The sequence below is a fragment of the Carcharhinus amblyrhynchos genome, chromosome 8, assembly GCF_965287045.1.
Source record: "Carcharhinus amblyrhynchos chromosome 8, sCarAmb.v2.hapA, whole genome shotgun sequence".
NCBI lineage: Eukaryota > Metazoa > Chordata > Chondrichthyes > Carcharhiniformes > Carcharhinidae > Carcharhinus > Carcharhinus amblyrhynchos.
The window spans coordinates 68,690,925-68,979,282 of NC_137331.1; the positions used below are offsets into that span (position 1 = coordinate 68,690,925).

The 288,358-nt window shown below is 41.8% G+C and overlaps 1 protein-coding gene and 1 non-coding gene across 2 annotated transcripts; one reads left to right on the forward strand and one right to left on the reverse strand.

Moving 5' to 3' along the window:
* The first annotated feature begins 79,884 nt into the window (after positions 1 to 79,884).
* Positions 79,885 to 218,494, forward strand: st18 (ST18 C2H2C-type zinc finger transcription factor). The gene is made up of 20 exons (XM_080193538.1): positions 79,885 to 79,954; positions 81,747 to 81,801; positions 103,878 to 103,908; positions 136,324 to 136,526; positions 138,510 to 139,325; positions 142,892 to 143,026; positions 162,351 to 162,441; positions 169,946 to 170,047; positions 171,478 to 171,686; positions 173,875 to 174,086; positions 183,326 to 183,441; positions 185,594 to 185,656; positions 193,144 to 193,212; positions 197,238 to 197,300; positions 197,401 to 197,484; positions 207,616 to 207,837; positions 209,174 to 209,265; positions 210,675 to 210,778; positions 211,183 to 211,326; positions 218,354 to 218,494. The coding sequence occupies exons 2-20, from the start codon at positions 81,747 to 81,749 to the stop codon at positions 218,492 to 218,494; spliced, it is 2,952 nt and encodes a 983-aa protein (XP_080049664.1). The 5' UTR covers positions 79,885 to 79,954.
* Positions 218,495 to 268,259: 49,765 nt separating this feature from the next.
* Positions 268,260 to 268,451, reverse strand: LOC145347159 (U2 spliceosomal RNA). The gene has a single exon (XR_013887806.1). It is a non-coding gene; the product is annotated as a U2 spliceosomal RNA (small nuclear RNA).
* Positions 268,452 to 288,358: the final 19,907 nt, after the last annotated feature.

Sequence of the window (288,358 nt, forward strand, 5' to 3'; positions counted from 1 at the left end):
AATGTTTCTCACAGAGATCTTAGAAGAACACTGTGTAGATTACAGGCAGTGGCCCACAGTGGGTTGCTGTAAGTATGAGTAGTATTGCTCGAAGCAACGCTAAGCTAAAAGATTTCTCCCCTAATGACTCTGAATTCCAAGATCGACTAAAAGAAGCAAACACAAATAAATCTCTTGGGATTGATTGTATTTATTCTGAATGCTGAAAGGTAATTAGGGACCAAGTTTGTGAAACCCTGGTAATCATTATGAGAGAACCAGGGAACATGGAGGAGGTATGAATTGGCTGCCAAAAGGCTAACGTTAGCACTTGTCTTTGACCTAACCCCAGACCATTTATTCCTGAACTTCCACTCAGACTTGGCTATTGCAATGTTTCTTAGCCAACCTTCCAATTTTCCACCTTCCAACCTTCCATAAACTTCAGCTGATTCAAAATTTGCATGTTTTTATCCTATTTCATGGCAAATCCCATTACACATCACCACTACTCTTGAATACCTGCATTGGCTCCTGACCACCCGCACACACCCCCCACGCCCCCCCCCCACACACACACACACACACAAACACACACACACACACACACATCTCCAATTTAACATTCTCATATTCTGTTCCTCATATTTAAATTCCTTCAGCAACTTGCTCCCTCCTATCTCTGTAACCACATCCAGCCACACAGCCTCTCCAAAACTTTCAGTGTAGTTCCCCCCAACCCCTCCATTCCAACCCTTGGCTCCATCTTCATTAGCTATAGTTTCACAATCTAGACATCTTGCTGTGGAATTTCCTCCCGAAATCCTTCTATTTCTTCATGTCCCTATGATCCATTAAGACCTTCTTTAAAAGCCGTCACTTTGAACTTTGTCTATCTTCCGAATATCACCTTCTTTAGCTTTGTCCATTTTCGCCTGAGCATCTCTCTGTGAAGCACTTTGGCATATTTTTCCATGTTAAGGGTATATTATAAATGCAATTTGCTGTCTTTACAATCATTGTTAATGTTGACAATGATGGTGGTGGTGATGAAAGGAAACATCTGGCAGATGGTCTTAGAGAAGTAAATAAAACTTATTTATTCATTCATGGAACATGGGCAACATTAGCTGGTCACCATTTATTGCCTATTCCTAGTTACCCTTGAGAAAGTGATGGTGAATCACCTTTTTGAAATGGTACAATTCATATCTGGGTTGACCCACAATGACGTTAGTGAGAGAATTCCAGGATTTTGACCCAATGACTGAAGGAACAGCGATATATTTCCAAGTCATGAAGGTGAGTGACTTGGAGGGAAATTTGCAGGTGATGGTATTCCCATATATTTGCTGTCTTTATCCTTCTAGATCAAAGTCATTGTGGGTTTGGAAGGTTCTAAGGATCTTTGATGAATTTCTGCAATGCATTTGTAGATAGTGCATACTGCTGCTACTGGGTGTGGTGGAGGCGGTAAAGAGAGTGGATGTCTGTGGCTGTGGTGCTAATCAAGTGGGCTGCTTGATCCTGAATGATGTCAAGCTTCTTCAGTGTCATTGTAGTTGCACCCATCCAGACAAGTGGGGAGTATTGCATCACACTCCTAACGTGACTTGTAGATGGTGAACAGGCTTTGGGGAGTCAGGAGGTGAGTTAGTCACTGCAGTATTCCTAGCCTCTGATCTGCTTTTCTAGCCATTATGTCTATATGGTGAGTCCAGTTGAGTTTCTGGCCAGTGGTACCCAAGGATTTGACAGTGGTGGTTTCAGTGATGGTAATGCCAGTGAGTCTCACGGGGCGGTTGTTAGAGTGTGTCTTATTGATGATGGTCATTGTCTTGCATTTTTGTGGCAAGAATTTTACTTGCCATTTGGCAGCCCAAGTCTGGATATTGTCCAGGTCTTGTTGCATTTGAATATAGATGGCTTCAGTATCTGAGGAGTTGAACAGTGCTGACCATTGAAGAGTCATAGGCAAACATTCCCACTTCTGACCCTTTTACGGAGGGAAGGTGATGGATGAAGCATTTGAAAATGTTTGGGCCTAGGACACTACCCTGAGGGACTGCTGCAGAGATGTCCTGGAGCTGAGATGACTGCGCACTTCCTCCACCCCTCCCCAACCACAACCATCTTCGTATGTGACAAGTATACTCCAACCAGCAGAGAGTTTGTCTCGTGATACTCATTGATTCCAGTTTTGTTAGGGCGCCTTGATGCCACACTTGGTCGAATGCAGCCTTGATGTCAAGGGCTGTCACTCTTATCTCACCTTTAGACTTAAGGTGCACAAAATGCTGACTCTGAGCTCATATGGGAACAAAGATACAAAGGCTCATGGACTGTCTCTCCCATGCTTGAAACTTGCTCGCTGTGATATCAACGTCAAGAAAACCATGCTTATGGACTAGTGAATTACATATCCACCATTGATCACGCTACATAACACCCCAATACATATAATTAGCACTTTAGGTCCATGGGGTGACAAACAATCTGCCTCTTGATGCAGAACTCACTGCATAGAAAGCAGCTGCCACGCTTGGCTGACCCATGAAAAGTGCTTGGAATAATATCAAGCTGACTCTTTTGGTTTATGAGACCAATGTTCTCAGCACCTTGATGTATGACTGTGAAACATGGGTGACTTAGGGCTTTCGGGAGAGGAAATTCAACAATTTTCATCCTCACGATTATTTGTAGCATACTCTGGGCGGCTCATGGGAGGACAAAGTCACAAATGCAACAGTCCTCACTCAAGTACGTTTGTACTCATTAAGGAACAGCAACTGTGTTGGCAAGGGTTTTCTGCATGGTGAGGTACCTGGAGCCAGAAGATGAGTGTGATGCTCAAAGCACCCCTTCAAGGAGGCTTGCAAACACGATGTGAACTCCCTGCACATCAGATTTTACACCTGACACTAGCCAATGACAGAGGGAAATGATGACATCAAATGTGAGGCAGCATGTGCCATCATGAAGATTAGTAGTGACAGTGGCTTGATTCTTTGTCATCCAAACTCAAAATGTTAGCTCTATTTTGTTTCTACAAATGCTGTCAGACCAGCTGAGATTTTTCCAGCATTTTCTGTTTTTTTTTCACTTTGTGCTTTGCCCACGATTAAATGAAAATAGCAGGGATTTTTTTAGAAGGTATCTCTGAATTTTCTTAAGTACCCCACCAGATTCAGTCTTTATGGTTTTTCTTATGCAGACATTCCATGTACGTTAAATAAAAGTAACAATATCTGTGGTGACCCTTTTAAGTCTGAAGTACTTTGTTTTGCTATTAGGTTTTATTGATATTGCACATACTATAAGAGCTGCAATGGTGCAGTGGTATTACCACTAAACTATTAATCCAGAAACTCGAATCCCATTGTCGCAGATGGTGTAAGTTTGAATTCATAAAAAATATATGGAATTAAAAATCTACTGATGTCCATGAAACATCAGTTGTAAAAACCTATCTGATTCACTAATGTCCTTTAAGGAAGGAAATATGCTGTCCTTACCTGGTCTAGCCTATATGTGATTCCAGAGCCACAGCAATATAGTTGACTCTCAACTGCCCTCGGGAAACTAGGGCAATAAATGCTGGCCAGCCAGCCACGTCCATGCCATGCTAATGAATTTTAAAAAAGTTATCTAAAATCCAGTATATACAATATGAACTGTACTACACTTAGCAACAGACTTTGTTCAAGTTAATAAGTTCCGAATGGAACCTGTGGAATCTGCACATTCAAGAAGGAAACGATATGTTCAGATTGGAAGTCAGTTTTACACCCTGCATAACGTTATGCTCTGTTGAAGTTAGTTGAACATATATTCAGGTAGGATGTCAAACAAGCAACAACTGAACCATCCTGGGCAGAATAGGTTACAGTTATCCACTGATTGGACTGAACAGTTTTGCATTTCTCTCAATAAGCATAACATTTGGGTGTGAAAAGAGTGTGTTTAAGGATGGCCAACAAATGCTGGCCTAGCCAGCGATGCCCACATCCTGTGAAAGAATACAATAAATGTCAAGGCCTGCTTCAGTCAATGCTGCAACACTATCACGTGTCTCCAATAGGGGAATCTGAGATTGGCTCAAAATTGGACTTCAGAACGCATTAATATTTTGAAAATGATAAATGTCAGGAGGCTTTCATTGCTAAAAGCAGCCCAAAGATATGTCTTGCGAGCAGGGCTGGAGTGGGCAACTGGAGGTGGTGGGGGAAAGGCAGTCACGATGATTATAGAATGTCAGGGCAAACTCCTGTTTCTTCTGGCTTAATTTATAACCTGTATGTATTGAAATTAATAAATAGAAAATCATTCAACTTGCAAATCAGATGTGCTAATCTTGACATCTGAGTTTCCAATCTACCCTGAAACTCTGCACTTGGAGCACTGGGCCACGTACTTTGGTTCTGAGTTATGGTAAAATTCTTTGTTGACTGAGAATACTTTTGTCAGTGTACTTCTCAATGGAAGCACCAATATTTCTTTTCGATCCACAAGATTAGCTAAAGTCGCTGATTAAAATGTAATTAACCATATATTTACTTCTACACAGAATACTTATTTAGCCGTCAGCAATAAGGCCTCAAAGCAAATGGAAAGTCTATTATCCACTGGTGAGAAGTAATAGAATCTTGGTGCGCACTGTTTATTCACATTGTTGAATAGTTTGTTCAAGTGATGTTTTGTTAATGAGCATTAGGGGATTCAATACAAAGCCTTGTATTTCATTGCACTCTGTTGGATTTAAAGCTAAAAAAATAGTATTTGGGCTGCTATATTCAAAATTGTTTTATAGTTAATCACCATAATCATGTAAAGTGTAAGAGCTCATAATGCTACCGTCCATTTACATTGCTTCAGTATAATTAGCAACCACAGGTACACTTAGAATTAATTGTCCTTGAAAATACTGCAAGATTTATCACCTGTAACCTTATAAAACCAAGCATCAGTGGAATACTAATTTTTGTTTTATGTGACATACAAAACTATTCTACTTATAAATATGTATTATTGCCTTAAAATTACTTGACATTTTTGGTGCATTGATTGTTGAGAAAGTTCTGGAGGCGCATCCTGATGTAAGATACATTTCCGCTGTGTTCCCAGTCTGTTATGGCAGTGCTGTATTTTCCATTGTGATCTGGGGTCCTCCAAGAGTGTGCTTATTGATGCAGCTGAGAGCTCATTAGCATTTATTAAAATGAAAAGGAACACCATTGGAGTTCCCAGATCCTGTGATTTGTGTTCCCATTGCACAAAGGCAATCAGGAACAAAATAAATGAGCTGTACCTGTTGCTCATGTAGCTCGTACTGGCAGTGGTCCTTTAGTTTGAAGCCTGGAGCCTGAAAATAATGTTCAGAGGAGTTTATTGGAATTGCAGAAGAGCTCTTAACACATTCTTCCCCCAGTGACATTGAGGTGTCCAAAGACATTGGTTTCTGGGACATTATATTGGCACTCAGGCTAATCTAATGAATAGATCAGTGATGTAACCAAATGCATTAACCACATAACCTCAGCGTCTACAATTCACCGGCAGTTTTGAGGGGGACACTCATTCGTGGATTCACAAAGCAAAAATATCCAGAAGTTCAAGAGACCCCTACTGAATGCCTTGCTGAGAGAAAATCAGTGGTGCAGTAAGGGGTGTTCTGGGATTACAGTTCAGTCATGTTAAAGTGGAAATGTGAAGTGAGATTTACTTACTGTATGGCCAGCGTTTTTCCTGAACTTTCTGCCTTTCTGCTTTTTCTGAAGAATGTAAGGGCTTCACAGGGTTTTGACTCATGAGAGTAAACCCAGCTGTCCCTACCGGCACAGCTAATAGAATGGTGACATTGTTAACCAAAAACAAAATAGCCTCAATTTCACACCTGACACATAATGAGACAGGGTATGCAATAGCAGCAGAGCAATTTGCTAATTCTATGCTGCATGCACCTTGCACTATTTTGAAAGGCATTGCTCAGGCTATGCACAAGGCCCTCACTACAGCCAGAGCAGAACCCAAGGCTATTTTAACTTGCAGTAGCTACTATGAATAAGAGGGTACATTGTGCTGCTATGTGGTGAATTTGGGAAATAATTAAACTCACCTGACATGATCATATTTCAACCTCATATTTCACAGCTGGCTGAGAGATTGCACCAAAAAATGAAACATATAAAATGACATCCAATAAAAAAATGCAATGCACACGCTGAGATAGGTTGTCCTAGTCTTCAAAAATGACAAGGTACCTCTCACATTGTGAGTGTATAGTAAAACATTGTGGGTCTACTATCAGAGCATATATGGAGAGAGGAAGGGAAATCCAAAGTAAAATCAATGTCAGAGAATTCAAAAGAAAATGATTACATTCAGATTGATATCACAGCCAAAACCCACTGATCACTGAAAATCTGCAAGAAACTGGGTGGATACTCCACAGTAACCCGGGTGCATTCTCCAGGTTTAAATTCAGCAAATTAACTCAGATTGGTCCAATCAATTTTGAATGTTTTGTTTATCGTTTGGCATTCATTTTGTTTTGAATCAGCCCATTTTAGATGTTCACTCATCTAAACATAAAGGTTCTATTTTTCCAATTTTACTTAAACAATTGTGATATTAATAAAAACATGTGAAATGGGATCTTTTCCTTAAGAAATTTGGCCAGAGATCTACAAACAATGATATCAAGTGACTTCAGAGGAAAAGTTCCTCTTGTTGGACTTAGTATATGTTGAATTTCTACCAAATTGGAGATGTATCTCTTCAAGTTCTTGATTTTGGGTGGAAATGCTTTGAATTAAAATGCAACTCTTAATTTTTATTCCATTGATATAAAGCCCAGCAATGTTGCATATGTCCTGACAGCCAGACATGCATGGTTGCACATGATATTAATGTGTGGAGAGCTGTCTGTGCAGTTCAGAGGTACATACTATTAATTCAGAATACATTGTCACAAAATGGGGTTTCTATTAGTATGTGGAGTTTTGTAGCCTGTAGGGTAATATTGACAGCATTCATTTATGGACACAATGAGTACTGTCCATGTTGACAGGTGCATGCATATTAACTAGTTCGAGGCAAAATACTGTGTGTACACCAGAGGATAAAATATTGCTATGGACATTAATGTAAAAAGATGTTCATTCATGTGGATTAAGCTTGCCACTTCCCCAGTGCACAATGAATCTGTTTTCCCTGGCAAATAACATAACTGTTTTGTACTTTGGTACCATTCACTAGTTCTTTCCAGTAATCTTTATAGTACCCTCATATTACTTCAATAAAAAGGAGACCATCTCTGATTTGCAAGGTAGGATATGAGAAATTTAACATTGGTTTCCAGCATTTCTATTGAACTTGCTGTGATTCGATTCATAAAATATTGGACCCACTCGATAATAAAATCTTATTTGGTATACAAATTCAGATACTGGCATCTTTTCTTTTTCACTTCTGTACCAATTTTCTGACATTTCAACAAATAACTACACTACAAACAAATTTTACTTAATTGGCCAGCAAGCACTTTGGAACATCCTGTTATGTAAATGGAAGTCTTGCTTTCTTATTTCTTTAACTCTTCTGTTATTTCTGAGTGTATTGCAATGGAAGTTCTTTCTATAATGGTTATTTTGTTCAAGATACTTGGGCGTAACTTTTGCTGCCAAGGCAGGATAGGTTTGGGTACAGGAGGGGTGGACATTAAATCAGCGGATCAGAAACACAGCATGATTTTGCCCAAGTTCAGCTTTTTATTCGAGTGTGTTCCGAGATGAGCGAGAAGCCATTATGAAACTGTCAGCCCAAATACTTAAATATTTAAACATTCAATTAATTGAGCCTTTAATCCAAAGTTCTGGTTTTCCTAACCAGCATTGCCCAAGTTGTGTGAAATTCGCCACGGTTAACAAAATAAAAGCACAACTATAACTCAATGGTCAGTGAAGCTGACGGGAAAGTCATTAAATAGTGAAGCTGCAGAGTTATATCTCTGCCTATGTGAAAGATTTAAGCTCAACTGATTTTTTTCTTGCAAGCTTTTGGAAGTTATTTCACCTACTTTGGGCTTGTCCATTTTGATGTGTACTTCCCTACAGTCAGTCTTTGCTGCAGCTTGAGAACAACTTGTGCAGCCTCACCATGACCTTTACTGAGGAACAACAGGAGCAACCACATCAATGGCAATAGCACCAGCAGCAGAACAAAAGCAGCAGTTGCCTTCTCCACAGAACAAACAGGATAGACAGAGGGCTGCAGCTTGAAGGATTAGATGCATTGACATGATGACAGGCCATTGCTGACATCTGCAGCCTCTTGGAGGAAGACCTCTTTTCCTGTGGGCCAAGTCAACAGACATTGTCATTGGCGATCAAGATTACCAGACCCCTGATTTTTTCACTCCTCATTCCTGCTAGGGATCTCCTGGTGATATCTGTGGAATTTCACAATTAACTTCCCACAAGAGTACCTCCCAAGTGATTGATACCATGTTTGCAAATGCTATCACTGATGTGCACTTTGACACAGCTGAGGTCAGTCAGAGAAAGAGGGTTCTCCCACTTGTTGCAGAATCTGGATTCGCACAGGTAGAGGCAATCTTTGGCTGCACACACGTGGCGATCCTGAAGAAGGAGCCTGAGACTCCCAAAGCTTGTGTTGCCAAAAAAATCTGTTGGACTTTAACCTGGTGTTGTGAGACTTCTTACAGTGCCAACAGGCAGCTCCAGGTAATGCTATGGGCAGTGCCCAGAAAGTGCCAGTCATGACCCTTTACCCTTGAGTGATACACTTGCCTGAGCTCTTCTGGTGGGTTCTGCTCCCTGAATGCATGCTGTGAGATATCTGTTGCGATTCACAGCATCCCTATGTGAATGGATAATGTAACAGGATGGGAGAGGGGGATTATCAGGTGTAGAGACCTGATAATCAGATGCTCATTCATTCAAATGGCAATCTCAATATTGAACATGTTGATCCCAATTCGTCACTGGCTGGGAGGCGGGGATAGCTGCATCACTCCCTTACGTTAGTGTGAAATATGATTTGGGTTTCTTGTGGGATATTCCACTCCTGTCGACGATCTTGTCCAGTGAAAAAATTGAGTTGGAGGAGGAGGTAGGGGCTGATCCGATGTGTTCGGTGTGCCAGCAGATGCTCACTTGCCTGCCAGAGAAGGCCGCGACAAGATAACATCAGTGAATGAAGTCACATGGGACAACAATACTAAACACTACTACCTCACCCCTAAAACAAATGATTCCCACATGTGATCCTACCATCAGATTCACACATTCTGTTCATCTGCCACTCTAGTCATCCTATTCTCCTGAAGGCGAATATTTATTTGAAATTGGGATGGAAAGAATAAAGGTGGCAGGACAATGGACATTTCAGATAAAATGCTTGATTCATTTAAATCTCCACAGACTTAACAACACTGCCATTGTTACAAATACCTAAATGTTCATCCTTATGCAATGAAGAAACCTTCCTCTTTTACTTTGACTTGAATTGGTAAATTCAAATTTGCCATACTGGGATTTGAACCCAGATCCCCAGTTTATTACATTGGATTGCCAATCCAGTTACACTATCACCTCCCCATGCCCCGCATTATTTGACAACCTACTTATCTCTACTGTCGGATCCACCATGGTATGAGAATCTGCATTACTAGAAGGTGTACATGAACCCCTCCTTGGAGGACTCTTTGGCTCCCTCAATGCTGCAGCCTTGTTCCTTTTGAAAGATTTATGGGAGATACATTGGAACTAACATGGGGAAAGGGTTCAAAGTCCATGGGCACAATTTTCCTGGCCCATTGTGCTACTTGAGTAGTGCAGTGGACCGTGAGATATCAGTGGATGCTCAGCCGGTCACAATTCTCCCAGGCCATTTTTTCAGACTATAATCAGCCTTTCACTGGAAATCAGCTATTTGACTGCTCTCAGGGATCAGTCACTGTCATCTGCCTAGACCATTAATACATGCAAGCCATGATTCTTACTAACAAAATCACCACAGACCTTTTCACAATGAAAACTGGGATCAAACAAGGCTGTGTCATTGCATTAACTCTCACCATTTTTTTCATGGGAAACCGTCCACCCTGCGTTACTTCTATCCAGAACAAAACCACATCAATTGCAGACATAGACCATGCACTTGTATGTGTGCTAATACAGAAACTGAGCTCCAGGTTATTGTTGACTCCTTTTCCAAAGCATATGAGAATCTGTGCCTTTCATTAAACATCTGCAAAACTAAGGTCCTCTTTCAACCAGCTTCACCAATAAAACACTTGCCCCTCATTGATTAAGATCAATGGGTGGACTGTTTTCCAAAACTTGGGAGCCCCCTCTTGAAGGCTGAAGTAAATGGCAAAATTCATTATTACCTTTTTCAGCAGCACAACCTTCCACTAACGGAGGAAATGAGGTTTTGAGGACTAGGAGCTTAGATCTAACACTGAGATCATGGTTTTCCCAGGCAATCCTGCATTCCAGTATGCTTCAGAGACTTTGACGTACTGCAGGCATCAAAAGCACTAAGGAAGTGCCACCACTGGGTGCTTACACAAGGTCTTCCAAATCACATCTATTCATTGTATTGCAGGTTAGTTCTGCCTGCAGTTTTAAACAATGGCTGCCTCCAGCCAGTGCTCATTGGCTGTGCTCAACAGCAACTGACACAGTTTTGTGAGTGCTAGTGCTACTTAAAAGCAGCCTGAACCTCTAAAAGCGCAGGTCTACCCTGGCTGCCTGAAGTGATGGGAATTCTTTGAAAAGTGCACCTGGAGCATGCAGGAGGGCAAGCATTAAGATTTTCTGACAATGCTCTGGCATGCTTGTTGCAAGGATCTGGAATCCACGACCTCAGCTCCTGCCTTTTCACCATCCAAATCTCCAAACACTCCTTCCAAGTGAAACAGTGATTTACCCACACTTCTTTCAATTTAATATATTGTATTCACTGTTCACAATGTAGTTTTCTCTACAGTAGGGACACCACATGTTAACTCTCTCTACAGCTGCTGCCTGACCTGCTGAGTATTTCCAGTATCTTTTTTTGTTCTGCTTCAGATTTCTAGAGTTCTCAACATTTTGCCTTTGTGTTAAGATAGGGCTTTAGTTACGGTGGTTAGTTAGGAAATGGCAGAACTGGCACTAAATCAGCATTGCACACTGATTCGCATCATGATCATGCTGCTCTGCATGTGCAGCCAGTCATCCTTATGTGTGTGTGTGCCCAAATCCTTTTACCAAAATGGAGCCCAGCAGATTTTTCAGCAGAAGTACACTTTTTTTATTCATTCATGGGAAGTAACATGGCTGGCTGGACCAGCTTTTATTGCCCATCCCTGAGGGCATGTAAGACTCAACCACATTGCTGGGGGTCTGGAGTCATATGTAGGCCAGACCGGGTATGGATGGCAGGTTTCCTTCCCTAAGGGAGATGAATGAACCAAATAGGATTTTGTGACAATTGACAATGGTTTCATGGTCATCACTAGACTTTTAATTCCACATTTTTTTTATTGAATTCAAATTTCCTCATCTGGCGTGATGGGATTTGAATGTGGATCCCCAGAGCATTACCCTGAGTCTTTGGATTACTAGTCCAGCGACAATACGACTATGCCACCACCTCAATTTGCATTTTGAATCCCATCTCTAAGCATTAGGTGGGTGTGTAGTATCTAAAAGCATGCACTACACTGCCACATTTAGCCTCCATTATCTTTCTGACATATCGGTGGAGTGAGAAGGACCAGTTTTTGTCCTGTTGTGTCACAAATGATAGCTAATTAGCGATCAGTGTTAGCTATGGCTCAGTTTTTATCACACTTGCCTCTGAATCTTTAGGTTCAAGACTCACTCCAGGGCTTGGGCATAAAAATAAGGAATAACACGCTGGTGCAGTACTGAAGGAGTGCTGCACCACCTTTTGAATGAGATGTTAAACCAAAGCCTCTTCCGTCTGTTTGGATGGATGTAAAAGATCCCCTGGCACTATTTTGGAGAGTAAGGAATTATCCCCAAAATCCTGGCAATATTTATCAACAACATCACAAGAAACAGATCTTCTGGTCATTATCATATTATGGTTTGCAGGAGTTTGCTGAGTACAAAGGAACTGCCACCATTCTGACATTACAAAAGTGACCATACTTCAAAAAATAGTTCTTTAACTGTAAAGCACTTTGGGGCATCCGCTCGCTGATTGTGAAAGACATTATATAAATGCAGATCTTTCTTTTGCTTATAATATTAATTAGGATTATGGAAAGGCATGTAAATAAAATAAAACTTGATTTATATACTATTTGATTATGTGTGAATCCATTACTGTGCTTCACACAATAAATTATTTTTGGGTGGATGTACGGGTGCTACATAAGCAAATGATGCAGCCGTTCTGTGATAGAAATGTTCCACAAACACCAGGGCAATGACTGAGAAGTTAATCTGTTTTTTATTAGTGGTGTGAGGAAGAACAGTTGGCTGCAGCACCAAGGGAACAACCACCTTTTCTTTGAATAGTGCTACGGGATCTTTAACAAGAACTCAAACCAAAGGAACTGTCAAAAAGAATCTTGCTTTTATGCATTGCATGAAGGTACATTTAGCAATCCAACACAGCCTCAGTATTGCAGTAGAGAACCGGCGTGGGTTGTGAGTATAAATCGTGACATGGCACTTGAACCCACATTGACCTCATGGCTGAACGCAACCAAGGAAGCTACACTGGCATCCACCAAAGCAGGCGAGACAATTCCAAACTGCTTGATGCATCAGGAGAAACTTAAGTTCATTTGCTTTGCTGAACTCACATGGTACAAAAATAGCAATTACACTATTTCACAATAGGAACAGTTTTCAAGGCTGAAAACAGCTTTCTCTTCAACATGTTCTTCCCTCATGTAGATAAATCAGTATGTTTGTTTTACCAGAACCTTCTTGCCTGAACAGCTATTGCACCAGCATGTAAATTTTTCAATCTCCTGCTGGAAGCCAGGAGGTTTAGTGTGACTAGCATACTGTGATTTTTAGCATTGTCCAAATTTTAAGCTTTCCTAACTTGCAGGTGGCAATTTGGAACATTAAATGTCTGGAATATGAAAAATTAACTGATTCAAGTATGAAAAGGAATTATAGTTATCACTTTGAAGAAATTCAAATCTCTAGACTCTCCAAGAATGAGAGATTGCGTACCTCCATCTTTCTTCCAAAGGAACATACTCACTACGTGACTGAATGGACTGGAATGTTTTTGGGAAAATTAACTAATAAAAGACAGCCCATCCTTAAAGAGGTTTGTGATTTGGTATTGGATTATCTGTGAAGTACCTCCTGTGATTTCTTCCTGCTCCCAAACTGATTATGGACAATGTGCAAGACCTCTGTAAACCAATAAAAAGTTATCCAAATTACCTTCGCCACTTCTACCACATTTTAATCAGTAACAAGGGTTATGGGAAGAAGGCAGAAAGTGGATGTGAGGATTATCATATCAGATCAGTCACGATCTCATTGAATGGTGGAGCAGACTCAATGGGCCAAATACCTCTGCTCCTTCGTCTTATGATTTTATCCAGGTCTTTGGAAGACCCCAAGGATAGAGAAGAAAACTGAGTGTTTCTAGTTAAACAAAGGGCTACCCAGTTTTCTAGCTGATCCTTTCTGAAGTAGAAATCAGAACAGGAAGGAAAACAGAATGAGAAATCTGAATTAGCAAGGTAGATACTCCAAAGCCAGATCGACCTGGTGAAGTTGGCCTTTGGCCTTTGGTCAACGCTCCTTTCTATCTTGTTCTGATTTTTAAATCTGTGGGGTAGATTTTGACTTTATGAGATAATGTAAAACAGATGATATTGAATCAAGAGCCACCTCTCCTAATATAAAGTTGTTTTGCTGTCATTCATTTTATAGTGTAGTAAAAAATTAAATCTGCTTCATCATGTTCATAGAGTCTCATTCATTTTTTAATTTTCTTTATGTTTCTGATCCCCTAATATATCTCAGTCTGATTTGTAGTTCACTTCCCAATCTTCTTCTAAGTTCTTTTTTTTGTATTGTGGTTTCTGATTAGCTTTCACTCCTGTATTGATTTCTAGCTACCTCTTCCCCTCATTAATGATTTGTTGTAGTTAATAATTTGTTTTCCTCTTGTTCTGATTTGGGTCTTTTCTTACTTCAATCATAATTCTAATTGCTGATTTCCTTTTCACTCTTGATTTTCTCTTGTCTCCTTTGTTCTGATTTGTCATCAAGTTTCCACCTCACCATGAATACCTCACCTTGTCCTGAGTTTTAATATTCTTCGCTTCTTCTCCTGATCTTCAGTTCACATTCCCCTCTTATTCGTGTATCTATTCTCTTCATTCTTTTAGTTTCTTACTACTCTCACTTTGAATTCTCTTCATCTTTCTCCCCTTGTCTGATTTCCAGTTCTCCTACCCTTCCGTTCTCATTCCTCTGCCCTTTTCCCTTTGTGTTCTGATTTGTTTTTTTTCTGTTTCTTTTTTCCCTCTCATTTTTGTTTTTTTGTTCCTTTTCTAGTTTCATTCTCTGATCTGCTTTTTCCTCTTGTTTCAATTTCTGCTTCCATTTCTCCTTACTTTCAATTTCCTTGTTCTTTTTCTCTCTGCTCTCATTTCTCCTACATTTTCTCATCTTATTCTGGATTCTGGTTTAAATGTTTCTTCCTGATTTATTTTCATTTCCCGATCTTTTCTGTGTTCCTCTGTTTAGTGGAGCATTTTCTTTCCATTTTCTCCCAACTTCCTTCTTTTGTTAAGCAGTAATATCGTAATATAGTAGATTCGAACTGTGCAATCAATTAGAGAATTATCCACTTTGAAATGGTTTATTTAATTTAATGACTGTTAATGATACAGTAAACTTCTGGAATTTGGCAACTATTTGAATTAAACTAGCTAATACATTCTTAATCAGATCGTCTTCAAACTATATCATATTATGAATTCTGCATCACACATTGCTCTTGTGCTTAAAGGCTCTTTCAGTTGCAAAAGAGACCATTTTTAGTCTGTATTTTTTGGGATGCTTATTACTAAATATGTTTCCAGTACAATGTCATTCAGTAAAAGTAATGAATTATTCTAGGACTTCAGTAATTTAACCGTACCAAAGTGAGTATATTACTTCCATGGGATCTTGAGCTCCTATAACCTATCTCTATTTATATGGAAGGACAGGCAGCATCGCCAACTCATATTCTCTCTAATGTTTCCATTGCATAGCCCCAAATTTTGTAATAATCATATTTTCCTACCTAAAGTGATAAAGTAAAGCACCCTACTTTTAAAACATTATTCTGAGTGCTGTGTGTTTTTATAGACAAGAAATACAGCAGAGAAATATTTGAGTTATATATTCAAATGGAGCTCTAGGGAAAAGAATGGAGCACAGTGGGCACATGAGATTGACCTGCCCTGCGAGAACCTTCTTTTTTTACTACATTACAACACTGCAAGCTACACTTCAAAAGTCCTTCAGTGGCTGTAAAGCATTTTGAGATCTCCAGTGGTTGGGAAAAATGCTATATAAATGCAAGTCTTTCTTTCTTTTAAAATGGCTATTACTGAGTGCTGTTTAACGAGGAAGCTTGCTGTATGATAGAAGACATGTTGGCTGAAAAAAGTACAATTTTGTAATCATAAGCTTTTCTTCCAAATGTTTCCGGTATTGCTAAAAACATCAATCAGTGGGAATAATAATGAAAAAATGATTTTTTTTATTTATTGAAATTCCAAAATTTCCCTAGAAATAAAATAAACGGTGCCAAGAGTTACTATACCAAGGAAATAAAATTGTTTTGTTCATCAGTTTGTACTACTTAATTTCAGGAATTTTAATTGAAACTGTGAGTCTTGACTTGCTATCCATTTTGTTTTGAAGATGGAAGTGCTGCAAACAATAAGCCATGACCAAAATTATTTGGATTGATTGATCAGTGGTGTTTATTTTGCTGCAAGAATAGAAGACAAGTTTTATTAGATCGTAAGAAATAGGAGCAGGAGTAGACCATGGGCCCATTGAGTCTGCTCTGCCATTCAGTAAGGTCATGGCTGTTCTGACTGTGGCCTTACCTTCATTTTCCTGCCTGCCCCTCATAACCCTTAACTCCCTTAAATATATTCAGTGACCCAACTTCACTGCTCTCCGGGAAAGAGAATTTCAAAGACTAACAACCCTCTGAGAGAAGAAATTCCTTTTCATCTCTTTCTTAAGTGGGAGAATGGTAGATCTCATATTTTCAAACTGGTCCCCTCAGTGCTAGATTCTCCCAAAAAAGGGAACTCCTTCCCATCATCTACCCTGTCAAATTCCCTCAGAATCATGTTCTGATAATATCACCCATTGCTTCTAAACTCCAATGCTTATAGGCACAACCTGCTCAATCTTCCTCATACAACAATTCCTTCACTCTAGGAATTCCTTCACCCTGAACTGCTTCCAATACAAATATATTCCTGTTTACGTAAGGAGACCATAATCATATACAGTTTTAATTAGGTAATGGATCAGTCTGCATCATTGAAAGGAGAGGCAATATAGTTAAGGTAAAGATCTTGTAACAACTGAACTGGCAGCCTAGTTGGTAAGCCCCAACTCCCTAGTTGACTGGAAAGTTAGGATTTCTAGCATTCAGCAAGGACAGCCATAATCAGTCAATGAATAATCCTACTCTAGTGTGATATTAGAAGGCTTTCATTTACTAAATGCTGTTAAGTTAAAATTTACAGACAATGTGAGTGGAGAGAGGGTTAAGCACAGGTTAAAGAGATGTGTATTGTATCCAGCCGGGACAGTTAGTGAGATTTTGCAAGCCCAGGCAAGTCATAGGGGTTACAGATGGTGTGACATGAACCCAAGATCCCGGTTGAGACTGTTCTCACGTGTGCGGAACTTGGCTATCATCTCTGCTCAGCGACTCTGTGTTACAGCATCTCCACATCAAGTTCAAACTTGGCAGAGTTCAGTCAGGCTTGTTTGGGATTACCCTCGCAATATGCTCCGTCAGGTCAGTATATTATTAAACAATACTTGTTGTAACAAGAACAAAGGAATCTGGAAAAATTCAGCAGGTCTGGCAGTATCTATTCGGAAGGAAACACAGTCCATAGACTCTTCATCAGAATTGAAAGGAGTGAGAATGTAGAAATTGTAACAAAAAGGAGCAACTTTAAGGACTAAAGGTAGACTGATTCAGGGATGATGCACCGACATTTGAGGAAAGATTGAGCTGGAGTCCAGGAGAATGAGGGGGAGCCTCATAGAAGGTTACTGAATTCTAACTGGATTAGACAGGGTAGATGAGAGAAGGATGTTCTCAATGGTGGGGTGTCCAGAACCATGGATCATCATCTAAGGATACAGGGTAAACCTTTTAGGATGAGGTCAGAGATATCTGTTCACCCAGAGCATGATAAACCTGTGGAATTCACTACCATAGAAAGCAGCTGAGGCCAAAACATTGAGGCTAGAATTCTCTGGCCATTCATGCTGGTGGGATTCTACAGTCCCACTTAGCAGTGCACCCCCACCTGCAGATTTCCTGTCGGTGTGGGATGACATCAGTGGGAATTCCGATTGACAGCAGCAGAACCAGAAGATCCTATCACTAACAAACAACATACCACCTCCCGCCAGCGGGAAACATTGACTGGGAGACTGGAAAATCTCACCCTATCTATTTTCAAGAAGGTGTTAGACATAGTTCTCAGGCTACAGGGGATCAAAGGATATGGAAAAAAGCCGGAGTTCAGGCTATCGAGTTAGATGACCAGCCATGATAATAATGAGTGGCAGAGCAGGCTCAAAGGACCGAATGGCTTATTCCTGCTTCAATTTTCTATTTTTCTAAATTTCTACAGTCTGGTGTGAGAGGAAGTGGGGGTGCATTGCATTAGGGCAATACTTCTAATGATTTTTTTTTTTAAAAGGGGATGGTTTAAGATAGAGGAGAAAGGGTTATCTCTAAATATAATTAAAGTTGCCAAACTCACCGTTGAGTCCTGAGGGCAGAACGTGCTCAACTTGAAGATGAGATGCTGCTCCTGGAGCTTCACTGGTGCATTGCCACAGGCCAAGGATGGACATGTGGGCATGAGGGTAAGGTGCTGAGTTAAAATGACAAGGAACAGGAGGGTTGGGGTCATGCTTGCAGACCAAATGAAGGTGTTCTGCAAAGCGGTCACTCAGTCTGTTGCTGCCAGACCTGCTGAACTTTCCCCAGTGTCCTCTCTTCTTGTTTCGGATTCCAGTATCTGCAGCATTGTTCTTATTTCAGTGCTTTTTGCATCTGAATACCGACTGAGACACTCTCTGCAGCCGAGCAAGTGATTGGCCAAAGTGTGGTTCAGTAGATAATTTAAAATTTAGAATTCTCACTAGAAATGTACAAAATATATTTTAAAGTGTTTCTTTTTCCTAATTCCCTTTCATTATTTTGCTGCTCATTCACGTAAAACTTCCTCTCATGTTCCCACTCACTGTTTTTCCCCTCCCTTCTTGTAGAGAAATACCTGGCCTGCACTCATAGCTGCTCTGACAGCTCAGTTGAGATCAGGAACTCGCCATGTGGGAAATCACAGGCGTGAAGCCACATCCCACCATTCAGCTGTGCAGGCAATAGTAAGCCAATGTGTTGTGGCACTGGTCCACCCTGAAACTGTATATATATATTTTATTTAAACACAATCAGTGCAACAAAGACTCCAACTGCAGTCCAAAGGTAAGTGGCCTTTTATGGCCCCGTGTGACTTATTTTGTTTGCTTCCATAAATAAGTTTGTATTTTTCCCACCCTCCCTCTCATTGTCACACAACATATCCTAGGGGTATGTAATATGCCTATTCCCAGACTGCCAGCAACATCGCTGCAAGGAAGTGCTTGAGAGTGGCCCATGGTGACAACTTCTCTAACTTTCAGCTTCTTCCTGGCTTCCACTAGGTATCACAGTCTCATGGTTGAGATTAGCAGCTCACCCCAAGGGGAGTCGATATCATAGTGCTCTCCAAGATGTTGACGCTTCAGTGAAGTGTTCCATTTAATATCCAATTCACTACACGCACAATCATTACAAAATTTGCATTCACTATTTGATAATCTTGTCTGAACTTTCATCGTTCTGGGCAATGACCAGGAGAGGACAATAATAACAAAGATACATTTCTGGTCAGAATGAGTTGGTTCAAAGCACATGCCCTCTGCTTATATTTGCTAATGCTGGTGCTTTCCTCAAGAAGTGTAGAAGTGTTTCTATTGTAGATTAATTACAGTGCTACTGAAGGTAACCCTGTAAGGGAAACAGTAAAATAAAATTTGCATGGATCCAAATAAGTCAGATTTAAATTGATGTGCCATTTGATCTGTTGTTTAGGTGAAGTTGAAGTAGTGACCAAATGATGGCTGAACAGTCTTGAATGTATTAAGGTTGCTTCATGATTCAAATGTTATTTTACTGTTTCAGATATTAATTGAAGGTTGTGAATTATATATTATGAAAAATACAATAAAAGTCAATAAAAGTTTACATTTTAAACTGAATGGACAGCATTCTCAGAAACTGAAGTGGTCCATGTCCAAATGTAGCAAGACCTTGGGTTGATAAGTTGCAAGTAACTTTTGCATCACACAAGTGCCAGGTAATGACAATCTCCAAAAGAGAGAAAGTAACTATCGTCCCCCTTGACACTCAATGACATTATCATTACTGAAAGCCCCACTATCAATGCCCTAGAGGTTACAATTGACCAGAGATTTAACTGAACCAGCCATATCATTTCCTAATCCACGGACCGCAATCACGAACAATAGGCAACAACATCTCCTCCACGATCTTCTTCAACACCAGTGCCCCACAAGCCTGTGTCCTCACCCCCTTACTATATTTCTTATACACCTATGACTGTGTGGCCAAATTCCCCTCCAACTTGATTTTCAAGTTTGCTGATAACACCTTCATAGTGGATCAGATCCCAAACAGTGATGAGACGGAGTACAGTAAAGGGATAGAGAATCTGGTGAAGTGGTGCAATGACAATAATCTCTCCCTCAATGTCAACAAAATGAAGAAGATTGTCATCAACTTCAGGAAGTGTAGTGGAGGACATACCCCTGCCTACGTCAATGGGAACAAAAAAGAAATGGTCGAAAGCTTCAAGGATTTAGGCGTCCAGATCACCAACAACCTGCCCTGGTCCCCCACCATGCCAACACTATAGTTAAGAAAGCCCACCAACACCTCAACTTTCTCAGAAGACTGAGGAAATTTGGTATGTCCATTACGATGCTCATTAATTTTACAGATGCACCATAGAAAGCATTCTTTTTGGTTGTATCGCAGCTTGGTATGGCTGCTGTTCTGTCCATGACTGCAAGAAACTACAAAGGGTGGGACAAAGCCCGGTCTATCACTCAAACTAGCCTCCCACCCATTGACACTATTTACACTTAGGAAAAGCAGCCAGCATAATTAACAACCTCATGCACCTTGGACTTTCTCTCTTCCACCTTCTTTCATCTAAAAAATTATACAAAATCAGAGGACATGTGCCAACCAACTCAAGAACTGCCATCAGACTTTTGAATGAACCTACCTTGCATTAAGTTGATCTTTCCCTACACCCTCGCTATGACTGTAATACAACATTCTGCACTCTCCTTTCCTTCTCTATGAATGGTGTGTTTAGTCTTAATAGTGCTTTTCATTGTATACGAGTACATGTGACAATAATAAACAAAATAAAATCAAAATATGAAAACAGTGGCTACAAGAGCAGGACAGAGGCTAGGAACCCTGCTGTGAATAACTCACCTACTGACTCCCCAAGTCTTGTCCTCCATCTATAAGGCGCAAGTCAGGAGTTTGTTGGTATATGCTGTACATGCCTGAATGTATGCAACTTCAGCAAGAAAGTTTAGAACAAAACACTCCAGTTGAGTGGTACCTTATCCACAAGCATGGATGCACAATAGTATCATTATGTACATCCATAAGATGCACTGCAGAGATTCACCAAGGCTCCTTAGACAGCACCTTCTAAACCCATGACTGCTAACATCTAGAAAACCAAGGGTAACTGATACTTGGGAACACCACCAACTGGATGTTCGCCTCCAAGCCACTCAGCATCCTGACTTGGAAATATGCCATTGTTCCTTCACTGTTACTGGGTCAAAATCTTCAAACTTCCCCCCTAACAGCACTGTGCATGTATCTACACCACAAGGACAACAACAATTCAAGAAGGCAGCTCAGCAGCATCTCTTTAAGGGCAATTAGGAATGGGCGATAAGTACTTTCCAAGCCAATGACACTTACATCCCAAGAATGAATTTTAAAAAGTGGTTTCTTCCTGAATATTCAGTGGAAGCTAATCGAAAAATTAGGGAAGGAAGTCATGAATTTGATCAAAAAGCATATTTTCCATATTGATTAAATCAGTTGAAAAATATTGCAGAGTTTTGGATCATTTGGATCGCTTCACTGAAGCACCAACATCTTGGAGAGCACTATGATACAGACTCCCCTTGGGGTGAGCTGCTAATCTCAACCATGAGACTGTGATACCTAGTGGAAGCCAGGAAGAAGCTGAAAGTTGGAGAAGTTGTCACCATGGTCCTCGAAGATTTTGAAAGCAAGGACAATGGAAATGGGTTGAGTTAATATGGGCACAGAGTTTTTAAAGTCAATGGGAGCAATTTTTCCAAAAAGAAACTAAGTGCCCAATAGGCAGGAAAACGGGAGATATTCCTGCTCACTCATTGGGCATTCTTCGTCAGTTGAATTTCTGGCACTTAGTGCTTCACAGTCGGCTGGGGGATCCACGCTGGTAAGGGGGGGTGCACGGGGCCTTTTCCCACTGAGAGGCTGACAGCATAGCATGGAGCGGGCCAGTGCACATGCACCGATCTGTCAGCAGGGAGATTGGCGCATGCGTACCGGTCGCACCACCGTCACTGGCCTCCCGATCGCTTGCCTCCTGATGTCTTCCACAACACCGCCCCAGCCCCGACCCCGATTGCCGCCTTCCCTGACATTCCCCCATCTCCCCAACTCTGATTGCCGGCCACCTGTACTGCCCCCCCCCCCCCCCCCCCCCCCCCGCCCCCATGGCCAGTTCCGACCCCCACACCCCCCTCGCAATCGCCGGCCTCCCTGATCTAGCCCCCTAAAAGCCAGCCCCAAATACCCCGTCCCTATGGTCAGCCCAATCGCCCCCTCCCTCTCTCCTCCACTGATCCTTAATGCAGATTTCGTAGTGGTTCCACCCCGCTGCCACTACCAATTGGTCCTATCCCAATAGGCCCCTCTCCCTTGGCACTGTGCAACGCCCAGTGGGCAGTACCAGGCTGGCAGTGCCAGCCGAAGGCACCCCCTGCCCCAACCTCCTTGAGGGGTGCCTCAAGGGTCTTTGCTCCCACCAGCAAAATCTTCACGCCTGGTGCCTGTTGATGGGACCAGCTTTAATCCCCGCTGATGGGATCCTCTCCCAACAGGGCAGCAGGAAACATTTGCAAATCTGGACAATATTGTTACAGGCTCGCTAATGATGTTGAAATTCAGATTTACATATGGTGATCAGCTGCATGCTGATTTCAATGCGAGGTTGATTACGTTTAAGAAAAATAGCCTGGAAAAGTTGCAGTTGGCTTAGCGCCAGTCACGAATCTCGCTATAGCCCCCACTCCCCTGCTGAGTAGACCACTGGATTACTTGAGCAGTGCAGGGAGCCGGGAAAATCACGTTCAACATGTGAGGGAGCAAGGCGTCAGTAGAGTTCAGTGATGATATAGCAATAAGGGTGGCGGAATCTGTGAAGGATTAGGTACAAGCTGCAGAAGTCTTGAGTATTTGGAGCATCTGTGATTTGGATAAGGGTTTCAGCAATGGTCTGATGACACTGGGGAGTCGGCGTGAGATGTGCCAGGTGTGGAAGCAAGCAATATTTGCGTTGGCTTAGGATGAAATTAGGATCTTAATTCATGGTCAGCATGCAATTCAGAAGTCTATTAACCATCAAGTCCTGCCTGTCGAATGTCATGAACTTTCTTCAGCTTAACAATGGCAATATTGAAATTATGCTCTGAAGTGGGAGTCAAAGAAAAGGCTTCACTGCCAGTTGTAAGCCTGAAAAGCTTCAGACAAATAACATTAGATAGGTAATGAGAAAACATTGTGACAGTTAAAGAATTGGCGATGACAATAGGCCTGAATAGCTAGATGAGATCAACTTATATGATATTATCAAATGTAATATTCAAAAAGGGAGATGAATGATATGAAGTTGGGTAGAGATGGAGCTTCAAAAGAAAGTAGAGGTTGAAGATGCGTGGTGGTTCAAGGAGGCAGAGGTGTCAAGACTGGCTTTTTAAGGTGGATTAAGAATATGTTTTAATAAAGAGAATGATGTTTGAGGAAAGGAAGATATTAACGTAGCATCTAGCATTTGGTCAAGTAGTGGTGGTTTACTGAGTAAGAGTTGGGTCGATGGTTGGGAATTGCAAGAGAGCAGATTGGGAATTTCATAAGGGAAATTACATGAAGTCGGTTTATTAATCCAATATATTGACACATTATTGATGCTAGCACTAATACAGAGTACTAACTAGTTGGAGGGCTGTGGAGATATTCCAGTCACATAATAGGACAGGAGTATAAATAAAATGAAGTTGAGAGCCTAAGGAACTTAGTGCACAACTTCTGGATTAACTCCTCAGGCTGAATTTGATAGGAACTTGAGAGCAAATTCCGGCTCAGAGTTCTGCGGCATTTTAGCGTCAGCAATGCAACACAATTTTTATCAGCAAAGGCCCTAATTGGGTCAGAGGTAAGTTCAGCGACCAGTTACAGGGCCCAGGCATCACCTTAAGGTGGGAAATAGCTCTGGAGAATGATTTTTAAAGACAGCTTTGACTAGGCTTGCTATTGCCTGGACAAATGGAGCATTCAGGAGAACAGCCTTCAAATGCCCAAACATCCTCTCTTCAGGTATTTAATTCTCCCTGTTCAAGCTGTGGAAACTTTGTGCCACGGCATTAGTTCTTCAACTCTCCTTTTTTTAATCACGATTTTGAATCAGCAACCACAATAAATATTGGCTCCCCATTGTGTTCCCAACAGCCGTGTAATAATGCGTAGCAGACATTCACTATTCCCGTTCTCACCTTTGAAAACTTGATTCTGTTCCTCTTGACAACCTCTTCAATGTGCTTAGCAGATGGTTAATTGGAGATGTGCAGGTATTCAGCTCTCCCACTTCTGCCCCCACCCCAGTGTCTTCCTTTGCATTATAAGAACATAAGAACTAGGAGCAGGAGTAGGCCATCTGGCCCCTCGAGCCTGTTCCACCATTCAGTAAGATCATGGCTGATCTTTTTGTGGACTCAGCTCTACTTACCCGCCTGCTCACTTTAATTCCTTCACTGTTCAAAAATTTATCTCTCCTTGCCTTAAAAACATTCAATGAGGTAGCCTCAACTGCACCACTGGGCAGGGAATTCCACAGATTCACAACCCTTTGTGTGAAGAAGTTCCTCCTCAACTCAGTCCTAAATCTGCTTCCCCTTATTTTGAGGCTATGCACCCTAGTTCTAGTTTCACCCACCAGTAGAAACAACATCCCTGCTTCAACCTTATCTATTCCCTTCATAACCTTACCGGTTTCCAAAAGATTTCCCCTCATTCTTCTGAATTCCAATGAGTATAGCCCCAATCTATTCAGCCTCTGCTCATAAGCCAACCCTCTCAACTCTGGAATCAACCAGTGAATCTCCTCTGCATGCCCCTCCACCTCCCCCCCCCCCACCACCCCGTGCCAGTCTATCCTTTCTCAAGTAAGGAGACCAAAATTGTACACAGTACTCCAGATGTGGCCTCACCAGCACCTTATACAACTGCGACAGAATCTTGCTGTTTTTAAACTTCATCCCTGTAGCAATAAAAATTCCATTTGCCTTCTTATTATCTGCTGCACTTGCAAACCAAATCCTTGAGATTTCTGCACAAGGACCCCAGGCCCCTCTGCACAACAGCATGTTGCAATTTTGCTGTTATTTCTACCAAAATGGATGACCTCATATTTACCAACATTGTACTCCATCTGCCAGACCCTTGCCCATTCACTTAGATTATCTATATCCTTTTGCATAGTTTCAGTGTCCTCTGCACACTTTGCTCTTCCACCCATTTTAATGCCATTTGCGAATTTTGACACACTACATTTGGTCCCCAACTCCAAATCATCTGTGTAAATCGTAAACGATTGTAGTCCCAACACTAATCCCTGAAGCACACCACTAGTCACGGACCAGAAAACCACCCACTTTCCTTCACTCTTTCTGTTAGTTAAATTGAAGCATGTTACCAAGATGGCCGAAAAGTGAGACGTCATCAAAGAGCACTATTTTTAAAGAGGTTCTCACCACTCAATCACTTCCCCAGGAACAACTGAAAATCCAGCCCCAAGTCTCTTTTGCACTTGTTGTCCACACTGGGGCACGCTGAGTGACTCAGGTCTCTGCAGCAAATTTTTCAAGGAGTCCCCACTAATTGAGGTTCACTGTACCGAGTAAGTATTGTTAGCTCATCCATAGTTACACACGGTTTCCTAGATTCAATTCCCCAGACTGCACTAAAATAGATGGGACATTCGCCACGATTTTACCAGTTCGTCCCATCCATTAATGAGCAGAGAGAGCTGGTAAAATTGCATGAGAGCCGAGAAATCAGGATCATGCGCCCATTTCTGGTGGGAGGCTGAATAGGTTATTCAAATGTATGGAAATGCAAATTTACATGGCATTAGCAAGCCCAGCATTCTAAGACCAGGAGAGACAATGGCTGGAATTTTACAAGAAAAATCTAAGTGTCCAGCTAGTATGAAACTGGGAGAGTTTCGGATCTGTTTTTTGGACAAGTCTTTATTACCAATCTTATGTAATGATAAGAGAGAAAGAGAGAGAGAGAGTTCTGTCAGGCCTCTGCTGTTACAGCTAGCCTCAACCCAGCAGTCCCCCCTCCCCTCAACAATTGTGGGGACCTGAGGCTGATCGTGAGCCCCACAGAGCCTGAAAATATTGACCACACCTCCCTCCAAGGTCCAGACTGATCATGGCTCCTGACCACCGATCACAGGCAAAGTGGGCAGCAGGCTCCCCCTCCACTAACTGCAGACAGAATGCACAGCAGGACCCCTTTCTCTCTGATTGGGCTGCCCCAGCCTGGCCTCACTGCTTCAGGCCCAGCCCCATAGACGTCCCCCGCTTCAGGTCCTGTACCCATAAGTCTCACCCTCTTTAGGTCTCACCTCCATAGGTCATGCACCTTTAGTCCATGCCCCTGAGACTGCCTGCTGGGCATTGCTTGTGTTCACTTGTCTTTGTGGCTTTGCCAGGAGAGGTTCTGTCCAATGGGGAAAACACCTGGTCCCCAGGAAAGTGTCTTGCCCTAGCTGATAGGCCATTGAGGCCCCCCCCCACCCCGTACATTGGTATTGCCAGCTTGGCACCTTGCAATGCCCAGCAGGCAGTCTTAGGGGCATGGACTAAAGGGCCACTTCTGGTCAAGTTATTGCCTGGAGCAGCATCACTAGGCCCCTTTTACATGCTGGACAGTCCTGACCACCACATGGATTTCCAGTATTTAGTTTGCATGACGGTGTATCACAACCCCATCCACCACCACCTCACACTGCAAAACCTAGTGACGACAGCTTTGGCCACACAACTGCATCCTGAACTCTCTTCTCATGTGCCAGCATTATCCTAATCTGCACTCCAAGGCTGTGGGGTGCTGTTGGACCATGAGGGAACAAGTGGCCCTTAGGAGACAAATGCTGATCTGCTTTCTTTGATGCTGCAATGAGGAGAGAATCAGGAAGATGAAGCCTGGTGATCTTGATGTCTGCATCATTGCTATGGGTAGGAGAGAAGAAGGAGAAGAATGTGATGGAGGCACCTGGCTCCATCAGATAGTCCCCAGAATGTTGTCATTCATAGGCCCTCGCTAAATCCATGGTCTATAAACAGTGCATGTGCTTTCTGCAGATGAGTGCCAGTGTCCATACCTGCCAAGGGACCTAGCTGCTCAGCTATGCCACCAGTAGGGACCTCTCCCTCTTGTTATGAGCCAGCTTATCCTGCAACAGGACAGTTGGAGAGAGTGTAAGCAAAATGTCTGGCAGGCCAGATGAGAAGGATGCCTGGCTTGTGACAGTGGTGAGTGGTGCCATGGATACAATGAGGGCACGGTCCACAGAGCAGATGAAAATCTTTGCGAAAGAATGAGTGGTGATATCCCTTGAGCTAGCGTGAGTGAGGTTTTTGTGAATGTGTGATGGGCTTGTGAGTTATGTGAATTGAGTCAAATGAGAAAAGTGACCTATCCCGGTGGAATGGAGATCATTCTCACTCCTGTGACACAGAGTGGCTGTTCTGTTTTGTAGAGTGTTGGTGCTCACCACCACCGCCACTGCCTTTCATGTTGGGTTGGTCACCTTGGTTCTTCGCCTAGAGCAGGGGTAGAGGATTTCACAACGGGCCTCCACTATGTGCACTAATTGCCAAGAGAGGTGTCACTGAATTTGTGGACATTTGAATTTGTCTTTCCACCAGCTTCACCCTGTGCAGGGCACCCTTTAAATATGGCACCCGGATTACAGAAGGCCTGTGGTCATGGTGGGTCAGGTGAATTGGAGGCTACCCCAGCAGCAGCTCGATGTTCTTGACTTTTACCAACAAGTTGTGCACGATATGGGGTGAAAAGCCACTATTGACATCAGTGGATCAAACATCGGTTTCCCCGCCTGCTTGCGGACTGTACAAATTTTGTGGAAAATCCTGCTCGCAGAGTGGAAAATTAGTCTGGCTGTCAGCTACCACTAACAGATGTGTGATGATGACATGACTGTGATGGCCTGCTAATGCACACAATAAATGGATACTTCAGCAAGGACGTGGAATGAAATTGTGGAACTACTTTCCAGCATGTAGTCAGCAGGATGAAAGAGAGAAAAGGGAAGATAAAGAGGGCGTAGAACTGTCATTGTTATTCAGCGGTCAGTGCACAGAGCTCTGCTCATGCATTTAAGGACTTGGCCCTCGCAGTTGCCTTTCCTTACACCACAAGAGAGGATTGTACAATGCTGCTGGCTTACACCATTTTCAAAGCTGGCATCGTTAACGAACAGTACCTGTGGGATAACTGCAGCAAAAGCAAACTAGCTTACTGCAGCACTTGTCCATTCTAAAGCTGTTTATTTCAGTGACAGGACAGTCACAACTTGTCAGTCAGAGAATTGAGAAACAAAGAACTGGTTCAAAAGCAAGTTTGGGTTAAAAATAAAGAAAATGAAACCAAAGTAGTTACAAGAATGAAGCAGATTTTTTCAGATAACACAGAGCTGTCAGTGTAGATTGGAAACAAATATCTCAGATTGTAGAAATCCTACAGTACCTAGGAAGTCTGAATCTTCAAATTTGTTTGAAACAAAAATCCTCCTGGGTGGTCTGTGAAGCAAGTAGTGCAGTTATCAAATATCCCGGCAGAGTTGTTAGCCTTTGGCAAATCGGTCTCTCCTAACAGGGTGCAGAGATAATCGAAGCTCTAAGACAGGCAGTCTTTACTGCCCAATGGTCAGAAACAGGTTCGTGAATTCATTTTGCTGCAGTGGATTTTTGCTCAGTTCTGAAACGGGTCTTACTTGTGTAAGCCAACCATTTAAATTATTGCTTTAAAATGTAAACAGACTTCTCCATTTGGAGTCAGAATCCGGGAAATGGAGTTTGTTTTAGTACATGAGAGGCCTGACACATTGAACTTTTTGAGGGGCCTGTGCACAGCCACTAAGGATGGGATATTTACAGATAAATTTGAATAATCTAATTTTGTTCTGTACTCCTGAAGGAAAATAGTCACACTGCACATAGATATAAATCAGGAAAATTGGACCCAATTCTGTTCCTGTTTCAGTGCTTACTGCCATGTGGTGAAAATTGAGCTCTAAATCATATCAGCTGCCTGAATCAAAAATGAATAAGGTCTCTGGTTTTGCGCTGAGGCTAATGGAGAGTTCTACTTAGTATTCTGCGTCTGCTTAGATTGCTCAATTAAAATGAATCGCACCAGCATTTAGAAAGGTCTGTACCTCACCTGCTTGTTGTTCATTTCGAGTGCTCGCTAAATAAAAATGAATTGGTCAGTTTTGAAATCTTTCAGTCAGACTTATATGCAGTCATTTTTGGATCAGGCAGGTGGGCATAAGCGAGTCCCTGCAGTGACCACCATTCAGACAAATGACCCTTGTGGCTTCTAATGCGCTGCCCTGCTGTTCATTATTCCCAAACATTCAGATTTAGTTTATGTTCGACTCCAGTGTTAAAATATATGCAGTTTTCTTTTGTATTTTACCCACCCAATATTCCTGTTCCTAAGAATAAAAGGAAGTCTTGCCAGGAATTAGACAGTAATGTTTACTGAGTTCAGTGTTGGATGTGATTCCATGTTGTAAAAATCATGCTGAGAAAATGACTTTTTTACCACATGGAGTTTATGGACTAAATTGCATCCAGTTTTACCAAGCAAGTAACATTTCTGACCATCTTCCAGCATTGTTCCTTTGCTCCAAATCATGACAAAAATATAAAGTGAGGGGAAAGACAATGTTAATCTCTTACTGATCTTTTTTGTTGTTGTTGCAGTTTACTGCATCCTTTATTTTGCTGCCTCATTGTCTGCAGCCTGTTTTGTCAGCTTCATAAACAGGGTTGTCCATATTACTGCTCAACATTGACTCACAGTAGGTCTGTTACCTGGTTTATTCATCACAGTCACTTTGCAGAGCATGTTTAATAAATATGTGTAGCACTGAAGAGGTTAAAAACTTGCCATGGACTTGGTGCACACATTAATCTCTAGGGAGGAAGCTTGTAACCTGGAGACAAGCTTGTACTGGTGTCCCACAGTGACAGCTGGTAATGGAAATACTTGCTGCTGCAGAAAGGCCATTAAGTGTGCCACTCATTCAGAGCCTTGTGCAGCAAAAGCTTCAGCTCCACCCATAAGTGTGGCAGGCTTTGTCATTCTAATTGACCTGTGTATGTGGAGTGCTGCCATTATTTACTTTTGGCTGGGGGCTTATGTTTACACAGCATGTTGGATTCCTGATGCCATGTCACAAGGGTGTAGTGTGTGCAAGTTCTGCAGCAATATCTTTAGGCACTTTTCTTTTCAGTGTCTAATCTAGGTCTGTCAAATACATGTGCTTCTCGACTCAAGAGCACAGAAGGGATATAAGGCCTACAGGGAGGAATTACTCCTAATTTCTCAAATAATTGCTAGGCTGTTGCCTTGTTAGTCACTGGAAATAATATCCTAGTCCCTGGCTTTTATAGATAGTCTTCTAGGGACATTAGCTGGCAACACCTTTTTAACTGAGCCCATTCACTCACAAAATCAGAATACCAGAGCCTACAAAATTAATCAACACCGCTTCCATTATATATATTTTAGATTGTTGTTGCCGTGGCAATAAAGTCAGGGACATTGAATCTCCCCTCTTCAGCCATTGTTATCTTCCCTGGCCATCTGCTGTAGAGGAGTAATATTCTATCTCATTTGCATGATGACTGATATATGGGAAGCTTGGAAGGACATATGCTGCAGCAATCATGTGATGAAAATTAAAGTGAAAGTTTTGGGCCCAGAGCCGAAATCTGTGTGTGAGGCTGTTGATGTGCAAATGTAGAATATTGAGGGCTATGAATAGGGATGTATGACGTAGAAACGCACACAAATGCAGGTGCTTATCTCTATGCAGTCAAAGGCACTGGATATCGCATCTTGGGGACTGCTACAGCTCCAGTACAAGCAGATGAAAAAGTAAGAGGTGTGAAGCATGTGCTGAGTTAGATTAAACTTTCTTCTTGTGTGTTTGTTTGCAGGAAAAAAATATTAGCATATATACTTTGAAGATTAATCTTTCACAGATTAACAGATTTTTAAATAAGATTTGGTAGCACATATGTGATTCAAAGTAGACGATTCAATTTGGTGAATTTAATTTTCTGTAATCAGTTCTAGCACCAGTAAGTAATAATTCACTGGATCCAAGTAGAATGAAAGCTTTTTGATATGAAACTCTGAATGTAATATTAATCCAATTACCTTAATCATGCGTTAGAAAGAGCTACTGTGTTCATCCTAAAATGATTGAAACTTTTTTTTGAAATAATTTCTTTTTATGTACTTAAGTACCAGCTTTTACAGTTTTTGGCTAGATATTTTCACAATTGGGTATAAGTATTTCCATTTTAAAGTCAGATTTTGCATATGTTGTTGGAGGAAGGGAAGTCCTATTACAGAATGTTTTTGACTAAGTACTGTATCAGTGCATGACCTATTTTGTACATTTCTGAATAGCCTTCTACAGTTTATCATAGTACAATAATAATGTGAATAATGTGACTTAGGTCAAAAAGTAAAAGAAAAAATGTATTTTGAGGAAGACCAGACTGGTTGTCAACAGTAATTCAGTTGGCTGATTGTTTTCTAGTGAGTGGAGCATCGATAATTATCATTATTATCCAGGAAGTTTGTTCAGTTAACGAACACTGCATTTCCATCTGTTCAGTTCTCTAATATGCTGTGATTTTCAATGAATTTCAAAATATTATTCCGATTTTTTAAGTGTATGATACTATTTCTGTTAGTGAAAGATGTTACAAATGTTGTCATTTCAAACCTAATACTCTGTTGTGCATTAGCTGTTTCAAAAATATTTCCCTGTTCCTAAAGCGTACATCAAAATAGAAACTAATTTGCACCATTTACATTTTAATGGTAAGGTAATTTTCAAATTCGGTGTTTCATTACTTGCACCAATATAACTTCCAATTGGCTAAGTCGAAGACAGCACAGTAAAAATCATCTCATACATGAAGCATCTATGTTTTTAGACTTCTCCCCCCAAAAAAAACAAATCCTCTTAAATATATTTATCAACTAAATTAACTCTTTTTTATATAGATGACATTTTGTAATCTACTGTAGCCAGGCAACTAGGATTTTTTTCTGTATTCCCTGTAAGCTGAATTCTAAACTATTACCTCTTGAAGTGTTTGTGTATGGGGCTTTTCGTGCAATCGTTGACACAATTGCTGATAATGCCGCATGTCCTATTTAAGGATACGACATGTTGGCAACCACTTTTTCTTTCAACATACATATGTACATAAGATAAATATATATAGCAACATTTTCTTGCAGTGGTTCAGGAGACTAAATTGGAGAGCCCCCAAAAATGGGCACCAGGATCGAAAAGCACCATTGACCCACACCTGTTGTTTCTGATGCAGGCAACTTCATGCTGCCTTTAATTTACATGCTAACTGCATGTAACCAGTGCAAAATGCACTGTTCAGCAGCTACATGCTTCAGCAGGTTACTCAAGTTCATGTAAAGCTAACACAAGTTAAAGCGAGTCGGTTCTGCTTAAAGCCAGACTGCAACTCTTAAAGTGGAGCTGCATTCTGACCGGAGCAACTGCTGGAACCGTTTGTGGAAGAGTCTGAATAAGAGAAAGAGTTATTCATAGTGTAATGGGTGAGGGAAGATGTTGTGATGTTCTATGATGCATTAAATGTCTTGGTGGTAGAGAGGGGGAGAAACCTAGGTTGGAATTCCCCAGTATCACATTCCCACCACTGCTGCCAGTGAGAATGAAGAATTTGGCACTCTGCCAAATCTCCATTCGCTGCAGCGGGACCGTAGAATCCCAGTGGCGGGTGAGGTCAGTGAATTCCAGCCACAGTCTATTCAGATGGGATCAGAAGCCCTCCAGACAAACTTTAGGAGACTGTGGAGTCAGGCAGCCATGGTAGTCAGTGTCAGAAATCTAGTCATAAGGTTGTGGATGCAATGCTGTAAAATAATAAAATATTCAGTGACCTCCCACCAGTGTTCAAAGTCAGTGAGTGTATCTTCAAATGCCATTTACTACCCATTGCCCAACTAGCCACATCCCCTTCACTCACTACCAACAATTTCGGTCACTCATGACTCGTACCTCACATTCACAACTTCATTCCACCCTCACACGCTTAACACTGTTGCAAGTGTCACAGCTACATCAAACAGCTTGCACACATTGCCTGCAATTCAATAATGACAGCTATATTAGCCAGATTGTGCAACACTCATTGAACTTCCTTGTCTCTTGCAGGACAAATCGGTGTTTAACTAGAATCAACAGGAGCTAACCAAAGGGGGACAGGCATGGTTGCATATCCTTTGCCTAATGAAGGTGATGGGGATCATCATTACTGAGGCTGTGATCAGCAGCAAAGTTGTGACCATCAAAGATGATGGTTTCTTCATACCTACTCCTCTTTCTCACATCCCACTTAGCCCTCATTCCTCAATTTCTACTGACTTACAGGATTCCAGATGGTGTAAGCATGCACCTTTTGCATTCCTGATCATTCCTTCACCACAGCCCTATTCTTGTGCCTCTTCCCTTTCAGATACTTAAGCGCTGCAATCCAGCTATGCAGTGACGGAACAGCAAGTGGTATAAGAACAGGAAGTGGTAGAAAACAGTGACAAAGAAGAAACACCATCACACTCAGCCACCAGCTCAAATACTGACGTTGTATGTGTCTTAGAGCTAGATTAAAGGCCAGATCCACACATGGTGTGACATTGCTTGAAGTTAGGGCAGAGTTAAAGATCGTGCAAATGCCATATCATAAAATCATAGAATCCCTACAGCGAGGAAAGAGGCCAATCGGTCCATCAAGTCTGCACCAAATCTCTCTGACAGACTCCTTATCCAGGCCCATTCCCCCACCCTGTTCCCGTAACACCACATATTTATCCTTCTACTCCCCCTAATCTACACATCCTGGGACACTGGGACAATTTAGCATGGTCAGTCCACCTAACTGAACATCTTTGGAGTGTGTGAGGAAACCGGAGCACCCGGAGGAAATCCACGCAGGCACTAGGAGAAAGTGCAAACTCCACACAGATAATCACCGAAAATTGGAATTGAAACTTGGTCCTGGGAGCTGTGAGGCATCAGTGTTAACTACTTTGCCACCAAAAGGCAAGGTTATATATGAGTTCTGTTGCAAAAGGCTCAGGTGAACACAATTGTGGGATCGCCTACAGAGTACATTTGACGGGTTTACCATGAGCAGGTCAGCCAGGAAGCCTTTGTACAATGTCATGAAATGTGGTGAAGTCAGGCACCAACTTGGCACAGGGTTTTGTGCAGAGCTTGGAACTCAATCTTTTCAGTATGGAAATTGTTCCTAATGCTATTAGTAGATATTTAGATTCAACCATGATGCAGCATTTGATGCTTTTGCACTGGAAGCTGTAATGCAAAGTCAGCTGGCTGCCATTCAGGCTCAAACCTCTGCATTGTAGTTGTGGATATCAGTATTCACAGGGGCTTGCAGGGTATCCCAACAGTCTTACAATCAATTTCCCAGCTGATTGCTAGGATTGCTGAAGTACCACCACAGGGGAGCTCTGTGGAATACAATCCTCTGTAAGATGACAGCATTGTTGTCCCATCCTTTTCACTCCCTTGGTACCCTTGCTTTCTCATCAGCCAGCCAGTCAACCCAGTCTGCTGCTGGTGCAGTACAAAGCTTGGCCTTCTGGGGTCAGAGCTACTTGAGATCACCCTCCAATCTCCCCTAGTGAAGTTAAACAACATTTTACCAGCCATGCTGCAACCACTGGTGTCACAATGTGTGGGAGGACTATGCCAGGTAAAGGGACATGTACTAAGGAAAAACATAGGGGTGATTAGTTTTTATGCAATATGGCAAGGGTTGATTTATAAATTTGGTTTTCAGTGTTTATTATGTGGTGATTTGTTCAGTGTTGTGACAAGCAAATTCTGTAATGGTTAGTAACAGAGGGAAGATTATGTTATTGAATGGGGGAATTTGAGGTTGTGTTAATCAATGTTGCAGTCCATAAAATGATCATGGACAACCTGGCCAGAAAGGGGCTGAATTGGCTGCCTTTCCCATTCATCTTCCTCCTCCACCTCTAGCTCCTCAGCTGGTTGCTGCATAGCCAGTGCCAAGGGTTGTCCCTGTATGATGACGAGACTGTGCAGCATGCAGTGCAGCAAATATTGATACCTGCTCTTCTGAGAACAGGACTCCTTCAGACTGATCCAGGTAGCAGAAGCATTGGGCAGGATTCCCCGGCCGTGCGTGCCCCAAGACTGAAAATTCCCACCTGAGTTCAATGGACCTTAAATGTCTGCCGGACATTGTCTGTCTTGCCCATTACAAATGTATGTCTCGCCCATTACAATTTCCACAGCAGGTGAGTTGGGAGAATTTCGGCCACTGTTTCAGTATACCAATGGCCTTTTTTAGTGTGACAGCATGGTTTTTACTATATATAAAGTTCCCACATGTGTCTGGGATGTGAACCAGAGTCATAGGCCATGTTGTCTAAAGATAGACCTTATTGTCCAGTAGCCACCTTCTGGTTGCTGAATTGCAGATGGTACAACAGGTTTCTAAGGAATGAAGCCATCATGACTGCTGTCAGGGTACAAGGCATTGACCTAAATGATGTGCTGAGCATGTCACACACCAGCTGCATGTTGAGGGAGTGGAATTCCTTTGCATTACAGTCCATCTCAAGGCTGTAATTCTCACAGAGCCACATGCTCACTCTAGCTGGCAAGAGAGAATGAAATATATTCCACTCTTAGAAAGCAGAACCTCAGTGACCTCTCTTATGGATCGGTGAAAGGTAAACTGGGAGATGTTGCAAATGTTACCTGCTCCAACCTGAAAGGAGTCCAATGTATGATAGGTCATCACTACAGTCACCTGCATGTCCAATGACATTGTTATCCTCACCTTGCTCTGAGTTTGCAGTTGTGGCTGCAGCAGATAGTGGTTTCATTGAAGAACTCCTCATTAAAGCACAGTTATCTCACAAATTGTTCCATGCTGAGGTTGGAGAATTGCCCTGGAATATCTTGTGTGAATCCATTTCCCCTCACCTTGCTCCCTCTTTCAGCAGTCTGTCCTGTTCTGCTTCTTCTCTGCTTATTCTCCCTGACACACTGTAGTCCAAATGGTAACTATACTACTGTACCAATGCTTGGGAATAGGTGGTTTATGCAAAATCCTTAAAGTCAGGACAAAATCCTTCATTAAGTGCCCTACCACTCCCTGTAGACTTTAACAACTTTAAAGAACTTGAGAACGTAACAGTTATTGTTTATTGTTACAGTAAGAACCTGTAGAAATTAATCAACAACTAACTTGAAAATAACTCATCATCCCTTTAAATAGCACTGCCACAATCCATCCTCTGCTGAACAAGCAATGAGATTGAGGAAGGACACCAGCTGCACAATGACACCATTAATGTGGAGTCATTAACATTACTTAACAGTAAAACTTCTAAAATTTACTGTTGCAAATGCATTGGCTTGCTAACTTGTACTGACTCATATTGTTTTGCAAAGTTATTGATATACCGATGAAAGTTAAGTCATGAAGGGGATTTTGCTAATCTTGATAATCTCAGAAAACAGAGTCAACAAACAGGCATTTGGAAATAGGTGCCTGTACCATCATCAAAATTGTACAATAAGGAACATCCCATGTAATATTCTGAGAAATTTTGTGCTGTTCATTGTGCTGAAAATAAATAATCATTGGGTGAAGTTTCCTCTGTACTCAATTACTTGATGTAATGCCCTATTTTACAATTTTGATTCTAAGTGCTGGGCAGTCTTGAAACTGGGAGTGTTTCAGATCCAACTTTTAGACCCATTCTGAGGCGCCCCCATATGCACTCTGCCTGAAAAAAAATTAGCGATTCCAATTTGTCCTGTATAGGCCTTTGGTGGGGCTTAACGCGCCCAAAATCCTGCAGCTCCAATTGGTGCCTCCAACTGAACATGCACAGAAAAATAATGATAAAATGAGGCTCCCCTGCCACATGGCTCCCAGGCCAGATAATGCCTCCCCCTGCCCCCACAGACATTGCCCCACCCCACAACATTACTGACCACTTATCTCTTCATCTACTGGACACCCAGACTGATTGTGGCCCTCTCTCCCCCCCCCACCGATCTCAGGCAGAGTGCAACAGACCCTCCCTTTTCCCTCACTGATCAAAGGTAGAGTGGCAGCGGGCACCCCCTCCTCTCCTTCATTGGTCTCAAGCAGAGTGGCAGCGGACCCCCGCTTCCCCTCACTGATCATAGGTGGAGTGGCAGCGGAACACCCCTCCCCCCACTACCAACCTCAAGCAGGGAACCATCAGACCCACCTTCCCCTCTTCCCCACCAACCTCAAGCAGAGAGTCAATGGACACTCGGCACTTAGCTGTTCACTAGCTGGAGTGCCGTAATCAGATTTTTGTAGAGCAAGTCTGTTTCGTCTCGAATCTGGATGGGCAAACGCAGTGGTAAAGGGGGAAGTGTCAGTAAGGTTGGGCATGCAGCCCATTAAGTCAATTTAAATGCATGCAATTTAAATGCATGCAAATACATTTAAACAGCCATTGAGCGTGTTTTGGGTGTGCTCACAGTCATGGCCATTTTTGGGCCTTGGTAAAGGGGAAACCAGCACAGAGGCAGATGCGGATCATGCGACTCACCTCACACCCAACTTTACCAAGTTTTGCGCCCAAAAACAGGTGCAATGCGATGGTAAAATCAGGCCCATAGTATACCAAGTTCCTCACTGCTAGAAATTTTTAGAAGAGTTTATTTCGGTCTTGCACTTCTTCCATTGTGAAAAATATCAGATGTCCAGAAGATAGTGGAAAGGCTGTTGCCAGAAATAGGAGTTTTGTTAAAAGAAACAGACAGATTACAAACTGGAATGGCAGCTATTTGTTGAACTAAGATGTCTTCATTCAAGTAAGTTTTCACAAAGCAAACAATTCTCGATTGGCTTCCACTTCTTTGATTTGCCTTTGCCCATTAACCATTTCACTACCTAGCCAGCGGTGGGGTGAAACTTCATTGCCACTGTTGACCTACTGTGAAGGCTGATTAGTTAACAACTTATAGCATGTTATGAGGAAGGGTACTGTTGGGCTGCCCTCAACTGAGTTTGAAAGTGTAACATTCAACCAGGCAGAACAATGTTATGATTTTAAACTCCAATTGGCACAGCAACACAAAGTAACATTGTGGAACTACTTTGGAGATATCAAAAATCTTATTATAAATTAGAACTGGAGTAACTTGTTTTGTGCAATTTATAACTTCTTTGCCGCCCTCCAACCATACTGTCACATAAGTCATGCTATATAGAATGTAATGTCCAACATGCTACCACAGTTGCAGCTCTTTAATCTGAGGAGAGGTGCAAACATTCAAAAGAGAGAGTTTTTTCTGAAGGAAAATCCAGGTGTTGAGGTAGTCATTTTGCTTGTATAGAACGTAAAAGCATTTATTTCAAGTGAAACTTTGAGGAGCTGTCCTTGGTACCTGTGTTCAATTTATTGACATTATTGTTTTTTAGCCGGCTCTTTCCGTCCTATCTGTGCAGTACTACAGTATTATTCATTATTAACATATTCATTACAAGAATGGTTTGTTCTGCCTGTTCCTTGTCCTGCTCCAGTAGTTAGTTGTAGTTTCTTTATTCCTCTGACATTGTTAGTAAGCTCAGTGAGTGCAATCAAAGATTGCCAACTGTCTAGCACATTAGAAGGTATCTTGTGACTGAAAATGGAGCCCTTCATGTGGCAGATGGTGATGTGATCTTTTAGAATGTATTTTGTAATATTTGCATTAATGTTTCCACTTAAATTAATTTAAATTCTGAAGGTAATGTGAGAGAAGGGTGCATTTGCGACATGATCTTGTCCTACTAAAAATTGCAAATCAGGTAATGCTAAGTATAACAAATGTGAGCTATTCTTATTATGGGCAGGGAAACTGAACAGTCTGCTAACCTTGATACCCAAGTGCTTTAATTTGTCTTTTACACGTAAAGTTGTGATCAGCAGCACTCTTTTACACAATGTCAGGTTTATTTTCTATACACATTTTATGTGTCTAAAATTGTCTTAGCGTTGTGTATTGAATCCAAAGGCCAAAGAAGAGAATTATTATAGTAGACGGTATCAAGTAAGGTAATATTATGCTGATAGGCTCAAGGCAGACAGTTATAATAAAATTTCCACATTGATGCATTATAAGTAAACTTTCTTATTGTAGAATCCTGCCTGGTAATCCATTCCCTATTTAGCTTTTTGAAAAATTTCAAATATCCATATTTCATACTTAAGGGAATTTGAAAAATAATTTAGTAGGAATCAAAGAATTACAAAGTGTCCCGGAGATTATTCCTCCTAAAAGATCAGAAGTGGAAATTTTGTAGTTGGATTTAAATGAACATAACGGACGGTTAACAAATATTTGCACTTACGTGCATGCTTGTTTGTGTGTGTGTTTGTGTGTGTTTATATTAATAGGGAAAGTACATTTGATAGTTTCAAAGCTGTTTGCAATGCTTGATCAGACAGGTCACATATTAATATGTTACAAAAACCCCATCCACAGTGTAACGTCATGTCAGTTTAAATCCAACGCTGTCCCTTAACAGTAAATGAAACTTTGGATGGATAATCCTACAAAATGAGTTTCATGGATTGAATTCAACAAGGCTTCAAAATGGATCCATCTGCTGCACAACAGCTGGTGTAGGAATAAATTTAATTCATTAAATCATTTTAAGGAAATAGCCTTTCAAAGAATTCATTGCTTAAAATTTTTAATTTTATCCAAATTTGATAAAATTGTAACAATGATATTACAAAACATAATTTAACAATACAATTATCAGCTTTTTGCTCCCTCATTTTATCCATTTAATAGTTGTCATGATAAATATTCATTCATCTGTGGAATTTCAACACATATTGAACGTAAAATATGAAAGTTGTTTGTTTCTGACTTGTTACTGGAACTTGTAAAACTTGCACTATTGAAATTATTTTCTCCATTTAAACCAATGATTTTTTTTTCATTTTCAGCTGTACCAAACTTGATAATGAAAGTAACTGCTTCTGGCTCATTTTATGGATATCAGAATACATTTTCCACTAGTATGTTTCTTTCTAATGAGTTGGCTTAAAAAAATAGGGTTTATGAATTAACCTGTTCTGTTTCATTGTTTGCGCAGCTTGGGCTTTTTATCCCTTTTTTTTGCCTTTGAGGTTGTGGCATGGTGTCAGCTGTTGGCTGATCGTAAAAGAAAGCCATAGTTGTGTGGAAGAAAGAGAAATGGTGGTTGGTAAACAGAGATAAGGCCTGAATGGAGTCCGGGCAAGAGGAGATAGTTCTGCAACAGCCCAGATTGTGCACAGTCTGTTAAAATGATTCAAGCAAAGCCTGCCCTTTCACACACCATCATTGACAGAGAAATCTCCAGTGACCCAACTGAAAAAAAAACCCCACCCAACAACAAGGGTCGATTAGAACAATAGAATATATATATAATACAGATATATATAATGTTAAGATGCGAACAGCATTTTATTTTACTGGAAGTTCTAGGGTTCTGACATTAGCTGTAGTGGGGTAGGGCTTTTCAGTATCACTTAGAGGATGGCATAATCTTGTTAAATTATATCTTTGCGTCAGATTCCATTTTCATACTTACGTTTGTAGAGAGTAATATGTCAAAAATGTAATCAAATTTGCTTATAGTTTAATGTATTATAAGAAGGAGGGAAATTTTAATCTTATCATGTGCTGGTAGAATTATTTAAACCTTTTCTTGGTAGTTTTCTCCCATTTTTCTTCAATTGCGCTGTACACAACATTAGTCTCCCTCAACAAGTGAACAAGAATTCTGTCCGGCACCCAAAGGAGTTCACATTGTTTGCATTTTCTGATTGACCGGCAGAAAATGTGGAGGAGACGGAAAGTATGTCTTTCTGTTTATTTCACAACAAGAATATACTGATAAAACTGTGACTGGGCCAATCCAATGTTAGGCAGTTGTGGGACTTAATCGAACTCCGTATTGCGTGAGCTGTCATGCAATCAAATGAGTTTAAAATTGTGTTGAATTTCCCTACCCTACAAGCAGCTGCCAGTGGAAAAAAAAAGAGATGTCATAAAAGCACATAATGCAAAATTAAATAAAAGTAGAAACTGCTGGAAGAACACAGTGGGTCTGGCAGCTTGTGTAAAGAGAGAAACAGATTCTCCCATCCCGCTGCACTGCTTTTTAAGCGCAGTGGGGCTGAGAGAATCTAACACCGGCTGATTTGCGCAGGGCATCCAGGCCTCCACTGGTTTCCCAGCACCGGATTTCTGGCTGCCTAATATATGCAGCAGCTAATTTTAATATAATTTTAATCCTATTAGCAGGCCCAGGACTGAAATCTCTGGGCATGCTAGCCTCTCCCCCCACCCTTGCCAGGAGTGGTTCACGCTAGTGGGGTCGACTGTAGTTCCCCACTTACAGTGAGCTGCCAGTCTGATCCCATTGGAGTGAAGGAGGGCAATTGAGGCCCCCCCCTAGAGGGGCAGGCACCAAGGGGGTGTCCCCTGTGGCTGTGCCAGCCTGGCCCTCACTGCTCAGGGGGCATCTTGGCACTGCCCACCAGGCATGGACAATGCCAAGTGGGCAGAGCGTGATGGGGCAGAGCCTGATGGGGCGCAGGGCCTCTGAGGGCGATTGGTGGGGGTGGGCTCTCGCTGCCACTCTGCAGACAGGACTGGTGGGGAGAGAAGGAGTCCAGGAATCAGGGTTGGCCATTCGGGTGGCTGGGGAGGGGGTATGTATGGGGGCAAATAGATATATCTATATCTTATATATGAGGGGGAATGTATATATCTATAACTGCATTTCGATTAAGTCCCACAACTGCCTAACATTGGATTGATCCAGTCACAGTTTTATCAGTATATTCTACATAAATCAGTCTGCTTGGGGGGCGGGGGGGGAGGCGCAGGGGGTGCGTGGGGGTGGGGGGGGTGCGGCGGGGGGAGGGTTGGAGGGGTCGCGCCGGTGGGAGGGGGGCGTGCAGGGGGGAGGGGGTGCGGGGGACGCGCAGGGGGGCATGGGGGATGGTGTCTGTACTACAGGGAGGGGAAGGGGATCGGGGCTGGAGATCGAGGTGGACCAAGAAGAGGGCTGGTTGGGGCTGGGCCCGGACCGGTTCGGGGGGGCCAATGATCGGGCTGTGGAGGGGTGGGGGTAGGAGCGGTAGGTCAGCGATGCGGGATAGCGGGGCTGGCTAGCTATTGGGAGGCCAGCAGACAGGGCCACTGAGCATGAGTTGATTTCAGCACTGACAGATTGGCGCATGCACAGTGGCTCGCTCAGTGCTATGCTGCTGGCCTCTCCATTGGGAATAGGCCCTACTGACTGGTTTCTGATGTGAACCATGCTCATGCACGCTGCAGCGCACAGACTTTGGGAGATTCATTTTGAAACTCCTGCTGAAAAAATCAGCATGATTTACTCCAGTGTTTACGTGAATTCGACACTTAGATTATTTTTGGGAGAATCCCATTCAACGTTTCAAATCAAATGACTTTCCTTCAAAAGAAAATTAAAAATTTTACCTGAAAATTAAACAATGATTTTAACTTTAATCATCTGATGGAAGTGGAAAAGGTGGGCAGTTAAAATCTTTGTCACATGCTGTGCACTCAATTAGTGATGCACTCCCACCTGCTGCCATTTTAACTACAGGATTTCCAGCAGTGTCAACAATGTCTGTCACAGAGTAACAGTGGGTTATTAAACATTTGATTTTTTAAGGGCCCAAAGCTGCACTTAGGACACTGATCAGCTTTTCTCTGCAGTGACATGTGCGGGCACCCTCTTTTAAGATATGTGGCAAGCAAATTGGAACTGGAAGAGGCCCACAAACAATGTATCTTTAATGGTTCTGTGGATTCCTTGTGGGTCGGGTGGAGCAGGATTACTCTTCTGGAACCGACAAGGAGACATTGGCCCCAGATTTCTACCCCCACCCCCTCCACTACTTATCTTATACTCAGGACTCTTCTCTCAGATCCCATCCAATCACTCAAAGTCTTGCTCCCAATTAGCTGGTCAGTTACCATGCAACATACCAAATTAAAATAAGGCACTGGAGTTAAAATCTCTCCCAGGCTTGGATGTTACTATTATGGTAGCTTAGTTTTTAATTTTTGCCCTAGACCCCAAATGTCGCACTTAAAATCAGAGCTAACAGTACTTGAATTCAGAAATTCATCCTCAGTTGACATTTGAGGTGAAACTTTCAATTGCAGGAGAGGGTGATCAGTGACACAGGAGCATTTTGAAAATTGCCTTCCTGGTGGAGATCACTGTATCCCATGCCTCTGGATGTGATAAATGAAGGGTGTAGGAATGGGAACGGGATGGGGAACTAGGAACCTGCTCAACTCCAATTAATCACCCATTTAGTTCCTTGAGTAATTTGTCAATGGGTTGGGAAGGACTAGAAGATTATTTTCAAATCAAAAAATTCCCAAATTCCATCAGTTCATACTTGTCAGATTATATGTGGCCGGGGCAGGGGGGTTTGGGGGGGGGGGAGCTGGTGTGGTGCGAAAAGATTTTTTTTTCCACACCTGGTAAAATTGTGCCCCCAGGGATTTTGCTGCAAGACTGACCACAGTACCATGTGGCCAATTGTCTTGGTGCTGAGGTTTCTGACCCTCCAAATTTCTGCCTATTCCTTTATGCAAGGCAGCAACAAGCTCCCAACATGACTGGCCTCTGCCTTTGACGTTCCTTTCCAGTAGCATCTCCCATCTCTTCACAGAACTCAAGATCACCAGTTGGACCCCAATCACACCAAGACTAATGCATTGGTATTGGTGGAGGCCACAAAGACACTGACACATTCAATGAGAGTACACAGCTGGAAAGGAAATTAGAATATGTATTCAGCAGGATTGTTTAATTTGGTTGGATCGGTTAACGAAACAAATAATTGGAAGTTACACTTAGATTGGTACAATAAAGAGGTTTCTAAAATTAAATCTGAATTATGTCCACGGCCCAATTTATTTTTAACTTCAGCAGTATGGGTAAAAATCATTATTGTTATATGGAAAAATAGGAACATGCCATTAAGAAAAATTACTTCTGCAGGTCATAAGATTCCATTATAAAAAATGCCACTGGAGAATGAAAAGAAACTGTTTTCCAAGTATTCTTCGAAGTAAGTTCATCATTTATCAGTGCAATTGAAAATCTCAAAACTGAATTTCTGACTTAGCTTTTGAAGTAGCAAAGATTACTGAATAATTGTTGAAAGCATTTCACTGCTTTATTGATTAAAGGGTTTTATGTACTGTCACTTTGATGTGTATATGGCATTGATATTATCAAATGCTGTGCACATTCATAGCCCAGAAAAGCCATGAAATTGAAGTCACCTATTCCAAATGTATTTATTTTTCACCTCTCTGGATCATCTTAAATAAGATTTTATTACTGAAATGTATTATTTCAGTAATAAACTTTAAAGCTTCTGTTATGCATCATTTTAGTTTATTAGACAATCCATTTCGTTAAATAAATTGATCCATGTGTTTTTTACTTATTTGTGTCAGTTAGAGTGGATATCTAAAAAAATTCCATAGTTTAGATGGTTTACAGTAAATATTCATCTCTAAGCGGACCAAGTGCGACCCAAAGGCCACTGGGTACTGTATTTACACAGAAAATGCATCAGCCCATTGTACTAGGCAGCTAATGAGATTGGTCGTTAAGTAAATGACACAAAGCCTACAAAAAGCTTAGCAGCTCATTGGAGTATCACAGAGAGTCCCCATACGTTGCACGCGACACATTGGAGTAACCTGGCCCACCCCTGTTTGTACTTCATCATTGGTTCCCTGGTGTCAGTTTTAGAAGCAGAACAAAGACTAAAAGGGAAATGGTAAGTCAGTCTAACAATTGTACCCTGGAGAACAGAAGAGCAAATCCGCTTTCCCTTTAACTGAAGCTGAGTAGAGACTAGAGGAAAAGTAATAATTTATCACATGAAGGAAAAGTTACTTTATTCTTCAAAACAACCTAGACTTCCAAAAGAAAGACAATTTCTAATTTTCTGTATTGTTTTATTTATTACTGAAGTAAATACTTTTTCAGGAATTTTATTTTACAATTGACTATCATATTCATTAATTTGTCTAAATTTTTTTTTCATTACTGGCTACTGTTGCATCTATTTTTCAGACTGTAAGTTGAAAATGTGAATAAATAATCAGTGCACATTAACAGGATTGTTTTCAAGACATTTTCATTTTACTGTTATCGAATAACACCCAAAGAAGTTTTTGCAAAGATGCTTTTTTTGTGTTTATTTGGACCTTGCCAGTTCTGAGTTCTATACTAAGTCAGTCAAACTGATTTATTTTACAGATACTTGCTTTAACAATCATTCCTGTTAAACTAACCTCATTTTATAGCCTCAGATCTGTATTAGCTGACTTTATATTTAATATAGGACATAACTAAATTGATGAAATGTGTGATCTGGTAATTATGGACAAGAAATAATATTTCTGGTCCTCCCTCTGTGCTTGTTGTTAAAATCATAACTTGTTAACATCAATAAAACACCTATGGTTCTATCATTGAATGAACAGAGTGATGTGTTGACAGGACGTTGCACAGATGGCCCTGTTTGCATTACTATGAGTATGTTCCTTTCTCTATGCTGTAGATCCATGCAGTGGGATTTTGTTTAAAGATTATTTAGCATGGTCTTAGTAGTGAAACAAAAATCTATTGTTTATTGCTTGTAGTAAATATTACCTAGCTGCAATGTATTGCTCAACAAAATGGGAAATGTATTTCAAAATAATGGCTTATGTTGGCTGAGAGTTTTATTTAATTTTAAACACGCTGACAGAGTAAAACAAATAGTTGTTTAATCGCTGGTTTTGAACTAAGGCTGCGATAGTTTGACACTTTTGTGTATTAGCTGGATGCAGTCAGCTAGCACTTCTGACAATAATTTGATTCACGTCTTTAATGAACTTGTTTTGTTAATTGCAAGGCAGAAGCACATTTGTTTTATTTATCACCTAGCAAAATGTACATAATGAAATCTCTGATATGCCACTGCAGCATACTTTCTTATTTACAGCACTGTTGTTGCAACAAATGTGATCAGCAAAGTAACTACCACAAGTCTGTTCTAACATTATAAGTATTATCTTCAGTAAGCTACGGTTTTATGTTGCCCCCTTTCCCGCTGAATCACTTGTTCTTATCGATTCAGTACAAATTCACATTTTGCACAGCTTATGCATTAGAGTGTTGTTTTTTTATGCACATAATTATAATCATGAGCCATCTGGTGATTTGGCAGGCTTTTCTAAATTGCAATGGAAAAAAAAATCCCAAACTAACCCTTACTGGCATAATATCGATTTTTCTTTCAACCACTGATATAGAAATTACTGTCTGCAGCTTGGTAATTTATTTTTCTGAGTTACATTGTCCAAAAAGAAATACTTGTTGCCCTTGGTTTGGAAGTCTACACTGTACTAATCCCCATTTCTTCATTTGCCACCTCTGCAACACAAGTGCAAACTATTGTACCTCTGAAACAATAACAAATAGTATAGGAAATACACAGTGGATCCATCAGCATAAAAAAGTGAAGAAAGGTTAGTTTTTCTGATGAAACCCCTGTTGTGTATCTGTTGTTTCTATAAACAGAAAATTGACATTTCTGCTTTTTGATGCGTGCAATGTTTGAAATTAAAATAGGCAGCCATCAAAAGTTTTGTTTATTGTTCTATTAATCTATTTACAAGGATTTTGTAGTGTTTAGTTTGAAAAAATATCATGCAGCCCTTTAAGAAAAGTATTTCATTAAGTTAGAAGAAATTTGAAACTCTTACTTAACTAATGATTTTGTTTTGTGCTTTTTGTCACAACAGTTCTGCCATGGTGACATGGAATTTGATTTTTAGACCCTGGCGATGCTAAAGCCAGTAGCAAAGTGGTAACATAAAATCTAATGAATCTTGCAGCTGAGATAGTGACATTATAGCACTGAGGCATGGAGTCCCCTCCCCCAAATCGTTTGGACTATAAAACCTAGCTGCAATTGAAAAACAACTTAGAGCCAAAGGGGGAAAAGAACAGATTAACCCTTTTTTTAAATAGTGCATCGAGAAATATTCATATAGAAGTTTACACTGCTGAATAATGAAAATGTTTACTTACGAATAATACTTTTACCTATATATATAAATATGGAGCATTACACTATTAAATATGTTTTTGGACTATAACAGTAGTTGTCTTTGTTCATGGCTAATATCAGTGAGCAGTAGCCAGAGCCACAGATGAACAAAGTGAAGTTGTGTAATGACTGGAACAGCTGACTCATTAGGAGAGAGCAGCAAAAGGTAATTAACCCTGGGAAAAGTACAGCTGCCATGCGAGCTCCCCGTTTTTGTGAGACCTGATTAGGAATTAGTGTTAAATCAGTGATTCTTCTCCAAAATGGCATTGATAATTCAGTATCACCATCAGGTGCAGGCAGAAAAAAAGCAGTGGGTTGATCACATTTACATACAGATCTCTACTACAGTACTAGTGGGAATTTAGCACTTAAAACAAACCTGTTTCGCGTTTCCTTCCATCCAAGTCTATTTGGGTTCCATTAGAGGACTGCAATATTCAACTCAAATATCTGAATCCTACTTCTGCAGTTTTCATCATATCAGGGCAGCATTACAATGTTAAGACATGGAATACATTGTGCTTTAGGTGAAAAAAACTTTGCTTTTGTTTTATAATGAAGTAGGGCCATTGGAAGCTACTTTCTGAATGGTTAATGTGGTGTTTGCCAGCATCCTTTTGTTGACTAGAAGATTCAAACAAATGTAACCACGTCTATGCAAAGTCACAAACTTCTCTTCTGAGTTGATGCTGCTGCAGTAACGGTGTACAACATGATGCATGGTATAAGATGCTAGAAATGACCCAAACAGTCTTGCATTAAATTTGAACCGTTAAGTTTACTAATCCCACCTCTACCTCAGAAGCAAAGATTTGGTCCTGCTCCAAGTTACCATTTTGAAAAAAAAAGTAGATGAAATCATGCAGGTTTTGATTTTTCCTCAATACTGCCAAACTGCCCAAGTTTTCATGAATATAGATATTGGGCCCATTCCGAGGAGATGCTATTGTTTTGCTGTGATTGGATAGTGACCAGATATTTAAAACTGAATCCTATTTGTCATTTGTGAGTTGGCAGGGGCAGTGAGTCACGGTTGCAGAGTATATCAAATAATCCTACTTCATATTCATTTTGTGTCGCCGATTCAGCGTTAACATTCGTATCATTTTGCAGGGAAATTTCCCATCAATACCTGAGAATGTTGGGAAGGAAATAGTTTGCACAATGTAACTATTGTGCCCACTTCCACCCTTTTACATTTATTTATTAGTGTCACAAATAGGCTCACATTAACACTGCAATGAAGTTACTATGAAAATCCCCTAGTTGCCACACTCTGTTTGGGTACACTGAGGGAAAATTTAGCACGGCCAGTGCATCTAACCAGCACGTCTTTCGGATTGTGAGAGGAAACCCATTCATACAGAGGGGCAATGTGCAAACTCCGCTCAGGCAGCAAACCAAGCTGGGAATCAAACCCGAGGCCCTGGCGCTGTGAGGCAGCAATGCTAACCACTGTGCCGCTGCGTCACCCCAAAGTCTATGGACTTTCCAGTGATTGAACCCGGGACCTCATACATGCGAAACCTACCACAGAACTACATCCCTTCCTTATGTGTGAATAGGATGTTTTGTGATATCAATATTTAAACTGTTAATGTATTAATATCAATTTGTTTTGTTCACCATTTCAAAAAATAAACAGAAATTTGTTAAATTAGCAGACAGAGGAATTTTATTTGAACACATTAATAAGTTTGTTGCTAATATCACACAGTACAGTGTTAATTAGTTTCTGTTAAATAAACTTGAGTTCACAGTACCTGTGCACTACATGAATCCCATTCTCTCTCTGCACCCACCATAGTAAAGTGCAAAATAAATATGCCATGTGAAGTAATAAACGGGGAGCACCATAAGGTAATTTATTAAATACATTGCGAAATGTCACTTGCTATTGTCATGGCTTACTGTTTTATTAAAGAAAGAAAGGTGGGTACAAAGTCGGAAAGAACACAAGAGATGAGGTGAATCAGGACTTCGGGATTAGTTGACCCATAAGAAGATTCAGGGATGTAAGAAAGTTCACAGTTTTGAAGCAATAGAAAGAATAAATTACAGTCGGAGACCATACTGTAAGATTTGCTTTCAACACAATGAAGAACGTTTTATTTCTAATTTTGAAGAATCAAGAGAGGAAAGTTTGAAGGAGGGCTGGCCATGTTAGTAAAAGAAACATAGACAAGAAACGTCTTGCCGGATGGAGGGAGGTTGAGGGCAGAAAGTGAAAGCTGACAGGGTATTCTTTGATATATTTTTTCTTGTCTGTGTCCGATAATACGCCATTCCGCCCAAGCAGTGCTGGATGGTGAGATGCCCGGTTTGAGGATGCAGGCCATGACCTGGAACAAGGTAACAGCCAGCAATTTAAAGGGTACCCAGCACAGAAAAGTGGCAGTGACCATTAGGTTATCAATTGTGTGTATCTACTATACATAGTCCTTGCTATAGAGGGAGTACAGCAGAGGTTTACCAGGCTGATTCCTGGGATGGCAGGTCTGTTATATAAGGAGAAACGAAGTTGGTTAGGATTATATTCATTGAAGTTTAGAAGTGTGAGAGGGGATCTCATAGAAACTTATAAAATTCTAACAGGATTAGACAGGGTAGATTCAGAAAGAATGTTCCTGATGGTGGGGGAGTCCCGAACTCGGGGTCATTAGATTAGATATAGCTCTTGGTGCTAAAGGGATCCAGGGATATGGAGGAAAGCGGGATCAGGATATTGATTTTGTTGATCAGCCATGACCAAAATGAATGGTGGAGTAAGCTCGAAGGGCCGAATGGCTGACTCCTCTATTTTCTATGTTTCTACAATGAAGATTTGTGCTTTTTCCAGTCTGGCTAGGTGGGTTAATTTAAATGTTAGCTAATATCTACCAACCATTGTCAATCTTCACAAGTGACATAAATTTTAAAAATCTGCAAGTCTCCCACCTTCTAGCATTGAGGGGTTGTATATTTATTATTATTACGTATTTCCACGTGTGGATGTCTGTGCCATCGGAGCGAGGGGAGAGGTGTTCTAGAAAAGGAAAACCTGCCCACAGATTCAGTGTGGCCACTATTGGTGCCCTCCTCTGTGGAGTATATGATCAACATGACCAGTTCCTAGAGCACTCGGAACAGGAGGGACAAGAGTTCACCGAATCCCTTTTCTAGCAGAGGCAAGACTAACTATTGAAACCTTTGCCATTTTCAGGCATTCCTTGTGTCACAGCCAGCTACTCGATCACTGCCAGGGCCATCAGCAGGAGCAATGATGTGGCCCCTCAACTCATCAGTGTTTGTGTCCTGAGATTTTGGCTGCTATCTGCCACGTCACCATCTCCAGTGCATCTCCTCTTTGGATACAGTGTTATGGAATGGGCAGAAATCTATGACCATCGAGGACACAGGTGAGGGGGAGTAATGTAATGCCCCTTCGTATCTGTCCAGGCATAGGAACCACAGCTGCCCCACTAGGGCCCTGGACCTGCATCAGGTCCAGGCTGACTTAACAGGTGTCAATAGCTACCTTTCAGTAGATAGCCCATATTACTTAGTAGCCATTCCTCTAAGAAATCTGGGCCAGTGCACAGGTCTGGACTTTGTGAGTCCCTAACGTTGTTAGGACTGCTGCCTGGGTACCTGGCACACATCTGCGTGACCTGCACACCAGCTGCACATTGACTAGTGGAAGTCCTTCCTGCTGATGAAGGTGTGTGGCCATCCAACTGAGCCCTTAATATCTAAATGCATGCAAGCAATGGCTCCCTGCAACCTGGGGAAACCTGCAATCACTGCAAATCACCAGGTCTATCCACCTGGCTTTGGACATCCTGCATGAAGGAGACGTAATTCCCAGATTCTTGTAACATTGCATTTGTCAACACCTTGTTGCAATAGCATGCTGCAGGCTGTGTTATCCATTGATGTCACAATGAGACTGCTGCAGAGAAGCGCCACTGTCACCTTTGATGTATCATGCATCATCAGGTGACCCTTAAGACAGTTGGATAAGATTTGCCCTGTGAGCATCTCACGTAGTGGTGTCACAGCCACTCTTGATAGCTAAGGATTAAATTTTTCTGTCCTACCCACCACAGGAATCGTAGTGGATGGGACAGAAAATTTGGTGGAACATGTAAAGGTCCATTGACTTCAGATAGGAATTTCACGCCTTGGGGCGAGTGTGGCCGGAAAATCCTGCCCGAGACTTTTACATTAAGTTTCACTGAGTTGCAGGGAGGTGAATTGCGGCCTTTGAAGTGACGTAAGTTAATCTGTGCCTCCGTTGAGGTTTTCTGGACTCCTGAAGACAATCATGGTGTGGCATTGCTCTATCTCCTTCTTGAGGAGCCACAGCTATCTGAGCCTTCCTGTGTTCCCTTCTTCTTCTCCCTCTTTGTCTCTTCCTCCTGATCCTTTTCTCCTTCTCACTAGAGATTGTGTCGCCATCTAACACCATAATTATCATCTGTCTCCAAAGGTTTTCACCCCTTATCCCTGGGTTATAGCCAGGAGCATGTTCAATGAACAATCAAAAGACTCCTCTGAATTCAAGGAGAATCAAACTCATGGAAAAAATATCCAAAGCATCACTCTGCCCACTCAAATCAGCAGTCCCTGCAGCCATAGAGTTTGAATTGCAAAGCTGAGACTCTGGTGTCAGCTGTATTTTTAAAACCTGCCCAAACATGTTTGCCTTTAAAAAAATTGATTCTCCATCTTTTGTATTCTCACCCTGAAAACGTATTATTGCCTTCTGTCTCTATTATTGAAGATAAATAGATAGTTAATTAGCTCAATTACCTTTCAAATATCTCTTTCAATAACATGGGCCAGTTCCCAACTTTTTGACTCACCCACATGCCATATTTGATTTGATTTGATTTATTGTTGTCGCATGTATATAGTGAAAAGTATTGTTTCCTGCGCTATACAGACAAAGCATACTGTTCATAGAGGAGGAAGTGAGAGAGTGCAGAATGTAGTGTTACAGTCATAGCTGGGGTGTAGAGAAAGATCAACTTAATGCAAGGTAGGTCTATTCAAGAGTTTGATGGCAGCAGGGAAGAAGCAGTTCTTGAGTCGGTATGTGACCTCAAATTTTTGTATTTTTTTCCCAATGGGAGAAGATGGAAGAGAGAACATTCAGGGCACGGTTGGTCCTTAATTATGCTGGCTGCCTTGCTGAGGCAGCAGGAAGTGTAGACAGAGTCAATGGATGGGAGGCTGGTTTGCATGATGGATTGGGCTACATTCATGACCTTTTGTCGTTTCTCGCGGTTTTGGGCAGAGTAGAAGCTATATCAAACTGTGATACAACCAGAATGAATGATGACATCCTAAATAGCACCCAGCGTCATCACACATCATAATACAAGGCAGGGAATGCTCCTGATCGTGGAGTGTATTATTCAGTCCACTATTGTTACTGTTGGTAGTGCTGCATTTGTTTTATGCCAATATCTGCATTTCCGCATCGATAAATAAACACCACAGCAAATTATGGCACAATTTCCCATTAGCAGGATTAGTGGTGAATCAGGTGTAAGTGCCATCCCAGAGATTCCAGATGTAAATTTAAAAATATTCCAACCATACTTAGGGCAATGCAGTGACACAGTGGTTTGCACTGCTGCCTCACAGAGCCAAGGAGCCAGGTTCAATTCAGGAGTTAGATGACTGTATGTGTGGAGTCTGCACATTCTCCCCAAGCTCTATGGCTGCAGGGACTGCTGATTTGAGTGGGCAGAGTGACACTTTGGATATTTTTTCCATGAGTTTGATTCTCCTTGCATGGGTATCCTCCAGGTGCTCCGGTTTCCTCCCACAGTCCAAAGAAGTGTGTGTTAGGTTGATTAGCCATGCTAAATTGCCCCTTAGCATCACGGGATTGGCAGGATAAAGGGGATAGGGATTGGGTAAAATTGTAGGGATTCTATGATACTGCTCAAAGTCACTTCAGTTGATTTTCCATTTGCTTCGGAAGAGAACATAGGCATCTTTAGAGTTTAGTCAAGTACAACCCTGCCCACAGAGCATTGGTAAACTCTCTTATCCTATCCATCAGGGCATTAACATACAATGGATGTCATTCTTTCAAGGGTTATTGTCCTATGACCTGGGATTTCATTATCAGTTTGATGAAGACAACTTGGCTTTGAAATGAGACTCTGAAGAGCCATTGGTGCCAGAGCAGCGGAAACCCCAGACTCAGAAAATGCCGATCAGAATACTTTCCACCTCTTATACACAGCCCATGTGGTGTGTCCTGACTGACAGGGAACTAGTGCAGGCGTGCATACACCAGCAGCATGCAGAGAGAGTTGATAATGATGCCAAACAGACTCCAACACTGATTTGGCACATATTCCCTCTCAAACACTCCCAGCTGAACACACATTCAGCTGCCTGAGAGACCACCCCTCCAACCCATGCCTACAAGCGTTTTTAAAATGATTAACCTCCCAACTTCTCCACTTACTTTTGCTTGGTACAAAATTGGTGGAAGCACTATGTACTGTGTGTCCAGAATGGGTTTTGCAATTTTTAAAATTATTTTCAAGTGCTGAGTTTTGACAGGGAGTTCGGAGGATTTATCTGACTGATCAACAGAAAGTCTGCTACTGTACTGGGGGCTATACTTGCAAACTGACGCGGGCTGCACCATGACTTGGAAATGGAGTCCCATGTACAAGGGGAGGAGGAAGAGAATGAAGAATAGGAGGAGTTAGAGGAAAAAGTAGCAGGAGTTAGGAGACCTCTTCACTCTGGATGAACTGAAGTGAGCAGACACACAGGGCCAGCTTTTCACTTCCAAGGCAGGTAGCTTGAGCTGGGGAACTTTCAGACTTGATGGTCCTGCTTTGGGAAAAAGTGTCCCAAATGGCATAACATTTGTTAGTGGGAAAATATTGTTTTGTTCAATATTGAGCCCACTTGCTCTCAAATCTCTCCTGCACACTCTCCATACCCCAGTTATGCCAAATCATGCTCGCCACCCCGTGTCCATGGACCTCATTCCTCTATGCCAACTCTTGCCTACCCCAACCACCCCTGTGGGCTCTCATACCCTCAATGCCAATTCATACCCCCCCCCCCCCATGAGTTCTCACATTCTCCATGCTAGCTCAAGCTCCCAAACCCACCCCATGGGCCCTCATAACCTCCATATAAAACCTAATACCAGCTCATGGTAACTCATGCCCCAACTCACCATACATTCCCCTCACATCATTCATACCAACTCACTTAGTATCCACTATGGGCAGATCTCTTGAGCCAGATTGAGATGAAATCTAATAAACATTTAAGTATCTATTGCAACCTTTGCTGTAATAAAAACAACCCTGCTGTTCATGAAAGTCCATTTAAAACTTTAAAAACCATCAAGTACTTAATCTTTATCAAAGTAACAAGGCTTGAATTCATGAGCCAACATCATAGACAGCTAATGTTTTAATAACCTTTTGCGTTGTCAATTGTAACTGCTATAACAGGTTTTTTTAACAGCTTTCAGTGATACGGGTAGGCATTTTTTGAAAATGTTCAAAGTGCTGGGAGTTTAGGTAACTTTGTAGCTTGAGCTTTATCAACTCTCATTAGCATAGGCAGACTGTTTCTTCAAATTAAAGGGATGGGATTTAAATAACTAGTGTTTGTCAATTCTACATGCCCTGCCCATCATGAATATTTACATGTTTTTCATAAATTTGTGACTCCCCCTTGGCGGGTTAAGGCTCTTGCTAAAGTGAAAATGAAGGCTGTTTGAATTCAACACTGAATTCGAATGATCCTGTTGAGATTTAGTTTCCCATGAGTAATGCCCTGCCCCTTACCTCTCCGGGATCCGTTGTAAGTGGGGTGGGACATGCACCATTTTTAAAGGTGCGCAGAGTTTCCATGACTCCAAAAAAATAGAGTCTTTAGTTTCTGGTTTCCCTGCAATACCATCACAGCTTTTCCACAATTCCTCACCTTTCGATCTATTAAAGGATTTTCGTCAAAATCCTGAACTAATGGCCACCAAAGAAAAATTCCATTATAATTTTATTGAACAACAATTCCAATAAAACTTAACTGTTCAGGCTAGTGAATTTTATTATTGTCTATCTGCCAAGTTTCTTTCCATTCCTAATGCTTCTTCTCAGTGTGACCCTAATGGATGTAGCTGGCTGGTGGAAGACTGCTGAATTGCTCTGGGGGAGATTGCAGATGGTCTTACAGGATGGTCTCAAGCTCTCTTGGCCTTAGGGACCTGACCTTAGACTGCTCCACCATGGCATGGATGTTAACAATCTGGCTTGACTGAGAGGCAACAGTAAGGGCATTGCTGGAGTGGCAATGGTGGCAGCATGAATGTTGTCACCCTGAGAAAGGATAGGATAGCACCATAGGTATGTAAACCACAGAGGTACAGCCAGCCCTCATATAAGTGTCTCAGCAATCTTAGTGATCTGTTGGAGGACAGGTTAATGGGACACTGTGAAAAGCCTCCACTCTTCCCTGAACATTGATATCCACAGCCACAATGTCAACAGTCTGATCCTGCATACCATCAAACGTGGTTCTCATGACTGCAGTCTGCATCTCTGTAACACCAAGAGGTACGACGGATTCTATCTGTGTTACAATAGAAGATGTGACAGTAGCCCCCAGAAACTGCATCACAGGTGCAAGTGCTGTCATGGAGTTGGCCATCACTTCCAACTGGATTAAGGTGAGGTGGTGTTTGAGAAAAGGCAACACATCTGAGAGGATGTAATGGCCTCAGTTCGCAGTTAGCCCAATGATGCAGAGCACTGTCTCCTCAAGATGAGTTAAAAAGTTTATTTATTAGTCACAAGTAGAATTACATTAACACTGCAATGAAGTTAGTGTGGGAATCCCCTAGTTGCCATACTCCAGCACTTGTTTGGGTACACTGAAGGAGAACTTAGCATGGCCAATGAACCTAACCAGCATTTTTTTTGGATTGTGAGAGGAAATCAGAGCACCTGAAGGAAACCCACGCAGACACGGGGAAAGCGTGTGGACTCCACACAGACAGTGACCCAAGCCAGGAATCAAACCCGGGTCCCTGGTGCTGTGAGGCAGCAGTGCTAACCATGACCAAGCCAATGCAGCCATTCTTGGTTTTCACCTTCTGATTCCTTTGGTTTTGGCCACCTTGATCTACAGAACAGAGAGATGAATATCAGTGAGAATAGTGTGTGTTTGGGTGAAGCGCCTGCTATCGCTGAAGGTATACAAAAGCTGAACAAGGTGGTTGGAAGAGTAGTAACATTGATATTTGTGTGAGGGTGTGGCAAGCTATCCATTGATCTTGAGTATTGATTGTTGATTGGTGAGTCATGTAGCAATGGTAGCATTGAGATTGAGAGATGTTGGTGGATTCCTGAGTAGGAGATATCATTTGAAGGTGCATTCACTGACCTTCATGAGATCACTGAACTTCATTGGCACCGCAGCAATGTCTGTGGGTGGAATATTCCCAACCCACCTGCCACAGGAATCGTAGTGGTTGGACATGGATCATGCAAAGGTCTGTTGACCTCGGGCGGAACTTTCCAGTTTTGGGCGAGCGCGGCTGGAAAATCCTGTCCTTTTGATCCTAACTCTGGGAATTAACTATCCTAGCCACTTGTCCCCACTCTTTTCTCAGGCTCCGCTGTGAAGTCTGCTGGCTGTTATAAAAACATAGCATCTCTCATTCTCCTACCTTCATCACCAGTGCCTCCAGCACCACATAAGGGAACCTTCTCTCTTGCTTGTCTCTTCATTTGTTGTGTGTTTCCTGCCAGTTCACCAGAGAGAACTACAGCAGTTCTTGTTGCATGAGTGCAGCTCTCCTTGAGGAGGGAGGATGGTTTTTAAGAGGTCCAGGTTGCTTGTGCTTTGTGCTGGCTATGTGCACAGTTGGACCCCTCCTGTTAATTGCAAAACATTTCACATTGAAAGCATTGAGATGTGGAGGCAACGCAAAGTTTCCTTGAAAAGAAAAATCTTCAGGGTCACAGGAAGAAGGGAGGTGAAATGGTCATTCAGAGAGTCAGTGCAGACACAGTGGGCTGAATGGCCTCCTTCTGTGCTGCAAGAATGCTGTGACTTTTTGCATTGCCTGTCTCAACAAGACTGGCGCAAGGTACTTGTTCATCACAATCCCCACACCCAAACATTATTTATTTTATGCCTCTTATGTTTCTTTAACAGTTCTAAACTAGAAAAGGATTCAAAGTAGCTTCATAGTTTGATTTCAGACTAGGGCCAGATGAGGAGGGAAGTTAAGGAATGTGACCAAAGTCAAGAAGGAAGATGTGGGAGGTGATTCTCCCAGCTGCTGGAGCAGCGCAGTGGCCAGGAGACATAAGCGGAGGCTGTATAGCAGGCTTCCCGTTGGGCGCCATGGCCTCTGAACATCTCCAGCCACTGGATTTCCAGCATCGTGGTGCAGAGCTGATTTAAATATTACAGCGAGCATTTGAATGCTATTAGTGAATCTGGGAGTGAAGTCTCCAGACCCGCTAGCCTCTCCCCTCTCCCCTGCCAGAAGTGTTTCATTCCAGCAGGGTTTACAACAACACCCCACTAACAGGGAGCTGGCAGCCTGACCCTGCTGGAGTAAAAGGAGGCCATGGATGCCCCTCAGGAGGTGTGCTCCCTGGGCATTGCAATCTTGGCAGTGCCAGCCTAGCCCCTGGCAATGCCCAAAGGGCAACTTGGCATTGGGCACCTAGGCACCACCCATCAGGGCCAGAGGGGAGGGGTCTATTGGAAGCAATTGGTGAAGGTAGCGAGTGCCACTGCCACCCTGCTTTTGGGATCGGTGACAGGGGAGGGTGGACAATGATTGGGGCTGGCCATTGGGGTGGGGTGGGTGTCAGCCTGCCGGGGGTGGGGAGGGTGGGGTCGGGAAGATCAGGACTGCCATGGGGTGGGGTGGGGAGGATGAGGTCAGGAAATTCGGGACTACTGTTGGGGGTGGGAGGGGGTTGGAATCGAAGTAGGCCGGTGGAAGGGTTAGGCTAGTCTGACTAGTCCAGGATGCTAGGGATCATGGACTGGGGGGTGGTTGGAGGGGCAGCAATGTGGGGTTGTTCAGGAAACCGGCATTGCAGGGCTGCTGAGCATGCCCCGATCACGGTGTTGACAGATTGGCGCATGTGCAGTGACCCAATGAGCACAATGCTGCCAGCCTCTCGGCCCCCACCCCTGGGTTTTTATGATTCACAGTAAGGCATTCTGTGACGCACAGAATAAGAACATAAGAACATGAGAACATAAGAAATAGGAGCAGGAGTAGGCCATCTAGCCCCTTGAGCCTGGCCCGCCATTCAATAAGATCATGGCTGATCTGTCGTGGCTCAGTTCCACATTCCCGCCTTCTTCCCATAACCCTTAATCCCCTCGCTTATCAAAAACCCATCAACCCGCGTCTTAAAAATATTGAGCGAGGCAGCCTCCACCACTTCAACGGGCAGAGAATTCCAGAGATTCACCACCCTTTGAGTGAAGAAGTTCCTCCTCAACTCTGTTCTAAACCGCCCCCCCTTTATCTTGAGGCTGTGCCCTCTAGTCCTACTGTCCTTTCTGAGCAGGAAGAGCCTCTCCACCTCTATCCTATCCATCCCATTCATCATCTTATTGTGGGAGATTCATTTTGAAAGCCCCGCTGAGAAAAGCAGTGGGATTTACTCCAGTTTTTACGTGAATTCAGCACTTTGAATTTTTTTGGGAGAATCTCACCTGTGGGTTTTAAGGGAGCTTTTGAAAATGGCAATTTTGCAACAAAATTAAGGGTTTTAGAGGAATGTTCCAGAATATGATCGGCCATGATCTTATTGAATGGCGGGGCAGGCTCGAAGGGCTAGATGGCCTACTCCTGCTCCTATTTCTTATGTTCTTATGTTCTTATATGGAGAGAGATGGCAGATAACGTGCTGTTGGTTGCAGGGTGAAGAGAGGAGGCAAAACTTAGTAAAGCAGAATTGTAAGGGCTGAGGGTTTGAACAAGAATGCTGGGAAGTTGAAGAATGGAGTGCTGGCGAAAAGGACGTTAGCAAAATCAAGGCTGACATGGTGATGTACAAAAAGTTATTAAGAAGCATTGGGAGTGAGGTAGTGATTGATAGAGCTTAGAGGCAGAAGTGAGTACCTTGCTGGTGGATCAGGTGTAGAAACTAAAGTTCGGTTCAAGATCGAATAAGACTCTGATTTGCCCTACTGTCACATCAAATTTGAACAAACATCCAGGAGGGAGATTTGGACCAGAACTAAAAAATAATAGCCACCAGACAGGATAGTTTTGGTTTGACAATAGTAACCCTCAAAAAATTCTGGCACGTCTACACTTGATATGCTGGCAATACAGTCAGACAACACAACTGTTACAGAATCAAGAATGATAGTGGAAAGGCAAAGCTGAGTATAGTCAGTATACACATGCGTGTTGGCTCCATGGTTACAGATGATCTTGTTAAAAGGAGGACAATATAGAGATGAGGTAGCCAAGGATGGAGCATATTAAAAGTGTGAACAGGCTGTTGGAGTGAGATTGTTCGGAATGAAACCATGCAAGTTCAGTGACATCGGGATTTATCCCAGAGGAGGGAAGATGGCAGGAGATTGTGTTGTGTGTACTGAATGCTGAAGAATGATAAAGCACCGTAGTTACAGTCACACACCATGTCGCTGTTGAGTTTGACAATCCCGATATTGTGGGTAGAATAAAATTAGATTAAACAAATATAATCTAGAGAAGTGATCGTAAAACTGCTTACTAATACCACATTCCACAATGTTTGAAAGGTAAGTTATGTTAGATATTGGGGACTATATTATCATCAAAGTGGGACTTTTTTCTGAGTTGGGTGATCATTGTAGTTTTGAAAGAAGATTCAGTATCCAAGGGAAGAGGGGCAGTTACACTGTCCTAAAATATTGAGCTGTGGAAGGAGTTTAAGTATTCAGCATCTGAGTTGGAATGGATGAGGAAAACGTGAGGTGGGTCTCATAGAGGCAAATAGCCTAGTGAAATCTTAACTGGAACTTGCGTGAAGCTGTAGTGTTGCAGGGTCAGAATTAAAGGAAAGGGAAATTAAGAGGATAGCCTTAATTTTGGAGACGAAAAGATCCACGGGCTGAATTCTCCCATTTAGAAGTTAAGTACCCATACCGGCTGAAAAATAAGAGTGTTCTCTGCTAGCGTTAGCAGCAAACAAACACATTTTGAGCGACCTGCCAGCCATCCCCACTGTTCCCAGTCAGAGCCGCCATTTTTATAGGGCAGCCTGATCTTCATACTTGGAGACAGGCTGCCTTCCCCCAATAAATTAAAGTGCCCCTCCCCCACTGACCTGGAGAGCAACACTAACCCCTCACCAAAGAGGGACATCCTCATCCCATTACCCCCACCCACAAATAATGGTTTAAACCCCCTCCACACCATGCAGGCATAACAGACTCTCTCAGACCTCCTTCTCAGGTTCTTTTGCCCACTCAGACCCCTCACCCAAGCTCTTTTCCTCCGTAGACCCTCCATTCAGCCCCCTTCCCCCTCAGATGCCTCACTCAATCTTGCTGCCCCCTCAGGCTTCCTATTCAGTTCTCTTTCAGGCCACACACCCTGGCAGTGCCCACGATGCACTTCCCCCTGGCATTCTGGCACTAACACCCTGGCCTGTCATCTTGAGTCCTAAGGGTGCCTGAGGAAGTAGGTCCAGACTGCAGAGAAAGAGTCCTTGAGGCATCGTAGGGATTGGTTTGAAGACAAGGGGTTGACCTTGCCCCTCCCTCCTGGGATGGAGTGCCATGGCTGGATTGTTCTGGCAGACCTGAAGGTCCACCCCTGACATGGTGATTTCAAGCAGCCCTCTGATCAACATCTGCATTCCTGCCTGTCAGCTGTGAAAGTTCTGAAGTGGCCAGGTCACTTTAACGTCTTTGCCCCTTGATCATTTGGCTTTTAAATCATTGCAACACTCCATTCAGCAGCAGAGATTTTCCTTTCTCCCTGTCAGAAGCTGCAGACCCTTTTGAAGTCCTCTGACCAGAGGAGATGTCAGTTTCACCTGGGGTGGGGAGGTGGGGTGGGCAGGGGGAGAGAGGAGCAGAATCTAATCTGCACAGCTGCACACTCACCCCCAATATATGCGCGCAGCTTTGATTTATAGTTTCTGAGGCTTCTGAGCAAGTTGGATCCCTCCATCCAATGGAACCCTTTGACCTCTAACAAATTCAACCTGCAATGCTTTGAGAAAGATTCCATTACAGCTCACTGGAGTTCTATCATCCTCTAGCCATCTGTATTTATGCTCATTTCCCTTCAAGCTTAAATAGATCTCAAGTACCCCATTAATTTTGACCACGGTGTTGACAGAATCTAAGCCTGATTGACAACCTGTGATTTCATCAGAACAATTGTGGTTTGCAAAAGAGGAAGTGAAATCACAGGCTGTCAATCAGGCTTAGACTCTGACAATGTTGCAGTCAAGATCAATGGGGTACTTGAGATCCATTTAAGCCTGTAGAGAAATGAACATAAACACACTGCTGGAGCAGAAACCCAATGGAATCATTTTCAGGACACTCCCCCCCCCCCCCCCCCCCCCCCCGCCCTCGCCAGGTAAAATTGAAATATTCTCTGTGCCAGCGGCCTTCAAAGGGTCTGATAACACCTGCAGCTTCTTACCGGGAGACAAGAAAATCTCTGCTGCAGAATGGAGTGTTGCAATGATTTAAAAGTTTGCCAGATGACCAGGGGAATGGAAATTAAAGTGACCTGTCCACTTCATAATTTTCACAGCTGACTGGCAAAAATGCAGAGATTGATCACAGAGCTGTCTGAAATCACCACAAGAAGTTTCACAACACCAGGTTAAAGTCCAACATGTTTATTTGGTAGCACAAGCTTTCGGAGTGCTCCTCCTTCCTCACCTGAAGAAGGAGGAGGAACACTCCAAAAGCTTGTGCCATCAATAAACCTATTGGACTTTAACCTGGTGTTGTGAATCTTCTTACTTTGCCCACACCAGTCCAATACCAGCATTTCCATATCATGAAATCACCATGACAGGGATAATCTTCAGGACTGCCAGGGCTACAAGGGGCAATCCAGCTGTGACACCCCAATTCCGGCAGCGGTCACACCATGTTCACAGCCTGTGCCCAACCGGCGCCCGGGGTTATTGAGACCCTTCCTCTGCAGCCTGGCAGAAGTAAATAGCCACTGGACCTAACTTTTGAGCCCCTCTGGTGGGCCGGGGGAATGGAGGGAAGCTGGCCAGTCAAACCCATTAATTACATTCAAATTAGTGGGTTTACATAATTATCTGCTCTGGGTGGAAACCTGATTGGGGTCGGCAGGGCAGGTCAGGTGAATCCTGAGAGCCATTACGCTGGTCAGCAATCCAGACTTTTGACCGATGCCCCATTTGCTGGAGCATTAGGATTTCCACTGGCTATCTGAGGAGGTCGGAGAATCAGGCTCCATGAATTTTTTGCAGCTGACCTGAGATTGGGGTAGAATTTGCAATGGAGAAAAAAACTTTTGAAATTTCCATAGGCCACCAATATGATGGGTAATGGAATGATCTAAATATAAAAGTTTTCCTTTTGACCTAAACTGCCTGACGAGAACATTTTCTAAGGACCGAACAATCCTGCCAATAATTTTGAAATGTGCAGTCAAAGGCAGCAACACTATAAAAATTAATTAATATCTATTTATTGGGGTTAAAAAAAATTTTAAAAAATCTCAGCTCCATGCACCCCCCTTCATCAAAAGAACAGAAGAATCCAATAAGTCTGACTTTATATAACTTCTTTAATTAGCTATACACTCTACTACTCACCTTTTTGAGAGCCATTCTGTTAAAAGATGAGGGAACTTCTCAGAACATCAACTTACATCATTCTTTCTTTACTGAGTTAGATATCAGAATGAGAAAGGTAAAGGACTGGTACAGCATCTTCCTTGACCATATGTCATTCCAAATATTTCACAGCCAATTAAGTATATTTGCAGTTAGTCAGGGTTGTAATGGAGGGAAATTTAACTTGCAAAACGCATGTTAAAAATATTTTTAGTGCTTACTGTGTAATGTGTGCCTTTAGGCCCTACAACACTATCATTGATATTAACTTGTCATCTATATCCTATCACGTTTACCTCAATCGTGCATTCAGTGAATCACAACAAAGGTCTGAAGGATTTTTATTTCAAACAGAACATGCACCGTTTCTTAAAATGAGAATGATAACAAGCTCTTAGTAGCTTTAAGTCCATCACATAGGTTTGGGGTTTGATCGATGGCAAATTGCACAAGCTTTATCATTTAGATCATCTGAGGCACCAAACTGAGTTATTGTCTTCAAACTCAGTGCCAGTCATCTATTTGTCAACAGGTTACAAGAGAATCTTTGTAACAGTACTTAGAAAAAATGTAACTGTATTAGAAAATAATGAGATACAATATGAACAATCCTCCCCTTTGAATAAGGCTTACACCACTGTATTTTTAACATTTAAAGCAAAGTACTTTTCAAGCATTTTTTTCATTGACCATAACAGAAAGCTAAGGGTCATTCATTGAAATATTTACCTTGTTGTTATTTAGTGCAATTGCATTTTATGCAAATCTCTCTCCGACCTCTGTAAGGCACTGGTTGATCCCTAAGTATGACTTTCTGATTCATGTCTATTCTTTGTCACCCAAGCGCAAAATAATCATTGACTACACTTAATGCAAAATATTAAAACCAGCTTCAGACAATGGGGAGATATTTACAACAAACATATAGTGAGATTTTACTCCTTTGATTTGTACTATTACATGTGGTGTTAATTCTATTTACCGGAACACAAACACAATGGCCTATTTTCATATCCTCTTTCCCGATCCCATCCACAATTACTGGCAGGGCAGGATTTTGCCTCAGTTCCCCTGTGGAGAAGTTGGACAGGTAATCCCTCCTTTAATGGAGTGTATCAAATAGCTGATTTTTTTTCTCTCTGTAGGCCCAGCAATGGCAATAAAGTAACCTTGGAGGCAATGGCACAACGCTGCCATTTCTCTGATTTTACTGCCCAATTTATTTATTTTTTTCAAATTTTGCCAGGACCCCAGTTCTTCGCAAGGCAGGGGTCCTAAATGGCATTCATACCGCTTTAACTTCCATTATCATATGTGATTGCTCATTCAGCACAGTAATATCAGCGGTGGCACAGAAATACAGCAGAAAATATTTAAATTAGGATTTAAATATTAATTCTGTGCCACATATTTCTGCATTGCATCACTGAATGAAATACTTTCCCTGGCACAATGGGACTAAAAGCCATTAGTAGAATCACCAGCAATATGCGTAAGGATGAGGTTTTGCCAATAGAAATATGAGTCACTGTAAATTTAATCTTTGCTTAATTCAGAAGTGATAACTCATGACTCAAACTTCCCACATTGTCCCTTTCTACTTTTCCTGTCTTATATTTGCACAGATAAGTGCATTGTGCCACACCATCCAAAGTTACTTTGTTATATCATTGGGCTCACCTACAAATATCAGCTAGTTGATATACTCCATTACAGAGGAGATGGACATATGTTACACTTTATAAGTATTTTATGTAATAATGTTACTTCTGGTGTCTTCATCTGGAATGTAATTGGAAAATAATTTGTTCTTGTTTGTATTCATGCCATAATGCAGAGCTTTGTCATTATTTAAGCATTAGTTGGAACATTACTAAAATGGAACTATGTAGCTTTCTCTAACCCCTTACACTTGTACAACATCGGTTGTCCAAACTAGAGTATTCATTTGTTTCATAGATTGAAAGTTGGTAACTATAATTTATGCTTACACCCACCAAAACATTATTGTTATTACATGATTTTCTTCGAAAAACGTGTTCAATATAGTGATTGATTTTTGTGACTTTTAGTTGATTATAACGTATAGCAAAACGAACAATTAAAATAAGGTCAGCATTTGCTATTTTTTTCTGCATGTTAGTTTGTAATCTAGCAAACAGTTTGAAATGCTTGCCCTGCTGGTTGTTGCATTTCAATTCAACTTACAGATGGCCACTGATGCATTCATTACAATGTGATGGTGAGGTAAATTGTACCATCCACTGCTGTTTACAGTTTACTATGTTTGTATGGAAAACATGCAGTATGTGAAATGAATGTAAAAATTATGCTTGGGTATAAACATGTGGAGATTTCCCACTCTTTTGCCTACTCTTTCTTACCTCACGGATCAGAGTGTAATTGTCAGTAATCAGGCCTGTTTGCTGCTGATAAAAAACACTCTGAATGCTAGCAGGCTTCTTTGTGTGATGACTCAATTATGCCAGAAGTGCCTCATCAAATCTCTTCTATCAGCTGGGCTAATAAATGAGGGGACAACTGGCCTGAAGCTTATCATAAATCCATTTGCATTAACCATTGGAGTTCTGAATATCCTTTGGAGCTTGCAGTACGCAAGACATTGTCCGTCAAAACCCAAAATTGATATCCTTTAAAACAAACAGATTGTCAAACAGATAAATGACAGCCTGGAAATGAATGTCTTTGTTAGAGCTGGTATATGATGTGCAGAAAACTATATTGTGACTGCTGTTGCCCTGAGCTTTGAAGGATTCACAGAAAAGTTTAGTCCTTTTATCATTTAGCATATTTGTCCTTGAAGAGGTATGAAATATTAAATCAAAAGTCATTACATTACTTCTCTCAATGCACAAATAGCCATTGGATTCATTTAAGATCAATCAAAGCATTGCTGGTTACCGTAAGCTGTATGATGTTTTTAAATAAATTGCGAGAAGACAGTAGCCATGCACAGGAACATATAAGCAATGGTTCAGTATCAATAAATAAAAGTGCAGGTTGAAAAGCTAGTCTTTCTTAAAGCCATCTTCATATCCTACTTGTGCAGTTGTGCAGAAGAAATGGGACCATAGTAGGTATCATACAGAAATCCTGGTCCGATGGACATTACAAGGCTATGTTGTCTCCGTAATATAATAGTATTTATATATAAACTGATTAATAGTGAAAGCCATTCACCTTTGCACACTACTGTTCTGCTCACTGAGGGAGTAACTCAAACACTATTAAGTGCTTTTGATAGTTTGAAATTTATGTTTACATTTAATTATGGGATATTTCAGGAATTTGGTGTCCAATTAACTGCCTTTTTTAGAATCCAACATTGGCATAATAAAAAATAATCTAGACTGAGATTTTAAACAGTTAGAAATGTTAATGATGGAAATATATATGCATTGTAATTTGTATAGGGAAGAAAATGTGATCTTTACAAGCTGTATTAACAATATTTAATCTTTGTTTCTATAATAACATTTCATGCAATTATCCAAAATTCACTCACTAAAAAAACCTTATTCCCTAATGGAACTGGAACCAAGAAATGAAAATATTTAGAACATTGTGTTTTTGATATTTCCATTCTGTCATATTTGTGCAAGTAATAAAAATAATTAATTGAATTAAAGTTATGCCACATATTCGTGGAATAAAATATCTCTTAGTTCTCAAGTTCTTTCTCATTTTTAAAATAGAAGCTTTTCATCTACTGTTGCCGATGTTTTAATAAAATTTCAATACAGATATATAATGAAACGGAAAGAGCAGTTGGACATTTTGTGATTCATGCTATCCTTTCAAAAAAATTACTATCTGCAACTTCTGCAATTTTATGATTGTCTTCCAACGTAGTCCTTGGATTGTTAGATTGCAGTTGTATCAATAATGATGTGTGTTTCATCCACTTGATTGGTTATTTTTGTGAAAGTACCGAATGGAGTTAACTTTGTGAGATAGTCAAATTCAGTCAGTGGAGAAAAAGAATTGGGAAAGATATAAAGCTGGTTGTTGATTCACCATCACCCATTTTACACTATCCGACAAAGTAAAATTCCCCAAATCTTTAGCTACAATAAGAGCAAAATATTATGAAGCTGTCATTTTGCAATGCACTGCTGTAGCGCATTAGTGCAGATGAAGTGGGAAAGGTACATGATCCCTGTACTATTTTGCTTTTGAAACAAGGGAAGGGTGATGCATTAATCTGCTCCATCAGAAACAGACAGTGCATTACATTCATAAAACAATACTTAAATTTAGGATCAGATTTCAATTTGCATATGGACAATACAATGTGTGGTTCTGTTGAACTTATCTACACAGATGTTTCTTTTTAGTTTTCTGGTGAACAAGGGGGATAAATCAGATGATATAACATAGGGCAAAGATCTTCTTCAACCTCCTGCAAAATCATGGTACCAGCATCGATCGCAGTTTTAGATGTGTTTCCCAGTGCATGTTATTCATTTGCATGCTCAGTGACTGGCAGGTGTGTGTATATATCATTTACATGGAATTGACAGAATTAGAAGAAATACCATACTCATCATTTCAGCAACAAATCCTCAGTAATACTTGTATAAGAGACTGAATATTACTGTCAGGAATGTTAAGGCACAAATATTTAAGGTAAACTTAACAAATTATTTCCTCCAATTCTTAATGGATGTGCTAACATTAAAATGACAGAATTAGGAATTTTACATAAGTACATTCAATATCAATTCACTAACAATATTTTTTGCTGTCAGATTTGATTCAGTGATAACACTTTTGTGCTTCTGAGTCAGAAGGTTGTTAGTTCGAGCCTTTCACGAGACTTCAGGGCTTAATTTTTATTGGTCCTTTAGTACAGTACTGAGATGGCACTGCACTGTTGAAAGTGCTGTCTCCTGAATTAATTTTGTTAAATGAGACTCTCGACCACTCTACCTTGACATTTTTCAAAGAAGAATAGAAGAGTTTTCTAAGTATCCTGGCAAACATTCAGCACTCAAGTTACATCAGAAAAAACAGAATAACTAGCCAAGTATCTCGTTTCTGTTTGTGGAAGCTTGCTATACTCAAATTGATTGTTATGTTTCCTGCTTTACAATGTAACTATACTTCAAAAGTTCTTTATTGACTGTAATTCCCGAAGCGATGAAAGGCACAATGTAAATATGTTTTTGTTTTAATGCTTGGGCAACTTCAAGAATCACTTGAACAAGTAATGTGTTATTGTATATTTTGAATGATGGTTCTGCATTTAAGATGTGCTTTATATGAATCCTTAATTACAAAATCCAAAGGAAAAAGATAAGTATAAATTAACCTATGAATGGTGAATAATTAATTGTAAGCTTAAACTAATACCAAAGAAAATATTATTTCAATGTACACTTTCAATTTTAAAAAGTTGAAGGAATCAGCAAGTTCCATGAAAATGACAATACTTGTTAGTTTATTTTCACTCACTAATATCATGTCAGCGAATCTCATGATTGTACTCTGAACTTTCCATCCCCAGGGACGAAAAAGGCAGCAGATGGGGTTAGAGCAGAGTGCTGATGCTTTTGACAATAAACGTTCTGGTTGCTGTGCAGAAGCTATGAGCATCAGGATGACACTTTCCCCTGAGAACTAGTGGAGTACTGAATAAATTGAAAACAATCCTCTGAGAAATACCGTTATGAAAAAGTACCCAAAATTGCACTTTAGCAGATGACGTCTCTTATGTTGTTATCTTTATGCTAATTTGTCAACATGGGGAATTTGAGTATTAATTACATCGACACAACTATATTATCTGTTGACTTTCCTCATAACTAAATTCCATGGACTCTGTGTAATGTATATGTTAGTATAGCTAACCTCCATTCCTGATAGGAGTGGCTGAGATGGGAGCTTGGGCTTGGATTTCCTTCTGTGATGTGCTGTGTGTCGGTACTATGCATCTGCAACCTTGGAATGCCACGCTACCAAAAAGTTGGTATTTTTAACATTGCATTAGTGGTATTTATTTAGTGAAGTATTCATTAACAAGAGCGTGCACTTACGTGTTCTATAGTTAGGCAGCATTAGAGTTTGTGGGTTTTGTCAAGTTGGTGAATTAATAATAAGCAATTATCTCTTTAAAAATCATAAATTATATTCAGTCTTTGTGTTGAATTTCACACTAAAAACAGAGTCTTAAGATGCTGAAACATTTGCCAACAGCAGGAGCATGACTTGAGTGTATCATGGATAGTACAAGTATTGTGCAACGTGCATGATGGCATCTTGATATACTATCCATACATCGAGGAACCTAATTTTCAATAACAAATTATTTCAAAGCAAGAGGGAACATAGAAATGGGAACTCAGCTAAGAGAGTAGCCTACATGGTTGCTAGTTCATTTAACTGGTTAGTTTAACAAATAGTTGAATTTTCTGGTGAGCAACTGGATACCATAGGAGCCCATCAAATTAAATATCAATAGAATTTCAACTCAGATGGAAGATTGTAAATTGACCAGCAATGCAGAGTTAAAATGCTTCCAACACTGTTTTTTGCTTAGTGTGTCTGTGTGCTTTTTATTAAAATATTATTAAAGCATCCTTAATTTTTATTTCACCGTGTAGCTTTCTTCCATGTTCAGTTTTAAAGGTGGACAGAATGAAAGTGTGAAAAAGAGATTTGAAAATTTCTCCAATTGCGTTCTTGAGTGATTTTCCCCACTTTTTGATCATTTTTCATATTAAGAACAGAATCTGAAAAGTATCCCAAAGGGCTTTTTTGTTAAATTGGCTTTAGCTTTAGTTTTCAAGGCACGGTCCATGATCTCATTTATCTATTGTCATCTGGCCCAATAATACTGCATCACAAACTTTGCTAAGGTTGCTGCAACAATTCATTAGAAAAAATCCACATTTATAGGGATTTAACTCTACTCTAAATAAGTTTGAAAAGCTTTCCTTTGGAAAGTGTTGTCATATAGCAAAATCAAATATATTTGTACTCCCTATAATTGTTTTGTAATTGTAAAGTTGCTCTCTTGTGGAGGGATGATGACAAAGGACTATATCTTAAATTATTCATAATACAATCTTCAGCAGCTCTGACACGCCATGCCTGTGGCCACATTAGTATGAACACCTGCACTACTGACACATCACTTCTTGTGTACAGATCATGGCAATCCATAAATGACTACACATTCTATAGTAATAAAGTAAAATATGGAAAGAAACAGGGGTTTCTTGAAGTTTGCCCCATTTGAATGGTGCATCTTTGGAGTTGGTATTTTTATATATTGTGAATGTCCATGGAAGCTGTGGTGTATGTGAAGTGTACCATTAATCATGCTACATCATAGGTTCCTGGGGCTTTGGAATTGCTCTGTCAACATGCTTGTTGAACACATGACAAGTTAGTTATTGTAGTCTCACGTCCCATACCCTCCAGTCAGCGAACTGGATTTGCAGCCACTTAGACTGAAGAAAAATCTGAGCGCGAGCGTAAATTTATGAGTTCAAAATAATTGCTCAAAGAAAATATTGGACTGAAATTAACTGTCAAAGGGACAGGCATGTATGGAGGGGGGGGGGGGTGGTTAAAACCTTGAGAAATGGTGTCAGGTTGGGAGCCTCACATGATCCTGCCCATGATAAGATTTGTGGAACCCAGGGTCAACTTAATGAGAGGGCAGCAGGCTGTGCTTCTTCAGTAAAACTGAAAGGGTGGGAAGCCTTCAAAGAGGGAAACTGGATAACTGCAGCCATGCCTATATGAGAGGTTAGTGATCACAAAACTTCTTCTGACAGTATGGTCTAACTGTTTGACAGGTGGTTTGGAACTTCTTGGAAGTCAGTTTACCTGTCTTGGAGTAGGCTCGTTTTAATTTGCGTTTTCTTGCTGCCATTCTTCACTAACAGCATATGAGTAACATATGCAGCTGTACCTTGCGTCTATGATGAGATACAAGATAGGCAATAACACCAACATCAAGATGAGCAGGAGCAACACTAGCAATAGCAGCAGAGGCTTTCTCCTTAGCGATGTGCTACTTCATAGCGAAGAAGACATTAAGAGATGCATCTTGTAGCAGGTGTGATCACCAGTAGATGGTCATTTAGCAGAGGATCAAGTCTTGCAATATATGTGAGCACCAATGCCTCAGGAGGCTCAGACTTTTACAGCAGCTTGCTTCTGACATCTGCAGTCTCCTGGAACAAGGTCTCTGTTCCCAGTGGACCAGTGAGCTATCAAATTGGCCAGTGGCTTTCAAGGTGGATATCACTGGAGTTCTTCCCACTTCATTCTCTGTCTCTCCCAGGTGTTGCGCACTCTCCTCTCCTGCAAGGAGTGAAAGCAGAAACAACTTTTGCAGAGCGCGACTGTGAGCCGCAAAGATGAGGATGAATGTAAAAGATGGCTTTTCTAATGAGGATGTGAGGAGGTCCCTGGAGAGAGAGGAATGAATGGAGCTTCGGAGTGCATTGGTGTGATGAGTGCTATGCAAAAGGGTGCTGGGAAAGTCAAAGTGTGGATCTTGGCAGGTGAAAGTGCTCTACCACTCACCTTTCCTGTCCTTCTAGGGACTTTGCACCTCTTAGGGGACTAGAGTTTGCAAAACTTAGGGTTTGCTTTTTAGATTTCACTCAAGGCAAATCCCATGCCCACCATTAGCTAATTATCAATGGTGGTGGACATTAATTGCCCACTTAATGGTCTCACATGATAGTTAGGTGGGAAGGCCGTCAAGGGGTCTTTCTGCCCCAGACCTAAAACTGAAATTTGACATAGGGAAGGACAGTCAATTCCAGCCCTTTAACAATAAAGAGTATTACAATACACTTGAGAACATATGTGGACAAGGTTTAATGCAAAATCCTGCTGTAATCTTCTGATGTGTCAATTATTGGCATACATTTTTACTGAGACCAGAATTTTAGTGACAAGATGCTGAGCCACAGATAGTAATTTTCTAAAAGAAAATATATATGCTGTGGTCAGGTAACAGTGCCATATAATAACCCCGGTATCTGGAAAGCCAATTTTATTTCATATATATGTGTCAGATGACAATTAAGCCAGAAATATTTCCCCCTAAGCCACTAGGAGCTGAAAAAAAAATCCAGCAGCTTTATTTTCAGTCTCGGCCACAACTGCATTTAATAACTGGATGGCATTATAATAATTGTTGCAATGAAAACAGGACTACCATACCATCCTAAAACACTGGAACTTAGAGGTAGTTTGAAACTGAAATGTGTTCAATTAGAAATGTGTTTCACAGGAAATTTTTGAAAATGATAGGTATTCCACTTAAAAGAGGGACCAGTTCGTTTTTCATGAGTTGGGCTGGTACAATTAGTTTCAAGTTGATTATGTTTCAGCATAACAAACTTCCAAAATGTCAGTTTCTTTGTATAATATTCATCCAACAAGATGATTGGTAGAAACATGTAATTCCCCTCTATTAAAAAAGAATTTCCAACTCATTATTGAAGTATTAGGCACATGGAGCTTCATCTCAGTTCTGCATTAGTAATTTTTTAAACTTATTGTTTAACATCATACTGCTGAATAGTTGATTTGGAATAATGTTTAGTTGAAGCGAATGGATGTACCAACAGGGACTCAGAAACATTTATCTGTCGGGTCAAGATATGTTTCACTTACTCTCCCTGGAATTTAGATTGTAATCTCACACCAAAATCAATACAAAGATGGCTTTACATATTGGGAATTAAACTTTAAATAAACCTCTCAGTTTCTACTCTACAATCAACATCAACATACATTAGTGTATTTTGTAAGTGTCACAGGAATGGAAACATATGTATATTTTTAAGGTTGACAGGGCAAATCTGAAAAGCTTGATTGTAATGCAGTACTTGCATAAAAAGAGAACAGAAATCCATCCCCCTCCAAAATGTGTTTGCCACAATGCAAATGAATAGTTTTATTGGTACTTTGTCACAGCACAATCTATTTGGCAGTGTGCCACAGTACAGGGGGTGGACATAGTTATTAATGCAGCACCAAACTTAATTCTGTCCTTTCTTTAAGTTGGCACAGCTGCCACAACTATCACACCACACAATAGCCTGCTTGTTGGGGGAGTGTGGTAGTGCAAATATCCAACTTCCTTTGTTTTTTTTCCCCCTATTGACTCAAATTTGCAATTATGCCTCTTGTTCTTTTTTTAATTCTTGATTCTTTGGAAAGTGTTCAATAATAAAAGGCTAGCTCATAACTGATAGAAAATGATTCCCCGCTGTGACAAGTGCAAGAAGCATTATTATGAGGGGATTCTCCAGCAGTCTTGCAGCCAATGAAGAGCAGTTCAGAACAAGAGAGGGAAAAATCTAATAGACAAGGGTGGACCAAGGTATTTGTCCCATACACATGGGAAGGTAGGTTAAATAAATCCCCTCGAATGCCATTGCTTTCCTTTATGCCACACCAAAGATCCTGCAGTAGATTGGGCAACAAAAAATAAAATGTGTGCATTCACACACTGCCTTTCATGACCTCAGGATATCTCAAAATGCTTTACAGCCAATAAAGGCCAGAATTTTACCATTCTGCCTGCCACGGGCATCAGTGCAGGCGAGGTGCGAACAATGGAAAGGTCCATTGACCTCAGGTGGGATTTTACAGTTTTGGGATGAGCGAGGCCGTAAAATCCTGCCCAAAGTGTTTTTAAAGTGTACTTGCTATTATAGCATAGAAAGGGGAGGCAATAGTGTAATGGTATTATAACTGAACTAGTAATCTAGAGATGTAGGATAATGCTCTGGGGACCTGAGTTCAAATCTCACCATGGGAGATGGTGAAATTTGAATTCAATAAAAATCTGGAATTAAAAGCCTAGTGATGACCATGAAAACCATTGTTGATTGTCACAAAAAGCCATCTGGTTCAGTAATGTCCTTTAGAGAAGGAAATCTGCTGTCCTTACCTGGTCTGGCCTACATGTGGGGCAGCATGGTGGCCCAGTGGTTAACACTGCTGCCTCACAGTGCCAGGGACCTTGGTTCGATTCCCTTGGGTCACTGTCTGTGTGGAATTTGTACATTCTCCAAGTGTCTGCATGGGTTTCCTCTGGGTGCTCCGATTTCCTCCCACACTTCAAAAATATTCAGGTTAGGTGGATTGGCTATGTCAGTTGCCCTTTAGCTCAGGAGAACTAGCTCAGGTAAATGCATGGGTTATGGGGAAAAGGCCTGCGTAGGATTGTGGTCCGTGCGAACTCAGTGGGCCAAATGGCTTCCTTCTGCACTGTAGGGATTCTATGTGACTGCAGGGTCATAGCAATGTGATTGACTCTTAACTGCCATTCAGGGACAATTAGAGATGGGCAATAAGTGATGGCCCAGCCATCCATGCCCACATCCCATGAACAAATAAAAAAAGGGAAGTTGTCAGTAATTGTGTATGTCATCCAATAAGAAGACTATGTTCAAAGAAACTTGATTAGTTAGCATGTTGTTGAAACTCTTTGCCTTTCAATGATCAGGTGTCTGGGAGCTTGGGGAGCCTGCATTGCTTTCTCCATGGTAATGCCTTGGCCAATCAGAGTCAACTTACCAGCCAATCAGCACCCTTTTCCCCTGTAATGTAAATAGTTATGATTGTTTAAAATTTGGCATTCTTGGGTTTGTCCTGATGGATGCAAGATAAACATTTTCAGCAACATGTGTCTCTTTTCATCAAGGCTGAGCTATGTTTTGCAGCACATGAATGGAGGTGGTCCATAACAGAACTGATACCACATAAACTGGATACAGAGATGAGAGTTCAGATGAAAAGATTAAAGTTAACCATATCCCTCTATCTCCCACTATTCATAGAATCATACATTTGGCTTATAGTCCTATGTCAGTTCATTGTAAGAACTGTCTAAATAATTTCACTCACCTGCTTTTTCCCCATAGCCCTGCAGATTTTTCTACTTCAGGTGAAAATCCTCCTGCTCCTATCTTATATGTTTCTATGAAAGCCGGATTAGGCTATTGAGTTGGATGACCAGTCACGATTGTGATGAATGGTAGAGCAGGCTCGAAAGGCCAAATGGCCTCCTCCTGCTCCTATCTTCTATGTTTCTATAGTTATCCAATTCCTCATGAAATTTACTATTGAATCTGCTTCAAACAACTTTTTAGACAGTACTTCCAAATCATAACAAGTTAAAAAAAATCTCATTTCCCCTCTGGTCCCATTGCCAATGACCATGCCTGTACTGTTTGTCCCACTGACCTACCAACTAGTGGAAATTATTTCTTCCAAAAAAACGTGGCTGCTTTTTATTGCTTTGAATGAAATTGCTCATCTTTTGAGTATTATGGAGAAACAGCTAAGGTATTTACGCAGCACAGAGAAAAACTGTGTCTTCCTTGGCTCTTCTCCAGTGTTCCATAGACTCCATGTGGAAATGCGCTGGAATTTATGTAGATCAACTCATTAACATTTGGTGATTTGAATAACTAAAAACTGTTCTTGAGGAATTATGAGTCTGGGTGTATTAATATCAATGCCTATTTATGCGAATGAAGCATAATTTACCCTGGAATAAATGCAAACAGCAGGCCACGTCTGAAGTAACCTTTCAAACTTATCTTTAGCTGTCCAAGAACAAGTCCACTGATGTTCATCCTTTCTTTCTTTGCTTTTTACATATATTTTTGTGATCATACAAGTGATGTCACATTCAGCTAGCTGATGTTGCTTTGAGTCCGAATGTTTGGCTTTGTCACATTTTTAAATGAACCATTGAACTAAATGTGAACAGCACAAGAATGGTTTGGAGGCTGAATATTATTTTTCCAGCATCACCACTAAGTACCATCAGTGATTTAAAAAAAGAAGTTTTACGCCTTAAAGCTTCTGTTCAAATTTAAATGATTTGTGCACATTTTACTAAGACCTATAACACTGATCAGGTGGCACATATGGATTATATCTCATCATTAACAGGTGGATGTGGGCAGGTTTAGTGCTGGGACTTCTCCCATGCTGGGAGTCCTTTGTGTCTAAACATGACATTTAAAAGAAATAGCTACTTTTGCACCGTGATCCATTCTAGTAGTTGGAAAATGGCATTATAGTCCCCTAGTATTTTGCACTGATCAATAACTGGACTGTATAAAATATTGGTTCAGTTTAATACGGTCCTCGAAACAGCCGACCAGATCCTTGACTTTATACGTAGAGGTGTAGATTAAAACAACAAGGGATTTATAGTAAACATTTATAAATTGCTGGTTCGGCCTCAGCTACGGTACTGTGTCCAAATCTAAGCATTGTTTATATGACAGAACCATAGAATTGTTATAGTGATTGTTACAGTGCAGAAGGAGGCCATTTGGCCCATCATGTCAGTGCTGGCTCTCTGCATGAGCATCATGGCTTAGTGCCATTTCTTTGCCTCTTCCCTGAACCCCTGCACATTGTTATTAAATTCCATCAGTTGGCATGGTGGGATTTGAACCCATGCCCAGCTACATTATCGTTACACCACCGTCAACCCAAATATGACCTTGCATTTTCTGTTGTTTTCACAGGTATAGGGTTATTTAAAACAAACAGGTATATTCTCTGTTAAAATAGCAGGTAAAGGATTGCCACAGAATCATACAGCACAGAACGAGTGTATTCACTGTACCTCTTATTCATCATACTCACCCTCACATTCTCATAGGCTTGGATTTTTTTTCCCCTTTTCATGTATATATCCAGTTCTCTTTTGAAAGTTACTACTGAATCTATTTTGCCTCCCAGTTCCTCCTTTCAGCCAGTGTATTCCACATTGTAATAGCCACATTTTAACTTGTGTTTAAAAAATCTTTCCTTTCTGGTTATTTTACTAATTATCTTAAACCTGTGTACTCTGGTTATCAGCCCTCATGCCAATGGAACAAAACCTTTCATAATTTTTATTACTATTGTTAAATCTCCCTTAAATGCTTTGTCCTGAAGAGAACAGTTCCAGTTTTTCTAACCAAATTCAAGTTCACGTATTTGCAGAGTAGAACTTGAATTCATATTCTCTGGATTAATAATCCTCTGAATTACTAGTCTAATAACATAACCATTGAACTGCTGTATTATATAGCAGACAGGTCTTAAGTATGAGTCATTTGTAGACTAATAGATCTAAATGTAATTATGGGACACAATTAATGCACTAGATAAAGAAACAGGATTTGTGTGCGCCATTGCGGTAGCTTCCCTTTTCTACATCAGCTGATACTATAGCAATGAGATGTATGGTTATGTATGAAGGGACCTTGCAAAATGAGATCAAGATATGCAGTGCTTTGAATACCACACTTGTTACAGATGTTGAAGACATGATACTTGTGAGCTTAAAACCTTACCATGGATCAAAGTGTAAAAACAGAAAACTTTTATTGAATCAATTTGGAGTTATGTTCTTAACAAGAGATCAATTCAAATGTGTGGAAAAGACTTTTCTTAAATAGGTCTAAACTAAATTCACAAAAATTGTGAAGACTGCAGATTCCCTTCTAAATGTTTTGCATCCCATTTCAATAAACAATGGCAAAAAATGGAGAATAGAAGAACTTTTTTTTATGTATTCGTGGTACCTGGGTATCACTGACTAGCCAACATTTATTGCCCATCCCCAGAGGGGAATTGAGAGTCAACCACATTCCCGTGGCTCTGGAGTCACAGGTAGCCCAGACCAGGTAAGGACAGTAGGTTTCCTTCCCTGAACCAGATGGAATTTTCTGACAATTGACAGTGGTTTCATGGTCATCAGTAAATTCTTAATTCCAGATTTTTTTATATTGAATTCAAATTTCACCATCTGCCATAGAGGGATTTGAATCCAGGTCCTCAGAACATTATCTGGATTAAGAGTCGAGTGATAACACCATTATGCCATTGCCTCTCTCTATATTACTGTTCAGAAATGTCCATGTAATAAAAATCATAATGGTAAAGGCTGTAAGGTCCAGACTTTGGCTGGAATTTTGTCAACAGTGTGTCATTCCCAATGTCATAACCAGAACTGTGCATTGTCACTATTTTTGCCTTTTCCCTTTTGCTATTTTAATTATAATTCTAAGTGTCAGTGCAAAACACGTTCGGTTTAATGGTTGAGAAAGTTTTTCGATGGTGTAACCCGCTGAAGTTGCCAATACTGCATCTGTAGGTAGCGTATTAAAGAGCCTCCTAGTCAAATGGGGGTGGGGGGGTGCTCTGCATCATGGCCACAATTTTCCTATCCAATTACACTGCCATTAACATAAGACTTGGGAGCATAAAGGTGGCAAGGATATTTCTCAAAATTAAACTTCAATTGTACGTATTTCACATTACATTGGTTTCACTTCATCCATGTATGCATCATTATTATTTGTTGAGGTAGCTTAGATAAATGTCCTGGCATGTCTCATAGTTAACACACATTGATGGCTACAGGGAGTTAGAGACATTTCTTTTATTATGGAAGAAACAATTTTGTGCTTCTGTGTCATCTCTGCATGGAATGTCTGTATCAGTGTCCAGTGGGTACTGTTTGTAATGTGGCTGAATTTTGTGGCTTATCTGGCCCTCCTTTCTGTGCATTGGAAAGAACACTGTCCGAGATCATTCTCAGCAGGGATAACTGAAATATCTTAGGTGAACTCGGAGACCTATAAAGACTCCATTAACCAAGACCCTGAAATGGACATACATTTGGACAGTTTTGAAAGCGCTGCTTAGACTCCTTATGTTCTTACCATGTCTGACTGTCTCTACCACCCCTTCCCACTGCCTACCCCTCTCCCCCACCACATCCAGGACACCCAGCCCTTTCCTTGTCACACTTCTCTGCCTCAGATTCAACTCCAAAACCACTCTGATTCGTGCTTACCCAATCCTAAGCCTCTATGCAAGAGTCCATTCCCACGCACCTCTCCCTGTTCCATAGAGTTGGACAAGGCAAATCTTACACACAGCTGCACAAAGCCAACATGTGCACTTCACCTTTAAATGTTTGCAAATGAAGAGCCAAGAGATTCTCACACACTACTGACTTTCTCCAAATGTCGGACTTTATTAAAAATTGTTTCAAATTAATGAGCATTCATGGCATGCATGAGTATTGCAAGTATGAATCCACCACAAGCCAGCAAAATTTTCTACAAGCCAAAAACATACCATTGACTTTGCTTCTGCATCTCAACCCACCATTGGGAAATTGACATTTCACAACCCACCTAATTAAGCCACCTCGCACTCTACATTTCCCGCTCTTGCGGTCTCCATAAAGTGCCCCCCGTTTAGTGGGGTCCTCTATTTGAAAGCTGGCTGATTGGTCATAAAAGAAATAGATATTGATAGCTGTGCCTTAATCTTACAATGTATTATTTAAACAAAGCAACTCTGGTTCAACATTGTTAGGTTCAAGGAACTTGAGGTGAAATGAGATTTTGTGCTGTTCAGCGTACTCATCTTAGATTAAAAGAATAGAATTGGTGTTGATAATAAGCTTAACTGGTGCTGCTCTCTACCATGATATAACCTGGCAGTATAGGTCCGAGAATTTAAAACAAACTTACTAAAATCAGATAAGTTAACATTTAAAGAAAATTCTGGTAAAGCATTCAGACTCTTTTTATTTTACGTTTTACTTTCCTGTTAAAACACAAGAGTATATTGTCGATGTTTTTAATCTTACAGAAAATGAATTTCAGGATTACCTGTTAAAGCAGACATTGATACGTGGAAACAGTGAAAGGCTTGGACGCTGTGAAGCACCAGATAATTGTAGCATCAACCCGACAAAGGTGAGGCTCAGTGTCTTTATTAAATATTTCCATTGTAAATGTGCTCATTGGTGCAGTGGTACACGCACACCCCTAAGGTCCTAGAAGTAAATGCTTTAATTTTAACTGGGGTTACTTTACAATTTGCTGTGTGACAAATTTAGAGGCCACTAATTGGCTTTATTTACAGTTCAATTCATTTTCTATTTTCAAAGATGCACAGTGGCAGAAGCCATTCATTCTCTCTCGGCTCAGAGGTGCTGACCTGTTAGAAATAAATATGACTGTTCCTTTGTTATACTGGACAGGCAAATGTTATATGTAAATGTCGCAGGTTCCTCAGTAATTTCTAGTTTATGAAGTCTTGCTAAATTGAGGACAGGCTTGATGTTAAAGAGCAAGGTTGATAATCAATCAGGCTATCTTGCCCTTAATTTGAAAGAACTACACATATCAAGTTCATTATCGCTAGTTAATTGCTTTATGTGTGGAATCTTATCCATTTCCCTTCTACCCTACTTTTTAAGTTTTTATTGGGTTTTCTAAGCAACTGCTGTCTGTATAAGAAATGCTTCCCTCACATTTTCCAGTGTCGCTTGTACAAAATTCTAATTCTTGCCAGTTGTAAGGAAAATCAAATTTCAATAAAAATGATTTAGTCAGACACCACAAGCTTAGGTGTTAGGAAGGGAATCTGCCAGTATGGTTCAAGAAAGAGTGCAGAAGAAGCAATGTAAGTTGCAGCAAGAATTGTTTGGATACACTTAGTGAAGGCTGATATAGCGTTGCATTATATATTTTTTTAATAACTACAACTGGCCAGGATTGCATTTTTTAAAATAAAGTCCATAAATCATGCATTTTATTGCTGCATATTGCAAAGCAATTTTATCATTAAGCGTCTGCATCCAAATTATACAATTTCAATGTGCAGCAGAAATTAGTTTCGTTCAAAGGATGTTTGTGTGTCCGAGTCTTCATTCATTTAGAACAGAAGTGATTCTCCTTCTCAGAAAGTACCAAAGTAGAAAGCTTGGCCATGTCAATCTGACTTGATTTATCTTTCCAACAGATATTATAAATTCATTCTTGCGTCTATTTACCACAATACAATGTTGTTGGAGATTAAAGATTTATTATCATTATACACGGCCAAATCAAATTTAAAATAACTTGAGAGATGGATGCAGCAAAAAAAAACACATTGATGCTAATTCTACCAGCTATAAAATACACCAGTTGTGTCTTTTGATAGTTTAATTTATGAAGGCTAGTTGTTAAAATCACTGTAAGTGCTGCACGTGAACTACTGAAAGAAAATGAATAAATGGTATATATATTGATGTAACAGCACATAATATAGTGTGTTGGGGAGTTCTTTCTCTCAATAGACCATAGTAATCAAAAGTAATGAACCTATTATGCATAGGGCCTCAGAGAGCATCGTATTGCCATATGAGTGCAGCACACAAAAGGTTTATTAAAGGAAATTAAGGTCCATCATAGCCACACCTGCTCCCCTATTATAAATCTAATACAGGTCACTGCTTTCAATCACAACACAACATTAGATAAAAGAGTCATGTTTCCCATTTAAACTAAGGTAACATCACATCCTATTCACTCAGTTTCTTTCTGAGAATGCAAAAAAAACTAGAGATGATCGTTGTCCAGCAATAACTCAGATAAGTTTGGGTGAACTCAGTGCAAAACTATTGAGCAAACATCTTTGTTCTGTTTATGAATTTATGCCAAGGTGAGTGCCAGAAATCATAGGCAATAGATGCCATTAACATCTTTCACCATGTTACAGATGGATGCAGACAGTGAGGAAAAGAGACTGCGCACACGCTCTAAAGGATCTCGGGGTGAGTTGCTGAATAGGTCTTAAATCACTTTGCTCCACTCTGTAGAAAAGAGGCCAGTTCCTGTGGAGAACTCCTGATCGGTTGGCACTGAATTAATATTGGCTTTTCCCAATGCGATACATTCAGCAGAAGAGATGTATTGAACAGAAGTGAAGTAGTTGGGTAATTTTACCGGATTATGTACTATTAAGTTTAATAATAAGTAAAAATAATGAGCCACATAACAGCCTGTTTAAGGTACATGGTCTTTAAAAGGTTTTTTTTAAAACCTTAGCTTCAAACAATTTTTCCCACTTAAAATGCATCTATAGAATTATATGCATCTGTTAGTATGCTGACCACAACATAATTAGAAATAGATTCTGGTGATGATTGTACCACTTAATTTTTGAACAATGTTCAAACTGCTGGCAATGGCTACCAACAGGTAAAGTAGTACCCCTGCAGGGATGAATACTAGATAATGGTTTTGTATTGGGGAGCTAAAAGAAAGTAACTGACAGAGTGAGGTGAATAATTAACTCGTCTCCTGGATTTAGAGTTTTCCAGTATCCAGTGCCTGAATTCATTATGGCATCACTAAGTTTATAAGATAAATGGTCGTTATTTCTCTGACATAACTGCAGCCCCATCCATGGAGTGGCATCTTCTAGGGTCATGAGTCCTGATGGTGGGACTAGAAGTGCATGTCGTTTCCACTCGTGGAGGGAGTGGCTGACCACATGATCACATGGCAGCCAGTGAATTAGATAGGCAGAGGTAAGAAACCCACCCAATCAGACAGAGGGGGTGGGCATAAGCCACCCTTGCCTCACTGGGTATAAGATTTGGGTACCATATTTAAACAATACCCAGAGAGGCATCCACTCCCCGCCATCCACCAGAATTCATGTTGCTACTTGTGAGACAGCCTGCACATAGCTCAATCTCCTTTTAATGTGTGGATTTGACCAAACCTTGCATGTGGGCTTGCTCATGCAAATGGCCTGAAGTATTTTTCCATTAAGATGACAGAGAAGATGAGCTTGTACATTTGTCTGGGAGGCCAAGTATCAGTTCTGCTGGCACTTATGCACTGACGTTTTATGAGGAGATCAAAAGAACTTGCAGGGACTTCATTCTGGCTGGAATACGGGTGCAGTGAGAGTGTCACATGCCTGTCGAGTGCGCCATTCCATCACTCTTGGAATTTGTAGCAGCAGACACACAATCCACTCCCTCATGAACATCAGCTTCTTACCCTTCTTCTTCATCTAAGGAGACATCCAGATCCTCCATTTCCCAGTCTGCCAATCCTGCAGACACCTTCACATCCTCTTTGACCACAGGCATGACTCCAGAGGACTGGAGAATCGGCAATGTTGATCCCTTGTTTAAAAACGAAAGTAGGGATAATCCAGGAAATTATAGGCCAGTGAGTCTGACGACAGTGTTGGGGAAGTTTTTGGAGAAGGTACCGAGGAACAAGATATATGCATATTTGGAAGAAAATGGACTAGTTAGTGATAAGCTGCATGATTTTGGACAGGGAAGGTCATGTCTCACCAACTTGATTGAGTTCTTTGAAGTGGTGACAAAGATAATTAATGAGGGAAGGACTGTGGATGTAGATTAAATGGATGTAAGTAAGGCATATGCTAGACTGGTACAAAAACTAAATCACATAGGATTCAGGGCGGGCTGCCTAGATGGATACAGAACAGGCTTGGTCATAGGACACAGTAAGAAGTCTCACAACACCAGGTTAAAGTCCAACAGGTTTATTTGGTAGCAAAAGCCATTAGCTTTCAGAGTGCTCACTGCTCCTTTGTCAGGTGAGGAATACAGGTCACCTGACGGAGGAGCAGCGCTCCGAAAGCTAATGGTTTTTGCTACCAAATAAACGTATTGGATTTTAACCTATTGCTGTGAGACGTCTTACTGTGTTTACTCCAGTCCAACGCTGGCATCTCCACTTCTTGGTTATAGGACACAGAGAGTGGTGGTGGAAGGGTGTTTTTTTCAGAATGGAGATATGTAACTAGTGGTGTTCCACAGGGATCAGTGCTGGGACCTCTGTTGTAGTAGTATGTATAAGTGATCTGGAGGAAAATGAGAGTGGTCTGATTAGTAAGTTTGCAGATGTCACTAAGATTGGTAGAATTCCTAACAGTGCTGGGGATTGTCAAAGGATATAGCTAGATTGGAGACTTGGGCACAAAAATGGCAGATGGAGTTTAATCCAGACAAATGTGAGGTGATGCATTTTGGAGGATCAAATTTAGATGTGAATTATACTGTAAATGGCAGAACCCTTAGGAACGTTAACAGACAGAGGGATCTGGGTGTAGAGGCCCACAGTTCCCTAAAAGTGGCAGCACTGTGGTCAAAGCGATTAAGAAAGCATATGGTATGCTTGCCTTCATCAGCGTGGGCACTGAGTACAAGAGTTGGGAAATCATATTACAGCTATTTAAAACCTTGTTTCGGCCACTTTTGGAGTATTGCATGCAGTTCTGGTCACCACACCACCAGAAGAACGTAGAAGCTTTGGAATGAGCACAAAGAAGGTTCAGCAGGATGTTGGCTGGTCTCACGGGTGTTGGTTATGAGGAGAGGTTGAATAGACTAGGATTGTTTTTACTGGAAAGATGGAGGCTGAGGAGAGACCTGATAGAGGTCTACAAAATTATAAGAGGCATAGACAGGGAGGATAGTCAAAGGCTTTTTTCCCAGGGTAGAAGTGTCAATTACAAAAGGGCACAAGCTCAAGGTGAGAGGGGGAAGATTTAAGGGAGATGTGTGGGAGAAGTTTTTCACATAGAGAATGGTGGGTGCCTGGAGTGCGCTGCCAGAGAAGATGGTGGAAGCAGGCACATTAGCAACATTCACGAGGTATCTACGTAAGTACAGGAATAGAGAGGGAAAAGAGGGATATGGACCGAGTAAGTTTTTCCTTTAGTTAGGGCATCATGATCGGCACCGGCTTGGAGGGCCGAAGAGCCTGTTCCTATACTATATTCTTCTTTGTTCTTTATGAGGTTGTGTAGGGTACAGTGGGCAACAATGATCCTGGAGACTATAACTGGGATTTGCCAGCTATCCTATGATGGGTTTTCCAGATGTAAAGGCAGCTCGCCATTGGCAGACTCTTCCGGTCCCACCGAAATAAATAATTTGTGCTGATTGTGCTGATTGATTCACTCAAAGGGTGGTGAATCTCTGGAATTCTCTGCCCGTTGAAGTGGTGGAGGCTACCTCACTAAATATATTTAAGTCACAGGTAGATCGGTTTCTGATAGACAGGGGAATTAAGGGTTATGGGGAGAAAGCGGGAAAGTGGAACTGATCCACTTCAGATCAGCCATGATCTTATTAAATGGCGGGGCAGGCTCGAAGGGCTAGATGGCCTACTCCTCCTATTTCTTATGTTCTTATGTTTCTTACAGCTACGCTGCCAAGAAACCCATCACGGGTGATTGCCTTCAGTGTGTCTGGCCAATCCCACGAGTGGGAAGGACTGGAAAATCTCGGGCTTTATCTCTTTAGCATATCCAGCCAGTGGAATCTCATCTTCAACAGTCCATTGATCTATTTAACAGTTGTCCTTTTGCTGAGGCAGGGCAGAATTGTATCTCTTTTCTCCTGGGCTTTATGTGTTCCACACAGGTGTCATGAGTTAGGTTTCTGTGGACATATCCTCTTACCGCCATTGCTGACCTCCCTGGTGCATTTGTGAATGGCTAACTAGTGAATAAGAACATAAGAACATAAGAACATAAGAAATAGGAGCAGGAGTAGGCCATCTAGCCCTTCGAGCCTGCCCCGCCATTCAATAAGATCATGGCTGATCTGTCGTGGCTCAGTTCCACTTTCCCGCCCTCTCCCCATAACCCTTAATCCCTTCTCTTATCAAAAACCCATCAACCCGCTTCTTAAAAATATTTAGCGAGGCAGCCTCCACCACTTCAACGGGCAGAGAATTCCAGAGATTCACCACCCTTTGAGTGAAGAAGTTCCTCCTCAACTCCGTTCTAAACCGCCTCCCCTTTATCTTGAGGCTGTGCCCCCTAGTCCTACTGTCTTTTTTGAGCGGGAAGAGTCTCTCCACCTCTATCCTATCCATCCCATTCATCATCTTATACGTCTCAATGAGATCTCCCCTCATTCTTCTAAACTCTAACGAGTACAAGCCTAGTTTATTCAGCCTCTCCTCATAGCTCAATCCCCTCAACTCCGGTATCAGCCTAGTAAACCTCCTCTGCACTCCCTCCAGGGCCAAAATATCCTTGCGCAGGTGCGGCGCCCAAAACTGCACACAGTACTCCAGCTGCGGCCTCACCAATGCCCTATACAGCTGCAGCAAGACCTCCCTACTTTTATATTCAATCCCCCTCGCTATGAAGGCCAGCATCCCATTCGCCTTCCTGACCACCTGCTGCACCTGCAAGCTGGGTTTTTGCGATTCATGCACAAGGACCCCGAGGTCCCTCTGCACCGTCGCCTGCTGCAGTTTTTCGCCACGTAAGTAATAGTCCTTCCTACCATTCTTCCTACCAAAGTGGACCACCTCACACTTGCCAACATTAAATTCCATTTGCCATTTCCTGGCCCATTCGCCCAGCCTATCTAGATCCTTCTGCAGACTCTCCACACCCTCCGCACAATTTGCCGTTCCCCCAATCTTGGTGTCATCAGCAAATTTCGACACCCTGCACTCGGTTCCCTCCTCCAGATCATCTATATAAATGGTAAATAGCTGAGGCCCCAGCACCGACCCCTGGGGCACCCCACTAGTCACCATCCGCCAATCCGAATAGCACCCATTGACCCCCACTCTCTGCCTCCTATTTGACAACCAATCCTCTATCCACGCTAACACCCTACCCCCAACTCCATGTCCCCTGACCTTCTGCAATAACCTCTTGTGAGGTACCTTGTCAAACGCCTTCTGAAAATCCAGAAAGACCACATCCACCGGCTCTCCTCTATCCACTGCCCTAGACACATCCTCATAGAACTCCAGTAAATTTGTCAGACACGACTTCCCTTTAATGAAACCGTGTTGCGTCCGCCCTATCAAGCAATTCCCTTCAAGATGCCTCGCAATTTCCTGCTTAATGATGGATTCTAACATTTTACCTACCACAGACGTTAAACTAACTGGCCTATAATTCCCCGCCTTTTGCCTGGCACCCTTCTTAAACAACGGCGTAACATTAGCCGTTTTCCAATCTTCCGGCACTTCCCCGGAATCCAGCGACGTCTGGAAAATAACCACCAAGGCATCCACTATCACCTCCGCCATTTCTTTCAGAACCCTCGGATGCATTCCATCCAGTCCTGGGGACTTGTCCACAATCAGCCCCTCCAGTCTGTCGAGCACCACCTCTCTAGTAACAGTAATGTCATTAAGACCCTCCATTCCTACCACCTTTCCATCGCTAACACCCGGCAAATTATTCACGTCCTCCTCCGTGAAGACAGAAACAAAAAAGTTATTCAAGACCTTCGCCATATCCCCATCCCCTACCACTAGCTCCCCTTTCTCATCCTCTAAAGGACCAACGTTCACCCTAGCCAGCCTCTTCCTTTTTATATATTTATAAAAACTCTTGCTATCCTTTTTTATATTAAGTGCTAGCCCAGCCTCATAGCTTCTCCTACCCTCCTTTATCAACTTCTTTGTCAATCTTTGTTGACATTTAAACCTTTCCCAATCCTCTTCTCGCCCACTGCTCTTAGCTACGCTAAATTCCTCCGCTTTTAATTTAACACTTTCCTTCACCTCCTTCGTTATCCACGGCTTATTTCCTCTCTTCCTACTGTCCTTTTTAACCATCGGAATAAATTTCTGCTGAGCACCAAGAAAGATCTCCTTAAAGATCCTCCACTGCTCCTCAGCAGACCTACCTTCCAACGCACTCCCCCAGTCCACATTCGCCAATTCTTCTCTCATCCTACCATACTCCCCTCTATTCAAACAAAGGACGCGTGTCCGGGAACCCACTTTCTCCTCCTCCATCTGCACCAGAAACTCCACCATACAATGATCACTCTCTCCAAGAGGATCCTTCACCGCAAGGTCCCTAATTCTACCCGCCTCATTACATAGCACCAGATCCAAGATAGCTTGCTCCCTCGTCGGCTCCAACACACACTGTTCAAGGAAATTATCCCGGCAGCATTCCAAGAACTCCTCCTCGAGCCCACCTCGTCCAACATGGGTCGACCAATCAATATGCAGATTGAAATCTCCCATAACTACTGCCGTCCCATTCCTGCCACACATGTTTCCAGTAGAGTCCTGGAAAGACCCACAGGCGGAGAAATTCAATGCGTGGTCACTTTTAAAACTACTGATATTAGATTGCCTTCAAATCTACAAGGATGTAGGTCATCCTGTAGGAGCTGACAGAGGTGAATGCTGGAGGTTCGTAACATCCTCAGCCATTTCTGACATTGCCTGTCTAACATTTGCAGGAGTTATATGCTTGCAGCATATTTGATGATATGCTCATTACTGGTCCTTGGCTGCCAGCATCATGAACTGCCCACCCTCTTCTGACTGTTGTTAGTCTGGCACACGGTCACCCTCTGCTGGTTCCTCTGCAGCTGCATAGAACTAGCAGAAGCATTGGGTGCACTTGATCCATTTTGTCTGCCTGAGGTGATCTGTGTACAGAAGTCAAGCAAAGATCTGATCTGCACAGTCTTTAAGGACCCTCACTTCTGCATCTACCCACTGGGTAGACTTATATTTAGTATTGGCCACACACTGATTTCCACTCACCCCAACATGAACAAATCCATCCTTGAATTTTACTTCATTGAACTCTTCCTTTTGTCACAGCCATGTCCATGAACACTCACACAGTGACAACAGAACTGGAAACTATCCCTGCATCCTCCCTTTGAACTTCCTTCCATCTTTTTCAAACCTCACTTCATCACCCTTGTCCTGCTATTGGTGATCTTCAAAACCACCCCCCCACTTCCATCATCATCCATGACCAAATAACCTTCATGGTCGAATTTACCCCCAACACACAAGAACTCCCATCTCCCCCGCACTGCCCCCAACCCTGGTGACCCTTGACCTGCCATCCATTATCTGCAATTGTCTCTCCATTATCTTTAGCATTGCCTCTCTTAGTCTCCAACTGTCAGAACCCCATCCTTACTTTCCATGTATAACACTTGATCTCCCACAATCGTGATTGACCTGCTATCTATAGACATTAACTTTCCTTATGCAGGCCATCTTCCTCCCTCTGGCCTCCAAGAGACTTCATAGAGCTGCCATCATTCTTTGCCCTTGCCACCTTCTGCTGCCATGACCCCTTTCCTTTTCACAGCCATTCAGTCTCAGACATCAATGCCTCCTCTCCCCAGCACAACAAAAATACCCATACAAGAGTAACTGCTACTCAGTCCAAAGCCACCAGATGACTATGTCACTTGCTGCACAACATCATTAACCAGCCATGAGTCTGAAGGCACATTTTTCTTATATGTTGCATTCCTAATTCCAAAGGTATACGTTAATCTGGTTAAAGTTGTGTTTTAATGGGCATACATGGCATGCTAATGTATTAAAAAGAGATTCCCGTCACTTGCCATTGGGAAGCATAATGCACCTTCAGTCCACTGCCAGCTTAATACCAAACTTTCATCCTGTTGTCAGGAAGCTGACATTTTGCCGTCTGCCTATTTAAGTGTCCCGACTTCCTGTTTTCCTGTTTCCAAGAGCCTCACAAGGTTCCACCCACAGAACAAGAAAAGCAGTGGTCCTAATATCGATCCTGAGAATCCCATTGCCTGCCGTCCTTAAGTTCAAAAACACACTGTTATTTCCGATCACTCAGCCAAATTTATATCCACGATGCCACTGTCTCTTTTATTCCATAAGCTTCAAATTTCCTGTCAAACCTATTACGCAGCACTTTATCCAAGTGCCTTTTGGATGTTCGTGCACATAATATCAACTACATTTACCTCATCATCGCTCCCTGCTACCTAAACAAGTTACTTAAACACAATTTACCTTTAACAAACTGTTTCGAAAAGCTTTCTCACCACCAACTAGTCTGCCATTCCCGGATTAATCCTTCAACCCTTTTTTGAACAATGTGCTCTCCAGTCCCTTGAAATCACCCAAGTAACTAAGGAAGAATAGAACGCAATTTCCACCCTTCCTTCCCTCAGTGATCTCGCTTGGATACATCTCCTGGTGATGAAAAAAGTTCTGGCGCACACAGCCTATCCAATTCCAATTCCAATTCTAATTCTCTTCCTGCATCTAGTGGTGCATTAAGGCAGACTCTTGTATGGTTCTATAGCTAGCAAGCCCCAGAAAAGGTCACAAGTCTGTCTCCAGGTACTTGTAGCTTGAGGGGTTCCATTCCACATTGAGCATGGCTGACCTTGAGTCTCTCCCAGACTTACCATTAGTCATTGGTATGTTGGAAAGATTTGCAGATTAACCACTCATCTGTTTGATGTGTTATGAACTCACCTTCCTTGGCCATCAAGTCTGGGGGTGGGACTCAAACCTGGAGCTTCTCGCTCAGAGTCAAGGATGCTACCCACTGTGTCACAAGACCTCCAGTCTAGCTAATACCTCCCCCTTATTAATTTTTAGTCCATGCAATGTCATTTCTGTTTCACTATGACCAGGAATTTACAAGGCTGGGTTGCACTGTTCATGAGCTGGAAAGTCAGGGACAACTCAGTCTCAGCTATTTCTCAGGCCCCTTCACCAAATTTCAATGGATTAGTAATCCACAGGTCCTGGCACTGGGACATGAGTCCAAACCCCACCACGGTAAATTGGTGGAATTTAAATTTAGTTCCTAAATCTGGAATTAAAAGCTGGTCTTAGTTATAGTAACCATGAAACATTGCCGATTGTCATAAAAACCCATGGCCTGGCATGTCCCCCACTCTACTATTATTGTCAAGTAAGGGGATTGACCCTGGTGCAATGAAGAGTGCAGGAGGGTATGCCATGAGGAGCACGAGGCATACTTAATAATTAGAAATTAATCTGGTGAAGCTGCAGCTGCAAAACTGGTGGACTACTTGCATGCCAAATAATATAAGCAACATATACTAAGAAATCCCACAACCAACAGATCAGACCTAACCACTGCAGTCCTGTCACATCCAGTCATGAATGGTAGTGGGCAGTTAAACAATGCAGGACTCCACAAATATCATTATCCGCAATGAGGGGGGACCCCAGCACATCAGTACCGAAGACAAGGCGAAAGGATTTGCAACAATCTTTAACCAGAAGTGCCGAGTAGATAACCCATGCCAGCCTCCTCCTGTGTTTCCCAGTTTCACCAATTTTCAGCCAATTCAATTCACTCCACATAGTATCAAAAAACAGCTGAAGGCATTGGATACTACAAAGGCTATGGGCCCTGGTAACTTTCCAGCAATGATACTGAAGATTTGTGCTCTAAAATTGGGCATGTCCCTAACCAAGCATTTCCAGAACAGCCACAACACAGGCATCCACCTGACAATGTGGAAAATTATCCAGGTATATCATGTGCAAAAAACAAATCAGGACAAATCCAACCTGGCCAATTACTGTCCCAGCTGTCCACTCTCTGTCATAGCAAAGTGCTGGAAGGTGCTATCAGCACCTTCTTTATCTTTATCACTACCATTAATACTTCCTGTGTCTTGTGCCCTAAACATCTTTATGCAGTCTTTCCTAGCTCACACTATTCCTGACCTCCTACTTTTCTCCACCTGCTCCACTCCCTCTTACAACAATATAAAATCCACCACATTTCTCCATCTCTTTGTTTCCCTCTCCACAAATGCTGCCAGACCTGCTGAGTTTTTCCAGCATTATCTGTTTTCTATTTCAGATTTCCGGCATCCACTGAATTTTGCTTGTAACTTACCTGATTGTGAAATCCCATTTTTAACCCCAAGCCAATCCATCTTCTTACTATCTTTTTACTATTTATGCACGAATGGAAGACTTGAATTCCCTTTTGGTGTTTACTGCCAATCTCTTCTCAATCTCTCATTGCCTCTTGTATTCCCTTTTTCACTTCCCTTCTGAACATTCTATATTCAGTTTAGTTCTCAGTTGTATATTACACCTGACATTTGTCATACATGCCATTTCCTGTTTCATCTTTATCTCTCATTTGTCATCCAGGGTGTTCTGACTTTGTTATACCTTTTTCTCTCATGGGAATGTACTTTGACAATAGCCAAGATAGTTCTTACATGGCAGCCCATTGTTCCATTACAGATTTTCCTACCAACCTTTGAGTCCAATCTACCTGTCTCAGTTCTTTTCTCGTCTTATTAAAATTGACTGTGCTCTGATTAAGCATTTTTATTCTAGATGGCTTTTTGTTCCTTTCTATAGCTAATCTAAACCTTATGATACAATGATCACTGTACCCTAAATGTTGTCCTTCTGACACTTGATCCAGTTTACCCATTTCATTCTCCAGAACCAAATCCAGCAATGCCCCTGTCCTTCCATGCTCATAAATTCTCAAATAAATTCTCCTGAACTCACTTCAGAAAATCTTCCCCCACTTTGTCCATTACAACACTACTATCCCTGTTTGTATTAGGATAATTATGGACACCATTGTCATGACTCTACAGTTTTTGTATCACATAATTTCTCTCAAATTTGCTCCTCAGTGTCTATCCATTTCATCGAAGGCCTATAGAATGCATTCAATTGTGTCATGCTGTTCTGTTATTCTTTAATATTACACAATAAATTCTGTCTTGACTCCTCCAGCCATCTTCTCTCGCCAGTATTGTAATATTTACTTTAATTGATACCCACACCCCTCTTCTGTGTTTCCCTATCTTCTCCTGACAATTTTGTATGTGGCACGGTGGCGCAGTGGTTAGCACTGCTGCCTCACAGCACCAGGGATTATGGGGATAGGGCGAAGTGGAGGGTCTGTGTGGGACTCAACAGGCCGAATGCCTCTTTCTGCACTGTAGAGATTCTATTTTATGGTATATACAGATATTTAGTACCATTTTTGAGCCAGATTTCCATTATCAACAGACAGTTGAACTCCCATCTGTGCCTACAATTCACCGACCTTATCTACCATGCTATGTTTATGTATATGCCCAGTAAACATAATTGAGACTTAATTGTATTCCCTCTTACTCCATCTCTAGTACTTTCCTATAGTTTCTTGTATTGCTGGCTGACTTTCCTAATCCCTTATGTACCTTGTATTTCCTTTATATTGCTACATCCTGCTCCCCAATGCCCCTTCCATGTTTGTGTAAACCATTCCAAACAATGCTAGCAAACTGCCCTGTAAGGACATTGGTCCTAGCTCTATTGAAGTGTAACCTGTCTGGCCTGTATACGTGCCACGTCCCTCCAACACCAGCCCAGTGCCCCACAAATCTAAGGATAATACTCAGAAATGTGCTTGCCTTGTAGCTTCCAGAGTTTTGCATGCACCCCAGTGACTGCAGCTGCTCCTGAAAACCAGAGCTGAAGACTCCTCTAGCTAACAATGCTTCTGGCACATGTGGCTGTTCAGGACATAAGAAGCATCCTGGAGTTCCCACATGGAATAGGATGTGTACTCATGGGACTGAGATGTGCTGCTATGTCTCTATTTACTAATCAACTAAATAAAGACTTATTAAAGACTCACACAGTTATAATCACCAGCTATTTACCAAGCAGCACCTTTCATTGTGTTGCCATTTCATTTAATTATTTTACCTCACATCCTGACTACAAATGCTCTGCCCCTGAACTCCTTCAGGTCCATTCTCCTTAGCTTTGAGCTCTCTGTGCATGTTTTAAAAAATTACTTCCTGTTCACTCAGCTGATTTGTTTACCCTCAGTGCTCCATCTGGCTGCTTGCCGTGACGTTAACATTGATATCAATCTTCCAGAATTCCAGGAATCCTCCAGTGTTTGTCTCTTGTGTCAGTGCTGTCTGGGAGATCTCCCTCACTGATACAGCATTTTAAACTGGCCAGGTTCTTCCTTCACTTCTCCCAAGTGACTGGGGATCTCTCTTACTTCCAGTGCCTGTTCCAGCCAAATGCACTTTCCTTTTAAGAGGTGCAGGATGCCTTTAAGTAGTGCAGCCTAACATAAAGTGATATTAGCCTCACATTAACTTGGCCTCCTTGCTGAGGAATGCAGTCACTCGTTAATGCTGGCTGCATGCAGGTATCATATGTAAATTAATAGGTAACACAAAGTTTGCATGCTGCTTGCATTGGAAGGCACTGGACAATTTAATCTTGCATTGCAATTGTGATGCCTATTTTGAAATGGAAAACTTATCAAGGTTACAAAAATTTAAAGAAGTCAACATAAGTGAGATGGAATCCTGGCTGAACTAGTTTTGCTGCACATTCTTTATTCTCCTTAGTGTTAATTATCATTTTCACCCTCCTCAAGGCAGGAATTTTGAGGACCATGGACAGACTTTTAATCACTAAGGGGGGTGGGCTTGTGTGTGCTGTGAGAAGTTCGGGTCGGGGGGGGTCAGTGAATTAAAGCCCCAAAAAATGGGGTTGAGTGAGGATGCCCAATGGCATCCTTCTGCACTGTAGAAAGTCTATGATTCAATGTACCTATCAGATCCCTCAAGACCTTTAGGTGGGAGTGAGATTCCCAGGACGAAAGGGTTGGGAAACCTTCCCAGGCCTCTTTTCCATTCCTATGACTGCTGAAGCCTCAAAAATCGGTGCACAGTTCATTTGTTCTAACCCCAGGTGGGCCCTTGAATTAGGAATCCGTGTTTTGACAAATTTGGTGCATTATCTCACCTGCCCACTCTAAACTAATCAGAAAACCCAAAAACAAAATGCTAATGCTGTAGTTAAATTAAAGAACTTTGGCAAAGCCAACTGACAGAACAAACAGTTCCCCTCATCCATTACTGGTTTCCTACACCGTTTGGGGCTGTCATGATAAAATTCCAACTCATTTGTATGATTTTTATGGACGAGTTGGTGATGCTGGTGATATCTGTCACAAGGTGGTACAGTTAACATGTAGCTATGCTTTGCACTATATGATTTCCTTCATTGGTGAAGTATTTACTCGGTCTCTGTTATCAAGGATAAAGAAATGGCAAAGAATCTGAACAAAAATTTTGTTTCCGTCTTTACAGAAGAAGACATAGAAATTGTGCCAAAAATACTAGAAGACCAAGGAATTAGTGCACATGAGGAGCTGAAAGAAATTAGCATTTGTAAAAAAGTGGTACTAGAAAAATTAATAGGACTGAAAGCTAATAAATCCCTTGGACTTGATGACATACCACCCCAGCTATTCACAAACAATATCAATGATTTGCATGAGGGGAGCACGGCTCATATTTCTAGGTTTGCTCAAGACAGAAAACAAGGTGGGAATGTGAGTTGTGAGGAGGATGTAAAGTGACTCCAAAAGTATTTAGAAAATGGCCAAGAACATGCAAATGAAATATAACATGGAGAAATGAGAAATTCTTCTCCAGTGTAACTAATCACCTAACCAGATCAATAACTTGCCTTCGATTCCATGAGATTTAATTTTAGCTAACGATCTTTTATGCGGGACCTTATTGAAGGCCTTCCAAAAAATCATATAAATGACATCCATTGACATTCCCCTATCTAGTATTCCTCAAGAAATTCAAATCTTTTGAAAATCTCGATGGAACGCCAGTACCTTGCCTATTACGGAATCGGGGTGGATGAGGGTCCGACAACGGAAATCTCCATTGACCACAGGCGGAATTCCAATCTTGCTCAAGTGAAGTCATAATATCTTGCCTTCTATGTCAATTCTTTCTCAAAGTCTCCCTTTTCCACTTTGCTCACAATGATCAAACTCCTTGCCAGTAACAAAACTTTGTTAAATCTTTGCATTTTATGTGGGAAAGAGGCTATGTGCTTCTCCTTCATCTAATGTCACATTTTAAAATCACTTAAGAATATGGGTCTGGTTTCAAGTTACTCCCCTAGTATCTAAGTGTGCAGATTGTGAAGTTGTTTGGTGCCAATATTTTCCTATAATGTTGATATACAATGACAATATATAAGGAAGTAAAAATCCCTTTAGGCCGATTTTAGAGCCTGAAATAGGCAACATGAGCCCCAACTGGAGGCCCGGGGCTGACATGAAACTGGGCCTCACTAGTATACTTTGGGGTAGCTATTCAGTGACTGGTGCATATCTACATGAAGCTTGCTGATGAAGGTAATTTCCAGAAGGGAGGTGAAGTGACAATAGTGGTGTGGTTAATCATGAGTACTATAGATTGAGAGGAGCACACCTGTTCCTACTACCTTCACAAGAACAGTCTGAAAATGGAAATATTTTGGTGGCAGCCTCTGCTGAGGCCATAGCAACCACCGAGAAATCCTGAGCTCCTGCTCTACTCTGTGATCCCTAGTTCAGGGTTAAAACAGGGCTGTCATTTACATATGTCCAATAGTATAAGAGTGTGTTAGACTATGTCATGCAACGGGTTGACGATAATAGTCTGCAATGTCAGTGAAGAAAGTTACAAGTATTCATGTGATCTGAAAGTTGAGGAGAAAGCAGTATAGATAAAGAAATAAGCTGGAGTAAGGGAGTGTTTTAGCCACTGTAAATATGTTACAATGAAGTTAGCGTGTTTGCAGCTGGCAGTCTTTAGGAGTTATTCAACCTACCCCAACCCAACAGTACACTAATACATGTTGGCAAGTGGTAAAAAGTTGGCAATAGAAAAAGCTTTCCTTCTGGTGGAGAGTTTTGAGGAAGTTGCAGACCTAAGTCAGGATGAAGCATGGCCAAAGTGGTAAAGACAATTCACTTGATTTTGCATTGCATTGGGTCTTGCGACAAAGCCAGACTGTAAGCAGGTCAGCACACCTTTGTACACAGTGGGTGATGATATGGACGAAATCCTGGTTACCCTGAGATCGATGAGAGTACAGGTACATATGTTGAAGCCACTGATGCCTTGGAAACATATTTCAGCCTCCGCAAGAACACCATTGTGGAACACACAATTCTCAATAAATATATTGATGGGGAAAGCTTCGACACATTAGTTAATGTTGTGTACCAGTCTTTTTTTCCCAAGGTGATGCCAGAGCGAGGCGAGTTCTTGCAAGCTGTGCCCAGCATAACTTCTAATTCTATCTTTTACTTTCATTCTATGCTTCTAAAATTTCATTCTTAACACTATATCCTGCACTCTCTTGTTTCCTTCTCTATGAATGGTATGCTTTGTCTGTATAGGGCGCAAGAAACAATACTTTTCACTGTATATTAATACATGTGACAATAATAAATCAATTCAAAAAAAAACTGAAAGATTATTCACAGCATAGTAGTTATCAGCAAAGTGGATTGTGCTTATCAGATAATTTGCAGCCCTAAGAAGACTTGACACTGCCGAGGGTGATTGAAATTGTATAGGCATGCCGAGATTAGAAGGCAGAACCAATCAGTGGTCAGAGGCGAGTGAGGAAGCCCAAATTCCTAAGTAACAGAAGCAGTTGAATTTGTCAGACATAAAAAAAAGAAAATAAACACAAGGAGAGTCATGTGGCATTCATGGTAGTAGTCCTAATTAGCTGTTGCTGGTGTGGAAGAGAAAGGCATGGGCATGACAGTTGTCCCACCAAAGGTGTTGAATTCCTTTGGTGCATAAAGATGAGTGGGGGAAATCTTACTGGATTAGCATGCTGGTCGATTGGCCTGGTGAACCAGATGAGAAGCCAAAAACAGGCTTCGTGCCAAGTTTCTTACCTTTCACGATGTCATTGGCCACATTCTGCCAGCCTGAGGCTGATTTAAATATTTATAACTTCATTTGCATATTATTAGTAAGCCCAAGACACAATTGTCCAGGCTCACTTGCCTTAACGACTCTCTGGTGAAGGTCCTCACCAGCAAGGATCATGTACGGTCCTTAGCAACAGGGACCTGACGTGATGGCCTCACCGGTGGGACCAGAAGCCATTGAAGTTGCCTGGGGAGTCAGGAGCAAGATTGGGCATTGCCCTTCGGGCAGTGCCAGCCTGGCATTGCTGCCTAGGACCCTGGCAGTGCTAAGGGGACAGGGCCTAAGGGGAGGAAGTGGGCCATGATGGGGAGACAGTGATTTGATTTGATTTATTATTGTCACATGTATTAACGTAGAGTGAAAAGTATTGTTTCTTGTGCACTATAAGACAAAACATACCATTCATTGAGAAGGAAACAAGAGAGTGCAGAATATAGAGTTACAGTCATAGCTAGGGTGTAGAGAAAGATCAACTTAATGCAAGGTAAATTCATTCAAGAGTCTGATAGCAGCAGAGAAGAAACTGTTCCTGTTTCAACTGGTATGTGACCTCAGACTTTTGTACCTTTTTCCCAACAGAAGAAGGTGAAAGAGAAAATGTCCGGGGTGCGTGAACCCTTAATTATGTTGGCTACTTTGCTGAGGCAGCAGGAAGTGTGGACAAAGTCAGTGGATGGGAGGCTGGTTTGCGTGATGGATTGGGCTACCTTCACGATCAGTGGGGCACGTATTCTGTACAATTGATTCTTCTGGGAGCTTGCCCAATAAATGAGTGTGATTTTCTCCTATTTTCATGCTTGGTCAACACATAATTTGTGTCAGCAGACTTCAGAGCAAAACTTGCAAAGTTATTTACAGGATTGGGAAAACAGATAATAGCATATCATAACTCTAAGCCCAAAAGCAAAACGTATATGCTAATATACATCCAGAAAGATTCCACAGCCTTTATCACCAAAAGAAAGAGATTGACACAATGGAAAGACAAGGAGCCATTTCATCAGCAAAGGAGCCAACAAGTTGATGTTCAAGGATGGTCATGGTTTAGAAACCAGATACTTTCATCAGAATAAGTGTTGATCTGACATATCTCAATAAAACCATAAAACGAGAAGTCCATCAATGGTATCGGTAGTTGAGAATTTAGCTAAGTCAGGGAAGAGCTCATGTTCTCTAATTTATACAGTAACAGTGGATTCTGGCAAATACAACTAGATGAGAAATCCAAGCTTTTCATAACTTTCATATTACTATCTGAAAGATTTTGTTTTAACAGGTTATCCTTAGGAATAATATCAACACCAGAGGTTTTTCAAAAGACAATATCAAACCTTTTAAAGTGTTTACATGTAGTTGTTTGCTACATGGATGACACATTAATAGATGGGTCCACTCAAGCTGAGTATGAATCATAGAATCACAGAATTCCTACAGTGCAGAAGGAGGCCATTCAGCCCATCGAGTTTGCACCAACAATCATCCCATCCAGGCCTTATCCCCGTAAACCCACATATTTATGCTGCTAGTCCCCTGACACTAAGGGTCAATTTAGCATGGCCAATCTACTTAAACCGCACATCTTTGGACTGTGGGAGAAAACTGGAGCATCTGGAGGAAACCCATGCAGACATGGAGAGAATGTGCAAACTCCACACAGACAGTCACCCAAGGCTGGAATTCAATCTGGGTCCCTACGCTGTGATGCAGCAGTGCCATTGTGCTGCCCAAGCTGGTGACATGAATGAGAGCAGTGCTGAGAAGACCACAAAAGATAGGATTGACACTTGACAGTGTCAGTTTTCATGGAAAGCAATCAGGTTTCTTGGTCGCATAGTGAATATGTCAGGAATAAAAGCTGATTCACTGAGGGCCAGAGTCAAGTAGAAAAATATCTTTAAAAACTCACCAGAGCTCAATAAACTGCTATGTCAATGTTGCCAAGGCAATGAATGGTATTAAGAGGAAACATACCAGAAATTATTCAAAAAAATCAAGGAGAGTTTGTTGTCATCAAAGATAGCACATTACGATGTAGAATTACCTAAACTAATAGGAGCAGATGCACCTTCGAATCCCAAGAGCATTGAGACCTGAGACCTTACAATGCCTACATTGATATCATTTAGAGCAAGTGCAGGGCCGCAGCATTATGTTCAATTTGGTGGCCAAGTCTCTCAATGTCAATGGAAGAAATTGGCCGGGGTTCTCCCAAAAAAATTCTAAATCCCCAATTTGTGGGAAAATGTGAGTAACTCTGACTGGTTTTCTCAGCTTTGTTTCCAGAATGAATCTCCGATACCGGGCACCACAGAGTACCCTAGCGGGATTTCCTCTGGAAGTCAGGGGCAGAGGTTATTCATAAGTGAAAGACTGACATAATGCGCTAAGTGGGACACTGTCAGTGTCCAGTGTTGATCTGTCAGTGCTAAGATTGGCACATGCGCAGTGGCCCCATTTGTCGGCCCTCTAATCACTGACCAACCCAATCGCTGACGAGCTCTGCAATCTCCCATCACTGGCATGGCAGACCACCCCCTCTAACCCCCACTGATCGCTGGCCTCCCGGACCTCCCCACTATGTCCCCCCGCCGACCTCCCCAACCCGGATGACCAACCCCAATTGCCATCCTTCGTCCTTTGCCTCTGATCATGATTGCAGAGTGGCAGCGGGTCCCCCCATCCCCACTGATCACCCCAATAGGTCCCATCCCCCTCTGGGCCCACCTCCTTGGCACTGCCTGATGTCCCTTGGGCAGTGCCATTTTTCCCCTTGGGCAGGCTGGCACTGCTAGGTTGACAATGCCCAAAGGGCATTCCCATTTCCCCCAACCTCGTGAGGGGCCTCCGTCCCCTCCAGCGGGGTTGGTCACCTGTTCCCATTAATGGGAGCAGTTGTAAATCCCAAATGGGGAGAGGTTGTAATTCCACAACTCCAAAGTGCAAAATCTAAGAAATAATGAACTCATTTATTAAGATAATAGAGCTTATGGCACTAGATTTGACACATTGATTTCAGTGGATGGTAAACCATCAGTGGCATGTCCAAAATTTCCCAACACTCTTGGCCAACAGTTTTAAGAGTCTGTGAGTAGTGCAAACTTTGAAAACATCCCCCTCTTTTTAGTCAGAAGGTTTCCTTTACAATGACACAAAAGCTGCACGACAATAAACATTACAGAACATTTTAAAAATTACTAATTAAATAAAATATCATATATTATACTTATTTTAAAGTAAGCATAGAGGCATTGATGTTAATTAGTAGTGGAAACAACGTAACTTTACAAGAGGAAGCCTCACATTGTACTGTATAGACCACCCTGAAACATGAGGTAGAATATTATAATTTCTGCTGGTGTGAAGCAAATAGTTAAATGCACCAGAGCATAAAACTGTAATTTTATTCAGTGGTGTGCCATGCGGATCAACTGTGCCATCTGAATACATAGATAAATGCCAGTTTGCCTGTTGTCTATTGGGCTTGCTTACTTACTTCTGAGTCCAAAATCATCGCCTCCAATGTTTCGAATTTATACAAATTGGTTTATTTCTAAAGCAAACAGTAACGTCAGCAATATCTTTTAGGTATATTTCTGTAAAATCTTTGTTTTCCTTCTTAATTTAATTTGTTTTACGTAAGATACAGAAAATGTGACTCTTTGCTTGTGCAATATATTGAAGGCAGTTTTTGTTTTAAAGTAAAAAATGCTGATGCTTTTCGACACCCAGAAAATAAATCATTTATCCTCGCTTTGCCTCGTCCACAACATCATAGCACGTAATCGCAGCCATGGTTCATCAGATGGTACTAAGATGCCACATATCATATGGCAATGCTGGAGTACTCTCTATCGTAACCTGACATTTCGGTGTTCAGCCTATCTACTTATATTTACGTCACGCTGATATGATTTGAGCATTAATATGTGCCTATGTTTTTCCCACTTTGGAGAATTTTCCCTTTCCACTGCCACAGGAATCGGAGTGAGGGAGGGGCGAACCGTGGAAAGATCTGTTGACCTTGTGTGGGATTTTACAATTTCAGGGCGAGCGTAGCTGTAAAATTCTGCCAACAGTGTCTTTTGATGAAACATAACGACAAAAAAAATCAACATTTATTAGCACCTTTTTGGACCCAAAATATTTTTTGGCCTCAAGTTTGCTAGCCAGTTTCCCCACCAAATTGAAAAAAATTGTAACACCAATTACAGAATTTGTTTTGAAGTTTAGGAATTTGGAGTAGTTCTTAAACAGTAGGGTAAGGGGATCGGGGGCAGTCGGGATGGTGGACTGTTTATCAGAATGGGTCAGCATTTCAAATGACCTACTTCCGAATATTACACTAGAGGAATTCAGATTGTAGAGTAGCTCAGTTTGAAAAAAACTTTTGGTTTTATTCAGTGGTGCTAGCTCTCATATATTTGGTTTAGAATGTTGTAATATTTATATCCTGTTACAGGATTTAAGTGTAGAATTTTTGCTGTTATCTCAGTGAAGTACTGCTTTAATGTCAGAACTAGTCTTTCAGATAAGACATTTTTGATTGTTTTGGTGGATGTAAAAGATCTCATGGGGCTGCATTTAATATCCCCCCCACCTCTCCACCAGGCAATCTTTCGGTGAGGGGAGGGGGTGTCACATAAAATATGATGGGTACCAGCCCACTTCCTTACCACTGATGCATAATCTGTTCCCATAATCCCTTAATGCACGGGAGGGGTGTGGATAAGGCACCCACTAAACCACCCACCCTTAGGCCTGTAAAGACCCTTAATGGTAATTAAAGATCTCAAGTGACCTCCACTGCCACTAAACACTGGGCAGTTGTGGGCAGATGAGAGAAGGCCGTTTTTGAAACAGTTTCTGTGAAAAAGTGGGATGGTCGTGAGGGTGATCAATTAGGGGTGCATCGGCAGCAACCTGCTCTCCCCCACCTGCCTCTGAAACATGGTATTGCCTCTCCACCGCACCCCCACCATCCCCCCCATCCCCCCCATCCCCCCATCCACCCCCCACCCCTCCCACCCCCGCAACCAGTGTCCCACTCCCCAAGACTCCCCAATACCTCGAGAATCAACGGTCTCCGGTCACCATAATACTCATCCTGGTGCCTCTTTGCAGACACAGTAAGTCCCTCCACTACTGAGTTCTGGCTCCGCCCATCTGCTAGGGCTGCCGGTTAATCAGATATTAAAGATCGGTACATTTAGTGGGAGCAGGAGTGAGCCTAGCAGCCCTTCCCTCCCCCCAGACCACGATTTCTTGATAAAGAATAGAGTTGTTTAGATGACTGCGCCAACAATTGTCCTTCAATTAACACCATCAAAAACAGATCAATGATTGTTCATTGAATTTGATGATCAGCCATGATGAAGATGAATGGTGGAGCAGGCTCGAAGGGCCGAATGGCCTGCTCCTGCTTCTAGTTACTGTTCTTCCACTGTTTGTGGAATCTTGCAGCATGCAAACTGGCTGCCATGACTGACACTCAGGAGTAATCTATAGAATGTGGAGCATTTTGGAGCATCCTGAGGAAGTGGCTATATAAATGCAAGCTATTTATTTAATTATTTAAGATGAAACCAGTTTCAGATAGATCAGTGCCATCAGCTGATGGCCATACCCAACTCTTGTCTTTCCTAATTCTTTAAAATATTAAAAATATTTTAAAAAGCTAGCCCAAGAAATTGAAATGAATGATAACACACTTCAAATATTTAAAATATTCTTACAAAAATAGATTTACTGTTCTTCTAAAATGGCAGATGCATTGAACATTTTTATGCCAACTTTGCGCAGTGTAATTTATCAGTCTTTAGTCTCACGAGCATATGTAAATACACGTACCTTTGCTTATATCATGCTAAGTTGGCTAAAGAGCCAGAGCAGGCTGTCCAGAAATTCTTAAAATGAGCTGTAAATAGTAATTTAGCCAGCCCAACACTAGGGGAGGAAAGTGGTACTTTATGTATCATTGCTTGTAAAGCTTTGGTTATGTTGCTGCTAGACTTCAGGCTGGCATCAGTGCCAACAAAACTAGAATCACTGTATGTTAAAGCACTTGGAATCAAATGTATACAATGAAGGCAATGTGCCTAGTCAAAATAAACTTGCAATGACTTAACTATTAACATTGCTGTGAACTTAAGCTCACCTGTGGTTTCGACACTGCAGCTGGAGTTATCACAGGGAGACAGGTGCAAACAGCAAAAGCTCTTATAGTGGAAATGTAAACTTACATGTTTTTATTCTCATGTTCCCTCTGTTGACAGTTCCAGTGGAGCCTGTGGCACAGGAGCTGAGGTAAGGAAGCTATGGGTCATATACTCCATTGCCATTTGACATAATCAGACTTATTGATTGATTGCCAGGATGCATTGTGGGATTTTAATAATTTGATTGCAAAGCTTCCAAGCAAATTACAGGCATGAAATAGAATGTATTGGTAAACAGTGAAGCTCAATTAAAAGTGACAGTATCACCTCATTAAGTGATCATTGCTATTCGGGTGAAAAGGACAGAACTGTCTCCTCTCTATTCAACTTCCTCGTTTGGTTACAATAAATGTCTAAGTTTATCTTTCATGAGGAAATGCCTTTTCTGAATCAGGATGTACTTCACTAGTTAAGCTGTGAACACACACGCGCACACACACTCGCAGCATTTTGCATTTTTAATGTCTCGTCCTTACACAGTTACAAGTTTCGATGGGTATCTGGATTATAGGAAATGTTTCTGTTCACATTCCCTGAGGGTGATTTGTTGGTTTGTCAGCTTCACCATGGAATATAGCCTTTCTCCCATTGCACAGGTCCAATGAAATCTCCCTGATGCAGTAAGGCATGGTGAGCTGAGAAATATTGGCAATGTCACTGTTTCTGGCTCGAAAGCATCCTGAAGCATACAAACTGAGAGGGACAGTGATTTTCTTAGCCGCTAGCAGCATTTTCCTTGCCCTGCTGTGTGTTTGCAGATCCACTTGTAGGATGTGGCACAGTTCAGTCACACCTCCTTGGTGAAACATAGGCATCTTAGACATTGCTCCTGATGGAAGGGAGATAGGATATGTGGTCAGTGAATACCATAGAGAGGTAGGGCCTTCAACTAGGGCCCCCCTTCTCTCTCAGTGTACTGCTTCACTTCTCTCAATAGATCTAGACCTTTTATTCCCACTACTGAAGTCTGCTTGTTTATTTAAGAAGTTCCATGAATAGATAATAAATAATTCCACATTAATTTTTTAAATATTATCTCTTGCAATTGATTTTGATCTCATGTATGAAAAGGTTTCATTTGCAAGATGAACTTTAAGACACAATGCTTATTTTAAGTCAAAATTTGAATGTCTTTTGTGAATGAAGTGTTCTTACTTTTAACTGTGTGACTGGGCTGATGGTACACTTACACTTACATGAGGGGAGATGGGATGATGCAAATCCAGACAAATAGCTTTCCCCCTGCCATTGTTTCTCAGTTTTAATATATTTCTGAGTGCAGTTCTAGGTCCAAATCTTCCTTACGGGGCAATCATTATCAGATTGCAATCACCGTTAGATTGCCACTCCTATTCTTAATCTGAAGCTGCCAATCTCTCGATCTCTTGTCTAAACCTCTAACCCAGGCTGGCTGAGAAATGAGCAGCACAGCTGCTCCTAAAGGCCTTTAGCTCAGCTCAGGATCTCAGAGTTACAGACATTTTACAGCACAGAATGAATCTATTTGACCCTAGTCTCTGAAGAGCAATTCATCTCGTGCATTCCCCAATCTTCTTCTTGTAACCCTATGCATTCTTCCTCTAGAATGACTTGGTGGAACCTGCCTCCATGGCAGCGCATTCCAGATCTTAATCACTCACTGCATGGAAAGGTTTCTTCTCCAGATTTCTTCTCACATCTCTATTGCTTCTATTGCCAATTACATTAAATCTCATTCTTACACAGGTGTGAGCAATTTTTCCCTCTCTACTCTCTCCAGAGCCCTCATGATTTTCATAGAATCATAGAATCCTACAGTGTAGCAGGAGGCACTAACACAATCCCACCCAGGTCCTATCCCCATAACCTCATGCATTTACCCTAGCTAGTCCCCCTGACAGTAAGAGTCAATTTACCATGGCCAGTCCACCTAACTAGCACACCTTTGGACTGTGGGAGGAAACTGGAACACCCGCAGACCCGGGGAGAATGTGCAAACTCCGCACAGACAGTGACCCAAGCGGGAATTGAACCAGGTTCCTGGCACTGTGAGGCAACAGTGCTAACCACTGTGCCACCATGCCACCCTTTTATGACATCATCTCTCAGCCTTCTATTCTCCAAAAGTCCCAACTTCTCCAATCTTTCATCATAACTGAAGTTCCTCATCCCTGCGACCACTAATGTGAATATTTTCTGTACTCTCACCAATATCTTGATATCTTTCCTAAAGTGTGGTGCTGAGACATGGTGCAATATTCCAGTTGAGGCCAAACAAGGTGCAAGTCTAACATCATCTCCTTGCTCTTTTACTCTATGTCCTTATCAATACTGCTGAGGGTACTGTATGCTTTACTAACTGCTTGAGCAGCAGCTGGTGTCACTGTGCTGCATCCGTGAAGTTGAGAGCTTTGTGGATTGCACATTTGCAGATGTGGTTACCCTGCAGTTTATGAGTACACAAGGAGAGAGGGAATGGCTGACCACTAACATACAAGCATACAATCTGGGGAACTGATGCCTCACCTTTTTGTAGCACTGGCTATTGTATACTGGTAAGTTGATAGGAGAGAAGGTATTTGTGTAAGTGAGTGAGGAAGTGCAGGGTGGGGAGAGGGTAAGGTTGGGGAAGTACTAGGATGTATAGGAGCTAGTCAGTGGGTTGGGGCGGGTCGGGGATATTTGGGGTGTGGTGTATGTCAGGGAAGGAGTCATCAAAAGGTTGGTGGTGTTGGGGGTGCAGTTTGGGGAGATAGATGGGGCATAGGGGTGTTGTCAGGTTGAGGGATCGGTGAAGTGTGTCAGAAGTTGAACAGTAGTCAGGGGATGGAGGACAAGAGTTTGATAAAGTGCAACAATACTGTTAATCTCTTTCATGCTTACCACGTCACCATTTTTATTTATTCTGATTTGTATTTAAATTGTTGATCTTCCTGACTCATTTCTCTGTGCTGGTGAACATTCTGTCAATGCTTTTGCAGAAAGCTATGCTATTAAAATAAATTGCTCCTGTTGTATTTTCAAAAAGTTACAACTATTATGCCAGATTTTATCATTGTTTGGTTGGTGACCTTTGATCTTGAAAGGATATGAGTCAGTTGCGGTGCCATGCTGTGCATTTGCTGTTAGTTTGGCATTCGTCTCCTGCACAGGTTGGAGTAGTCTGTACATTTTAAAGGTTAGAACTAATTTATGTTACTGTGCCTCTGAGCTTTCTGTACAAAGTTAAGCCCCATCTCTTCTTCCTGTTCTTCAGCAGTAAAAATGCAAACAAGCTTACTGGCTGTGTCTGGCAGTATTCCACCCTGTGTCTGCTCAAACTGTGATCCAGAATAGAGTCAGAAGCCACAGGATTTTAGCCAGGCTTCAACTAAATTGGAACAAATTGATAACTCAGTGATGTCTATGGATGAAATTAATGATATCAACTGACTCAAGAGCAGTTTCTTCCCTGCTGCCAGCAGACTTTTGAACGGACCTACAATATATTAAGCTGTGGCTGTCACACTATATTCTGCACCCTCTTCTTCCCTTCTCCCTTATGTGCTCAAAGAATTGCATGTTTTGTCTCTATAGCTTGCAAGAAACAATACTTTTCACTGTATCCCAATACAAATGACAGTAATAAATCAATTCAATTCGATGTAGGAGGTCAACTGGAAAATCAAGGTCAGTACAAACCTGAATTTGTGATATGAGCCCTCAACAGCCAAGATTCCCTGCAGCTAGCTTAAAAAAACCCTCTAATTTGAAACCAAATTCTTACTGTCAGTAAAACTCTGAAAAAAATAGAAATCTTTGGACTTCTAAACTTGCTATAGTTTTTGCAAGTGTCAAGTAGTTTATTTGCAAATACTTTTTCCTAATTGCCTATTTCCTTTTCATAATCACCATTCGACTAAATGACAATCGTGTGCATGGATCTTGTTTTCTTTACTGTACAAGACTCCAGAGCACAGAAGTGCGCAGTATCAAATGCCTTTCTGTATCCACAGTCAAAAAGCACTGCACAACAGAGGGATGGTGTGAGCAGCCAAAAACAATCATTTCACCAGGGCTTATGTTTACCTTCCATTGAAAATAAAGGTAAATCAGGAGAATCCCAACAGACATTGCCCTCACGGTTTAGTAGTGTATTTAGCTGCATGCTTTGCTTTGGTCAAAAGCTATGATTTTATTCATATCTCTGCTGTGTCTATGAACTTAAGAAAGTCATGGACACATTTGGTAAATGACTAGGCAAACAGCGAAAAGGAAATGGTAGCAGCTGTCTCTGTAAAACATCTGTAGCTGAAACCAAATGAAATCACCTTTCCCTGCACAATTTAAGATGCCTCTTATTCCTTTTCTCCCATCATTAGTATCAGCCACATTCACACTACCCATGTGAGTGGGAAAGATTATTTCTCTTGTAGATTTGGCTTGATATTTTAGTTTAGCTGTATGATCGGTGCCAAGTCCTTTCATCAACAAATGCATCATTGCGAAACAGTCTTTTGTTTGGCTGCCAGTCACATCCCAATGCCTCTGCTGCCTTTCCACTCACAATGACAACGCATCATGTGAATTCCGCAAACATTTCTGAGAAAAATAAAAGGAAATATTCCGGCAGCTTTAAGAGCTGATTATTTCCTGGAATGGTAAATGTTTTTGCTGCTAAGTATCAAAAAATGCACAATAGACCATAATTCTCCATTTTCTATATCTCATAATGGAAAGCACTCTAAGAAACACCAGAAAGGAAAAGCTCTGGATTTACTAGACTGGATTTTCATCCTCAAGGCAGTGTGCAAAATTCCTGGCTCAGCCCACCATTCTCAGGAGCGTGTCCGTAAAGACAGGATTCTCATTGTGGGGAGAGTGGGGTGGGTGTGGGCTGAAGACAAGTTTGCTGATAAATTCAGATGCAGCTGAGGTGGAGGTGGGCTATTTAAATGATCCACCTCCGTGTTGTGGGAATTTGCCCCCATTATAATAAAAACAGAAAGACCCTCAGCCATCACCCGCGCCCCCCCCCCATGCTACCCATGCCATGTCATTGGCAACTCATACGCCTGTCCACCCCCTATGACACCTCATGTCACAATGCCAAAGAATGCCCCCACCTGTCTCCTATGGCTCCTCATATCCCTATACCAAGCTATGGCACTTCCTTGCATGCACTATATACTGTATAGAAGCAATAAACTCTAACTTGTCAGCAGGATGTGTTCAAACAAAAGCTGTAAAAACAAGTCATTCATTGATAAATTTCCACTTTCTTAAAAACTCATTTTTACTGCAGCCCAATAGGTATAAATCACCCAGTACCTTTAAAGTAACAATGTCATAAACTATAAGCACTCAAATACTCTTAATCTTGTGTAAATAAACATTGTGAAACCAACAACATTGAGCAGAGAGCCAGAGTTGTCAAGCAAATAATGTTTTCTCTGGGGCTCAGGTGTTCAGTACGCTAATGAATGTCTGGGCTCTAAATCAAAAACATATAGTGAAGCTTGGCCATTAACCTATTAAAACACCTGCGCCCCAGGGAAAACATTGTTGATTGATAGCTCCAGTCCTTTGAAATATGCTGTCAATTTTACAATGATTAGTTACAGAAAATTAGAGTGTTTCAAGTCCTTCCAGTTTATGTTATTGATACTTCAAAGATATGGATGATTGCGACTTTTATTGGGTTGCAGTCGAAAACTATGATTTAAGAAAGTGGGAAATTTATCAATGAATTTGTGTCTTTAATTTTTTTTTTACTGCCATTATAGGTTTCATTGCTTCTATACTGTGTACAGTGGGTGATTTGTTTTATTCATTCAAGGGATGGAAACATCACTGGAGAAGCATCACTCATTGTCCATCCCTAGGTGCCCTTGAGAGTGCCTTCTTGAACCGCTGCAGTCCATGTGCTGTAGGTACACTCACAGGGCTGATAGGGAGTAAGTTCCAGGATTTGATCCAACAACAGTGAAGAAATGATGATATATTTCCAAATGAGGATGATGAATGGCTTGGAAGGGAGTTTGCAAATGGTGATATTCCCATGCATCTGCCATTTTTGTCCTATATGGTGGTGGTCATGAGTTTTGAAGGTGCTTTCTAAGGAGCAATGGTGAATTTCTGCCATGTACCTTGTATATGGTACACACTACTGCTACTCTGTTTCAGCCTTCAACATCGTTCTCCCTATGAAACTCATCTCCAAACTCTGTGGCCTGGGGCTCGATCCTCTCTCTATGACTGGATCTTGAGCTTCCTAACCCACAGAATGCAATCAGTAAAGATAGACAACAACACCTCCTCTACGATCATCCTCAACATTGGTGCCCCACAAGGTTGTGTTCTCAGTCCCTTACTATATTCCTTATACACCTATAACTGTGTGGCCAAATTCCCCTCCAACTCAATTTTCAAGTTTGCTGATGACATTACCGTGGTGGCCTAGATCTCAAACAATGATGAGATGGAGCATAGGAAAGAGATAGAGAATTTGGTGAACTGGTGCGATAACAATAATCTCCTTCTCTATGTCAACAAAATGAAGGAGATAGACATCGACTTCAGGAAGCGTAGTAGTGGACATGCCCCTGCCTACATCAATGGGAATGAAGTAGAAATGGTCAAGTGCTTCAAGTTTTTAGGTGTCCAGATCACCAACAACCTGTCCTGGTCCCGCCATGCTAACACTATTGTTAAGAAAGCCCACCAATGCCTCTACTTTCTCAGAAGACAAAGGAAATTTGGTCTGTCCGCTATGACTCTCACAAACTTTTATAGATGCACCATAAAAAGCATTACTTTTGTTTGTACCACAGCTTGCTATGGCTCCTGCTCTGTCCAAGACCACAATAAACTGTAAAGGGTCATGTAATGTATGATTCCATCAGTATGTCTATATCAGGCTGTTGCTTGATTAGTCTGTGAGACAGCTCTCCCAATTTTGGCACAAGCCCCCAGTTGTCAATAGGGCTGGGTTTGCCATTGTCTTTTCCGATGCCTCGGTCAATACCAGTTTTGTTCCTTTTTGTGATTTTGTAGTGGTTGGATACAACCGAGTGGCTTGCTGGCCCATTTCAGGGGGAATTAAAGAGTCAACTGCATTACTTGGCTCTGGAGCCACATGTAGGCCAGACCAGGTAAAGAGAATGGGTTTTCTTCCCTAAAGGGCATTAGTGAACCAAATAAGTTTGTTTTGCAGCCAACAATCTTTTCATGGTCATCATTAAACTTCTATTCCAGATTTTTTTTATTGAATTCAAATTCCATCATGGTGAAATTCAAATGTGGGCCTTCACAGCATTACCCCAGGTCTCCAGGTCATCAGTCCTGCTGTGCCACCACCTCTCAATTAATGGGCACAGAAGTGCCACATCTTGGCCTATGGAGGATCATGAGAGCCATCGGGGTTGTTTGGTGGCATACCATAGCATGGAAGATCATGAGCAGGAGCTTTCCAACTCACCTTTCAAAAGATTCCTTCATGTACACAATCGATCATGATACCTTTATGGTACCATGAACCTGAACTTTTTGAAAAGCTAGTCTGACTCTGTGAAAGTTGTAAAGCATGAGGTCATGCCTCTCCCTGCAATGGTGCTGGCCTGTGTGAGAGTGCAAGGCACAGCCCACATCCTTACCAAATTCTCCTGAAAATCATAAATGCCGAGAAATCCTGGAAACGGTAGACAAGATGCTCGCCATTTTTAAAAGCTGCCAAGTCATCCTGACTCAGTGAAAATCCAGCCCAGTGTATCAGTCAGAGTCATTTCTCCCTGAAGTCAAGTTTGCTGCAGCATCAATATTCTGATCATTGTCGAAGCTGCCATTACAATAATATTTTGGAAATCAGGCAGCATGAAAAATGAACTGATTGAATCTTTCAGTTGGTCCCTTGGTGTAACATGAGAGAGTATCAGATTGAGTCATCATGGAGCCAACTCTTATGAGACAGTTCTCCATTAATTTATTCAAAGTTGCTGTTGTAAATTTAATATTACTTCTTTTGAACAATTTCACAAATGTAAATTAGATTGTAAAATGTAAATGAAGTTGAAAATAATGGAATTCATCATTGGCATTGATTTGTATCACCTGGGCTTCCCCCTGAGTCAGCCTGCTTTTAAATAGGCATATTTTTGATCTCAGGAACTTTTTGATCTCACTATCAAAAACTCTTAACAATGTGACATTTAGAATTCAATGGAAAAACAGTTAAATTGGATTACTGCAGGATGATATTTTGCCTCCCTGGTATCAAGGATGTCATGAAGTGGCTGCAAGACATTCTTCTGGGGGAGGGTGACCAGCCAGAAATCATGGTCCATGTAGGTACCAATGACTTTGGCAGGAAAGGGGATGGGGTCCTGAAAGCTGACTTCAGGGAGCTTGAAAGTTGTTTGAAAAGCAGAACCTCAAGTAGTAACCTCAGGATTACTCCCAGTCCCATGCGCAAGTAAATATAAAAAGGGAAGTGATTAAACAGTTGCCAGGAAAGCTGGTGTGGTGAGAAGGGCATCGGATCTCTGAGGCATTGGGACAAGTTCTGGGGGAGGAGAGATCTATACAAGCTGGGTGACCGACACCTGAACAGGACTGGAAGGAACATTCTCACAGAAACTTGCTGGTGCTGTTGGGGGTCGGGAGAACTTGAGGGTTGGGGTGGTCTAAATGAGATTGGCAGGTAGATGGGAACCTAAGGGCTAATTCAGAACAGGAGATTAGTGAGTGACTCAGACAGACAGGAGAAGCACAGCTTAAAAAGTGCACAGCACAAGAATTTGGCAATGTTAGATGGTATATATGTAAATACAAGGAGCATAGTAAATAAACCTGATGAGCTGATAGTCACGTGACAGCATGATATCATCACTACAGCAGAAGTGTGGCTTAAAGAGAAGCAAAAATGGCAGCTAAACATCCCTGCATATAGAGTTTACTGGCAGGATCGAGAGGGGGTTAAAAAGGTGGAGTGCGGCATTACTTGTTAAAGGATCGATTACAGCTGTGAGGAGGGATGATGTATGAAACGAAGCATCAAATGAGACCAAATGGGTTGATCTCATCAATAAAGAAGGGGCAGCCATATTGCTAGGACTATAATATAGACCCCCAAATAGTGGAAGGGAGTTAGAAGAGCAAGTATGTTGGCAAATTTTTAAATCTAAAAACAATACAGAAATAGCAGTTGTGGACTTCAACCACCCTATAATATCAATTGGGATACAAATAGTGTAAAGGACACATAAGGTACAAAGTTTTTGAACTGTGTTCAAGATAACATTTTTAGCCAGCGTGTAACAAGCTAGAATTTTATGTATAGTACAGGAAGGACATTATTGCTCTGGAGAGAGTGCAGAGGAGATTTACAATAATTTTGCCAGGCTTGAAAGTTGCAGCTGTGAGGAAAGATTGGATAGACTAGGGTTGTTTTCCTTAGAACAGAGGAGACAAATGGGTGACCCTAATTGAGGTGTACAAAATTATGAGGGGTCTAGATAGGGTAGACAGGAAAGACTTGTCTCCCTTAGCTGAGGGGTCAGTTACCGGGGGCACAGATATAAGGTGATTGATAGAAGGATTAGAGAGGACATGATGAAAATCGTAGAGGGTAGTGGGTTTCTGGAATTTACTGTGTGAATTGGTGATTGAGGCTGAATCACTCAACTCACTTAAAAGGTAAGGTGATCCTCACCTGCAATGCTGTAACCTGCAACACTACAGACCAGGTGCCAGAAATTGGGATCAAAATAAGCCTCCTTTTTTTGCTCTTTTATGGATAGCACAGACATGATGGGATAAATGGCCCTTCTCTAACCTTTCTATGGTGCTAGTTGACCAAACTAACTGCACTATTTTTTTTTATTTTGGTAAAAGGAATTGCTGATTTGCAATGTGTTGTTGGACCTATATACTATTCCCCCAAGCCCCAGAACAAAAATATTTCTGTATGTATAGCTGATAACTCTCCAAAGCCCCACACTATTTTAAATAAGTCACCAATGTAACGAAATGGGTTACCACATATTTTTAATTTCCTGAACTTCAGCGCAACACAAAATTGGAGCTCGACGGTTTTAATATTCCTAACTCACAAAGTTTCCCACAATGTTTTACTGTAATTTTCACTGTTCCTGTCATTTTTAGTGAGATCAGTGATTTCTCACTGTCTTCGGGGTCTGACATCTGTTGATATGTGAGTAGTGAGATTGCCAGTGGGAAGTGTTATCCTGCATCCTCTGCTGCAAGCATGACTCAGAGATACTGTTGATGTGGTATCATTTAAAATGGAATACATCAATAAGACTATAAATCCCAAAAATGAGGCTTTCCTATTACATACTTGTGCACAACAGCACAGTTAAAGCAGGTTACCCTCCAGCTGAATGACAGTCATTCTAACTATTTTTATATAATACAAATAAGCAATTAAGAATTGATACTGTCGAGCTGACACAACTAAATACTAAATTTGAAACATTTAATTTCTGAACTTCAAAAATTAAATCTGATTGAATTAGACTTCAAACTTCTAGTGACCTTGTAAGAATCATTTCACTTATTAGTGCCAGTTTATGGCTTCAGATTATTTATAACCAAAAAACACTGAAAGCATAAGTTTAAGAAACATTGCAGCTATGATCGATCCATTTAGTAACTTGCTAACCATTATTTTCCTAGCAATACATATAACAGGATAACAATTGGGTTTTGATGGTTTTAGGAAGATTTCCATTAAGAAACTAAAAAGGTTGTTCTATTATGTGTAAAATATTGCCACTGTCTTAGATATGACCTCAATATATTTATAGTAATAAAATAATCTTGCCACCATATCCAAAAATGTTCTTTGTTTCTAAATGCATAAGTCTTGGTTATCTATTATTTATTTATTGTTGAAGGTCTTGACACAATAATCAAAAAGCAATGTACATTTTAAGTATGTTTGAAGAAAATGATATTTTTTCAAGAGTATTTAGTACTTGGGCTTTCCACTTCAGGACTCCATTTTAATACACTTCCCCTGAAATTGGCAAAACATGCCAAAAATCACAATTTCTAAGTGTGGATTGCAATCAACACAACTTGAGTTTCCACGATATTTTTCATTTGTTTTACAAAGGTTGCACTGGAAGCAAGCTCAGGCCACATGTTGAGGATATGCCCATTTATTTTTGAAAATATGGTATTTCAACTTCCAGCTGACTGGAAATATTGCAATTTGAACTGAGACAGGGCAAACTGATTAAACATTCAGTTACAAAATGAAGGTGAGAAACTAACAAATCATGCTGAAAGGATTGTGAAGAGAGACATTTCCTAAAATGCAGACACCCATCAACATTTAAGGCTATGTAAGCAAGAGACGTTAAAAATGCAAAGTACTGGATTTTGAAACAATGGCTTCCACAGTCATACACACCCACAACCTCTTAGATATACAAAAGGGGTAAAATATTTCAGGGCAAGGCTGCCAGCCACTAAAGAGAGATTGTAAGGGGCACAGACAGTGTCCAGAAGGGCTTCAGTAGAGGAAAGAAGCTGAGGGCTGCTCTCATTCCAACCTTTGGAATATGAGAGTCACCCAGTTTGAGAAGCCATCTCTACTTGGAACCTACCAGCGAATCAATATCACATGATACTTTAACATCTTCTACATCTGACAGCATCCAATACAGTTATTAGACATGTGTGTCTGTGTGTGCACGTGTGTGTGCATGTATGTGTGTGAGTGTGTGTGTGCATGTGCACATGCGCGCATGCATGCTTTTGTTGGGGGGGGGCGGCTTCATGTATAGTGGTTAATAAATTTGCTCTTTGGCTTAAGAAAACCTTGTTTGATTGGCTCCTTGTTGTTCTCAGCTTAAATAGTTATATGCATTCTGATTTGGAAAAGGCATATCCTCGTAGAGGGCAACCAGTTCAGCCTCCTCACTTGGTCTTAACACTCAAAATTAAGAAGGTGAATGAATCATCACTGGGAGTTTCCATTAATTGCTCCTATTTGTAGGCACCAGGAGATAAAGTGGAATGTTTGAGTACAAGAAGAAGACTAATAATTTCTAAAAGTTTGGATATTTTTGAAATTACAAGAAAACTGACTACTATGCCTCAATTTAACTGGTAAATAGGTTTATATATTTTAAATGCCTATTCAGTCATTTAATACTGGACCACTCACAGCTGGTAAATTCACACAATGATCTTAAACATTTGTTTTGTAGTTATCAGCCCAATTTAAACTCAAATTTAAATTTACCAAGTTACCACTCTTAAAAATATCAAGGAATATTTTTAAAGAGCATGGTGGGCCGGAAGGTAAAGTGGAGGCCGTGTATTGGGCATCCCGCTGGGCGCCACAGTCTCTGCGAGTCTCTGGCCGCTGGATTTCTGGCATCGACGGCTCTGGCACGGAGCTGAACATATAATGTGTATAATGTATAGTGTGGATTTGCCAATCATTAGCAGGCCAAGAACTGATGTCTCCAGGCCCACTAGTCTCTTTGGCCCCCAGCAGCCAGGAGTATTTTGCTCCAGCAGGGTTTACAAAGTTCCCCACTTGTGGGAAGCTGGTGGACTGACCCTGCTGGAGTGAAGGGAGACCATGAGGCCTCCCACGAGTCAGGCATAAGGGGGGTGCCCCCTGGACATTATCAGCTTGGCAGTGCCAGCCTGGCCCCCTAGCACTGCCCAAGGAGCAAAGTGGCAATGCTCAGGGAGCACCTTAGCACTGCCTACTGGCAACAGGCAGTGCCAAGGATGCAGAGCCAGGGGGGTAGAGCCTATAATGGGAAGAGGCCTCTGTGGGGAGATCAGTAATGGTTGGGGCATCCTCTGCCACTCTGCACTTGGGCTTGATGACAGAGGGAATGTGGCCAGCAATCGGGGTTGGGGGGGGCAAGGGGAATGGTCAGCCTTTAGGGGGGGTGGGTGTCAAGCCTTTGGGGGGGTGTGAAGTGTAGATCGGGACTGCTGGGGGAGGGGGAGATTGAGGCGGAAGGTCAGCAGTTGGGTGGTGGGTGAGGCTGCACGGCCAGCGATGGGGTTGCGGGACCAACCAGCGAGCAAGCTGGCCAGTGATCAGGAGGCCGGCAGTGCAGGCTACTGCGTCTGTGCCGATCTCCACTATGACAGATTGGCGCATGCGCAGTGGCCCTCTCAGCCCACTGATTTTTTATGAGATTCACACCAGTGCCCTCTGCAGTGCATAGAGTGTGGGAGATTCATTTTGAAAATCCCACTGAAAATACTTGTGGGATTTACTCCAGTTTTTATGCAAATTCGACACTTTGGATTTTTTTGGGAGAATCCCGCCCTACACCTTCAAAGCCTGGCATTTCCACTAATTCTTGGAGAATTTTGCATTCAGCAATATGCATACTAATTTGAGCAGAAGCTGTGAGAATAAAACCATCAAAACTGGCACAATTTTGGTTACAATTTACGGTGGAATTACCGATTGCACAAAGTGAAAATTCCACCTTAAAATGATCATTTAGGACAACATAAAATGCAAACTTTTTAGTCTGCTACTTGCCACTTTTAGAATGGGAAATAAACTTAATCTATGTAATTCAAAGTTGGCATTACCAAATTGTAAATTTGGTATATAACAGGTGGACTGTCCAGCTGCACTCTTCCCAAAACCAGAAAATCCTGCCTGAGGTCAACAGATGTTTGCATTGTTCCACACCCCACCCCACCCCCGGCTCTCCACCCGCTATGATTCCCATAGTGGGCAGGATGCGAAAACTCCAGTCAACATTTCAAAGTGCCATATCTATGAAACATTTCTTCAAATGTCGGACTTCCAAAACATTAGATTTTGTAAACTGAATGAATTCACTCAAAAAAAACACTGTCCATGTTTCGTCCTAATGGCTACAGCGAGAAACAGCAACAAATCATGGCCTACCACTTCCCACAAACATGTTCGCTGTTTATCAAAGCTATCAATCAATGTCTAGTAAATCCACAACTCAAAATAATCAAATCATTCAGTTTTTTAGGCTTTTTTCAAGGGATCTCGCTTGTGTTTTCAGGGATTCAATTTTGTTTACAAATGCTGTTTAAAACAAGAAAAACATCATACTCAAATAAATATGATTAAAATAAACCCATCCAGATTTATTCGGGTTCAATGCACAATTCATGTTGGAATTGCAGAAGTTTTCGCCTCGCAAGTTTATCATTTCACAAAGGTTTTCCACGGAGTTTCCTCCCTACCGTATCCTCCAATTCACCATGAACAGTACCAAAGGAGACATCTCTGCATATTACAGATATTAATTATTTTCCTTTCTCATAAATATTTGCCAGTTCTGATAGAACTACACCTCAATTTTATTTACTTCCTAATTATTGTCATGTGCTCAGGTGCTGTCGTCATATTACTCGATTGACTCTGAGTAGAAGGAGAGTGCCTGAACTACTTACAGCACTGACCTTAAAATTGGAAAATCTCTAAATACAGATGGGAAAAACATAATAGAGGCAAGTAATAAAAGATAGTCACTGAGCAATCCAGTAGGAAATTCAGAATAATCTTTCTTGCCCAAAGAGTGGTGAGAATGTGGAACTCACAGGAAAGTGAATATTACAGGAGAGAAGGGAGAAGGAATGATGGTTATGATGATAGATATAAGTAAGGAAAGATGGGAAGAGGTTCAAGTGGTGCCTAATCTCCAGCATGGACTAATCAAGCTGAATGGCTGCTTCTGTGCCACTTATCTTATGCAAAGCAACAAAGGGTTTCACTGTCTTAATGTGCAGTTGAGGTGTGACCGTGCATAGCTCATCATACCAATGAATGTCTGATATCCTGCCATCTGGCATGATGTATTTATTTTGTGCCAATCCACTATAATATCAGTAATTGAACACAATGTTAAACTAGGGGTGGCTTCTGCATGTATGGGCTATGTACCTATCATCCAGCTCATGGCTAGTTAATAGAAACACATGCAGACAGCACGCAAGTAAGGTGTGCTACTATATGGTATATCTATCAAGCAAACCAGCAAGGTGCTTAAACAATACTTCCACTGCCGGGACTATTCTCCTGGAATCTGACAGTATTTTCCAGACTGTGTGTCACGATTCATCATAGTCTGATGCATCCTGTATAACTTTGCCATAATGACAGTGCACCCTGTCCAACATGTGCAACTTGGGCATAGGAGCAGAAGAGGAGGATGCGCCAGAGTGGAGGGAAGCACACTTGCCCTTTCAGCCAAGGTGGCCGAGATTGGCTCATCTGACTACAATATCGGTAAACACATCCCCAATTTCCCATTCAACAACAGTTCACACCCAACCATTCTTCTTCGAATGACAATATTACATCATCATCTCTGTCAGCTTCTTCTTTCTCTTCCAACTCATACTCCTGCACCACACCTTGGCCAGGTGGAAGCTTTTGGGTAGTTGAAAGGAGAAGGAACAGAAACATAGAAACATAGAAAATAGAAGCAGGAGTAGGCCATTCATTTTGATCATGGCTGATCATCCAGGGCACAAGGGTAAGTTTGTGATGAGGGAAGGTGGGGACACGGGGTAGTAAGTATTGCATGTTTACACTGTATGCAGCTTGGAAATCAGAATGTGATAGGGGGAGTGGGTTGTGAGAAGGACGATTAGATATAAGTATGGTATCAGCTTCAATCCTTTCAGCGCTGAATTATATCCTCATTGCAAACACTGTCTCCTGCATGGGCATGAGGACATGCAAGTATTCTTGTTGTCCATTCGTTAGCTGCTATCTATGATTATGCACCATTTTATCCTCTAAGAGAGAACAAAGTGCATTATCGAGTGTGCAATATGTTTTAATGACATGACTATCATGATTGATGAGCTGGCATTTTGTGATGGCAGTGATTGGATGTGAAACTTACTGCAGTAATGGTGTGTGAGTGTGAAGCAAAGCTACAAGTGATAGGCATGAGTTTTGAGTGATGGAGATTGTTGCTGAGTGAAAGATGAAGATGGATTGACCTGCACAGTGTGTGAGATTTGTGACCCAATTGATGGAATGTGACATTTTGAAAATGCATTCACTCATCCTGACCACTTGTGTGAAGTCATTGAACTTTTTTCAATTCTGCATCCAGGTCTTTGAGTGTAGATTCCTGACATTGACCACCATGGTTATATGGTGGCTTTGATCTTCGCAGCTACATGCTCCCATTTCATTCTGAAAGTTTGTCTGGAGGGTATCCTGGCCCACTGTGTATAGAGCTATTTTATGCCTCTGTCAACCTCCTGCACCGATCTTCATTGTTGTATCTGAGAACCTTGAAACTTCTTTTCTTTCATATTGTGCCAGTCTGTGTTTTCTCCAGGTCAACATTATTTGTGCAGCCAGTGCAGAATCTGCTCCTTCCTAAATGTGTCTCCCCTTTAAGAGGTACTGGCTACTTTTAACTTGGTTGAACTCATGCTCACCATTCACGATTTTGTATTTCTGGTGTCCAGCTACTGAGTAGCATGCTTACTGCTGGTCAAACACAACAATCTGGTAATAATATGCAGAGAACACAAAGTTTGCATGTTGGCTGCATCAGAATGAACAGGTACGTTGCAATTTGTGTCATGAATCTTGACACCCGTTTCAGGTTTTTTCAGATTTTGCAGCCTGATCTTTAGTAAACAATAATTAAAATAAATTAAGGTAGCCAATAGGAATTTATAAAGCCCCAGCTTTATTTTAACCAGCTGTTCATGCTAACTTTTATTTATTTTTATTTTGTTAAATTCATTGCTAATACAAGTAACCACTTCTGAACAAAATTAAAAAAGAATAAATTGACAGTATGTTAGCAATGATTAAATATTTTGGCAGTCAGTTTAAAGGCATCCAACTTAATGAGCAGAATGTAGCAACATATGTTTTAATAAGAATGTTAGAAGTGCCAGCCAATGAAATGGTAGTTTGTGGAGTTAGAGCATAGTTCATAGTACCAGCACAGAACAGCATACTAAACAATTAATTATACAGTTGTTCTATCATACAGGTCACCTTTAACCGAGAAGTTGTATCTTCTGGCTTGTTTCATCCATTCAGTTATTTTAAAAAAGATTATTTCCTGCCAATTAACCCATTTTGGGTATAGTGTCACCTAGAAAACAATCTGTCATTGTCATGTCCACATGGTCAATGGTATTTTTGCAAAGACAGGTTTTGACAGAATTGTTTATTGCTTACTTCCTCACTTTCCTATTACCCACAGAAAGAAAAGCTATATAATGCATAGATACTTTTGTGAAAATCTGATTTATAATTTGTATGTTTTAAAATATCATATCCAGTATTGGCATGTCATAGTATGAACTTTCAGTCAATGCTTTAATAATTGGATGTAAACAAGCTGTTAGGATGCCTGCCACAAATCGTGTGGCTTCTAACATTAGAACTACAGACAGTATCAAGTCTCCGGAGGATATGTAATTACGAATGAACATTGGTGAGGGTAAGCTCACAGCCTTTGGCGGAATTAGCACACCTTGTTGTTTAAGAATAGGTTAGCTTCTGTAAACTGAGCCTGTCCCCATGTTTCACAATGGACAAAAGGGAAGACTGAAACTCAATGGCTATTTTCTGTTGTATCACAATGGCTTCCCCATCCAAACTAGAATGTGTAAGTTTCAGTACTTTTAACCCAGTGGTCACGTGATTGATGCTGGCTTCAGAAACTGTATCTTTATTAGCCTAGGACCCAGAATGTCCAATAAAACTGTCTATCATCAGTCAATTTGAGAACCAGATTCAGAAACCAGATGCCAGTCATAAAGTAACCAAAGGACTTAACCTGTCCAGTTTCAAAGTTCCAGATATTCAACTACAGGAAACCTCACAACTAGCGGTGAACACTTTGCTTTACAAGACTCTCGCTTGCATTTTGAATCATAAAATCTTATCAAGATTCAAGATCCACACTGGCCTGTCATGTGGGAAATTAGAAATTGTAAATTGGAGACTGAATTAACCTTAATCTATAAAAGTTCACTATCTTTATCTTTGTATGTGTGTGTGCGTGGATGAGACTGAGTGTATAATGTATTAATTTTGTGTAAGTGCGTGACATGTTATTTTTGTTTAAGTGTATGAGAATAGTCTTCATTTTAAACTTAAGAGCTTGCTACCAAATTATTTAATTGGAATACACACACCAAAGGTAAGGAAGGTGACACATCTTTCCATACAAAACATGCTGTTACAAGTTGAAGTTTATTTATTAGTACATTCATGCTGTAATGAAGTTATTGTGAAAATCCCCTAGTCACCACATTTTGGCGCCTGTTCAGGTACTCTGAGGGAGAACCCAGCATGGCCAATTCACCTAATCTGCACATCTTTGGACTGTGGGAGAAAACTGGCGCACCTGGAGGAAACCCATGCAGATGCATTGAGAACATGCAAATTCCACTCTGACACAAGCCGGGAATCAAACCCAGACTGCTGGCGCTGTGAGGCAGCAGTGCTAACCACTGTGCCACTATGCTACCTCCACCAGCTGTAAGAAAGAAAGTACATTCTGCCCATGGCAAGACTGGAACTTTTTGTTTAAATACATTCTGTCCATGACAAAACTGGAACTTTTAGTTTGTGCAATATAACCTTTTGGTTGGAGATGGAAGTGTTAAACTTGAAATAAGTGGATATCTGGTTGTAAAATGTATAAACACAACTCTGATATAAAAGCAACTCAAACAATCCCTGGGTTTATTACGCTTAAAGGGTAGTCTGTGTTTATTTTGCAAGATCAGAATTGACAGTGAAACAATCTGACAACAAATGATGCATGTCTAAGCTTGTAATGGAGTTAGAGAATCTGAAGAAGAGGCAATTACGAACATTAGAAATATAATTTATTCCTATGGATTGTAGGATCAAATAGTTGTATTAATGGTAAAGTAATTTGTTTGAATTTCTGTATGAAACATCGTAAAGCATGCCACTTTGCCGCGGAAATAGTGATTCAGAAGGATGGCTTGTTTAGAAGGTTCTTTTAATTTGTGTATCTTTGTGTTTTGCTGACAGAAAAAGACAGTTAGGTTTGGGGACAGAAAGAGGCAGTTGCAGATTTGGTCTTGTGCAATGATTGAGTGGGGAGAACTAAAACAAATTAGTTAACCAGGTCTACATTTGAGCAGTGAAAATAACAACTGTATTGTTCACCGTGTGGAATTGGGGGGGGGGGGGGGGGGAGGTGCGGGGAGGAGGGCACGAGGAATGTGGGTGGGGAATTGATGCCCAATGTGGATGAGAAAGAACGTAGAAGATTTGTCTACTTTGAAACTACAGGAAGAAATCTATAGTGGTCCTCACAGAGCCTTGTGTAAAAAAAAAGTAGGCTTGAATTGTTAGCCTGGAAAGAGCTGTACAGAAGCTGTGAGATCAGACTAGGAGAAGGCAGTTTATGTAGGAGAAAGAACTGGAGAGTCCACAGTGATGAGGTCTTTATAGAAAATTAGAGGATTGCTCAGCCAAAGCTAATTGAAGGATCCCACAAATCATGTACCTTGGGGAAAGCCAGAACACTGAGGAAAATTGAAGTAACTTCTAGATGATTATAACATACAAGTCCTAGTTACTCCCAGGAAATGTGAAAATCTTTGCGATTTCCTAAAATAAGGAAACTCTTGTGAGGAAGTAAAAAATAGATCTGAGTCCATAACAATTCTTTAGAAGCTATAGTATTAAATTAATGGTGTTTACTTTGTTTAGTTCTTTTGATATACAGTAAAGTTTGTTTTTGTTTTAAAATGTGAAATTGCGTGGCATAGTTCTGTCAGCTAGTATTCCAAGCTTTGTCTGTAAATGTTAACAGTCCCTCACTAAGATTCTTAAATCGCTTATCCCCACAAGAGAGCCAGTTTTTATTGTTGCAGTGAGAACCAAAAAAGTACCTGGTGTGATCAGCTCAGATGCATAAATTTGCATTTATATAGTGCCTTCTCTCACAAAAGCATTTCAAGACATTTCAGATGTAATTCATTACTTTGAATACAATAACTGTTCTAATACAGTCAGTGATTCATGCGAACCCACATCTTAAATAAAGGGAAATGGTATGTACGTTCTCTTTGTGAAGTGTGAGCCATTTAAGCAACTCACACTGGGTAAAAAGAACATTCCAACATATCATTGTAAACAAAGCTAAAAAGAGAGCAAGGAAGGTACAAGAAGGTTGCACACATAGCCAAGCTAAAAAAGTTACAGGAGTAGAAATTGGTCCATATTGTTTCCATCCTCCAAGCCCAACTTTTGTTGTGCTACACTCCAAAGCACTTCTTTCCTGTGTCCCTGGTGACTGTCTAAAATAGACATACTCTCAACCAGAATGGATGGCCTTGAACTGAGAGCCAGCACCAACCATTCTTTATTTAAAATGTTCTGTCATGTATGCATCCTGGTAAGTCATCATAGGAGATAAATTTAAAAAAATGTTTTGCTTCTTGCTGTGAAACAAGGAGAAGCAAGAATGCACCTCCCAGTTGCCCTTTAATCAGTCAACTTCCCATTATCACCCCCCTTCCAGATGCAACCAAGGGCCGTTGCAGGCAAGGTGGGTGACCCAAAATTAATCTGTTGGAAAGTTTCAAGCTACAGCTCATCCAAATTACTGGAATGAGGCCAGAGGCACAATAAAGTTTATGCCTCAAGATTCAGGCCAAGAACAAATCTTAACCAATTTCTAATCCATTGCAGCTAAGAGTCAGAGCAGAAAATCTTACTTGGTCTTCATAATTTCATGATGTTTTTGTTTTTGAATCATAATAAACATATTGGGAGATCTTGCAATGCAGTGGTAGCATCCCTATCTCTGGGCCAGAAGTTCTAGATTCAAGCCCCACTTGATAACCATGAAAGGTGTGATCACAACTTGGCTGGACAGGCTGCTTACCAGCCTTGTAATGTCTCCAGTATACCTGGTGACAGGTGGTATGAGCAGGAATGTTTCCTGGTCAGCCATACTAAAGAAAGCAATGGCAAACCATTATACTATTTTGCCAAGTTTAATCATGGACCAGTCCAGTGGAAGTCCATGGTCCCCAAAGCCCTCTTGGGGTATCACACCTGAAGGAGGAGGAAGAGAAGGAATGAACAAACTACCTCCGAGAATCCATGAGCTATGATGCTATGATCACATTAAGAAAATGCTGCACTGTCCAAAGTGGGTATTTCGATAAGATGTTGAACTGAGGCTCCTTCAACTTGCCTGGATGGCTGTAAAAATCCCATGATTCTATTTCAAAGATCAGCAAGCAAAATATTCATGATGTCCTGGCCAGTACTTATCCCTCAATCAACAGCACAGGAACAAAAAATCTGGTCATTCTCACATTGCCGATTGTGGGAATTTGCTGAACACAAATTCATTGCTGCATTTCTTACACGGTAGCAGTGACTACAGTCAGAAGTACTTTAACCCCTTTTGAGACATCCAGTGGTCACGAGAGGTGCTATTGAAATGCAAGTCTTTCTTTCTTTAAACATTGAACTAGGCTTGTGCTGACCAGTCACCTACAGTACTCACCTGCCAGTAAGCTATCTCATTTGCATGGGGCCCATGTATGCTAATATTCTATTGATCCATCACCAATACCAGCTTATTCCCTTTGGCTAGAGAATCCAAGATACTCTTGCCATTGGGGTAGCAAACAGACCAGTCTCCTACGGGGCATAATATAAGTAATCTTGGAACAGGGACACAGCATGAGATACTTGCAAGTCTTCAAAAGCAACTGACACCTAAAAAAATTGTTACTTTGGATGTCCCACAGAGAAAAAATAGCTCTTGAGGCATTGAGACAACTTGGTAGGGTATAGGATCGTGAATCTTAGAATTATCAGTTGCTGACAAATACTGGGGAGAGTTGAAAGTCATTTTGGAATTTTCTTCTCAGTCGTATTGCAGTTTAATTAAATCTGCCGCTTCCTTTGAATGCATGTGTGCTGCTGTACCTGGTTTCGGATGGCAGGAGTAATGTGAGCTGGTATGTGGGCACTAGGCAGTTTATCTTGGGTAAATTGCTAGAGGTGTACCACCACAGTGATCATAGTTAGGTAAAGGAAAACCGGGCTATGTGTGAAGGATGATGGTACAGCAGTTGAAGATTGTGCTGGTTTGATTGTGACGTTTATTGTAGAATGGGTAGCATGATAACACAGTGGTGCCTCACAGCACCAGGACCCCAGATTTGATTCTGGCCTTGGGTAACTGTTTTTCTGGAGTTTGCACATATTCCCCGTGTCTATGTGGGTTTCCTCCAGGGTTCTCCAGTTTCCTCTCATAGTCCAAAGATGTGCAGGTTAGATGGATTGGCCATGCTAAATTATCCCTTAGTAACAGGAGGATTGGCAGGGTAGGGTTGCAGGGATGAGGGCTGGGTGGGATTGTTGGCAGTGCAGGCTTGATGACCAAATAGCTTCCTTCTGCACTATATCCTTCTGCACTTCCTTCTGCACAGGGGACTGCAATGCACAGCATCATGGGGCTGGGGCGGAGCAGGGTTTGAAATGCGTATACTTTAATGCGAGGAGTATTCGCAATAAAGTGGATGAACTTGCAGCGTGGATCAGTACCTGGGACTTTGATGTTGTGGCCATTTCAGAGACATGGATAGAGCAGGGTCAGGAATGGTTGTTGCAGGTCCCGGGGTTCAAATGCTTTAGTCGGAGTAGAGAAGGAGGTAGAAGGGGGGGAGGGGTAGCATTATTGGTCAAGGACTGTATCACAGTGTCAGAGAGGAAGTTTGATGAGGACTTGTCTGTTGAGGTAGTATGGGCGGAGATTAGAAATAGGAGAGGAGAGGTCACCCTGTTGGGAGTCTTTTATAGACCTCCTAAAAGTTCTAGAGAGGTTGAGGAAAGGATTGCGGAGACGATCCTGGTTAGGAGTGAAAGTAATAGGGTAATTGTTATGGGGGACTTTAACTTTACTAATATTGATTGGAATTGCTATAGCTCTAGCTCGTTAGAGGGGTCAGTTTTTGTACAAAGCGTGCAGGAGGGTTTTTTGAGTCAGTATGTAGATAAGCCAACTAGAAGTGAGGCTATATTGGATTTGGTGCTGGGAAATGAGCCAGACCAGGTGCTAGACTTGGAAGTTGGTGTGCATTTTGGTGATAGTGACCACAATTCGATTACGTTCACCTTAGTGATGGAAAGGGATAGGCATGAACCTCGGGCCAGTAGTTTTAGCTGGGGGAAGGGTAATTATGAGGCCATTTGTCGTGTCTGACAAATTTACTGGAGTTCTATGAGGATGTGTCTAGGGCAGTGGATAGAGGAGAGCCGGTGGATGTGGTCTTTCTGGATTTTCAGAAGGCGTTTGACAAGGTACCTCACAAGAGGTTATTGCAGAAGGTCAGGGGACATGGAGTTGGGGGTAGGGTGTTAGCGTGGATAGAGGATTGGTTGTCAAATAGGAGGCAGAGAGTGGGGGTCAATGGGTGCTATTCGGATTGGCGGTTGGTGACTAGTGGGGTGCCCCAGGGGTCGGTGCTGGGGCCTCAGCTATTTACCATTTATATAGATGATCTGGAGGAGGGAACCGAGTGCAGGGTGTCGAAATTTGCTGATGACACCAAGATTGGGGGAAAGGCAAATTGTGCGGAGGGTGTGGAGAGTCTGCAGAAGGATCTAGATAGGCTGGGCGAATGGGCCAGGAAATGGCAAATGGAATTTAATGTTGGCAAGTGTGAGGTGGTCCACTTTGGTAGGAAGAATGGTAGGAAGGACTATTACTTACGTGGCGAAAAACTGCAGCAGGCGACGGTGCAGAGGGACCTCGGGGTCCTTGTGCATGAGTCGCAAAAACCCAGCTTGCAGGTGCAACAGGTGGTCAGGAAGGCGAATGGGATGCTGGCCTTCATAGCGAGGGGGATTGAATATAAAAGTAGGGAGGTCTTGCTGCAGCTGTATAGGGCATTGGTGAGGCCGCAGCTGGAGTACTGTGTGCAGTTTTGGGCGCCGCACCTGCGCAAGGATATTTTGGCCCTGGAGGGAGTGCAGAGGAGGTTTACTAGGCTGATACCGGAGTTGAGGGGATTGAGCTATGAGGAGAGGCTGAATAAACTAGGCTTGTACTCGTCAGAGTTTAGAAGAATGAGGGGAGATCTCATTGAGACGTATAAGATGATGAATGGGATGGATAGGATAGAGGTGGAGAGACTCTTCCCGCTCAAAAAAGACAGTAGGACTAGGGGGCACAGCCTCAAGATAAAGGGGAGGCGGTTTAGAACGGAGTTGAGGAGGAACTTCTTCACTCAAAGGGTGGTGAATCTCTGGAATTCTCTGCCCGTTGAAGTGGTGGAGGCTGCCTCGCTAAATATTTTTAAGAAGCGGGTTGATGGGTTCTTGATAAGAGAGGGGATTAAGGGTCATGGGGAGAGGGCGGGAAAGTGGAACTGAGCCACAACAGATCAGCCATGATCTTATTGAATGGCGGGGCAGGCTCGAAGGGCTAGATGGCCTACTCCTGCTCCTATTTCTTATGTTCTTATTAGGAGAGAATTAGGAAGCATAGGTTGGACTAGGAGATTACAGGGACTGGGAACGTCCGAAATGTGGAGTTTTTTCAAGGAGCAGCTACTGCGAGTCTGTGATAGGTATGTCCCTGTCAGGCAAGGAGGAATTGGTAGGGCTAGGGAACCATGGTGCACTAAAAAAGTTGATTCGTTGGTTAAAAAGAAAAAGGAGGCTTATGTTCGGATGAGACTTGAGGGCTCGGGTAGTGCACTAGAAAACTTTAGATTGGCTAGGAGGGAGTTGAAGAGTGAGTTAAGAAGGGCTAAAAGAGGACATGAGAAGACTTTGGCTGATAGGATTAAGGAGAATCCTAAGGCGTTCTATAGGTATGTCAAGAACAGAAGGTTGGTTAGGGCAAGATTAGGGCCAGTTATAGACAGCAGAGGGAAGTTATGTGTGGAACCGGAAGAGATTGGAGAGGCATTGAACCAATATTTCTCTTCAGTGTTCACGCAGGGGGACAAGAATATAGCTGAGGAGGACACTGGGTTGCAGGGGAATAGAATAGACAGTATTACAGTTGATAAGGAGGATGTGCTGGATATTCTTGAGGGATTGAAAATAGATAAGTCCCCTGGTCCGGATGGGATTTACCCTAGAATTCTCTGGGAGGCAAGAGAAGTGATTGCAGAGCCTCTGGCCTCTGATCTTCAGGTCGTCGTTGGCCTCTGGTATAGTACCGGAAGATTGGAGGTTAGCGAATGTTGTCCCATTGTTTAAGAAGGGGAACAGAGACTTCCCCGGGAATTATAGACCGGTGAGTCTCACTTCTGTTGTGGGCAAGGTTTTAGAAAAAATTATTAGGGATAGGATTTATAGTTATTTGGAGAGTAATGAATTGATTGGAGATAGTCAGCATGGTTTTGTAGCGGGTAGGTCGTGCCTTACTAACCTTATGGAGTTTTTTGAAAAAGTGACCAAAGAGGTGGATGGGGGTAAGGCAGTTGACGTGGTATATATGGATTTTAGTAAGGCATTTGATAAGGTTCACCATGGTAGGCTTCTGCAGAAAATGCAGATGTATGGGATTGAGGGTAATCTAGGAAATTGGATCAGGAATTGGCTAGCAGATAGGAGACAGAGGGTGGTGGTTGATGGTAAATATTCGTCATGGAGTTCGGTTACGAGTGGTGTGCCTCAGGGATCTGTTTTGGGGCCACTCCTGTTTGTAATTTTTATTAATGATCTGGATGAGGGTGTAGTTGGGTGGATTAGTAAATTTGCTGATGACACCAAAGTCGGAGGTGTGGTAGATTGTGAGGAAGGGTGTCATAGTTTGCAGGAAGACTTGGACAGGTTGCAGAGCTGGGCCGAGAGGTGGCAGATGGAGTTTAATGCGGAGAAGTGTGAGGTAATTCACTTTGGTAGGAATAACAGATGTGTTGAGTATAGGGCTAACGGGAGGACTTTGAATAGTGTGGATGAACAGAGGGATCTAGGTGTATGTGTACATAGATCCCTGAAAGTTGGGAATCAAGTAGATAGGGTTGTTAAGAAGGCATACGGTGTCTTGGCGTTTATTGGTAGGGGGATTGAATTTAGGAGTCGCAGCGTCATGTTGCAACTGTACACAACTCTGGTGCGGCCGCACTTGGAGTACTGTGTGCAGATCTGGTCCCCACATTACAGGAAGGATGTGGAGGCTTTGGAGAGGGTGCAGAGGAGGTTTACCAGGATGTTGCCTGGTATGGAGGGGAGGTCCTATGAGGAGAGACTGAGGGATTTAGGGTTGTTTTCGCTGGAAAGAAGGCGGCTAAGAGGGGATCTTATTGAAACATATAAGATGATTAGAGGTTTAGATAGGGTGGACAGTGATAGCCTTTTTCCTCGGATGGAGAAAGCTAGCACGAGGGGGCATGGCTTTAAATTAAGGGGGGGTAGTTATAGGACGGATGTCAGGGGTAGGTTCTTTACCCAGAGGGTGGTGAGGGATTGGAATGCCCTGCCTGCTGCGGTTGTAAATGCGCCTAGTTTGGGGGCGTTTAAGAGATCCATGGATAGGTTTATGGACGAAAAGGGATTGGTTTAGGTTAGTGGGTCATTGTTTTTTAACTGGTCGGTGCAACATCGTGGGCCGAAGGGCCTGTTCTGCGCTGTAATGTTCTACGTTCTATGTTCTATATGTATTCTATGAATTACTAGGTGAGTGAGGAGAGGAGCCTTAATTTGTGGTGGGGCAATCTTGTCTCTGGCTTAGGACAGGGCGAGACAAGTTCTTTTTATAAGTTGCCTGGTAGCTTGTGGTTGTTTCTCCTTATTCTGAAATGAGCCATTTTCAAAATAGAGGTAGGACAGAAGAACTTCTATCACAAAGTAAACGAAACCAACAGTAGTCAGCACTGAGCTCTGACGCAGCAAAGCCAAATCTTATTCAAAAATTAAAAAAAAAACACTTTTCTTAATAATATTTGTCACTTTAAACCCAAAAAGAATCAAACAGCTGAAGAAGTGCAGAACATTGTCCGAGATCTGCATCAAACACAGTGGGAGAAAAATTGTGTGTTGAACAATTTTACATGAATTTGTATATAAGTTAACTTGCAACAATCTCTTCAAATTCAGTCAGATACATTGAGGATATTTGGCTGCTCATTGTGCCTCTGTTGTGCACTGATGTTTTTGGAAGTTATTTGGGAGCAGGGTAAAAGGAAATCTAACCCAGCATCTCCATGCTATTTCTGTTGGGTGTACTTAAATGAATATATGAGGGAGATAAAACATTGGCTCTTGAGCCAGTTAGAGTAGAGCTGATGGTTTAAAATTACACATATGTGTATTGTGATTCTGAAGAGTTCTTGCAGATACCATCATGTCACTTTCCCTTTGCTCTATGTGCATAGCTTTAGCCTTAATTGTGTCTGTCAGAGAAAAATAAGTAACACAGAAGTGTAATAACAACAGAAAGTGCAGGAAAACCTCAGCAGGTCTGGCAGCAGCTGTGGAGAGGGAAACAACATTAACCTTTTGACTCCGCAATAACCATTTTTCTTTCCACAGAAATAAATCACCATTCTTCACTGTCATTGAGTTCAGCTTGGAACTCCCTTTCTGACAGTACTTTGGGTGTAGCTACACCAACCATATTGCAATGGTTCAAGAAAGCAGCTCACTACCACCTTCTCAAGAGCAATTAAGATGGGCAACAAATGCTGGCCTCAGCAGCCATGCCCACATCCCAAGATCAGATTAAAAATAGGCTCCTCCAGTTCCCAGTAATAATAAAAGGAGAGATGTTCATTCATATGATACCACCTCTAGTGGCGTTATGCAAAGAGAGTTGAGCGTACTCATACAAGAACATAAGAAGTTAGCATTCAGGTACAGCAAGCAATTAGGAAAGCAACTGGCGAGTTGGCCTTTATTCCAAGAGGAATAGAGTACAATAATGAAGGAGACTTGCTACTGTTGTGCAGGCATTGGTGAGACCACACTGAGAATATTGGGCAAGTTGGCTCTCCAAATTTAAGGAATGATATGCTCGCATTATAAGCAGTAGAGTAGGTTCACTAAATCGGCACTTGTGGTGAAGGACTGCCCTATAGAGTTCTAGAGGTTTACAGAATGGAAACAGGCCCTTTGGCCCAACTTGTCCATGCCACATTTTTTCAAATCCCAATTGCCCGCATTTGGCCCATATCCCTCTATACCCATCGTACTCATGTAACTGTCTAAATGCTTTTTAAAAGACAAAATTGTACCTGGCTGTACTATCACCTCTGCAGCTTGTTCTGGACACTCACCACCATCTGTGTGAAGAAATTGCCCCTCTGGACACTTTTATATCTCTCCCTTCTCACAGTAAATCTATGCCCTCTAGTTTTAGACTCCCCTACCTTTGGGAAAAGATATTGACTATCTAACTGATCTATGCCCCTCATTATTTTATAGATCTCTATAAGATCACCCCTCAGCCTCCTACACTCCAGAGAAAAAAGTCCCCATCTATCCAGCCTCTCCTTATAACTCAAGCTATCAAGTCTTGGTAGCATCTTAGTAATTTTTTTTCTGCACTCTTTCTAGTTTAATAACATCCTTTCTATAATAGGGTGACCAGAACTGTACACAGTATTCCAAGTGTGGCCTCACCAATGTCTTATGCAACACCAACAAGACGTATTCGACTCCTGTATTCAGTGTTCTGACCAATGAAACCAAGAATGCTGAATGCCTTCTTCATCACTCTGTGCACATGTGATTCCACTTTCAAGGAGCTATGAAGCTGTACCCCTAGATCTCTGTTCCGTAAGTCTCCCCAACCCCCTACCATTAACTGAGTAAGTCCTGCCCTGGTTCAGTCTACCAAAATGCATCACCTCGCATTTTTCTAAATTAAACTCCATCTGCCATTCGTCAGCTCACTGGCCCAATTGATCAAGATCCCATTGCAATTGGAAATAGCTTTCTTCACTGCTCACTATGCCACTAATCCTGGTGTCACCTGCAAACTTATTAACCATATCTCCTATATTCTCATCCAAGTAATTAATATAAATGACAAATAACGTTGGACCCAGCACTGATCCCTGAGGCACACCGCTGGTCACAGGCCTCCAGTTTGAAAAACAACTCTCTACAACCACCCTCTGGCTTCTGTTAAGAAGCCAATTTTGTATCTATTTAGATACCTCACCCTGGATCCCGTGAGATTTAACCTTTAACAACCAACCATGCGGTACCTTGTAAAGGCCTTGCTAAAGTCCATGTAGACAACACCAACTGCACTGCCCTCATCTACCTTCCTGATTACCCCTTTAAAAAACTCAAATTTGTAAGGCATGATTTTCTACTCACAAAGCCATGCTGACTGTTCTTAATCAGTCCTTGCGTCTCTAAATGCCAAAAATCCTATCTCTCAAAATACCTTCCAACAACTTACCCATCACAGATGTGAGGCTCACTGGCCTGTAGTTCCCAGGCTTTTCCCTGCAGTTTAAACAAAGGCACAATATTTGCCATTCTCCAATCTTCAGGCACCTCACCCATGATGATCGATGATTCAAATATCTTGGCTAGGGGACCCGCAATTTCCTCCCCTAGCCTCCTATAATGTCCTGGGGTACACTTCATCAGGTCCTGAGGATTTATCTACCATGATGGGCTTAAAGACTTCTAGCACCTCCTCCTCTGTAATATGTACACTCCTCAAGACATCACTATTTATTTCACCACGTTCCCCAACATCCACGCTTTTCTCAACAGTAAATACTGATGAGAAATATTTATTTAGGATCTCATCCATCTTTTGTGGATCCAGACATAGATGACCTTGTTGATCTTTAAGAGGCCATATGTTCACTCTTGTTACTCTTTTGCCCTTTATGTATTTGTAGAAGCTATCTGGGTTCTCCTTTGCCTTATCTGCCAAAACAATCTTGTGTCCCCTTTTTGCCCTCATGATTTCTCTTTTAACTCTACTCCTATAGTCCCTATACTCTTCAAAGGATTCACTTGATCCCAGCTGCCTATGCATGTCATGTGCCTCTTTCTTCTTCTTGACCAGGGCCTCAATATCCCCAGTAATCCACGGTTCCCTACTTCCGCCGACCTTGCCCTTCACTCTAAGAGGAATGTGTTTACCCTGAACCCTGGTTAACACACTTTTGAAAGCCTGCCAATTACCAGATGTCCCTTTGCCTTCCCAAAGACTCCCCCAATTAACTTCTGAAAGTTCCTGCCTGATACCATCAAAATTGGCCTTGCCCCAGTTTAGAATTTTAACTTTTGGGCCAGACCTATCATTCTCTATAACTGTCTTAAAACCAATGGAATTATGGTCACAGGTCCCAAAGTGATCCCTCAGAAACACTTTTGTCACCTGCCCTTCTTTCTTTTTCAAGAGGAGGTCAAATTTTGCCCCCTTTCTAGTCAGGCCATCCACATACTGAATGAGAAATTCCTCCTGAATACACTCAACAAATTTTTCTCCATCCAACCATCGAATACTATGGCTATCAATGTTGGGAAAGAAGTTGGATAAGAAGTTGAGTAAATTGGGACTATTTTCTCTGGAATTTAGAAGAATGGGGGAGTGTTTTCATTGGAATGTTCAAGGTTATGAAGGAGCTTGACAGCGCAATCACAGAGATTGCTTTCTCTGGCTGTGGAATCCAGAAAAAGGGGGTACAGTTTCAGGATAAGACTGATCAGTTAGAACTTAAATGAGAATTCTTTTCACTCATTGAGTCATGAATCTTTGAAATTTGATATCACAGAGGATTGTGAATGCTTCACTGCTGAATATATTTAAGGCTGAGATAGACAGTTCTTTTGTCTCTTAGGGAATCAAGGGATTTGGGGAGCATGCAGGAAAGCGAAGCTGAAGCCCAAGGTCTGCCATGATCATATTGAATGGTGGGGCAGGTTCATTGGCCATATAGTCTACTCTTGCTCCAATATCTTGTATTCTTATACAGATTTACCTGGGGCAGGCAGTGCAGTGGGCTGCTAACTAAATAACTAACTACACAGCCTGCATAACATATAGTAGCAGTAGTAGTAGAGGCAGGTACAATTAAAAGGAGTAGTGGAAGAGGGTACAGTTTTGTCTTTTAAAAGCTTTTAGACAGTTACGTGGATAAGATGGGTATATGGGCTAAATGTGGGCAATTGGGACTAGCTTCAGTGTTAAAAAAAAGATGGCATGGACAAGTTGGCCGAAGGGCCTGTTTCCATGCAGTAAACCTCTACTCCTTGTTGATTTCATTGAAGAATGCTGCAAATACGCAGGTAAATTCTTGTGGCACTGCCTTCTAACCTGGTGTTGTGAGACTTCTTATGGCACTGCTTTCTTCCAGTGATGTAGTCTGCATAATCACACATAGTAATAGTGCATAACATTAGAATGTGTGCTACGCAAACTGCTTTCTCTCCAAAAACATTTCAAGAATTTGTCAGAATTTCCTGCAGAATTCACCATTACATCATCAAATACTGAGGAAATGAAAAATCAAGAGATCTGATTTTTTTTTTCATTAAGTGAGTTGTTCGCTGCAAAGCCGCCTCACGAAAAGAGAAAATTATCTGATTCTGGCCTTGCACTTATCCAGTTCATGGGTGAATTTTCCCATTTTGCTCATCATGGGAATCATAGCAGGCAAAGGGCAGACCATGGAAAGGTCTGTTGACCTCGGGCAGGATTTTCCAGTTTCAGAGTGAATGGGGCCAGAAAATCCTGCCCTATGAATTTTCACATAGTGTCAGCATATTTCATATATTCTTGTCTTCATCAACCCTGATTCAATTTTTGTAATACCTTTCAGCTTCAATCTGAGTTGGAAGTCAAAATGTTATTTGTTCCACATATAAATTTAATAAAACTGTTACAAGCTAATCTGTAGTATACTACAGATTAACTAAAATAGTTTCCAATAGTTGTGTTTGATAATATTGATTCACGTGTGGCACATAAACTGGAAGGGGCAATTTATATATCTTTATGAATTATAAATGAATTCTAAAGAGACAAATCTGAAAACAATTTTTTTTTAAACATAAAATTAAATTTACCAAAGGGGATTTTGATTGGCTGAGAAGTATGCCAAAGCACTTCATCCCAGTCCATCGTCAGAATGTGTAATTATGCCAATGCTTCACTTGCAAGGTGAATAAAAACCACACAGTGCAATGTGTCATAAATGCAACATGGTACTCATGAAAATGTATATTTTATATTTCTATATATATATATAAGCATTCACACACAATTACCTACAATAAAGAACAGTATGACCTAACAGAATTAAATAAGGTAATTACATGCAATTGTTTCCCATTGCACCATCAATATTGGCCTACTGATAATTCTCACTGCCAAGTAGCTACCATTTAATATGTCTCTGTTGTCATTTAGCTAGCCCACAGAGGCAAGAGACTCTCTCCGTTCTGACAATCCAGCAATGTGCTGCAGCATTACTCAAACATCATCTTACTTGCGTACCTTGTTATTTTTAGGCACATAACTATGTTTAATTTTGATTTCCTTTTTCTTTAAAGTTCCCATAATTGTTCTGTGGCCAAAAAGAGAAAGATGCAGGAGCAGAAACTTGGAGCATCGGTAAACAAGAGAAAATCGCTGCTGATGAAACCCCGTCACTACACTCCTAGCAAAGACTGTGAAGAAGAGAGCAAAGAAGGCAAAGACTCAGATGAGATTCTAACACGAATAGAAGAAGTGGAAAACAACAGACACTTGTTAGGTATTACTGCAAAATAATCTCATATTACATTGCAGTCCAAGAGCTATTTTAGAATAAGTTATTTAAATATATTGCAAGTCTAAATAAGCTAATCAGTGAATCATCTAACAACAGTCTAACAATGTATTCCATTTTTAATGGTGTTTTTCAGTGGCGTAATAAAAAGAGACATTGTAATGTAAACATGCATTTTCACCAATTTCAGTACTCTGTGGCTAATGGGGATGTATCAAGCTCTGTGTACCTTAGCAACAGTAGTAATTGTTGCTTTCTAGTGCTTTTACTCGGTAAAACTCTTCCATTAGAAACATTCAGATGTGGCCAATGTAGTAGATTGAAAAACAATTCCATGAATCATGCACAATCAAATGCAATTCTGTTCTTTTTCATTTATAAATACCAAGTTCCATTTGCGCAGTATTTTCTAATTCCACCTCAGAATTACAGTCACATTTTCTCTTGCATACTATTATTAAAATATTTATATTATTTTTCCTGATAGTGACACATTAATGGTTACTTGCTAAGTCTTTTATTTGCATCACAACATGTAAATGTGCGATTATATGTTATTAACCTATAATCCATCTACTTATTTTAATACAATTAATAGCAGAAAATGATGAACTATATTAAGTATTTTGCACTCACCTTTATTAGCTATAAAGCTAATTTGCTATTTATTAGCTGCAATGATAGTAGCAGAGTCCTATAATTTTTCACACAGAAAGGAACCATTCGGCTCATCATACCTATGCCAGTTTTCTAAAAGTGCTAACCACATAGTCCAATTCGCTTTCCTTTATCGATGTATAATATATTTACAATATTACATCTGTATTTATGAAATCTGACATTCTGTTACTCTGTTTTTGTGACACTTGTAAAAGAAATATTTTTCCATTATAAATTACTATGGCACATTTAGAACAGAAACTGCCCACAAAGAGCTATAATGCTCTCCTGTACAGCCCCACCAGAGGAGATGCTAAAGTATCTCATTTTCACATCTTCCAGCTGTTTGGGGCAAAGCTTCTGACCACCACTGCTTCTGAAATCACCAGATATTTTGCTACTGTGAATTTTTACACAGTACTTCACATAAGAGCAAATAAAAGTATGATATGAATAAGGATGAGCAGTATCATTTCAAAATGGTCTGAATTATGCTTGCGTATTCTTCTTCAAATGTCCCTTGTTCTTTAACTCCACTTCACTCGAAAATGAAACCAAGACCCAGATTTTGCTGAAAATCATAAGACCTGCCCCTGAACATAACAATTCCCATTTTAGCTGCATGATTGATTCCATGACCATCTGTTATCACAGTAGGGTGTCAGTTTGATTGATCGATACAAGTGATTATAAATGCTTTGAAATTGGACCTTGAATTTCAATGCTTGTTGTTTGTTATAAGGGATTGTGCACTTGAATGGCATGTTTGTTGTTATAAGGCATTATGTAGTAGAAGGAATGTAAATTTAGTAAATGGTTTTATATTAATGCATGAGAGTTTTTCAGTATGGTGAAGTCTGCAATTGAGAAGACTTTGTTTTATCTCACGTCTGATGCCTACTCTGAAGGGCAGTGACTGACATGCAGAAACCAAGGACGATGGGGATGGGTCCAGGGACATAGGCTGTTGTGGAGGAATAAAGAGTCATGGGGCATAAATTGGCATCAGGGCTATGGAGTATAAAATTGGGTATGGGGCTTGAAATGGCATGGGTTGGCCTTGATGGGGCATGGGACATGTGTGTAGGGAGTAAGGGGGTGAGGAGTGGAGGAATGTTTTTTTTTTATATTTGGAGTGCCAGATCCTGAGGCAGGCCTACTACCAACTTGTCTTCACATCTAGCAGCCTCCTCACTATTTCCAGGAATACCTGCCCAGATTTCTAATCAAAAATATAGATACCTAGAATATCAGAGAGTACTTTGTTATATTGAACCAAAACTTTCTAACAATATGCTTGTTTTCTAGAAAACAGACTTCTGCAATCAGCACATGAAAATCTCCAAATGGACTTTCCAGAGAAAGATACCAACAATAATAATGATGATTTTAATAGCTATCAGGAGCTGGTGGTTAAATCTCTTCAAGATCTGGGGAAAATAGCAGAAGATGCAGCAATACAGAGATCCACTGAAAGTAATTTAAATGACAGTGGGGTACAGTCTTTGGAGGGAGAAAGTGATGCAGATGAAAGTCATGCATCTATAATTTTCACGAAAGATAAGACACCTGTATGTGAGAAAGAAGTAATATTACATTTTTCCTGCGGGGAAAATAGTCAAATGCTTTCTGAAAATATCTATGATAACTGTGACCAACCCCAGGATTTATCAAAACCTTCTAACATGAACAAGCTCAAAACTTTTGCAGTCCAAGGTTATAACATGGGTTGTAATCCTAGGGACAGTGTAGAAGCAAGAGGGAAGAAAATTGAAGCGATAGACGTGGTCTCACATGAGACTGCCTACCAGAACAGGGTTAACGATATTGGAGAAGCACAGCATTCCATGGCAGACATTTCAGAACGTAAGATGGCTTCTCCAAAGACTGATGACGACTGCACTTCTCAGATATCTACAACCACAGAAGGCTCAGAAGATTTCGACACAGCAAAGGGGAACCTTAGTCTTCTGGAACAGGCTATTGCTCTGCAGGCAGAGCAAGGATTCATCATAAAGGGAACACACAAGGAAAGTGAAAGGTTCCTATTAGAGAAGCTGACTGCGGAAAAGCAGCATTGCAAAATCATTGACATTGGCATCAGAAAGAATTACTCCAACAGAGGTAAACTGCATTTGATTTCTTTTTGCAGAACCAATTTTTAATTCATTCTTTAACTTTTTTTCTTTCTGGGCTGTTCTTTTTGTCTTTTTTAACTGGCACAACCATGAGCTCTTTGTCACAGTCAGTGCTGCTGTATGATAGCATGTGCATGGGATTCGTCTTACAATATATCCTTCCCTCTGAGATAGAGTGTTTCACTGCCATGTAGTGTTCCATTTAGTTACAGGCAATTAATGAAACTTGTTCAGTCATATCAGGTGAGTTTCAATGTCAGTCATTAATATGACTCAAGGTTGGAAATTGAATACCTATAACATGAACTGTCATACAGAGAGGAGGGGATGAATTTCTGTGAGAGTTCTCTCAATCATCCGCTGCCATTTAGGCAGAAGACTTATGTAATGCCTTGGTAAAATGATATAAATGTCAGTGCAGTTTCTTAAGGTTTCCTTAACTCTTCTTCCAAGTTAGGATAAGAACATAAGAACATAAGAAATAGGAGCAGGAGTAGGCCATCTAGCCCTTCGAGCCTGCCCCGCCATTCAATAAGATCATGGCTGATCTGTCGCTGCTCAGTTCCACTTTCCCGCTTTCTTCCCATAACCCTTAATCCCCTCTCTTAAAAATATTTAGCGAGGCAGCCTCCACCAATACAAAACCCTGCAGGAATTCATGCCCTTCATTTTTCCATGCGTATTTAGTTTCTTATCATTGACAAGCCACTTGGTAGTGCAGAACTTGAATATTGTTGAAAAGAGATTTAATGCTACCTATGCCTCCTTCCTCAGCAGGTTCTAAATTTGCATGGAAAGGGTTCATTCCAGGATCCTGCCCACCCTGACCCAGATGCACTTTTACAGAGGGGTAGGCAGGGTGGGGCCTGGGCGGTGGCGATTAACATAGAACATAGAACACTACAGCACAAACAGGCCCTTCGGCCCACAAGTTGCCCTGATCATATCCATACCTACCAGGCCTATCTGTAACTCTCAATCCCATTAAATCCCATGTACTCATCCAGAAGTCTCTTAGAAGACCCCAGTGAGTTCACCTCTACCACCACCGACGGCAGCCGATTCCACTCACTCACCACCCTCTGAGTGAAAAACTTACTCCTGACATCTCCTCTGTACCTGCTCCCCAGCACCTTAAACCTGTGTCTTCTTGTAGCAAGGCCCCTACTGACATTTTCCCACTCAGCCTCAATTTTCAAGCAGGCAGGCAGCGGTTCAATCAGGGTGATACATGAATAGGTCTTCCCTCTCCCTCCTCATCCAGCCAATACCCTAACACCAAGATCATCCCACTCCCAACCCCTCAGGGCATCTTAAACCCTCTCGCCCCTGGAACCTGAGGAGTGGTCCTGGGACTTAAGCTCAGTGCTGTACCTGGAGGGGCTGGAAAACTGTTGGCCAATCCGATTGGCCAACAACTCTCCAAGGCGGAACTTCTATTCAACGACTGATGAAAGTCAGACCTGCTGTCAATCAACACTCAATTGAGCACAAAATGGCAGCAGGCCTGTCAGAATCTACGAGGATATATTCAGGCCAAAGACATATCGTAAAGCTTTTCCTCTTGCACTCATCAGGGCAAATGCAAGAATGCCAAATTTCAAATGATCACAACAGTTTGTTTCCTTTTTCTCTTATGGCTTCCTCACTTATCTAACTTTTTATTAAACACATTTTAAGGGGTGGCATAGTGGTTAACTTGCTGCCTTGTAGTGTTTAAAACTGCTGCCACACAGAGCCAGGGACTCGGGCTTGATTGCAGCCTTGGATGCCTGACTGTCTGTGTGTAGTTTGCACGTTCTCCCCGTGTCTATATGGGTTACCTCTGGGTTCTGTGGTTTCTTCCCACAGATCAAAGGTGTGCAGGTTTGGTCATGCTAAATTGCCCCTAGTGTCCAACACATACAGGTAAGGTGGATTAGCCAAGGTAAGTGTGCGTGGTTACAGGAACAGAGCAGGGATGTGGGACTGGATAAGATGTTCTTTCAAAGAGTCAGTGCTGACTTGATGGGCCAAATGGCCTCTTTCTGAACTGTAGAGGTTCTTTGGCTCTATACTGCTAGACACCGGTGCACTTAATAGAATTCAAATGGAAAATTCTGTGGAGTACCAATGGAACCTAGACTTAAGAAACAGTAAGTTAAATTATTGAACAAAAATATAGTAAGTAAAGGATGATTAGAGTTTTTGTGAGGACTCCTCATTCTTCCACCAACAGCAAGATAATGCACGAGCACGTACTTTGGAGAAATGGAAAATCTACTGCAGAATATGTATTGAATGGAGACAAGTTGTCTTCCTTGATGGCTAGATTATTGTGTCATTGACTAGAGAATATTCTACAGCATTGACAAATATATTAGTTTTGTTAGAAAGAAATACTGACAAGGACATGCAAGGGTCAATATGAATGCGTCTGAAATGTGAATACTGTGGATAGAAATCCCATGTTAATTAGATTAAGCCCATCAATCACTACAAGATGAGCTACAGGTTGCCTTACACTTCCTCTTGCAGATGGAGGGTTGAAATCTGAGTTTTGCAGAAATCACATTTGTTTTTTGAGTCTAGCACTAAGAGGTGATGGAGAACTGGGTGCCAACACGTTCATTTGCCAGTGCAAATTATTTCTTGCAAACTAGTGTTTCTTCCGTTTCTTTCTCTGAGGGCTACAAATGCATGTCGCTACATGTGTTTTCGGCCGTTGTTCATGCCACTCCAGAAGGTGTAGGAGAGCACCTGGAGTGACTGATCCATCAGTCTTTTCTCTCTTCGTTGTTGAAATAGCTTCTATCCATTTTGTTATTTGCGAAATATTGCACATTGAAATCAGCACAACACAGAAGGCGAATGAATGGTAGATGCAAAGCAGCATCATGTAATTCTATCATGGAGCAGATTGAAGCTTCAACATCTCGCACCATTGTATCATTGTGGGACTGAACCCGAAAGCTGCATTGCACCACACATATAGACTTCTATACAATAAAAATAGTAAATGGTTCCCTGTAAAATGTTGATCTATAGTTTCTTTGAAGTTATCTTCCGTTATTTAACATCTGACTGTTTACTGCGGTGGACTAGAAACTTACGAAAATTTGCTTAGTTTTTATGATTAAACCCATTTCTAGCTGTAATAAAGCTTGGATCTGATTATCATGTAAATATATCAAACAATACTTTTCAGTGGAAAGAAAGAAACCAATTATGTTCTGATTGTGGTAGTCCAAATCTGGTTTTAGGTTTGTGATCACGCAATTGAAATGAGCAAAAACCTGAACTGTAAAGTCAATTCTGGACATCGGAGCAATTTCAAATGCATTTTATTGCTGATCACAGTCAAAGCAGAAACACAATTACATAATGTTTAATTAATGGATCTTTTTAAACACTTGGCTTCACCCTGATACCTGCATTGTTTGACCATTTAATATTCCCATTACCCCAAAGCCATAGCTACGCATTTGCGATTATTGGTATTAAAAAAAGGCTATCCAGATGGATGGAGTTCTGTTAGTTATGTCACTGCTAATGCTCTGCTGATTTTTACAGATTCTATTAGATCTGACAAAAAAGAATCGAAGTGTCCAACTCCAGGCTGTGATGGCAGTGGTCATATTACTGGGCTATATCCTCACCACCGGAGTTTTTCAGGCTGTCCTCACAAAATGAGAGTGCCACCAGACAGTGAGTAGTCAGCAGTGCAACATACTTTTCAACCTTAAGCCAAACTTTACACTCACATGCAGTATATATAATTCACTGTTGTGTGCAGTTGGTTTATGAGGAACATTCAAAATCTCTGTAGCTATAATAAAAAAAAGTGTATGCACAATATTTAAATTAAAGGAATGAAGGCGTCTCAGTCTGAGAACTGGCTGCACATTAGTTGAACATATGGGGTTTAAACAGACCAAATGTTCTGCTTGGCAAATCTAGTATATTGATATGATTATAGCTCATGGCTTCACCCTGTTACTCAATGATTCCAAAGTCAGCACCTGGGTAAAGAGAAACGGAATACTGAGTTTTTAAATCTGTAACTCACCTGTTGGCTTAGAACTGAGTGATAGTTTATTTCAAAAACCCTGTAGACAATGTCAGTCATTCTCCCTAAAGCTATTGTGAAACAGTGAATTGATAGTAGATAAGACATAAACTGTCTCAACTGTTTATATATATTTATAATAATGAACACAGTTTAGAGTTTATATTGAATGCTATTGTGGCAACAATCAGGGCAGCAACAAGTAGTTCTTTGGAAGTACAGAACTTAAATATTGCTGCAAAAAGACATGTTGCTGAAACTTTCCATCTTGCACGCATCAGGGCATTAAAAGAATACCAAATGTGTTGAGAACAACAGTTTATATATCATGAAAAGAGTGCTGATGGTATGATGCCATGGCAATGTCTCTTAATAAAAGAGGCATTGCCATGGAGGATGCACCAGTTAACTGATGACTGGCAATTGATTTGAATTTAAACAATTAACCAGCCTGGTTTGAATTTAAACAAAGCTTGGTAGTAGACTGTCAGACATCAATTAATTGGTGTATTCTCCATGGCAATGCTTCTACTAATCAGAGTCCATTTGCCAAACAATCAGCTCTCTCTTCTCATGAAGTATAAATTGTTGCTCCCTTTACATTTAGTATTCTTGTGAATGTCCAGATGAGTGCAAGGCAAAAGCAATGCAGCAACAGGTGTTATGAAGCCACAACGGAAGCAAAATAGTGTCTATTTCATTAAGCTGGCAAAGATACCAGAAACACTTGCGAATCATGCAATGACAAATTTAAGATAGCCTAACCCTCTATTCCTGCAATAATTGTCTTATAAGAATATTTCCCATCTCTTCAGGTCTTCAGTGCCAAAAGAGACACTGAAAAAGTAGTAAACAAGAACACCTGAATACTCCAGATTGAAAGAAAATTAACAAAATAAATAGATGAATGACAAAAAGTGCTGGAAAAACTCAGCAGGTCAGGCAGCATCTGTAAACAGAATCAATGAGTGAAATTTTGGTGGGACCAGAAGTTCCCACCCAAAGACTGTGGTAGCAAATTTCACATCCTCACCACTTTTCTGGTAAAGATGATTCTTTCAAATTTTCTATTGGATTTCTTGGTGATTATTTTATATTGCAGGCCTCTTGTTATGCTATCCTCCACAAGTAGAAACCATTTCTATGTATATACACTCTATCAAAAGCTTTCTTAATCATAAAGATTTTTATTAGATGACGCCTCAGTCTTCTTTAGTCAAGAGAAAAGAAAACAACTTGTTCATCTTTTCCAGATATGTATACCCACACCTTTCTGGTATCATCCATGTCAATCTCCTCTGCACTGTCTCCAGTGTCTCTATCATCTCTTTTTAGAATATGGTAACCAAATTTGCATGTTATGTGCTAAATGAGTTTAACCAAGGGTCAATACAGGTTGAACATAATTTCCCTACTTTTAAATTCTGTTTCTTTAAAAAGAAAACCTGCCTTTTTAATAGCCTTGCTAAATTGTGGCACAAATTTTAGCGATTGATGTCTTTGTACTCTTAAATCTCTATTTTACTCCATCTAGACCAACTCCCTCCAAGTAATACGTGACCTCCCTATTATTTCTTCCAGAATGCACCACCTCACATTTATCTGTGTTGAACTTAATTTACCAAATATTTGTCCATTCTCCAAGTGTATTACTGCCCTCCTCAGTATTGGCTCCCCTGTACCCCCAATTTAAAAATTGAAGTCCAACTCATTAATATAAATTATGAACAGCAATGATGCCGGCACCAAACTTTGTGGAACACCACTACCCACCCTCAGCCAATGTGAATAGCTAGCCTTTACTCCCAAACTTCTGCTTTCTATTTTAAAGTAAGTTAATGATTCATTCTGCCACATGTTTCTGTTGCTATAAAATGTGGCCCTACTTATTAAACTATTATGGAACACTTTATCTTAGTCCTTTCTAAAAATTAGAGTAAATTACACCTACTACACTCCCATTTTCCACTTTCTGTCACCTCTCAGAAAATCAATAAGGTTGGTCAAGCAAGATTCTCCCCTTCAAAATCCATGCTTGACTATTAGAACATAAGAACATAAGAAATAGGAGCAGGAGTAGGCCATCTAGCCCTTCGAGCCTGCCCCGCCATTCAATAAGATCATGGCTGATCTGTTGTAGCTCAGTTCCACTTTCCCGCCCTCTCCCCATAACCCTTAATCCCCTCTCTTATCAAGAACCCATCAACCCGCTTCTTAAAAATATTTAGCGAGGCAGCCTCCACCACTTCAACGGGCAGAGAATTCCAGAGATTCACCACCCTTTGAGTGAAGAAGTTCCTCCTCAACTCCGTTCTAAACCGCCTCCCCTTTATCTTGAGGCTGTGCCCCCTAGTCCTACTGTCTTTTTTGAGCGGGAAGAGTCTCTCCACCTCTATCCTATCCATCCCATTCATCATCTTATACGTCTCAATGAGATCTCCCCTCATTCTTCTAAACTCTAACGAGTACAAGCCTAGTTTATTCAGCCTCTCCTCATAGCTCAATCCCCTCAACTCCGGTATCAGCCTAGTAAACCTCCTCTGCACTCCCTCCAGGGCCAAAATATCCTTGCGCAGGTGCGGCGCCCAAAACTGCACACAGTACTCCAGCTGCGGCCTCACCAATGCCCTATACAGCTGCAGCAAGACCTCCCTACTTTTATATTCAATCCCCCTCGCTATGAAGGCCAGCATCCCATTTGCCTTCCTGACCACCTGCTGCACCTGCAAGCTGGGTTTTTGCGACTCATGCACATTCATTATTATATTTTCTATTCTCCTATTTTCTCCTTTAGTAGGTGTTCCTTTAATGTTCCTACTGATCTATAATTCACTGGACCAATTCCATCCCTCTTCTTAAATACAAAAATTATATTAGTTATCCACTAGCCCTTTTGACATAATTTTTGAATGAATTATTAAATATGTGTAGTAATGACACTGCTATCTCTGGCCTGCACCCTTTTAAAATGCAATCCATCCAAATCAGGTGCTTTATCTTCTTTGGGTTTGATTAGTTTATTTACTATATCCACATTGTAATTTTAAATATACTTATATCATCACTCATCTCAATATCCAATGTCATGTCCATCTGTTCCATTCCCCTGGTAAATATCAAAGTGAAAAATTATTTATAAGCAAGCTATCTTTCTACTGCCATGGTCCTAATCATAAGACCATAAGATGTAGGAGTAGAAGTAAACCATTTGGCCCATTGAGCCTGTTTCACCATTCAATGTGATCATGACTGGCTTGGTATGATAATCCTCAATTCCACTTTTCTGCCTTATCCCCATAACCCTTGATCCCTTACTGATTAAAAACATGTCTACTTCAGCCTTGAACACACTTAATGACCAACCTCTGCAGTAAAGAGTTCCACAAATTCACTACTCTCTGGAGAAGGAATTCCTCGTCATTTGTTTTAAACAGACAATCCCTTACTCTGAGATTATGCCATCTGGTCCTAGACTCTCCCACAAGAGGAAACAACTTCTTAACATCAACACTGTCAAGTCCCCCTGAGGATCCCATATGTCTCAATAAAGTAACCTCTTATTCTTCTAAATTCCAATGAGTACAGGCCCAAACTACTCAACCTCTCTTCATAAGAAACTCCAAAGCCATTTCCAATCACATCCCTATCAAGATAATTTTCTAGATCAGTATGTCAAGAAACCAACTAGTGAATGCTCTTTGATAATCCTTGAAAAATGGAAGCTCTGTTGAAAAATATTCATGATAGCATGGAATTTTATATGAACTTGTGAGTGATTTAATTAAGTTCAAAAGTAGGGTCTTATATATTTTGCCTTGTTGAGATATAAGTAGGAGGGGTCAGTTGATGAGGGTAGATTGAGAAACTGGATTAAAGGGTATGACAATAGATAAGCAATGGCAAAGGTTAAAAAACGCAAGATAATTATACAGTTCCTTAAAGCACATAAACATTAATGGAAATAACGGATGAGAAAGAAGTTAAATAGTTTTAGATTAAAGGAAGAGGCTTAAAATGTTGTCTAAAAGAATTATAAGCCTAAGAACTGAGAGGAGTTTAGAATTTAGTCAAGACAACCAAGAAATTGATAAACAAAGTTAAACTAGAATGTGAGACTTAAGAAGCAAGTGACACAAAAACAAATGATAAAATTTTCTATAAGTATGTTAAAAAATTAGCAGTTGTAAACGTGAGTCCCTCAGAAGCAGAAACAGCAAACAATTATAATGAGAAGTAAGTAAATAGCAGACATGAGACAAATACTTTGGGCTGTATTTTCAGTGGCTGATGGGGCTAGATTGGAGTTGGGTGGGCATCCGCCTCAATTCCACCATTGAACCACTTTCAAACAATTTGGGTTTAGGGCAAAATGGTGTATTTGTTTCTTGCCTGCAGTAGCAGATAGCCAATAAAGGTTGGCTATAGGCCAATTAGTTTCCCTCTCTGGTGCCAACGGAAATTTTTAGGTTTGTAGGCAGGTCCTTGGAAGTGATTGAAAATGACGAGCAGAAGGGGGTGACTTCCAGGCAGCAGCATACCAGGGTAGGGGCAGGGAGACAATGCATCCCTTATTTTATGAGTTTCTCACGTATCTGACACTATTGTCTCATGTCCTAGGTTGCACATTGTTGGGAGGCTGTTTTTTTACATAATTCTGTCCTTGAAATCTTGTGCATGCAAAGTACAAGCCCTCCTTGTGCTTGCAAGCTCTGGCAGCCCTGGTTGCACCTCCAATTTGTTCTGATCCCTATGCCAGAGTATCACTTAATTTTCTTTGTGAGTTGGTCACCATGAACAGGGGGCCCTTTCCACAATGGTGGTCCGGCAGCTGTAAATATTTTTATTTTTAAAAGTTTTGAAAGTCCTGAATTATATGGTAAGCATGTCCTCCGGCCATTCGCTGGCCGTTCCTTTGTAAATTGTGTCCAGTGACTATTTTAATTGGGGTTCATTGTCAGGGCCCAAATTCAATCTTGATGTTGGGATCCTGATCCCAAAACAAAATCTCTAATATTAGAAGAGTCAAAGAATATTCAGGAAAAAATGGGGAACTAAGAATCCAGTGAGGTTATGGAAATTCATATTCATAATGGAATACTACCTGAAAAATTAATGGGACCTAGTGGTAAAAGTTCCCCAGGAACTGCTGACCTACATTCCAACGTTTTAAAAGAGGTGATGGTAGGGATAAGCAATGCATTTTTTTCATCATCTAGAATTCCCTACATTTTAGAATGGTCAGCCTGGACTGGAAGGTATCAAACATGACCCTGCTATTTAGGAAAGGAGGGAGAGAGTAAACAATGAATATAGGGCAGTTAACCTGACATCAGTATGGAGGAAATCTATTGTCAGGGAAAAGATAACAGGCACTTGGAAAATCACACTGGGCCAGATCGTGTGATCTACCTGGTGCAGCATTCTGCACCAGATATTCATCGCATGAAGTTGGAGTGATGTCGTCAGCTATCCAAGCAGTCAATCACATTAAAGGATTTTCACAGACGCACAAACAGAAATCAAAAAGGAGTAAAATAAAACCATTTCTAAAAAGATTTACATTGAACAATTTACAAACTGAGGAAAATTATCGCTAAAAGTAACCAATTTTTTAAAAGTCCACTAATTAATCACTTAACAGCATGTCACAATTACTGAATTATTTTTTCAGGGCAAGTTCATCAAATTTTATTAATTGCATCACTGTTAAAAAGACCCAGATGCACCTGATTGAATAATAACTTTTAAGGAATTTATAATTGCAGTGTGGGAAGGGAGGGGGTGTAGTTGATTTTCTCACTGATTTCAGTGTTTGATAGGGAGGGGCACACCACTGCCAGTATTGGGGTCCTGGGAGAAAGAGCTTTAGGCTCGAATCTGCAGTCTAATCAGGGGCACAATTCCACTGATCCTGACCACCCCCTCACTCCTCCTCCACTTCCCTGCTGAAACAATGAGGCTCCTTCAGCTTGGGCTGTCAGCACAGATTTATGAAAAGGAAATAGTTCTTAAAAATCTGTTTTTTTTGAAATTATAAATAGTTGAGTGGATAATGAGGAACATTGGATGCAGGATATTTGACTTTTCCAAAAGCATTCGATAAGCGGCATGGTAGCACATTGGTTAGCACTGCTGCTTCACAGCAGCAGGGTCTGGAGTTCAATTCCGGCTTCGGGCGACTGTCTGTGTGGAGTTTGCATGTTCTTCCCATTGTCTGTGTGGGTTTTCTCTGAACGCTCTGGTTTTCTCCCACAGCCCAAAGGTGTGTGAGTTAGGTTGATTGGCCATGCTAAGTTGCCTCTTAGGGTCAGGGGGACTAGCTAGGATAAATATATGGGGTTATGGGGATAGAGTCTAGGTGGGATTGCACTTGGGCCAAATGGCCTCTTTCTGTTCTATAGGGTTCTATGATTCTAAGACGCCTCACAAGAGGTAATTACACAGAATTATGGATTGTGGGAAATGTATTAGCAAGGATTGAGGATTGACTACTGGATGGAAAACTGATAGTACAATTAAACAAGCCCTTTTAACTGTAACTAACAGCATAGTGCAAGGACTAACACTTGCCCTCAATTATTTATAGACCAAGTGTAATGTTTGCTGATGATAGAGTGTTTGGAATGAAAGTCAGGTTAAGTGAGTGGGCTAAAACAAGACAGATAGAATATGTTTTGAAGTGCAAAGTAGCAACTTGGGTAGGAAAAATGGAGAAGTGAAATATTTTGTTAATAGTGAGGATATTGATATTTAGAGGGACCTGAGTGTCCTTATACACTATCACAGAAAGTTCATGTGCAGGTGCAGCAAGCAACTTGGAAGGTAAATGTTATGTTGCCCTTTACTACATAGGGATTGGAATACATTCCTAGTAACCACATACTAGTCAGCTTAATTGTCACGGTGGATAAGGTTTGAGAAGCAATAATCTGGGGGAAAAATCAACAGGTACTTGAATAGGTTTGAATTGATTATGGAGAGTCAACATAGATTTATAAAAGCCCTTGAAAAGCAGGGAAGTTATACTGAAATAGTATAAAGCTCTGTTTAGGCCACAACTAGAATACTGCATCCAGTTCTGGTCACCATATTTTAGGTAGGATGTGAGGGCCCTTAAAAGGATGCAGAAAAGATTTACGAGAATGGTTCCAGTGATGAAGGTTTTAGCTACAAGGTAAGAGTGGATAAATTTGCAGCAAAGGTGATTGAGGGGAGGTTGAATAGAAATAGATAAATTTATTACATGTTTAGATAATGTTCCCATTAATTGATTAGGATGAGAATTAGTATATTTGGATTGCTATCTGAAAAGAAAGAATGTGCACAGTTATGGGGATAAGACAGGAAGTGAAAATTGGTCTTCTTTCAGAGAATTGATGTGCAGGCTTGATGGGCCGAATAGCCTCCTTCTGCATTGTAAAGCTCCTGTGATCCCGTGAAGTACAAGGGGATACAAATTTAAGATTTTGGCAAGATATGCTGTGGGGATGCAAGGAAGAAATTTTTTCATACAGTGAATGGTAATGACCTGGAAAGCGCTGGCAATGAGGGTGGTGAAAATGGAAAGAGCGAATGATTTCAAAAGGAAATTGGCTGGGGGAATAGAACTGACTGGGTTGCTTACAGAGAGCTAGCATTGATTCAGTGGGCTTTCTGGCCTCCTTCTTCATCATATTGACTGCATGGGTGAGATTTTCCAGTCTTGACATCAGCTGGCATCATCACAGATGAATGGATTTTAAGAGATGTTAAATGTCAAAAGCTCACCAGATTTTCCTGTCCCACCCTTCACAAGGCCTGCTGGTGTCAGGGCCAGAAAATCCCAGCCTATGACTCTTTATAACAGTTAAGGCGTTTTATTGCAATACATAAGACCTTGGTGGAATCAAACCTAGTGTAATTTATACAGTTTTGGTCTCCTCAGCTAAGAAAGGAGATAATTGCTTTAGAGAAAATGCAAGAAAGACTCACTAGACTGACTTCTGAAATCAGAGGATAGTCCCATGAAAAGAGATTAAGTAGATTGGGCTAGTATTTCCTGGAGTTTAGAAGAATAAGAAGTTATCTCATTGAAACAGTACGGTCCTAAGGCCCCCTCCTCCCCAGTTTACTCCTGGCAAATGTCCAATCACTGGAAAATAAGCTAGACGAACTTAAAGACAGATTCATTTTCCAAAGAGAAGTGAAGGACTGCTGTGTGCTGTCTTTCATGGAGACATGGCTCACTCCTGTTTCACCAAATTGTGCCTTACAACCACAGGGCTTCTCAGTCCACCAAATGGACCGTAGAGCAGGCTCAGGCAAGACTCGGGGAGGTGGGGTCTGCCTTCTAATCAACACCTCATGGTGCCTAGACACAGTTACACTGGCAAGTTTCTGCTTAGTAAAAAGTCTCACAATACCAGTTTCTGCTCCCCAAACCTCAGACACATGACATGAAAATGCCGTCCCTAATGCCTTCTGCAGGAATTCATAGCTGTTATCCTGACAGGACTTTATACCCAGACCGCGCTGGACAAAATATATACCATCACAAATACACTTGAGATGAAACATCCTTGTTCATCATGGCCGAGGATTTCATAGAGACCAAGCTCAAGAGCGTGCTACCAAGATACCACCAACACATCTTTTGTTCCACAAGAGGCCCACACATCCTAGACCACTGCTACACAAATACCAAAAATGCCTACCGCCCTATTGTCTGCCCACATTTTAGTAAATCAGGCTATGCTCCTGCTCTCAGCTTACAAGCAGAAACTGAAATGGGAGAATCCATCAAAGAAAGTCATGCAATGTTGGTCTGTATTTAAAATTCTGCAACCATAGCATGACAAAGAAGCAAATTCACATGTTTCCCAACCAGAAGCCATGGATATCCACTGCTTGCTGAAGTCCAGGCCTGAGGCATTCAAGTCAGGTGACCCTGACCTATACAAGAAAGCCAGGTATGATCAACGGAAATCCATCAAAGATGCCAAAAGGCAGTAACGGACAAAGCTAGGATCCTAGGCTAGCCACATGGACTCATGCCGACTATGGCAACGTCTGCAAAACATCACAGGCTACAAGATGAAGGCAGGTAAAATTGCTGGATCCTCCATGATGAGCTGAATGCATTGTATGCCCGTTTTGAGCAAGAGGTCAGTGAGAGCCTGCTCTCTATCCTGGAAGCCTGGGATTAGCATGTATCCGAGGTTACAATTGCCGACATCAGAGCAGCTTTCTCAAAGGTAAATCCATGGAAAGCAAATGGCCCAGATGGGATAACTGGATGAACACTCAGGTCCTGTGCAGACCAGCTTGCAGAGGTATGCACAAACATTTTCAACCTCTCTTTATACCAATCCGAGGTCTGTAGGGAAGAAGGTGACCATCATTCTGGTACCAAAGAAAAGCCAGGCAGCATTCCTTAATGACTATCGCCTGATGGCTCCGACATCCAACATTATGAAGTGTTCATGTTGATAGGGTTGTACTATAGGCCCCCAAATAGTTGTAAGGAGATTACAGATAGTTCCAAGAAAAATAGGGTGATAATAGTTGGTGATTTTAACTTTCCCAACATTGACTTGGACAGCCATAGTATTAGAGGGTTGGTTGGAGAGAAATTTGTTGCGTGTATTCAGGAAAAATTTCTCATTCAGTATGTGGAAGGCTCGACTAGAGAGGGGGCAAAACTTGACCTCCTCTTGGGAAATAAGAAAGGGCAGGTGACAGAAGTGTTAGTGAGGGATCACTTTGGGACCACTGACCATAAATCTATTGGTTTTAAGATAGCTATAGAGAATGATAGGTCTGGTCCAAAAGTTAAAATTCTAAACCGGGACAAGGCCAATTTTGATGGTATCAGGCAGGAACTTTCAAAAGTTATTTGGGGGAGTTCGTTGGCAGGCAAAGGAACGTCTGGTAAGTGGCAGGCTTTCAAAAGTGTATCAACTAGCGTTCAGGGTAAACACATTTCTCTTAGAATGAAGGGCAAGGCCGGCAGAAATCGGGAACCCTGGATGACTCAGAATATTGAGACCCTGGTCAAGAAGAGGAAAGAGGTACATGACATGCATAGGCGGGATCAATTGAATCCCTTGAAGAGTATTGAACACAAGATTGTTTTGGCAGATAAGGCAAAGAAGAATTCAAAGAGCTTCTACAAATACATGAAGGGCAAAAAGAGTAACAAGGGGGAGATTAGGACCTCTTAAGGATCAACAAGGTCATCTATGTGCGGATCCACAAGAGATGGGTCAGATCCTAAATGAATATTTCTCATCAGTATTTACTGTTGAGAAAAGCATGGATGTTAGGGAACCTGTGGAAATAAATAGCCATGTCTTGAGGAGTATACATATTATAGAGAAGGAGGTGCAGGAAGTCTTAAAACGCATCAAGGTAGATAAATCCTCGGGACCTGATGAAGTGTATCCCAGGATATTGTGGGAGGCTAGGGAGGAAATTTGCAGGTCCCCTAGCCAAGATATTTCAATCATCAATAGTCACAGGTGAGGTGCCTGAAAATTGGAGAGTGGCAAATGTTGTACCTTTGTTTAAAAAGGGCTGCAGAGAAATGCCTGGGAACTACAGACCAGTGAGCCTCACATCTGTAGTGGTTAAATATATTGGAAAGTATTCTGAGAGACAGGATCTACAAGCATTTAGAGATGCACGACTGATTAGGGACAGTCAGCATGATATTGTGAGTGGAAAATCATGACTCAAAATTTGATTGAGTTTTTTGAAGGGGTAACTAAGAACACAGATGAGGGCAGTGCAGTTGATGTTGTCTAAGTGGACTTTAGCAAAGCCTTTGACAAGGTACTGCATGATAGGTTGTTGCATAAGGCTAAATCTCATAGGATCCAGGGCGAGGTATCTAAATGCTTACAAAATTGGCTTCTTGACAGAAGCCAGAGGGTGGTTGTAGAGAGTTGTTTTTCTCCTGGAGGCCAGTGACCAGCTGTGTGCCTCAGGGATCAGTGCTGGTCCACTGTTATTTGTCATTTATGTTATTGATTTGGATAAGAATATAGGAGACATGGTCAGTAAGTTTGCAGATGACAGCAAGATTGGTAGCATAGTGGACAGTGAAGAAAGTTATCTCCAATTGCAACTGGATCTTGATCAATTGGGCCAGTGGGCTGACAAATGGCAGATGGAGTTTAATTTAGACAAATGCGAGATGATGCGTTTTGGTAGATTGAACCAGGGCAGGACTTACTCAGTTAATGGTAGGGGGTTGGGGAGAGTTACAGAACAAAAAGATCTAGGGGTACGTGTTCAGAGCTCCTTGAAAGTGGAGTCACAGGTGGACAGATTGGTGAAAAAGCTATTTGGCATGCTTGGTTTCATCGGTCAGAACATTGAATGCAGGAGTTGGAATGTCTTGTTGAAGTTGTACAAGACATTGGAGTACTGTGTGCAATTCTGGTCACTTATTGTTGCAAGGATATTATTAATCTGGAAACAGTGCAGAAAAGATTTACTAGGGTGCTACCGGGACTTGATGGATTGAGTTATAAGGAGAGGCTGTATAGACTGAGACTATTTTCTCTGGAGCATAGGAGGCTGAGGGGTGATCCTATAGAGGTCTATAAAATAATGAGGGGCACACATCAGCTAGTCAATATCTTTTTCCTAAGGTAGGGGAGTCTAAAACTAGAGGGCATAAGTTTAAAATGAGAGGGGAGAAATACAAAAGTGTCCAGAGAGGCAATTTTTTTCACAGAGGGTGGTGAGTGTCTGGAACAAGCTGCCAGAGGTAGTTGTAGGGGCGGATACAATTTTGTCTTTTAAAAAGCATTTAGATAGTTACATGGGTATGATGGGTATAGAGGGATATGGGCCAAATGCGGGCAATTGGGATTAGCTTAGGGGTTTCAAAAAAGAAAGGGCAGCATGGATAAGTTGGGCCAAAAGGCCTGTTTCCATCCTGTAAATCTCTATGATTCTATTACTCTAAGTGCTTCAAAAAGTTAGTCATGGCAGAAATCAATTTGTGCCTTCCAGACTGGATCCACTATAGTCCGGCTATTGCCACAACAGGTCCACAACAGATGCCATCTCCATGGCCCTACACTCAACCCTGGAACACCAAGATAACAAAGACACCAATGTCAGCATCCTATTTATGGACTACAGTTCAGCCTTTAACACTATTATTCCAACAAGACTCATCTCCAAACTTCATGGCCTATAGCTCAACTTCTCCCTCTGCATCTGGATTCTAGACTTTCTAACCCATAGACAGTAGTCAGTAAGGATAGACAACACCTCCTCAAAAATCATCCTCAACACTGGTGCTCCGCAAGGCTGTGTCCTCAGCCCCTTATTATACTCTTGATATACCTTTGACTGTGTGGCCAAATTTCCCTCCAACTCAATTTTCGAGTTTGCTGATGACCCCATCGTTATGGGTTGGAACTCAAACAATGACGAGACAGAGTATAGGAAAGAGATAGAGAATCTGGTGAACTGGTGCAACAACAATATTCTCTCCCTTAATGTCAAAGGAGATAATCATCAACTTCAGGATGCATAGTGGAGGACATGTCCCTGTCTATATCAATGGGGACAATGTAGAATTGATCAAGAGCTTCAAGTTTTGCTGTCCAGATCATCAGCAACCTGTCCTGGTCCCTCTATGATGACACTAGAGTTAAGAAAGCCCACCAATGCCTCTACTTTCTGGGAAGGCTAAGGAAATTTGGTATGTCTGCCAAAGTCTTACCAACACCTGCAGATGCATCATAGAAAGCATTCCTTCTGGTTGTATCACATCTTGGTATGGCTCCTGCTCTGTCCAAGACTGCAAGAAACTACAAAGGGTCGTGAACGAAGCCCAGTCCATCGCTCAAACCAGCCTCCGATGCATTGACACTGTCTACACTTCCCTCTGCTTCGGAAATGCAGCCAGCATAATCAAGGAGCCCACACCCCGGACGTACTGGGCATAATTTTACCGGCTTGCCCCGCCAATCGATGGGCAGGGTGAGCCAGTAAAATCCTGTGAGAGCTAAGAGATCAGAATCACGTCCAATTTCTTGGCTCTTGCTGTTTTACGAGACCCGGATTTCTGGAGCAGTCAGGTTCTTGCCGGAAATTGGCGAAAAGCTGAATAATTTATTTAAATTTATTTAAATACTGTTTTACATCTGCTTAGCGAATGCAGCGCTCAATTGTCCAGGGTTGCTTGCCTTTATGGCCTCACTGGGAGAGGTTCTCTCTGGCCAGGAAAACACCTGCTCCTCATGAACAAGGATCAGTTGTGTTGGTCTCCCCAGTAGAATTGGAGGCTGTTGAGGCCCCCTGGGGAGGTCAAGGACAAGGCAAGAGTGCTCTCTGAGCAGTGCCAGACAAGCAGTGCCACACTGGCACCTTAGCATCACCCACCTGGCACCAGGGGGTAGGGCAAATGGGGGTGAACTAGGGGTCAGTGGGGAGTGTGTCAGGCGGGGAGGCCCACTGCCACTCTGTCTGATTGGTGGGGAAGGTAGAGGTGGGGAGAGACGTGCGCTGCCATCCTGCCTGCAATTGGTGGAGGAGGGAGGGAGTGTCCTGCTGCCTCTCTGTCTGCGATCAGTGGAGGAGGGAGGGAGCATCCTGCTGCAACTCTGTCTGCGATCGGTGGGGGAGGGATGCCCGCTGCCAATCTGGCCTACAATTGGCGGGGGGGGGGAATGGAGCTGCAATTTGTCTGGGTGGCGGGAGGGTGGCAGGGACTGTATCTTGGGCCGCAGGCCCCCGCGATTATGAGGCGGAGAGTTTCTGTTAAAGCTGCCTGCAATAGCAGGAGCCTGACAGCTCTCTCTCTGTCTGCCAGGCCCCAGCTACAGCTAATGCACATACATCAAAGGTCTGCACGTGCATAGTACCTCCCAGGCTGGCTCGTGAATTAAGCCCTGCCCACAGCCTCGCTTGCTAGAAACTGACTAGCCCATCTTTTCAGAGACAGCATGCATAAGATTGGGCATGAAAACTCACCCAAAAAATGGATCAGCAACTTTCCCATTTTCACGTTAGCTGGACACTTAGAATAAAGTTCCACCCACTCTCTTCCATCTTCTTCCATCAGGAAAAAGACATAAAAGTCTGAGATGACTTACCAACTGACTGAAAAATAGCTTCTTCCCTGCTGCCATCAGACTTTTGAATGGACCTACCTCATATTAAGTTAATCTTTCTCTACATCCTAGCTATGACTGTAACACTACATTCTGCATTCACTCCTTTCCTTCCCTATCACAGTATGCTTTGTCTATATAGCGCAGAAGGAACAATATTTTTCATTGTATACTAATACATCTGACAATAATAAATCAAATCATGTAACATTTTTAAGGTACTTCACAGGGTGCATACTAAGAAAGTGATTCACTTGATTGGTGAATTTAGTATGAGGGCTTGTAATCTCAGAATAAGGACATAGCAATTTAGGACTGAGATAAGAGCAATTTCTTCATTTGAAGGGTTTGGAAATCTCTACCCCAGAAAGTTGTAGATGCTCGGTTGTTGAGTTCATCCAAGAAAGAGACTGTTAGATTTTTGGGTAGAAAGGGAATTAATGGATATGACCATAGTGCAGGAAGTGGCACTGAGGTAGAAGGTCAGCCATGATCTTAGTGAATAGCAGAGTAGGCTCGAAGGGCCAAATGGCCTACTCCTTCTCCTGTTTCTTATGTTCTGTAACACTCAGCACCAATATCTCCTTAACTCTTTCCAATTCCATTTCCTTCTATATCCGCTGCAGAACTAAATTCTCCAAAATGTCACTTTCGAAGTGCCAAATACCTAGCTTTTTGCCTTCCATTTACCAAGAAAATTCTGCAGTCATTGGTATTCACAACTACGCCTTTACCTTTGCCTTATTCTTTCTAATCGTGGTCATCCTCTTGCATATTTCCCACTTTAACCCTCAGTCCAAGAGGAGCAGATTTAAGGATATCAAACACAAGAGTGGTTTATATATTTGTCACCAGATATGGATGGATTCAGAAAGCCTCGTCTGGCTTTACTTTCCTTTGTCAAAATTGTTGCATTCTCCAGAAAAGCAAATATACATCTATTATAGGAATCATATAGGATTCTCAGAGGGCTTGACAAGATAGATGTTGAGAGATTGTTTCCCCTTGTTGGAGAGTCTAGAACCAGAGGGCGTAATCTCAGAGTAAGGGGTCACCCATTTAACACAGAAATGAGGAGGGATTTCTTCTCTTAGAGGGTAGTGAATGTGTGAAATTCTTTACCACTGAGGGCTATAGAATGTAGGTTGTTAAATAAGTTTAAGGCTGAGATAGATGTTTAATCAGTAAGAGAGTTAGGTTTATGGGGATAAGGCAGGAAAGTGGAGTTGAGAATTTTCATATCAGACCAGTCATGATCTCGATGAATAGTAAAACAGACTTGGGGGGCTGAATGGCTTACTTCTGCTCCTACCTGTTATGGTCTTACTACCAACTAAGGGTTTAAACCCTTTGTTGTTACTTCTTCCATCTCACATCCAATAAGAATTTTGAAGGGTTCATTCGTCTCTTTGCCCCATGACTGAGACCATTCATCTTGCTCCCTCTGCAACCCCTCCCATTTCCCTTTCCTTTATGAGCCAGGTCTTCCTGAGACTCTTCCATGTCCTAAACCTGAACTCATGTCTTTCTTTGCTTTCTCCCTACAGAATCATAGAACCTTACAGTGCAGGAGGTAGCTATTCAGCCCATCAAGTCTGCACTAACTCTTCGAAAGAACACCCTACCCAGGCCCACCTCCTCACCCTATTTCTGCAACCCTATGCATTTACCATGGCTAATCCGCTTAACTTTCACATCATTGGACTTCCTGTGTGCACTGTGAAAGTTCAACTGTTCCCTGAGATGCATTACTGAACCTTATTCCCATTAAACTGCAGATTACCAATTTCCCTTCCTTTATCCCACGCGAGCTGATATTACAAATAGTCCCATCTCAGCAAATATTGTTAACATCTCTTAGAAAGTGCCGTCATCCTGCTCATCTTCAACAGGCCCATTCTCAACCATGTTTCCACTGTAACATTTCCAAACTCCCTTTCTTCACCAAGTTCTTGATTGTGTTGTTCATCTTTCTTGTAACTTTCTTGTTTGAATGTCTTCAGCCAGGTTTTTCTCCTAAGCATTGTCACAAATGACATCTACTTTGATTGTGGTCATGCTGTAATATCTATCTTCATTGAAGTCAATGGAGCATAAAAAGGAGAGAAGTGTAAAATTGGGGTTGTACATTATTTTACTTCTTAAATGACTTTGCAGTTTACGTAGATCAGGCCTCATTTGTAACATCCTCCCAAACAGTGCAGGTTCTGTTCTTTCAACCAGTCTCACTAAAATATAAATATTGGCCATATTTTCCACCAGCAATCTACTCACAGATGGGGGCCTTATTCGATCAAGGCCCTATGCCATATATAAGATCCTGACCAAAGTTCTACGTTCCTTGGGTCAAAGTGCATGCTGTTCCCAATGCAGCTGAGTGCTATGCAACTTAACCAATGGTTCTTAAAACTGAAAGTATCAGGAGACAACGATGCCTTGAACTCTTGAGGATTAGAATGAGTATCAATGCTCTTCCTGGCTTAAAAATATCATCTAATCTGCCGCTGGTCTCTTCTGCCCCACCTACCTCTGGGATTGCATTTCTCACATAGCCACGCTCTGTCAAGCAATTGCAGAATCGCAGATTTGTAACAGTGTAGAAGCAGGCCAATTGGCCCTTTCAGTCAGTGCTGGCTCTTTGTAGGAGCAATTTACCTAGTGCCACTCCCCCTTATTCTCCACATAGCTGCACATTCAACATTTTCAGATAACAATCCAATTCCCTCCTGAATACCTCAATTAAACCGACCTCTGCCACACTCTGAGGTGATGGGTTCCAGACCCTAACCACTCACGGTGTGTAAAAGGTTTTCCTGGAGTTACCACTGCTTCTTTTACCAATTACCTTAATTTTGTGCCATTTCATTCTCAAGTCTTCTACCAATGAAAACATTTTATCCCACTCTACTTTTGCTAGTCCCCTCACTTTTTGAATACCTCTATCAAATCTTCTTTCAGTCTCTCTACTCCAAGGAAACAGTCCCACTCTCTCCAGTCTATCAACGTAACTAAAATTCCTCATCTCTAGGACAATTTTCGTGGATCTTTTCTGTACACTCCTTGAAGCTTTCACATCTTTCCTAAAGTTCAGCACCCATTAAACTAGACTTGATACTCCATTTGAGGGTGAACCAGTGTTCTACACAAGTTTGACATGACTTCCCCATTTTCATGTTCATTGCCTCAGTTAATAATGCCTCAGATGCAATATGCTTTATGAACCACTTTCTTAACCTGTCCTGCCATTTTAAATGATTTATGGATAGATCCATCCCCCTCCCCCCATTCCAGTGCCCACTTTTCAATTGTACCCTTTATTTAATAATGTCATTCCATGTTCCTCCTACCAAAATAAATCAGTTCACACTTTTCTGCATTAAATTTCATCTGCCACCTGTCCATCATTCCACCAACCCATATCCATGTCCTTTTGAAGTTTTGCTCTATTATCCTCACAGTACATGATACTTCCAAGCTTCAATAGCATCTGCATATTTTGCCCTATAGACCAAGTTCCAGGTCACTCATACATCAGAAAGAGCATGGGTCCCAACACTGATCTCAGGCAAATTTCATGACAAACTTCCTCCAGTGCAAAAAAAAACAATTAACTACTATTCTCTATTTCCTGTTACTCAGGCAATTCTGTGTGCTACTGTCCTTTTCATCCCCTGAGTTAAAACTTTGCTCACAAGTGTGTTGTACAGCACTTTGTCAAATACTTTCAATTACTTCCACTGCGGCCCCTTGGAGCAACAGTTGGATTTCCCAGTCAATGCTTATTGCGCACTGATAGTTCCCTGAGCGCACGAAAATTGTTCAGGCATCTCTTTAGTGCTGCCAAGTGAGCAGTGCAATTGGATAGTCACATTAGTCAATGTGTATCTGAAAATTATCAACCTTACTGGGTTACTATCAATTTTGTTTGAATCGTTATGCAGAATATTTCTGAGACATATGTAACTTTCCCATTGTATTGTTAATGGATGAATGGAGAATGCTGGATAGTCATCGGAGCTGGAGTGGATGAGAAGGTTTCAGGCAGGAACTGTCTCCTAAGCAAGAAAAATGTCTTGCATTTTCATGAAGTTACTCAAGTCATTCCATGTTCCCAGCAATCACCAGGATGTACATTTCCCATATCTCTGTTCCTTCCAACGGCTGCCTTGAGGGAATCGTGACATTTTCCTATAAATTGTGCATGTCTGGTGAGGACAGTGGACAAGCTAGCTAATACCCATTGTTGAGGCGCACATGTGTAGAATTGTTCATTGACAGTCCTATGATAACTTGTCCAATGAGCATGGAACAATGCACCAGCCAATCAGCCACAGTCAGCATTTTGAAGTCAGGAGGGAGAAATTTGAATAAACTTTTTGCATGAAATTACTTTCATATTCAAGTCAGTGTCTCCATTTGACTCTATATATGCCTTCCTGCATTAAGCAAGTTTTCTTATTCACAATACAATGTAAATTTCTTATTTATATGCATTCTGGTTACTGTGGAGGCTGGTTAGCTTAGATAGCTAGGATGTGGTTCAGAATAATGCCAACATCATATGTTCAATTGCCATTCTGGCTGAGGTAGACATGGAACCTGCTCCCTCACTATATCCCTGGGAATGGGAAGCAACAATAAAGCATCACTGGCAAGCACTGCCAAGAAAATGGTTCAAGATGAAGCATCAGCAGATAATGAGCCAGGGTCCTGCCTGTGGGCAGAGCATACATGAAGTCTAAAAATTAATGGTTAGCGTATGTAGATACATAGACAGAAGCTAATGAAATGAACCAGCACCATTACTGACACAGACATATTTTGTTGCATCTTTTCCTATATTCAGTACTTGCTTTGCATGAGAATGTGCTCAGGTGTCCAACCCCAGGCTGCACAGGAAGAGGGCATGTGAATAGCAACCGCAATTCACACCGAAGGTAAGCTGAAAATCATTTATAGTGAGAATGTCAATCAAGAGAATAGTTAAATTAATGTGTTAGATGAGCTCTTTCATTACAGGGTTTGATTTCTGTAATGAAAGTCAAACAGAGAAGGTTTGGATTAAAAGTTGTCTTTTTTGAAAAAGAGTCCTAATGGGTTTCTCCAATCACATCCGGGTAATGGCACAAAATTATATTGCTACCAACTTTTCATTTCTCAGAATTAAAGAAAATTGGCATTTCTTTTGTAGGTCAGAGCTTAAGCTTGATGTCAGGGCAATGAAAGAGGAGATTTAAAATGAATCTCATGAACTAATAGCTTGTGATCACCACCTCTTGTCAGTAATTCTTGTGATGTGAGAGGGATTACGTGTACCTCATATAAGATGCTACATTTACTGGTAAATACTTTGCATGTTCTCCAGGTTGGGCATCATCTCTTCGTGAAAGAAAACATGTTGGGATAATCAAAGACTGGTGTTGGCCATTTGGCCACGCATGCTAAGGTGCCACTAACTGTGTTGCGGCAGGCTCCTATCTCTAAAGCTAACAAGGATGGAGGGCGTAGAAATGGGGTAGGAGCTTGTGCCTCACCTGCTGCCATTTTAAAGTAAAGTTAAAGTTTATTTATTAGTCACAAGTAGGCTTACACTGCAATGAAGTTACTGTGAAAATCCCCAAGTTACTACACTCTGGCACCCATTCAGCTACACTAAGAGAGAATTTAGCATGGTCAATGTACCTAACCAGCATGTCTTTGAACTGTGGGAAGAAACCGGAGCACACAGAGGAAACCCACGCAGACATAAAGAGAATGTGCAAACTCCACTCAGACAGTGACCAAGCCGGGAATCGAACCCAGGTCCCTGACGCTGTGAGGTAGCAGTGCTAACCACTGTGACACCATGCCATGCTACCAATGGGGGAGTGTAATCAGAGGTGGCCCCTGAAGGGACCATAAAAGGGAAATTAAGTTGAGAGCAGAAGCACAGGTAGGCTGTGCCACCAAACGTCCCTGTTGTTTCCACAGCTTTCCTGTCCATTAGGATGAACATCCATGGAAGGTGTTCAGCTCATCCACCTTCAGTTTGGTATACAAGCTGTAAATGCAACATTTACACTGTGTTTAGTTGGCTCATCTGCCAAAGTTCTGACAAACAAGCTGGAGAATTCCAATGAAATTTACTCCTGTGTAAGCTATTTTAGTTTCTTTAATGCAAGTTGGGGTTGGTGATCAATTTAGTGCTATTGTTCAGATACTATAAAAACTTTCACACCACCCTTGCATTTTATGATTTATCAGTCAGTGACTGATTTCTTGCATTCGCCTATTCACCTGCAACTTTGGCTTTTGCACTCGTTTTTGCCCTTCTGATTAGGCAAAACTCACTGAGCTTTCCTCACTCTCAGCAAAGTTCCAGTGCAGGTTAGGCTTCTGTCATACTGGATCTATGTCCAAACAATTTTGATTCAAAGCTTTGAGATTTTAGAAGTACAACAGAAGGGGTTCCCTTTGCCAATACGAGAAGTCCAGGATGAAGCTGTGAGGAGAATTTGTGTTAAAAGGAGCAAATTGTGAGAGGACTCCAGCCTAAATGAATGTGTTGTTCAGCGCCCTGGAGAGGGAAGCAGCCTCACAGTGGGCAAGTGCCTTTGGCAAGACCCCTTACTTGAGAACACGGATTAAACAGTTGGTGATGAGTAATCATGATACACAACATTCAAATTGGATGTCTATAATATCAGTATGGTTAGCACAATCAAGAAGATGTGCAGCCCATGCCAGGCAGCAGAAACTGTACTCGCATGGATTTTTGTATAGTTTTGTTTGCAGGCTCTGGAATTTGATGATGGAGCTGAAATTAGTTCCACTGCATAGTTCGTTTATCAGCTGATATGTCAGTTTATACACCCAGGCTGCAACTCCACATGCCTGACAGAACATGTCATTTTAGAAGACTGCTTAAATTACTTGGCTTTAAGAATTTTTGACTTACGTCAATCCCAAGCGCTCAGCTACAGAAGTGAGAGCCAGCAATTTTATGTTCTTACATGTAATAATCCCATCTGCACTTGAGATCCGCATTCGAGTCCATAATTAATTAAACATAATGGATGGGATGTTCCAGTCCCAACAGTGGTGGGTTGAATTGCCAGCAGTGGGGTGGGAGGAAGGTGGTGTGGTGAACAATGCAGCAGGAGCTGGAAAATCAGTTTCCCACCACTGTGAAATCATGGCAGCAACATGTGCTTGTGCCCTTCATGGTAGGTTGTCATTCCCACCAAAGGCTAGTGTAAAGCTATTGCATATTCTGTTAATTGATTCAGATGCAGATCTGACCAGAATTATGCCAAATCCCACTCTATAATTATCCATGCCACCAGCAGGATAACACATCAGTCTGGAACACATGCTGACCAAAATGCCATGGGCATGCCAGAATACATCTGAAAGGAGGCCTGGGGCAGATTGCAGAAGTTGGAAGATGGAGGCCACCAACAATGGTGCACCCTGGAAAAACCACATGCGGTAATGAGTAGGATATCTACCATTGTGGATCTCCACACTGCAGGAGATTCCAGGATATGGATCTTTGTGCTGCAAGAGTTTCCAGGATGTGGATCTTTGCACTGTTTGATCTAATATTCAAGGTGTGTCCCTGGGCTCGTGGAGGGTACAAGTAATTGGTGTGACAACTCTACAGGTGCTCCTTTTCAATGTCCCCAACCTTATGTGGACTGGAGGTGCTTCTGGGCAGGGCTTCTTCTTTTGGCCTTCCCCTCTTCCTGGTGGCAGCTGTTAATGAAAGAGGAGAGAGCGAGTCAGTGTTTCTAGAATGGAGGATTATGTATCCCTTCAGTTTCTATGTGACTACATTAGCCATGGATCCTTGCTGAATGGAGGCCACCCATTGACATCCCCCATCTGCACAGTCTTGATCCAGTTCCTACCCTTCTGCTCAGTCCTTAAACTCTAAGTTCCTCAGTTTAAGCATGTCCCCTCCCAACTTCTGTCCCTATCTTCTGTTGTGTTGTACCATTGTCTGTGCATAGTGAAGACAAGTTTGAGGACATCTGGATTGAATGCATCTTCCTCATGTTTCCAGTCTTACAAATGAACTACTGGATTGTGTGCCATGTGAATGATGGACTGCTGGTTGTCTAGAAGGGTTTTGGGGCAGCACCCTCCAGAGCAGTGAGCGTATGCAGAGAGAAGAATAAGCCTCAGACTGCATGCCATTAGTAGTGCTGGAGCCCTCAACACCTAAACTCCTTCTCCTCCATGTCTGAGCACCTTTTAAACATAGTACCTGATTATAATGGTGGAAGCATGTCATCCAACTTGTCCGTCACAACACAGTGAGAAACTACCAATTAATGAGTTCCGTGCAATTCAGCACAAATTCCACTGGGCTCCATGATGAGCAACAATCCCCTGCCCTGCTCCTGCCATGGAACTTAGGCCCAGAATGGAAAATCACCACCAACAAATCTTAAAATCAAATACTTCTGCAGTTTTATATATGGAGATATGAATAATAACGTACAGAATACATTACAGTCTCCTTCGCTTCAATATAAAGGTACCAATCACACACAAAGATTGGTGAAATAATATTGTGGGTCCTGCATTTGAAGATAAGACTGTAAATGTAGGTAACGTTCACTGTGAGACACAGGTCTGACCTGATCCACTGCTGCTATAGACTGACTAACAGTCGTGAGACGAGTTCTTCATATCATGTGCAGGCATTAATGATAGACAGTAGTTTAAGATATCCTACCTTAAAGGTTTATGCACATCATATCACAACAGAAAACATCCCCTGGTCAGGAACCACGTATATAACTTTAAAATGGCTAAATTCGATACAATAGGAGAATAACTAAATCATTTGTTGTTCCATGGGCAGGATTTTGAGGCCACGTTTGCCCCAAGGCCGGAAAATCCCTACCGAGGTCAACAGATCTTTGAATGATCCCCATGGTGGGTGGGATGGGAAAATTCCACACCATATCTCACAAGAGGCCATGTAAACACCTTGACAGTAATAATGCTAAGCACACAGGATATTTCATACTAAAACCAATAGGCGAAGACTGACCAAAAGGTGTCAACAAACTAATAACTAAACTAGATTTAAGAGGAAAAGCTTATCAAAATCTCACTAAAAGGAAAAGAAAGCAATTCACTAGGAACAACAAGAAAATGCTAAAAGTGTCCTTTTTGTCTACTCTGACCTCTTCCAACTATTTTTATCTTTCTTGTTGGTAAAACAACAACTGCGATGCTTTGTGCTTCACAAAATAGAAAATTCCCACCCTATCTGATCTCCAGGGAAAGGCAAACTCTGTTTTCAAATCCTCCCATGACCTCAGTCCTCCCTATCTCTAATTTTCTCCAGCTATGAGATTTTTGAGTTGCTATAATTCCAGCCTGTTGCACATCACAATTTTAATCACCTCACCATCCATGCTGTGCTTTCATTAACTGGGCCCTAAACTCTGAAATTCCCTCCCTAAACCTCTCTGACTCTTTCCTACATCAATATGTAGGTTTATAAATATATTCAGAGAAAATGATTAAAAATAACTGTGGGGCCATTAAAGACAGATGCGGATAAGACTACAAAACATCAAATTTATTAAATGAAAACTTTGGCCCATATTTTCACTCTGCATCCCCCCACTGCCCCCACCCTCCCCCCTCCCCCCTCCATCCCCCCCTCCCCCCCCACCCCACTCCCCCCCCTCCCCCAATCCCCCCAATCCCCCCCCTCGCCCCCCCTCCCCCCCCCCACTCCCCCCCCCAGGCACCCCCCAACCCCATGCTAACCTGCGCAAAGATATTTTGGCCTTGGAGGGAGTGCAGAGGAGGTTTACTAGGCTGATACCGGAGTTGAGGGGGTTGAGCTATGAGGAGAGGCTGAATAAACTAGGCTTGTACTCATTAGAGTTTAGAAGAATGAGGGGAGATCTCATTGAGACGTATAAGATGATGAATGGGATGGATAGGATAGAGGTGGAGAGACTCTTCCCGCTCAAAAAAGACAGTAGGACTAGGGGGCACAGCCTCAAGATAAAGGGGGGGCGGTTTAGAACGGAGTTGAGGAGGAACTTCTTCACTCAAAGGGTGGTGAATCTCTGGAATTCTCTGCCCATTGAAGTGGTGGAGGCTGCCTCGCTAAATATTTTTAAGACGCGGGTTGATGGGTTTTTGATAAGAGAGGGGATTAAGGGTTATGGGGAGAGGGCGGGAAAGTGGAACTGAGCCACAACAGATCAGCCATGATTTTATTGAATGGCGGGGCAGGCTCGAAGGGCTGGATGGCCTACTCCTGCTCCTATTTCTTATGTTCTTATGTTCTTAAGTTATTCATCCTTGTGGCTCTCTACATTAATGGAGATGAAGTAGAAAGGGTGGGGAGCTTCAAGTTTTTAGATGCCCAGATCACCAACAACCAGTCCTGGTCACCCCATGCCGACACTATAATTAATAAAGCCCACCACTTTCTCAGAAGACTAAGGAAATTTGGCATGTCAGCTATGACTCTCACCAACTTTTACAGATGCCCATAAGAAGCAGCATTCTCTCTGGTTATGTCAGAGCTTGGAATGGCTCCTGCTCTGCCCAAGATCGCAAGAAACTACAAAAGGTCATGAATGTAGCCCAATCCATCATGCAAACCAGCCTCCCATCTGTTGACTCTGCCTACACTTCCTGCTTCCTTGACAAAGCAGCCAGCATAATTATGGAGCCCACACACCCCGGACATTCTCTCTTCCACCTTCTTCCTTCGGGAAAAAGATACAAAAGTCTGAGGTTACATATCAACTAACTCAAGAACAGCTTCTTCCCTGCTGCTGTCAGACTTTTGAATGGACTTACCTTGCATTAAGTTGATCTTTACACCCTAGCTATGATTGTAACATTACATTCTTCATTCTCTTGTTTCCTTCTCAATGAACGGTATGTTTTGTCTGTATAGCACACAAGAAACAATATTTTTCACTGTATGTTAATACATGTGACAATAATAAATCAAATCAAAATATATCCCTTATGCTAATTTATTGTCAAATTATGTCATCCCATGCCCTTCTCCCTTACACCCAACATACTCATCACCCTTCTCTCTTATACCCAACATGCCAACTCACCTTGTATCCACTATGGGCAGACCTCAAGACCCGTACAGAGATAAGATAAAATGAAGTTCAATAAAATTAAATTCAAAGTATCGATTGTAGACTATATTGCAAAAAAATCACCCTCTTTCATAAAAACGCATTTACTACATTTACTTACCTCAACTAAATATTACATCTTGTAACAAACAGTTCATTTAAGTGCACAATCGCTCATAACAAAAAGCATTGGAATTCATAGAGGCACATCAAAGAGCCTATAACCACTCATAGCTGTCAATCACACACTGAAATGGCAAGCACTCCACTGTGAAAAGGATGGTTATGAAATCAGTCATGCAATGCCAATCCATTCACAGAAGCTCTCAGGTTTATGTCAATAGACAGAATAAAGTAACAATCATTTTATTAACACTCCAAGACATTTTTGCAAAGGTTTGAAAGGCCGGACTTTTAAATACCTTGACAGCTTGACAGCTCCTTTTGACAGGTGCTTTTGACAGATCCTCTCAACAGTCCCTCTTGACAAATTCTGCTGACAGTTTTGACAGTTAATGTTGACATGTTTGTTTACAGTTATAATGAACTTGACTGTAATGAGTTTGCATTTTTTGCACACATTTATGCCTTTTAACAATTTTACAGGGCACCTTACCTCTTTCAAAGTGCACCTGACCAACTCCAAAGGGCATCTGACCTTTACCAAAGGGTACGCTAGCTCCACCAAATGGCACTTGACCTCTATCAAAGGTGTCCCAAGACCAAATCCAAAGGGGTACCTTGCCTCTCCAAAGAGGTAACGTGGTTATCCAGTGAATCCAATGAAAGTTCAGACATGCTCTTACCAGGTTTCAGCCACAAAGTCCTTCAAAGCACTGGGCTGCCTCCAGTAGAATTCAAGCTCAATTTCTTTTAAGATTTATCCTGATCGCAAGCTAATAGCAGGACCCAACCAACCTGAATTCTAGGGCACAGTTTTCACCAAAATGGCATATCTATGCCAAACCTCCTCAACTCTGCTCAAGATGCTCTGTCTTGATGGCATCACAGCTGCAGCAGCAGTGCATATTCCGCAATCCAGTATCCAACCTCCGTCTTTTTCAGTTTGCCTAAAATATTACCACGTGGATCTGAGCTTGAATGAATCAGTGACTTTTTATCTGGTTCCAAGCAGTGTCAATTGTTCAGAAAATCAGAATTTTCTGCTTCTGTTTCCATTTTAATTTTCCTAGAAATATTCAGTTAACTTTTCTGTCAGCTGATTTTTCTGTTTTAGATGCAGTCTGTCTCAGAATATCCAAGCTTCAAAGCCACAGATTCATTTACATCCTTAATGTTCTTTGCTTTGTAGTCTCTCCGGTTGCCCAATTGCTGCAGCAGAGAAACTGGCTAAATCCCAGGACAAGCAGAATGAGCTCACGAGGGTTGGACAAAGCTCGGACCAAACGCTGAGGTACATTTCCATTTGATGTTGCCGTGTTTCATTCTGAGGCTATGTTATCCGGTCAGTAGTAAAGCAGCTGGATAATTTCCACTTGCTCTGCCAAGGCAGAACTCTGGCCATTATGGCAAGATCAACAGCCCATTTTAGAATGTATCTAATTTTCACACCATCAAAATCAAATAAAGTGAATTAAAATAAACTAGTTGCCTGTGATATGTCTTGAATTTTTGTTTTAATTACTGTTTAGTGCAGAAGTTTTTGTTTGTTTAGAATAATAAAGCTAAGATTACTGAACAAGACAGTAACATAGCATGATTGATTAAAAATGATGCTGAAAATGTTGAACTATTTAACAATATCATTTGAATGTGTAACTTTGAGTCAATTCCACAGTCAACACATCAATCCCCTTCTAAGTTCCTCTAATTCAAGGAGTCTGAGTTTACATAGACTTATAGTCATAGAGGTTTACAGCATGGAAACAGGTCCTTCGGCCCAACTTGTCCATGCTGCCTTTTTTTTAAACCCCTAAATTAATCCCAGTTGCCCACATTTGGCCCCTATCCGTCTATACTCATCATCCCCATGTAACTATTTAAATGCTTTTTAAAAGACAAAATTGTACCCACCTCTACTACTACCTCTGGCAGCTTGTTCTAGACACTCACCACCCTCTGTGTGAAAAAATTGCCCTCTGGACACTTGTGTATCTGTCCCTTCTCACGTTAAATCTGTGCCCTCTAGTTTTAGACTTCCCTAACTTTGTGAAAAGATATTGACTATCTAGTTGTTCTGTGCCCCTCATTATTTTGTAGACCTCTATAAGATCACCCTCAGCCTTCTACGCTCCAGAGAAAGATTTGACAAAGGGTCTCTGGACTCAAAATGTCAGCTCTTTTCTCTCCTTACAGATGCTGCCAGACTTGCTGAGATTTTCCAGCATTTTCTCTTTTGGTTTCAGATTCCAGCATCCGCAATAATTTGCTTTCACACTGACTGACCAGCCTTTATGATATTGCTATGCTGCTGCAATTGGCAAGTGTACCTCTCCCACCACATGAATGAACCAAACCCCAAATTTGGGTAAGAGGCAAGGCAGGTCAGCAATTGCTCTGTCCTGCCCAGGAATCCATCCTGAGTGCTGAGATTAAGAATTCCAGTCTCTACTGATATCCACACTTGGAATTATCCTAGACAATAAGTCTCTCAGTAAACCTGTGGAATAAAGGGAAAATAGAGGTGCAATAGATTATTTTCAGGTTGATTATGTAACTCACCTGGTCAGGGTTTAAGGAGTGTCACTGACAGCAGCTGAGAAGGGCAGGAATGTCCTTCTGAAATGATATGCAATGTGATTAGCAAGGGAAGTTGAGGATGAAATTGGATAATGAAATAATAAACAGCCAAACTAGTTCATAACTTTTCTGTCCGCTGTGTAGGCCAATGTGTTTGGTGAAACAGATGGAGATTTCTCAGTTCAGTTATGGATCAGCACAGTCAATCAGCACACCCCATACCACCATATCAAAAGAGCTGGACAAATGTACTAAGGCTCCCTTTGATTATGCCAGCTTCGATGCACAAGTATTTGGAAAGCACACAGTAACGTCAAAAGTTCAAGAATGGGAGGCTGTTCAATCTTGTGAATGTAAGTATTGAAGACTGAAATGATTATGGTATATGAAAATATTAGAACACAGAAATCACTGATAGGTAGTAAGTTAAAATTAGTTTCCCCAAATCTCTCACTGATACTCCAGCAGGGAATGGACCGACCTCCCAGCAAAACTATAAGGACCTCTTACAGCTGTTTGTGCAAGATGCCTCAAGCGCTTTGTAAGGCCAGATGTTCCACCCTCCCACCATCACCATAGAAAGTAAATGATATCCGAAGTATGGAACCAGGAGCAAGATTTTCCTAATTCTTCAACAAGTGGGGTCAGGCATCCTGACTGCCCAAATAGTCTTGCTGTTCTGTTAATCAGCCCCGTTAGTGAGGGGCAAATATGACTCACGCTTTGCTGAGATCAGGAAAAATATGGGGTGCTCACACGCTCTCTGATAAAGAGATCCTCTCTCACTGACCCCCACAATTCCGATGGGGTCAGGTTTGGAAGTTGGACTGATGTCACAATCCACAAAATGTTTGGACCAGTATGATAAGTTTACAATAAAAGTGTAGTTTTACACTGCATGATCATTTCGAGCATTTTTTTTTGGCTGCTGTAAACTTCAGGAAAGTCCCGACCTTCCTCGGTTAACTACTCCATAATTATTCAACTTGAGTACAGATATGTAACTCACCAAGGCTCCTTCAACAGCATCTTCCCATCCACAAACTCTATTACCTTAATGGAGAAGATGAGCAGATGCTTGGGAACACCATCCCTTGCAAATTCCCCTCCAAGCCACACACCATCCTGACTTAGAACTGCAATGGTTCAAGAAAGTAGCTCACTACTGCCTTCTCCAGAGCAATTAGGAATGAGCAATAAATACTGGTCTAGCCAGCAACACCCACATCCCATAAAAAAAAGAAAACATGCTGCTGAAACAAACCTGTTACAGCAACAAAACTGCTGATATGCAATGAGTAAATTCATCACTTTCATTAAAACTCCAATAAATATGCATTTCTTTTAAATTAGAATTTAAAATTCAATGTTTACTCCTGTTTCCCTTTTCTTTCTCTTCTCCTCAATCTGCTGCTCCTATTTTTACTATCATAGTTTTACTGATATTTGATGTCTAATTGATATAGTTTACTATTAAATATTTTTGAAACTTAAAATATTTTCATTCATCTGTGCTTTTTGTCTGCCTACTAGTCACCCTGTCCACTTTAGGGATAGAATTCATAAATGTTTCTGATTGGCTAAAAAAAGCATTAAATTTTAGACAATAAATTTTCTATTTATAAATTTAGACTATAATTTTCTCAGAATTTTCCCGTCCCGTATGCCACGGGAATCATAGCGGGCAGGACCATGCAAAGGTCTGTTGATATCAGGTGGGATTTTTTTGTCTCGGGTGAGCGTGGTCGGAAAATCTCACTCTATATATTTTTAACTCACTCTCAGGACTTTTAACTAAATTGAATTCAAACTGCTCCAGTGGGATTTGAGCCTGCATTCTCTGGATTTGTCCAGGCCACTGGATTCCTAGTCCACTAACACAAATACTGCACTATCCCTACCTGGTGCACGAAGCATAGAGAACTGTATCAAATCCATAGATATGGGCAGGTCAATTATTGATGCATTTTAACATGCCACCCAATGGAAACTATGACAGCCCAAGTTCTCTCATTTGTAACAGTGATAGTTACTTGCAACCTGGTGATTCAGTCTTGGATTTGAAGGGTTATATGATCAATTTAATTTTCCCTTTTCATAATATGCTGTACATTATATAAATTGGGATATCAAAGAGACTTTAGGAACAATTTCATATCTTTATTACGTTGGTGCCAAATGCTGGATTCAATATTAATACTCTACTGCAGCATTTATTCAGATTCTGGTGGATTCTTTGCCACAAACCAAACAGTGTGTTACTCTTACATAAATAAAACAATAAGTGCTGAAAATACTCAGCAGGTCTGGCAGCATCTGCGGAGAGAGAAATAGATTTAACATTTCGAGTCTGAGTGACTTTTTCAGAGCTACTTTTCCATTCCAGTTTAATATTTATTTGGTTTCTGTAGATATCTTTGCACTTTCTATGTCGCTTAACTAGAAACATAATTCAAAAAGATTAGGGAAAAGGTCAAACTACTAATGTAATTAAGCTGTGGCACTCATCCCAATGCATTTTTCACCTTCATCTGTTGCCAGCCAAACACTTTTCAAGTCCGGTGACTTCCTCCAGTCGATTATCCAGTGCCTCTGTACAAAGCCCGTGCCATTCCTGCCATTCCAGTATCTACAGTTACAGTCATGATGCTGAAGCCACTCATATAGCAGCCGCAGCTATCCTCAACCTATCCACACGCTGTAGAGAGATGCCAGAGAACCTCTGCACAAAGGCACAGGATTTGTCAACCAAGGTGAGCTAGTATGTACAAAATGGTCATTTCCATTGAAACTATCACTGAAGAATATAAAACTAAGAGTTTCTGAGGTAGGAAATGAAAATCTCTATAAACCTGTGGACTGAGTGTTCATTAACTGTGAATGTTATTGTTTGATGTAGGCCAGAGGATTGGAAAAGGTTTGGAAACCAGCGAAAGATCATTAAAAAAAGAGGGAGAAATTGGAGTATGAGACAAAACTAGTAAGAAATATAAAAACAGACAGTGATAGCTTCTACAAGTATAGAAAAAGGAAGAGAGTAGCACAAGAAAGCATTGATCCCATAGAGGGTGAGACTGGGGAATCAGTAATTGGAAACAAGGAAAGGACAGAGATTTTGAACAAATGTTTTGTTTCTGTCATCACAGTCAAAGACAAGACACAAAAAGCATCCCAAGAATAATAGAAAGTCATGAGGAAAAAGGGAGAGGGGAACCTAAAACAATCACTATCATTCGAGAAATACATTTCCATTACAATCTCAGGCACTCTCAAGGGATTTTGTCCCTTCACAGAATGTTCACAGGATACCAGAGTAAGGTCGCGCAGGCATTTACAATAGCTGTATAAAAGTGTAAACCTGCCGCCCTTACCTCCGAGGGGGATTTTGGAGGTGAGCACTCAGGTTCGGGGGCACCACGGAATACACAAAGGATGCAGGTACATATAATTTGGGGGTGGGGGTGAGGTTTTATTCATGTGATCTCAGGGCAAGGGGTCTTTTGTAGCCCTCATCCTTCCACTCGTGTCAAGGTTTTCCCTGCCTCAAAGGGGTCTGATGGCTGGCTTGCAGGCAGTGCCTCTCATGTCTTCCCTGCTTGGCTGCTTTTCTACTTCACACAGTGTGCCCTACCTTTGTGGGAGCTTGAGGTTGAGTCACCTGAGAGGAGTGCAGAAAGTCAGTACTGGTTTCCACTCCGAGCTTCCATGTTGAGCTTTGGAGTGAAGGCGATCTCCTCGGGCACAGTGGGGGTCTTAATTCCTGCTGCATGAGGCTTGAACACCCTCCGACATGGGAAGGACAGCTGCATGTGTTGTGAACCCCACATTCAGGCAACAGCATGAGCCCAAAGGGCTTTACCTGCATGACAGTTCAAATCCATTTCTCAAAGAAATTTGACTATCAGAAATATGTCTTGGTGTGCGTGGCTGTGGTTGATGAAAGGCATGTCAACTCTACAGTCCGTGTGACCTGGGAGAGTAAGAATGGCCTTTAGGAATGTGCTAATTACAGTCTTCTCAAGTATCAGCTGTGCCTCATCAGCCATAAGAGAAAGCCAATTGTCAGAAAACCAACTTCACACTTACTTGACTAATCAATCCTGGCAATTAAATCTCCAAAACTAAACATCAGTGCCACTGATAAGAGCCAAGCTCTTAACTCTTTGGAACCAAAGGACCAGTGCCCATTGGGCATCATAGGGACTGGGGTGCCTTATCAATCCCTTTAATCACCTTTTAGTTTGGCTTGTGATTTTTTTTTCTAATTTAGGGCAGTTTCCCCTTTTAAGGGACTGACCCTTTTACTTTGTCTCTCAGTTTGTTCAGCTTAGTTTAATTAGTTTTCCAGCAAAAGAATTGGAACCCTAGGTCCAAAGCATTGACATGCAAAGCTTCAACATGACACTAATTACATTGATGTAAACTCCTATGCAGGGCATGATGGTTTCACATAATGCCAGATTTAAGGTGGGGGGGGCGTTGGAATTCAAGGGTTAGATTCCACAGAGACTCTGGAGGGTCCACGTGCTGCATCCTGGGGGAGTTGAGCGGGACCTATGTGGAGATGTGGCAATAGTTTCAGAGGGGAAGGTTTGAAGGAAAACAGAGAGGAACTCACTAAATGGGGTGCACTTGTGTGGAAGTTCCAATGGTGTTGAGGGTCAGGAATCCTCATAGCTCACTGTGGTGTTCTCCACTTTCCAGTGCATGATTCTGGAGAATCATGGAGCCAGTTAAATTGACAATGCTATTCATTGGGTCCAATTTTACCATTTTGATTCTAAGTGCTAAATCTGGGCACAAATCAGATCCAATGTGGAAAACTCGCACCAAAGAATGATCGGGCCTCCCTTCTCTACCCCTCGCACCAGAGATTGATTGGGCGTCCCTCCGGCCTCCCTCCCTCCCCCACCAGAGAATGATTGGGCCTCCCTCCTCCCCTCCCTACTCACCAGAGGATGATCTAGCCTATCTCCCTCCCTCCCCACCACTCCTGCCCCCCTCACCACCGATCTGAGTCAGACAGCCATTGGAACCTCTGAACTTACCTCTTCAGAAGTTGGAGTGCCTGAAACAGACCTTTGCCAAACATGTCTGTTTTGTGCTGAATCTGGATTGGGGGAACGCATGATAAAAGGGGAAGTACTGTAAAGTTGGGCATGCAGCCCATTAATTCAATTTAAATGGATCGCAGCCATTTTCATAAGAACATAAGAACATAAGAAATAGGAGCAGGAGTAGGCCATCTGGCCCTTCGAGCCTGCCCCGCCATTCAATAAGATCATGGCTGATCTGTCGTGGCTCAGTTCCACTTTCCCGCCCTCTCCCCATAACCCTTAATCCCCTCTCTTATCAAAAACCCATCAACCCGCTTCTTAAAAATATTTAGCGAGGCAGCCTCCACCACTTCAATGGGCAGAGAATTCCAGAGATTCACCACCCTTTGAGTGAAGAAGTTCCTCCTCAACTCCGTTCTGAACTGCCCCCCCTTTATCTTGAGGCTGTGCCCCCTAGTCCTACTGTCTTTTTTGAGCGGGAAGAGTCTTTCCACCTCTATCCTATCCATCCCATTCATCATCTTATACGTCTCAATGAGATCTCCCCTCATTCTTCTAAACTCTAACGAGTACAAGCCTAGTTTATTCAGCCTCTCCTCATAGCTCAACCCCCTCAACTCCGGTATCAGCCTAGTAAACCTCCTCTGCACTCCCTCCAAGGCCAAAATATCCTTGCGCAGGTGCGGCGCCCAAAACTGCACACAGTACTCCAGCTGCGGCCTCACCAATGCCCTATACAGCTGCAGCAAGACCTCCCTACTTTTATATTCAATCCCCCTCGCTATGAAGGCCAGCATCCCATTCGCCTTCCTGACCACCTGCTGCACCTGCAGGCTGGGTTTTTGCGACTCATGCACAAGGACCCCGAGGTCCCTCTGCACCGTCGCCTGCTGCAGTTTTTCGCCACGTAAGTAATAGTCCTTCCTACCATTCTTCCTACCAAAGTGGACCACCTCACACTTGCCAACATTAAATTCCATTTGCCATTTCCTGGCCCATTCGCCCAGCCTATCTAGATCCTTCTGCAGACTCTCCACACCCTCCGCACAATTTGCCTTTCCCCCAATCTTGGTGTCATCAGCAAATTTCGACACCCTACACTCGGTTCCCTCCTCCAGATCATCTATATAAATGGTAAATAGCTGAGGCCCCAGCACCGACCCCTGGGGCACTCCACTAGTCACCAACCGCCAATCCGAATAGCACCCATTGACCCCCACTCTCTGCCTCCAGCCTTGATAAAGTAGGCATCTGCACAGACGCGGATGCAGATCACGCTAATCACCTCACGCCTGACTTTACCAAGTTTTGGGCGTGATGCAATGGTAAAATCGGACCCATTGTCATAGAGCAGCAGCAGAGACACTGATGTGCTGCTGTATGTGGCCAGGACCAGCCCCCTGCAGATGAGGGGGAGGCTGGGCCCATGGCGATAGCTCCCATCCTCTGTTCTTGCCTGAGGCTGCTTTATTTATTAGGACTTGAGAGAACCTTTCCACTGATTCCATTCCTATCTTTGCTACTGGCTTCCTGTGCTGAAATCCTAGACTCCATCTAGTGGCTGAAGGCGTCAGTACAGGGGGAGATGGTAACATTACTGGACTGATGATGCAGAGGCTAATGCTGTTGGAGCAGATGATCAAATCCCACCACAGCAGCTGGGGGAATTTGAATTCAATCAATAAATCTGGAATATAAAAGCTGGTTGGTCTCAGTAATGGTGACCTTGAAGCTATCATTAATTGTTAATTTTAAAAAATCTGATTTGTTGTTGTCCCGTAGGGAAGGAAATCTGCCATTCTCACCTCGTCTGGCCTTCATGTGACTCCAGACCATTAATAATGTTGTTGACTTAGTAATGCGATTAACTGTTAATTGTCCTCTGAAATGGCCTAACAAGTCACTCAGTTCAAGGGCAATTAGGGTTGGCAACAAATATTGGCCTTGCCAGTGATGCCACACCACATGAAAGCATAACATCAATTGTTCTGGGATTTCAGTTGATAATTGCAATGACCAACTTCTACCACTAGGTAGAGCATGGTCAATCTAAAAATTTGATGAGTGTTTTTATTATACACTGTATGTTACAGTATTTATTTCACCTCAGAATGCAGAGTGATTACGTACATGGTACAATATTTCAACTTTCAGATTATTTTATCTGTGCAAAGGAATCTAACTCTGGCTTTAATATTGATTCGTATGCGAACATATAATTCACTTAAGTTATTCCATTTAAAGTACAACATTCAACAACACACCTTCAACTTTAAATGAGGACTTACTGTACTGATTCCTATGGGAACATATGATTCATTTAAAGTTGTTCCATTTAAAGTACAACATTCAACAACACATCCTCAACTTTAAGTGAGGACTTACTGTACTGATTCCTATGGGAACATATGATTCACTTAAAGTTGTTCCATTTAAAGTACAACATACAACAACATACCCTCAACTTTAAGTGAGGACCTTCTGTACCTGATCAGAGGAGAATCATTAGGCTGATTCCTGAAATGAGGGGGTTATCTTATGTAGAAAAATGGAGCAGGTTGAGCCTATGGTCATTGGAGTTTAGGAAAATGAGAGATAATCTTATTGAAATGCATAAGATTGGGAGGATGTGTGACAGGGTTTTTTGATTTGATTTATTATTGTCACGTGTATCAGTATACAGTGAAAAATATTGTTTCTTGTATGCTATTCAGACAAGCATATGTACATTGAGAAGAGAAGGAGAGGGCACAGAATGTAAAAGAGTTAAAATAGAATTTTAAAAGCAAAGAAGGAGAGTAAAAGATAGAATTAGAGGGTACGCTGGGCACAGCTTGCAAGAAAGCTTGCTGTCATGCTCCAGCGCCATCTTGGATCTTGTGGTTGGGCATTGAGAGGATGTTTTCACTCGTGGAGAAATCTAGAATTTGGACACACAGCCTCAAAATAAGGACTCTTCCATTTAATACAGAAATGAGAAGGAATTTATTCTCATAAAGTCATTAGTGTTTGGAATTATTTTCCTCAACAGGGAATGGAGGCTAGGTCATTGAATATTTTCAAGACTGAGTTAGACAACTTTTTGACTGACATGGAAGCTAAAGGCCATGGGGGTCAGACATAAAAATGGAGTAAGGTCACAATTAGATCGCCCATTATCTTATTGAATGGCAGTTGATGTTTGAGGGACTGAATGGCCTACTTCTATTTCTTATGTTCTTATGTTTATATAGAGCAACTTTCCAGTGTTAGATGCCAACCAGAAAAGAAAGATGTAGATATGTAAAAGATATAAATCATATGGAACATGTATTTGTTTGAATCATGTCCTCAAAACTATAAGCTAATGTTAAGGTGCTTTATTTTCCAAAAATATGAAACGTATTTACAAAATTGCTAACGTAATAATTGTGAAAGTTAAGCAGATTACATGACTGCAAAATGACCTCAGTCTGACCTGATGACAGTTCCTCTTGGCAAAACTATCCAATTAACTTACAGCAGCCAAATCATTTTACATTGCCATCATACAGAATGAATTTGTGAAACATTATCATGTTATCTCTGAGTTGCAATGAACTTTAGTATCAGAATGGTTTGTAACCATTACCTTCATACTTCCTGCACCCGGTTCTGTGCTATTTCCTTCTTAAATCAACCAAGTCTTTCCAAGTCCTTACATTACTGCTTCACTTATTAGGACTTGCCAGAACCTGTGATGAAAACAGATATTTTAGGCCTTTATTAAAGGATTAAAATTTGTCTACAATCTTTTAAGATTTGGCTGAGCTGGTTATCAACTGGAGTTACTGGATTACGTTTGCATTTGAAGCAACAGGAAAACAGCTACAACAGTATACTCCCAATTGATGTTCTACAAAATAATCTTCAAAGTAATGCAACCTCTTTAATACAGTACAGTAGATAACACTTATTTCAATTAATAACAGTTGTTGGCTTCTTTTTAATACAGATTACAGATATAGAAGTGGATGAAAATGGGACACTTGATTTAAGCATGAATAAGAATAGAAACCGGGACAAAGTTGCCACTGTCATTTCTGCAGTAACCACCCCAGAGTCTCCCCCCTCATACCTAAACAGTATCTTGATAACTCCTCAGTACTACCAAGCATTGTGTGAACAAGAAGGATGGGATGCACCTGTCAACTACACTAAAGCACAGATACACAAGGAAGAAGAGAAAGAGGTAAAGCATAAGGATTTCCTTTTGATCATTGATGGAAGACATGCCTGAATGTGAGTTACAGTTGTCTTTTCATTGTTGTTGCAACTAAATTTGAACTGTCGACAGAACTATGTTTGGAAAAGCAAATGATTTTTGGGGTGATTCCTTGTTCTGTCAATTCCAGTGGTGCTGGTAAGGCCCCAGCTCCAGAAATTACACTTTTGGTCCATTATTTTTCATCTATTCATTTTCCCAATTTCACTGAGACCGGTCGTCTCCAATTAAAGTATTGGACTGCAGAATTCCCCTTTTTAAAAAACATGTGCACTTGCGTAACAGGTTAATTGTAGTGTGTGGGATCAGAAGTTACAACATAGATAATGGTGAGGTTAATGGCACTAACTGTTCTTCATGAAAAACACAGAGGACAACTTTAAAAAAGTGCAGATATGCAGATAAATGCAAAAATTCAGAAGCTGCTGCTAAGATGCACTACTCCTTCATATCCTGTGGAAAAATAGCATTTCACAATCTGGTTCACCATTCAAAGGATTGGGTTCCTATACTTAAGTCATAGACAGCGACGAAATTCAGCACAGAAAGTTTGGGCCAGATCACTTCTGCCTAAGTATCCTTTTCAATAGCATGACAACCAATCTTTCTGGCACTGGAAACTAACTCCTACAAGCATAGAGTCCCATTCATTCTACTTTTAATTGCTACTAAAGATTGTTGATTTTTTTAAACTTTCTGCCGCTTTTTCTGTTTCTCATAAACAAATCTTTTTCTTTCGCTGTCCTTGTTTTGTTTTCTGTACTTAATTTAGTATTGAGTTAAATTTACATTTCCAGTTCAGTCATTATTTTTAAACCTGATTGGTTGAGGAGATGCATCTACAGATACATTTTCTCTGTGGAGGGTGCCATATTGGACTGGATTCCTCGATCACCTTTTATTCATCCTGATGCCAGCAAAAATTTACAGTTCTGTTCACTGGAGAATCCCAGCCACAGGCGAGGTTGAATGTTTTCAGTATCTGTTTCAAAGTCTTTTTTTTATTCTTTCATAACCTGTAGGTGTCACTGTCAAGGCCAGCAATTGTTGCCAGTCCTTAAATGGTCTTGAACTGAACGGCTTGCAAGGCCATTGCAGAGGGCATTTAAGAGTTAGCAGCATTGCTGTGGCCAGACAAATAGGTAATGAAAATATCCTTTCTTGAAGGACATGAGAGCACCATTGCAACAATCAATAATGTTGCAATGGTCACCCCTATTGAGATTAGTTTTATATTTCAGATTTAATGATTGAATTTGAATTCCACCAGTTGTCATGGTGGGATTTTGAACCCTTGTTCCAGAACATTAGCCTGCATGTCTTGATTAAGTAAAGGCAAAGTCACGATAGTTTCTGGTGGCCAAAGGCTGCTCTGCCATTTGAGTGTGAAAGCTAAATGGTGATGATTTAACCTGAGGATCATCACACCTCAGGCAAGGGGCAATGTTGAAAAGGTGGGGCTTTCATGAGGAACCTCAGCCGGAATGAGAATTGAACCTGCCTTCCAGTCAACTGAGCTAACAGATTCCCCTCTTTACAAATGATAATGACACCCCACACCAGCATTTCCCCCTAACTTGCAGATCTGCAGCAACTTGCTATGCAAAAGCTCATGGAAATTAGATACGTCAAGATAAGTCTATTGGACAGCAAGTGCTGTTCATTTGCTGGTCACGATACATTTGAACCAATATGTTTCATGACAGTTGCAAGGTCAACACTGCTATCAGATATCAATGTATAGAATTTGATATGGTGTTCTGTTTACTTGGCAGGAACTCTGACCTAATTATCAAGCAGGGTTCTGTGTTTTATGCTAATGCTTACTTTTTAATAACATTCAATAAGAGGGTAATTTTTCTCTTATTTTTCATGTGGCATTGTGAAATTACAAAATTGTATCAAGTTTGGAGTGATAAATTGGGCTGGATTGATCTCTAATGATAACCAGGCCTGACGAGACATCAAACTGAGACCCCAGTCTGCCCTCAGTCTGATGCAGTCATCACTCTTGATCGCTGACCCATTTTGGCTCCTGGTTGAGCAGAGCCTCAATTGTAAAATTCTCACCCTTGTTTATGAGTTCCCCTGAGTCCTCATTCCTCTGTGTACTTCTGTAATCCTCCATGTCTTAAGGCATTTGCACTCCTTCAATTCCGACCTTTTGCACAAATGTACTTGTGCTGGCATGGGCAGTTGCAGTCACAGCTGTCTAGAATTTCCATTTTAAATATTGCCTTCTCTAACTCTTTCTCCTTTAAGACACTCCTTAAATCAAATTGTTTGATCAAATTTTTGATGACCTGCTCTCATATCTCCTTATGTTGCTTGGTGTCAAATGTTGTTTGACAGCACTTATATAAAACATTTTAATTTCAGGGACATTAATGGTACTGTATATTTGCAAGTTGTTTTGTTCCTACTATTAAATGTATCAAGGAATACTTTCAAAAGCTTTTTTTCAAGTTTCTTTTAAAAATTTACTTTTTGATTTTTGAAAGATAATTTAGTCATTTGCACTGGCTCAGGTTTTCACGTTCAGTGATAAATTAATGAGGCTGAGCAGAAACTCATGGAATGAAAGCACTTTTCAAGAAGTGCAGTTTGGGGTAATGATTTGCACCCGAATTGTTGATTGTGTCCAAACCAGAAACTCTACTATATCTCTTTACTTGATTTGGTATGATCACAGAAAGAAGATATTGGCCCAGAGGAAAGTATGGAAGAGAGGAGATACCCTGGTGAGGTCACTATTCCAAGTTCTCAGCCCAAACTTCTGAGCAAAGACTCAAAGAAAGAGCTCATAACGTAAGTTACAGCTCACCATTCATGACTTAGCTGAAATCTACAACAACTAGCATTCATCATTTAGTAAATATATGAACTTTGCAGGTTACAATACTTGATGAGGCAATTTGTCTTTATCCGGTAGTTTAAAGCAGATAAAAATTGAAATAACAGCCAGTTTTCTTTACTTCCATTGAATTCAAATGTAAATTTGGGATTTTCCAATTTGCTTTCACCAAATTTGCTGTGCTGTACATCTACCTCATTGAATGATTTGACAAAGCAAGAGAAATAGGGAGGAAATGAAAGATTTCAAATTTTCCATCTAAAAAATAGATAAGTCCAACCAATTTATTTGATAGTAAACTCACAAGCTTTCGGGGTTTGCCCTTCGTCAGGTGAATGGAGAGTTCTGGCCTCAGACAGAGCATATAGCAGCACAGTTTACAGATTACTGATTAGAATGCAAGTTGTAAAGACTCGCATTCTATTCAGTAATCTGTAAACTGTCTGTGCTGTTATATTCTCTGTCTGAGGCCAGAACTCTCCATTCACCTGACAAAGGGCAAACCGCAAGAACTTGTGAGTTTACTATCAAATAAATTGGTTGGACTTTAACCTGGTGTTGTCAGACTTCTTACTGTGTTTACCCCAGTCCAACGCCGGCATCTCCACATCATATCTGATACGCTGCAGGAAAGGATGTTCCAAGGCATGGTACAATGGGGAGACCATGCAGATGCTATAACAACAGATGAATGAAAACCCTCGACAATCACCAGGCAGGAGTGTTCGCTTCCTGTCAGGGAACACTTCAGCAGTCACAGGCACTCAGCCTCTGATCTTTGGGTAAGCTCACGACACACAACAATTCAGAATTGCTGAGCAGAGACTGATAGCCAAGTTCCACACACATGAGGACAGCCTTAACTGGGATCTTGGGTTCATGTCACACTACCTGTAACCCCTATGATTTGCCTGGGCCTGCAAAATCTCACTAACTGTCCTGGCTGGAGACAATACACATCACTTTAACATGTGCTTAACACTCTCTCCACTCACATTGTCTGTACCTTTAAGATTTGATTACCTGTAAAGACTCGCATTCCAATCATTATCTTGTAAATTGTGTCTATATGTGCTCTGTTTGTGAACAAAACTCCAATCATCTGAAGAAGGAGTGACACTCTGAAAGCTCGTGCTACCAAGTAAACCTGTTGAATTTCAACCTGGTGTTGTGAGACTTCTTACTGTGCTTTTGAAGAAAAGCAGGCGAGATCTCTCGATGTGCTGACCAATATTAATCCCCCTATTAAAATCATCACTAGATGACCAGATTATCCGAGCATTATCTTATTGTTGTTTGTGAGGCCTTGCTAAGTGGAAATTGTCTGTTTTATTTCCCTATGGGGCAGGCTCGAAGGGCTAGATGGCCTACTCCTGCTTCTATTTCTTATGTTCTATTTCTTACGTTCTTACAACAGGGATTCCATTTCAAAAGTACTTACTTGGCAGTAAATCACTTTACAACATCCTGAGGTTATGAAAGGAATTATACAATTGCAAATCTTTTTTGTTTATTCATTTACTTCAAACTGGTTGTCTTCTAATTCCTAAAGTGCTGTTAATTATTGTGAAGATGTTGCTAGAAACTGTTGCCAGAATTTCCTACTGCCTGTATACATCGAAACCTTCGTAGCGTGCATACGAACATACAAATTAGGAGCAGGCGTTCGGCCACTCGAGTCTGCTCCATTATTTGATCAGTCTATGGCTGATCTTATAGTGGCTTCAATTTCAGTTTCTTTTTCACTCCTGATAACCTTTGACATCTCCTAATTTATAGATCTTTCCCCTTTTTCCAGAGTGTAAAGTAACAACTCAGGAATAGCAAGTACTGTGTGTAATAACTGGTTACAAAAGCTTTCCTGCAGAATCTTAGCAAAATATCAGTTACTCAAAATTTGGAATTGCCATCACAACGCAAGAAGGGGTCAAATTACAAGTCAAGAGATAACCCTTGAGTCGCGAAATGAGTCATAACCACTTCCTGCTATGTACAGAGGCATGGGTATTCTTAACTTAAAAATGATCTACTTTGAAAGCCTGGAGCTGTTGTTATTGTTGTTAGAAGTGTTATTTTGACCATCTTTTTTCTTATGCTCTTCCCTAGTTGCCCAACCCCAGGATGTGATGGTAGTGGCCATGTGACTGGTAATTACGCATCACACCGCAGGTATGTGGAAGTAGTTTTTCTCACTCCTGAACACCTATACGAAGCACTAATTTAATGAATTATAAACACTGATATCTGAGCAGGGGTCTTATTGCAATGTGTAGGTACATTATTATGGTCTTTCCTGGTGTTTTCATTGTGTACAAGCTGGAAGGGCTTATTTTTGAGCTGCAGTTTATTCTTCTATGTGGGAGAGTTAGGCATTCAAAACAGAAAGATTTCTTTCTACACAAAGGGTGCAATTGCATACTTACTTTACGTAATTACAAAATAGTTTCCATCTTGTCTCCACGGACAGGACACGACTTAGGGATTCCCACTCCCATTCCCTAATTTTTACTAGTATGGGAGAATGTTACAGGTTTGTATTCATCACTTGACTGGCTGCATTACAGGGGTAGGCACGGTTCCATTGCAGGGATAGTCACCTCTTAGCTCCCCACAGTTTTTGTGGAGTGAATCCACTTCTGAAAAACATATAGAAGAATAAGCTGCAGCTCAAAAAATAAGTACTTCCAGCAAGCCCACAACGAAAATGTCAGGAAAGACCATAACAATGTACTTGCATAATGAGACTCAACTGAGAGCCCAGACTTCCATCAGTTTATGGACGAAAAGGGATTGGTTTAGGTTAGTGGGTCATTGTTTTTTAACTGGTCAGCGCAACATCGTGGGCCGAAGGGCCTGTTCTGTGCTGTAGTGTTCTATGTTCTATGTTTATTGAAATAGGTGCACGCAAGGGAAAACATTGCTTGATTGATAAGATTGTTCTTAGATCCACTTTACCAATGGCTCAATGTTTCTTTACACAAGGTAAAAAGATGCCAATTGCTTCTAGTTTCTGTGATTGATCCTTTGAAGTTCTGGCTGATTAGTATTTTTATAGCATTCCACTAACAGCATAGAGCCATAGAGATTTACAGCATGGAAACAGGTCCTTCGGCCCAATTTGTCCATGCTGCGCCTTTTTTTAACCCCTAAGCTAGTCCCAATTATCCGCGTTTGGCCCGAATCCCTCTATACCCATTTTACCCTGTAACTGTCCGAATGCTTTTTAAAAGAGAAGATTGTACCCACCTCTACAACTAGCTGGCAACTCTGGCACTACCCTCTGTGTGAAAAAAATTGTCCCTCTGGATCTTTTTGTATCTCTCCCCTCTCATCTTAAACCTATGTCCTCTAATTTTAGACTCCCCTGCCTTTGGGAAAAGATATTGACTATCTAACTGATCTATGCCCCTCATTATTTTACAAGATCACACCTAAGCCTCCTACACTCCAGGGAAAAATGCCCCAGTCTATCCAGCCTCTTCTTATAACTCACACCATTAAGTCCCTAGCAAAATTGTTTCTGCACTCTTTCTAGTTTAATAATATCCTTTCTATAATAAGATGACAAGAACTGTAGACAGTATTCCAAGTGTGGACTTACCAATGCCTAGTACAACTTCAACAAGATCTCCCAACTCCTATATTCAGTGTTCTGACCAATGAAACCAAGCATGCCAAATGCCTTCTTCACCACTCTGTCCACCTGTGACTCCACTTTCAAGGAGCTATGAACCTGTACCCCTAGATCTCTTTGTTCTGTAACTCTCCCCAACACCCTATCATTAACTGAATAAGTCCTGTCCTGGTTTGATTGACCAAAATGCATCACCTCACATTTATATAAATTAAACTCCAGCTGTGATTTGTCAGCCCACTGGCCCAATTGATTAAGATTCCATTGCAATCCTAGATAACCTTCTTTACTATCCATATGACATCGATCTTGATGTCACTTGCAAGCTTACTAATCATGCCCACTAAGCTCTCATCCAAATCATTAATACAAATGACAAAAAACATTGGACCCAGCACCAATTTCTGAGACATACCACTGTTCGTAGGCCTCCAATTTGAAAAACGATCCTCTACAACTACCTTCTATCTTCTGTCATCGAGCCAATTTTGTATCCATTTAGCTACCTCATCCTGGACCCCGTGAGATTTAACATTATGCAACAACCTACCATATGGTATCTTGCCAAACACCTTGCTAAAGTCTATGTAGACAACATCAACTGCACTGCTCTCATCTATCTTCTTGGTTACCCTGTCAAAAAATTCAATCAAATCTGTGAGACATGATTTTTCACTCACAAAGCCAGGCTGATTGTCCTTAATCAGTCCTTGCATCTTTAAATGCCTGTCGATCCTATCTCTCAAAATACTTTCTAACAACTTACCCACTACAGATGTGAGGCTCACCGACCTATTTCCCTTTTTCCTGCAGCCCTTCTTAAACAAAGGTACAACATTTGCCATCCCCCTATCTTCAGGCACCTCACATGTGACTATCGATGATTCAAATATCTCTGCTAGGGGACCCATAATTTCCTCCCTAGCCTCCCACGTGTCCTGGGATACATTTCATCAGGTCCCAGGGATTTATCTACTTTGATGTGCTTTAAGATTTCCAGCATATCCTTTTCTGCTATATGTACATTCCACAAGACATCGCTATTTATTTCCCCAAGTTCCCTAACATCTATGCTTTTCTCAACAGTGAATGCTGATGAGAAATATTCATTTAGGATCTCATCCATATCTTGTGGATCCACAATAGATGAGTTTGTAAGAAGCCCTGCTTGCTCCCTAGTTGCTCTCTTGCCCTTTATGTATTTGCAGAAACTCTTTGGATTCTTCTTTGCCTTATCTGCCAAACAAACTTGTGTCCCCTTTTTGCCCTTCTGATTTCTCCCTTAACTCTATTCCTACATCCTGTATACTCTTTAAGGAACTCGTTTGATCCCAGCTGCCCCTGCATGTCATGTGCCTCCTTCTTCTTCTTGACCAGGGCCTCAATATCCCCAGTCATTCAGGGATCCCTACTTCTACCAGCCTTTCCCTTCAATCTAAGAGGCATGTGCTTATCCTGAACGCTGGTTAACATGTTTTTGAAAGCCTCCCACTTACTAGACATTCCTTTGCCTTCCCACAAACTCCCCCAATTAACTGTTGAAAGTTCCTGCCTGATACCATCAAAATTGGCCTTGCTCCAACTTAGAATTTTTAACGTTTGGGCCTGACCTATCATTCTCCATAGCAATCTTAAAACTAATGGAATTATGGTCACTGGTCCCAAAATGATCCCTCACAAACACTTCTGTCATCTCCTCTTCCTTATTTCCCAAGAGGAGGTCAAGTTTTGCCCTCCCTTTAGTCAAGCCATCCACATACTGAATAAGAAAATCCTCCTGAATACACTCAACAAATTTCTCTCCATCCAAGCCTCTAATACTATGGCTGACCCAGTCAATGTTGGGAAAGTTAAAATCACCAACTATTACCATCTATTGTTCTTGGAGCTATCTGTAACCTCCCTACATATTCGCTCTTCAATTTCCTGCCGACTATTTGGGGGCCAATAGTACAACCCTATCAATGTATTTCTCCCTTCTTATTTCTCAGTTCAACCTATATAGACTCAATGTGCAAACCCTCAGATATATCCCTTCTCAGTACTGCCGTGATATTTTCCTTAATCAAAAGTGCAGTTCCCCTTCCTGTCCTACCTCCTGTTCTATCTTTCCTATAGCATTTTTTAAAGAAAGTTATGAATAGCAATTTAAAGCTTGTCCATACTTACCATTGTTACTGTGAGTTTCATTGGTTCTCTACTGAATGTATACTGGGCAAAATGATGTGGGATTGTTACTTCTGTTTTATTCATTCGTGAGACATGTGCATTGCTGGCTGGCCAGCATTTATTGCCCATCCCTACTTGCCAATGTTCAGAGGACAAAGAACAAAGAAAATTACAGCACAGGAACAGGCCTCTCGGCCCTCTAAGCCTGCACCGATCATGCCGCCTGACTTAACCAAAACCCCCTACCCTTCTGGGGACCATATCCCCTACTTCCATCCTATTCATGTATTTGTCAAGACACCCCTAAAAGTCACCACCATATCCGCTTCCACTGCTTCCCCTGGCAATGAGTTCCTGGCATCCACTACTCTTCATGTAAAAAATCTGCCTTGTACATCTTCTTTAAACCTTGCTCCTCGCACCTTAAATCTGTGCCCCCTAGTAATTGACTCTTCCACCCTGGGAAAAAGCTCTGTCCATGCCTCTCATAATCTTGTAGACTTGAGAGTCAACCACAATGCTGTGGCTCTAGATGTAGGCCAGACCAAGTAAGAACGGCAGATTTCCTTCCCTAAGGAACATAAGTGTATCAGATGAGTTTTTCCAATCAACAGTGATTTCATGGCCATTAGTAGATTCTTAATTCCAGTTTTTTTAAAACTGAATTCAAATTCCACCATTTGCTGCAGTGGGATTCGAACCTGGGTCCCCAGAACAGTAGCTCAGTTTTTGGATTAATAGTTCAGCGATAATGACTCTAGACCATCACCTGAACAATTGGCATGGAGCGTATGAGGGGACATAGGATAGATGGAGCAGCATGGGTTGGCATTGAAGATATGAGGGCAGATTGGGAAAAGTGTGGGGCATAGATAGGTATAGAGATTATTGAGGGTGGCTGGGGGGGCATGGTTTTGCATGGGTTGGCATGTATGGGCATGAGATGGTGTCATGAAGGGTGAGGGTTAGAGGGCATAATGCTGAACAAAACAACTGCTGGGAAGTTTCAGAGAACCAAGGTAGGCCTTTTAACCAGCCTACTTCATCACTCAACAACTCAGCTGGTTGCCTCTGAGCTGTTCCAGAGTCACGGGCCCAACTGCAACATATATTATCATTCCCCACAGCCCCCCCGATCTCTGCCACTCCACCCTGCATTAAAAATAAATTGGGCTTTTCAAGGCACATTTTCTCAAGGCAGATGTGTTAAGCAAAGACATTTCCTGACTCCCACTACATATCTGTAACATGAAAATTAAACACATAGTAATAGTGTAATTGCAGAATTGGGTTTTGATTTGACTGAAGTGCAGTAATGAGACATTAATTGGGAAAGTCATGGGTGCCCTTGCGGTCAAATGTACTTCCTGGATCATTTATGAATTTACTATAGAACTCTTCTTTTAAGTTTTGAAAAAGCAGCAACTCTGATATACATGATGGAAACCTTCAACTTTTACTGGCCTGGAATAAAGGTTTGCATATGCATGTAACACATGAGTACAAGATATGGTGATGATGGATATGGTGCAAGTTACAGTGATTTAACTCCAATCTTGCTAATAACACTTGGTGCTTTTACAGCTTCTGCTCTCAGACACAAGTGTGGATAACTGAAGCCTGGATCGCAAGTTATAAAAATGATTTGCAAAAAAAAATGCATAATTTCTCCATTATGTGTTCTGCCAGCAACTGTATCTTTTAGAAACAGAAAATTGGCCTGCAGTTTGTGGCTAAATTAAAAACCGCTCGCTTGTAAGCTGCGTATTTGTTTTCAAAATGTCTCAAGTGACTGTTGTGCTTATCTAACTGGACACACTGCAATAATATAGCATGTTAATGATTTTAAAGGAACTACATCTGAATCTTAAGTGATTTAAATTGAGTTTTCTCTTGGAGTTTCTCTGTTGAAAGAAAAGACACATATATATATTTTCCCAGTACATGGAAACCTTCTCAGACTGTTACCAAAAGTAATAAAAAAACTTAATATTTATGAGCATCATATTAAAAGTACACATAAAGTATAAAAAAACAGCCCAAGCTAAATTTCATTTGCGTTGTAAAAATGTGTGCTTCATTGTGCTGACGCAAGTTTGTATTAGTGCACAATTTTAGACAGACCATTGCGCAATTTTACAAACAGACTGAAATAAATGTCTGCTGGGTGAATTTATAGTATAAAATATACAATGTTGATGCTCATTTGGCATACTGATGTCTTCAATACTAACTGCAAAGAGTGTGTGGTATTGAAACACAAATCCAGCATCTACGTCATTCTATCATATTTGATGCTGCAGCGACGTCAGGTAGAGGCAATTAAGAGATACATTCTTTTAAACATTCATTTTTGCATTCTATTGGCCAGTCTTCTCGGTAATTGTGTTGTTTACAATAGATTGACAAATATCAATGACTGTTCCTGCAAAAAAAGTTGAAATCTGAGAAATTTAACTTGGCGCATTTCAAATTGAGAATTTTCTTTGTTATGTCATAGAGTGATAGAGTCATAGAGGTTTACAGCATGGAAACAGACCCTTTGGCCCAACTTGTCCATGCCACTCTTTTTTCTTTAAAACCCCTAAGCTAATCCCAATTGCCTGCATTTGGCCCATATCTCTCTATACCCGTCATACCCATGTAACTATCTTAAGACTTTTTAAAAGATAAAATTGTACCCGCCCCTACTACTACCTCTGGCAGCTTGTTCCAGACACTGTCCACCCTGTGTGTGAAAAAATTGCCCCTCTGGACACTTTTGTATCTCTTCTCTCTCACCTTAAACCTATGCCCTCTAGTTTTAAACTCCCCTGCCTTTGGGAAAATATATTGACTATCTACCTTGTCTATGCCCCTCATTATTTTTAGACCTTTATAAGGTCACCCCTTAGCTTCCTACGCTCTAGAGAAAAAAGTCCCAGTCCATTCAGCCTCTCCTTATAACTCAATCCATGAGGTCCCGGTAGCACCCTAGTAAATTGTTTCTGCACTCTTTCTAGTTTAATAATATCCTTTCTATAATAGGGTGACCAGAATTGCACATAGCATTCGAAGTGTGGCCTTACCAATGTCTTATACAACTTCAACAAAACCTCCAACTCTTGTATTCAATATTCTGACTGATGAAACCAAGCATGTTGAATGCCTTCTTCACCACTCTGTCCACCTGTGACTCCACTTTCAAGGAGCTATGAACATGTACCCCTAGATCTCTTTGTTTTGTAACTCTCCCCAGTGTGCTACCGTTAACAGAGTAAGTCCTGCCCTGGTTCAAACTACCAAAATGCATCACCTCGCATTTGTCTAAATTTAACTCCATTGCCATTCCTCAGCCCACTGGCCAATTGTGACATAAAATTCCATACTGTAAATTCAAAATTTCAACATCATATCCCCAGTCTTCAATATTTCAGTGTAAGATTCTACTAAAATTTAAACCAATATAAATTATGCAGTGGAGATAAATGACCCTGTGTAATCTCATAACACATTTTTGAAAGGTAGTTAGTGGTGGCAGGAGGATGATGTACATTAAGCTACTCACTCAGCAGTTCCTCATTAATTAGATTTGTTATATCATTCTGAAATGCCAGTCATGAAGTTAACTATAACCTGCAACCAATTAATCTGTTAACAAGTAAATAAAAATCCTTTGTAACAATTGAATTTTTAAATATTTACATGAACAATAGTCAGGAACATCCTGTTATCAGATTGGATCATCTAAATGTGAATGTGAGAATCTCTGCTGGCAGTTAAAGGCGTTAAGTTTCTCTATTTCTCATTTAGGAAATGTCAATATATTATCAGAAAGGTAATAGAAATTAAATATTTGTTTTCTTTTTTTCAGTGTGTCTGGTTGTCCTCTGGCTGACAAGAGCCTAAAGAGTCTTATGGCAGCCAGCTCCCAAGAACTGAAGTATGCTTTCAAAGTCTATTTTGTATAATTGTCCAATATCTTTCTATGGTTGTCAATGTCTGGCCTGAATGACTTATGGGAGGCCTGCTGACCCACAGTGAGATAGTAGGTGGAATTCTCCCTAACCCCTGCTGCTGTGTTTGATGGCGGGCATTGTGAGAGAAAATGCCAGAAGACCCAGATATCAGTTTACAATGGCTTGAATTTACAGTGGGAACTTCCTCTGTGTCCACTCTGATGGATCAGAAAACCCACCAAAGGATGGCCTGTACTTTATTTGCATCCTGCTAATGGGACACAGATGAAGGCCTGACCCAGCATGTCAGAATCTCCATGATATGTGGGAAAACGCACTGGTGTACAACTTGGCTTGCGGATGTCGGGGCTCATCTGAACAATGCTTAGAACTGTCTCCAGAGTTCAGAATGTAGGCCACTGGCAACCCAGGAGCCTGGAACATCTCAATGGTGGATAAGGGTTTACATCTGAGGTGGACCTTCTAGATTAGGTATCCTGGAGGGGGTCCATCTTCCAACTTCAGTAAGTCCTTGGAGATCCATCTTTATTCTCAGAAGGTCTGTCCACCGGGCTCAATGCGTTCATGGAGATCCTCTTCATTTTCTTTCTTCAATAGTGGGTCAATGATGTTGGGTGCCTTTTGGCATTTGGACATGGTGACAGATTAGGTGCTATTAGGTCACTGAATACCACATAAAACACACAGAAGCATTATTAATTAGGTCAGTGCTGGAAGATTTGACGTGTTTTCCCACCAGCCTCCACAGCGGGAAGTACTTCACATTCCCGCCCCTGCCACGGCACTTTATCTCAGATTGGGAGAATTCCGCCCAGTTGACGCACTAAAGATTGTATTCAAAGCTTTCAGTGACCAAGAGTGTTTTAAAAATAAGTCCTTCAGAATATCCTCTGTTCTGGACTTCTCTAAAGGCTTTTGCTGAGGTATTTGCTGAGTTAATTAATCTCAGCAAGGGATGCTATTATCGGCCAGTGTTGCTGAACTATGGAGGGAGGAGGTCAATCAGGGTTCGCATTCTTGGTTGCTCTCGAATTATGCTTGTTACATGTTGTATATGGAGGAAGGCTGTTATCAAATTCAGATTCAATAATCTTCATTCTCAAATTGTCTGCTAACAACCATAGTGGAGGATTTTAAATTTAGGGCTGAATTCTCCCATTTTGAGACTAAGTGCTATGGTGGGTGCAGGAACGTAGAGTGTTTCCCATTGCTGCGGCTGGTAGGAAAATATGCCAAATCTTCTGGCCCCAACCTCATTAATTAAGCACCCAGGTATTTCATGCCATATTCTCTGGCTGGGCAGAGCTGGATGGTGCATAGTCTGCCATCATATTCAAAAAAAGTGCCCGACATCACTGGCCCACTATTAAAGAAAGAAGATGAGCCTCCTGAAAATGAAGACAGATCCCCGGGAGCATACTGAGTCTGGAATATAGACATCCTGAGAATGAAGATAGGTCTCCAGGAACACTCTTAGGCTGGAAGATGGGCCCTCTCCAGGACACCTAATCTGGAAGGTCCACCAGCAGATGCTTCCCTCACCTACTGCTGTGGTGTTCCAGGGTTGAACTCGAACCCGAGCTCCTGAGGCAGCTCCCCAGTTATTGTTCAGGTGAATCCCAACGTCTGTGTGCCACATTGCTCCAAATATGTTTCATGCTGGCATGTTTTCCCACTGGCACCATGGAGTATCTGGCATGGGAAAGCAAGCCTTCAAATGAGGTTCATGCAGCTTCTGGAGTTTTCCAATCCACTATAGCAGGCATCAGCAGAAGATCCCACTGTAAATTGGCACTCATTGAAACCAACTTCTGGGAACCCCGTCATATTCTCCCACCACACCTGCCATCAAACACACTGATGGGAGCTTGGAGAATTCTTCCCTTAGTGTTATGCTCTCTTTAGGAAAACTGTAAAAAAAATCAGCTATTTTACAAATGGATATCTCTTGCACAACAAAGTATAGAAATGTGTTGCAATATGAATTGTCACATGGTGAAGCTGTCTACAATTTCTCACATCTGACATTCCTAATTTTAGGCATGATTTCTGGGGAGAAATGGGACAGAATGGAGATTAGCTACTTCACTAAAATAAAGGAGGGCAATAAGGATGAAGATTCACCTGTTGTCATTTTGCAGTAGCTTATGGTTAAATGTTACGGAGAGAAGAGGGATGAATTTATCAGCCCCATTTTCTCCTCTTACTACCCATCCACAGAAAGATGTTTTTGATTGCCCCCTTTATACGTGGTGGCATACCCTTTAGTTTGAAGTCATCCAATATGTTATCAATAACCCTACAGCAAACCTAAGATTAGGAAATATAAGAGGGTTGGCTTATTTTACACGTACACAAATTGCAAGAAGAGATTCACCAACTTCCACCTCTTTACTCACACAATTAAAAGGGCTAAGAGAAAGAATGGGGCACAGGAAAGACCATGGTAAAAATAAAAGTCACTGTATAGTCCAGAGTCCAGAATCAGAAGTCCAATGGTGTGTTCTACAGTCCAGTTGTGATAACCACAGGTAAGTTTGAATTTCCCAGGCAATTGTCGTGCTCCAGGAACCATCCACAAATGCAATCTAAATCCCAGACTTCAGATAGTTCCAAATCTGTTACTGTAATAGTTACTCAGGAAAGTTAAAAGAATTGAAACCACTTCTAATTTCTGGGTAACTATAGTGCTTGATCACCTTGCTCTCTCCCCAAACCTATGTAAACCCTCCACATCCCCAACTACATCCCCAACCCCCTGACCCCCCCTCCTCGCCACCCACCACCACCACAGGATCCTCTTCTGCCTTCCCCACCCCTGACAACACTTCCCATCCCAACTAACCCTGAAACTGCCCTTCACAGTACCTAACAACACATCAAAATTTCCGACTGCCTCCCCACCCCTGACTACACCTTTCAACCACAGCCCCACCACACAACTGCACTGACATAATCTCCATTATCCTGACTATCCCAACAGCACAGAACCCGTCACAATGACCATCTGCTCCCTCCACTGACCACATCCACCCCACTTACCAGCTGGCTTCCCTTTGACACCATGTGGACCAGCTCCCCCACTGATCTCCCTTCCCAATCAACTCCACTGACCTCCTGACCCCTCCCATCCTACCCTCTGCCTGCTTTCTCAAAGTCATTGCACCTTTAAAGCTACCTGCCTTATGGCAGCAAGCACCATAAAAACGTGGGTGCAGCTTCCTTGCCTCCAGCTCAGCTGTCCTGAACACAAGTCCTCGGGAAGCTGCTGCACGACACCTTTCTCACTCAGTCTGAGAAAGGAGCGGCCTTATTTTAAGGTAAGTAATCCGTCTCTGATTGCCTCTCCACTGAAATTATAGCCCAATGAGGGTAGAATTTTCCATTTCTTGAACAGCCTGCTGGCTGAGATGAGACAACCAATGTGCAGCTTGCCAGCAGTGCAGTCAACTTCTCCCATCAGATAATCCAGCACCCTGTGCAGAAAGAAATCTGGAGGCATGGCCCACGCTGGGAAGCTGGCAGGGCTGGGTGGCCGGAAAAACATGACAATGCTGGGAATTCTCAGATCAGGGCTCCATAGATAAAACAGGAGCGCCCCTCTCCTCCACCACCCCCCCCCCCCCCCCCCCCCCCCCCCCCACATGGACACAAGGAACCCTTCCCCCCAACATGCACAAGGCAATCCCCCCCAGTGCAGGAAACTCCCCCACACGTGCCAGGGAACCCCCACCCAACATGCACAAAGACACCTTCCCCACTGATAAAGAAAACCCTCCCACCAATAAGGGAGAATCCTTCCCAATAGAGCATTCCCCTTGGCACCTTGCATTATTTATTCAGTGCTCACAATGATACGCTATGTTCTTAATAATCTGTTGGAAATGCATTTATTGTTGAATGATAATCCAACAAGTGAAATCCAATTCACGTCAGTTTTAGTAAACAATATATTTATGTTCAAAATGTTTTTCTCTTCTTATGTTAGGTGCCCAACACCTGGTTGCGATGGCTCTGGTCATGTGACTGGAAATTATGCTTCACACAGAAGGTAATTATGATAATATACTGCGCAACAGAAAGATTGCAAGGCTGTGTTAATAAGCATCAAATATTCCATATGTGAATGTACAATCAATTTTATTTTTCAGCCTCTCTGGATGCCCACGTGCAAAAAAAGGTGGAATTAAACTAACATCCAGTAAGGATGATAAAGAAGACTCAGAGTTAGTCAGGTAGGATGAAACACAACTGCCCATTATTAAGAAATTCTGTCAGTTGGTAATGACTTTGACCTCCTTCTTTATGTTGGACTGTAAATTGTAGGATCTAATCTTCAGATGATGTTTGACCATGTGTTGTGGATAAGTCATGAGAAATATTTGTGGATTTTTTTTATCCACAATGAACTAAAATTTGAAATAAGCTGAATATTAATGCATCAGCCTCTGATTCAGGCGGATTTTAGATTCAAGTCCCATTTCAGAAATTTGAGTACTAAAATCTAGGTTAGGAGCAAAGGCCTCCTGAACTGTTGGAGGAAATGTCTTTCAGATTAATTTTTAAACTGAGGCCTTGCCTACCCTTTGAGTTGGATATAAAAGATCTTCTGACACTATTTGAAGAAGCCATGAGGTGGAGATGCCAGCATTGGACTGGGGTGGGCACAGTAAGAAGTTTCACAACACCACGTGATACCAAATAAACCTGTTGGACTTTAACCCTGGTGTTGTGAGACTTCTTATTATTTGAAGACATGCAAGGAATATATTCCTGGTCAATACTTACCATGCAAAAAAGGACCTTGCCTGTTAATTGGCTGCTGCATTTCCTACATTATACTTGTCATTGCATTTTAAATGTAGTCCAGTGATTGTAAAGTGTTCTGAAATATCCTGAGGTTGTGAAACATGCTATAAAAATGCAGGGCTTCCTTTCTATTCATTTAAAATTAAATGTAAAATAACTACTGTTGTTTATAATATTTACCATTCACCAAGTAGATACTGTAAAGAAATGCACTATGAGAAAATGATTGGCCATGTGTGAATTATGTTGAAGTCACTTTTTGAAGGCTGAGTTTCCTTCTGAGTGAATGTTAAGTAACAGCAACAACTTGCATTTATATTGTTCCTTTAAGGTTAACAAAAAGTATCCACGGATACTTCACAAGAGAAATAGACAGATAAGCAGATGGCAAGCCATGTTGAGAGAAGTTGGGAGGATTGACTGAAAGCTTGATCAAAATAATCATTTTTGAGTAGATTTTTAAAAGTAGAGAAATGGTTTCATGACAGTGTTCTGCCAGTCTCTCAGCAATTGCATCTTTTAGCAATTAACTTGTTAAACCAATTGCATCATTAAAGACGGTAATGATCATTGGCGCAACAACCAAAGGAGTATCAATGGACACGGCTGGGACATTTGTGAGTGAGGGAGTAGGAGGAGATTTTCATTACACTTAGCTGCTCTGAGAGTAACCTTGCTTAAAGTAAAAGATAAGATTCAGACTTATTCCTTCACCATGTATGATTTTTTTGGAATTGTCATGCCCCAAAATGCAAGGCCCATGTAGCTAAGTAAGTGGAAAACAGAATGCACAAGTAGCCGTAAGTATAATACCAAATAACTATGGCATGGATATAAGGCTGAAAGAATTTACCTAGGCATAGTCATAGAACTTCAAAGATGAAGTAGAGGGTTTTAAAGTCAATGTCTATTCTGGAAAGGTTGCTAATGTATATGAGCAATATTGGGACTGGGTAGAATATGGACTCTGAAGTTCAGCTCCAAGTCCAAGAATCCATCACATCTTTCCTCGTTCAATTGAAAATTTGACGAGGAAGGAGGATGAAATTGGTGCAAAAAAGCTGAGTTTACAGTGAATCCAAATGAGTAACAACATTCTGGGTGGGATTTTATGGCCTCGCTCGAGCGGGGATTCCTATTGTCGGATTCTCTTATTCCGTGCTGGGCGTGGTGGTAGAGTTCTGGCATCTATCTTTTGTTCAGTTGAAAGAAGCAATAAATTATTGAGCCAAGTGGCTGATCAGATATAATGGAGTTAGTAATGGGGTCATGAGAGGTGGTGAGGTATTAGAAGAATATGCTATCACTATTGATCATGTGCCCATAGCTTGTGCCATTACCTGCTGCCTATAGATAAGCAAGAAATGGGCTGAAGGTTATGGGGTGAAATTTGGTTATGGCCCAATACCCTCTTTGATCTGGGTAAACCTATTTCCAACTCTGGTACTACAAAGACAATAAGCCCCTTGTCAGCACATTCAAGGGCTTAAAACCAATTTTAGCCAGGCATCTGAGGCATCTCCATAACACCAGAATGAAGATGGCATAGGACATGTTTCAGGCACTGAAAATCACTAAAGATTTGAGAATGTGTCTAAACACATTGACGAAGGAAGAACAGTAGATGTGGTTTATATGGACTTTAGCAAGGCATTTGATAAGGTGTCCCACGCAAGGCTTATTGAGAAAGTGAGGGGGCATGGGATCCAAGGGGACATTGCTCTGTGGATTCAGAACTGGCTTGCCCACAGAAGGCATAGAGTGGTTGTAAATGGGTCTTTTTTCTGCATGGTGCTCGGTCACCAGTAGAGTGCTCCAGGGATCTGTTCTTGGACCCTTGCTCTTTGTGATTTTTATAAATGACCTGGATGAGGGAGTGGAGGGATGGGTTGGTAAGTTTGCTGATGACACAAAGGTTGGAGGTGTTGTGGATAGTGTGGAGGGATGTCAGAAGTTGCAGGGAGACATTGGTAGGATGCAAGCCTGGGCGGAGAAGTGGCAGATGGACTTCAACCCAGATAACTGTGTGGTGATTAATTTTGGCAGGTCAAATAGGATGACAGATTATAATATTAAGAGTAAGACTCTTAGTAGTGTGGAAGATCAGAAGGATGTTGGGGTCCTGGTTCATAGGACGCTCAAAGCAGCTTCGCAGGTACAGGCTGTGGTTAAGAAGGTGTATGATGTACTGGCATTCATCAATCGAGGAATTGAGTTTAGGAGTCAGGAGATAATGCTGCAGCTGTATAAGACCCTGGTCAGTCCCCACTTGGAGTACTGTGCGCAGTTCTGGTCACCTCATTACAGAAAGGATGTGGAAGCCATATAAAGGGTGCAGAGGAGATATACAAGGATGTTGCCTGGGCTGAGTGGCATGCCTTATGAGGATAGGTTGAGAGAGCTCAGTCTTTCCTCCTTGGACAGACAAAGGATGAGGTGTATAAGATGTTGAGAGGTATTGATCAAGTGGATTCTCAGAGGCTTTTTCCCAAAGGCTGAGAAGTGGTGCCATTTCCCAGAGGCTGCCACTGGAGGACACAGGTTTAGGGTGCTGGGGAGTAGGTACAGAGGAGATGTCAGGGGTAAGTTTTTCACTCAGAGGATGGTGGGTGCGTGGAATCGGCTGCCGGCAGTGGTGATGGAGGCAGATTTGATAGGGTCTTTTAAGAGACTTTTGGATAAGTACATTGAACTCAGTAAGATAGAGGGTTGTAGATATGCCTAGTAGATAGAGACATGTTCAGCGCAACTTGTGGGCCAAAGGGCCTGTTTGTGCTGTAGGTTTTCTATGTTTCTATGTTTCTATCACCATATACTGGATTCATCTGTATCAGTTTTCCACCAAGAAAACAAGTTGGTTTCCTCAACTGATTCTGCACCTTTTTACAATTGACATTGAGATTAAAGGTAGGATATGATATGATTGAGATTTAAAGAGATTTGCACTGGAGAGGAGGAGCTGAAGGTTGTCCTTGCTCTGTGGGATAATCCTGGAGTAGCAGGAGTTTTTGATTGCAGGGAGTGTAACATTGTAATTCTGGACATGTTCAAGATAGATTTGGCAATGAATGAACAGACTGGTTATGTGCCATTTGTTCTCAAAATTTGAATAGATCAGTCCTAAAATTAATAACGCATTATTGTTGCATTAAGCATGCATCCAAAATTTGATGTGACAACTTAACATTCATATAATAAGAGGAAAATGATATAGAATTATATCAAGAAGTAAGGTAAGAATGGAGAATTCTCACTCTCCTTGTCTCCAAACCTTCCTCCCCCTGCCTGCCCCCTCCCCCTGCCCCCACCTTCAGGGCAACCACCACATTTGTCAGGCAATCCCTTAACAATCTGTATCTCTGTTCTGCCATTCACACAATCTGATCATTTAATGAACACTTTTAGCACCTTTCTCAGCTTTCTTCATCGTAATTGACATTTCTTTTGTCCAATTATAGCCCCGTTCACCTTCATAGTATAAATCTTCTCTGATTTTCTTTGCGCTCAGCCCTGACTAGGGTCATTCATACTTGAAACATTAGCTGTATTCTGTCTCCACTGATGTTGTCAGACCTGCTGAGATTTTCCAGCATTTTCAAGTTTCTTTGACCATCATCACTTACAAGACATGTACAGGAAGTGTTGTCTTTTGTAGCATCTTCAGCTCCAGGTTTTACAGTTTGAACTGCAGCTGGTGCCACTGAGGAGCATCTGTGAGGCTGAGAACTGTACAGATAGCACATCTCTGGATGTGGCACCAAGCAGATTAAGCATGTCCAGGCAGAGAGGGAATGGGTAACTGCCATTCAAGAAGGATCAGGTAGGTAGTGTAGAATTGCCCCTGGAAAATCTCTTGCTCTCCAACCAGTTTATATAGTTCTGAGTACTGGAGAGAATGAAGATTGCTGTAGGGAATGCAGCCAGAACCAAGTCCATGGCTCCACAGCTGTTTCCACTGTGGAGCGGGATACTGGTGGAAACAAATAGTGTCAGAGGATTCTATTGTTAAAGTGCTTTTGCAGCAGCAGTCATGAATCCAGGATGGTAAGTTATTGTCCTTGTGCCAGAATCAAATATGAGACTGAGCATCTGCAGAGCATTCTGAAAGGAAAAGGTGAGGAGTCAGAGACCATGGTGCATAGAAATATCAGAGTCAGAAGTTGAAAGAGGGATAAGATCCTGCAGGTGGATTCTAGGAAGCTAGAAAAGGGTGCAACAAGCAGGACCCAAAAGACTAATCTCTGGATTACTCCTGGGCCACACATTAGTGGACATAGAAATATAGAAGTGAATGGACCAAACGAATGCATGGCTAGAGAGATGTTGCTGGAGGGAGGGCTTTGGATTAAGTAAAAGCAAAATACTGCAGATGCTGGAAATCTGAAGGGACCACATTGGGAGCAGTAAATACAGTAGACTAAATTGATTTTGATTTGATTTATTATTGTCACATGTATTAATGTACAGTGAAAAGTATTGTTTCTTGTATGCTATACAGACAAAACATACCATTCATAGAGAAGGAAACGAGAGAATGCAGAATGTAGTGTTAAAGTCATAGTTACAGTGTAGAGAAAGATCAGCTTAATGCAAGTCCATTCAAAAGTCTGACAACAGCAGGGAAGAAACTGTTCTTGAGTCGATTGGTACATGACTTCAGACTTTTGTATCTTTTTCCTGAAGGAAGTAGGTGGAAGAGAGAACATCCAGGGTGCATGGGGTCCTTAATTATGCTGGCTGCTTTGGAAGTGTAGACAGACTCAGTGGATGGGAGGCTGGTTTGAAAAAAAGCACATAAAACACTGCTTTATCTGGAAGGGGTGTTTGGAGTCTTGGGCAATGACGATGGAGGTCACAAAGGGACAGGTGTTACAGCTCCTGGTATTCCAAAGAATGATGCTGTGGGAAGGGGGTGAGGTGTTGGAGGCAATACAAGAAATGGACCAGGGTGTCACAGAGGGAATGGTCCCTGAGGAATGCCAACAGGGGAGATGAAGGGAAGATGCATTTGGTGATTGAATCATGCTGGATTTGGCAGAAGTGATGATGCTTTAAATATGGAAGCCAGTGAGGGCAAGGGGAAGCCTATCATGGTTCTAGGAGGGAAAGAAAAGTAGAAGGGCAGAGGTGTGGGAAACGGGTTGGACGTAGTTGATGGCCCTGTCGACCATTCAATACAATTCTGGGCATTATATTTTAGGAAGAATATACACTTTAAAAAGTATAGAAAACACTAATGAGAATAATTCCAAGAATAAGGGATTTCAGTTTCAGTGGATAGATTACAGATGTTCGAGTTGTTCTCCTTGGAGACGTTCAAAATCATGCGAGATCTACACAAAGCAGCTAGAGATAAAGCTATTCCAGTGTGGAGAGGATCCTCAGCTCAGGAGAAAGAAAGATATGTCAGAAGCATCGTTGTGATGGTAGCATCATTAAGGCAGCTGTAATGGAGGCAGAGAAACTGGGAGAATAGGATGGAGTCCTTGCAGGAAGCAGGTGTGAGGAGGTTCAGTCAAAATAGTTGTGGGAAACAGTAGGCTTGTAATAAATATTGGTTGACAGTCTGTCATCAGAGATAGAGACAGAGAAGTTGAGGAAAGGGAGGGAGGTGTCAGAACTGAACTATGTGAAGATGAGAGAGGGATGGAAGTAAAATTGATTTAATTTTTCTAGACAAAAGCACAAAGTAGCACCAACACAGTCATCATTGTATAAGAAAAGAGTTGTGGGAGAGAGCCTGAGTAGCACTGGAACAAGGATTGTTCCACATACCCCACAAAAGGACAGACATAATTGGGACCCATACAGGTACCTGTAACCACACCTTTTATTCAGATGAAGTGAGACCAGAGAAATTGCTGAATGGGCAAACAAGTTCAGTCCAGTGGAGGAGGCAGTAGTGGATGGGGATTGTTTCAGCTTCTGTTCAAGGAAGAAGAAGAGAGCCTTTGGACAGTCTGGGTTGGCACGGTAGTTCAGTGGTTAGCACTGCTGCTTCACAGCGTCAGGGACCCAGGTTCGATTCCCGGCTTGGGTCACTGTCTGTGTTCTCACCGTGTCTGGGTGAGTTTCCTCTGGCTTGCTCCAGTTTCCTCCCATATTCTGAAAGAGGTGTTGGTTAGGTGCATTGACCTGAACAGGCGCCAGACTGTGGCGACTAGGGGATTTCACAATAATTTTGTTGCAGTGTTAATGTAAGCCTTCCCTGTGACTAATAATTAAAATTTTAAACTTTTCTGGAGGATGGAGGTATAGAGGGATTGGACATCCATAGTGAAGAGGAGCTGGTTAGAACCAGGAAATTGGAAATTGTTGAAATGATATAGAGTATTAGAAGAATCATGAATATAGGTCTGAAGAGACTTAATGAGGAGAAAGAAAATTAAGTCAAAATAGGGAGAGATGAGTTGTGGGGCAGGAACAGGATTAAACAATGTGTCTACTTGGACAGTCCTGTTTGTGGGTTTTGGGAAGGAAGTAGAAGCAAGCTGTGTGGGGTTGAGGGACTATGAGGGAAGATCTCCAGAGAAGATGAGGCCAGTGACAGTCCTGGAAACATGGCCTGAAGCTCAGTGGTGGAGTCATGGTCCAGGGGGAGGTAGAGAAAAGAGTTTGAGAGTTGGTGCACAGCCTGTGCAAGGTAGCAGTCATTATATCAGACAACAACAACAACAACACCACCTTTGTCAGCTTTAACCTTGGATTCCTGGGACATTCAGATCAGTTCTGTGGGTGGTGGGGCCTTTACTAGCGAGACAGATTGCACCTGAACAGAGCTAGGACCAATTTGCACTATGGGGGAGGATTTAAACTAAATTGGTAAGCTGATGGGAACCAGGCTGTTACTTTAGAAAGAAGACATTAGATGCACAAAGGATTGGGAGAGAGTAAGAAATAGTAAGGTCTTACAAGGGGTCAGAATAAGAAGTGATACAATGAGATCTAAATTAGGTTTACAGTGCATGTATGTAAAGACCTAAAAGTGCAAGTACAGATTACTAAATGGGAATGTGGTACAATAATACAGAAAATAAATGACAATCAAAATAGAGCAGGACTGCTTCTTAAATATTCCTGGCGACAAGGGTTGGAATTTTCCATTGGAGGTGGGAAGCAGGAGTCGGAATTAATCCCAGTGGCAGTGCAGGCAAGTGGGATTTTTATCTCTTGGAAGGGGGACAGCCTGGAGTTGAACCTGCTGCGTCTGGCAGAGACAGCAGTGGGTTGATGCCAAAGCTGCCATGTTATAAAGCCCGCATCTCTTCTCAGAAACAATGGAGCAGTTCTTCATATTAATGTAAAAAGCTCCTCATCCTCACTGTCTTAATCACCCCTATCCCCTCATTTCTCTTTATCCTGACTCACATTTCAACCCCCTAATGCCCTTGCCCCTTCACCCTCCTAACCCCTCACCTCTTAGTCACAAAGCCCCTTTATATACACCTTTCACATCTTAGACTCTCTTCATATCCATAGAACCATATAATCCCTGCAGTGCAGAAAGAGCCATCTGCCCCATTGGGTCTGTGCCGACTGTCCTGAAAGAGCTTCCCACACAGGCCCTCCCCTCTACCCTACCCCCGTTACCCTGTGCATTTACCATGGTCAATCCTGCACATCTTTGGACTGTGGGAGGAAACCAGAGCACCTGGAGGAAACTCACGCAGACACGGGGAGAACATGCAAACTGCACACAGACCAAGGCTGAAATCAAATCGGGGTCCCTGGCGCTGTGAAGCAACAGTGCTTACCGTTGTGTCACCATCTTTACCCTTACCTGCCTCACCTTTATCCCTTCACACCTTTTCTGATATTTACACCTACCCCCTTGCATCCACCACCCTAAAACCCTTCACCCCCTACCCCTTCATTCTCTTCACCTTTCTAAAACCTTTGCCTCCCAGCCCCTATCCATCTCATTCTCCCTTCCCTACCTCCTTCACTTTCTTCATTGTATCACCGTGTCCTTCAACTCCCATCCTCTGTAACCCACTCACACAGTATACACTTTATAAAGAGAACTCATGTACTCTACAATAATACTGAAAATCTGGTAAATGGGAAAAAAAAAGCCACATCACTTGAAAAGTAGTGGAGAAAACATTGTTCTCTCCAGAAGCTTGTAAACCTGTCAAAACCATCAAATTTACATTCCCTGGGATGGCTGAATAAACAAATTTTGCAATTCAAATTCAATGAGTACGTTTGGAGGCAGCCTTCAAACAGCTAAACAGATAGCTGTGCTGATCTGCAAAGAATGACTGGGTGCTTGTACATCTGTCGGTATGGTTAAAGCCCATGGGATAAAAGGAGCAATGTCAGCATGAATATGATGTTGGCTGTTTGACAGGAAACAAAGTGTAGTAATGATCGGTTATTTTTCAGACTGGAAGAAGATAGTGAGTGAACATAAGAACATAAGAACATAAGAAATAGGAGCAGGAGTAGGCCATCTAGCCCTTCGAGCCTGCCCCGCCATTCAATAAGATCATGGCTGATCTGTCGTGGCTCAGTTCCACTTTCCCGCCCTCTCCCCATAACCCTTAATCCCCTCTCTTATCAAGAACCCATCAACCCGCTTCTTAAAAATATTTAGCGAGGCAGCCTCCACCACTTCAACGGGCAGAGAATTCCAGAGATTCACCACCCTTTGAGTGAAGAAGTTCCTCCTCAACTCCGTTCTAAACCGCCTCCCCTTTATCTTGAGTGGATACATGGCAGATTAAATTTAGTTGTCAAGAATTGTAAAATAATGTAGGAAGAACTGGGACAGGCAATAGAGAATAAAGGATGAATTTCTGAAGGGTGGAGGAACCTAGACATTATTTGTACACATTGTTGAAGGAAAGTTGGGGAAGTTATGAAAGTTGCCATGAAGACATGCAAGATCCTGGGCTTTATTAATAGTGGCAAAGAGTATTAAAGGAAGAAAGTTATGATGACGCTTTATAAGCCAGTGGTTGTGCCTTGACAGGAGTATTCAATTTTGGGCATCATACTTTAGGAAGAATGTACATTTTACAAAGTGCAGAAAAGATGAGAGTAATTCCAAGAATGAGGGATTTCAGTTACAATGGATAGATTGGAGACATTCAAGTTGTTTGCCTTAAAGATTTTCAAAATCATGAGTGGTCTACACAACAGCTAGAGAAAAACTGTTCCAATCTTTGGAAGGATCAGGAACTAAAGGACAGTAATTTAAGATGAATGAATTTATGGTGGGATGAATAACAGTTTTTTATGTGGTGACTGGTTAAGATCTGGAATGCACTGGCTGAGAGTGTGATAGACGCAGATTGTGGTTTTCAAAAGGAAAGTGAATCAACATCCAAAGAGATACAGTTTGCAGAGCTGTGGTGATGGCTGGGGATTGGGACCAGCTTTGTGCAGCTCTTTCAGAGAATGACATGGACATGACAAACTGAATAGAGTCCTTTTGTGCTATACCAATTCTTGTCATTCTATGATTGTATGGTAACTCTTCTCTGCATGTGACCGGATGCCATGGTCCATAGATATGATGACTTACAGTGCATTGTTACTGTCTTCCTAAGGTGCCCAGTGATAGGTTGTGATGGGCAAGGTCACATATCTGGCAAGTACTCATCACATCGCAGTGCATCAGGTTGCCCTTTAGCTGCTAAGAGACAGAAGGAGGCTTCTCTGAATGGATCCCAATTCCCATGGAAATCTGGCAAAGCTGAAGGTACAACTTGCCCCACACCAGGCTGTGATGGATCTGGTCATATCAATGGCAGTTTTGTCACTCATAGAAGGTTAGTGTGGAAGTGTTCTTCTTGTTATGCCTGTAGATCATTCAAAATACTGTAACATGAGATCAAATTAAGAAATTTAAAAATAAGTTATATTGTTTCATTTTTAAGCAGTGAGTTATAATACAAAACAGATTAAAAGAAATGAGAGAGATAACAAGAGGCAAACAGTGTTGTGATCTGAGTTAGATTATATTTTCAGAGGTGCTGTTTCCTTGCAAACACTTAACACACTAATATTTCTGTGCACTTTTTTCAATCCATGCATCAACCTGTTAAATTCAAATTCATTTGCTGGAAAATATAGCTCCTTTTCTAATGAATTGAACATGAGCACTCAACTATTTATGTCGTCATTCAAGCTGAATGCAGAATAATAGGGGGCGACTCTCCCATCCCACTGCACTCAGATTTGGTTCTGCCAAGATCACTTAGCTCTCAGCTTCATTTACAGCCTTGAATCAACTATGGGTAAAAATGTTGAATTTCAGAGGTGCAGTGCAAGTGACCTCCCTCAATATCAAGGCAGCATTTGATCAAGTGCAGCATCAAGGAGCTCTAGTAAAATTGATGTCAATTGAAATGACTCCACTGACCAGAGGCATACCTAGCACAAAGGAAGATGGTTGTGGTTGTTAGAGTGCAATCATTTTCGCCATAAGACATCACAGCAAGAGCTAATGTCCTCGACTGAACTGAGTGCATCTTCACCTCACAGACAGTGTTTCAAGAAGGCAGCTCGCTACCACCTACTCAAGGTCAATAAATGCTGGTCTTGCTAACAACGTTCACAGCCCATCAATGAAGAAAAAAAAGTGAAGTACTAATTTTGTAAAATGTCAGGATATGGACTGGACGTAACATTATCCAATTTTAAACATGTCTAATTTTGTTATATATTAGTTCAAAAGTATTCTTAGTTCATTTTTCATCAGCCTAAGATTAAAGCCTAGAAATTGCAACTGTCAATAGTAGCAGATGACTCTTTAATGTATTTCTATGATAGTTTTCAGATTTTATTTTGAAGTAAATGGTTTAATGCATCTCTTAAAACAGCAACGATGTGTCAACCAATCACTTTTGTTTTTGCAAATGGTAATTTCTAACTTTAAGTGATTCTAAATTGATTTGTGCTTGAGATCATTGACACCCACAGCTGAAAGACATGTGTCCCTTAATTGGAAGCAGTGCTTGATGCAGAGGTACTTGAGTATCTGCACCACAGTACTCAGCATTTCAATATACATTGTGCAGCTTCTTAAGTAGCTGCACTTAACTGAATTTCTTTCTTTAAAAGGAACAGAAAATGTTTTTTGTCATCATGTTTTTGTGTTTCCAGTTTGTCAGGTTGTCCCCGGGCCTCCCTAGCTCTAAAGAAAGGCAAACTATCAGGTGATGAATTGATGACCATCAAGCTCAGGGCAAGTAGCGGTAAGAACAAGCATTAATTCTGATCAGAAGACATAAGCCATCCAATTAGAATTAGTTTATTCAACTTAAGGACATTATCTCAGGAACATAGCCTCTCCTATTCCTATCTAGCATGCCACTTTATCACCAGTTTCCTACTTAATCTCTATTTTCCTATACTCGAATTTCATACTTGTTCTTTTATAATATAAATTTGACCATTTGCTTATTGAAATTCATGGTTTTTTTCACTTATCTCATGGATACAAAACTTACTCCAATCCTTAACTCCCTGGGTTCCATGTGCTGGACCTGTCTCCTTCTCCTCCTGTACTCTCTCCCATATCAACAACACAATGGACTGTAGCAGTTCAGAAAGCAGCCCACCACCTTCTCAAGCAATTAGGAATGGGCAATAAATGCCAGCAATGCCCACATCCTGTGACAGAATTTTGAAAAGTCAATGAGCAGTAGGTATTGTGGTGTACGATGCTTCACTCATGTTGCTGTAGTAACATGCATGTTGTAGTCTGGAGTTATGAATAGTAATGTTAGCAATGCCCAGTCTTACCACCTTCCATTGGTATATGTTGGAAGCATTTGCAGGTCAATACTCAACCTGTTTGGCCACTTAAGAATGCAGCTTCCTTAGTGATCAAGGGTGGGACTCAAACTCAGAAATACTACCCATTGCACAATGAGACCTCCTTGATTGGTAATGAGGGAAATGTAATGCTACAACAAAAACTAACATTTATATAGTGCTGTAAAAGTTGGAAAATCTCCCAGGCATGCCACAGAAGCACATAGCAAGGCAGTGCAGAGTCAAAGAGGGAGAGACAAGGAAGTTGATTTAAAGCTTGATCAGTGAGTTGTGTTAAAGGGGTGAAGAGAGGGGAAGGAGCAGAGGAGTTTAGAAATGCAATCAAAACCCAAGAGGGAGGTTTTAAAACAACCCATCAGTGGGAAATGGCCCACCTCAACAAAAGGTCAGTGGCACAGTTGGCTGAAGAATTCTGTATCCCTGAACCCTTCAGTTGGTGGGTACATCATTGTTGGGAGGTGTCACCAAAATTGGTAAACAGTGGTGATGTACTTGGGGCATACTTGGAAATTCAAATCCCTAGTTCAGTCTGGACCCCAAAAAAAGTATGTAACTTTGGTCAGCATTTTGGTTCCCTTTGAGGGGTTTTCAAGGGGTTGGTGGAGGGAATTGGGCACCCCTTCCTAGTCCTGACATTGAACAAATATTCCTATATCTCATAGGGGAAAACGAGCTGCAGATTAAGGGACCTCCCCCACTCACTCACACCTCAATGAAATCGGCACCGCATCAAAGCTAAATTTAAGAAGTGACATGTTCTTTTAACATGTACATCATCTATAAGTATATTCCATAGCAATAAATGTCATGCCTTTATTTTCTATAGGAGCTGAAAATGATGAGGAAATCAATCATTTGGATGATGAGATTAAGGAGCTGAATGAATCAAATTTAAAAATGGAAGCAGATATGATAAAACTCCAGACACAGGTAATATTAACCAGTACTGGAGCTGAACATAACACCATTTAATGAAACCATTTAATGCATTTTTGCCGGACGGATAGAAGTGGTTCCTATGAAGAAGTGGATTTGCTGCACAAGATTACCGTTTACTCTTACCCAAAATAATGCTATAAACTTAGTTCCCTCCTTTAACTGTTTGAATCTATTTCCCCCTTTCTTTTTCCAAAGTGTTGAATAAATACTACATCTTTATGGATTATCTGATTCCCACATCAATAAACTCAACTTGACATACTAGCTAATTCTCTAGATTAATAACTGGAAGCGTCTTAGTGCTACATTGTAAGTAATAAATCAAATCTGTATTTCTGTGAAATTTGCAAAACGCCCATTATGTAATTAAAGAAAAATTATTTCCAAATTTTTAGATTACTTCCATGGAGAGCAATTTGAAAACAATTGAGGAGGAGAATAAACTAATTGAGCAGCACAATGAGAGTTTGTTAAAGGAATTAGCTGGTCTGAGTCAGGCCCTTATTAACAGCCTCGCTGACATCCAACTCCCACAAATGGTAAGATATCAAATAAGTAACTGAAACTAAAACATTTTTGAACAGCATAATGACGATGAAAATGTGAATATTTATGACCCCTTAAATCAATCTTTTTAACTGATATGCTTTGTGATGTCATTGCGAGATTTCAGACTTTTTAAAAGTATATATCTGTCGCTCATTTGTCCCTGCAAAGTTAAAAATTAAAATAAAAGCAAACTAAAATAAATAATAGATTATTTCTATATATGCTTCTGCCACAGACATGTTAATTACTGGGTGCTGCTAATAGAATAGAATTAAACAATAGTTAGACTATATTGCCTGGATTTTCACTCCCAGGTGGGGATCACAGAGGACATTTCCCGGATCTGCAAAGCCAACCCGGGATAAAGTGCCCCAGAAGCTGGGAATTATGTTGTTGGGAGGCAGGGTTGTCTGAGAATCTCGCTGGTAACCATAGAATGAGTGCAGAGGCACCGCAATTTGTCAAAGTTTAAGAAAACAAACATTCTTTCAGCCTTCACCACTCACATTCCTTTGTCCTTCAGACACTTCACATACCCTATCCATGCCAACCTGTATCATATCATATGCTGTACTCATGCGCTCCCCCCCGCACCCTGCGCTTATCATACCCTGCATGCCAACTTATGCTCCTTTTGACACTCCATAACCCCTCATACCCTCCAAGTCAATCTATGCCCCTCAACACCAAAATGGGCCTTTATAGATCAATGCCAATTCACAGCTACCATGCCACCTCACCTGGTATCCAACATTGGCAAATCTCAGTTGACATGAAGAAATTAAATAAAATAAAGTTCTAAGTGCTTATAGCATTCTTAAATATATTAAAAAACACTCATTCTTAAAAACACATTCATTACATTTAAATTGTTTCAGTGACATAAACTCTTATAAGAATAAACATTTCATTCAAGTGCATAATCTCTGGTCCAAAGAGTCTATAAGCACTTGGAGTTGTCAATCAAACTATGCATCCTACTGTGATAATAGGAGTTGTGAAATCAGTTATGCAGCATTAATCCGGTAATGATAATCCTCAGGCCTATATCATCGGACAAAGTGAAAGCGCAAACCTTTTTTTTAAACACCAATATTTGTTTCAAAGATTTAGAGGAAAAGAGTTTTAAATGAGTTGGCAGCTTGGCAGACAATTGGCCTTTGACAATTATTTTTGGTAGTTTTGACAGCTCTCTTGATAGTTCCAATGGGTTTCTGAACTTCATATGCACATTCATTTCCAATTTTAACTGTCCCAAGGGGCACCTTACCTCTCCAAAAGGTGTCCTGAGACCATATCCAAAAGGTAACTTACCTCTTAAAGAAAGCACACCCCATGAGGAAGATCCTGAGCCCACATTTGTCATCTGCATGATCAACACTGGGGCTCAGAATCTGGCAGAAGCCAAAAGTCACAAATTTCGCTGGCAAAATTGCAAATTCCAATTTTCACGTTCCCCCATTTGATGGCGTAATCAGTGCCCATTATGAGTGTGAAGCTGATTTAAATACACATCGACATTTGAACCCCCCGCCCCACATATTCAATACCGCCCCCCCCCCATCACTACCACCACTGTATATTGACACATGATGTCAATTTGGCATGGTTTACCAAAGGTTCCCGAGAGGTGAACCGGCCGTGGGGGTCTCCCCAGGGGGGCATAAAGGTAAGTATAGCACCCAGGGGAGAGCGACATGACAAGGAGTGACCTGGCAATACCCCTAGCTACCTCGCAGTGCCAAACTGTCCCAAGTGATGGATCCTAGTGAGTGAGTCATTGGGAAGGGAGGGGGATTCATTTAGAATTAGTTGTAGGCCTGGAATGGACGAGGAACAGGGGATGCTGACGATAGCCATTGAGGGAGCGGGGGCTGTTGGGAGCTGGGTGCTGAATCCAACTGTGAAGTGTGAGGAGAAGATGGAAGGGAATGATCAGGAGGGGGTGGAAGGGAATGATAATCATGACACAGGAAGAGTGGATGATTGGATGGGGCATGGAAGATACTAATCATATTGTGGGGGAGGAGCAGGGGTTGGGCAGGAAAGAAGTGCCAACTTCAATCGGGGCTGGGGACAGGAGCTCCTGAGACATACATGGTAAGCTGGACAGGGGGTTTATTCATGTTCCAATGGAGTGTCTTTAAAGATGGTGCCCCAATCTCAATGCAGCTGGGCTTTGCTGGTGTGTTGAAGCCCCACCTTCCTGCATGTCAGTGTGCAAGGCACCTCTTGAATTTTTTGTATTCCCTATTAGGTCCAATCTGCATAAATTGTGTTTCCTACTCCTGGCTAATGAAAATCAGGTATGACTGGGGGCCGTTGCTGTTTTATCTGGACAGTTCCTCAGGATACTGTCCTCAACACAACCATCTTCAGCTTCTTCAATGACCTTCCTTTCCATCATGGAGTCAGAAGTGGGGATGTTTGCTGATGTATGGACAATGTTCAGCACCATTCATGACTATTTAGTCCATGTCCAAATGAAGCAAAACCTGGATAATATCCAGATTTGGACTGAGAATTGGCAAGTAACATTTGTGCCACACAAATGCCAAGCAATGACTATCTTCAACAAAAGAGACCCTAACAATCACTCCTAGACATTCAATGATATCACCATTATTGAATCCCCCACTATCAGTATCCTTGGGTTTATCATTGGTCAGAAATTGACCTGGACTAACTGTATAAATACTGTGGTTACAAGAGCAGGACTGATATTCAGAACCCTGCAGCAGGCAACTCACCTCCTGACTCCTCAAAGCCTGTCCACCATCTACAAGGTGCAATTCAGGAGCGTGATGGAATACTCTCCACTTGCCTTCAACAACACTTAAGAATAGAAACACCATCCAGGCAAAGCAGCCTATTTAATTGGTACCCCATTCAAAAGAATTCACTCCCTTCACCGCCAATGCACCGTGAGTTGTGTGCACTGTTTACAAAATGCCCTGCAGGACTTCATCAAGGCTCCTTAAGCAGCACATCCTAAATGCAATTTAGATGGGCAAGGGCAGTAGACACATGGGAACTGCATCACCTGTAAATACCCCTCTAAGTCACTCATCATCCTGACTTGGAAATATATCACCATTCCTTCACTGTCAATGGGTCAAAATCCTGCAACTCCCTCCCTATCAGCATTCTGGGTGCATCCATTCACAATGATGGAGAAGTTCTCCATCACTGAGGAAATCAAGCCTATGGCCAAGATTTTCCGGCCCTCCCACAGCGGCAGAAAGCAGGAATTTCAGGGATAAAAATGGTGCCCAAATCCCAAAGATACATATAAGAATCCTCCACTATCCCCCCCCCAGCCCTCCCCTGAACTGATATGGGACCCCAAACCATAGAGATTGACAACACCCCACAAGCCCCACATTGAGACACCCTCCCCCCATTACAACACCAACACCTCCTTCCCCCACCACACATAAAGAGAACAAACCCCTCATTGGCACTGCCCTCTTGGCATTGCTCAGGCACTGCCAGATTGCCAGGTGGCAATACCCAACCTTGTTTTTCAGCCCCAGGACTTCCAGGTATCATTGCTCCCTGGCACTGTCATCACAACTGGTTTTTGTTTTTGAAAATATGTTGTGGGCGGATGCAATGATGTAGAACCCTTTAATTATATTAAAACGTGTTCAAATTCATGGAATCAGGTTCACATCCTCACCAGTGCAAATCCTGCTTTGGCCCTCTTATGAGATTTAGCAGCTATAATAGGAATTGTGTCCATGGCGAATGGGGCCATTAGATCTTGCCCACTATGTTTATTGTTTGCTGTATTTAATTGGAGGAGATTTTTATCCATTTAATGCTGAGTGTCAGACAACCGGTCTGCTGCAGCAGTTTAGAGACAATAAAGGAGGTAAGAGATTTGTTGGTGAGGTAGAGCTCAGTGTGATAGCACAAACGTAGATTCTGACATTGTGTTTTGGGTGATACCACTGAGAGACAGCATGTCGATGAAAAATAAGAAGGGATGAAGGAGAGATCCCAAGGGGGACACGGAAAGTAACCGTGCAGGAACAGGAAGTGAAACCATCCAAAGTGACTCTCTGGCTGTGACTAGATAAATAACAGAATCAGGTGGCTAGTCTATCCAGCTAAATAATAGAGTAGAGACATTGGAGGAAGGGGGATATGATTCATCTTATTAAAGATTGCAAACAGGTCAAAAATAAGCACTTCTTTCTACTACAAGAGTCCAACAGGTTTATTCGGAATCATGAGCTTTTGAAGTGCTGCGCCTTCGTCTGGTGAGTCACTAGCAGTGCTCTGTAATTCCAAATAAACCTGTTGGACTTTAACCTGGTGTTGTGAGACTTCTTACTGTGCTTACCCCAGTCCTGTGCTGGCATCTCCACAGCATTACTACAAGAGTGAAATACTGTGGATGCTGTAAATCTTTAATGAAATAATAAATGCTGGAAGTATTCAGCAAGTCTGTCAGCTTCTGTGGAGAGAGAGAAAGGCTAGAATTATCCAGCTGTTCATACTGGCAGGATCTTTTGGTCCTGCCAATAGCGCTCCCTGCCATGTGTTTCCTGACTGGACGGGAAAGCCCGGTGACAGCAGTGGGACCAGATGATCCCACCACCAGCCAAAAATGCTCCCCTTCCATTGCCACAAAACACACGGCGAATTGTGTGGAAAATCCTGTCCAAACAGTGTCAGTATTTCAGTTTGATGACCTTTCAGTTCTATTTGTGTAACATTTTATTGGTCCAACTGATAACTAATAGCATGTAGATAGAATACATGTAGATAGATAGAATAAAGGAGGAAATACAACACAATAAGATTGTGAGTTTTGATATTATCAGAGCCATCCTGAAGCCCCCATCAACACCACAAGAGTGCCCACTGCAATATTAAATGGGAAGTCATTTAATGGGCATTTTAGTGGACTCAGTGTAGCAAAATTCTAAACGTATTTGCAAAGGTGAATTTGTAATCTTGTTACAACTCGAATCTAAGAGAAATCTTCACATGCTGCTAGTAAGCATGTTCTTTAAAATTGGAAAAGCGACTCTCAATTCAAATAGCTCCTCAAAGTCTGTTCAAGATCACAACCTCAATACCTATTTATTATGCAAAACAGAAACTTTTAGATTTTTTGGTTGCCCTGCAATGATTATTATTGACCTGGGAAGGTCAATGCTAATTTGCAGAAGACAATTTTGGCAACTTCCTCAGAACTGCTGCAGCTACGCCAGTGTAATTTCTGGTGTTGGTATGGCGTTAGAATGTGGGGAAACACCAAGAAAATTCCCATTAATGTCAGCCAATCAAAGGAAAATAACACAATACGGAAAATGTCCCTGGAGGTCTCCTGACTTCCTTCCGTAACTTTGGCAGGAAACTGGCAAAGTGACATAAATAATTGAAAATGGCCTGGCTGCAATTTCCTGGAGGCTATCAAGGGATCCTGCTGATTCTCCACTGAGAACATAAAGCAATGTATTTTATTAGTAGAAAGCAACAGAAATAACATACTAGCAATTCAACAAATATAGAAATTTGAAGAGTCCTCTGAACCCCTGGTGTTCTTCTATGGATCTCTTGAGGACAGTTTGGCATTCTGTGGTACAAATATATGAGACACAGCTCGATCAACACCCTGGTGGTGGTGAGCTGTCAATGGAAGCCCAATCAATGCCTAGAGCAACACATCAACTAAGGGAGAAACATCATGGGACATTAATCACAAATGCTCCTTGCTTCATGTTATGAGTTTTCTTGGTGCAGTTATTGTCATAGCCACCTTTCCCCAGGTCATCTGCAACTCAAAAAAAAAACAGATAGATCAAAAACCTTGTATCAGTCAATTAAAAAATTCCTGATGGTTGGCACCCACTATGAGAATTAGCTCTGTGCTGTTTAAGGCAGAGATGCATCAGAAATTAAGAGAAGAACAAAAGGCAAACCACAAAAGGGAGGTTATTTTTAGGAGAAGAATTAATATATTTGATTTATTATTGTCACACATATTAGTGTATAGTGAAAAGTATTGTTTCTTGCATGCTATTCAGACAAAACATACCGTGCATAGAGAAGGAAAGGAGAGGGTGCAGAATGAAGTATTACAGTCATAGCTAGGTTGTAGAGAAAGATCAACTTAATGCAAGGTAGGCCCATTCAAAAGTTTGATGGCAGCAGGGAAGAAGCTGTCCTTGAGTCAGTTGCTACGTGATCTCAACGGAAAAAGGTGGAGGAGAGTTTGTCCGGGATGCATGGGGTCCTTAATTATACTGGCTATTGTTCTGAGGCAGTGGGAAGTGTCGATAGAATCCATGGATGGAAGGCTGGATTGCGAGACAGTCTGGACTTTGTTCGCAACTCTTTGTAGTTTCTTGCAGTCTTGGTCTGAGCTTGGTCAGAACATTTGCTTTATGAACTGCAGAAATAGTGGCCAGGGAACGTGTAACCTTTGTTACTGGTCAGGGGCAGCATGTTGGCATAGTGGTTAGCACTGCTGCCTCGTAGTGCCAGGGACCCGGGTTTTATTCCTGGATTGGGTAACTGTGCGGAGTCTGCATGTTCTCCCTGTGTCCATCTGGGTTTCCTCCGGGTGCTCCGGTTTCCTCCCACAGTCCGAAGTTTATTAGTGTCACAATTAGGCTTTCGTTAATACTGCAGTTACTGTGAAAATCCCCCAGTCGTCACATCCAGCACCTGTTCGGGTGCACTGGCCATGCTAAATTCTCCCTCAGTGTACCCGACCAGGCGCTGGATGTGACGACTGGGGGATTTTCGCAGTAACTTTTAATTGCAGTGTTAATGTAAGCCTACTTGTGACACTAATAAACAAATTTTAACTTTAGATTCTATATCCCAGATTCAAATAGAAACCAAATCATTTGCCAAATGTGCCACAGCTCAGTGTCCATTCAATGCATTATCTTCTATCTTTTAAAGAAATTGTGACAATTTTTTAAATATGTACACTATGCTCTTAAACGTGAATTGCCTATTAATTATGTTAAATGTGAATTTTTCACTTAGGAACCAATCAGCGAACAGAATTTTGATTTGTATGTGAACACTTTGACTGACATGTACAGCAGTTTGGAGAGGAATTACACCCCTGAAAGCAAGGCCCTTCTGGAAAGTATAAAGCAAGCAGTAAAGGGTATTCAGGTGTGAAACTTGTCCACGCCATGCTTATGGCATTTTTTATTCATAGACAGTACACTTCAGCTTCAAGTGTTTGTCGCACATGTATTAGTGGCCTGTCTTAGGAAATGCAAAAAATATATATATTTACTACAGCCACATCACAACACAAAACAATATCCCTTCTTTGTGGGCACACCTCGAAGGTATCATAAACAAAAGCAAGGTAATATACATTGAAACAAAGTAAAATACTGTTTGTTAATACTCTATGTTGCAGAGTTACAGGCCCCTCATGAAGCAAATTAAAGGCTAATTTCTGTGGTATAACTGTCATATTAATTACAAAAAAAAGCAGCCTTGAAATTATGCAGTGATAGCATATGAACACTTAACATGTTTGTGTAAAATGCTCTCTCTGCTATTTCAGCAGAGGTGTTAACCCATTTAATCTAAATGGGTTTCAGAACCTTGCTAAAATACTGGAGGGAGGAATTACAGACAGATTAAGTATTCGTATGTTCGGATCCAACTGCTTGCTTTCAGGACTCGGATGTTTAAAATATCTTCAGCTGTGTTCACCATGTGCGATAAGTAAAGAAGAATGTTGTGTAGTGCTGATTTTTTTTTAGTAGTTTTCATATCCAGCCCATGTAGGTCTATGATGGGACACCGACTCTTTAAAAGCAAATTGGAAGGGATGATAGCATCTAGAACACTGCACTGACTTCAGATACTTTCCTTTTGCACCATTTTGTTTTCTTTCAATATAATTTGATGTAAAAAAAAGTGTGTGATTAGGTTATTTTTATAATGCGTTATTATTTATTGTTTTTAATTTAAGTTTTTTTAGTTGTTTTAATTATGCAAACATTATGATATTTAAAGAAATGGTTTTCTGGGAGAGGTTTATAAATTTATTTTGCTTATGTAGATTCTAGAACAAAGAAAGAAAACAGATTTTTTTATAAGTGACATTTCTCTTTGGGCTCAAATGACAAATAACAAGAAATATTATTTATGTCTGATGTGAGTTTGAAGAGTTTGTTTTTCGTTCTAGTCATTTGTGTTCTGATGCGTTTATTTTCTTATTACTGTGATTTGCTAGATATATATATATATTCTTTACTTTTATATTGCATTTTGTACGACCAACAAAGCAATCAATTATAAAAGAATCATGCAAAAGGAAAGTGTAACATGAAACACTGCCCTCTAATGGAAACCTAAATGCAGTGCATCTGTTTTACAAAATACTCATCCTGACAAGAGTTCATAACAGATACAGTTTGTATATCAGGGACTACTGTACAGTATCAAAGAAGCAAAAGACTAGAGGAATCTCAACAAATTGCTTATACAAAAATGTTTTTATTGATTTTTTAAACTGTAAAATGTCAAATTTCTTGTACATGATATTACATCATGAATTAGCTACAAAAAGAAACTGCCTTTGTGTGTGAATGGGTGTGTGTACCACATGTACCACGTGCGCACATGAGCATGTGTTCCTGTGCCTGCGTGTGCTTGAATGAGTCTAAGTGTGTACACGTGTTTGTGTTTGGGACAGCAGCTGATGACTAAAAGTGACTGGAAATGTTTGCCTGTTAATTTTGCATATTTATTTTGGTTGTTAAAATGCAGTTTGTACAAACAATTTCTTTTGAAAAAAATCAGTGGTGCTAGGTATAATGTTTGCTCCATGGGGTTAGAGTATGTTTTTATCTGTTTCTTAAATATATTAGTTAAAGGGCTACTCTTGCGATCAGAGTTTTTTTGCACTGTATCCCAGGACCATCTTCTTTCTTACATGTACTTTCTATGGGTTGTTTCATTGCAATGTGCATCACTTTGTATTCAACATAATGTCGTTTATGGCATCTTTTGAAGGTAGTCATGTTCTCAGTTTGCTTCTAATCAAATTCACACCATTTTCAGTGTGGTCACAAACCTTGCTGACTTTGATAGAGCTCTTTTAATCTTTTTTATTAGAACATAAGAACATAAGAAATAGGAGCAGGAGTAGGCCATCTAGCCCTTCAAGCCTGCCCTGCCATTCAATAAGATCATGGCTGATCTGTCATGGCTCAGTTCCACATTCCTGCCCTCTCCCCATAACCCTTAATCTCCTCGCTTATCAAAAACCCATCAACCCGCATCTTAAAAATATTTAGCCAGGCAGCCTCCACCACCTCAACAGGCAGAGAATTCCAGAGATTCACCACCCTTTGAGTGAAGAAGTTCCTCCTCAACTCCGTTCTAAACCGCCCCCCCTTTATCTTGAGGCTGTGCCCCCTAGTCTTACTGTCCTTTCTGAGCGGAAGAGCCTCTCCACCTCTATCCTATCCATCCCATTCATCATCTTATATCTCTCAATGAGATCTCCCCTCATTCTTCTAAACTCTAACGAGTACAAGCCTAGTTTATTCAACCTCTCCTCATAGCTCAACCCCCTCAACTCCGGTATCAGCCTAGTAAACCTCCTCTGCACTCCCTCCAAGGCCAAAATATCCTTGCGTAAGTACGGCGACCAAAACTGCACACAGTACTCCAGCTGCGGCCTCACCAATGCCCTATACAGCTGCAGCAAGACCTCCCTACTTTTATATTCAATCCCCCTCGCTATGAAGTAATGACTCAGAAATGAGATCAAACTTCTGAAAATGTCCCAGAAATTGCTTCAAGAATCTGTGTTTTCAATGGCAACTATAAACCAATTGTAACCATAATAAATATTGCTAAATAAATTATTGTTATGTATTTTTACCACAGAACTGTCTGTGGGGCAAATCTAATTTCATAGTATGTAATCTATTGGTATTATTTTTAGTAGGTAAAACACAACTGTTAAATCTGATGCAGAATTTTTCCAGTATGAAAAGGTTGCCACTAGAAATGCCATCACCTGCTTTACTGCTGATCCTCAAAAGAAGGCAGTCTGTTTAATGTCTGCTTGATCTAGAGACACTTTGCTCCATGTTGTAGCCTCACGACTGGCTTGTTGCTTTAAATCTTTTGTACCGAATGAGTTCTCCTTCCTGAAATACTGCCCGCTGCACATTTGAATCAATTTATTAATAAAATGCCACTATTTCTGATAATCTTTGTATTGGGACAGCCACAACTTTACTTAGCACTGCCATTAGTCAAAACAACACAAGTAAACTGATGGCCCACATCCTATGAAATGAGTTCCAATTGGGACACAACGGTATATGTGTAAACATTTTTTAAGCGAAAGCTTTGCTACTCAAATAATTCACTCAAATTTGGGGTTTTCTGCAAAGATTTCATTCTATTTTTGGGTTTTCTGTAAGTAATTCACTCTATTTTGTGCTTTTCTGTGAACTATTCACTTCAACCCTAAGAATAAATGTCAGCGTGCACATAATACACGTATAATCATAATAATTATAGCTCACAGTTTGCAAACTGTTTTGTACTAAGATAATTTTAATTAAAGTGCCAGGTGACAAACCCATGAGATTAGGTACAACACTGACTTTATTTCCCATCCAATACTATTTTTCATTGACTTTAATGAAGAATGAAACCAAGCCTCCAATCCAGTCAGTTTACCGACAGGTTAGGTTGAAATTGCTCCCAATCACCTTTGTGGCTTAGATAAGTTATTACCCTCCACTAGTTAGACCGCCTTGAGGCTTAATCAGCTTCTGTCTAATTGCAGCTTCCAGATGGTGAACCTGTTGATGTTTGATACTGAAAACGAAGCGGATTGATACTCACTTTAGACTAGATTTTTGTGACTGAGGTGAGCAGCTTGAGTTGTCAGTCAGGTCTCAGTACAAAGGATCCAGAACTACGGCAGGGGTGGGCTGCTTAGAAAGCCTGTCCCAGTTATTTTAATAAAAAACAGTTTGGCCCTCTAGCCCTCACCACTTCAACTAGCTCACATTTCTCCTGCGTTGGTGAAAATTGCTGGCATCGGATATCATGGTATCCCAAAATCCAGGTCTCCCCCATCATTTTTAAATGGCTCCAAAGTCTGTGAGAAAATCCTACCCTGTGTCCCACATAGCGAAGGAGGAATGGGTGCAGAGTAATCAAAAACAACCAGAGGATACATTGAGGGCAGGAATGCAGGGATGCTGACCATTTAATCAGCAGTGCCTAACTATAATTTCAAATACTTTTTCCAGGCTGGTAGCCAACTACTTTTTTTCTAATTCATTGGACTTTGGGCATCACTGACCAGACAAGCATTTATTCCCCATCCAAAATGAGAAGGTGGTGGTGAACTGTCTTCTTGAACCTCTGCAGTCACAGAGATGTAGCTGCACCCACAGTACTAATAGGGAGGGAGATTCTGGATTTTGACCCAGTGAGAGTGAAGGAACAGCATTGTTTTTCTCAGTCAGGATGGTGAATGGCTTGGAGAGAAATTTGCAGGTATGCCTGTTGTTCTTGTCCTTCTAGCAGTTGTAGTTTGCGAGGTCTAAGGAGACTTGGTGAGTTCCTGCAGTACATCTTGTAGATAGTACACATTGTTGACACTGTGTACCAATGGCAGAGGGATTGAAAGTTTGTGGATGGTGTGCAAATCAAGCAGGTTACTTTGTCCTGGACAGTGTCGTGCTTCTTGATTGTTGCTGGAGCTGTACTCATCCAGGCAAGTGGGTTACTTGCCAGGGACCCAGGTTCAATTCTGGCTTTGGCTGACTGTCTGTGTGGAGTTTGCACATTCCATCACACTCCTGACTTGTGCCTTGTTGATGGTGGACAGGATTTGGGGTGTCAGGAGATGAGTTACTTACCACAGGATTCCTAGCATCTGAACTGCATTAGTAACCATAATGTTCATATAGCTAGTACAATTCAGTTTCTGGATGTTGATTGGGGATTTGGTGATGGTAATGCCATTGAATGTCAAGGGGCAATGATTAGATTCTCTCTTGTTGGTGATGGTCATTGCCTAGTATTTGTGTGCACAAATGTTGCTTGCCACTTATCAGTCCAAGCTTGGATATTGTCAAGGTCTTGTTGCATTTGGACATGGACTATTTCAGTATCTGAGGAGTCACAAATTATGCTGAACATTGTGCAATCATCAGTGAATATCCCTACTTCTGACCATATGATAGAGGAAAGGTCATTAATGAAACAATTGAAGGTGATTGGGCCAAGGACACAAACCTGAGGAACTCCAGCAATGATGTCCTGGAAGTTTTTGAGAGTAGACTGACAGGGTGGCAGTTCACCGTATTGGGTTTGTCCTGTTTTTTATGTGCAAGATGTATTTGGGTTTTTTCCCACATTGCTGGGAAGATGTCAATGTTGTAGCTGTACTGAAACATTCTGGCTAAGCTTGCAGAGATCCAGGGTAATGCCCTGAAGGCACCTGGTTCAAATCTCACCCTGGCAGATGGTGAAATTTGAATCCAATGATGAAAATCTGGTGAAAAGGTTGGGGACAAAATCGCACTTTTGAAGTTTTTGACACCCATCCCTGATTCTCCTTGGCCCAGTCTTGGGGAATTATTATTGAAGTCTTCAATGCTGATCTCTTAGCCATGTCTCACTCTGAAGTCAGTACAATTATTTAACCTTTAAAGGGAGTTTGCTGTTGAGTGAATACAGGTGCTAAGAGACAGTAAGGATCAAAAGGTTCTTTCCAATGCAATTAATCTTAGCATGCCAGAAATAGAAAAGGATAATTTATTCTAGGAACTTACTATATTTCAATTTTAAATGAAAGGATTCATTTTGCAGTGAAATATTTCTAATATGACAAAAGAAAATCCTACATGAAGGGAATCCCCATCATCCAACTCTTTTTGTCTGTAGCATGAAAGATCAATTTTTAGGCAACCCTCAATAATAATTCTTCTTGTAATCCTGAGGATGCAGTATTTGGGGGGAATCGTAGAGGGTGGGGAGGGCAAACCATGCAAAGGTCTGTTGATCTCGGGGAGGGATTTTCTGGCCACATTTGCCCCAAAATCAGAAAATCCCACCCTTTGTGTCTTCAGGAAATCCAGATAAAAGGGTCATAGGGCAGAATTTAATGCCCCCCCCGCCCAGCAGGGTTGTTTAGACAGGCGGCAGGTTACAGGGTGAGAGCCTGTTGCTTTTTGCCAATGCCCAATTAAATAGAAAGGCATGTGGACAGCCTTCCAACCCAGACAGCATGGTGGCATTGTTGCCTCAGAGCACCAGGGACCCAGGTTCAATTCTGGCCTTGGCTGACTGTCTGTGTGGAGTTTGCACATTCTTCTAGTTTCTGCGTGGGTTTCCTCTGGTTTCCTCCCCAATCCAAAGATATGCTGGTTATGTTGATTGACCATATTAAATTAACTCTAGTGTCAGGGGACGAGCAGGGTAAATATAAGATGTTGAGAAATTGGGAGCACTCTCTCCCCCCTCCCCTCACCACCACAGCAGTATGGTGTCTATTCTACCCATCACAGCCATCAACCCCTCCCCCTTCACAGGCATGTCCCTCTTCACTTCACAGTCAGGTTCTTCCTTCCCTTTCCAGACAAGTTCCCCCCGCCCACTTAAAAGGCATCAGCTCTCCACTCCCCACCAACACGTAAGTGGAACCTCCCCTAGAGACTCCCAAGAACCCCCCCCCACCCCCTCAACACCTTTGTTTTGTAGATAAAGTGCTAATTTCATTGGTTTTAATGGATCTAAATCAAAATGTCAGATGCACATCAATTCAGGTGATTGTGTACAAATCATATTTGTTACAGCACAGAGAGAAAACTGACTACTTAGATCGCAGTTTTATTAATGTTCCATTCAGACTTGTCAGGAAACTGAATTTGTGTTCAAAGTTTCTATTATAGTTTTGCGTATATTAAAACTTTCTTAAAAGTCAAGGTCAGGACATGGACATCTTGTTGAACAGCATTTTTGAGAGATCTAAAAAAGTTTTTGGATTAGTTGGGATAGTCCATTAGATCCAAAAGGATATGTTTTCTCCTTGCTGCATCTGGGGGATGCTTAGCTCCCAGCTGCATTGGAGGGAAGGCGGGAGTAAGAACCCAGTACACTGGATTTCCTCACCAGCTGTTCTCAGGGTTCCCTCTCTGGATGGTGTGGTTTATGGTGTGTTTGAGTGATGGGGTGAGGTGACTGTGGTCACAGAACCACCAAAGGTTAGGAATTGGCCTCTTTATTTATAAGCAGATCTTCAGGTTTAGGGACCACCAATGCCTTAATGCAATGATCAGAAATAGATCTGATGTAGATACTCGCTCTTCAGGCCTATACTATACTCCTGTTCCAATCCCAGTTGCTGAAGTAGTTTATCCTGCAAAATAAGACTATACAGACTATGCAGGTTTGGCTGCAGTCTGCAAGTCCTGAAGAAGTTTTGTGCTTTGAAAAGCAGTACTTAGATCTGGTGACACTATTGATTTATCTTCATATGAGATACAGAGATAAAGGACGCATATGACCATAGGATCATAGAATCCTTACAGTGCAGAAGGAAGCCATTCGGCCCATTGAGTCTGCACCGACAACAATCCCATCCAGGCCCTATCCCCATAATTCCATGTACTTACCCTGCTAATCCCCCTGATGCTAAGTCCATCTACCTACACATCTTTGGAGTGTGGGAGAAAGCCGGAGCACCCAGAGGAAATCCACGCAGACAGCCAAAGCTAGAATTGAACCCAGGTCTTTGGCACTGTGAGGCACTTGTGCTAACTATTATGCCACGGTGCCACCCAGTGTACATGAAAGTGGAAAATGTGAACTTTCAAGATGATTTTGGTTAACTAATTTTGCAGCTGCTTTTGTATTTGAATTTAATAATACAATGCTCAAGTTATTTCATAATGACTCTTTGCGGTGAGATTAACGTTTCTGGCCTCTTGCGAGATTGTGCACCTATGTCGCCATTTGAGCTCGCAGCAAATGTGGCTGCAAAATCCAGGCCTTAGTTATTGTTCCAGAAACAATTACTTAAAAACATGCCATCTTCGTAAATTAGTGTTCATAGAACATTTTTTTTCATGCTGTAAGATAGTGGTGCCATGTGCAACACTGCACCATTTATTTCTACTGAAAATGGTTTACTCATCTCTATCAAATGTCTCTACTCATAGCAGGTAAACACCTTTTCACAACAAGGGCATCTCTTTCAAATTTGTCCTCAGCACCGTAAATGAAAAGGGATTCAAATTGATCATTACTATACTTGTTTTCTAGGTGGAAAACTGACACAAAAAGTTCCAACAATGAAGGGGCAACATCTATGTATGCAACCATATTGGTAAAGTTGGCTTTTCACAAATTCGAAGCTGCACAATGACATTAGGCCAATTACTTACGATAATAACTGGCTTGATATTGGATTCAGGACCTTTCTGCTATATTGGTTAACCTAATTGAGCAATCCCGATACACATTGGGTGGGCTTTTCTGGCCTCTCTTGTCCTGAAGCTGTAAAATCCCGCCCAAGGTCAATGCATCTTTCCATGATCCGCTCCTCGCCCACTCCGATTTCCATGGCGGGCGGAATGGTAAAATTCTGGCCATTAAGTCTAGTAGGTTCCCAACGCTGAAAAGATTGCTTATTTTTTGAACATTTCCTGAAAGCTGCTGCAGGATTGTGATTATACTATTTTTCTTGTCCCCTCCTATTCTGCCTAGAAATGAGAAAACTGTTGTGAAATGGATCTTTTTAGAACGGGCAAGCTGCCTCTCGAGGCATGACAGCTGTCAGCAGCTTGCTTAAGTGAATGAAATGAGGCATGAGGCCTAATGTTGACTGAGCCTTGGGCCTCCCAGTTGGCGTATGCCCTTTGTGTGTATCATTAGTTATGCACCCAAACATGAACCTTAACCAACAGATTATCCAATAGACCAAATTAAACCATTTTAATGAAGGAGTATGCCCTAAAGTTAGACAGCATTCTCCTGATCGCCGAGTTTCAGCCGCAGCTTAACAGAAATGGCAATGAAACAGCTATTTAAAGATTTCACAAATTAACTATTGAAATGCAAATGAGGAAGACTTGAATATCATACAAGCTAAGTAATGCAAAATTCAGTCATTTGCAAAATCTTCTGATTATGGCACACTTCCTGTCACCATACAGTCACAATATCGTGAGCACAATGAAAATTGTAACAGGACTTGGGTGTCAGACATCAGGCATTCCTCAGCACAGAAGGTGCGGGGAGATTAGTAACTCTACATCTGTCTGCTTATCAATCCACTCACTTAGAGTCCTTTCTCATTTTTACTACTGGGGTCAGCAGTCGCTTTGTCAGTCGGCAATGTGAACACGTTTATCAAAGTTCATATCATCACAACAGTCACAACATCACTACAGTCATAAACTCTGAGAGATTTACTGCTTCAGGGTGAACCATGTGGTGCATGTAAAGGATCCACAGATGCAGCTGTAGTTGAATGCATTTACAGTTCCAAAGGTAGATGGTAATAGGCTCTGTTCTTAATGACAGTTGCTTTAAATGGATGCAGCAATTGTCAACTATCAATTCAAGCTATGTGTGGTTGCATACATAGGATAGGTGTGGGATGTTGCCCCTTCATAGTTGGAACTTTTTGTGTCAGTTTTCCACCTAGAAAACAAGTATAACAATGACCAATTTGAATCCCTTTTCATTTACAGTTTCATTTCCCATCCCACCTACCACTGGAATCGTAGTGGGCAGGGGACGACCATGCAAAGGTCCGTTCACGTTGGGCAGGATTTTCCAGGTTTGCGTCAAGTGTGGCTAGAACAGCCACCCAATGTCTTGCAATGGCATGCGCCTGTCAAAGTGATGCAGCCACTCCGCAATCATCTATGCTTTATTATTGTTACTGTAGTTTGCAGGAGTGTAACAGCTGATTGGTTGGAATTCCCAATCACCAGTAGCTTTCTTTTTTATTCCCTTCATCCTTCACATCATGTGACCACAAACTAGTGCGGTAATTTGCTGTTCACCTCTGCCAACCTGAGTATCTTTCAGTGATTCTGCTTGGGAGCTGCTTTTTAAATGGATTCATTTCATTGTTGCAATGAGGTAATGTTTCACAAATGTTTGTTCCTCACTGATTTGCTAACCCTGTGTCTGTGTGTGGGTCTGCATTTGATTGCATAATGATTGATCCACAGTCCAAAAACAGGGTCAGTTCCAAATTCTTGGGTAAATTCATTTGCTTTTCCCAGCAAGATAAGATAATGCAGGGAGCTGAATATATCTGGACTGCTTGAACCTGTCTGAATTTGAATTGAGCAACATATCCCCACTGGTTAAGACTTGTTTGGGTAAAATTAAGTTCAAAGTGCAGTAAATCAACTCATTTTCAATGCATTTTGAATAAGTTTATTTATTTTTCATGGGGAATGGAATTTTCCATTCTGGAGACTACATCCAGTGGCGGGCAGTAAAGTCAATGTGATTCCCATTCGGTGGCAGGACAGATGAATGTGTGCTATCTCCTGCTGGTCAGCTTATTAATTATGCATCTGTACGGAGCTCAATGAATTTCATGGTGAGGTGGGCACGATGTCACCCAACCCGCTGTTACCTCATGTGGTCAAAGATCCTGGCACTGTATTTAAGGGGCATTGGGACAGACTCAGTGCAGGCCCTCAGCTTAACAATGCTTCTCCAGAATCCTTGTGATTGTTGCTCATACCAGAGAAGCTAGCATATGTGCAAAACCACATCCCAGGACCTTTGAAGGCACTTCTAATATTGCCTTTCTCTCATCTCTAGAGAAGAACATTGCTGATGACACATCCATGGCTGAGCCAGTGCTCATCATTGCGCTGTACCCTGTTCATCAGCAACTTGACCATTTAGTGGCCCTGCTTCCTCTTGCTCCTCCTGGCTCAGTGCCAATTGGTGACGGGCACTCCTTCTTCTCACCTGGATGAGGACCCTTACCTTGTCTGCATCATTGATGCTTCAATGGACCTGTGATTTAAGTGGTAAATTTAGTGAGCAGATCCTTTATACATTTCTCTGCACCTCAAAGCCAGCACCAAGTTTAAAGACTTTCTCATAGCTACTGTCTGAATATGGTATCCCCATCTTATTCCTTGGAGCTAAAGGACATCCTGGAGGACCAGAGATGTGTTTTCCTCCCATTCATCCATGACCATGAATGGAGACATTGCTCTTTGACCCAGATAATGAGAGCTAAGTGCAAGAAGTCTCCGTCTGATACTATTGCACTTGCCTCCACTACCCTGAAATCTCTATAGAGATTCAATTCACTTGGCAGCATAGAAAGACTGAGTCCCTGTCAGTCATGAGCATTCACCCCAGATAGACATTTGGAATTGAGAGTTGGCTGCTGCCCCTCAAGCACTCCACTTGGAGGCATCCACCTCCCACCTTCCATTCATCTCTGTCCCGCTGTAACTGATGGCAAATGACACAGAGTAAACACTGAATGACAGCTCCAGACCTTGCTGGGATCTTGATGTTGTAACACCCATGAGTCAGACAGCAAAGCTGTTTCTGTATGGCTTTTACCACAGAGAGGAGAGTACAACTGAGCATTTTTGACAACCCTCAAAATCATTAGGATGTTCCTTTATTCGGCCACTTGTGCTCACTTTGAACTCCTCTCGCCTGATTTCACTAACTAAATATGTGGTCAAGCTCAGATTTTAAACATGGTGCGGGTCACCCTTCAAACTAGCCGCACCACCTTTTATGCTGCCCCATCACCCACCAATATTCCCCCATCATTCCTGACCCACCCAGTATCACCTTTTTTCTCCCTTCTGTCCCCAATGAACCTCCCACATTACCAGGGCTCTTATTACAATCAATCTTCCCTTGCCTTAGAGCCAACATCTATTACCATCCCATGCCCATCCTGACCCTGCCCCCTCCTGTTACCCAAGCCATCTGCCTCATCCCCCTCTGTGACCCCCGTAATGAGATCTACACTTACCAGATTGCCACCCTGGACTGGCCACTGGATCACATCTGTCTCCTCCCTCTGACTGCGATTGTTGCCACCGAACTCCAGTTTCTTGAGTTCACGCTCCAGGACCTCACCATTGACACCACTAACTTAGCACTCTAAGAACTCGCCTTCCCCTGAAACCACCCGCTCCTTCCCCAGTAAACCTGCCTCCTGTGTCCAGCCTTTGTTCTAGCTTTCCACCCTATCCCAACCTTTTCCAGGCTTCACCTGCCTCGCGTCCTGAGCCTCAGTGCTGTGTTTGCTACAGGCACTACAGTGAAGTTACTTGAGGTCCCAGGAAGGTGAGTGCAGTATCTATTGATCTCGAAGTCATGGCAAAGTTGGTGCTTGCCAGGTGCATACCATGTGTATACAGTCATAAAGCTAAATGTTCTAAATTCTCAAAACATAATCTGAAGGAAGATTCCAGTGAGGTGATCTTTTCATGAGCATGCATGAGATACTAATGAACACAAGTGGAGTTTCCAACATTATTCTTCAGGAAACTCAGCCGACCTTTAACCTGCCTTAATAATCAGGATAGCAAAATCCAGAGTTAATCCCACCATAAGGTAAACAGATGTTTTGCCTTCTGCTAAATTAAGTGTCCCCCTCCCCCCACCCCCATCTGCCAGAATTCTCATTGCTGGCAGGAATGGAAAATTTAGCCTCGGGTGTGGATGTTGCTGGCAGGACAAGCATTTGTTTCTCATCCCTAATTGCCCTTCAATTTAGTGGTTTGCTAGGCTATTTCAGAGGGCAATTAAAAATTAACCGCATTGCAAGAGTCTGGAGTCACATGTAGCTAATCCAGGGAAGGGTGCAGATTTCCTTCCCTAAAGTAGGTGGTGAACCAGATGAGTTTTACAACAATCAATGATAATTGTATTGCACCATTTCTGAGATTAGCTTTCAACTCTATATTTGTTATTACTTAAATTTAAATTATACCAATTCCCACGGTGGAATTTGAACCCACATTTCCAGAGCCTTTGCTTTTACTTCTGAATTATTCATCCAATGACATTACGTTTACACTACCATCTTCTATCCACACATTTAAATTAAGAGAGCATTTGAATTGAGCAACTTTATACTAAATGATCATTTTAAACTTTATATCATATAGAAATAATTGTTAAAAAGGGAGGAGTTGTCTTCCCCCTATAAAGCTACTAATTTATCTGTTGAAACACTAGCCTTATACTATATTAGTTTTAATATGTCACATAACAATGTGGTTTTCATTTATTCACACCAACAGCAGAACTAATCATTGGTTTAGTGGTACCATCAGATCACTGATTAAGTCATAACTGTTTTTGTTTATGTGTTTTGCAAGGCAGTTTATCTACTGTTGCCTATTTAGATCTATAATCAGTCCTGTATCTTTTGGTTCTACAATATACCTAAGAACACCAATTGCACTTTGAAAGCAACTGAACAGCATCAAGCTCACAATGCAAAGTAATTCAGTCCCACTTCCTGCTGCTTTCTGCTTGTTTTCCTTTTTGCTATTAATGCTGAGGTACAGGTAACCACTATTAGATCTTGTCAGCTTACTGACGCCATAAGTGATATGATCATTTAAATAAAGCAACCCACAGAAAGTACAAACAGGACCCAATTCCTCCAAAACATCAAGGCAAGTTTGTAAATGCAGTGACGATGTGGCTTGCATTGAATCATTTTCGCAGTACGACATGTTAATATGGCACATCATTTTTCTCTGATCTTGCCTGAATATTGGGAGCATTGGATCCTGAAGTGATTTGTCTGTAATTTTGAAAAGGTTCCCTTCAAAAAAACATACAAGAGCACAAAGCCCTGTTTAAAAAGTACAGAGCCCAAGCCCTATTGGATTGTTACTGCTGTCATACTGTATCTGCTGAATAGTGAGAATCATGGAATTAATTGCTGCCACACATGAAAATAATTACAGTTTTATAAGTACAATATTGTGGTAATATACTGAATCTTAAAGCAAGGCACTGCTTTTAAAAAAAAGTCTAAGTTCAGTTTTTATATATGAAATATAATTATTTTGTAATTGTCTACACTTTTGAGTACTCGTTCATAACTATTATTTGTAATTGCTTGAAGCTAATTTAAGTGTGCTGTTCAATGTTTTGGCTCAGGTATCTCTGTGTAGTACATTAATATTTATTGTTTTCAACTGGTTCACACTTGATGTGTTTTGTAACGTGCACTGAATTGTTTGTTGTGTCAAACCGCATTAATGATGCTAGACTTTATTGTAAAATTTGCATTTTTCAGCCCTGATGATGTGTACATTTTTATGTTTGTGTAGGTTGTACATTGATGGCTCTTCATGTAATTGCTATTTCTTACAAGGAGGCAGAAACGTGTTGTATACTATACATTTTTTTTGTATGGTAGCAAATAAAGTTGATAACCAAATGTTCTTATGGTATTAATTATATACAATCTTTTTAAGTAGTAGATATAGTGCCTGCAATAAGAGAAATATGAAAATATTAATCTTCAAAGTTTGCTTATCCAACAGCAAAAAGGACAAAATGACAAGTTTTTGCAAATTATGTTATAATTTTTGGGTAAATGAACATCGTTGATTTACAACATAATGATTTTTGGAGACACGTGCTCATAATCCATGGGATTCTATAGGGACCACTGACCTTTCTCAATCTTGCTCAGTTGACTATTCTGCTCCACAGTGAGTGTTGGAAAGCTGTTTGGAATATTGTCCTCTTGTACCTACAAGTACCCGATCCACCAGAGGGCACTGAAGTTTCAAGAGCTGGTACTTTGGTTGATTTTATAATTTATTTCTTAAGCTAATTCCTACTGACACCATGACATCCTTCATGAAGCCCTTCCCAAATTCTCATCTTTTATATGCACGATATATATTTCAGCTGCAAGAAAAGGAAGGGGCAAGGATTAGCATTTAGTGTCAAAGATAAACAAAGAGACATCTAAGTGGCCATTAAAGCAACCACAACATGTGAGGTTGAGTGTGTAAAGGTGAAATTTCAGTGAGAAGGGACTGGTCAAAAATAACCATGAACATAAGTAGCGGCAGAGGAAGCAACAGCAAAGAATTTATAGACACTGAGGCTCATCAGGGGAAGAGAGGGTGCCATTGTCAATGGGGTGCAAGTGACATCCACCCCCCCTAGACTGGCTAACTCTAAGGGTCAGGAACAAGAGGGGGCTGCTGAGAGGAGGAAGGGGGGTGGGGAGCGGAGAAAGGGGGGTGGGGAGCGGAGGAAGGGGGGTGGGGAGCGGATGCCTCAGCCTCTCAATCTGCATAACAGGTTTGAGGTTCTTGCTTCCAGTCTGGACGAGAACGAGGGAGGTGAGGTCGGTGAGCAAACTGCACACGGTACAGTGATGCAGCAGGACATAGGCAAAGAGAAGGTGAAAAGGATCGTAGTAGTAATTGGGGATAGTGGGGTTAAGGGTATTGACACTGTCCTTTGTCACAATGACAAAGTGCACAGAAGGGTGTGTTGTCTGCCTGGTGCTCGGGTCCAGGATGTCGCAGCTGGGCTGCAGAGGAACCTGGAGTGGGAGGGTGAGAATCCGGTCGTTGTGGTACATGTGGGTGTCAATGACGTAGGCAAAATGCGAACTGAGGATCTGGGAAGGGAGTATGAAAAGCTGGGAATGGAATTAAAAAGTAAAACTGACAAGGTGGTTATCCCTGAGCTACTGCCTGAACCGAGTGCAGACGGGCGTAAGGTTGATAAGATTAAGGAAGTGAATGGGTGGCTCAGGGATTGGTGTGGGAGGAATGGGTTTGAATTTATGGGGCATTGGCATCAGTATTGGGGTAGGTGGGACCTGTTTGGGCGGGATGGGGTTGGTCTGAACCGTGCTGGGACCAGAGTCCTGGCGAATCGTGTAAATAGGACTGTAGACAGGGCTTTAAACTAATTGGGGGGGGGAGGGTGCGAGGGTAGGTGACATTACGGTGTCTAAAGTTAAGGAGAGGGTACAGGTAAGGGAAGAGGCCGAGGATGTCCCAATAATTAAGGGAGTAGGGGGCGTGAGTATGGTTGGTGACGTTCTGGCAAATAGGGTCCAGGTGAAGGCTGGGATGAAGGCACTTTATCTGAATGCACGAAGCATTCGGAATAAAGTGGATGAGCTGGTGGCGCAGATCAGCACAAATGGATATGATCTGGTGGCCATTACAGAGACGTGGCTGCAAGGTGACAGGGACTGGGAGCTGAATGTCCAGGGGTATCAAGTGTTTAGGAAGGATAGGCGGGAGGAAAAAGGGGGGAGCGTAGCTCTGCTGATTAAGGATAACATCAGGGTGGTAGCAAGGGATGATATAGGAACCAAAGAGCAGAAAGTGGAATCGTTGTGGGTGGAGATTAGGAACAGCAAAGGGAGGAAGACGCTGGTGGGTGTCGTCTATAGGCCCCCGAATAATGATCTGGAGGTGGGGCGGGCTGTTAACGTGCAAATAAGTGCGGCGTGCAGGAATGGGACGGCCGTAGTTATGGGAGATTTCAATCTGCATATTGATTGGTCGACCCATGTTAGATGCGGTGGGCTCGAGGAGGAGTTCTTAGAATGCTGCCAGGATAGTTTCCTTGAACAGAGTGTGTTGGAGCCGACAAGGGAGCGAGCTATCTTGGATCTGGTGTTATGTAATGAGGCGGGTAGAATTAGGGACCTTGCGGTGAAGGATCCTCTTGGGGAGAGTGATCATTGTATGGTGGAGTTTCTGGTGCAGATGGAGGAGGAGAAAGTGGGTTCCCGGACACGCGTCCTCTGTTTGAACAGAGGGGAGTACGGTAGGATGAGAGAAGAATTGGCGAATGTTGATTGGGGGAGCGCATTGGAAGGTAGGTCTGCTGAGGAGCAGTGGAGGATCTTTAAGGAGATCTTTCTTGGTGCTCAGCAGAAATTTATTCCGATGGTCAAAAAGGACCATAGGAGGAGAGGTAATAAGCCATGGATAACGAAGGAGGTGAAGGAAAGTGTTACATTAAAAGCGGAGGCGTTTAGAGTAGCTAAGAGTAGTGGGCGAGAAGAGGATTGGGAGAGGTTTAAATGTCAACAAAGATTGACAAAGAAGTTGATGAAGAAGGGTAGGAGAAACTATGAAGCTGGGCTAGCGCTTAATATAAAAAAGGATAGCAAGAGTTTTTATAAATATATAAAAAGGAAGAGGCTGGCTAGGGTGAACGTTGGACCCTTAGAGGATGAGAGGGGGGACTTAGTGGTAGGGGATGGGGAAATGGCTGAGGTCTTGAATAACTTTTTTGTTTTGGTCTTCACGGAGGAAGACGTGAATAATTTGCCGGGTGTTAGAGATGGAAAGGTGGTAGGACTGGAGGGTCTCAATGACATTATTGTTACTAGAGAGGCGGTGCTCGACAGACTGGAGGGACTGATTGTGGACAAGTCCCCAGGACCGGATGGAATGCATCCGAGGGATCTGAAAGAAATGGCGGAGGTGATAGTGGATGCCTTGGTGGTTATTTTCCAACGTCGCTGGATTCCGGGGAAGTGCCGGAAGATTGGAAAGCGGCTAATGTTATGCCGTTGTTTAAGAAGGGTGCCAGGCAAAAGGCAGGGAATTATAGGCCGGTTAGTTTAATGTCTGTTGTGGGTAAAATGTTAGAATCCATCATCAAGGAGGAAATAGCGAGGCATCTTGAGGGGAATTGCTTGATAGAGCAGACGCAGCATGGTTTCATTAAAGGGAAGTTGTGTCTGACAAATTTATTGGAGTTTTATGAGGATGTGTCTAAGGCGGTGGATGGAGGAGAGCCGGTGGATGTGGTCTTTCTTGATTTTCAGAAGGCGTTTGACAAGGTACCTCACAAGAGGTTATTGCAGAAGGTAAGGGGGCATGGAGTTGGGGTAGGGTGTTAGCGTGGATAGAGGATTGGTTGTCAAATAGGAGGCAGAGAGTGGGGGTCAATGGGTGCTATTCGGATTGGCGGTTGGTGACTAGTGGAGTGCCCCAGGGGTCGGTGCTGGGGCGTCAGCTATTTACCATTTATATAGATGACCTGGAGGAGGGAACCGAGTGTATGGTGTCGAAATTTGCTGATGACACCAAGATTGGTGGAACGGCAAATTGCGCGGAGGGTGTGGAGAGTCTGCAGAAGGATCTAGATAGGCTGGGCAAATGGGCCAGGAACTGGCAAATGGAATTTAATGTTGGCAAGTGTGAGGTGGTCCACTTTGGTAGGAAGAATGGTAGGAAGGACTATTACTTACGTGGCGAAAAACTGCAGCAGGCAACGGTGCAGAGGGACCCCGGGGTCCTTGTGCATGAGTCGCAAAAACCCAGCCTGCAGGTGCAGCAGGTGGTCAGGAAGGCGAATGGGATGCTGGCCTTCATAGCGAGGGGGATTGAATATAAAAGTAGGGAGGTCTTGCTGCAGCTGTATAGGGCATTGGTGAGGCCGCAGCTGGAGTACTGTGTGCAGTTTTGGTCGCCGTACTTACGCAAGGATATTTTGGCCTTGGAGGGAGTGCAGAGGAGGTTTACTAGGCTGATACCAGAGTTGATGGGGTTGAGCTATGAGGAGAGGCTGAATAAACTAGGCTTGTACTTGTTAGAGTTTAGAAGAATGAGGGGAGATCTCATTGAGACATATAAAGTGATGAATGGGATGGATAGGATAGAGGTGGAGAGACTCTTCCCGCTCAGAAAGGACAGTAGGACTAGGGGGCACAGCCTCAAGACAAAGTGGGGGGGGGGGGGGGGTGCTGTTTTAGAACGGAGTTGAGGAGGAACTTCTTCACTCAAAGGGTGGTGAATCTCTGGAATTCTCTGCCCGTTGCGGTGGTGGAGGCTGCCTCGCTAAATATTTTTAAGACGCAGGTTGATGGGTTTTTGATAAGCGAGGGGATTAAGGGTTATGGGGAGAGGGCGGGAATGTGGAACTGAGCCATGACAGATCAGCCATGATCTTATTGAATGGCGGGGCAGGCTCGAAGGGCTAGATGGCCTACTCCTGCTCCTATTTCTTATGTTCTTATGTTCTATGCTGAGAACAAAGAAGGTTAAAGGGAGATTTGATAGAGATGCTTAAAATATTGAAGGATTTTGACAGGAAAAATATGGGAAAGGTCTGATATTTCCCATGAAGGGAAAGGATTGGAATTAACTAAACAACAATGAGAAAAAACAACTGTGCAGCCAGTTGTTACAATTCAAAATACATGCCTGAATGATGAGGGAAAAATATTCAGCAGGAACTTTGAAAAAGGGAATTGAGTAAATACTTAAATGTAGAAAATGTGTATAGTTGTGGAGAGAAAGCAGTGGAGTGATGCTAATCGGAAGAAATCTTTAAAATGCATTGGATATGGGAAGATGAAGTATTTTCATTTTTCAGCCATTGGGAAGATTCTAGTAGCTGAAAAATAATTTCACAAAATATGATTCTGAAATAACTTGTGCAGTTGTTAAGCTGTTGTTCCAGTGTTTTCATGTGTTATGAGGCTTGTTTCATTTATATTTTGGGGAAAAAAACATAACCTGCCTGCTTTTAATTCCATTACTTTCGCAATGAAGGAGAAAATTCCATTTGTCTTCTTAATTACCTGCTGCACATGCAAACCAACTTTTTGGTGATACATTCAAAATGACAGCAGGTATTCAAAGGCCTTCACCTTGAGTGCACATGATGTCAGAAGTGGGTACCTCTCTCTGTTTACAAGTCTCCAAAAATTTTTGTCCCTTGACCTTTTACCTCTGTCATTTTGCATGGTGATTATTTCCATGTCAAGTCCACTGCTTTGTTCGAACACCTGTTGACAGTTTGAATGAATCTCCAAAACGTTGGCTTGCAAGTGCAGCAGGTAATTAAGAAGGCGAATGGAATTTTGTCCTTCATTGCTAGAGGGATGAAATTTAAAAGCAGGGAGGTTATGTTTTTTCCCCAAAATATAAATGAAACAAGCCCCATAGCACATGTGGAGAGAATTGCTGTATCTAACACTGAATCCATTTAATAAAAGCTGCTTGGCTGAGAATTCATGTTTGTCTTGAATGTTAATAAAGAATAGTGGGCTGCAAGTGGCCTGCCCAAGTACAAAGAACAAAAAACAGTACACCACAGGAACAGGCCCTTCGGCCCACCAAACCTGCACCGATCACGTTGTCCTACCTAGACCAACCGCCTGTATCTCTCTATACAGCACCACCCCCCCCCCCCCCCCCGTTCATGTGCCTATCCAGATAAGTCTTAAATGTTGCTAACCAACTGCCTCAACCACCTCAGTTGGCAGTGCATTCCAGGCCCCCACTTCCCCACATAACTGCCTCCCCTGCCCTACTGCATCAGAAGTAATTGAAACTTTTGAGGTAGTAGGGATGAAATCAGTTCTCAGTCACACCCAGTCTGTACTCATCATTCAAGGGGCTGAATGTTTGTTTCAGTTGATGCCAGTGATGCCCCTATAGCAGTGGTCTCCAACTTTTTTAAGCACAAGGTCACTTTTAGCATTAAAATGCAGCACAAGATGTATTCCTAAAAATCCAACTTTACCAAAACCCCCCAAAATGTACTTATGCATAACACTCACCTATTCCCGATGTGACACCTGTGCTTGTGCTTGCACACTGTCTGTGAGTGCACTGAAGTCTGTGTCATAGTTTGAGTAGCTGGTCTTACATACTCCATCTGTGAAACGGGTGCGAAACATTGACTTGGTGATTTTCATCTGGGAAAAAGCCATTTCACAGAGGTATGAGGAACCAAAGTAGGCCTTCACCTTGAGTGCACATCATGTCAGAAGTGGGTACTTCTCTCTATTTACAAGTCTCCAAAAATCTTTGTCCCTTGACCTAGCTTTTACCTCTGTTGTTTTGCATGGTGATTATTTCCATGTCAAATCCACTGCTTTGTTCTAACACCTGCTGATATTTTGCATGAATTGCCAAAATGTTGGTTTGCAGATGCAGCAGGTAATTAGGAAGGCAAATGGAATTTTGTCCTTCATTGCTAGAGGAATGGAATTTAAAAACAGAGAGGTTATGTTGCAGCTGTATCAGGTGCTGGTGAGACCACACCTCGAGTACTGTGTAAGTTTTTAGTTTCCTTATTTGAAAAGAATGTACTGGTATGGGAGGGGGTGGAGAAAGGATTCACTAGGTTGATTCCAGAGTTGAGAGGGTTGTCTTATGAAGAGAGATTGAACAGACTGGGAATATACTCATTGAAATATAAAAGAATGAGGCCGAAGCTTATTGAAACACATAAAATTATGAAAGGAATAGGTAAGATAGAAGCAGGCAGGTTGTTTTCACTGGCGGGTGAAACTACAACCAAGGATATATTCTCAAAATAAGGGGGAACAGATTTAGGACTGAGTTGAAGAGGAACTTCTTCACCCAAACAGTTGTGAATCTGTGGAATATCCTGCTCAGTCTAGCAGTTGAATGTTTTTAAGGCAAAGGTAGATCTTTGAACAGTAAAGCAATTAAGGGTTATGGTGAGCGGGTGGGTAAGTGGAGCTATGATCTTATTGAATGGTGGAGCAGGCTTGAGGGGCCAAATGGTCTACTCCTGCTCCTGTGCTTATGTTCCTATGTTTTGCTGTCAGTTCTTCATTGTCCATTAGAAGAAAAGGTTTGAGACTAAAATAATGGTTTGTTCCATCTTGTCTAACTCCTGAAATCATCTGCTGTATTCCTTTTCCAATTTGTTCAGGTGGCCAGAGAATTTGTTTGGATGAAATCCTTTTTGTTTGACTTGTCTGATTTTTTTCCAGATTTGGCACGTGCTCAGTAACTTTATTTTTTAACTGGGTGGACCACAGGCCCAGTTTTAACTTGAACACATTCACTGAACCAAGCATGTCTGACAGATCCCGCTCTCTCTCTCTCTTGCAGTTCAACTCATTCAATTTTGCACTTGCACTTAAGAAATGCCAAGTTTTGCAACCACAAATAATCTGACATCTCACTGTACACTATACTTCTTGATTCAAGAAAAGTGACAATTTCAGGGAGCAGGTCTAAAAATCTCTGGAGGAATTTTCCTTGCCTTAACCACCTCACACCTGCATGAAGGATTAGTTCACCCTAGGTGGCATCAAGCTCATCGAGTAACGATTTGAACCAGCAACGTTGCAGAGATCTGGCACAAACTGAATTGACAATCTTGACAACAACTGTCATTACATGAGAAAAATCAATAACCTTGCTCATCAGCACTTGCTGGTGGATATCACAGCGGTAATTGACAAAGGAGGGAAATTCAGGATCATTTCTGTAAAGTGCAACTAAACCTGCATTGATAACCAGCATGAATAGTGCACTATCAGTTGTGATTGAAAATCGTTCCTTGATCAGAATGTTTTCTCAGTCAGATAACTTTTAAATTATTTGTAGACATCCTGGCCCCTTGTCCTTTCTTTGACTGGCAAAAGAATGAGGAAGTCCTCCTTTGTTGTTGAATCTTTGAATGCCATGAGAAAAAAAACAATCAGCTGAGCTCTGTCATGTCTACTGACTCATCAAACTGCAATAAGAAATATTCACAGCCTAATAAGTCTTGGTGTATTTGTTAAGACACATCCTCAGACAACAATTCCACCCTTCTGGCTATTGTTAAAGCACCAAGTTCTTGATAGTTGAAATAATTTCATCTTTGCATTTAGTCGTTGAACAAAGTGTCGGCAGCAATGATCATGACCTCCTTGATATCTTCACCATTGGTAAATGTTTTCTTATATTTTGCCAGCAGATGGCTATTGCAAAAGGATGCCTCTAGGCTAGCTTTGCCTATGGCCACAGGTTTTGAAAAGGCTGACTGTTGAGCTCGCAACATTCCCTTTAACTCCCCAGCTTTCTTTGTCCAAATGGCACTGTTTAAAAGGAAATTTTCTTGAAAATTTTCATGCATTGTCTTGTAATGACATTCCAAATTACTGCTCTCACTCAAGGCTACAATCTATTGATAAATGAGACAAATAGTCTTGCCTTTGATATTCATAAAGAGAAATTCACTTTCACATTCCTGGTGGAAATGATAGGTGTTTTGACCTCTTCAAAGTCCCTAGCTCCTCCTTCATCATTTTGTCTTCACCCAGCTTAGTTCACATTTCGGCATCTGCGATTCAGCAGTCTAAGTTGATTCACTTGTCAACACAAGACGCCTGAGTCCTGCACATTTCGGCAGTGGTTCAGCAGCCAATGACAATCAATTATTCAAGATATCTGGAGTGACCTGTCAATTCTGATTGAGCATTTGAAAACTGCTGCTCTATAGCATCTGAATCAATATCATTCTGACACTGTCTGCCATGGGAGTTGAGCCTTCCCAAGTACACATCTTTTGCATTTGGAAAACTAACTCAGTGAGACCCAATTTCCCTCCTATTCACTTTGAAACTTGTCTTTAATGTGCAAATTATAGAATTAATTAGTGCAAGGAACAAAATTATAGAGTAGACTTCTATGCTATGACATAATACTTGTTTAGAGTCATGAATATTTCTTTAATAAAATATCAACTCTAGTGACAAGCAGGCAACATGAAAGGTTGGTCACTATTAGAATTGGTAACTTCTGATTTAAATAGAACACTTTGCTGCAGTTACAAAACATTATTAGATTATGCCGGCTTTTGAAGTTGAATGTGTAACCATAACAACGGTTGCCTCCAATACATTTCCTATACTAATAAAAATTCCGGCTTTTATCAACTCAGTTCTGCTACAAAGAGAACAAATAGCTAGTCTGCAGGTAGATCAGGATCTGGAGTGTTGCAGCTTTGAGCATAAACAACAATTACTTATTACTACAACTGTGGGGGCAGCTTTCAGGGCAGCAAGAAGTCCTGCACAATGACCCTCCCCAGCTAATCCCAGCATGCTAATGTTGGACAACAGAACTTGCTATAAATGGGAGTCTGGAACAGCAGTGTGAGCATTCATGAAGATGCCTCTCATTGCCGTCTGCTCACTGTACATGACACTGAAATTGTAATGTGCCTCATGATGGACTGCAGATCAAAAAGGTGGAAAATATAATTGCATAGATGCACATAGAGGATGCTTTCACACTCGCTACCACATCATGTTTGACCCATTCTCAAATGGCTGCATAGCATGTAACTACATCGGCATTTGTCAGTTTCTTTCAAACACACGACTCGTGCACCGGAATTCTGGATGAAGGGTCAGAGACCTGAAAGCTGGTGACGTTTGCCACCAAATAAACCTGTTGGTCTTCAACCTGGTGTAGTGAGACTTCTTACTGTGTTTACCCCAGTCCAATGCCGGCATCTCCACATCACGTCCACCCACCATGGAATCAGAGTGGGCAAAGGACAGACAATGTCTGTTGACCTTGGATAGGATTTTCCAGTCTCGCGTCGAGCGAGGCCATAAATCCCACCCATGAATTTCACATCCCAGAACTTTGCAGCTGAGGAAGATCATCAGATATCCATTTAGCCAGGGATTCCTGCTCCTCCACTGCTCCCAGCAAATGCCCCTATTCACTTACGTTTTATAAAACAATGAGTATTCCCACCTCAAACTAACAACCCAAATTCAATGAGTTGTTGGGGTTATTGTCCATCTGTGGCAAGTTGGGCCAGTTCTTGAAGGATGACAATAAAGCAAGAGGGAGTTTTTATGCAACCAAGCAGCATGGTTGTGGCTGGAGCGCATGTGAGATTTTTGACTAATCTGGGCAGTCACTTGGGCCACAACGATTTTCTACATCAGTCCTCAATCTGCACTACACTACCATCTGTAGTGAAGAGCACTACCACCTTCTATTAGAATGTGCCAGAGACCCTCCAGGTACTCATAATATTCATTATCAGAAACAGCCATTTCGTTTACTGGCTGTTGCAAAATTAAAAATTTCTGCTCTGCACAATGAAAGAATTACACAATAAAAATAATCATTTTATTCAGTTCTGTATTTGCACAGATGTATGGGTAATGTGCTTTCTGCCACCTTTGTGTTAGAGAGTTGTGGTCATTATACGGGTGTGGCTAATTAAGTGTCCCATAGACGATATTGTGTTTTAAAAGTTCTAAAAACCTGTTACCATAAACTCCATTCCCTAGAAAGGAATTGAGTCACTTACCCTGGCTACATCTGAGACTCATCCAGACTGTTCATAACCTTGATTACCAATCCGGCCCTGAGATAGGTTTCTGACCTCATATTCTCTCCACCTCCAAGACCACCTATTTCTATCTCAGTAATATCAGCCTTCAACTGCCCTGCTTTTGCTCATCCACTGCTAAGACCGTCAGCTATGCCTTTCATTAGCTCTAGACTCCATTACTTTAAAGTTCTCCTTGCTCACCTCCCACCTTCAACCTCCAGAAAATTGAATTCATTCAAATTCTGCTGTCTTAACCTAATTCACACCAAGTTTTTTTCACCTATCATACCTGCTGTGCTCACTGATCCAGGCTCCAAGTGGAGCAGTACCTTGGTTTTGAAATCAACCACAAAATTCCTCATTGCATCTCTCCCCGATGTCTTAAAAGCATTTCATAAAACCTAACTCTTTGGCTACACTTATGATCAAGGCTCCTGTAATCTTCATATTTGTCAAATTTCATTAAATAAAGCTCCTGTAAATCACCTTGGGACATTTTATTGTCTTACAGAGAGGTTGTTCTTATTGTATATGTTAACAACCATGGGAAACTTACATTATTGGAGGAACTACACATCTTTGGGTTTAGGATCTACAAACATCTGTTCCTACGTGATGACACACAAATGTTTCTACCAGCTACTCCTTTGCTAAATCTATGATGGCACGGTAGCACAGTAGTTAGCACTGCGGCATCACAGCACCAGGAACCTGGGTTCAATTCCAGTCTTGGATAACTATCTGTGCATGGTCTGCACATTCTACCCATGTCTGCATGGGTTTCCTCCCACAGTCCAAAGGGGCAGCATGATAGCACAGTGGTTAGCACTGCTGCTTCATAGCGCCAGGGACCCGGGTTCAGTTCCCAGCCTGGGTCTCTGTTTGTGAGGAGTTTGCAATGTCTAGTCGTGTCTGCATGCATTTCCTCCGGGTGGTCCAGTTTCCTCCCACATTTTGAAAGACGTACTTATTAGGTGCATTGACCCGAACAGGCTCCAGACTGCAGCAACTCGGGAAATTTCACAGTAACTTAATTGCAGTGTTAATGTAAGCCTTATTTGTGGCTAATAAATGAACTTTAACTTTAAGATGTGTAGTTTAGGTGGATTGGCCAGGGTGAATGTGTGGGTTTACAGGGATAGGGCAGGCGAAAGGGCTGGGTAAGATACTGTGTCAGAGAGTTGGTGTAGATTTAATGGACCAAATGGCCTCTTCTGCACTGTAGGGATTCTATTCTATGATTCAAATGTGGAAGGCAAGATCTGAAATGATGTCAAGAGGCAATTTTTCACATAGAGGGATTTATACTTGGAGTGATTTACTGGGTAGATTATGAGGTCAAAAACTATGAAACCATCCAAGATAGAATTGGAAGCTGGTGATGTGTCTTCGGGTGTCACCAAATGACACACAAATGTTTCTACTTAGGGGCACCAGCTACTCCTTTGCTAAATCTGTGGCGACACAGTAGCACAGTAATTAACACTGCTGCATCACAGCACCAGGAACCTGGGTAGAAACCAAATGGCCTCCTTTAATGACATTCATGTGATCTCCTCAACACGCCAGCTGCTCTGAGTGATCAAACAATAGTGGCCATTTCTGAGATCTCATGTTTACTTGTAATCCTACCTCAAGTGAGTTGCAGTCAGCTGTGACTACATGTTTAGGCTTGGACTACAGAACTTTCATAAAGATATGGCACTATAGTAGTAGTTATGTTACAGAGCAGTAATCCAGACGCTTTCCATAATAAATGATGATATGAGTTTAAATCTCATACTGACAACTGAAGAACAACATTTTTTTAAAAGTAAATATGAAATAAAAAAGACGTGGGGGGGGGTTGCGGCAGTGAGTGTAGGGATTTTCCACTCACACTGTTGGGACGGGAACAGTGGAGAATTGCCCGGGAGTCCCAAAATGACTTTGACGCCAATGAAATTTCCCATTGTGATTGTTCCCCACCATCTCCCCAACCCATTCCAATAATTAGCGGGAATCCTGACTTTAAAGGTTTGCGTGTATTTATATATTATTATGAGACGTTACGCTTGATAATGTCTCCAGATTAAATTGTCCACTCATATCAGCATGCCTTCACCACGGGTCCCCCACATCATGCACCTGGAAAGCAGAGCCCACACGAGGTGGATAGGCGAATCCAGCCCCTGAGGGGAGAGGGTCATGCTGGGGCAGTATCCTGGAGTTCAGGAAGGTGGGGCAAAGAGAAGTTCCGTAGGGGGGTTGGGAATTCCATGGCAGTGGGGGAGGGTTGGGGAGGTTGGTTACATGGTGGGGAAGGCAGAGGGAAGGTTGCGTTGGTAGGGGGTGTGGCAGGGGTTGGGGGGGGGCACTTGATTTCACTTTTGATTCCTTTACATTGAACACACGATTAAAAGCCTAATGTGCTGCATGACATCATGAGACCCATCCTCTCTTTTTTTGTTGCCAAAGTGTCTAATAATATAATGGGAAAAGCCAGCAGCACAGCCAACTGGCTGCCCAAGATGATAACATCTCATGAATACTCATTAGAACAGCTGCTCTCTGGAATTTCCCCATGCTTTCCAATCTTGTTTTACGTCAACAGGTGGACAGCCTGAAACATTTTGAAAAGGAGTGGTGTGATCACATTGGTCTTCAGTTCATTCGTGACTTCAAGGTGAATACAACATACAATAATATCGGTCTGCCAGCCTCTTCCCCCTCACTCCTCCCCCTACCCTGAGCTGGGATCTTTCCTGCTTGTGGTGGGAAAGGTAGTTCTGGATAAAAACACAATAAAGGCATGTGTTGAGAAGTAATGGAGCATAGCTTAGAAAAGATTCATGCCCCCTTTGTGTGATGAACCCTTCCTAGCAGGGTTCATTATGATAGATGAGATGATGGTGATGTGAAATATTCTATTAGTCTTGCAGTGTTAGTTTGTGTCCCCTGCTATTGATTGTGTGATATCTCTGAAGAGAATAGTCATTTAAATACATGGCTCATGATGTGAGTTTGGTATTAGAGGGAGTTGAAGGATGACAGATGAAGGATGGCAGCATGGTGGCACAATGGTTAGCACTACTGCCTCACAGTGTCAGGGACCCAGGTTCAATTCTGGCCTCGGGTCACTGTCTGCGAGGAGTTGCATATTCTCCCTGTGTCAGCATGGGTTTCCTCTGGGTGCTTCAGTTTCCTCCCACAGCCCAAAGATGTGCAGGCTGGGTTGATGGGCCATGCTAAATTGACCCTAGTGTCAAGGGGATTAGCACGGTAAATATATGGGGTTATGGGGATAAGGTTTGGGTGGGATTGTGGTCAGTGCAGACCCAATAGGCCAAATGGCCTCCTTCTGCACTGTAGGAGTCTATGATTCTATGGCTTACCCTGGCGGAGCGCTGGACCTCATTCCCGGTGTGATACCACTCATCACATATCACATGACAATCAGAAGTGGACTGCTGGTCAATTTAGAAGTATTTCATTCAAATGCAACATGAACTATGAGTAATAACATTATCCACCGATAGATAAGCTGAACAAAGTCCACACTTCACAGTAAGGCAGGAGGAACAGACAGCTGGGACATTTTGCTTTTGGAGGCAGACTAATGATCCTGAACAAGCTGTGCTTCTGGCTAAGCTGTTCCAGTACAGCTTCAGCACTAGCGTATTACAGACAAAGTAGAAAATTGCACAGTCTGGCAATAAGGAGCTCTCGTAAAATTGTGGTCAATAGGACATCATACCTAATACAAAGCAAGATGGTTGTACTGAGGTCAATCACCTCAGTTCCAGAGCATTGCTCCTCAGAATAATGTCCTGACTTCAGCAATTTTCAGCTGCTTCATCAATTCCCTTTCCTCTATTGTAAGGTCAGAAGTGGATGCTCGCTAATGATTGCATGGTGTTCAGTACCATTCACAACTTGTCAGCGTGCAGCAAGGCTAGGACAACATCCAGAATTGGGCTGATAAGAGGTTAGTAACGTTTGCACCATGCAAGTGGCAGGCAATGACCATTTCAACATGAGACAATCTGACTATCTCCTCTTGACATTCAATGGCATTATCATCACTGAATTCCCTGCTATCAACATCCTAGGATTACTATTGAGTAAAAACCTAAGTAGGCCAGTTATATAAATATTGTGGTTCCAAGAGCACAAGAGGAATTCTTTGTTGAACAACTCACCTCTTGACTCTCCAAATCCTGTCCACTATTTACAAGGCACAAGACAGGAATGTGATGAAATATTCTCCATTTGCCTGGATGAGTGTGGCTTCAACAACACTCAAGAAGATAGCAACCATTTCAGACAAATCAAACTATTATATGACATCCACCACTTGAAACATTCACATTACTACAAAATGTTGTTCAAGTGTGTACCATTTACAAAGTGCATTACAGTAACTCAGCAAGTCTCCTTCACTATAATAACATAAAAGGAAAATTCTGTGGATGTTGGAGTCTCCTCCACTAGCATCTCCTAAATCTCTGCAACCTCTATTACCTAGAAGAACAAAAGCAACAGATTCATGAGAACAACATCACTTACAAGTTCCCCTCCAAGCCAGATATCTTCCTGATTTTGAACTATAGGCTGTATTTTCTAAGGACCAGGACGTCATATTGGACTGGGAAATTACCCCAGTGTTGCACTGGGGAATCTCCATCAGAGGTTGCCGGGTAAGGTTTGCATGGCAATTGCCCAGAAGTGCAAGGTTCTTCTGGGCAATTGTCCTGAACTGGGAACGATCTAAAAGTGTAATTTAAATCACAACAAGTGGTTGTTGTGATTTAAGTTACACTTATACAAATCAAAACAACTGGTTCCGACTGAGTTGCACCAATAGTTACTCAGAAAACTTTAGAAGAATTAAAACCACTTGTAACCTCTGGGTAATTATTGTATAGATTCATGCGAGTCTCTCAATGCCCCAAATACCTCTCCATACCACCTAAACCCTTAGTCAATTCCCCTCAACTCATCCACTGACTCCCACTCATCTGTCTTCCCATCTTTATGGCTGTATGACTCTCAACAGGAGCTGCCCAACCAACAGGATTCCCCCATCCGGACAAAGCCCCTCTCCCCAATGCCCAACCAGAAAGCCAAGGCCAGATCCCCCGACCTCTGCACCCCCGACCTTCCTCTGACCTTCCCCTGACAATTGCAATGTAAACCTTACCCAGCCCTCATCCTGCCCTTTGGCCCACCACCTCCCTCCCCCCCCCGCCCCATCCCCTCATTGACTTCCTCACCTGCAAAATCCTATCCACCATTGGCATTTACATTTTTCTTGGTCTGTAAATGACCCTTAACTTTCAATGGAACCTTTAACCTACCAGGCTTACTGCAGTTTGTGCTGTAAAAAAGGGGGAAACATGGCTTCCACCCATTTGATTCAGCTGCACTTCAATGATGGGTCTTGGGGATGCACTGCACAGCCTGGATCTCACTTGGCATGAGTTGAAACACCTGACATGTCAGGCTGGGAAATAAATTAAGATAAGAAAGTAAGAAATTGCCGAGCAGAGACTGATAGCCAAGTTCCGTATGCATGACGGTGACCTCAACCGGGGTCTTGGATTCGTGTCACACTATCTGTAACCCCCACGACTTGCCTGGCCTTGCAAAATCTCAGTAACTTGAGACAATTCACACCTCTTTAGCCTGTGGTAAACCCTCTCTCCAGTCATATTGTCTGTACTTTTAAAGACTTGATTACTTGTAAAGACTCGCATTCGAACCATTATCTTGTAAATTGAGTCTGTGTCTATGTATGCCTTGTTTGTGAACACAACTGATGAAGGAGCAGTGCTTCGAAAGCTAGTGCCAAGAAATAAACCTGCTGGACTTTAACCTGGTGTTGTGAGACTTCTCACTGTGCCTACCCCAGCCCAACACTGGCATCTCCACATCAAGAAAGTGGGAACAGAGTGGCAATCCCATGCTGATTGCCACTCTGAGGAATTTCAGGCCCTATATTGCCATTCCTTCACTGTTGCTCAGTCAAATTCCTGAACTCCTCTGCCACAACACTGTAGGCATACCTTTACCATATGGACTGAAATGAAAGCAAAATACTGTAGATGCTGACCCTCTTAAATCTTAAATAATTATCTTAAATGATCTGAAATAAATATAAAGAAGGGTCATATTTAACTTGAAACATTGGGTAGAGTTCTCTTATCTCACCTGCTGTGGGAATTATAATGGGCGAAACAGAAAATTTGATGGACCATTTAAAGGTCCATTGAGCTCGGGTGGGAATTCCCAGTCTTGGGGTGGCACGGCCGGAGAATCCCATCCATTAACTCTGGTTTTCTCTCCACAAATGCTGCCAGACTTGCTGTGTATTTCAAGCATTTCCTGTTTTCATTCCACAGGAGCAGTTCAAGATGGTATCTCACCATCAAAAGGGCAATTAAGGGTAAACAATAAACACTGGCCTTGTCTGTGATGCTCACAGCTGTGAATGATTCAAAAATGAACCATCACTTCCGTCTGAAGAATAGCGAAAACAACTTGCTTTGATGATTCATGCAGACTCTAACAGCGTTTTCACCATTGCATTTACTTCACTGTGGTAGGTAGCAGATAGCAGCAGTGAAGTCTTAATATTAAGAACATAAGAACATAAGAAATAGGAGCAGGAGTAGGCCATCCAGCCCTTCGAGCCTGCCCTGCCATTCAATAAGATCATGGCTGATCTGTCGCTGCTCAGTTCCACTTTCCCGCCCTCTCCCCATAACCCTTAATCCCCTCTTATCAAAAACCCATCAACCCGCTTCTTAAAAATATTTAGCGAGGCAGCCTCCACCACTTCAACGGGCAGAGAATTCCAGAGATTCACCACCCTTTGAGTGAAGAAGTTCCTCCTCAACTCCGTTCTAAACCGCCTCCCCTTTATCTTGAGGCTGTGCCCCCTAGTCCTATTGTCTTTTTTGAGCGGGAAGAGTCTTTCCACCTCTATCCTATCCATCCCATTCATCATCTTATACGTCTCAATGAGATCTCCTCTCATTCTTCTAAACTCTAACGAGTACAAGCCCAGTTTATTCAGCCTCTCCTCATAGCTCAACCCCCTCAACTCCGGTATCAGCCTAGTAAACCTCCTCTGCACTCCCTCCAAGGCCAAAATATCTTTGCGCAGGTGCGGCACCCAAAAATGCACACAGTACTCCAGTTGCGGCCTCACCAATGCCCTATACAGCTGCAGCAAGACCTCCCTACTTTTATATTCAATCCCCCTCGCTATGAAGGCCAGCATCCCATTCGCCTTCCTGACCACCTGCTGCACCTGCAAGCTGGGTTTTTGCGACTCGTGCACAAGGACCCCGAGGTCCCTCTGCACCGTCGCCTGCTGCAGTTTAACAGGCATTAAAGAGTTCATTGGTGTGAACTTCTGAAAGTGGGAGAAATTCTGGTACTTCCTCCTGAAAAATGTGCTAGAAGATTCACAAAGAATCCCATCCTGCCTGAATTTGTTCTCTCATTTGACAATTGCTCTGGGTATCTGCATGGGTCCCAGTTATGCCAGTCTTTTTGTGGGATGTGTGGAATCTTCCTTGCTCCAGTCTTTCTCAGACCCCCTCCCACAAATTTTTTTCATTACTTTGATGACTATATGGGTGCTGCTTCATGCTCTTGTCTGGATCTGAAATAAAAATATCGATTTTGATTCAAATATCCACCCCTCTCTTATGTGGTCCATCTCTGACACTTCTCTTCCTTTCCCTCTCTGTCTCCATTTCCAGTGATAGAATGGTCACAGATATTCGTTACCAACCCACTGATTCCCATTGATACCTGAACTACATCTCCTCACACCCTGTTTCCTGTAAGGACGCTATCCCATTCTCCAGTTTCTCTGCCAACATAATATCTGTCCCAATGATGCTTCCTTGAAAAATGGTCTTTTAAATGTATTTCTTCCCTTTCCTGAAATAAGGGTTCCCCCTCTGTCCCTCCCTATCCACTGTGGTTGACAGGACAACATGGAACTCAAGTGTCTGAGCCATCTCCTACACGTCTGTCCTCACTGCCTCTCCTTCCTGGAAACATGACAGGGTCCCTCTTGTCCTCACTTTCCATCCCACCAGCCTCTGCATTCAAAGGATCATCCTCTGCCATTTCCACCAACCCCAGCAAAATTCGACAACCAAACGCAACATCCCCTCACCCACCCTGTCTGCATTCCATAGGAACCGTTCCCTCCCCGACACTTTGACCCACTCCTCCATCACCTTCCCATGCAATCACAGAAGGTGCAATACCTGATCCTTTTCCCTAGTCATGCTCACCATTAAAGGTCCTAAACACTCCATTCAGGTAATGCAGTATTTCACCTGCATCTTGTTCAATTTGGTCTATTGTACTCGCTGCTCCGAATGTGCTCTCCTCAATGTTGTGGAGACTAAACACAGACCAGATGTCCACTTTGCAGGACACGCCACTCAGTACATAAGCATGACCCCACCAGCCTGACCTTCCTGTCATTTGCCATTTCAACTCATCATCTTGCTCTCATGCCCACATATCTCTCCTTAGCCTGCAGCAATGTTCCAGTGAAGCCCAACACGTGCTGGAGAAACTGTGTCTCACCTTCCAATTAAGTATTTTACAGCCTTTTGAACTTAACATTCAGTGCAACAACTTCAAACCATGAACTTTCTCCTCCATCTTGATTCCTTTTTAAATTCAATTTCATCTCCAACCACAGCTGCGTTCCACCCCAGCCTCCAACCCCCCTCCCCTCCTCCCTTACATGGCTACCTGTCACTTGTTCTTAAGTTTTGTTACCATTGTTATTACATAATGCTCACTGGTTCTGTACATAATGCACACTGGGTGAATGGGCAGGGTAGGGTCATGGAACACATTGAGGTGTATAAAGAGGCCATGGAGGGGGCATGGTGGGGGAATAGAGGTGGGCAGACATGGAAGTGGCATGGGGCAAATGGAAGGGGCATAGGGTCATTTTGAAGTTACCAGAGTTTGCTTTACAACTGCGCTGAGCAGCCCTGAACCATGTGTCATGTAGAAGTGGGCTCAACGCCAGAAAAATCATAGGGGTTGGAGAGGCTAGGGAATGCCAAGCCCTGCAATGGAGCCATCCAGGTCAGAAGTTCAGAATGCAGGCTCTGTACCTGCAACCTTATCCTATGCTGCCAAAAATAACTGGCGCTGGGAATGGTGGTCGTAGTCCTAGACTTGAATCCTGACCACCACTTTTAAATGGCTCTGGAGTCATCCCAACTCCACAAACACCAAGACCAGTCATCATATCCGATTCAAATATAGCTGAATTGGATTAGCATGAGAGTAGAATTGTGTAGCATTATTATGTGTCAACAACAAGATGTGTTATTCATTTAGTCTGAGATTTACTGTGTACAAATAACTAAACTAGCTGAGTTTATGATTACATTTCCCAGCTTAGAATTGCCTTGAGAGCTGCTAAGTTACATTAACACAAACATAGTGCTCGGCGGAGAACTGGCATATCACCCTGCCTCTGTGATTTAGTAAACATTCTGTTAAAATGAAGACATGATAAACAGTGTGCAATACCAAGTATATTCACAAGGGGCTACTGTGTGATTATTATGCTCCATTTACTTCACCCTCCTTCAGCAGAGGGAATCATGAGAGATAGAGCTGTGAAATAGAATGGTTCTTGTGCTCCAGGTACTATAGTACTATTGAACGCTCATTTCATTAACAAACACTGCACAAGAACAGATCTGTCATCTCCCATTTTCAACACCATTAATCTAACAGTCACCAACCTGTTATTTTGTAACAGCTACTTTTTTTGGAACAATTTTAAACGGTGACGGAGGATGGAGGATAAAAGTAGATTTTTAAGTGCATTAATCTATGATGTCCATGACAAAATGTTCAGCCAAACATTCTGCTGCTCTATGTGGATGTCTACTTTTTCACACCATCTTCCTTTACACACTCTCCCTTTGCCATACGCGCTTACCTTGCTTTCACCCTCTTGGTCAGATGTCCTGAAATTCTCCCCTTAAACTCTTTCATCATGCTACACATCTCCGCTTCTTCAACAACTTCCAATTACCTATCACTTCAACCACACATTCAGTCTCCATCAAGATCACGTCAAGCCTGAGAGTGCAATGACCTGGTACCAAACAGTTCTTCAGTTTGACAGATAAAATAAGGTAAAGATCTTCTTTTACACATATGAAAATACGATTCAAAGAAAAAAGTTTGAAGATCTCAAAACAATCATTTTTATCTGAATGAGCTGAGAATGCCCCAAAGTTGATGAATTGACCAGAGACAGAGAGAGAGAGTAAGACAGGAACTGAAGGATTAGGGCTGCCAAGAATGAATTATATCAATTCAATTTCATCAGTTTAAAGAAAACAAAGATTCGTACCCATTATGTGAAATAAGTGCTGAGGAAAGAAAAAAGAGGAAGAATGTCAATATTTTGAGATCAGTTTTAGTGTTTTATTTCTTGATTTTAAGGATTTACAATGTTTAAAATCTCAAGAATGACAACTTTGGGTGCTAACACAGAAAGAAACTTGAAATCAACAGTTCACCATAGGTGTTCATTCATTTGTTCCTTAATCCAGTTAGTTATGTTTGAATCTAGGCAGCAAAGCTACTGGCTGAAAGATTTGCTCTAGTGTCTCAAACTGCTTTCCCATCAAAATAAAATGGACTGTTGGATCTACAATAATTGTAAAAGGTGACTATGCTCCTTGCTTATAATCTAGTGACAACTAGGGAAGTAACTAATGTTCTATCATATAAATTGCTGTTTTTTTAATTAATTTCAAATTATTTTAATATTTGTAGGAAATTATTAATCTTATTTCACTAAAACAGTATTTATTTATATTTATATTGATTTATAAATATTTACAAATCATTATTTCCACCCGCCTGCCGTGAGAGATTTTGACAAATGCATTTCTAAAGTCCATGTAGACAACATCCACAGCCCTTCCCTCGTCAATCATTTTTGTCACCATCTCCTCAAAAAGAATCCTCTTTTAATAAATGCATTTTGAATCACTCCCTTAAATGTTTCCCATTGTTCATTTACTGCCATACCTTTCCGTCTGTTTTCCAGTCAACCTTAGCCAGGTCTACCCCACCAATCAGCCCTAATCAGCTCTCTCTGCATATCTATGTAATATGTTTTAAATTCTTCTTGAGACTGGATTATGTCACTACTCTCAACAACACTCCCTTGATTCCCTGTGTTGGTAAACATCACTTCTACACATATCCGCTAACATGCAATAGCCCACAAAATGATGGAAAAAGTTTGCGGTACCATCACCCCCACCCCACCCTCCCCCCCTCCTCCCAATCTATCCAGCCCACACAAGGTATGACTCCCATCAAGAAGGCTGATCCGGAAGAAGCTTCCCACACAGGACGTTAACACAAATTCCACCTGGACAAATGAAGGGAAATCATTGGACACAATAAGCAGGTACCTGGTCTTAAACCAACCCAGCAGCTGCATGGGTTCAACCTTCCAAAGAAAGAGGAAAAAGTGGTCCACCCACAACTGGTTCAAGACTGACCATAATCCCTGCTTGACCAACATCCACTGGTGGGGCATTAGGGCCAGCCCTTATATGCTTTTGGGAGACTGCAAACTATGTACCACATCATAGAAGAATGTCCAATCCACAGACGCAGCAGAGGCCTATCCACACTCAACACAGCAGGACTAGAAGAGACTGTTTGTCCTAGGCATTCACTTAGTAAGTGTCATTTTCAGACTTAATGACCAGAATTTTACCATCCGGCCCGCCATGGGAATCGGAGCGGGTGAGGAGTATACAAGGGAAAGGTCAGCTGACTTCACATGGGATTTTACAGTTTCAGGATGAGTGGGGTTGTAAAATCCAACCCAATAATTCAACTGTATTATAACTGCCTTTTTTAGAATGAATCATTTACAATGAGATTACTAACTGACCTTGCCTGATTGCACAATCTGAGATCTAAAATATCTTTATCACTGGTCAGTCCCACATGTTTCAGTTCCAGGAAATTGTCACATGTATACACATCCTCTAGACCACCACGTGCCAATTTGAGTGGCCCTGTGTACATGAAGATTAAGAGTCCCTCACAATAATTACATTGACTTTCTTACAAGTTTCATTTATTTCTTGCTTAAGGTTATTAATAACAGTTATCTGAAGTTAATCATTTCTGAGTTTGCCAAAGCGCTTGATCATTTCCAACGTTATTTAAAGTTGATGAAGTTGACAGGGGGTGGTCCTGCATACGAAAAAGAATTGGTTGGAACTCTCCAGCCATTCACCCCCGGACGCCGCTGGAAGCGAAGATGGAGAATTTGGCCCTCAGCCAAATCTGCATTCACTGCAGCGGGACCAGAGAATCTTGCCAGCACAAATGGTCAGTAAAATCCAGTCATTGATTCTCCTTTCAAGGGTTCGGGTCAAATCACTTGCTTCCAATCATAGGTTTTTTTAAAAAAAAATAGTTGTGTGCGCATTCAGTTTTAAAATCATAGAACAATTAACAAAAAGAAAGAGGTCATTTAGCCTTTTCTGTCCATTACAGCTCTCTGTAGGGGGAACTCAGCTCTCTCCCTTCCCTGCCTTTTCTCATAGCTCTAGAAAATTTTCCTCTTCAAATAACTACGCAACTCCTTCCAGAAAGCCAAAATTTCTGCCAGCACATATGGCACTTCAAAATGTTTTTCTTCATTATACCTCTGCTTCTTTTGCCATTCACTTTAAATTTGTATCTTCTGATTTCTGACCCTTCCAGAAATGAGAACAGTTTCTCCATATCTATGCTATCCAGACCCCTTACGATTTTGAATGCCTCAATCAAATCTCCTCTTACCGTCACTTCTCAGGGGAAAACAGTTCCAAATTCTCCAATTTATCCATGTAACTGTAGCTCTTCTTCCCTGGGTCAGTTCTCATAAATCCTTTCTATATGGTCTCTCCTGGATTCATATTCTTTCTAAAGTGTGGCACTCAAAATGGTACACAAACTATTCCAGTAGAAGCCAGACCAGTATTTTATAAATATTCACCATAATTCCCTTGCTTTCATAGTCTGTGCCTCTTTGCATAAATCCTAGGATTTCATATGCCTTATGATCCATTTTCTCAACCAGCACTGGCACCTCAAATTACTTATGTGCTTGTGCCCCAGGTCTGTAGTGAATACGGGCAGGAGTGCTTACCCTAACCCCTCAAGCACTTCCTAAGACCACCCCCATGCAAAGAATTCTGCAATCTAGGATTGGAATGCCCGAAATTGTTCCCTCTGCATAGGGATTGGATTTCTGTACCTTCGCCACGCTCTTTCCAGTATCAGAATCCTGGGGTCATGAATCAGACCTAGCAAGTGTTCCAGCCTGCTCCAGAGTCTTTACTGCCCACTGTAAATCAATCCTGTCAATTAGGCTGGCTTCCAGCTGAGGAATCTATCAAGGAGACAGATGTACACAGTGAATTTAAACATTCACAGCATGTAAGCACATCCTTAACTCCAACTACAATCCCCCAACTTTGTAAATCAGCAATGTGATATCCAGGCCCATGATCATGGAATAATTGTCATCTCTGTGTAAAGTCCCAGTCGATGGAGGTCTTGCATTCCTTGGATGCAGTGTACGGGGAAATTATATCAGGAACCGACACAGTAATTAAACTGATACTTTTGTAACAATATGTAATTTGAGAAACATTTTACAATATAAACTTTTTTTTATTCATTCATGGAATGGGAGCATCACTGACAGAGCTAGCATTTATTGTCCATCCCTAATTACCCTTGGGAAGTGATGTCGAAATGTCTTGTTGAACCGTTAGAGTCAATGTGATGTGGATAAATCACGGTGCTGTTAGGGAGGGAGTTCCAGGACTTTAACCCAGTAACACTGTAGCAATGATGATATATTTCAAAGTCAGGATGGTATGTGGGGTTTGGAGGAGAACTTAGTGCTCTCATGAATCTGCTACCCTTCTTATAGACAGTAGAGGTCATGGATTTAAGAGGCGCTGTCAAAGAAGTCTTGGCATATCACCGTATTATTGCAACCTTTATATTTATCTTCCCAGCACTGATCACTGCTTTTACTGTTCCTTAACACTTTGCTGCTCTTTTCTTTCCTCACTTGATGATTTCCCACTACAATTAGTACTGTATTGCTTTCTTCAGTGCAGATGGTTCCATTTTTGTTCTCTGTAGCTTTTCAGTTTGTGTGCCTTCAAGCACATCAGTAGAAGTGCTAATTAAATAACTGAGTGCGATTGAACGTTTCATTGTTATTCACAAATCCAGATGCAAGTTTGGTTAAGCTTCAGGAGTTTGCCTATGCTTGTGCATTTCAGTGGGAAGTTTAAGGAATGGGGGTGCCACTAAAGTGACGTGCCACAATAGATTGTCGAGCGACAATTATCAGGCAAGACTGTTCCTGTTGGCGAGCACTTTAGTGTTCACAGGCATTTGGCCTCTGATCTTCGGGTAAACATTCTCCAAGGCGGCCTTCGTGACATACAACAGCATAGACTCGCTGAGCAGAGACTGATAGCCAAGTTCCGCACACATGAGGACAGCCTCAATCGGGATCTTGGGTTCATGTCACACTATTTGTAACCCCCATGACTTGCTTGGTCTTGCAACATCTTACTGTCCTGCCTGGAGACAATGCACATCTCTTTAACCTACGCTTAATGCTATCTCCACTCACATTGTTTGCACCTTTAAGACTTGATTAGCTGTAAAGAGTCGCATTCTAATCAGTATTCTGTAAACTGAGTGTGTGCTTTTATATGCCCTTTTTGTGATCAGAGCTCCCCACTCACCTGACAAAGGGACAAAGCCCCGAAAGCTAGTGGTGTTTGCTACCTTTAACCTGGTGTTGTGAGACTTCTTACTTCATCTCAGTATACCAGATTTGAACATACATCTAACCTATTTTGGCACGCGCAGTGTCTATCCTAAAGTGTATGCTAATAGCAGATCTCATTGCATTAGCACAACCACACAGTGGTTAGCACTGCTGCCTCACAGCGCCAGGGACCCGGTTCGATTCCCGGCTTGGATCACTGTCTGTGCGGAGTCTGCATGTTCTCATCATGTCTGCGTGGATTTCCTCTGGATGCTCCAGTTTCCTCCCACAGTCCAAAAGACATGCTGGTTAGGAGATTGGCCATGCTAAATTCTTCCTCAGTGTACTCGAACAGGCACCGGAGTGTGGTGACTAGAGATTTTTCGCAGTAACTTCACTACAATGTTAATGTAAGCCTGCTTGTGACACTAATAAAAGTAAACTTAAAGTAAACTAAACATGGCCCATTTGGTTTTCTAATACCTAATATATATGAAGGAAATTCTCCAGTCATTGGTAATTGTGGCAACAATGCTTACATTTTGTGGCTGATGATCATCCTTGCATGCCTTCTTTCGTGCAATATTTTACCTTGCACTACTTAGAATCATAGAATCATACAGCACAGACAGTGCAGACTCGATGGGCCCTTTGGCCCATCGAGTCTGCACTGACACATTAGAAACATCTGAACTCCCACCTAATCTCATCTGTCAGCACTTGGTCCATAGCCCTGAATGTTATGAAGTGCCGAGTGCTCATCCAGACACCTTTTAAAGGATGTGAGGCAACATGTCTCCACCACTCTCCCCAGGCAATGCATTCCAGACCAACACTGGATAAAAGAAAATTTCCTCACATCCCCCTAAACCTCCTGCCCCTCACCTTAAACTTACGTTCCCTTGTGACTGACCCTTCAACTAAGGAGAACAGCTGCTTCTTATCCACTCTGTCCATGACTTTCTGTCATACTTCTGAAGAACCAATCAGTATAATAGTTGTCAAGCCTTCACAAGCATTAGTAGCTTCAACTCTATTGGCACAATCTATTTTCAAAGTTGATGTCTTGACATGTATTAATCATCTCCAGAGTAAGTCTCATTACCACTGTCTGTAATTGAAGTGGCACAAGTACCAATGACTGAGCAGTGAGCACTTCTTGCCTCACCTATAACATTCACTTGAGCTGACTTTGGAAATTTCTGAAGATCAGATGGCAGAATAAAGCTTTAGTGGACACTAAAGGCTCACGCAAGCTGGCATGCCAGGAACCCACAGTATGTTGAGGCAGTCACAACTGAGTTGAACTGATCATGTAACCAGAATGTCCGACAGTCACTTTCTTAAATGAATCATCTATAGAGAGCATGAGTCTTGGGTGTGCTGTCATGGCAATCAAAAGAAGCAATGCAAGGATGCCTTGAAAACTTCACTTATGGGGTATTAATGTTGACTCCAAGCCCTGGAAGAAGCTCGTCTAGGATTACTGTACCTGGTGTAACAACATAAAACATGATGTTTCCTTCAAAAGTAAATGCATTTCAGAGACAGGGATGTATACTAATGGGGTTCCTGACCCTTCATGGTAGGAATCCCATTGGCGGGAGGGGGTGGGGGGATGATTTCAATGCAAAATCCCATTGGCGATAGTAGCATTGGTAGTGCTAAGGTGCCCAGTGGGAATTTCCCAGGTGCCAGGCTGGCACTGTCCAAGCTGCTTCCCCCTTGCCCTTGGCCTCTCCAGGACAATTTAATGGCCTCCCAACCCACCGGCAAAATCAAGACGACTGATCCCCATCCATGGAAGCAGGTGCTTTTCTCACCAGAGGGAGCCTTTCTCAATGAGGCCACAAAGGTAAGTGAGCCCAAATGATTGAGCGCTGAGTTCACTAAACACATGTAATTCGTATTAGAATATATTTAAATGAATTACTCGGCCTCTCGCCCATTTGCTGCGAGAGGCTGTCCTCACCAGAAATCTGACTCTGATAAGAGGATTTCTCGGCTCTTATGCGATTTTACTGGCTCACTCTGCCCATCAATGGGTGGGGAAACCAGTAAAACCCATCCCTCGAGTCCAAATCATTTTTGTAAATTGTGAACAAAAGGGATCACTTGTCGAACTGATTCCTACCTTTTGCCAGCCTGAGTAGTTACTCGTAACTCTGAAGGGAATCTTTGCTTTCTGTTCTGTATCATCTTGGTATCCATTCTGCTACTTGTCCTCCAACTCTACATTCTCTGACCTAAGCCAAACTTCTAATATGGGGGTTATTACTTATATTGTTCCATGAGGAGGCTCCAACTTTGCAAGCCTCTATCCTTTCAGCATGGGCATGGGTAAGAACAAGTCAGTTGATTGGCTCCAAGAGCCCAGTGTGGTGTCTGTATGCGCAGATTATTCTGGTGATTCAGTGGAGGGATCCTGCCAGTCTATTGGTGAGGCATCAACTCTAATGAAGGTTACTCCTTATTCCAGCTATCATTCCTTAACAAGAGAAAAGACTGCATTTATATTCCAAGAAATATACTGAGAGTATGTATACATACTCCCTGGCATTCTAATGACAAGTCTGCACCATTCAGCAATATCAAATTTTGACTTTTGACCACAAAAAACTGAAAATTACAACCTACTTCAGCTGATTTCCCATTCTTGGAATATCACATTATTTTAAAATACATCCTGGGAGTTATGGGCATTTCTAGAATGCCAAAAACTAATTGCCAGCAAAGGTTGCCCTTGAAAAGGTATGGTGAGCTGCCTACTTGTTGAGCCATTGCAGTCCTTAAGTTGAAAGTACACCGATGGTCCTGTTAGGTAGGGAGGTCCAGCAACTTAACTGGGCAACCACAAAGGAATGTTGATATATTTCCAACTCAATATGATGTGTGTCTTGGATTGGATTTTAGATTGTGTGGTGTTCCCATATAGCTGTTGTCCTTGCCCCTCTAGTAAAAGAGGATGTGGTTTTGGGAGGTGTTGTCGAAGAAGACTTGGTAAGCTGCTGCAGTGCATCTTTTGATGCACACACTGAAAACCATGGGTTGTAGGCAATAAAGGAAGTGGTTTTGTATAGTGGTAAATTGGGGTTCAATCAAACAGCTGCTTTCTCCTGGAATAATAGCATCAAACAAGTTGGGCTGAAGGCCCTGTTTCCATGCTGTAAATCTCTATGACCGTATGACTCTAAACTGCTTGTGCACTGTTGGAACTGTGCCAGTCCAGGAAAATGGAGAATATTCCATCACATTCCTGACTTGTGCATTGTAAGTGATGGGGAGGCTTTGGAAAGTTTGGACGTGAGCCAAGTGTCACACAATATCCAACCTTGTACCTCCTTGAGTAACCATAATATTCACATGCCTGACCCAGTTCGTTTTCTGGTTAATCATGAATATCAGTGTGTTAATTGTGCAAAATTCAGTAATGTTAACATGATTGAATATCAAGGGGAGGTGGTTAGACTCTTTGTTATTGGAGATGATTGTCGCCTGGCACTTGTGTAAAGCAACTGTTGCTTATCTCTTTATGTCCATGTCTGAATGTTTTCCAGGTTGTTCTGCATGAAGGCATGCACTGCTTCAATATCTGGAGAGTTATAAGTGTAGCAGTGTGCTATTTTCACCAAGCATCTCTGTTCCTGACCCTATGATGGAGGGAAGTTAATTGAAGCTGAAGCCAGTTGAGTCTAGAACACTGCCCTGAGGTACTCCTGCAGTGATGCCCTGGGTTGAGATGATTGCCCTTGAACAACAACAATCACTTTCCCTTGTGTATGGTTACAAAGAAAGTCGAATAGTGGTTTGATATCTAGAGCAGTTACTCTTAACTCATCTCTCCAATTTAGCTTATTGTTCATGTTCAGATTCAAAGGCTGTAATGAGGTCTAGAACTGAACAGTTCTGGTTGAACTCAAAGACCATATTGTTTTTAATTTATTTTTCTGTGGGATTTGGTAGCACTGGCAAGGCCAACATTTGTTGTCTATCACTAATTGCCCTTTAACTGAGTGGCTTGTTAGGCCATTTCTGTTGTCCTGGAATCAAAATTAGACCAGATCGGGTAAGGAGGGCAGATTTCCTTCTCTAAAGGGCATTAATGAAGCAGATGGGCTTTTAAAAAACATCGATAATGGTTTCATAGTCAATGTTACTGAGTCTAGAGTCTATATATTCAGGTTTAGTGAGGGTCCTCCAACTGCAGCAGGCCCAATGCCATTTCAGCTATTCTGTGTAAAACCAACTAAATTAAACAAACTGAGGGACAAAGTAAAATAGGCTGCTCCGTAAAGGGATACTGCCTTAAATAAAAACAGATCACAAATGAAACTTAAAACATCAAACAAAAATATAATGGTGGGGAGGGGGGGGCGGTGTGGACAATGTTTCCAATTATTTTGTATAAAACCAATTAAACTAAATCAAATGAAGCCAGGGACAAGGGCAGCCTCTTAAAGGAATACTGCCTTCAATAAAAGAAAGCATATCCAGGATTTGAACACCAGATTGCACCACATGTTCATGAATTGAGATACCCAAAGTGAAAAATCATACCCCTAGACCAACAAGCCAACAAAATGGCTATGTGGTGGTTGAAGCACAAATGTCACCCAGAGCAATTTCCTTGCTGGTCAGCTTGGAATACATTCCAAAATCTCTAGAGTGACCTTTGGACTCAGAAGCAAGAATGCAATCATGAAGCAAAGCTGGTACTTTAGAAGCTCTTAGACTGGGACTGGCACACTGGATCCACAGATTGAAAGTCTGATATAAGAACATAAGAACATAAGAAATAGGAGCAGGAGTAGGCCATCTAGCCCTTCGAGCCTGCCCCGCCATTCAATAAGATCATGGCTGATCTGTTGTGGCTCAGTTCCACTTTCCCGCCCTCTCCCCATAACCCTTAATCCCCTCTCTTATCAAGAACCCATCAACCCGCTTCTTAAAAATATTTAGCGAGGCAGCCTCCACCACTTCAACGGGCAGAGAATTCCAGAGATTCACCACCCTTTGAGTGAAGAAGTTCCTCCTCAACTCCGTTCTAAACCGCCTCCCCTTTATCTTGAGGCTGTGCCCCCTAGTCCTACTGTCTTTTTTGAGCGGGAAGAGTCTCTCCACCTCTATCCTATCCATCCCATTCATCATCTTATACGTCTCAATGAGATCTCCCCTCATTCTTCTAAACTCTAACGAGTACAAGCCTAGTTTATTCAGCCTCTCCTCATAGCTCAATCCCCTCAACTCCGGTATCAGCCTAGTAAACCTCCTCTGCACTCCCTCCAGGGCCAAAATATCCTTGCGCAGGTGCGGCGCCCAAAACTGCACACAGTACTCCAGCTGCGGCCTCACCAATGCCCTATACAGCTGCAGCAAGACCTCCCTACTTTTATATTCAATCCCCCTCGCTATGAAGGCCAGCATCCCATTCGCCTTCCTGACCACCTGCTGCACCTGCAAGCTGGGTTTTTGCGACTCATGCACAAGGACCCCGAGGTCCCTCTGCATCGTCGCCTGCTGCAGTTTTTCGCCACGTAAGTAATAGTCCTTCCTACCATTCTTCCTACCAAAGTGGACCACCTCACACTTGCCAACATTAAATTCCATTTGCCATTTCCTGGCCCATTCGCCCAGCCTATCTAGATCCTTCTGCAGACTCTCCACACCCTCCGCACAATTTGCCTTTCCCCCAATCTTGGTGTCATCAGCAAATTTCGACACCCTGCACTCGGTTCCCTCCTCCAGATCATCTATATAAATGGTAAATAGCTGATATCAAATATCAAAGAAGCTGATGTCATTTCACATGTTAACGAGTATTAATTGGCATGGGAGGAAATGATTGGCCAGGCAGATCAGCCAACAGCTCTCCAGTCACTCCAGAAACTGTGCTGCAGTGGGCAGAAGAGGCAGGGAGCACCAGGGACCCGGGTTCGATTCCCAGCTTGGATCACAGTAAGTGTGGAGTCAGCACGTTCTCCTATGCCTGCGTGAGTTTCCTCCAAGTACTCCAGTTTCCTCCCACAGTCCAAAAGACGTGCTGGTTAGGTGCATTGGCCATGCTAAGTTCGCCATCAGAGTACCCAAACAGGAACCAGAGAGTAGTGACTAGGAAATTCTCACTGTAACCTCATTGCAGGGTTAATGTAATTAATAAATAAATTAAAAACCCCTTGCCACCCAAAATCAAGCTCTGTTTTTCCCTGATCAGTCATCTACCAGCCAGCCTAAAAATTGAGGTGCAAGAGAAAGCTTCCTGTCTAAGGCTCTGCCCACCCAGCATATAATTGTGAGCAGGTTGGGATGGGTGGGATCCTGGAGAGAATCCCATCTGTGCAATTTCCCAACACCACTTCCCCTGCCTGCCTCAGAACACACTGAAGGGAAGGGGTGTAAAATTCTGGTCTAATTTCAGATTTTATTAACTGAACTTAAATCCCACCAGGTGCTGTAGTGGAATTTGAATTCTCGACCTAGTGCATTATCCTGGGTTCCTACATTACCACTCTAGTGCTATTACCACTATGCAACCATTGCCCACAAATATATATCTACTTCTTTCATCGATTTCAGCTTGGTTCTTTTACTTTAACAATCTGACAGTTTCACGATGACGTACTGATATCTGCACTTCGTTATTTGCAGTTTACGGTGCTATTCTTAGCTATAGTTTGCTTGGTAACGGAAAGTTACTGCTTCATTCTGACACATTTGTCAATAAAACTTCCTGAAACTAAAGCCACAAGCTTATAACCTGAAGCAAAAGCAGATTGCCAGACTCACACAGCTGTTGTATGAGGATGACCAAAACTTAAGATAAAGCACAACAATTCTTGAAGAATAAGGTCTGAGCTTCTTTTACAATAATCCTAAATGCTATCACATTTTAGCTGAACTAGTATTATTTGAACTATAGCTAGTTGGTTCCAGTCTATGAACAAAATTCACATCACAGGAATATACGAACATTGGAGCAAGAGTAAGCCTTTCAACCTTCTCCACCATTCCATTAGACCATGGCTGATCATCTACCTCAATGTCAGTTTTCCATGTTATCCAATGAATCCTTAATGTCATTAGCATCCCAGAAATCTATTGAACGTGCTCAATGATTGAGCTTCCACAGCTCTCTGGGGTAGAGAATTCCAAAGAATCAAAACGCACTGAATGAAGAAATTCCTCCCCTGCTCAGTCTTAAATGGCTTGCCGCCTGTTCTAGATTTATCTGCCGGGGATATATCTTACCACATCATCACACCCCGTACAAATTTTGCAAGGTTTAATGAGATTGCTTCTCACTCTTCAAAGCTCTAGAGAATACAGACCCAGTTTTCTTCAGCTCTCCTCTTAAGGTAATCCTGTATACTTTTTACTCCTGTGACTTCCAATGGTGCAAGAGTCACCAAATCCCCATTTAAATCATAAGTTTTGCCAAAGCTTATGACTGGCCGTATCAGTATGGGTATGTGAGCAGGGCAGAAGCTGGATACTCGATAATGAATGGTTCCTTGACAACTCTCCACCACTTATGAGATTCACGTCACGAGTGTGATGGAATACTGTATACTGATCTGGCTGGTTTTTGCTGCAATAATGCCATTAACATTCAAGATGTTTACTGTTATCCAGATGGAGCAGTTTACTCAATTAGTGTTTCTGTCTTTAAAATCAATATTGACACTCTGCACCAACACCATACTTGTGGCCACAGTATGGGCTGAAGCAACTCGCCAACGATAACCTAAGAGCATTTTCATTCCCTGAAATTTGAGCCAGTGCGAATAATAATAGCAGGATAACATGGAGACATCCATCATCCAAATTCCTCTCCAAGTCACACGCCATTCTGATTGGAATAACAATAGCAACTACTTAGAGGACGGAAACCACAAGCAAAAACCATCAGCAAATAAAGAGTGTGATTGCCAAAGAAGGGGATCTGAAGTGCAGAATTACTGTTGCACTAGGAAATGTCATAGTTGAGAAATAGGTAGGATTTTCGTAATAATCTAGAATCCAAAATTATCCATGGTCTCGCAGATGTTAGAGTAGGGAGCATGTAGATGCTAAAGATCTGGGTGGGGTATAATCAAAAGTCATGTTCAACAACATAATGCGGGGTAGGGGGGATGGAAGTGCAATGGGCTGTGCACCAGTTATAACAGCCTAATCTATGTTTCACCCAATGTAAATAGATGTGTCTTGTTAGCCTGCTCAGTTTGTATCTTCTAAAATAGTTTCCACCCAGTGACTTCGTGCACATATTACGTCTTAGTACCACTGATTGCCCGAACTTAAATGGAAAGGTGTAGACCAAGTGCTCACATGATGCTGTGATAACGCAGCGACTTAAGGAGGTCATGTGTCAGGAATGTGGGAGTTCTCCCTGGAGCATGGGCACAGTTATAGCATGTTCAGAGTACTTAATAAACTTTGTTGATAAAAGCGCTTGGTTGTCATTTACTGAAACCAAACACTTCTACACATCATATACATGGAAGTCTGGGGTTTTGCGGCAGGAAGGGGAAGGGAGGCCCAGGGGTGGGGAGAGGAGGATGGGGTTTGTGATTTGAAGGACAAGTGGAGAAGAAGAACCAGGAGAACCCAAACCTTGGGGGTGGTGGATCCAGTCACAAAAGGAAGTGCCCTGCCACTTCCCCCACCTGAGACACGAGTATATTTACTTGCCAGGTTCCCCCTTTGCATACCTGAATCCCACCCACCAGGCTCAAAATTGAGGCCCAGATAGGAAATGGCTCTTAATTGGCCATTAAGTAACCACTTCAGCAACTTAACAGGGGCAAGGGCTGGCGAACCTGTAATCCATAAGATTACAGACTAGTTGGCAGCGAGTGGGTAGATGGTGGGCAGGCCATGCAGGGAATCTGACAGAACTCTCGCCCTGCAAACCCACTGACCCATTAAATTCTGTCCACGGTAACTCATTTTGACCTAGCATGGAAAACGTGGAACCAATGTCTATGCTGAGAGACTAGCTAGTGCTCTGGGGAAGAGCTTAAATTAACATTGAAAGGGGGGTGAAGAAAAAACAGTAAGAAGAAAGACCTAGAGACAGTCCAGCAAAAGAATTACATATTAATGTAGGTTAATTTTAACTATCCCAAGATAGATTGGGTTCAGAGTAATAGCTTAGACATTCGAATTTTGTGATTGTGATGAATCTTTGGCATTGCAAGAACTGTAATAGCGCCTCAGATATTTGCAGCTGCACAGTATTATAAATGGGTCAGTACCATCCCATAATTGTGATTTTCCTTATTTGTCGTCAGGATACAGGCATTGTTGTTAGCTTAGCATTTATCACTCATCCTTAAAAAAGGTGGTGGAGGACTTTTTGGACTGCTGCAGTTCTTCTTTCGATCAATCACTTATTTATTTATATCCAACTCAATCCAATCAAAGTCCAATTCCAAGTCTCAGTAAGTGAGACAGATCCAGATCCAGGCTGACAAGGCAGGCTCACCACTTCCTGTCTTGGGTTTGATCTACGTGATCCAAGCTGATTGGAGCAGGCATTGCACCGCCTCCAAAGCTTGATCTCATTTGCATCTTAGCCAAAAAACCTAGTTGCAGCTTTAAAAAATTGCTTCATATGAAGCCTCAGTGTAATTGAGCAATTTTCTTTTTGTTTATATTTCCAATTCAATCCAAACAAAGTCCAATTCAAAGTCTCAGTAAGTGAGACATTTCAGGTCCAAGCTGACAAGACAGACTCACCAGTTCCTGCCTTGGGTTTGATCTGCATGATTTTGTTTTTGTTTTTATTCCAATTCAACCAAATCCAGTCCAATTCAGAGTCTCAACGAGTTGGGACATTCCCAATCCAAGCTGACAAGACAGGGCTCTCACCTCCTGTCTTGGGCTTGATCTACATGATCCAAGCTGATTGGAGTAGGTGTAGCTCCATCTCTAAGGCTTGATCTCATTTGCATCTTAGCCAAGAGCCCGAGATGCCACTTTTAAAAATTGCTTCAAATGAAGCTGAAATGTAACCTAATGACTTCAGCTAAGCACAGCGTGTCAATACTACACTTGATCTTAGCCAAAAGGCCGAGAAACGATGATACAACTAAAAAACTTGTTGGACTACTTCGGTAAGAGCTCAAAGTCACCACCTCAGTTACGAGTTAAGTGACTGAAATGACATTAGGTCAAACTGGACACAGTCTGTATGCCTGGTTTCTCTCTTCATAATGAACAAATACCATCTGACAGTTTCACGATGACATGTACTTTATTTCCAAACATTGTAAACTGAATTTAAATATGAAAACCATCATGGTGTGATTTGAAGTTATTCACTCTGAATAGTAGGCCAGATCACTGAATTGCTAGTCCAGTTACTCATAGGGCAGTATGGTGACACAATGGTTAGCACTGCTGCCTCACAATCCCAGGGACTTGGATTTGATTCCAGTTTGGGTTGCTGTCTGTGTGGAGTTTGCACATTCTCCCTGTGTCAGGTCACTCAAGTTTCCTCTGGATACTCCACTTTTCTCCTAAAGACATGCTGGTTGGATGCATTGGCCATGGTAAATTCTCCCTCAGTGTACCCAAACAGGTGCTGGAGTGTGGTGACAAGGGGATTTTCACAGAGACTTCATTGCAGTGTTAATGTAAGCATACTTGTGACATTAATAAATAAACTTTTAAACACTAATACACTTTACTGGATCTCCAATGGATAAAAAGGTGAACAGACTTCCTTTGGCATCTCATATACTTTACTTCTAAATTTTATGCGTTGATTGCTTAGCAATGAGCATTAAACCAGAGTCCCATGCACTCTATCACATGGACAGAATAGATCCCATTGATGATTCAAAGAAAGCCAGGGATTTTTCCTGGTATACTTGCCAAATTTTAGCCTTCAATCAACACCAGTAATAAGTTGATTATTTGGCCATCTGTCTCACTGCTGTTTGTAAAACCATGCTGTGTACAAAATGATTGCTATATTTGCCTAATTTACAACAGAGATTAAGGGTCACAGCTTCAAAATAAAAAGTCTCCTGTTTGAAATGAGGAGGCATTTCTTCTTTTGTTAATCTTTGGAATTCTCTACCCCACAGGAGGTAGAGGAGGCTTGGGTTATTAAATAGACTTCAGGCTGAGTTACATAGATATTTGATCGACAAGTAAGGCAATGGTTATTGGGACAGACAAGAAAATTGGTTTCTTTTTTCCCTTTTTAAAAATTTTTATTCCATCCAAAAAAACAAATTGTATCTAATTCATGGTTCCCACTTGAGTGATAAAAAAGACCCAAGCTGATAAGATTGCACCTCATTTGGGGCTTTATCAAACAAGATCCAAGTTGACAGGATGAGGCTTTGGGCTTGATCTAATGCTTCATCTTAGCCAAAAGATTGAGATGGTTTTGAAAAAAATTGCATCAAGTAAGGCCTCAGTTTCACCACAATGGCTACCCTGATTCTTTAGTCTACCCTAGCCTGGGGAAACCACATCACAGGCCTCAGCACACCCCGAGTGCAATGGGCCAGCCTTGGAACCGGAATAATCATGGTTTCACCCCTGCTAGGTTATGGCCACAAGGGGGAGTCCAAGGTTAAGGTCAGAGGTCCTTTAGTGGGACATGGGAAGGGTGGAATCAACATGGAGCATCACAAGTTCAGAGACAGGTGTAGGCAGACACGAAGTCTAGAAGTTTATCGAGGGATAGATTATTGGACAATGCACAGATGCAGGTATTTCCATCAGAATGAAGATCCAAGAGGTATGCTGGAAGTTCACCTTTAAACCAGCACTGATATAGGCTCCATGTGATCCACTCCTCCGAGTTCTATCCCTGTAGACTCTGGCAGCGGATCAGTTATCCATGCCCTTTATTTCATCTCCCTCCAGAATGTCTGCTCAGTATTTAACAAGGTCTTTGCCATCCATGAGCTCAATGGATGATTGAATCAACATCATGGCCTAGATGGAAACTGCCCAAAATGAAGCCTTCCTCTTGACCATCCCTTCCACATCTTTCTCCGTCATGGTGGCTGTATGTCTTTTATCACCAAGTAACACCTTGTTCTATCCTCTTACTCCTTTGGCACCTACTCATCCTTTGAGAATGTCACCTTTATGCAGTCATCATTCATTGCCCCTCACCAACATTCCTTCAGAAATTCACTGCTTTCCTCCCTCAGCTTTAAGGTTTTTCTTGCTTTCTACAGCAGCAATAATGCATTAAAAAGTTGATGTACGTATCAGCTCACTGATTCTGTGTCGATTATTATCTGTGTAGCCTGCATCAGTATACACTGTGGAAGAACAGGATATCACTGATAGCAACTTCAAGATTTTCTCTTGTGCAGACACCAGAAATTTCTGTCGGTTTTGCACAGTAAAGATAGGGTACACTGATAGCTTTCACATCATTACAACTGCAAATTCTGGGCTATCTCAGTATTGATATTTTATTGGAGGAGTGCAGTGAATTTAAGAAAGAGTTGCAGAGTCATAAATCACAGGTATTTTCTTGTTTGCTTTCGTTGTTAGTTCTGGCACCTTGTTTGTGATGCTAACTGTTATTGATAGCTATTTGGAAAGGAGCCAAAATCAGTGCTGTTGTTCTGGAGTGATCCATGGCTACTCAGCACTTTTTTGTGCCAGAATGTTCCATGCACATAAATACACATTACAATTATATCTTACTGCATACAAATTATGCCTGTCTTACATAATTCTGCTTGTTTTTGTACTGGCAGCTGTTGCCTTTAAAAGTAAAGGTTCCTCTTCCATGGCAAAATTCGTGTTCTCAGTTTGTTAGCAGACTGCTGTCACCACCATATCTGATTTAATTTTCCACTAACAACAGAAGATAAACAAATAATAGGATATGGACTCGATTTATTTAGTGAGTAGGATCCTCTTAACCCATTATTTACCATCACAAGTTGTTCATTGCATCTTTGGCTCGGAATAGGACAGCATTGTCCAACTCTTAATCGTCCAACACTGTGTCATCCTTCGTATTTATAAAAGTTTGTTTATCAATCCAATGGCAAATCACCACTGTGTTAGCAAAGTGGAAATGAAGACGTTCCTACTTCTTGCTGTGCGTTAGTTTAATTTACATATACAGAACAAGCTGGCTTATTTCATTGTTGTTAGCATGTTGCATGGTCAAGTTGTCCCCAACTCCACCTTAAAAATGGATGCAGCATTGTTGCTCAGACTGAGTGTTGAAATAAGTGCACAATAAGCTTTTTGACTCTGTGGTGGAAGTAGTGAGCCAAGTTCTTTCATTGCCTGAAGCTAAACATTATGTAACGAGGCCTTCAGTACATGAATAAAAATGGTAAGGGAGAATGTTAAGATTAGAATATTCTTAATGCCTATTTCGATTAATGTAAGACATTTGGCAATGAGCATTTTTTTCTGATGCCCTGGTCAAATATAACAAAGAACAAAGAACAACACAGCACAGAAACAGGCCTTTCGGCCCAACAAGCCCGCGCCACCATTTTAACATTGTGAGTGCCCTCTTCTACCTATGACCTTTGTCTACGCCTATTGGACTGCACAAGAAGGAATTATAACCAGATTGAGGGACGCCTAATTTAGGGACAATTTGTTATACCACTCAGCCTAAGAGCACGTTTTTGGGGTGTGGGAGGAAACCGGAGCACCCGGAGAAAACCCATGCAAGCACAGGGAGAACGTGCAAACTCCCGTAGACACTGGCCCAAATCCATGTATCTGCACAGCAAACAGTGATAGTCACTGAGCTGTCGTGTTGCCCATCAGCTGGTCCAGTTTAAGCATACACTAACGACATGAAGTACTAGGCAAGTCTCAAAGCAACATCCAAGAGCAGCCCTCGCACGACCCACCGCGTGTATGCCCCTTGTTGGACAACAAGGCGGACCGAATCACAATCCATTTTTACTGGAAAGAATGGGGAAATTTATTCCTACAGCTATGAGTAAAATGTTATTGGCCTCATAGTAGTATGCTAGCAGGCATGGATATATGGTGGGGGCTATGGTGCCCATCAAGTACCAGCCTCTGTTGCTATTTTACCAGCAATGGAAAAGGCATCAGACAATTCATCCACCTTTAAGCCAATCGAAGGCCTTAAATTGACATTATTAGGCACTTAAGAGCCTCATTTCCATAGCTAGTATGGAGAGGAGGTGACCATGCTGTATGCCTGGTCACTAGGTTACATTTGGCAGCCTTTTATGGACTGAGGGGTGGAGTTGTGGTAGCGTGAGGGTGGGTTCCCTGCTGTTCAGGCAATCTGTTCTGAATGTTGGTCTTTCCCCACTGTACTCTTGACCACTCCCTCCCCGCCATCGCCATACCACATGGTCCCTCGCACTGCCCTCCCCCGATATAGTCTTCCAACCTCCTCGCAGGGACCTTCCCAATTGGAACTTGCAGAAGATCCCAACTTATCTTCTCATCTGGATCCATGGCTCTCCAGCATTAGGAATTGCCTGCAGTGCCAATGTGTGCACTGCTCCTTATGATGCTGCTGGGATCAGAAGGTTGGCCTAACAGCTATTAAATCGCAGGAGGCCAACTCAGCAATCAGAGGCTGGTTTGACTCTTCAACTGAGGGCTGGGCCACGGCATTTGCATAACCAATGCTTGCTATGTTGCACAGACTAATTCTTCACAAACAGAAGACAACATGTTACTAAGTAGCAGTAATTACTATAGTCAAAGTAAAGGATCTCACTGAGACTTTTAGACTATGTTACAATCATTACAAATGACAATTGAGCGCTGGTCTGAAGAATAAACATTCAACATTAGCATTTCAACTTTTTCAGATCCAGCTTTTCATTTAAATATATATGGAGAAGATTGATAGAGCTGCTGATCTTTTCCTTTCTGCATTTTCATATGCATATATTTCAAAAGAAATTCAAATCAATCCTGGATCCCTCCGATTTGGAAAACGACTGTCCTTTTTCTAATCTCCTTTTCCTCTCCAAATTATTGGAACACACTGTTGTCTCTCAAATTTATCCCCATCTTTCCCGCGGCATTGTGTTTGATCAAGCTTCTGCCTCTGCCACAGCACTGAAACAGCTTTTATCAAAGCTACAGATGACCTCCTCTGTGACTGTGACAAAGATAAAATTTCCCTGCTAGTTCTTCTTGTCTTTGACATAGTTGATCAATCCATCTCCTCCAATGTCTGTCAATTGTTGTCTAGCATGGGCATGATTTCATTCTTCTGTACCTAATCATAACCAAAGTACCATTTGCAATGGTTTTTTTTTCCTGTTCCTGTAATATTACCTCATTGATCATTTCTTGGTCCCCTGCTATTGCTCATCTACATGTTGCCCCTTGGCAGCATCATCCGAAGATGGTGTTAGTTTTCACATGTATATTAACAAGGCCCAGCTCTGTCTCTCCGCTATTTCCTTCAATTCCTCCACTGTTGCTAAGTTATCAGGCAGCTTATCCAACATCCAGCACTAATAGAGAAATATCCTCCGACTAAATATTTGTAAGCCTGAAGCCATTATTTTTGGCCCCTATTCCAAACTTGAATAGAAACAATATCCAAGGATACAGAGAAAGGGCAGGAGAATGGCACGAAGTCATAATGCTCATTTGGAGAGCTGGTGCAAACATGAAGGGCCGAATGGCCTCCTTCTGCCCTGTAACACTTCCATGGTTCTGTCACTCCTGCGCTCGCTGATCTACATTGTCTCCTGGTTCAGCAGTGTCTTGTTTTTAAAATTCTCATCTTGGATTCCAAACGTCTTCATGAGCTTGTAACTCCCTATTGCTGTAATCTTCATCAGTCGCACAATCTGTCAACGTATCTGTGCTCCGCTAATTCTGACCTCTTGTGCATTCCCCATTATAATTGCTCTACCATTGGTGACTATGTCGTCAGTTGCCTTGGCCCTAAGTTCTTGGATTCCCTCCCTACAGTTCTCCACCTCTCTGCCCCTTTATTGCTTTGAAGACATTTGTTAAAACCGAGCTCTTTGACTAAACTTTAGTCATCTCAACTAAGGAGCCATAACTAATGTGGAGTGGAAATCCCTGTTGGATTGCCATTCCATTCTTAGTTACTCACTCTGAAACGCAGCTACACCTTTCTTACCCAAAGTTTTGACTGAGGCCATGTGAGAAAAGTACAGTTTAATGGATTCCTAAGGTCAATCTTGAGTGTCGGTGAATTCAAGCTAAGGAAGTGGCATCAGCTTCTGTAAAGCAAGAAGCTTTAAAATTTTAAGCTAGGGAGAAAATAAGTGGATAGGATAGGGTTGGGGGTCAGGCTGCGGGGTTTGGGTGGCCAGTGAGCAGGTTGTCAGTGGGAAGGCAGTCAGGTGACTAGTTGGGGAGATAAAGGCAAAATACTGCGGATGTTGGAATCTGAAACAAAAACAGAAAATGCTGGAAAAACTCAGCAGGTCTGACAGTATCTGTGGAGAGAGTAAAGTTATGTCATCTAGACTCAAAACGATGTCTCTGTTCTCTCGCCACAGACACCATCAGACTTGCTGAGTTTTTCCAGCATTTTCTGTTTCTGATTAGTTAGAGAGGGCGGTCGGGTGACCAACAGATGGTGGTTGGTAAGGGTAGTTGGTGGAGTGAGGGCGCTGTGGAGGAGGGGAGTCAAAAGGTAGTCGGGAGATCATGTGGGGTGGTCAAGAAGGGTCAGTACTATACTAACGCAAGAGTTAGGTTCCAAGTGCAGGATAAATGCCCAATAAAACTTGAACATCCCAGGCAATGCCAATGTGTTGACTTGGGGGTTGGTGAGGGTGGGGGGTGATATGGGCCAATAACTCTTACGTGGCATGGTGTCACATTTTGTTTTATAATGCTGCTGTCATACACCTAGGTACTTATCATAACATTAAAGGTGCTATATAAAATTACGGAAGTAGAATTTTCTAGCTGTGCGCACTTCAAGACCAGACATTCCCGCCCAAGGTCAAAGAACCTATGCATGGTCTGCCCCGCCTGCTACGATTCCTATGGTGGGCAGGACAGGAAAATTCTGCTCATGTTGTCATTGCTGCAGCAAGTTCAGAGTACCAATTAGCAACTGGAAAAGAATATGCTGAAAAAGTCTTTCTTTTTTAAGACAGTCAGCCAGCCTGTCTTCTCAACATAACCTTCAATCTTCTCTCTTCACTTTTTTGATTGAGTCATGAAAATATTTTCATGCTTGCTTTAATTGCTTTCCATTAATAAATTCCAGATAATCTCTGTGGTCTGAATTGGAAGCAATATAAAGTAAAACTTCTGTTTCATGTGAAAATAATTGGAGTTCTCACAGAATAAGTCTCCTCAGTGTTCCTGATGTTGCTGAGTTGTTGACCACCCCAGCTGAAGTATAGGTCTAGTAACTGCCTGATGACATGCCTAAAATGGGTGCCCACGCATATGGAATGACAGGCAGCATAAATGTGTGTACATTCCACTTCTAAAGTACATTGCCTGCCAGATTGGTGAAGGCAGAAAAAGAAGTGTATGAGCTTCACACCTTACTGGATTTTAGTAAACTCACATTTGCAAATTGGGCATCTCACCCCTGCCTGAAGATCCTTTTAAAAAGTTTAACTACCCTCATTATAGTTGGCATTAGATCAGCAGTTTTCAGGAAAATGTGGTCCAAATGCTGCTTTAACCAGATGTCCCTGACTGCCCCATATCACCTCTCTTCTGATTGTTTCCCAGTTTGTCCGATCTTTTACCCGATCATTTAATGCATACCTGAGACCTGCTGCTTTCAACATTGTTATCTTTATATAAAGACATCAGTCACTCAAGGGATCAGTTAAACACATTGTGGGTTCATTTATTAAGACTAGACAGATGGGAACATGTTTATAAGCGTTCAAATCTTGAACACATAAGCAGCAGAGCTATGTGCTATGTGCTCTGCTTAAAAGCAGAAGTGAAATTAAACCCAGATTGCATGACATACTTGTTTCTAAGCTGCAGCATGCTTCGGTGCAGAGGGACCTGGGGGTCCTTGTGCACGAGTTGCAAAAACCCAGTCTGCAGGTGCAGCAGGTGATCAAGAAGGCGAATGGAATGTTGGCCTTTACAGTGAGGGGGATAGAATATAAAAGTAGGGAGGTCTTGCTGCAACTGTACACGGCACTGGTGAGGCCTCAGCTGGAGTACTGTGTGCAGTTTTGGTCGTTGCATTTGCGGAAGGATGTATTGGCCTTGGAGGGAGTGCAGAGAAGGTTCACTAGGCTGATACCGGAGATGAGGGAGGTAGCTTATGAAGAGAGATTGAATAGACTGGGTCTGTGCTTGTTGGAGTTTAGAAGGATGAGGGGGGATCTTATAGAGATGTATAAGATAATGAAGGGGATGGATAGAGTAGAGGTAGAGAGATTCTTCCTGCTTAGAAAGGATAGCAGGACTAGAGGGCACAGCCTCAAGATAAGGAGGGGGCAGTTTAGATCAGAGTTGAGGAGGAACTTCTTCACTCAAAGGGTGGTGAATCTCTGGAATTCTCTGCCCGTTGAAGTGGTGGAGGCTGCCTCGTTAAATATATTTAAGTCACGGGTAGATAGGTTTCTGATAGACAGGGGAATTAAGGGTTATGGGGAGAAAGTGGAAAAGTGGAATTGATCCACTTCAGATCACCCATGATCTTATTAAATGGCGGGGCAGGCTCAAAGGGCTAGATGGTCTACTCCTGCTCCTATTTCTTATGTTCTTATGTTCTATTGATGTGATGCTGCAATCCCTTAAAGGCATATTACAACATTCCCCCTATCTTTTTATAGAAATTGTCCCTCCTTCCAAAGAAGTTTAACTATTTATAATACATGTTCATTTTTAGTTACCATTGCATAAATATAGAACTAATGAATCCATGAGTTTTACAGGTAATCTGCTGATATGTCCAGATCTTGTAATAGTTACCTTGTCTGGGGGTTTCTTCAATTGCTCACAGTATTGTCATCCATGGATGCTGTTCCTGGTTGCATTTACGATCTAGTCAAAGATGCAATACGTATGGTGGTTGAGGAGATGGAATGGGTCTGAGTTGTCCTTGGATATACTGACTTCCTACGTTCTGAACAAACCCTTGTCATCTTGGCTGCTGCAATTTATCTTTGCTGGCACCCTGGACGTTAACGTGTTATTCCAACTGCACTATATTGTTCTCACTGAGCGTGCCTCAGAAGGTGGAACAAGCAGAATGTGGTTTCACTTCCATTAGACCATAAGACATAGGAGCAGAATTAGACCACTCAGCCTGTCAAGTCTGTTCCACCATTCAATCATATTTTTCTCATCTCCATTCTCCTGCCAATCCCCATAACCCCTGATCCCCTTATTAAAAAAAATCTAAATAGAAGCAGAGTGACAATTGAACTCTCCCAGGAAATTAGGAGTGCATAATATAAGAACATAAGAAATAGGAGCAGGAGTAGGCCATCTAGCCCTTCGAGCCTGCCTCGCCATTCAATAAGATCATGGCTGATCTGTCGTGACTCAGTTCCACTTTCCCGCCCTCTCCCCATAACCCTTAATCCCCTCTCTTATCAAGAACCCATCAACCCGCTTCTTAAAAATATTTAGCGAGGCAGCCTCCACCACTTCAACGGGCAGAGAATTCCAGAGATTCACCACCCTTTGAGTGAAGAAGTTCCTCCTCAACTCCGTTCTAAACCGCCTCCCCTTTATCTTGAGGCTGTGCCCCCTAGTCCTACTGTCTTTTTTGAGCGGGAAGAGTCTCTCCACCTCTATCCTATCCATCCCATTCATCATCTTATACGTCTCAATGAGATCTCCCCTCATTCTTCTAAACTCTAACAAGTACAAGCCTAGTTTATTCAGCCTCTCCTCATAGCTCAATCCCCTCAACTCCGGTATCAGCCTAGTAAACCTCCTCTGCACTCCCTCCAGGGCCAAAATATCCTTGCGCAGGTGCGGCGCCCAAAACTGCACACAGTACTCCAGCTGCGGTCTCACCAATGCCCTATACAGCTGCAGCAAGACCTCCCTACTTTTATATTCAATCCCCCTCGCTATGAAGGCCAGCATCCCATTCGCCTTCCTGACCACCTGCTGCACCTGCAAGCTGGGTTTTTGCGACTCATGCACAAGGACCCCGAGGTCCCTCTGCACCGTCGCCTGCTGCAGTTTTTTGCCTCGTACTTTGTAATCTCAGTGCATGGAATTTTCTGTGTATAATTAGAAAATAACTGGTAGTCTAACCATCTTGAAAGATTCGAATGTGGCAACTTTTCCAATTGTAAACTGAATCTTGGAGTCTTAGCTTCTTGTAACATTGTTAAATGTCATCGGCAAAGAACTTGTGTTTGTTTTGTATCTTCACACACACTGTGTTCCCTTTGGGGAATAGTGGGGAAATGTTGGAAGGATTTGCAGACTAATTATTTGACTGTTTGAACTGCATCATGAATGCTACTTCTAAAGCTAACAAGCTCTGGAGGAGGCCTTGAAGCAGGAGCTTCCGACACAGGCAGCAGGGAAGCTACCTCCTGAGCCACAAGATTGCCACCTACACAAACATGAACTGTAAGTTTCAGTGAAAGCTTGTCTTGGATAAGGAGTACTTTGGAACAGACATTGGACAAGATCTTAAAGCCAACCATAAAGTACATGGTAATGCCAGCTGCTGTTTTGTTGTGACATTCCTTTTTTTCCTAGTCCTAAATTCTGTAAGATGTGAACATAGCTGAAGATGCAGTCTTGAGTGGTACCCTGCTATCCTTTCAGAAGGGTGCCCTGAAGTTTCAGATAAGGCAACCCTCCTCACCTCAGGTAGCTGCATGCCCTTTTAGCTCAACCTCACAATGTATTTCAGATGCCTCAATCACTCAGGTGGAGCTTTGCAATATGCCCCTGCAAGGGTATCAAGAATCATAGCACAACCTTGCGCAGCAGAGGGGTCTAGAAACTGATGACAATGACACAATGGGTGGAGATCCAATCTCTGAAAAGGAGGAGGAAACCCTGTCCATTCTAATAACTCAAATAGAGGAAGGTGAGATTGTCACCAATGTCAGAGCAGTTGGAAGGCATGGTCTTGTAGCTGTAACTGACTCTGTAGGACCAGACCATCACCAGACCTATCCTTGTGCAAACTTGATTCACATAATGTCTTCCAATCTCACAGTTGGTATCTCCAGTTCCTGATGAGCAACTTCCAAGTAAAGAATCTTTTACATTGACTCCACAATTACTCAGGGGAATGCCCATTCCCCTCAAGTGTGAGAGAATCAACATGAATGAGTTTGACTCAGTTACATTGAAATGGCTGAAACCCTCAGCATTATGACCATGGGTCTCAACATATTACAAACAAAAATGGTGAGAAGTCCTTCACAGCTTGAACCCCTCACATAAACATTAGTGTGTTAATGAGGCCTCAGACATGCCACCTTGTTCATAATCTAACCATGCCTCAATACTGAGTCTGACATGATTTAAAACTTTACACTCTTTATTTGTAGCTAGGACTGTGTGTGCTAATCAACAAGCAGATAATGCATATTACACAGGATGAGCACACAACTATGCAACAACAGCTCATTGAAGAACGTGCACACCATCCATTTTGGCTTATGGTCCAGTTTCCAAGGTGGACATCGTATGCAACATTCCAGGCTTCTATAACCTCAGCTTCCCTCACAAGCACATCCTCTGCCACCTGGAATACACATGCTTCCAAAGTAGTTGGGGACAGCAGATGAGTATTATTCCCTGCCACATGTGTGGCACATTGAGCTGCAGTACTTATAACTGGACAATGCCATGCGGTTGAGTCCTTTGCACCCAATGCACAATCCTGAGAAACACCTGCTGCCCAACACCCAATTGTAGAGTCTGATCATTGAGCCTCTTTTAAAGTCCCCTTTGGATGGACAATGAAAGATGGGAGGAGCGGCTCAATGTTTGTATCTTTGAACATCGGAAGTTTATGTAATAGATACCCTTGCTCCTGTAAACTTCACCTCAAAATGGAACTCAACATGCTGCTATCATTATCAGTAGCAAGAATGCCTTACATAATGTTACCTTTCTTTTGGAACCTTGTGCAAAAAACATATATCTACAAGTGTATGTAAATATATTCAAGAAGTGTTCAAATGTGATATGTAAATATAGAAAGTGTAACCAAGGTGAACCCAATAGCTGACATGGTGACTGCGCTCATGCATACCCCCATGAAGTGCTCCCCATCACTGTGTTGCGTCGGAGGAGGTTGAGGCATGCTGCTCACTTGTCAGTCTATATGACAATGAGCAACACGGGGGCGGGGGGGGCTGGTCTTATTGTTCAGGAACCCTTTGGGGACCTAATTCTGACTGCAGCCTTTGCTTCATTGCATGGACAGCCATGGAGCAGTCAAAGGCTTTGATGGAGTTGTTAGGGAGGTGGAGAAAGATGAGGGTAATTAAAATTCCTGATAGCTTCACCCTTCTCATTGACCTGCACAACTCTGAGTTGGGTTTCAGGTGGGGTTGATGCAACTGGTTGCTAGTGCGCAGAAGTCTTTAACTCTTACAACCACTGTACCAATAGTGCGACCATCCTGTTGAGTGTAGGCAGCTCCTCATGTATTCCATGGATGATCCAAGTTACTGAAGGAGGTTTGTGCCCTTTCTTGTCTGAGATGTTGCTCTCCCATCCACTCTGAATGTTGCTGCACATGTCTCTCCACGAGACTGGCCAATCCCTGATGGTCAGGGTTCATGCTCTTGGGACCCAGTGGAGCTCATGATTATGATGGACACCTCTATTCACAGTCCTAGCGCTCACATTGCCTCAGAGAACTTCACAAAATGTCCATGCATCTGCTGCTGATTGTCCAAATATCATTCTCCAGAAGGTGATCCCCAAGCCTTTGCATTCCTGCCCAATGGATCATCGCCGTGACTTTCTTTCCTTCTCTGGAGCAATTGTGCATTGATGTCTGACTCTGACACCTCCCCCTGCACTCTCAGATGGCAACTTCACCCTGTGACAGCAACGCTGCACACACACATCCCTCTGAAATGCTGCTATCTGAATTGGTAGCTCCCCAAAATAGAAAACATAGTGGCATAGTGATAATGTTATTGGACAAGTAATTCAGAGACCAAGACCAGTGAGCTGGAGGTATGGTTTCAAATCCCACCGCAGTAGCTGGTGGATTTTAAGTTCAAGTGATTAAAAATCTGGAATCGGAAATTGTCCCAATAATGGTGAGACTTAGTGTTGATTATATTGAAAATGCATCTGGTTCATTAATTCAGGGGAGGAAATCTGCCATTCTCACCCGGTCCAGTCTATGCATAATTCCAAAACCACAGCGATGTGGTTAACTTTGCCGTCTGCAATGGTATGGCAAGCCACTCAGTTCAGGCTAATCAGGGATAAGCAACAAATGCTGGCCTTGCCAGTGATATCCACATCCCATGAAAGAATAATTTAAAAATTGTACAAACACAGTCATGAAATTTGAGAATTCTCAAAAATATGCATGAGTTCAAAATGCGTGATGTTTTCTGTTATTCCCAATGCAGGCAACACAGAAGCTTTATGCTGTCTGTGCGTTTAAATGATCGTTGATTGCAACCAGTGCTAAGTGTGCTGTGAAATGGCTGTACGCCTGTGCAAGGGACACAAATTGTAAGCATCTGGTATGAAATTCAGTGCTGCTGGGGTGAACACATGTTTTGCTGTGCTTGTGGAAGGGATAGAATTAGTGGGAGCATTAAGTTGAAAAATGGAAATGCTGGTGTTCCAACTGATATTGCAAATTGCCTTTCCCACTTTGTCCTCCCTGCGTGCATGCTCACCCCCTTACCAAACGGCATTCAGTGTGGCTGGCACCAGGTGTGTACCATGCTTCACAGAATGCATTTTGCAGACACCCATAATGCCAAAAAATCATGAAACTGAATTTTGTGGCCTTCAGCTCCATAACATACACTTCATTAATCTTTAAACTCAGTACAAATCTATTTGAATTTAACAAATGGGTACTTCCTCACCATTAGCAACCCAATGTTAAATTTCCTTTCCTTTGTTTGCATGCTGGAACAAACTTTTTCCACCTAAGGATGTTCATCACCTTTTATAATTACTTTGATCTCAACAAAAGTCCAGCACTTGGGGGAGGGGAGAGTGGCGGAGTTGCAATTTGCACTAATCTGAGAGGGTGTGTTACAATTACAATTTCCAATCTCCATTTATTGGTTCTGTTTATCAGTGGAAGACAGATACCTCTTGCAACATTTGCAACACCCAGTTCCTTTGTCTCACCATTGGTAAGATTTAAGCTGTCTAAGCCTTAACCCTACCAAACCTCTATCCTTCTTTTAAGATGCTCCTTAAAACCTACCTCTTTGACTGAGCTTTTATTCTAATGGCTCCTATTTTGGTTAACAATCATTTTTACCTTTTTACGGTCATGAGAAGCATCTTGGAACTTTTCACTATGCCAAGCAGCATCACAATAATGCAAGATCTCATTTTGATTCCCAAAATTGTTTCGCGGGACATTCCACTAAGTTTTTACTTCCATCTCAATATCATTCACTTAATGTTATAGAAACATAGAATCCCACTGTGCAGAAGTAAGCCAGTCGGCCCGTCGAGACTACACCAACTCTCTTTTCATTCACAGGTTTTAAGTCGGCCCACCTCGTGTCCAACAAGGGGCATACACGCAATGGGTCGTACTGGGGCTGCTCTTGGTTGTTCGAGATTGGCCTAGTGCTTCATGTCGTTAGTGTGTGCCTAAACTGGACCAGATACTGGGCAAGACGACAGCTCAGTGACTATCGCTGATTGCTGTGCAGACACATGGATTTGGGCTGGTGTCTGTGGGAGTTTGCGCATTCTCCCCATGCTTGCGTGGGTTTTCTCCGGGTGCTCCAGTTTCCTCCCACACCCCAAAGATGTGCTGTTAGGCTGATTGGCAGGAATGAATTGTCCCTAAATCAGATTCCCTCAATCTGGATGGCCATAAAACATTAGACAGGGGTCGTGGGTGGAGAGGGGGACTGGTGGTGTTGAGATGGCGGCGCGGGCTCGTTGGGCCAAAGGGCCTGTTTCCCGGGCTGATTTTGTTCTTTTGTTCTTTGTTCTGACAGACAATCGACCACCGCCCCCACCACCACCACCCCCCCAACCTATCCCTGTATTCCCATTCATTTTTACCTGCTAATTCCCCTAACCTACACATCTCGGCAACTAAGGGGCAATTTAGCATGGCCAATCTACCTAGCCTGCAGCCCTTTAGACTGTGGGAGGAAACTAGAGCACCTGGAGGAAACCCACACAGACATGGGGAGAATATGCAAACTCTACAGTCACCCAAGATCAGAATTGAACCCTGGTCCCTGACACTATGAGGCAGCCTGTTTCACTGCATTGCCCTATATGTAATATGTATTACATTATTTTCTTCCCTCATTTCTTCAGCTTTGCTAGATTTTATCTTTCACTCTCACCACAAATCGAGCAATAACTTTATCAATCACAGTCACCATCATAAGATAAAAAGCATTCAGAAATGGAGCAGCGCCACTACTCTAGAATGGAAAAATGGACCTGTATTCTTAAAATGAATTAAAGACTATTGCAGAAATTATAACAGTTTTGGATGGCTTACTGACAATTTCAGTAGCTGTTGCTAAGTATTCTAGCAATAAATCACTAATGCAGAAGTAATGTGTAGTATTACTGGAGAAGACTAACTGTATGTTACTATTAACAGGTCCCTACGAATTCCAGCAATGCGCCACAATCATTAAGTGTTTGGTAACCTGTAATTATGTTACAGCACACTGTGCACCATTCTCGCCTTTTTTGGCACAAGTATTAACAGTGGGAAAAGGCTGTGTTTCTACTAAATCTTCATCAAAATATAAAATTTGAGAGCCCCGACTACCTTTGCTTTGATGCTACTTACAGCAGCTGTATTTTGTGCTAGTCACACAAAGTGCACATGTAAACATTAATGTTCTGCATATTAATAAGATTTCAGAAACACTCTGACAATTTCCATAGTTCTTAGTTAGAAACAAATTTTTTAAAGTCTGACTCTGATAAGTGACAAACAGCACACTTGAATTGCTGAATAAATTTAATGATTCACATAGTGCTTTGGAATAAGTTATTTATAACAGATTTTTAAAGTCTTCTTCATAAAAAATGTCATAAACTAACGCCCAACGATATGGGAAGAGCTGTCAGAAAAAACATAAATGATGTATGTAGGCAGATTAAAGACTATTAGCCTTTCATGAAATATTTCATAAAGACATCTAGTAGTTTATCTGACAACATCAAGTGACTCATCCAATTCAGGCAAAAACTTTCAAGCCTTAATATGGAGGGAAGTACTTTGAGAGGGACATCCTAAGGCCCAGGACCACATGCGGCCTATCGAGTGTGATCCACGAGGCATTTTGTTGACCATTGCCCATGTTCAGGGTTGCCACGTTCTCCTGATTTCCGTCAGTGTAGTTTTTTTCCTACCAATATGATTCAAGTGACGTACGTGTAAAGCAAGGGCAGGTGAGGTGAGGTGCATACTGATTGTGCACAATGTTGACTAAGAGAGCCATGCGCTTACTCTGCGTCTAAAGTGTAAATATTTATTTTGTTTTTATCATCTGAAGTTGATGTTAGTTCTATTAATATATGAATGAATAAGCATTTTCTTTAACTCATAAAATATTTAGCGTTAAAAGTATTTAACCTTTTTCATGGTTCATGGTTAGTGAACAGGCCTGATTTCAAACTTGCAGCCCACTGAGATGAAGGAGGGCCACTCATGCAACCCACTCACTAGCCTAGATTGCCCATCACTGGACTACATTGTCTGAAGTGCAGCCTAGTGATAAATCATTCTGGCCAATTTCCTGACTGGTATGCATCCTTCGGAACAGCCCACAGGGCACAGAATCCTGTGTTGCAGAACTACCCGGGATGAACCTCGACAAATATCATTGCTTCTCTCCGGACTTTATTTGCAAAGGTATACTCCATAAGGAGGTGGACAAAGTACTTAATAGTTATAAACAACTTTTGGATATTCTAAACCTGCAAATGCCACTAAATATATGCAAATCTCTCTCTTTCTCTTCCTCTATTACATAATTCTGCCTAGATTCCCTTCAGGGCATTTGGATCCCCACTGTGCTGCTGATGGCTCACATTTTATGCTTCAACATTTTTCTCATGTTTTTAAGATGATAATGGACTCCAGCTTGTGGTCTCATATCAGCAGCAAATCGGTTGAGGTCAACCGAACTGTTTAATATGCAAAATAGTTATCAAAAGCAATCAAAATCCATTGGATGTTCATGGGATTCTCTCTATCAATCTAAAAGGTAAAATTGGTTAATAACATGTTGACAGATCTAGTATGAGAGTGTGGAGTTGAGATCTTCCTTATGGTACTTTAAATGCTGCTGACTATTCCTATCCTGTAATATCCTTGCTTTGATCATATGGACTGTATTTTAACTTCTCAATCCCAAAGCAGTAGAGGAGTCCTGTATTACATGGAGAACCTAGATGTTTCAGAAGCACATTTGTCAGTAGCTTCTTAAGCCCAGCCACAGTATTTGCATCTGAATTTCAATCAATTAGCAATTTCTCAACCAATTAGTACCTCATGATAACAAACTACCTCAGTGTATTTCAGTTCAGCTACTTCAAGGAACTCTGTCAGGACGAGACTTAAATCATTGTTCTGGTATTTAATCAGAACGTCATGATGTGGAGATGCCGGCGTTGGACTGGAATAAACACAGTAAGAAGTCTGACAACACCAGGTTTAAGTCCAATCGATTTATTTGATAGTAAACTCACAGGCTTTCAAGGTTTCCCTCTTCGTCAGGTGAATGGAGAGTTCTGGCCTCAGACAGTGCATATAACAGCATAGACAGTTTACTGATTAGAATGCAAATCTTTACACCTAACCTGCTATTCAAGTCTTAAAATGGCTAACAATGTGAGCGGAAGGAGCACTGAGCACAGGTTGTGTATTTTCTCCAGACAGTACAGTAAGTGAGATTTTGCAAACCCAGGCAAGTCATGGGGGTTACAGATAGTGCGACATGAACCCAAGATCCCTGTTCAGACCGTCCTCATGTGTGTGGAACTTGGCCATCAGTCTCTGCTCAGCGACTCTGCACTGTCGCGTGTCGTGAAGGCCGCCTTGGAGAATGCTTACCCGAAGGTCAGTGGCCAAATGCCCATGACCACTGAAGTGTTCGCCAACAGGAAGGGAACAGTCTTGCGTGGTGATTGTCGAGTGATATTCATTCATCCGTTGTTGTAGCGTCTGCATGGTCTCCCCAGTGTACCATGCTTTGGGACATCCTTTCTTGCAACGTAATGCTATTGCATTTTAGGCTGACCTCAGGTCACAATTCTACCGGTTCTCATATTCTTTAACTCTGGAGTCCTGTATCTGAAACTCTTTCACTTCTCAGCTTGGCTATCCTGAGAAGTCCAACTCAGTGTGAGGAGTCCCTCAATTAAGCTCTTTTAGCCTGCACACAGGAATACAAATGAGCTCTACTTAAAGAGATGTTCTTTGCTCAGAAGCCAACTGGTTCTAAAACTAAACTAAAATCTGTTTTGAGACCAGAACCACACCCACAATCTGCTCATCCTTATAAATTACTTCTTGTTGACCTTTTGCCATTCTATGCTTTATTTGCCAAGCAATTTGGACTTATGATCAATTGCTTGGAAGCAAGGTGCCTTCCCAGAAATAATTTCCAAGAAAAATGTAGTTCTGAAAAGGACAATCACCCTAACAGAAAGTATAGGTTTTTCACCAAAAGGGCAAGGACCATCACACCACTGTCACCAGGCTCATGCACACCACCATTCACCTATTCAAATACAGGGGGACCAGCTTGTCGTATTGTGTGACATATGTCAAAAATGAGCAAGAACAAGTGGAGAAAGGGGTAATAATAGAAAGACAAGGTCAGAGGCCCAGGATTTCCCATGTCTGCTCACTGGATGTGTATGCTGAGCCATAATGGGGCCATCAGCAAAGAGAATAAAATTGGAGCAGCAGCAAAAATTTATGATTGCTATCAACATTTCCATGTTTATTGTGAAGAAGAGAGATTGGGGGAGCCTGTTTTATTTATTCATCGGCTGTGGGGGTCACTGGCAAGGCCAGCATGTATTGCAAATCCCTAATTATCCTTGAACTAAGAGGCTTCCTAGACCACTTCAGAGGGCAGTTAAATGGCAAACATGTTGGTGTCAGTCTGGAGTCACATGTAGACCAGACTGAGTAAAGAGAGCAGATTTCCTTCTCAGAGGAAATTTGTGAATCAGATGGGTTTTTACAACAGTTAATTGTGGCTTAATGATCATCATTAGATTCTTAATTCCAGATTTATTTTTATTGGATGAATTCAAATTCCAACATCTGCCATGGTGGGATTCAAACATGGGTCCACAGAGCACTCTGGGTCTCTGGGTTAATAGTACTGTGATAAGCCTCTGTGCCTCCCCTTGAGTCTGTCTCTGGAATGAGTGTTGTAATGTTTCAGGCTACATGATAATACGAAGAATGGCCATTTGCATGGAGCATTCGACACAGCAGTTGATAGTGCTTGCTGGCCTTGAAAACTCTTGCCTCTAGCTCTGCTGAAGCCACGCATTTAGCACACAAAGGAAGGAGAAGTGAGGAATGATAGTTGCATAAGGGCATGTGGATGGGAGTTTAATAATGTTAATTTTCTGATCAATTTTTTCATATAAAATTACTTATTTGTTTTCTCAAGAGAACTGCATTGTGAATAATAGTAAGTCAAGATTCAAGGGTTTGCATAGAATGTCTGTGAAAGAAATGAATTATTAACTGTGGAGCTGCTTTGTGATGGATATTGGAGGAAGACAAATGGGTTCTGAATTTGATGGCCTGAAGGATGCACCACGCTATCAATCGAAGAGGAGGGTGCTGACATGGGGCTCATTCTGGCCAACTATGTCCT

Coding starts and splice junctions, on each gene's coding strand:
- st18 (XM_080193538.1), top strand. CDS start 81,747: ATGGATGCAGACAGTGAGGAAAAGAGACTGCGCACACGCTCTAAAGGA. Junction 185,657..193,143: donor AATTACGCATCACACCGCAG/GTATGTGGAAGT, acceptor TCTTTTTTTCAG/TGTGTCTGGTTGTCCTCTGG. Junction 211,327..218,353: donor ACATCCAACTCCCACAAATG/GTAAGATATCAA, acceptor TTTTTCACTTAG/GAACCAATCAGCGAACAGAA.